The sequence below is a fragment of the Chanos chanos genome, chromosome 2 (assembly GCF_902362185.1).
Source record: "Chanos chanos chromosome 2, fChaCha1.1, whole genome shotgun sequence".
Classification (NCBI taxonomy): domain Eukaryota; kingdom Metazoa; phylum Chordata; class Actinopteri; order Gonorynchiformes; family Chanidae; genus Chanos; species Chanos chanos.
In genome coordinates this window covers 14658388-14931271 of record NC_044496.1, presented here as the reverse complement: position 1 = coordinate 14931271, position 272884 = coordinate 14658388, and the positions used below count along the sequence as shown (strand labels likewise).

General features: G+C 40.7%; 12 protein-coding genes across 15 annotated transcripts in view; 6 read left to right on the top strand and 6 right to left on the bottom strand.

Moving 5' to 3' along the window:
- Positions 1 to 12281: 12281 nt before the first annotated feature.
- On the bottom strand, positions 12282 to 14693 carry mex3b (mex-3 RNA binding family member B). Its single transcript, XM_030766831.1, has 2 exons — positions 14465 to 14693; positions 12282 to 13666 (listed from the first exon to the last, which is right to left on the bottom strand). The coding sequence occupies exons 1-2, from the start codon at positions 14691 to 14693 to the stop codon at positions 12282 to 12284; spliced, it is 1614 nt and encodes a 537-aa protein (XP_030622691.1).
- Positions 14694 to 36837: 22144 nt separating this feature from the next.
- On the bottom strand, positions 36838 to 88918 carry efl1 (elongation factor like GTPase 1). Of its 2 annotated transcripts, none has more exons than XM_030765871.1 (19): positions 88828 to 88918; positions 88552 to 88619; positions 88368 to 88452; positions 88132 to 88265; positions 87075 to 87212; positions 86748 to 86962; positions 85352 to 85475; positions 82367 to 82446; positions 82147 to 82283; positions 81516 to 81638; positions 80576 to 80675; positions 73385 to 73566; positions 72495 to 72667; positions 70824 to 70959; positions 52327 to 52458; positions 50976 to 51123; positions 43853 to 44874; positions 42423 to 42607; positions 36838 to 37068 (listed from the first exon to the last, which is right to left on the bottom strand). In XM_030765871.1, the coding sequence occupies exons 1-19, from the start codon at positions 88916 to 88918 to the stop codon at positions 36880 to 36882; spliced, it is 3462 nt and encodes a 1153-aa protein (XP_030621731.1). In that variant the 3' UTR covers positions 36838 to 36879. The 2 variants fall into 2 exon arrangements, with proteins under 2 accessions (XP_030621731.1, XP_030621732.1); XM_030765872.1 differs by having other exon boundaries at positions 73403 to 73566.
- Positions 88919 to 89624: 706 nt separating this feature from the next.
- On the top strand, positions 89625 to 92344 carry saxo2 (stabilizer of axonemal microtubules 2). The gene is made up of 4 exons (XM_030766864.1): positions 89625 to 89662; positions 90516 to 90695; positions 90872 to 91074; positions 91413 to 92344. The coding sequence occupies exons 1-4, from the start codon at positions 89625 to 89627 to the stop codon at positions 92342 to 92344; spliced, it is 1353 nt and encodes a 450-aa protein (XP_030622724.1).
- A 2637-nt stretch (positions 92345 to 94981) lies between these two features.
- On the bottom strand, positions 94982 to 177895 carry adamtsl3 (ADAMTS-like 3). The gene is made up of 30 exons (XM_030794236.1): positions 177860 to 177895; positions 165250 to 165369; positions 136761 to 136888; positions 134561 to 134606; positions 133062 to 133298; positions 130074 to 130200; positions 126198 to 126272; positions 123672 to 123829; positions 122670 to 122781; positions 122258 to 122396; positions 121894 to 121944; positions 119941 to 120145; positions 119543 to 119690; positions 117469 to 117553; positions 114839 to 115134; positions 114524 to 114653; positions 112562 to 112766; positions 111849 to 112031; positions 111581 to 111734; positions 108901 to 109981; positions 104559 to 104686; positions 103901 to 104029; positions 101452 to 101634; positions 100659 to 100784; positions 99938 to 100150; positions 98719 to 98902; positions 96454 to 96658; positions 96026 to 96132; positions 95455 to 95669; positions 94982 to 95109 (listed from the first exon to the last, which is right to left on the bottom strand). The coding sequence occupies exons 1-30, from the start codon at positions 177893 to 177895 to the stop codon at positions 94982 to 94984; spliced, it is 5334 nt and encodes a 1777-aa protein (XP_030650096.1).
- Positions 177896 to 180835: 2940 nt separating this feature from the next.
- On the top strand, positions 180836 to 190144 carry lmnl3 (lamin L3). Of its 3 annotated transcripts, XM_030766269.1 has the most exons (12): positions 180836 to 181456; positions 181751 to 181907; positions 182060 to 182185; positions 183487 to 183657; positions 184109 to 184234; positions 184567 to 184787; positions 186251 to 186470; positions 186713 to 186820; positions 187204 to 187323; positions 187607 to 187717; positions 187940 to 188015; positions 189091 to 189144. In XM_030766269.1, exons 1-11 carry the CDS (start codon positions 181071 to 181073, stop codon positions 187976 to 187978), a joined length of 1785 nt encoding a protein of 594 aa, XP_030622129.1. In that variant the 5' UTR covers positions 180836 to 181070; the 3' UTR covers positions 187979 to 188015; positions 189091 to 189144. The 3 variants fall into 3 exon arrangements, with proteins under 3 accessions (XP_030622129.1, XP_030622128.1, XP_030622130.1); XM_030766268.1 differs by lacking the exon at positions 187940 to 188015 and having other exon boundaries at positions 189091 to 190144; XM_030766270.1 differs by lacking the exon at positions 189091 to 189144 and having other exon boundaries at positions 187940 to 188220.
- An 855-nt stretch (positions 190145 to 190999) lies between these two features.
- On the bottom strand, positions 191000 to 193691 carry marchf3 (membrane associated ring-CH-type finger 3). The gene is made up of 4 exons (XM_030794234.1): positions 193501 to 193691; positions 193021 to 193225; positions 191648 to 191854; positions 191000 to 191259 (listed from the first exon to the last, which is right to left on the bottom strand). The coding sequence occupies exons 1-4, from the start codon at positions 193689 to 193691 to the stop codon at positions 191101 to 191103; spliced, it is 762 nt and encodes a 253-aa protein (XP_030650094.1). The 3' UTR covers positions 191000 to 191100.
- A 5428-nt stretch (positions 193692 to 199119) lies between these two features.
- On the top strand, positions 199120 to 200319 carry gjd6 (gap junction protein delta 6). The gene has a single exon (XM_030794233.1). It carries the CDS (start codon positions 199120 to 199122, stop codon positions 200317 to 200319), a length of 1200 nt encoding a protein of 399 aa, XP_030650093.1.
- A 2116-nt stretch (positions 200320 to 202435) lies between these two features.
- Positions 202436 to 218228, bottom strand: sh3gl3a (SH3-domain GRB2-like 3a). The gene is made up of 9 exons (XM_030764950.1): positions 218042 to 218228; positions 206943 to 207011; positions 206529 to 206601; positions 206132 to 206275; positions 205557 to 205690; positions 205002 to 205160; positions 204375 to 204478; positions 204006 to 204130; positions 202436 to 202804 (listed from the first exon to the last, which is right to left on the bottom strand). The coding sequence occupies exons 1-9, from the start codon at positions 218084 to 218086 to the stop codon at positions 202599 to 202601; spliced, it is 1059 nt and encodes a 352-aa protein (XP_030620810.1). The 5' UTR covers positions 218087 to 218228; the 3' UTR covers positions 202436 to 202598.
- A 7615-nt stretch (positions 218229 to 225843) lies between these two features.
- fth1a (ferritin, heavy polypeptide 1a) lies at positions 225844 to 229045 on the top strand. Its single transcript, XM_030766785.1, has 5 exons — positions 225844 to 226103; positions 227106 to 227211; positions 227612 to 227758; positions 228335 to 228460; positions 228555 to 229045. The coding sequence occupies exons 2-5, from the start codon at positions 227110 to 227112 to the stop codon at positions 228711 to 228713; spliced, it is 534 nt and encodes a 177-aa protein (XP_030622645.1). The 5' UTR covers positions 225844 to 226103; positions 227106 to 227109; the 3' UTR covers positions 228714 to 229045.
- A 5986-nt stretch (positions 229046 to 235031) lies between these two features.
- Positions 235032 to 236344, top strand: saa (serum amyloid A). The gene is made up of 4 exons (XM_030765884.1): positions 235032 to 235139; positions 235288 to 235392; positions 235625 to 235763; positions 235993 to 236344. The coding sequence occupies exons 2-4, from the start codon at positions 235305 to 235307 to the stop codon at positions 236129 to 236131; spliced, it is 366 nt and encodes a 121-aa protein (XP_030621744.1). The 5' UTR covers positions 235032 to 235139; positions 235288 to 235304; the 3' UTR covers positions 236132 to 236344.
- A 1517-nt stretch (positions 236345 to 237861) lies between these two features.
- On the bottom strand, positions 237862 to 240020 carry rplp2b (ribosomal protein, large P2 b). Its single transcript, XM_030794365.1, has 5 exons — positions 239951 to 240020; positions 239069 to 239192; positions 238920 to 238968; positions 238417 to 238515; positions 237862 to 237982 (listed from the first exon to the last, which is right to left on the bottom strand). The coding sequence occupies exons 2-5, from the start codon at positions 239189 to 239191 to the stop codon at positions 237909 to 237911; spliced, it is 345 nt and encodes a 114-aa protein (XP_030650225.1). The 5' UTR covers position 239192; positions 239951 to 240020; the 3' UTR covers positions 237862 to 237908.
- Positions 240021 to 264488: 24468 nt separating this feature from the next.
- syt7b (synaptotagmin VIIb) overlaps positions 264489 to 272884 on the top strand; it is a 38983-nt gene continuing 30587 nt past the window's right edge. The window contains exons 1-2 of the mRNA XM_030794232.1: positions 264489 to 264537; positions 269236 to 269339. Of these exons, the coding sequence (XP_030650092.1) occupies positions 264489 to 264537; positions 269236 to 269339 (153 nt within the window). The remainder of the gene's footprint in view (positions 264538 to 269235; positions 269340 to 272884) is intronic.

Below are 272884 nucleotides of genomic sequence, written 5' to 3'. Positions count from 1 at the left end.
TTAAGCAGCAGGCCTACAGACAGGCATGCGAATGTGGATTCATGTGGATATATTTATCTGATGTCTGAGATGTGTCGTGAGTGCTGTTCTGTGGCCCGGACTGAAAAGCCATACTGTGAAAATGAATCTGCTGAAGCTAGAGAACCCTGGAGGATCAGCTCAACTATGCTGCCACCTGCTCTGTGTGTCCATGTCTGGACTTGTGCTGTGCATGCGTGCGTGCGTGCGTGTGTGTGTGTGTGTGTGTGTGTGTGTGTGTGTGCGTGTGTTTGTGTGTGTATGTGTGTACGTGTGAGGCCACATGGCATTGCACAGACAGCGCTTGCTCATGTCAGTGGCATCTCCCTGTTTGATCCAGGCTAAGAATTCTAGCATGTTGGTGATAACCCCCCCCACACACACACACACACGCACACACGCACACGCACTCTAAATCTAACATAGGAAATCATTTTCAGCACTCATGCTGTAAAAATTTAACAAGAAAAACAATACATTTTAATGTATCTTGTGTGATGCTTAACAAGTTGTCAGTGAACCATTTGAGGATTTTTTTTTTTTGGACAACTGACAAACAGCCCTTTAAAACTGAAGCATTTGTGTGTTTTCAGAAGCGGCGTGGGCACCTGTGCTTTCAGCCTGTGGAGCTACTGGCCCTCTCCAGCTGCAGCCTAACAGCACACACAGCTGAGTGGACTAGAGAGAGAGAGGAAGGAACATGAGTGGGTGGATTCCATATTCAATCCAGTCACATAAGAGCAAGAGAGAGAGGGAGAAGAGAGGAGAGAGAGAGGGTGAAATTGAGAGTGAAAGATACAGGAACAGAGAGAGAGGCAGAAAGAAAGAAAGAAAGAAAGAAAGAAAAGAGACTACTGGGTTTATACGAATGCTGGAGAATTTGCGGCGCATGAGAAACCTCAGAGTAAATAACTATTAGAAATATTAATTCATGTTTTACTTGGCTTTTATGGTTCATACATGAGTCAGAAAGCATGAAACAAAAAGGCTTATAACAGGCACAGGAAAGAAGAAATGCCATGTGTCCTCATTTTGAAAATTATGTTAAAAATTAGCCTTGATAATAGCAAGCAGTTTTTCAACCAATTAGTCATCAAAACAACCTCAGCCGCACAGTAAAATATATATGTGGTTAAACTCCAAGTTCTTATATAAAACTCTCTTGCTTCAATGAGCCAAATCCACACAGTTTCTCACTGGTGTCTGCCACACTCTTCTGGGTACACTGTGTCCAAAAATATGAGAGCAGAAAATTCTCAGTGGGTGATATCATATTCTGCGAAAGGCCAGAAAGCACTGCAAAAGCCCCTCTAATTGCATACTTCACAAGCTGCACTCGCTCAATCACACAAGAGGAGCACATATCACTCTGCCCACACATCATCTGCATGATGCATTTATTGGGCATGGGGCGTGTTGAAATATGATAATTTGTGAGAGGAGAGGGGTGTCTGTGTGAGGCCGTCTGAGTGCAGATGTGGGTGGTGGGAGACAGAAGCCCAGCTTAGTAAAGCTGTGACACAGTTATGCGAAGGACCTTTTAGTAATTGATCAAAGACGTTTTCGTGGTAAATTCTTTGCTTTCTCAGACACGAGAACAAATTACAGACATAAATACGATGCCAATACGTGAGCCGCACATGCGCAAGTAAAGTCTCGCACAATAAGATGTTGAGCTTCTTTAATTGAGAATTCACGGTCAAAACCGTTTTGTAGAGCTCAGTGACCCCGAAAACGTTTTCTCAGACACAACAACAGGTTAAGGAATGCAATACACGTTAACGTGTTTTGAGTTGCAAGTTCAAGTCTTACATGAACCAGTGAGATATTTAGCATTTAGTGACAATTCATCCTTTATAGACCCTCATAAACTGAAAACTTTAGGTGGCACTGCCATGAGGAAAAGTTTCAGGTGAGTTTTCAATGAAAGTCTTGGGTGCAAATCTCAACATGCTGAAATAAGAGCAGAGGACTGAAGCTCTTTAAACAGGATGTGAGGAGGAAAGAGAGAAGAAAAATACAGAGAGATGAGAGAGAAATCTCAAGAGGAGTTCCTAAGAACCTTAGTGTGGTTTGAGTGAAGAACAAGCCTGTCTGCTGAACACCCCCTCCAGTCTCGACGCCCTCACAGCACACATAGGAAAAGCAAAGTTCGCAAAAACTTCTCCTGATAAAACTTCAGCCCATCTGCAGTCACCAGCATTCTTTTCCCTTACCTTCAACCCAGACTAAACCTCTCGTTCTGTGTGTGCGTGTGTTTTGTTTTGTTTTTTTACACACCTCCTACAAGCCGTACTACACAAATGTGGTTCTCTGACTCTCTTCTCTCACACAGACAACATCTCATTGTGACTCTGTTCTGATCCGACTCAAGTAAGCTTTCAGGCTATATTTACAATGGTGAAGCTCACCCCCAAGTGGAGTGTGTTCTTGGCTTTTTTTTGAGAGGGAGGGAGGAAAATCAATGTGTACAAACAGCAGTGGGACTAGGTTGCGCGCTGGATAAGACATGACTGTGCTTTATGGATGTGGTGTTGGCTGATGATGTGACGTTGTTTGGCGGTGCCGCAGGACACAGTCCAGGCTGCGTCTGCTCAAACAACTGCCTCGCTGAAAACTCATCAGTCCAGTTTCACTCCAAAAGCCCAGCAACCCTTTATCACAAGGGGCTATCGATCTCCGCATGAGTGATAACCTCTCTCTCTCTGAACACAGAGAGAGAGAGAGACACACTCTCTCTCTCTCTCTCTCTCTCTCTCACACACACACACACACACAAATCAGCCCTTACCTCACTCTGCATAATCTCTACTCAGGTCATGAATGTGCAAAGACCCTGCTGCTCTGAGGTTGTTTGTGAATGGAGACACAGCCTGGGGCAGATCTCCAGGAGTTTGCATGATTTCACACACAGGCTGATAAACATAAGAAATGGGTCAAGGAGGAGGACTATTGTGAAGCAAATAGCACCATTAGTTCAAAGGAAGATTTCTGTGTTTTAAGGGAGAGGGGGATGGGGATTTGTAGTCAGGGGAAAAAGTGGAGGAGCGGAGGAGGAGAAGACAAAAAGAGGAGGAGGAGAGAAGGAAACAGGCAGTGGTTTCTCTTGCCCTGTTGGCCTTTCCTTTTCCTTTATGGCTGTGTAGGGCCTTGAGCCTTTTAGAGAGATGAATCGCTTTCATACAGATTTCAATAAAACTGATACATAGTAGGAGTATTTACCGTACAAATTTTTTTTTTATTTTCTGGTGCTTGATTGGTTAAAGCACACACACAGACCAATATAGACAGGGTGACTATAGGATTTCCCTTCACAGAGAGAGAAAGACACCAATTCACTAAACTAATAAAGAACTTGAGTAAAATAGCTCTTTGGGCCAACTGTAGGGCATTTAGGCATGTGAGACTCATTTAGAGCAAAGCAGTTGGTTTCACTGGAAGAGGGACTGTGTGCTGGACATTACAGATGATGCAGTGTTAAAGAGATGATGCACACACTGAAGGACAGAGTAGAGTGAAGGGCAATTCTGTTTTAGAGTTCATACAAACAAAAGCAAACTTCTAAAAAAGTAATAGGAAATAGTCATTTTTCTTATATTTATGAAAAGCAGTGGTGTGTGTGTGTTTGTATGTGTGTGTGTGTATATGTGTGTGGGATGTTTGAGAGAGACAGAGATAGAGAGAGAGAGAAAAAGATGAGAATATAGGTAAAGGTCTTCACATATGTTGCCCTGCTGTTAACACAAATCTTCATAAACTTTTTTGAGTGTAATACTGAGTATTGCTAAGTGGAAAATTATAAAATTTAAACTTGTGCTTTAAGCACTTAAACTCTCTCTCTCTCTCTCTCTGGCCTGCATTTACCTCAATTAAAATAGACATTATAAGTAAATTGTGTATGAGCTGAATGAAACTGCATCAATGCTGAGGGGGAGAATACAGTATAGCTAGAAATCATAATCCTGCTGTTCCATACTTAAAAATTTATAATAAAAAAAAATTAGTATGAAGAAGCTCACGTTATTTTAGAGAATACTGTTCCATCCTCAGCATCAGTCTAGGGTTTTTATAATGCCTTGGCAAACTCATGGGGTTGTTCCATGCGAACAGAGATAGAGAAGTTAACAAACTGACAATGAAGGCAAAAACTGGGGAGACATTGCTCTACACTGTACTGCTTTAGATCTCATTCTGAATATATAGTGTGAGTACACACAACACACACACACACTTTTTTCCCTATTAATCTACAGTTTGAAACAAAGGACCATGTGAAATCAAAATTTTCCCTGTTCTCCGTTGGTTCATAATTTAATATTGTAAAATATGAAGAGTCTGTGCAGTTGGTGACAGATTAGGATGCAGTCCAATGCACCTTCAACGTACTGCCTAGTTAGAGCACAGAAAGATATTTTTCTTTTTGCCCGAAAACTGTTCCAGATTTCAGCTCCAGAGTTTTCTACACACACAACCTGAGGAAACAGGATGGAAACCAGACTGCTCTCTTAAATCTTAAATGAATCACAATGGAAAAACATGAACTGTTAACCAAAGGTCTGAAAAACACAAATGATGCTCATTTACAGATGTCACAGCTCTCTTTATGAAGGGACTTAAGATGTAGAACAATGAGGGAATTCCCCCTGCTCAGACTCTGAGAGCCATCCTAGACACAGAAGCATGAGCCTCTGGAAAAGACTATTTTGTATATAATATTCAAAAAGACTTGACACGTTGTGAGGCAGACTCAAGCAAAATAAGAAACAAAAGACGTGTCCTTGAACCCCTCCTGAGATAGGAGGATGCAATTACTTATCTGTAGAATTATGACGCCCACCTAATTGCACTTTTTGCATAAAAATTCTTTGGCAAGACAGACAAAAGGGCTTGTACATGCACTTAGCAGAGAGACCTATCTTTCATCAGAGCTCTTTGTCTTGTTTTACACATCTCCCCTGTTATTAAACTGTACTTTTCCTAACAGCTGAAGAATGAAGAGTCTTCACATAATGTAATAACGTTATGCACTTCTCCTAACAACTCAGGAATGAAGATTTGCAGATGCAGAAATACCACGGCTGGAAGCTTTATATACGTGAACTCGGATATTTTTGCCAAGAAATTAACCGTGGACTGAGCATTATGTTCTGCAAACAATTCATCCCCGGTGAAATCAATGTCTTCAACGAATTAGAAAATGAGTGGATGTACAATCTGTTTTATAAAATGTTCAGTGCCCTTTTCGTCATACAGGTTCTGCTTCAAAATCAGTGCAGCGCTTTTCACCGGTGGAGAAGGTTATTTCTTTCTTTCTCTCTTTCTTTCTTTTTTCAACTATGTAAACTCAATATGGGCCTTTTCCTCTACATTCCATGATTTTTTACTTCCCATTTAATGTATGTGGTTAAGCAATAAAACATTGCTTTTAAGCTCTCAGCAGAACGCTGTGTATTTTTCAAAGCAATTCGTCAATGGATGATTCACCTCATGAGCAATTCCCACTCTTCGACCTGAACCAATTTCCTCACTAATCTTTGTCACCAAAAGCGTTTCCAGTCTCGGCATGGAGGAAAGCTTAGTCTGAAAGCGTCTGGCACATTGAAGCATAGAGCAGACCACAAAAATGGCCTTATCTTCCCCTCTGCTTCGTTTACTGGGCAAACACAATTCATTTGGAGTGTGTTCGACCATGCTGACAAAGAAATTAACAAAATCTCCCTCATTTTCTGCTAGATTTGTGCATGCCAGCCATGGGTTCCATGGGTCCTATTCAAATTGTAATCTAAATCCGTGCAGTTAGTGGAGCTGCCCCCCTTCAATCTGAATGATATTAACAGTGTGGAGAATATAGTGTGAATTATTTTGAAATTCTTGGTCTCTGGAAGTAATTGAAATACTTTGAGTTTCTGCTCTTTCCCTCAACACATCTAACTTTAGTCACCACTCTACCCGTCTAACCATTCCAGTATAACTTCACACACTATGCAAATTATGATTACTCATTATGTACTCATTAATCAGACAATTAATTATGGATGAATGAATAATTAGGTAGATACATAAACAGAAAATTTTAAAGCTACCTTGACAGTTCATTACTAACACCCACAACATCTCACCTTTCTTGCTTTTTGGGGAGAATGATCCATTCTCTCTGTAAAATCAATAGGGCGGGCAGGCCCTGTCAGCCTGCATAACATTAACCTGTCCAGAAAGTCTGGACAGGAGGTTTTAGCATGTCTCATCATAATCTTTTTTTTTTTTTTACATTCTCATAAACTTTTCACTGTCAGAAAACACATCAGTCATTAAGACTTCAACTTCACCAGGCCTTTAAGTAAGGGATGGAAAGAAAATCTGTACAGTATCACATTCAAAGACAGTTATTTACTTTTAAATGACAGGATCCAGAATGTACATGTATCCTGTTTATTTGCATTTATGGTAAATAAATCAAAAGACAGAAATGGCAAACCTTAGCTTTATCACCGCACATGTCTCATGCTAGACTATGACATCCGACTAATACTGTGGAGACAAAGCGCTCCAAAGACCGAAATCTTTTGTTAAACTTTGGGAAAGATCTACATCTCTTTACGTCAACCTTAGTATGAACAAGAATGTAGGTGTGTGAAATAAGAGTTGTAACCGCTCTCTTATTGTCATTTCTTTATTTGTTCCTTTGATGACAAGAGTAATTGCTAACTGAAGGTGTGGTTGAAAGAGGGATCATTTGGGTTGAATTCATCCAGTGAAAACATAAGCTGGAGAGACAGTTTACAAAAGCATGTTCAAACAATGCCTCACTTTTTTTGTGACTTTTTATTTTTATTCATTTATTTATTTATTTATTTTGCAAGCGTTATGTTAGCATGTGACTTCATATTGTGCCATAGCCTCTGTCTCTTTCAGCGAAATGTTCTGAAAAGGTCAAAACAAGCAACGGCGAGCCAGCGGTTCATGAGGCATGAGATTTGAGCCGTTAAAGAAAATGCTGTATTTGTGTAGTGCTGATGTGCTTACATCCAGTTCCAAGCAGCTAAAGTCCTGCAGCTTTTTAACCTCTTATTTTCACCTGGCGGGAAGTCGGCAGTTTATTGAAATGAAAACCGAGTGGACTGTGTCCCCTCCTGGATTTGTGGACCTCAAGTGTAATGTATTTTCTCATCTCTGTGTACTGCAATATGTGAAAGGTCATACTACAGTGAGAGTAATTAGTCTTGATATGTGGTTTATCTTTCAAGTTAAACTGTGTATTTATCACTCAGTCTCTCTTGTTTTACTTGGCCATGACAAGCGTTTTTGTAAGCGCTTTAACTTTTTTTAAATTGTGACTCTCCTATCAATGCATCATATTTGATGTAAACCATTGTCTGGTTTACCTCAATGACACTGAAATGTCGTTTGTGGCACTTTAATAGGTTTCGGATAGGTTTTGAAGTGTTCTACTGCTTACAATACTATTTTACTGCTATGGCATGGCTTGGTCTAAAGCTCATAGTTGCATCTTTCACTTTAAATTGCGTGCACCTAAATTATTCCTATGATTTTCATCACACATAAATCAGTCCAGAAGCCAAGGACGATAAGGAAGGAGCTGCAATTAGAAAGACATGTGGTCACATTTCAAGTTTATTTATAATCATAGTGTACTGTGTTTCTGACCAGTGTTTTCATTTAATGGTGTTTTCATGGATAAAGCAACTGTAAAGTGCACTGCTGCAAGTACATCTGACCTTGCAGAACAAGCAATAAAACAGCCATAACAAAGCTAGAAAACAAGCATCTTATAAGTGTATAAATGCTCTGACAAGATTCAGACCCTATATCAGGTCTCGTGATGCCACCTGTGAGCAATGTCGCAACATCACATCCTACTTACAACCAAACAGTTCTAAATGATGCAGAGTTTCAGTCTGAACCAGCTTATAAAACTACAGCCCATATTTGAGTCAAAGGAACCATAAACAACCGACAGAGACCTTTCAGCTCTTCTGTGTATAAACATCATTTAAAAAAAAACCCAAACACTGTCCTTTTTATTAGGATGCTGTTACTGACTCACCCTCTCCCATACCATAGGCGGCTCTCATTGTGTGGACTGGCGTTCTGTCATGCAGAATGGCAGATGGCTTGGTATGAGCATGTTCCATTGAGAGACTGTGTCTGGCAGAGCCCAGACCATCCATTTGGAGATAGACAGGCAGCAATGGCTCCATTATGCACACATGGTTAAAATGCTTTGGCATCTATAATACATACACTGCGTGTTTGCAGCGATACAGTCGCCACATTGGCTGCCTTGTGAACAGAAGGGGAAAAACCCTCTGCACCAGCTCACTTCCATGTTCAGAGGAGGTAGAGGGAGAGAAAGACTGTTCATCAGCTCAGACGTGCCGTGTGATTCAGGTTCATCCGTCTCCACTGTGCTACGGCACGGGAACACCCACCTCACTGTGAGGACTACCAGGCGCCTGTATGAGGGCTCAGTTTTGACAGTTTGAGTTGAAAACAACAATGCTTATCCCTCCGCCACTCATGCTTGACTGCCAGTCATGTGATCTCTCTCATATTTCAAAAATAAGAGCAGATGTGAGCAAGCACAAATACTTGCATGTATACCTACACACTCACACACACACACACTCGCACACTCACATACACATATATGAGACACAAGTGTCCTAGGCCATTCACAAGGTAATTCAGTCCAAGTGGCCTGTCAAACGCAATAATTGTTATTTTAAAATGTTTCTTGTTTATAGACATATTATTTTATTCTTTTCTGATCACGAGAAGTTTAGTGTAGTTAAATATATTACAGCTTCTATTGTTTTCATCCTTCATAGTTACATTATTTACAGAGTTAAAAGCCGCTTTCTTCTACTAGACATATTCATGTAAATCAGGGTTCCTCAAAACTGGACGTGGAAATCTAGTCCTGCTGATTTCCATATCAACTATTCACAAGGGTCTCTGATTGGGTGAAGAGTACTTGGACAAGTTTCCAAGACAAAAAAAAAAAAAAACCTCAATCACTAGTACAAAGTGAGGGCAAAAATCTGTAGGACTCCACAACTCCAGGACCATATCGGAGGAATCCTGGTATAAACCACTGACTCCAATATTTGCCTCAAAAGCCATGCAAAGACATTTAAGTCAGATTCAGTGGTATAGTGTTTCCAATACAATGCAGTGCACTACAGTTTGAGCACTGTGAAGTACGTGTTTGCTTATTGTGGATGATCAATGACGATTTCATCGACGTGTTATTCCCGTTTGGATACCATTAAGTGTTAAATATGGGCAATTTGCGATAATCTAATTGGAGGATTATTCATGTGGCTGAAGACTGTTATGAGGGAAAGGTGCATCTTCAGCTCTCCTCAGGGAGCAGAGACAGAGACAAAGAGCGTTATGACAGACATCCTGGATGCTAGTTAGTAGGCAGCAGTGTGCCGTCAGGTGGCAGGAGTCAAATCAAATGAGGAGGAATTCCACTCAGCACACAATGACAAGCTCTGCGTTTCATGAATAAAAGATTCCACAGCTACACACACACAAACAGAGCACAGAGACAGAGACAGAGCAAGAAGGAGACAGAGAGAGAGAGACAGAGAGAGAGAGAGAGAGAGAGAGAGAGAGAGAGAGAGAGAGAGAGAGAGAGAGAGAGAACCCTCTCTATCTTTTCTTCTCCTGTTGGGCGGTGGCTGTTTATTAAGTAAAGTCTTACGTCTTGCTTTGGATGCTCATTTTAGGTCTTTGAGATTGCAAGTATAACACACTGCATTTCCCTAACTACAGTAGCCTGAAGTGCAGATGCATTTTCCCTCTAATGGTCTAAGCTAGGCTTTAAAAATAGATAATGAATGACCTCCTTCCTGTGCAGCGTCACCGTCACATCTAGCTCAGTGCTATGACATTAGCACACCAGACATTTGCTCTCAATCTCTGCTTCCGACATAGATTCAGTAGTTGATTGGTTGGTCTTGGCCACCAGAGGAAACGCTTATATCTGTGTAACTCCTTGAAACTGCACAGATCCTTCCCATTAATGTCACTATCAAAGTAAATATACATCTTAAGGGCTATTTAGATATTAAGCCATCCTATTTGCACATTGATCTTCGTACTGCAGTTAAGGATCAGGATCTAATGGGAACTCAAGCTGAAGCATGTGTTCTGAATTTAGACAAAACACTTGTCAGCTCTTTTTAGAGCACTGGAATTGTTTCCTAATAGTATGGTTTATGAGGCCAATTCCTGAAGCCAGTATTTGAATGTTTCCATTTTAAACTGATCATTAAAGCCTGTTTTCTGTACATTTATCATCAAGCAACAGAGCATATTCTGAACCATCACCGATTTCACACACAAAAAACAAACAAACAAACAGACAAAAAAAACCATCTTGACGCTAAATTTAAAGGATAGTTTTTGAGAAAGTAAACACCAAATTTGAAACAACTTGCTTCTTCTTTTTAAATTGTTCTGATATGAACTTAGCACTTGACCCAGTTAGGGTCAAACATCGATGCACATGGATAATAATAAGTCTTAGTTTGTCACTGTTAGTACAGTGGAAGTCCCCTTGGGACTAACTGTGTCAGCTCTAAAACTGAACATTTCTAGATATTTAAATGAAATATTTACATCATCTGATTAAAACAGCAAATAAATACACAAATCCATAAATAGACAGGTTAATCCACTGCTAAAATCGGGTCTACTACAGAAAAATCTGTTTGCTAAAAACCATTGCTAAGATGACTATATTATGAAAGCGAGTAGGTTCTGGTGGAACACCTGAGGGAGCAATGCTTTTATTCACCTACTTAAAAAGAACTTAGAAACAAGACAATATTAGCACTGCTCATTTCTTAAAAAGTCATGCAAAAGGCATAATAAATCACTTGTGCACACTGCTTTTTTTTCATGTACCATTTTATTGGACTTATATAGAAATACTTAAAAAAACATGAAGTAGCACCATTACTTAAGTTTTACTTTATCATGTAGAACTTTAAATGTCAGAAAAATAAAACTCTTGATACATTTCAAATCTTGTTTCAGCAAATATAATATTAGTATTTGACCATGAGGTTAAAGGCCTTTTATTATAAAATAAAATATACTTTGTTTTTAAACTTTGCTCAATAAAGTACATTTACGCTCAAGTAACTTCACCTACATATACATAAACAAGTGGTAAACAAACGTATTAAAATAGAAATACTAAAACTATAGTGGTGCAACAGAACTCTGTAATCCCACTGGAATCTAATTCATACAAATTTTAGAAAGCATAAACTGTTCCTTTTGTCAGACTTACTAAGTTTTATACATTTCAATGCTTCGTAATAATATAGAATAAAATATGCTTTATATTACGGAATAAAAAATATGCTGGGTGAAACGGATTTAAAAGACATTTTTTGCTGAACCTATAAACCCTCCAACCCAACTGAATACTGTTAAATGCAATACACATTTTGTGGTTTGAATTTCCATCCACACTTGTGTGATATTAAAATAATACAGTGTTCATTGCCATAAGGCCATACTAAAAAATAAAATATATTTTAACCCAGCTACAAAAAAGTTCACTGAACTTAAATTAAAATATTTGTAAACATCTTTGAAATACGAAATATAATCTTTCAAGTCAAAAAAGAATAAAATACTTCAATCTGTATTAATGTAATTAATATTTAAAACTTTCAACTTGTGGAATTTTTAATCTATACATATATATGCAGGATATGTTGTTGCTCTCCCTCAAATAGTTTAAGCTGAACTAAAGCTGCAGTATCTTCCTCATGACAAGTCAACAATCCTGTTAGATGTGAAGCCCTCCAAATTTCACAACCACCAACTCTGCTACCAGTACATTCGATCAGAAAAATCGAAAGGCTTGTTATACTAACAGTCTATACACTGACTTATGTACCTTAGGCAAGATCTCTGTCCTTATTATAACTTCATTAACATTGTGTACACTTTACTAGAACTATTGATTACTAGGCTTTAATATTTAAAACATGCATTTGATGTTGAAAATATTTGTCCCAAGCTACAGTACATTATAAACAATCACAACAGAGCCCTGGATAGGTGTCCCTTTTTGGATACTGCAGCTTTACATACATATGTATATACACATATGACAAAACTTGTTATTAAGATTTCATAAAGCCATAAGAGGAGTTTTTTTTATTTGTTTCTTCTGTTGTTTTGTTGCTATTGTAGTCAGGGGCACGCATTTAAGAAAATATACGTATAGCCTGAGTAACTGCAGCATGACAGACGGGGCATTTGGGCTCGTTCCTCTCGCAGATGCGGTTGGCACACTCCATGCAGAACAGGTTGTGGCCACAGGGTACCAGCGCGGCAATGACCTCGCTCTCGAAGCACACCGAGCAGTCTCGACTGCCCTTGCGGCTCGTCCCAGACGATGAGGAGGACGAAGAGGAGGAGGAGGAGGCGGAGGAGTCGGACGGCACCCCGGGAAGGTGGGACCCTGGCAGGGAGGCCATGCCGTTGGAATAGGTCGGGAAGCTCAGGGTGCCACCACCCGGGTCGCTGCGGACCCTTCGCGCGAGTGGGTGCTCTGTGGCACTACCTGCATGGTGCAAGGGTGGAGACAGTCTGGGTTGGCTGGTACATCCCACCCCATTTGCCCTCCTCTGATTGACCATCATCCCGTTAGCGTTAGTGGAAGCATTGGCAGGGAAGATAGTGGAGGTGGTGCCATTTGTGGGGGTCACACCACGGTCATATTGAGACCAGATCAGGCCAGGCGGTGCAGGTGTGGGGTCAAAACCAGGCGAGGACTCAAAGGTCAGGTCAGTGCAATCAGGTGAGATCACCTCACCGCTGTAGACAAATCCATTCCCATTGCTGTTCACATTGATATTGATGTTGTTGTTGTTGTTGTTGCCATTGCTAGAGGCAGTGTAGCTGAGGGCAGGACTGGGAGGGCTGTAGTCGGCCAATCTGGAACTGTTGTTACCAAAGTAGGAGTCGGTGGAGGCGCTGCCGAGAGAGCTGGAACTATCGTTGCGATAGTTGGAGAAAGGCTTGCGTACGGAGTTCGGGGTGACGCTGGAGCTAGGCTTGCTCCAAAGGCTGGCATGGCCATGCAGGTCAAAGCCCACGTCTGTGCCATTGGCGTGGAAGTCATTCTCGTCTGTCAGCTCAATGAGGCCTCCAGTACGCATGGCAATGTGTGCTTCAATTTCCTCGCGAGCCCGGTCCACATTCTCAGGCATCCCGGTCACCTCGAACACTGGCTCTTTGTCCCGGCTGGGCGTGACTATGTAAGTGTGCGTCTGCTGCTGGATGCGTTTGATGGTAGCCCCCTTGGGTCCAACCACCAAACCCACCACCCTGTACGGCACCCGCACCTGAATGGTGGTCTGCCCCGGCAGATTAGGAGGTCCAGGCACAGAGGCACCCCCATTCAGACTGCTGTTTTTGTTCCGGGAGGCTCGGATCATAGAGAAGTGCTCGGCTGCGGATATGATCTCCCTCCTAGCCATGGCTACATCCTCTCTTCTGCCTGTCACAACAAAGACTGGCTCCTCTCCTCGCACAGGAGTCTTGATATAGGTGTTGGTCTTTGCTCGCAGGGCTTTAATTTTGCAACCTATATTTGAAAAAGTAAAACATGAAAATAAGCAGGCACAAAAAAAGAGAGAGAGAAATTGCTAGTTGAAAACGGCACACATATATGTTAAAACCACATGGATGCTTTTAAAACTTGTGCCATCTAGATTGACAAAGTGCAACAATTCGCTCTTTTTTACGGCATAAATTCAAACCACATGCTCAGCAACATGACATACAGCAGCTCAGGTCAAAAATAGCACAGGGAAATACGCATGCAGAATTCATGATCTGTCGCGTTGCAAACATATCAAGTAATCAGGTATATAAGGGATTGGCATTTATGCAGTAGGTGACTGTGTTAACGAGTGGATGCTTCAAATACCTTAATACAACAAAACTTTTTGCATATGAGTCGCAAGGCTTCCTGGTTTGCTATTTCTATGTATTCCAGAAAACTCACTCATAGAGCCGAAAGAATATAAACAAATAGTATAGAGACAAAGCAAACACGATGCTAGAATGAAATTACCCTTGTAGTGCAGTAAGATTATAAGTGGGACAGAGTGATATAATATTACAAAGGAAGTGAAGATTCCGTTGATATTGTTTTAGCATGTCAGTGGCTATGTGCAATTACAAGCAGCTATTCCTTCACTTGCTTTTGTTTAGTCGGGGTCAGAGGAGGCAAAACAGTATTTAAAAAAACATGCTTCTGTTTGCTTATGTTTTCATGAATCATAAAAGAAGATCCCTTCTGTTAGTGTTTCATACAAACTGGCTTATGGTGCGACCAAAACATAACAAAGAAAAAGAAAGAAGAGTATAGACTGGGTACCTTGTCTTCCAACGATTTCGGCAACATGCTCCGAACTAGGAACTGGAACACACTCGGTCATGTTGACGCTCTTTTTCCTCGGCTCATTGTCATACATGGAATTTTCATCGTTATCCAAGCCAAGCAACGAAAGCTGGTCCAACGCTATCTGTAGAGCTCTTTGGTCGTCCAAGGCGTCCCCCTGGTTGCTGCCATTCCTCTCCATGTCGGCAAAGAGCGAACTAGGCATCTTTAATATTTTGCAGTCTCTGGGATCAAGAAGATCAGACAAAGGGGAAAACTACGGAAGGAGGGTGGGATAGATCAGGGAGAGAGCGGGGGCACCCGGTTTCAAGCCACTGGTGCAAATCAGTGCTTTTCCTTTCCTGACAGTAAAAAATCAGTGCAATCCGACCTGTAAGAACGATCTCTGCACCCAAGTCCCGAATTTTCTCTGAACGGACGGTATGTGTATTCCAGGGGTCTGTGTCGCTGGAATGCCGGCGGTGGCAATATTCCTTCAAAGAGCCCCTCCCAAGCTCACTCACTCAGCGCTTTTCTGTTTTCTGTCTGACTTGCTGCAGCCAGACACAGCACTACTGGGGGATATGTGAGAATGACGTCACCGGTAGGGCAGGGACGGTGCAGTACTGCTTCTATTTTGCATAAGGGAAACTGATTGGACAGATCTAGGTGGAAGGGAGGTGACCAAGTCAGGGAGCCGTAGACTCTCTCATTCCTTTGTTGTCCCATTAACGCAGAACACGCTATTTCTATGAATTGAGGTATTTTTTTTAAACTTCGAACGGGCTTGGCGCAGCCATCTCTAACTTGCAACAGGTTATCCTATACCCACAGCCACTGTTTTTTATTTTCAGTTTTTGCAAATTTTTCTTATCATATGGCATACCTCAATTTATCTTGCATCTTAAAAGTTATTGATTATCTGTCATTTCACTTGTCGCAAGCACAACTCAGACCTATGTGCAGTGAGAGCAAAGCGCATACAATGTTACATTAATACTAATCATAACAATCTCATATTCTGATGCAAAGATTAAGCGAAGGCATTTTGTTTTGATGTAATTAGTGAAACACGGGTAACCAGAATTTCAGACTCAATGTCTGAGAGTATTTTTGTCCAAATGAGGATGTCCATTAGGCCTAATATAACGGTGCACATCAACGATACTCCAACTAGCCTACTTTTATCGCTTCGTTTTTGTTGGGCAACAGCGCACGTACTTTGGTAAATGCCGAAGAGCAAAGCAGTTTGTTAATATATACGTTCATACTCTTAACATTTATGACGAGGAAAATCGATTTAGACATGCCCAGACATGTGCCCTTTGTCTAAGTTCCTTATTAGTGCTCTCTCTCTCTCTGTCTCTCTCTCTCTCCCTCACACACACACGTACACACAATAATTGTGTTCATAGTCGGCTGTAGTGTTAAAGGCATGTTACAATGTCCAAGGGAAAAAAACACGTTGTGCCATATTTCCTCATAAGCCTCGTCTCAGTACTGTACAAAAAAACAAAACAACTAACCAAACAAAACCCCCCGAAAGGACCGATCGTCAGATGACATCACCCTCTCCTTCACTCTCGCACAACAACTTGAAACAACTAACAGGTAATTGCCGTGTTCAAACAAATCTCATTTCCTCTAGTTGTTGGCATGTTTACAGTGCGTACGGAAACAGCTGGCAAGAAAGCCACAATCCATGACATCTAGAGTAAAAACAACCGAGATCTGTCTAAAAAGATGAACTAAAAGATTTCCCACGGAAAGGAGTGGAATGAAATCATCCGTTACGCCATGGTCTATTTTTTTTTTTAGATCAGTGTTAGGTTGGTTAGGTAGGTTAGGTTCTAGGTACCTAGACCAGAATAAACAAACAAATAATCTACTTCATATACTTTTGTTCTATATGAGTTTTGCATGCAGTCAAGCACTGGCAAAGATCAAATTTCCATTGTCTGAACAAAAGTAAAACAGCTGTAGACCCCCCCCCCCCCGCCCCCTCAAAAAAAAAAAAGAAAGAAAGAAAAAAGAAATACAATTTTCCTTAAGCTACAGTGGAAGGAAAGTGAGTGGAAGGAGAGACTATGGTTTGTTAGGGTCTCCCAGTGGGTTCTGTATCTAGAAGCAAATGTGCCTTTTGTGACCATGTAGGAGAATGGGATGGGGGAGGGGGAATCCACTTCTTTTACACAAAGAAATTTTCAAACCAATTCAGGGGCATTGAAACGAGAAGCACTTGCTTTGTCACCTCAGCTCTGAGGAACAATTGGTATGCTAATATTAACTGCTCCAAACCTGAGAATTTTGGCAAGAGCTTTCTTGTTAATATTCACCCCTTTCTTTTTTTTTATAAGATGAATGTGTGCATTGTCATAATTTCATTGTTACATTTTATTTCCGTTTAAAAGCATTATGCATAGTATTCAGGTATAATGTGAATTTCATACAATTTCATACGTATGACGTTCAGTCATCTGCAATATTCCATATAAAACTGTAGAGTAATTCAAGCTGAGCTTTACTGATATGACATAAATAAGGCTAAAGAACAGTCACCTCCATGGTCAACAAACTGGCGTTTGTGTGTGTGTATGATGTCACGCCCACAAACACACAATACCTGTTGATACCTACATTTTTTGTGAACTGGTAAACAAAATGTTTTGAAAGAGTGGATATACAGTATTACCGTTCTGTCATAAGACACACATTATGTAAATTATGCAAATATTACAAGAATAAATGTAAAAAATATACATGTATTGGTATTTGGTATTAAAAACTGTATTCCTCATGTATGTTTTTGACATAAATACTGTTTACTTTCATGATCAAACTTAATAGGTGCAAACAAAATCAATAAAATAATATGTTTTCCCATTTATTTCTTCCCATTTATTTCAGGAAAAGATCATTCAATATTCTATATATGGATGATCTCATTAAAAAAGCAATTGCAATAGCCATATTGTCATTCACTATGCTGTTTAGTGATTCAAGCCAAGGAACAAAGGCTCAGTTCCTTAACGGCTAGCTCATTCTCTCTCTCTCTCTCTCTCTCTCTCTCTCTCTCTCTCGCTCTCTCACACACACACACGCACACACACACACACACACACACACACACACACACACACACACACACACACACACACACACATGAAAAAAAGGCAAAAGCCAAACCGGAGCCTGAGTGAGTCACAGAGGCCTTATGAATGAATGTTTTTCTATCTAAAATCATCTCAGGAGTTGGAAGAATTGATGTGTTTTTTTTGCTAGCAGATGGGAAGGCAGAGGGGATCATCTTAACGACACCGAGTTTGATGAGAACATCTTTTTCTGGTTACTCTCCGAGAGACTGCTCTGATATTTTATTGTATCTACTCAAATGAAAATGCAGTCAAACAAAGAAATAAGGATAAGAAGAATGCTGGTTGTTATATGAATATTGTAGTTTTATCTATTTCTGCGTATCATCAGTGCTCATTGAAGTAGCCTGTACCCAAATCTTATATTCACTATGTTTTTTCACTTTGAAATGAATCACATTAAGCACAAATTCTCAAGTTGATGAATATACATTTTGAGGAAAAAAAAAATCTAATGTAAAATCATAAATATGAAACATTCAGTCCTTACGGGTCTTCAGTTAGATATAAGAGGCTGTGTAGTGTGGGAGAACGGTTATTCTTTGTTCTCAGCATAAAGTCTAACAGCAGTTAGATCCTCTACTACCAGAAAATTCCTAAGACAGGGAGCATGTTGGAGGGTTAGCCAGCTTTGATTTGGCAGGATAACACACAGCCAGGGTTTGTCAGGTCAACTGTGACCCCTCGTGCTTCCTCTGGTTTTATCGAGTGTGCTCTTCTGGCACCAGGAGCTGATGGATTGTAACTGATATTTGCTGTTTGGTCTTAGGAGTTAACCAGCTGCTTATCCGCGATTACACGGCTGCTTTTTAATGAGAGGAAAAGGGGCTTAGAGTTGCGTGACCCAGACCTGTCTGTGCGTACTGGTCATAGCTAACCTCGACTGTCTGAGAGGAACCGGGAAACCTGGCCAAGGCTTAAAGACTGCCCGAGTTGCTGCACACACACACACACACACACGTAGGACCTGAGGTCACAGGAAACATGCCAGCCTTCCCCTTGTCATTCACTCACCCCCATCATTTTCCATACAGGCTGTGTATGTGTGTGTATATAACACATAGTATGTGACCAACCCCTGCCCATCTAAGCCCTGAGTGTGTGTGCACATCACAGTAACGAACCAGTAAACACTGCAACACTGAACAGTGTTGATCTTAACATTCTCAGTGTACTAGTGTATGAATATAATAATTTAGACTCATTCTTGCTCTTTGTTTTCACTGAAAAGGTCCATAGAACAGGGACACTGTAGAAATGTAACATAACTGAATATGCTTTCACTGTTCAGAATCACAGCAGCTTATTACTGTTTTCTAGACTGGTTCATCTTCTATGACTATGAGACACACAAGCACGACTGCACTGGACTCATGTTAGTTGATATTGACAGCGTCTGCTTTATGTAATAGCTGACAACTGACATACTCGGGGAATGATCATTAAAAAAAAACAAAAAAAACCAAAAGCAGGCAGGATTTATATCTGAATTAAATGAAGACTGTTGTCTGCATGTACTGTAACTGAACCAGAAGATATAGGTAGGCAGGCTAAATAGGCCAGTGCTGCAATGGCGCAGAACAGCATGTATGTGTGTGTGTGTGTATGTGTGTGTGTGTATGTGTGTGTGTTCTCTCACCAGCCCAGCCCAGTCTGCCGCCTGCACTGACACACTGAACTAGAGTGGCACTGATTCCTCCAGCTCCTATTGGCTGCCTGCCAGACGCCTGAAGAACCATGCAGCAGAGCACAGCAGCAGGACAGCTGGAGCAGCTTCCCCACAATGCACCACACTCCCTCCTCCACCCGCTCTCCCCGCCTTCAGATCCATCCTCCTTCCTCACATCCACCTCTCCACCTCTCTGCTCTCTCAGGCTCAGTGCCACTGCTGCTGCAGAATTTCCCCTGCGTGCTGTGACCCTCCCAGAAGAACACTTGACTCAGAAGTAGTCTGGGGGAAACCCAGCCTTGTTGCTAAATGAATAAACAGGAACAGTGAATAAATACAGTCACAGATTGAGAAAGAGAGAGAGAGAGAGAGAAAGAGAGAGAGAGAGAGAGAGAGAGAAAGAGAGAGAGAGGGGGGAGGGGCTAGAATAGAACCTGCCTCAGCAGTATTTACTGGCCTTGGTTGTGAAAACACTTAAATACGTAAAGCCCTGGCTGTGTTTCAGCAAACAGCACTTTACATAAACATGAAGTCATCATCTCCTCTAGTGTCCGGGAGGCACAGCAATGAATGGACAATAACCCTGTCCCTGCAGACAGTCACATTACGGGACGGAAGAGACAGCAAGGTCCTGAATGATGCCCAGTGGCAGCCTTGGTAATTGTGGTCCTAATGAGGGGGTGAGGAGCGCTGCTTATCTGGGGTGCAAACTGAGGAAACAGTGCCAACTTTCAATGCCCTCCAACACAATGCTGAAGCTCACAGTCATGTGTATAGAGAAGGAGGAGATTTCCACAGATACCCCGGCAGCCCTGCTTGCATTAAAACGAGCTGCTAATTTACAGGCCCAGGCTTTCCAGCTGACTAAGCGACTTTGGGTGAGTTTAGAAGTCTGAATCCTGCCTTTGTCTCTGACTGCAAAACAAGGCTTTCTATTGCAGCTCGGAGCAGCCTTGCTAATGCAGCAGGAAGGAGGATGTGACAGAATCCTCATCTATACTGCCTGTCTACAGGGGACAAATGGCTCCCAGCACACTCACACTCTTCCCCCAACAAACACACATACACACACACACACACGCTCGCACACATACACACACGCGCACACACACACACACACACACACGCACGCACGCATGCACGCACACATACACGCACACACACACATATACTCATACATGTGCGCACACACACACACACCACATATATTAAATCCACACAACGTTCAGAATTAGCCCTTGCACCACCTTGTCAGAATCAAATATTCAGGTGGCTTTAGATACATGTCACTAACATTATTATAAATAATATGAACACTGTTATACAAGCTGGCACCCTCTCAGAAATAACTGCCAACATATTCTATTCACAAACAAGTACCCCAACATTTGCAGTTGTTGTTTTTGTTTATTATTTTTTTTAAATACAGAACCAAAGGAAAAAATAAATTAAAAAAACATTTATTCAGATTGAGTGAAGACAAGTTCATCATTCACATAGCAGAGACTACATAGTTCTGTGTCTGACTGCAAAGACTTCAATCACTCAAACTTGAATACTTCAACCTCAGAGTTCAATGAATATATCTTAGCACAAAGGAGATGTGGTCGCGGTGGTAGAAAGTACAGTAATGACAATTTCCCTGACTCCAGTTTTAGGAGAGACTTCCTGAAGTGTAATCATAATAAAGTGACTAGTAGTGTTCACAGATTTCCTTTCCTGAAGACTGATTAAACCTCAGGCACGAATTTTTTCTCTCTCCTTTTCAGCAGGAGTATAAATAAATAGCATGTTGTATATGTTTTTATTTCATTCGGCATGGAATTGGGTCAGCCACTAAAATTAACCATCCGCCTCTCTCTTCCTCCCTCCACTCAGATGTGCTGCAATTCAGTGGCTGCTGGCTACAGTGACTTATTTCAGTAGCGGAGGGAAAAAAGACAGGATTCAGCTCTGTACTGCAGTGAGAAATAGAGAAAGAGTAGAACTGAAATCTGAGAGAGAGAGAGAGAGAGAGAGAGAGAGAGAGAAAGAGAGAGAGGGCAAAAAGATGGTGCAGTTTCAAAGGAGTGTCTCTCATCCCCGTCTGTGGTCGTGTGGACGGATGGGGATCAGATTTGAAGTTCCATTGACTCCAGGCTGTATTGATTGGCTGTTTGGAAGGCAGCCAGAGGAAGGCTGCAGCAGCAGGGTGTGTGCTGACTCTGAATGCATGCACTGTTCCCAGCATGTGGGTCAGTCCTCCTGAGCCCTCAAATCTGATAACAGTATTAACCCTCACTGTCCCCCCAGACTCTCTGGAGTTACCCAGCACTCAGTCACCCAACACATCCAGTACTGCTGGGATTCATATGACAGATCTCTCTGTCAGAAATCTACAAGAAATTTTTAATGAAGCAGAGGGAGACAGAGCAAATGGAAACTGACTTTAAATGGTATCTGAAGAGCTATGATGCTTAAAGGTGTCATATTGTATTTCTACCCATATTGATTGTCCAGTTCTGCGTCTCTGTTTATGCCTCTGCATTAGAGTGATGATAACTGTTTGCACTTTATCGCTACCTTCAACACGGACTCCTTCAATAGTTTAATATAGCACTTCCAAGCTATTGAACTACTGCAGTTGTGTAATAAACAGCAGTTTTTCCTCATTTGTGCATAAATGTGTAGTTTAGATGGCGGTAGTACTTTAACGGGCCAGAAGGGGGAGTTATGCAGGACTACCACATAAGTATGTGGGCACCACTGAAAAAGACTCTACCCTTCCTGAGTCTGTCCCTCATCAAGGTCATTATCTAGATCAGTCTCTGTGAGGAATGAATATAATAGGCTTGGATTAGGTAACAGCGCACAGCGGGAATATGTACAGAACAGAGATTTCCTCAATTTGATGAGGAGAACATTCAATTATTACACAGGGCATAACTGAATTAAAACAACAAAACAAAAAGAAACAAAGATGGATAGATACACACACAAAGAGAATACAGGGCACAACTGTATATCTGTTCCAAAAAGATGTGGGGTTTTTTTTTTGTTTTGTTTTGGGGGTTTTTTTGTTGTTTTTTTTTCCCCCCCTTCAACACCACGAGCACTTTCCAGACCTAGAAAAGGACATTTACTGGCAGGCCAGTCTCATTGGATGATGTGTAAAGCCATGTTCACCACCTGCTATGCGATGCCAAATGAAGCATTTGCTGTAATATCTGCCCAGTGTACAACGTGTCAGCAGAAATGACAGCATCCCAATGTGCCTTACAGTGGCACAGCTCCAAACCAGCACCATTAGCCTCTCCAATAAATTACTCAGGAATTAAAGGCACAGAAAAAAAAACGACCTCTATTCTGAAACCTTTGCACATAAAAATGTTGCTACGGTAAAAATATATGAAATATAGGGTCAGAGAGGTTATTAAAAGTCCCTCCTCCTTTTTATTGCATTTACAGCACAGGGAGCACTTGAGCTGGGCTATTTTTTTTTTTCCGAACGGCTGAATGATGTCTCCGTAAAGGTAAGCGTTAGTCTAACGCAATGCTCCAGTTGTTTTAATGAGAAACTCATATGTTTTCATCTGCTGGCACACAAACACACACATAACCAATCATCAGTCAGTCTGTCCTCTTACACAGAGCACCTAATCACGCAGAGAACACGCAACACATTTTGATGGGTCACTAAATAATTTTCTATCCAATCCCCAGTGTAACAATTAGCAATAACAGTGCATATAACAATGGAGGAGGCAGAATTGGTAATGGGAGGAAAAACTGTTGGGACCAGCAGTGGCAATAAAGAAAAAATGTTAATAATGTTGGTAGGCTCATAAAAAGTATAGTAGAGGATGTAACATCTTTAATAATAGTCATAAAAGTTGTATGAATCATGCAGAGGCAGAGGAGGCATCTGTGACAATTACAATGCAGGTAAACTTAGAAGTGCTTGTGTTGACTACAATATTTGATATTGAGTTAACGGTAGAAGAAAGAACTCTCATTTTAGAACTTAGAGAGGTAGTTTCAGTGCTGATAGTATAAACACATTATGGGCATTAAACCCTATGGCAACAGTGTAATGAATTTGTCACTCACAGGGTCCGCAGTCACAGAGGCACTTAAAAAGTACACTTGTCACTGCTAGATCAATACCTTCAGACTCACCACACACAAACAACTACTCTCACACACCCAAGGCATTCAACTAATAGAAGAATGAGAACGAGAGAGAGAGAGAGAGAAAGAGAGAGAGAGAGAGAGAAAATGAAAAAGAGAATGAGAAAGTTCGTGTAGCCTCTGCTTTCTTGAATGCCTTGTGGCAAACTGCCAGACCTGAGATTGACAACTTTTCATGATCTCCCTTTCATGAGCCTTATGGAGAGAGGGATGAAAATCGCCCGTTTTAACCAATCCTCTACCTTTTCTGCATTTATTTCATCACCTCACACCACTTCTCACCCTCACCACCTTCCCAAGAAGGCTGGTCTGGCATGTTTTATTATTATTTTCTTTGAACATTATGTCTCTTCCTCTGTCATTTTAATTGCTTCTCCTAGTCAAAAACATCAAAACTTTTCAGGGCCTCAGCAGCACTGGAAGGGTAAAAAGTAGTGCCTCTGTGTAAATGTACGTGAGTATGTGTGTGTGTGCTTGTGTGTGTGTGCGTGTGTGTATTTATGAGTCAGAGCCAGACAGAAAGAGAGAGAGAGAGAGAGAGAGAGAAAGAGAGGGACAGAGAGAGAGAGAGAGAGAGAGAGAGAGAGAGAGATTTCACCCTGAGGCACCAGGTGAAGACTGGACACTGCTGTCTAGCTGGCAGAGAGGGGACCAGAAGTGAGCTCTGTGTGCCAGCACTACACTGTGCCCTGTCCTTCTCCCCTCACCAGGTCTGCCAGCTGCCTCTATGGTCCGGAGATAAAACACCACCCTCCTGCTGCATGTGTTCACCCCCACTCAGAGCCCTGCAAAACCACATCCATCCTAACTAAAAGTAGCTAGACAGAAAGAGTTAAAACTTAGATCTCTCTCTCTCTCTCTCTCTCTCTCTCTCTCTCTCTCTCTCTCTCTCTCTCTGTCTCTCTGGTTTGAAATTTGGATGGACATCATAAGAGTGTAGGTGGGTGGAAGGGCCAGATCTGGAATAGGAATGACACAGAGATGTTTCTGTCCCTCCTCCCCTGCAGGTGTGTTTGTGGTTTGAGAGTGACGTGCACTCCTCCCTCAGCCTCTCTGAGAAGTGGTGCAGTAAATGAGAGGTGGCCTGGGTGAGGCTCAGCACAGATGGAAGTTATATCTGTCACAGACAGAAGGCATCTGGGCATACACTTGATTTAGTTTCACAATAAGATTGTATTCAGTCTTTTTGTCATGACATAGTGTAGACTTAGACTATTTTAAAAAAAAAAAAAATATATATATATATATATTTTTTTTTTTTTGGTGAATGTAATTTAAATAAATGTAGCAAGTAGACATTCATGCTGGAGCAGACTTGGACAAAAAAAAAACATTCAAGGACAAATTTGGAACAGTCCCAATCTTTACATGTAGCTTTAGATTCTGTCTTTTTTCTACTCACTTTACTAAAATTCTGCATTTAAATTCTTCAAACACGCATTTGACACAAGTAGGCAGTGGTACTTATGATATACTGTATGTGATTCAGTATCTCTCAATAGACATTCAACACCACTTTTTCCATAGTATCACACTGCACTGTAACACTCTTTTGGTTTCTTGTTAAAACATTGCTTTACGGTTCAGCTTGACAAGCAGAGAGAGAAGATGGGTCCACAGTGGTAGAGTAAAAAGAGTCTAGCCCCTGAGTGAATCTTTCCTCCTCGGCTTTGCAAAAGTGCGCAGACACTGACAGATAACTCTCTCTTGGGGAATAGGATTAGGAAATTATTCCTTTCTCTCTCTCTCTCTCTCTCTCAGTATGCATTCCAAACACTCAGTGGCACAGGTAGCTTCAATCCTCCCTGGTATTAGAAACTGATGGTGAAGAATATGATGTCTGATCATAAATGTGGGCCTGATACATATATAAAATATGCTCTGGTGCAGTGTACTTTTTTCGGACTATGTTTAGTTGGAGTGGCTTGGTAAAGACAGACAGCCAAAAACTGTGCCAAATGTTTTGGTCTTCCCTGATGTAGGATTGGTCCTCCCTGATGTAGGATTGGTCCTCCCTGATGTAGGATTGGTCCTCCCTGATGTAGGATTGCTTTTGCTGCTTTCATCATATCTATCTGTTTTCCTAACTGTGATGGGCAGAACCCATCTTAAACCAGCTCTTCAATTTCCCCTGAAAAAAGGGACTTTCCCATTGAAGAGCACCAAGAGCACTACATCTGTTTAAAGTACATACTTCATAAAAAGCATAAACAAAACTGAAGGTAGTCTGTTTGAACAGGGACAGGTAACACACCTGACTGGGTTTTAGCGCATTGCAACTATTTCAGACACTTCTTTCCCTTTGAACATACTGGACAGCAGCTCAGCTGGGTCATCTTTAACACTTCATGAGTTGAGCAAAGTTCTGTAATCAACTGCCAAGGGGAGCAGTGGAAACAGCTACTCCATGCAAGAGAAGTTTTGGAGAGTTAGTACTCCATTTATTAATGACAGGAATAAAACACATGAAACTCTCTCTAGAAGAAAGAATGAGATTCTGGCTGGAGGAGCACTTCTGCTGCTCTCTCTCTCTCTCTCTCTCTCTCTCTCTCTCTATCTCTCTCTCTCTCTCTCTCTCTCCTGCTCGCGAGTGATTGGAGAGGTAGGCATGAGCACAGAAGCAGACATGGATGGAAAAGTGGGGAAAGTCCCTCTCCCTCCCAGTGCTGTTTCTCTCCTTGCTCTGAATCAGGAACAAAGCCACTGTTCTCAAGCAAAACAGACATACTGCAGCAGTAACTTACTCAGCACCTTCACAACACAACAGTGCTGGGTTACAATTATAGCACAATTAGCTAGAAGCTCCCAACATGCGCGTAATCACCGTCATAAGTATAATCACTAACGTTTTGGAGAACTTAATTGCAGCGAGAGCCTGTGAGTGTCAGTAGAGCCCATTGTCAGTCTGAGTCATCCGAGCCTTTTTAAAATGCATAGACTGCTATCACTCTACGTGTTTAAATATGACTAAACCCTGTCTGATGCACACAGAGGAACAGAAGCTCTGAGACATGAGAGCCATGTGAGTGAGTAGACTGATATGTCCCAAAGGAAACCAACTGTGAAAAGTAATCTACCCTTAATTTTTAAGCATACATGAGAAAAAAAAAATGATGGGGTGAAAGTCAAAGTGGAGGGTGAGTAAAGTGGAAAATATTTCCTTTTTTTTTTTCAGTCTGTATAATTGGCCCAGAGTCTCGTTTGGTTAACTCTAGCGGGGCATTAATCTAGACTCTGGCAATCTCAGCTGCTCAATTACTTCTCAGAGTTGCATGCTGCAAACAAATTGATTACAGATTAAGGGAAACTAGGAGGTGCTGGAAAAAAAGAAAAAACAGAAAAGAGCGCCTGTAGGTCTTTCCATTCTTAATCAAAAATAGGCAATGGATTTAAAACCTAATTTACAAAAGCCAAGGCACAAAAAGAGACAAAAAAGCAGAAGGAACGGAGGTATTAAGCTGTGATAAGCATCAGTGCACTTTTGAGAGAAACAGTATAACTATAGCCTCTACAGCCGTACAGCATTCTTGCTATTGCTCTCTATACATGTACACATTACAATCTGAAAAACAAGCTATGATAAAGTATTGCAGTGCAATGGTTGCAATCATTGCTTTGAGCTTTGCTATGGAAATGAAGCAGATGGGAGGGCAGTGGTATGAGGGGAGTTCTACAAGGGGCTGGTTCACATCTTTCTGTGTGATTTTAACTCATGGTGTCATGACAATAAGACAAAGCGACTCATCCCACACTTCTCCTACAGGAGGATGACTTCACTCTCAGTGTGACTGGGCAAGATCTTATCCTGCTGCGCTAAAGCAAAAAGCTAGACACATCAAATCAAAAGAGCTGACAATCAGCTCAAATGACATCACACTTTATATTTTGTCTTCAGAAAATTTGTTCAAATATCAACATTTACATCAGATGTATGAATATGATAAGTTACCAAAAAAAAAAAAAAAAACAGGGACAAATTGTTTCAAGAATACATCTTGATTTTGTACCAAGACAGAACAGAATCAAGGAAGGAAGGGACAAGAAATTGCTCATTTCAGCCTCAGATCAAATGATAATGAGCCAATCAGGATGCTTCTCAGTCAAAGAATAATAGAGGTACTCCAATTCTCCACACTTGACAAAGCACACAAAGGATCCACACAGAAAACTGTACCTTTTGTTAGAAAGAAATGCTAAACACACAAAGAGTTTGGAAACTCTGATATGCATGATAATTGGCAAAAAATAATATGAAAATGAAATCAGCAAGGGGTCTGTCCCTGAATGAGAATGGTGTAGCTCTGTGTTGAATGAAGAATAACCGGGCCAAACAGAGGCACTTTTATAGTCAGAATGACCCAAATATAAAAGATATACTAAAGCTCTTATAAAGTATAAAATGAAATGCTCCACCAATTAAAGACCAAACACAAATCTATTTAGGTCTCATTTGGCTTAGGTTTCCCCCCAAATTCTTACCAGCTAAGTGGACAGCAAACTGAAACATATAGAATTGTACTGACAGATCTACATTCTCTGATACATGGTCAGTTTCTAACCACTCTCTCTCACACACAATGTTTCTCAATTAGCCCGAACAGTCAGAAAAACACAAAGAACAGTTCTGTTAGCATGACTGACAGAGCAAAGGGTGTTTTGGAGGGGCAGACTGAGAACCTGGGGATGATACCTACTATAATATACCACAAGGAATGAGTGGAAATTCCTTACCTACTGTAAAACATCATTTGTTGGATTTCTATTCTCCACCTTATTAACTGAGAGGGAAAAAAACCCCCCAAAACTTAAGACTGCGATAATCTGCCTGTGCGCTAACAGTAAGCCTAATCAGTAAGGTCTTGTTTGTGCTTGGCTATGGTTGCCTGCTATGAGCTTATACCATGCTAATGTAAACAGTATTAGCAGAGCGAAAGTACAGGCTGATGTTATAAAATAGGTTATGATTCGTAATTACATATATATATGAAACTGTTGATATGAGGCGACTGACCCACTTTGTTGTTGTACGTCATTCATGAAAGGGAATATACTTGTTATTTATTCTGTAGCCCCTCAAACTGAAGTATAAACCACAGTTACGCCCTTAGACACAGCACCAAAAAGATATGAAGATAAATCCCAAAAGGAGTGCCAGCCCACAAAATGACTATCTTCAAAAATTCTGTCCATACCAGCTTATTTGTCCTTTAAGGCTGGAATATGATACATAATAAAGAAATATTAGCATGTTTTAGCGACATATCCCAGCTAGAAGCATTGTTAAAACTCCAGTCAGATAGCTTTTAAACACACTCCTAATATTAGACATATAGTCATAGCAGATGATTTGCACTTTTGTTAATTACATCTCCCATGGCAGCTTTCTGTGTAGGCATTGTTCAAAGTGCAACCTCACTTCCAAGTCCACCTCTTTTATTCCTGCCAGGATGGAAAAGACATTAAAGATAAAAGAGAAAATCACAGGCTTGTTGACCAATGTGGTCTAAATCCTGACATGGCCTTGTGGATTATGCTATGTTGGCAAGACCAAAAAAATCCCTAGAAACCAGAGAGAGACAAACACAGAAGCAATATTTGGAACACAAACACAAACTTTATGGAGCACAAACATGTTCCCAGTTTATGATACACTGGTGTGGAATATACTAAACTTCTTTGGAGACAAGGGAACCTTCAAATTCTTTTGTTTAGAAATTGTTCCACCATTAACCCTGAAGAGTCTTAATACTTACTGAATCATAAAATGTAAAAAGCTCTTGTCATGGACATGGACACTTTTTCGAAAACAAATACAAGTTACCATAAATGTACTGTATTTCATTGTGTATAAGTTCTCTATGACTAAAAAGTGTATGTGCTCTCTTTTTCACCTTCCCTACTCTTTTCACTCGCCTTTAGTTACCACCCTTTTAATCCGTTGTACCCTGTACCTGGGTTGACTTGAAGGTAACACAATAGTTAGTTGTTTACATGCTCTGTAAAGACAAAGATTGAATTAGGAACGAAACATTGCCACATTTAATTATGGGGGAGCATAAGCCACTATGAGTGCTCTGTGTGTGTACTTTCTTTCTCCTTTCTCTCTGCACTTACACATTTTGGACGTGTGCCTGCTTTGTCTTCGTTCACCCACTTTCACCCACAGCACATTCTTCTCCTATCCCTGAACTAATACACATCGCAATTAAAAAGCAAAAAAAAAAAAAAAAAAGGAAAGAAAGGAAAAAGGGGGGAAACATCCTGAGGAGAAGCTCTCATTCACTTCATGAAAGCTATGTATGGTTGTGTCAGAAAAGTGCAGTCATGTGTGTCCTCGGGCCTGGAGCTGGTTTAGACCACTAGACAATAGTTTGGTCAATCCCTGGTCTGAATAAAAGCTATATAGGAAAGTAATGGAGAACAGCAGGTCTTGGAACAATCAAAATCTAAACACATCTGCCTTCCATAAGCCTGATAAGTGGTATGAAACTATGAGTGTCTTCCTTCATATAACTTAAACAAGCTATGTGATGAAGAATGGCAGCAGAGTTTTTCCATAGTTCTAGAGATGATGGGACGCTATTTCCTCTGTTGAACTAGACATGTTAAATGATAAAAATGTACCGAATTACAAATTCTGGCTGGGTGGGAACAGCTAATACCTCAAACACACACACACATACACATATATGTATGTATGTATGTATGTATGTACGTATGTATGTATGTGCGAAAATAATTAACCTTCACATAAGAGACGCACACTCATATTTTCTTTGTCTTCTCTTGTCATAATTCATTCCAGTGCAGAATTTTGAAAGAACAAGCATATCCTCAGGGCTATAAACAGGAAACTTGTGAATCTGTAGAATACAGAATCCGAGTTTGGTTTAGCATCCCTTTCTTGGGTTCTCTGCTTTGTTTTCTAACACACTGGTATAATGTTAAAAACCCCCGTAGCCTTTTAATGACCAATAAATTTCTATCTTGCGATCTCACACACATCCAGTTCTTCAAATCTCTCCCGTGTCTGGGGACCAATTAGGACTGGGTACAGGGACACGAGAGAACACACACACGCAGACACCTGAGGTAGACTTTACGGTGCGTCTCCTGATTCATTAGTTAACCTGTGCATCCTTTCAAAAAAAAAAAAAAAAAAAAAACAAGGCTCTGGTATAAATTCTTTGGGGTCTGCTCCGCAACAACTAACTTTTTTAAATGAGTCTGGGAGGAAAGCCAAAAAAGAAATGGAATTGCCAGAGAAAACAGAGCACATCTAAAAGGAAACGGCTCATTTTTATGACAGATCATGTCTGCCGTTAATGTGGATCCACGGCTCTGACTGAGAGTTTGGGTTCAGTGAACTCATGAATGTCATGCAGCTTGATGCAGTTAACGGACACAGGGGATGAGCATGATGTCACCTCATCTTAACATTCCACCTCGTGTCACTGCTGTGAGTGAGGCGCTCTACTGCTTTCATATTACAAAGCAGAGCTAAAATAAACAGTGGCTATAAATGTCTATGTGTTTTATGCGCTTTGACCCGAGTTCAGGGCATTTTGGAGACTCTGTGGTTTTGTTGCTCTTGCTGTGAGAGGCTATCAGATCACCACTCAGTCACTGCCAAACAGCCTAAAGATCAGTAGCGTTTGACAGAAGGTCTGCAAATTCCACACACACCAAATGACAGGACTCCGTCTTGTTTATTGAATTAGTCAGACGGAAGGCGCACGGGCTGACACTAGACACATACTCAATATACAAGAGGAAAAAGAGAGAATGAGACCATGTCTGCCAGTTGATTAAGCCTCACTGGCTTGTGTATGTAAGATATGTGTATTTGTAAGAATGCTGTGTGTACTTGCGTTCTTACATGTTTTAGTGAGTGGGTATTGGCTGAATGGGGAATTGACCATTTGCCTAATGTAGAGAAATTCTCACTGAGAATGACACTTTTACAGTTTCCTCCCCAGTTAGTCTAAATCCATTACACCCACGCTTACATACGCTCGCTTCACTGGGGCAAAAACATAAAGATACTATTTAGGATCTATGGTAAGCATTTTAGATTCTCTGATGCTGAATTAACATTTAACACTGAACAACTGGTGAATGAATCCATGTTCACTTAAAGTAAGTGTTTGCTTTACTGTGCTCTGCAGACTGCTCATGACTGAGGTATGCAATTAAAGAGAATGTGTTTATGTTAGAAGATCCATGTGTGTGTGTGTGCAGCAAGTCACTCCTCACTCAGGTATGTGCTCTCCAGCTGTGCAGTGAGGGAGATGATAACACCCTGAGTGATCCCTCTCTCTCTCTCTCTCTCTCTCTCTCTCTCACACACGCACATACACACACACCCACACCCAGATGAAGAGACAAACACAGTGCTCTGAATTTTGGCTTGGACTTCTCTCTTGGCCGACTGGGTCATTAACAGGAAGACTGGAGCCAGGTTAAGTCTCTCATGTCACTGCGCAGACTGTACATGGCAACCCCGCAGAACCATGATGTCATTTTGGACCTGGTACGGAGGAGTATCCCACAGGAGTGCCGGGGGTATTCCAGCCTGGCCTGGGCTTTGTTCACACTCTGAGACAGGACACACTCTGATTCAGGAGGAAGCAGTTTCCTCGCCTGGAGGGAGGGCCGTCTTTCCGCCTGGCCAAGAACCACTGGGCTGCCCCGTTACCTCAAAATAGCACTTCATTTGCACTACATGAAAGAAAAGATCTGGGCTCATTTTGCCACCAAATGTTCCCTTAATGGATAGACTTCAGCGGTGGGTGCCTCCCCAGATTGGTCACGCACAGTCTGACATAGCGAGGTTGGCATTTTGCCTTTGACGTTAGGGGCCTACAGTAAAGTTAGTGTGTCCCAGAGCAGGCCCAGCCAGGGGCAAGGACCAAGCTAAGCTACTACACGCTGCGAAACAAAGCTAGAGGCAGCTGCTAGACCTGACATGATGATCATAGAGTATAAAAGTGTTTGCAAGACTATGGGACCCTGGCAGCCTGTTAACATCTTCTACAGCTCAGTTTCTTTAGGCCTCTCTGCAGGGACTAGTCTCATGCTCAGAAAAAGAAAAAAAGAGTGGAAGAAAGAAAAAAAAAAAAAGAAATGTATTGTGGTGCGGGGGGCTCTGTGAAAGGCATTAGCAGGCGATTGTCTCAGCACGCTCCCTGGCTGTTTTTAATGAATCACTGGAGGAGGAGTGAGGAGAGGAGAGGAGAGGAGAGGAGAGAGCCAGAGATTCTAGAATAATCCATATGCAGGCGAATGGAAACACGAGTCTGTTTAGTTGAGGTGAGGGTCACGGCTGCACTCCCTCAGGGCCTGAGAGGAAGGCACAAAAAAAAAAAAAAAAAAAAAAAGCTTTTGTGGAGAAAAGCAGCATCTGCTGCAACAGTGATCTGAGTGCCAAGTCAGCGTGACTGCAGCCGTTTCATGGACCCTGCCCTCCCCCGCCCCTCCCCACGGTGATCAGGGCCACTGCGCTTTGGGTAACAGAAGGAGCGATCGATGAGGTAATGCCATAGGTACCTCTGCTCACAAAAGACTCAAAGACAAAGGCAGTTAATTTCTGCTCAGCCACTGACTAAAACCTTTTGCCTTTGAAAAAATAAGAAAGACAAAGCTTATTGCCAGATGAATGTGATCATCTTATTCAAGTTGTTCTCTTTATAGCAAAATCATTTCCTTGCCTGCTGAAAATTAGATTATTTTTTTATATAAACTTTCATAAAATGCGGGGTAGAAAACTCAACTCCACTTTGCTGTGGTGGTGATTTTCAGGGGAACCGCATTGCTGACATGCATCTTATTTTGTCATTTGTCATTTTTTAATGTTTATCTACAAAGGGACAAGAGAAGGCAGAGAAAACCTGCAGCGTTTAGAACTTTGTGCTTCAATAGCTTTTTTCCCCCCTTGGGGTACCTCTAATCGCACCAGAAAAGCCTCAAAAAACAAACAAACAAACAAACAACAAAAAAACAAAGGAAGGACTACACCAAAGGTACACAAAAAGAATTCTTTCCCAGTATAACACAGACTGATTTAGGTAAAATTCTTTAGCAAAACGTTTTTTTCCACGAATCAAACAACCACAAGCGACAAAAATATTCAGTTTCAGTAAAGTCAAGAAATATCAGAAAATCATGTAAACAGAATAAAACTGCACTGTCACAACATACACTCATTAGGGAGAGCGGAGACAGGTTCTTGTCCTTTCTGCGACAGGTCAGGAGGATTGGTTTTACGAATCGGTTTGACAGTGCAAACAGTTTTCTGACGCTAATGATGTTCTTCTTGGCTGGGTCTCAAAGGTCATTTCACAGAGGTCATCACACTCCACCAGACACAATGACTGATGACCAACATGCTATCACTACTACTAACTCAGTGGGCACAAATCATTCAGCTCACTACCGCGTAAATGTCCATACTGAACGTCCTTTTGTCACTTAGTGCTTGTTTCATCTCAGTGCAGTGGGCTTATTATTCATTGATTTATCAGGCTCTGTTTATGTATATATCTCATGAGTGACATCTGTGTGTCCTTCAGACATGCTCGTGTAAAATGTACGATGTTACATACGTGCGTTTGAGCAGGCAGTTGCGTAGATTTGAGCTTTACTTCGTTTTAAAGAGATGCAGCAGCTCCACTGAGAAATGATCCAAAGCCTCAGCATTCGTCTCAAGTCTCTTCCCATGTACATACACTACAGGCTCTGGTTCCACAAAGGCAAATGCGTTCTCATTCCTCTCCAGCAATATGGGACTGTATTAGTTTAACAGAGGGTGAAGTTTACAGGGGATTGTTTAAAATATATTCTCTCTCTCTCTCTCACACACAAACACACAAACACATACACACACACACACACACACACACACACACACACACACACACACACACACACACACACACACACACACACACACACACCAGGATTAAATCATACCTGGCTTGCCTTTGAGGAGGTAAGCAACTCCTTCATTACCCAAGAGCCTGAGCTCCAAACCGTTCTGGGCAGAATCATAAATAATGTATGGCTTAACTCCCTGTGACCAGTCTAGTGTTACAGGTTTTTAAGGGAGGCAGGCGCTGTGCCTTGAAGAGGCATGGACTGTGTGTGCTCTCTCTCATCCTTTATTAAACTACCAACACAAGACATCTCACTACATTTAAAACACACACACACACACACACACACACACACAGAACTTGGAACACCTTATGAAAATATGCAGAAAAAAGAACAGTCTCCATTGTGAAGTGTGTATCAGTGTGGGTGTGAAGCTGTCCTACTTACTATTTGCAGTGCCTAAAAAAGAAGACTTGGACACTTACAAACCTCTGGGAAATGAATACTGGCATTTGAATAGAAATCACCGTAAATAAAAAATAAACTATTATAACAGAGACACATCAGGACCCGCGTGTTTAAAAGAGCTTGCAGTACACTGCTCCATTTGGCTCAATTCATCTGGACAGAGAGCTGACAGCGGAAGTAGCCGGGTGGAGGCTGGGAGGGCGGAGGGCACCTTAGACAAACTTGAACTGCGTTTGCTTCCTCCTCTTTCAGGAAGTCCCCTCCCTTCCTTCATTTCACTGGACACCTGGCCTGCCCATCAATCAGTATAATAGTCCATGATCAATCTACCGCTCTACTCTTCTTATGGCAAGAGTGTTTGACCTCTTTTGTGTTAGTCTCAAATTACACACATACAAAATTGGACGCCCCCTCCTCTCTTTAGTCTTAACTAAAATCCCCTGAAAGAGTCTTTGCTTATTTGTTTTGCTTTGTGATGAGAGATTAAGATCCTTTTTCTCCCCCCCTGTGCACACCCTTCCTCTGTCCAAAGGATCCAGCCTTGGGGTATCCTGCTCCTGCCTCATCAATCGGGGCCCTTGACCAGCAGGGATACATGCACATGCACACAGAAAAACAGTGATGCTAACAAACACTGAAAGGAGCCAAAAACACTTCTTCATTTCAACCCTCAAACACAGATTCCTTTGGACAAGAAAGGGAACAGGGTCATAATTATGGTGTTCTATGATGACCTAAACACACTTTGTAAATACTAGCCATAGTCGTTAAAAAAAAAAAAAAAGTTTAAAGTTTATAAGTTTAAAAAAAAAAAAGTTTAGCAGTGGATCTTTGACTGGTTCTTTATTATAACTCATTGAGTAGCTTTATGAACATTAAATGTTCTAGAAGATTCCTTTAAGGTGAAGTCTTGAGGCTGAACTACATTATTGTATCATATTTTCCAAACGGAACTCCGACAAGTGTAAATGCATTATTAAAATTTCAAGTTGAATGGCTGTTACACCGGGGAGGGACATCCCATTTACATTAGCTAAGAGTTTTATCTGCCACGTCAACAGCCTTATCTCAGGGCTTTGTCTGCCCGGCAGTCTAAAGCCATCCGTTCCGCAAAATTACCCCCATTAGCTTAATGCAACATAGAGGTCATTACCCCGGCAGTTTCTCTGCGGCACTGACCCCGAAGCCAATGCAGTGGAGCGAACCCTTCAGTAGGAGACTCAAATCTGAACACTGCCCAATGCGATGCAATCCAATGCAATGCCAAAACATGCTTATTTTTTTATTTATTTGCTCACTCACTCACTGAGTCACTGACTCGCACAGACAAACCAACCAACAAACAAACAGCAGACACTGAATTGACCCGGGTTTATTTATCGAGCCGAAACACAGGTTTTGCACTTTTCGTTTCGGTCTTTGTACAATGAGGAAGAAAATTCAGAATTCAGTGTATTCAGTTTCTTGGGCGAGCTGCTTGTGTGATCTTTGTCCCCAAAATAATTAAAACACTTCTAATTTCCTAATATCATATTTGTGTTTTTCTAAATTAAACTGAGGTCTTCAGGGTAGGCTTAATGACATTCTAGAGGAAGAGATGGTGGAATTAATTCTCAAACTACTCCACTCAGACTCAAATTGAAACTGTAATTCAGTAGAAAGACTCTTAAATTATGCATGGTTGTGAATGACTCTCTCAAGCAAAATATCCCAGACGAGCAGCATTATGTGTAGCGATTAAAAGTGGCTCCAGTCATCCGTGAGAATCTTTCATTTAAATGCCTGAGAAAAGCTTCAGCTGAGATGTGGACAGCGTCCTCCGTCAACTCGAGAGGCGGCGAAGTAAAATCAATCAACTTCAATCACATCGTCGCCCACCATATTCCGGCATGTTCCAGCGGCACACGCTATTATATCGAATAATTAAAACATTAGGAGCTGACCAGGGTCCAACATCCTCAAGTCTGGGCACTCACAAGGTCATGAAGAGCATGAAACTGCTGTGACCATGTGACCGACGACAGGAGCTGTAGTGACCAATCGGATTGTGGACTGAAAGAGTGGAACTCTGCTGAAGATCATTTGTTCTTGCTGAGAGTTCGCTGTTTCTCAGCGTGTTCCACTATTTTTTCCTCCACGTACAGGCCTTTGCGCTTGCGAACAGAGTTCACATATTTAAGTGCTTGATTGACTGAGTCAGCCTTCTCTCCAAAGTGCAGGTACTCCTCTTCAGTGGTGGGTACCCAGAAAGGATCGCTGGAGATCACCTGGAAGACAAAAATATTCACCGTGTTTTATGATTTGCTGGATCTTCACAAACATAATAGGAACATAAATACGTAATAGGAAATACATCAAAACTATAATCTGACACAAGGATAATGAATAGGAGTTCTCATAAAAATAACAATTTTCAGAATTCCCATTTCTATCATTATGTCTCTGTTAAGTTTCAGTCTCTTGTTTCCTTCAAGCAATAACTTAATCACTTGTGTAACTATAATAGTAGTTATGAAAATGAACAAGTTTTATTATTTTTTGAAACTGGCAAACAGGTAAGACTTTCACAACAGAACACGAGCTATCTCACTCTCTCACTGCCATCTCTTCTCTCTCTCCCTCCGTCCCTGTCCGTGTCATTATAACAAAAGGAAAGCCATAGTGGACTGAGTAGAAGCTTCTGGATTGACACAGAAAGCTCATTATGTAGAATTCTGTGACACCATGTTCCAGCAGGGACACAGGCATACAGACACACACACACACACACACACACACACACACACACAGTAGCAGGTGTTCAGGGGTGATGCAATGCCCAAAGCAAAACACACACACACACACACACACACGCACAGGCACACACACACAGGCACACACGCACGCACGCACACGCACAGAGTCCAAAGCGCTATGACCTCATAATAAGACAATAGTCAAGGGGTACAATTACTGTACTAGTCCAGAAGAGGCCCTGCACCTGGCCCCGTGGGCCGGGCCCCTCAGCACAAGCTCGCTTTCCACAGGACAGATGGCAGGGGCCAACAACGGCAGGATTTACACCCAAAGAAAAACCGTTGACTGCTGCCGCAAGAGAGAAGGGCCCTGCATGAGCAGCATATGTCACAGAGACTCTGAGCTCTCTGGAGGAGGGATTGGGAGGTGGGGGTGGGGGGTTTACAGGGGGGTGTGGGGGTGGGGGTAGTTGGAGGGGCAGCTTACAATTCTAATTCAACGGCAGTCAGATTGAATGTGCACGCTTCAGCCAGGGGGGCCGGCACCCGCTGGTCTCTGATTAAATCTCTGCTTGCTCATGCAGACTCCTCTTCTGTGGAGAGCTTGGACTCCTTTTCTTTTCAGGGGCTTTTGTCTCATCTGTTCCCCTCGCTGAAGCATGGAACACACAGAGCAACCCGCCGAACGGTGACGAGACGCTTCTCATCTCGGCAACGGCGACTTTAACGGCAAGAGGAGAGTGCCGTAGCAGGTGACTTAAACTAACAACACATTCTGCATGAGTGCAAATAAAAAAACTCCTCTGAAAACTGAGGTTTTAAGTGAAAGAAGACTAAAATGAACCTAAAATGAGTTTCTAACTATGTATAAACGTTTGAATGAAGTGAGAAAGAGGATTTTAATGAGTAGGCAGTGACCCGGTGCAAGGTGATGCTCAGCGTGCGTGCGTGTGTGTGTGCGTGTGTGTGTGCAGATGTGAATAATGGGAAGCTTGTGCCACAGGGCTAATGCAGAGTGACACCTACTGTGTGTCACAATCACACACAGTAGCCCAGTGTCACCATCAGCCTGCTCCAAGTTTATGACACACACGTGCTCGCTCGCTCGCTCTCTCTCTCTCTCTCTCTCTCTCTCACTGACACACATCATTACACATCAGACATTCATTACCATTGTCTTTGTGCCATTCACACAATTAGATAGCACTGACCTCAGACATGTTGTGACTGAGCTGTGTCCTTGGGCCATGCAACAATCAGATGGCCACTGCAGTGCGTGTGTGTGCGAGTGTGCGAGTGTGTGTGTGTGCGTGTGCGTGCGCGCGCGCGCGAGTGCGTGTGTGTTGCTAAAGTAGCAGACGCCTCACAGACAGACTGAGTGCATCCTCGTGCCTCCTGCCTTGTGCCCTGGCATATGTGTCTAATGGCCCCTCTGCACAGGAGGTGGCTGGATAAGGCAGCCTGGTTCTCCAGCACCTGTCTCTGGTACTGTCATCGCTGCTAGCCAGGCGCTGATGAGAGGGAGAGAGGCTTCCTTTACACCAGCCCACACAGCATCAGTCACTCAGCCAGCCAAGCAGGCAGGAAGGCAGCTTGACAGCCAGAACTCTGCAGGGCTACTCTAACAGCACTGCCCTCAAAAGGCAGGCCGTACAACCACTGGCAAGTCCTCACTTCAACAGCTTTCAGCGACCACACACACACGCACACATGCACAAGCACACAGATAGACATGCACTGCCACATATATACACACGGACACACACAAACGCGCACACACACACACACACACACACAGAGAGAGGCATACACAGATATATATGTACACACACACAGACACATAGAGAGAGAGAGACACACACACACACACACACAGACAAACATATACACACACCGACATATAGACACATAGAGACACAGACACACACACACCCGGGTCAGACTACAGGAAACAGGGAATCACGGATCTCTGGAAAGAGTTTATATGGCTCACGTCTGTCATAACTCTCTTCTTCTGTCTTTCTTTCCTGACACATGTCAACGGTGCTGAAAACTATCCTCCTAATGGCTTCAACAGTCCGACACATCTGGACAAGTTCATATCAATAATCTAAGCAGCATCACAATGGCTTCCAGATGCTTTTAACACCCAGCAGGAAGAGCCATTTCAAAAATGTTTATTCATAAAATATGAAAACAAAGCATTTGGGTATAAAAAGGTGGGGTTAGTGTGTTGTTTCATATGCTATCCTGTGCATTCATTTTTTATTGTGAATGTATGGGTTGACTCGTTAAGGACTGGGAAGTTATTCTCTGTAAAACAATTCATATCTGTGAAACACAACGTCAGGCAGTTTTTACTAAGAGCTGACTGGATCCACTTGGCTCTGTCACATGTATATATTCAAAATCCTTCAGAACACCTGACTTTTCACACCTCTGGGTTTGTCTGGGACTTTTACTATGGGCGTCAGGAGAGGAGCAGACAGAGGAGATGAGGAGGAGCTGACGGGAGTTGTTTGGCTGCGGGAAGAACAGGTTCACACAGACACAGAGACAGACACGCACAAGCCCATGCTACTCAAGAGAGAAAAAAGTAATTAAGACTGTTTCCAGTCTCTGCGGCCAAAACAAAAGCCACATTTAAAGAAAACCAAAACCCACCAGGCTACCATAAAATTGAATTACCTACCCCAAGCAAAGGAAACATGGCCGGGAAGAAGCCTGTGTCAGAGAGTGCTGTGTGAGTGTGTGTGTGTGTGTGTGTGTGTGTGAGAGTGTGTGTGTATTTGGATCCAAATGCAATAAGGACAGGCACATGTGCGCACAGAGGTTTACTAAAGCCCGACAGGCTGCAGAGGCCTGCTGCAAAGAACATTTTGTTCAATCCACTCCCTCATCATCTCATTAGCATTAACACACACTCACACACACACACACACACACACACACACACACACAGACTGACAAACACGCATGCGCACACAAACACAAACACACAAGGACACACATGTATAGACACACACACACACACACACACACACAGCTGTGAATTGTGTTCACTCCACACAGTCTGATGTGTATAGTTCCTAGGAGTAATTTTAGTGCTTAGTGTTGCACATCCACGAACACAGTCCACGCTGAACTTTAATTAATTACACTCAAAGCTTCAAAGCACACCATGTCTTCAACTCACCATCAGATCTTTTCTGACAAAACACAGATAGTTCTACAAACAAGCAAAAACGGGCCTAGATTTAAGAAGAAAGGATATCCCATTTCTGTGTTTCACATAAACAGTGTTCTCGGTAGCTTTCTTTGAGCTTTAAATTGGCTTCACCCGATACGACCTTTAGATACGAATGTAGCTGCAACCAATCCGACAGGCAGTCGAGGCGCTGCGTGAGTCAATCAGTTTCTGCAATGCAGTTCTCTGATGCTCTTTTAGCATTTAGAGTGCGAAACCCGGAGCGTTAGGAAATAGAGTCCAGACGCTGACTGCTCGCGGCCGCAAAAAGGACTCTAGCTGGGCAGGTTGAGAATGTGAGTCTGCCGTTCATTTCTGTCAATGACTCAGGGCAGACAGAGTGACCCATCACCTAAGCTGACACGACCTCCATATGGCACTGGGTGCTTGCAGTCAGCGTGCTGGTGATGAAACAGGCCTGGCAGCCGGCGCTACGCAACCCTGATACATGTGGCGTCTCCTGACTTTGATCCTTTCTAACCCCCGCCCCCCCTTCTCTGTCCCCTCTGCCTCCAGTAAAGGAAGACACATTCTAATTACTGACAACTCTGTCGTCCCTTCGCAGTCCTGACCTTCAGTCGTGGGGACGCGCAAGCACGTACACACAAACAGGAAAACGAAGTCGCACAGACGCTGGGGGGGGGGGGGGGGGGGGGCTTGAAAATGATAATGAGAAACGTTTATACAGAGCTGGTCATCTGTTCTCAAAGCGTTTTACACTGAATCAGGTTAAATCCATTTAGCTGCCACAAAGATGGATAAAGGTAATAAGGTGTAATTTATTTCCGTCTGATAACTCACTTGGTGTACATCAAGACTATGAATCATCATTAAGAGTGGAGTTCCACACGTTAATTAAAGATAAGGAAACAGTATGAGGAGCAAGACTTTATTATGAAGAAACTGATTGAAATAATTTATATGGTTGTACCGATAGTGTATAATTCAACAAGAAAAAATACTGATATCAGCGGTGGGTTAGTTCAGGTTGAGGCTGTGAACTTGTATTGACATCATATTCTTAATGCACAAATCAATACTGTATTACTGAGTTCACACACATGCCAATTTAACAGCCTCTTGAACTCCTAGGAGGTAAATGGGCAAATACCAAAGTAGCAAAACAAGTATAAGACAGAAGGATCAGTTTAATGTGATATAAAATATTCCCATTTTGTTCCTTAACATTTCAAAATTTTAATGCTCCTGTCTGAAAGTCAAACTCCCTGGGGGGAAAAGTCTTGTTCTTGACTCAATAAGTCTACAGACTGGACACAAGAACCTTTACCACACTCAGGGACAGCCTATTGATCCCAGCTCTGTGGCTAGCAGGAAAAAAAAAAAAATCAACTGCTTCACAACTCAAACAGCACTGACTAAAAAACCCCGAAGACAACATTGACCTCTTGAATACAATTTCCCCAGAGTGTGCATGTTTGTGGGCTTAAGGGACATGACACATCTAGTCAGTGAGGATGACTCCTCCAATCAGATACATTCATCACCTTACTTACATATCACTTACCTCTTTCCACCTGGATTAAATTAGGACAGCCCCCCCGCCATTGCTCCCCCTCTTCATTCATTCATTCATTCATTCATTCATCCATTTTCCTCTCACGTGTTCATTCTGTTTTACCTCCCAGTGGCTGAAGACTAGCTGTGGACTGGCTAGGCCGCTGGTCCTCTTTCTGATCTCGTGGGCGAATCCAAAGCTCTCAGCCACAGGCAGCACAGCTTTAATAATGAATATGTCTGTCCCCTCTTTCATCTCTTCATTCAACACCCGGCCTTCGCGCTTAGACAGGACAGCATACACGCGACCTGAAACACACACAAAGAGGACCCTGATACGACTCGGCGGACCAGGGTTCGGAAACGCGCCCGGTCCGAAGAGATTTTTCTGTAGCGTTTTGTAATGGATGTGCTGCGTCTCTTGTAAAATGGTCACAGTGACTGAGGTGGGGTAGCTCAAGGTTTGGGCAGGCTGGTAGAATATGTGGCATTGACGGGAGAAGAAACCGACAGAGTGCAGCTCACACTCTGAGCTTGCTTAACAGTCAGGCTAGTGGAAGGTCTGACAGCACTTAAGTGTTGACAGGCTGTGAGAGTGCCCCGTGGCCCCTGTACCTCTGTGTCGGCCCTAAGCCCCGCAAGTAGGCAGCTGCTTAGAGCTTGACTCTAATTCGCTCAGAGTGTTTCAATAAAATTATACATCTGAACGTTTAAGGGGCCAAATGTATAGCAAATTACTGTTACTTTTTTTTGTTTTTTTTAAAGCTTAAAAATCCTGATACAGACATATTAAGCATCAACAAAAACTTAAATATTTACATTTGCATTTTGCAGAGACATGGTTGAAAATCACCCTGCCATTTGCATTTGGCAAACTACTAAAACAGTCAAAACCCAATATATTATTCTCATAAATCAACAGACAAATGCTAACTACTTGAAATGGAAAATATCATATCTAAAAAAAGACACTGTGTTCGACTGTTAAATATTGAATCATTATTAGTAATGTGTTCCAGGTGCTCTACTTAAAAAAAAAAAAGCCTCATTCAAATAACTCCTCTCATGCTTGTTATGTTTATAGGGGGGGGGGGGGGGGGGATGAAGTTCAAAGATGGATTTGAAATATTTTGCAAATAATGTGGGATCAAGCAGCAATTTGTTCTATTATTTAATTATTTTTCTATTCTTTCCCCTTTTGCCCTTCTTGGCTGATTCTCTCAGTACTTCTCTGTTCTCAAAGGACAGGATCGCCTTACTAATTCACCCATCTACATTTCACTCAGGCATGTTCACCAGACAATCCGTCTTTGTTCAAGGACCCTACGCTATGACATCACCACATCGGAACATGGTTTCTCCACAGCAGCTTCCAATTAAGGTACAGGGAAAACTATTTCCTGTGTGTGCACCGAATCTTTTCCTTTGCCTGAGTTAAGAGGGGTGAGACCACAAATAGCTTGTTTGAACTGAATACAGGTGCTGCTGCGCAATTTGACTGAATCGTACAATAGTTTAACCTGTGTTTGTGTTACGTTTATGTTTTGTACTTACCTAGAACCTCAGCTGTTGCCATGATCTCACAGGTGTACATGGCAGCCATTAGACGCTGTGGTTTAGCCTGGAAAGCGTTTCTGCATGCCTCTTTCATAGCAGCTATAAGCTGGCCAGAGAAAGGCCCATAGCAGTCCATCAGTCCCCCTACAGCATCTGTTTTACGCTTGCTTTGGGTGGAACCTGATGATGACGAGGGCATGTCGGTCTCACTCCCTCCTTGAAGCTCCTCATCGGTCTTTTCAGCAAAGTCGCCGTCCTTGCGATCACTGGTCTCCGTGGAAGAACGCTGGGAAACTGAGTCTTCTTCTACAGAGACTTGGTGAAGCAACTGTGTGGGTAATGTCATCTCCCATTTCTCTACAGAAAAGCACACCCCCATAAGTGGCTCCTCGCACATGGGTCCAGCAAGAGTAGCCAGCTGAAAGCCACTGACGATGCTGTTGTCAAAATCCCTGAGCGTCGTTCCGCGCCCTTTCTCCTTCTCTCGTTCACACTGCAGACACTGCCACACGGACGGCCGCTGGTAGCCCTCCACGCTGTTCAGAAGGACGTTTGGCCCGCAGCGCTTTGGGCCGAACGACCAGATGCGATTGACTGCGTTTCTCCACTTATGACCCTGAAGGTGGCTCTCCAACTTGTCTTTGAGGTCTTGGATGAGCTCCAAGGTTTTCTGGTTAATGTCCAGCGTCTTGCCCTCGCGTGCACACAAGCTGAACTGCTCCATGGTTCGAATGAGCTCAGCGTTAGCCTCCAGCAAGCGAGTCACTTCCTCGGGCAGCGGTATGGCCCTCACACTGACCGTGGCCATCTTGTTTGGGGTCGTGAGAGTCACCAGGCCGCTGGGGTCGACCTGCATGCCCTCTGGGTTCTTGGCCTGCTCTTCTTTGACTTGGTGAATTACTGCCACCTTCTGTTGTTTACCCAGCTCCTCGTTTACCATGTCCACTTTGGGGGGTCGAATAACAGTCTCACGGAATGGGATAATGGGATCGGAAGCGCTGATCTCAATTTTCGCAAATCTGAGAAAGGAAAATCAAATACGTTTCAGCGTAAGGGGAATTAAAACAGAACACCGGAGAAACAAGTTGGTCGCTGTACATTATCAGTGTGAAACAAAAGCTGATCTACCTTTTTCTACAGCAAAGAGACCACTGGGGAAAAAGAGAGTTATACTTTGCTGCTAAGGGCTGGCATTCAGTCAATAAAAACAGCCAAGCTCCAGTTCCTCCCTGATTAGTAAAAACATTAGGAATAGCCCTTTCAAGCTGTAAGACACCAATTCATCTCAATCCCTCACCACAGGAAAACAGACAATGTACACAAGCTAACTTGAGGACTGATACTATGAATGTATGTGACAAAAAAAGGAGTTCGTTAAGAATGTCTGTATGCGTAATACTGTCATATGACGGGAAGCAGCGCACAGACAGTATTGAATAAAACATGCGTGAGATATAGGGGGGAAACAGAGTCAGACTGTAGTGTCAGTGTGTACCAAAGCGTGAATGCATTGCTGACACACACAGTCAGCCCTGCTGGTTCACGCAGGGAGAACCGGCCATCAGGTCTCTGTGCTAATTGGGCTTCTTTAAGTGGAGCAGACGGCTGACAAGATTGCCATCTTCTCCTTCGACAACAACACGGAGGTTTCCAGTAATCCATTTACCACCAGACAGTCATAAAACAGGTTAGAAAGCACATAATCTTTTGGAGATTGTTTTACTAGAAACTTCCTGAGAGAGCTCTATGCCGTCTGTGCCTGTGCCGCGCTGTCTAGCGACGCTGCTGTCTCACAGCTCTCAGTATTATCCTCTCAGGCACACCGTCCTGCTGCAAAGCCCACTAACGGCACAGGAGGGCTTTCAAAAATTCATAAGCAATTGTCTAAACCTGCCCACCAGGCAGTCCTGCTTCAAACAGAATGGAAAACAGAGTACACAATGTAGCTCTGTGTTTAAAGATGGAGTTGCGTTCGTAGCGGCTAGACTGGTGGAGGACGTGTGAATACTTAAAAGGCTTCTCTGTTCACGCAGCAGAACGAAGGAGAGTCAATTAAGGATAAGGATCACCACAGTGCTAACCACTTCCGAATAAATTATACATCCATGACAAGTGTACTTTACATATACTTTTTATCACAGCCCTTATTGTGGACAGTTGACAGCTGTGGGATTACATATACTGTAGGATTAAATCAAAACAGTCGATAAATTTCCGAACATTTTGTTGGACATGAATCACAGTAATAATTAAATGGAGGATTAACATAGAGCCTATGGTTTACTTATTCTGATTTGTTTTATATACAAAAACATTTTTGAATATATATTTATCATTTAAAATGCCTTTCAGACTTATTTCATTAAAAAAAAACAAAAACAAAAAACCAAAACAATAATGTTTAGTCTAAATTCACATTTATAGCCTGGAGATGACTTCATTACGCAAACATTAAAACTGCAAGGCAATTTGCCAGTATGTCAAGTGGAAGACAAAGCCAGTGGAAATGCAAATAATGAGTCTTTGGGAAAAAAAAAAAAAAAAAAAAGCAATAATCCCTTAACCAATATGTTTTTGTTTAACCAAAACAATAATTATGCATCGGGGCTTCACTTGTTGCAGGTCATGTGATCTGGCAGTTGACCCATTTTCCTCCAGCAGTCTGCTGAGCTGTGATGTCATCATCCTTTGACCTGGTTTGCGTGGCCCGGGGCCAGCCTCAGCGTCACAGGCCATGTCTGGGTAGCCCTCTGACACCAGACTAGTGGGGATATTTTTAAACTTGCCTCTGTCCCGTTGTAGAAGTGTTTGGTCGTAAAGTTGGTGTGTTAGCGCCGCTAATGGCCTGAACCCTGTCTCCTCTGACCCCGGTAGTTAACCCCTGCTGCCCCGACCTGTCAAACTCAGCTCTGTTTGCTCTCTTCTTCAGTGTCCGGCCAAGATGGTTAAGAGAAGGAGCAGCAGAAAGAAACCAGCACAAACCATACAAAGGAGCCACTCATCAAAACACTCGCTCCATTCAGATTCCCACATTAAAAAAAAACAGCCAGTTACATAGGCTGTGCGTATACCATTCTTTAGAGCTGTGAGTTTTGGGGGGTGGGGGGGTGGGATGGGGGCTCTGTTCGTTTAGGAGAGTGAGGCATAATTTGGCTCAGTTTACAGATGAAAAGTACAAGCTATAATGGGTGTTTGTTGTAAAGTCTTAAGTTTATTTGTCTGCAGTTGTAGTTCAATAACAGTGCAGTACACGAGGGAGAACGCAATCTGGAGCTGCATAGGGTTTGCACCCCTTTCCTCATATTAGAAACAATTTGGAAAAGGGTTGGGGTGAATGGCAGGTTGAGGGGAAGAGGCAGGACTTACATGGGAACAGTAATTGTGCAATGGTCCTTTAGAGAATACAGTGTTGAGTCAATCTGTCGATGCTGTTCGTCTCAGTCGAAGTTAAGCGGCTAACCTTGCGCCCTACCAGACCAAAGCTTAACACAAACAGAGCCTGTAATTAAAGTAGCATAAATGTCTTCTTGGAAACTCTCCTGTCAATCAATATCTCCGGAGAAACCAGAGCATGAAGACGGGTTGAGGGAAGAGGCTGCTTTTCCTGCTAACAGGGTATAGCTCTATTCATCAGGTTCTAACGCTAATGAATGTATTGATACCGCTTTGTACTGATAAACTGATTATCTGAAACACAAGTCTTCTCACAAATGACTCAGATATGAGATATGACACAATGTATGAGTGTGCTGATATTTATCTGCACTCATAAACTGATTTTGTGAAACACAATTCTTCTCACAAATGACTCAGATATGAGATAGGACACTATAGACGCTTTTACACAACAGGTGTAAAACAAGAGTTACAAGAGCAGTAGACATACTTTAAAGCAGACGACTGAATTATTTTAAGGAAAGAAAGAAGTGTTCGTTTGGAGACCCACAGACAGCCCTAGAGACAGAGTGAGAGAGAGAGAGAGAGAGAGAGAGACAGAGACGGAGAGAGAGAGACAGAGAGAGAGCGCTACAGGGAAGCAGATGGACTTGGATGCGAGAGTAGCGATGGGTCTACTGATACTGCGACTTCATACTGTTTAACTGCCAGACGACCGGTCTGTCCCTTCAGCCACTCACTTCTCTATCTTACCCCACACAAGCCGAAAGACGACAACCTTTCGCTCGTTCAAATACCACATCTAATTCTTGGTCTCTGTATGAGTTTAAAGCAATGCTTTAAGAGACAGTTTTTATGGTCTACTTCTCTGTGTACAATACCAATATGAGAAAAATAAAGGAATCTAAATGTTATTCACCCTCAGTATTCTACGATAACTCTAAATTCATCAACGCACTGAATACATATGTGTGTCAAGCTGTGTGTTAGAGCCTTAAGTCCAAGGTCTTCTGCAAAGGTTTCATATCTGCGCACTGGACCACTGTACATTTCTCTACCTGTATCAAGAGATAAGGTCCAAACTCCACGGAGCTATATAAAATGCTGTGGATTATGAATACTTCTTCAGTGTTGCAGAGAGTCAATTACATGGCAACAACAGTGGTTGGTTTTGACGCAGGTTATTGCATTCGTATCCAGTATAAGAAATACATTTTTAGTAGGTGATTGTAAAGTTTGGACAGGGATTAGGGGGCGATGCAAAAACTCAACCTTGGAAACACTTCATGTTTCTTGATGACCAGGATCATTCATTTATTAATGGAACAAATTCCATCCGTTTCATTTCTACATGAATGCACGTAGGATTGTAGCAACGCAGCGGGAGAAAGCCCAGTGGAATCCGGAATCCTCACCTCATTTCTGATCCCAGCATTATTAAAATTTCACCAAGGCCTTCAGAGAGTACTTTGACTTTCATGAAGATTGATTTTTTTTCTCCTTCTGTGTGGCAAATGGCAGAAATGTATAATCGTTAGATGCGGTGTTCTAAAAAGTGATGACCAGTCGAAGCTTTTTTTTTTATCATTATTATTACTGAGAACAGCCAATTACAAAACCTGTTTCATTAATGGTGAGCTCAGCCAATCTGGCTGAAGTTCCAGTAAACTAGCTCCTAATGATCATTGACAGGCTGCGTATGACATTCACACGCTAACCTACACTGGGCTTTTTTTTTTCTGATAAAACATTGAGGAGAGGTCTTCGTTAACGATATGCAAAGGCTGTTGTGACCGGTAAAGCAAACAACTAGACAAAACCGCTACCACTGATACTTAGCATGCTGCACCGCTAATTTACGCAAAAAAGCAGTGTGTACAAGGTAATTCTCAAGGGCATGGCAAACATGGACTGAGACGGGAAAGATGGGAAAAAGAGAAAAAGAGAGACAGAGAGAGAGAGAGAGAGAGAGCGAGAGAGAGAGAGAGAGAGAGAGAGAGAGAGAGAGAGAGATTGTAGATTGTTTTGGTCTGGCCACAGCGTGGTCCTGTTTGCACACAGGCTGACATCAAAGCCTATTGATCGGAGCTGCAACAGTGCAGGCAGGCCAAGATGAAGCTGAGAATGATTTAATGACAGGAGTCACTGGGCTACGGGAGGGCTGGGAAATTGGCAGTGAGGGAAGCTTGTTATCACTCAACATGGTAAGGGGTCCAAAGCCAACAATGTTCAACCCACACACACGCCGTACGCACACACACACACACGCACATGCACACGTACACGTACACGCACATGTATACCCACGCGCACTGTCTCTTCCTCTATATCTCTTTCATCATGCACACACACACACACACACACACACACACACACACACACACACACACACACACACACACAAAAACATGCACACGGACAGACATTCGTGCAATATTCACGCATGTATGCAAGTAGACACACATACACACTCCTGAAGCAAAACTGTCTCAGAGCTTTGACAGCTATGCGACAGATCCAATGCCAGCTGTCATATTCAGTCAATGGCTCAAAAAAAAAGCCCTGTTTATTCCACCTGTAGGCCAACCCACTGGAGCTTCCCTTCACCGCCCCTCTACAGAACTGCAATCACTACCTTTCCTAAAGTCTCTTTTTCTCTCTCCATCAATCCCCCTTTGTCATCCTCTTAGAAATTTCAACCCTATCTATATATAAATCTATTAATTCATCAATCCAGCTGTCCACCCATGCTCTCTTGCCACCTTCTCTCAATTTTGTTGGTAGATGATAAAAAATCTCTCTCTCTCTTTCAGTCTCTCTCTCTCTCTCTCTCGTCTAATGTGAATTGAGGCATCAGAGAGGCAGAGCTCTAGTTGATAGCCTAAATAATCACAATTCACAGATTTTTGCAGGAACTAAAGCGATATGGACAGCATTCATTCTCGCTGTAGATGTGTTGTTTAAAATTTATCAGCCAAACAGCTGTTTTATAATCTAATCATGTCCGCAACCAACGCTGCAGCATGAATGAACTGTTAGTCACTCACATACACCTGCTGCACACTTACACACACACAGCATGTAAACCATCAACTCCATGGTTATACTATGAAGATTCAAACAATGCTATGTCTGTACTAATCTACTCCATACATTGTAGTGCAATTGCTGATTTTATTCAAACAATTCTATAAACTGCATTAAACAACAAAAAAATGAAACATCCTAGAAGGACATTAGTACAATTATACTAAAACATCATAACTCTAAGTATGTAATAGCTGGTTTGCCTTTAAAATGTAATGACTACTTGAAAGTATGATGGAGGACAGCCTTTTAATATCTGGTTGAGTTGTGCTTCGCACCCTCTCACACCTTGTTTTATAGCTTTACTGAGATGGATAATTTCCATTTACAGACTTCCATCACTGAAAGCTTTGATTTGACCTTAAATATATTCTGCATGGTAACTGCCCCCCTCCCCTTCACATCTTTTGCTTTGCAGTGAAGAATTTAACATTAATGTTAGACTGTTTGCTAATACCAATGTACTTTGACAGCTATTTTAAAGTTACATATTGTTTTCAAGCAAACATAGGTGTGTCCAGCGGTAGGGCAATATATTCATGGATGTTTGAAATGCCTAAGACTTGCTTAAAAGGTTGACGGATTACAGCTGGTGCAAACTGCCTCCGTGTTCCTGTCTTATGTATATAGATCTCACCTCTCTCTGAGGTCATCTAAGCAGCGCTGCAGATGAACCTCTCCAGCAGTGACCAACACATGTTCTCCTGTCTCCTGAATCAGCACCTCTACACACGGGTCAGCCTGGTTTAACAGCTTCATCCCACGAACCAGCTTTGGCATCTCACCTGTACACGTCCACAGACATACAGAAAAGGAAAGATTGAGTGGGAGGAAGGGATTAAGAGAGAAAAAGTCACAGAGACGGAGAGAGAGAGAGAGAGAGAGAGAGAGAGAGAGAGAGAGAGAGGGAGAGAGAGAGAGAAACCAGAAAGTACAGTCTGTGTTAAAGCGATGACTTTAAGAGGAAAAAAGTCACACATGCTGTGACAGATGGTCAAAAAACATGCATTTGGTTGCTATGGTAAGCAATCACACCTCTACAAGTGCTGTTTTTAACAATGACCTATCATGCAAAGCAGCTTTCTGTGAGTGTTTTTTAATCTCCTTATATAATTCACTACACAGTATCATTATGATGATTGTTATTACTATTTTTAATCATCTTACATGAATGTAACATGTTATACATACAGGGCTGAACAGTATGAAGCAGAAAACAGAACTTTTACTGTAAGTCAGTCTAATCAGTCTAATGAGCTCCAGGAATACAATGTGGCTGTAAATGCTCCTGTCAGACCACCGGTTACACTGTATGACATCAGCTAAGGGCACAAAATACCATGTGTGTACATGCTACAGTGCAGGGATGGGGGGAGAGGGGGAGGGAGGGAGGGAGAGAGAGAGAGAGAGAGAGAGAGAGAGAAGAAGAACTAGCAGCAGTTAAGAATCACGTCTCACACAAGGTGATCAGACAAATCCTTCAAAAAAAAAACCCCCAAAAAAAACACACTACTAGATCCTTCACACTTTCTAACAGCACCTGCATTAACACTTCATTTCTTTTATATTTAAGGGCAAGTGTTCCTCTAACCCCATTAAAGGTTATTAAAACACCTCTGATACTAGCTGCAGTTAAATGAACTTATATTTCTCGTTACTTGGAACCAGACAGTGCGCAACTAAAACTTAAGTATCACTGAAAAAAACAGTAGTGCAAGAAAGTTCCCAAAATGTTATTTTGGAGTAATAAAAACAGCTATAACTTATTTTACTTTATTATATTAACCAAAATATTCTTGGCTTTTACGCTACTGGTGTAAGGAGATTATGCTGTTTACATTTAGAGATAAGATCACAATATTAGCAGTCATATGCCCAGCCTCCAACTCACAGCAGTGTTATTAAAAAAAAAAAAAAAAATTATACACACACACCCCCCCACACACACACATATATACTTTTAAACTATTAAACTTATTTACACTTACTGGGGTGTTTGGGTTCAACAGCAACTCGTACAATGGGCGTGGCCTCAAAGTTAAGTGGTGTGAAGGGAGGACAGGCAGGAGAGGTGGAAATCGTGGCAGATTTTAGGATGAAATCTTCCATCCCTCCAATCCCTACAGAAAGACAGGAGATGAGAGATAGAGCAGGTATGAGTCAAACTGAGCTTAGCTTTAAAGGGCACGGATTTGAGCAGTTTCAAAAGTGTCCTGAATCTCTCCCGAGTCTGTCGAGTTTCCGGTTTCCTTTTGCCTGATCAAAAACCTGATGTACGCATTAGTGAGAGTCCGTATGTCTGTGTGCAACAACGTATGTGGATAAAACTGCATGAAATCTCTGTACCGGGGGTTACAAACTGGCCTTCTTGCAGCTGTGAAGAGTTACATAAATATAGATATAAAAAAAGATGGATACTAACAAATGCTAAATCGCTGACTTAGCTGAGCTTAGATCCATAAGGTTCTCATAAACTCAACAGAAGGGGGGAAAAACTCTGACTACAGTGTAATGATTTCCAAAAAAGCCCTGCAAGTAAGGAATCATTTCATTGTGGAAGAAGGGAGGTAAAGGAGTGCAGACATGATGTATTTCCCAGCTGTGAAAGGCTGAAGGGGCCTTCAGAACAGACCCACTAGGTCACCCATCTTTGCTAAGAGACCTAAAGAGGAGTTGAGGACAAGCTGACCTCAAACTCAGCCTTTCTGTTTAAAACACTCAGTGCACAGAGTCAACCTGTTGGCAGCTTTATGGTTTAAAGCTCTATCCTTCACAAACACTGCACGGCTGTTGACTTATAACTAAGAACACCACATACATCTGATGTAAATTATAACTCCTTTTGATCTGTCCTTTCTGTGACTCCGTGACCACTTGTGCATTGCCTTACCCGTGGAACATTATGGACGTATAAAGCGGATGTGAGGTAATTGCAGAGAAAACTTTAAAAGAAACGGGAGCCAACTGGTGAGGAGACTTAGGCCAGTGCTGATTGGGCCATTTCAGGCTCTCAGCAGGCACTCCATTTACCGCCTCTTTGAGTCCCTCTCATTAAAATACATTCCAATCACAACAGGACAAAGCCCCGATGCTGAGAGCCATTCTGTGTGGAGAGCTTGGTAACACAGTCCCGCGGAGCCTGAGTCCAGCTCGATCAGGCTCCAGCACTCTACGAGCAAAAAAGTACAGCCCCACACTCCTAGCTTTATGAAGAGACTATTTTAGTTAGATGAACAATCAGCCAACTCCTGCAGGCGCTAAAATCAGCCAATAAAATGGGCTTAGTGGTAATCGCAGGAACGTTTTTTAACCTGCGAAGGCCGCGTCAACTCGCCTCGACCGTGAATTTGAACCCTGTGTTTTCAGCCTCTTTAACAGTGAGCTGGTCACTGACTTTACTCAAGAGGACAATATCTGAACGCACAGATGACATCATGGATCTGGGGAAAAAAAAAAAAACAAACAAAAAAAAAAAACGGCAGATCCGAATAACAAACCCAGCTAAGGGTGATACATTGGTACGAACAACCCAAATAAAACAAACCCAAAGTCCCCTAAAATGTGAAACAGAGAGTAATTAATTTCTAAATGTTTCTTCATAGCAAGGAAAACACACGGCATTGCTGATGAAACTTTAATTGGGAGGATTTGTATTTCCAGCACTTTGACATTTGCTCTGTAAAGTGTTAGCATATGTTGGAATCTGAATGGGTTTTGTTTTGTTTTTTTTTCTGTAATGTGCAAGATCAGACACGAGGTAACAGACGCCAAAAAGCTCAGCTCATCAGCCATGGGAAAAAGGAAACTCTGTTAGTTAGGGGAGGAAAAAAAAAAACAAAAACAAAAACACGGGGAGTAAAGTTATTTCATCATCTCCTCCATAACGTTTACTGACAAATATCTCTGTAATTCATAAACTCTACTGAAATACAATGCACAAGACACTGACAGGCAAATACATTCCTAAAATAGAGATGTGCCCTCTTTCGGAGATGTACGGTCTTTCCATTAGCACAGATAACATCAAATTCTTGTTTTTTTCAAATTCACCCAGACATCTCCTGGTGTTACATAAAGTTGCAAAAAGGGACACAATTCCAAGACTGTAGTTAATGATAGCAGTTTTGGCTACCACCCACACGACTGAAATCAAATATCTAACTTACTCATTCATATAGAGGCCATAGCTAAACCACAGCATTTGAATGATCTGATTAATCGTATTTCCAACAGCCTTAAAAATGTGTGCCATTAAAAAGTAATAGCATCTGTGCTGTCATCAAGCCGTCTCCAACAAAACAAGGCGTTTGAAAAAAGTGACCTAATATAGGAAACTATTCATGATTTCATTGTTTGAGGTCAAAAGAAACGAGCGAGGACGTTTAAAAATGAATAATGGCAGCGATTCGATCAGTTTTTCGTTGGGCTATGAAGTCATTTGGTTTCTGCGTTACTTCCATTGGCATGCCATTGCCCCACCATACCAGACCCAGACCCTCAGACTGTGACTGGGCATAGGCACTCTTTGTGCACATGTGCTCATGGCCCTCAGTATCCCTCTATCCACACTGACACACACCCATCACCCAGAGGCATACTGCCATATTTATCCTACGACTGACGACTTCCTGCGCTCGCTGACGGCTCCACCTCCCTTCGAGGCCAAAGGGGGTTTGGAGGGCTTTTGATGGGGTGTGGGTAGCCCGGTAGTGAATTAAAGCCCCCTCTTTTACAAAAGCAAACGCCACTGATCAGCGGCCTCAAACGGCATTTTAATGATTCATACATAAATCCTGGCTGGCCTCAACTTTTCACCTCACAGAGGTTTTCACCTCACACTACATAACACCGCCGAAGGGAAAAAAAAAAAAAAAAAGGAGACTGAGATTGATGCGACTCGTAGGAAAGCCGAAAAAGGAGGATCGAGGAGCTGTAATTGTATCTTGATGAGAACAGTGGGCACGGATGTTGGACATACCACCATTGCGGTTTGATATGAGTTCCTTTAGTGCCTGTAGCACTGTTCATGCTAGTTCAACTCTAAAACAGAGAGGCTCTTTCACCTGAAACATGAGAAGCTAATTACTTAAAGGTGACTGCCTCTCACAAGCATTCCCCGCTAAACTCAACAAAGACTTAAAAATGGAAAAGTTTGAAAAAACAACCTCAAGGGAAAAAGCATTCCGTGAACATACAGTAGACCTACAGTAGGGCCTTATAACATAAGGCCTGCTAAAAAATCTGGGCCACATATGGAAAGAATAAAGAGACTGAAACCAGTTGAACTCTCGAGTTTAAGGGAGAAAAAAAAAAAAAAAAGAAGACAATCGTGTCCAGCGAGAGTTGAGTGTGGGCAGCAACAGAAAGCAGACTTGGTGAGTTGGAGCAGGGATCTAATGGAAGTGTGATAGCAAGGGAGGACTGGTTTTTTTAGTCTGAGAGAGGAGGTCGAGGAGCGTGAGTCATGCAGATGGCAGTGCAGACTCCACTCATGGGGATGACTAACTGAGTTCACAGCCATGTCTGTCAGCACAGACCCTCTCTTTTCACACCCTGGGCCAGTAATAACACGGTACCCACACTAACCGTCGTCACTTTTTTCTCATGGCACAAGTAGAAAATGCATGTCAAACACATGACCTAAAAAGCAACCCTTTTTCAGCCCACGGTCTGTCTGACATGCCGGAATAACTTTACACATGATTAAATATGGTGAAAGCACAGCTTCTTGCTTCAAAGCGTGTAATCCACATTTTTCAAGAGCTACTAAACTAATAACAGTTACTTGTGGACTAAAGCAAAATTGTCCTTTAACAAATGGTTTCCTCATTTGTTTTTAATGTTGTGGCTTCCAGCAATACTGATCTAGTCCAGCGGTAAAGCTCATGATTTCTCCTCGGTAAACAAACTAGTGTTTCCTTCCCCCTGTGTAGTTCCATTGGCCAGCTGCAGGCTGACCACCAATCACAGCCTGACAAAGTCCTCAAGGGACAGGCAGTGGTCAGAAGCCAAAAGTTATCGCCTCAGACTGCCTGCTTCCTCTATGTCTCCCTCTCAATGCTTGACTACAGCTAAAGGCCTAGAGAGGCCATGTTAGGACCCATCCGACTTAGACTTTTTTGTCTGAGAAAGAGGAGCAACCATCTGTCCGATCCTTTGCTCAGACAGAGAGGGGAGAGATTAGGGGAACGCATGCAGTGAGTGAGCGAGAGAGAGAGAGAGAGAGAGAGCGAGAGAGAGAGAGAGAGAGCAAGAGAGAGAGAGAGAGCAAGAGAGATCAATGATTGAAGCCCACAGAAATCTTCTCAAACCGCAAATACCGTTGGCCATTGCACAAGTTATATAAAAAAAACATTTTTTTTTTCCTTCGTGTGCGTTTGGCAGTTGCCTCTGCTCTCAGCTGTGGTTCTGTGTCCTTGTTTCAAAGCTGGTGCTGTTGAGCACCCTCCTAGCTCTAAACTCCAGTAAAAAAAAAATCCTGCATGTTGAGTGTTTTTTAAAGAGTCTCTCTCTGCTTGTTCCATCATGTACAGTAGCCTAAATGCATTTTTCATGTTCATTCCAAAACTGTGTAGAATTAATTTCATGGCAATGACAAAGAGGGTATTTACAACACAAATCATTTGTTTGACAAATTTGAGCATCCCTGTAACATTTCTCCCTTAAAAAGGCTTGTGGGATTTCAGTGGGAATTTAGAGAGGCCTCTGGAATGTCAATACTTGAGTCTCTGTGAGGATAATACTGAGATTAGTATTTTAATAAACCCACCGTATAAATACGTCAATAAATCAGCAGTCATTTCAATTTCTGTAACAGTACTTTTGGTGTAATTCTGTGGTTTTTGGTGTGTGTGTGTGTGTGTGTGTGTATGTGTGTGCATGTAGTGAAATGGAAATCAATGCCTTCAGACAACATTGTCCTCATAAAGCTAATGTTGATGTGTCACACAATGGAATGAGTTATGTCTCTCGCAAATGGCATTTCTGCTTCAAGGATTCCCTTTCCAGAACAGACTGAATGTGTAAGAGGCAGTTTAAAACAGTGCAGTTTGTGGTAAACAACATGAGGCGCATCATTAGCTGCATATGCATGCTGATGAATTCCACCTTTGGCCCAGTCTGAAAGGTAGACATGCTTTAGGCAAAGAGGCCCGGATGAACAAACAAAAGACGCAAGAGACCGCCAAGGCTGCCTGGGTTCACTAACAGCTGTCAAAGCCAAGTACGGCGCTGCTACAACAAGAGTAGCTTAAGCAGACAATCAAAGAGGAAAGGGAGGCCAACAAATTTGGACATGCAGTCTTTTTAGGAGGGCTGTTAGCAACAGAGGAAGACAGCATGTGTGTGTGTGTGTGTGCGTGTGAGTGTGCGCGTGCGCGTGCGTGTGTGTGTGTGTGTGTGTGTGTTTGTGTCCCAAATGGACAGTAGAAAGACTTCATCTGATACTTCATCTAATGTTAACACTCTTTCGCCAGCCAGTAATAACCAGTGCATCAAACTTTAGACTACACCTTTAATATCAAATTCATTAGATGTTGGATTTTATTTTACACCTTTTTTTACCCCAAATCTGTAAGGTTCTTGCACTTTTAAAACAGATTTAAACACAGGTTTTCATAGAATATTTGAGCCATTCTACATCTTCTTGAACTGCACTGCTGTTTAGCTGTCACTGATAATATCTCTTCAGTCAGGCCCAAAAAATAACAATACACTTTCCATGCGCTTCATGTGAAATGCACAACAGCAGTGACAAAAACAAAGTAAAACATTTATAGCCTGTCTAGGCACTCCAAGTAATGTGATTTGTGCCATAGAGCCTCCACACACAGAGTCTTCAGACGGCCTGTCAGGTTCATTACCTTTCTCTCCTTTCATTCTCAACAACACCCATCAGCTCTGCAGGAGCGGAGAACTGCCATTTAGAAAACATTTATCGGGGGAGGAGAAAAAAAAAAAAAAGAAAAAGAAAAAAAAAAAAAAAGATTTTGACAGTGCAGAAGGCTTTGATGTTCAGCACACAAAAAGCATGTTAATGAGTAGAGCTGTGGATCAGGTGTGTTTTGGTGAGGTCATTCCACTTGTAACACACCTCTTAAGGCCCAATTACCAGCGGACAAAGGACTGCTGTGCTACCACTGACAGCGAGGCACTAACTCTAGGCTAAGCATCGCACTGGACAAACCAGTGGCTTTAAAATATAAACCATTTCCAAGGTCTCTCACGTAAAACTCTGATATTTGAGTAACTAAAAGCAGAGGCAAATATTACAATGGTAAGCGTTATAAATGTGTCATTTATGCATGAATGGTGTTTTGGAATTGACAATATTAGTGCCATGGAAACAAGGTCTTTATAAGGTCTTGGTCAGACCTGTACGGAAAGTCCCTTTGGCTGGAAAGTCCCTCTCTTAAAGTTGAAAGATTGTGAATCTAAAGGATCAAAGAAGCTCAGTTTGACTTTCACCCTATGGCCAAAAAAACCCTGCGTATATCACATTACATTATGCTCAGACTCATTCTCTGTCACACACACTCACCATCCCAACTCCGGCAGTGGCTAATAAATTACACAACAAACTGTACAAAAACACTTAAATCCCAGGGGTGGAGAGGAGGGCAGAAATCAGGCAGTCAGACAGAGGCTGGCATTCTATACTCATTCATCCTGATCCTATCAACAGTCTGGACCATGGGACGCATGTGGTGGCAATATGACGCTGGAGCGACAGGAAACGAGGAGGAAAAGGAGGCGACAGATTCAGCGGCAGCATGGAGGGACCGACAATAACTACATTGTGTGGACAGAGGAGAAGTGAGGAGTAAAGGAGTAAGTTCCCTGAGAACAACAGTCAATTGCTTCAAAAACAGCGATTAGCGTGCTTTAAAACCAGTGCACTGCCTGAACTTGCTTTTTCTCTATCTCTCAGGAGTTTTGGCGCTGTTATCTGTTCCATAGCTCCATATCATATCGCTAAACTAGAATACAAAAAGTGTTCAGTCAAAGTAACATCGTCTTATCAGAATCCACTCAAATTTATGCTGAAGGTATATCAATCAATGATGGATACTTCTTTAACTTCTATAGCTTATAGCGTTGGAATCTCCATATAAGGAATGATTTCCCCAGTGCCCTACATGGCAGAAAAAAAAAACATGAGAAGTACAATGAATGCAGCATGGACAGAGAGGAGAGAGAATGTAAGACACTGTTAGAGAGCATGAGGGAGCATAAGAGAAAAAAATGAGAGAGAGGGAGAGAGAGAGAGAGAGAGGGAGAGAGATTGTAGAGCGAGAGAGAGAGAGAGGGGAAGAGAGAGAGAGACTGAAGAGAGAAAGAGGGGAAGAGAGAGACAAATTCATCTGCCCCTGTTCTGACAGGCCTCATGACACCATCAGGATTGTCTGGAGGGCATTTGAACAGAGTAAACAGAGTTCAGGCAGAGAGAGTGTGAAAGAGGGCCCCTCAAAGCAGCCTGGAATTATACACATTAAAGAGTGTGAGGCTCCAGGTGGTAAGTCTGACTAACAGAAATATGTGAGAGAGGTGGGCCGACTAAACACTCCATCTATGATTCATTTCATCCTTGTCTTAAAGTAGTCTTTATTCTCCTATATGTGAAATTACACAGTTGTTCTTCAGTGGAGGGAAACCTGTAGTAAAATGTCTTTCATTCTTTCATTCTTTCACTTTAATAATCAAGCTGATGGGCGCAGCAGAAGTGCAGCTGAGATGGAGACACACACTGTGCCGGTGCCGTAAATAGCTTCTCGTACTCAATACGCAGGTCAATTTGCAGACGAAACAAAGAAATAAGGCGCTGACTCACTCTGGCCATTTAAGCAACCCAGCGTATTTGATTAAGAGAACAGTAGTTAACCATAATGTTTTAATGGCCAAAGCTGCATCCTCAGTCTACCCATTACCACCTAATGATTAGAACTAAATGCACTCCTAACCACATCACCAGACAGCTGATGAGTATGGTGAGCACGTTGTAGGACGCCTGCCATCCCACCCTCTCAAAGTGAGGCCTTTAACGTCACATTACAAGAAAAACAATGATGCTTTGCCATTCTTGCTACATATAGATGTAACAAAAAGCAATGAAACTGTGTAACATTCAGAAACACTGAATACACATTCCAGCCTCATTCCAGTTGTAAAAGTACACACAGAGGAACTGTGTGAAGGAGTGAGTTAATAAAGTACAATTCAAATCCTAAATGATTTGTAGTGATATATATATATACACACATACATACATATATATATGTGTGTGTGTGTGTGTGTGTGTGTGTGTGTGTATGTGTGTGTATATATATATATATACACACATATATTTTTTCTCTGCAAGATTAGTGGAGCTTATTATCTGACTGAATCTGTGAATTTTGTTTTAGCCTGAGCTATGTGACAGTTGACTAACTGTGGCGGTGAGCAGGAAAGATGGCTGGTATGCTTTGGATCAAGGGACGATGTCATAAGGACACGGCAGGTGGCTGCCTATGCCAGACGTAATGCTGGTGCACGGAAGACAGCAAACAAAAGGGCATTTTCCCATTTAACCCCAACCACAACACACATCATCATCACCTCTCTTTTTATTGTTTGCCTTTACTTCTGATGCTGATGACGTACCTATTTTGCACTGGTTTTGGAACAAACAACTTTTTTTTCAAAATGTACTTTACTTGTTCTTTTTTTCTTTTCTAAGGTAAATAGGTTCTAAATAACCATGGTCGACACTGGACAGCACACAAAGCCATTGTGTCACCAACACTGCTTTCAAGAGCTTCCTGGCACAATGCAACAGTATCCTTCATGCTGGTAATTCATTACCCAAAGCCCATATTAGAGCACACAGGTCACGCTTTTACAACTGGGTCTCAAACTACGTGCCGCTAATAAAATCATATTTCATATCTTAATCCTAAACAGTATTGTTTTACATAGAAGTCTGGCGTGGGTTGTCGTGCCCTAGTGACATATGAATCTGTGGAGAAGAATGGTATTAAGAACATCAGGTCTTGATTTCATAGTGGTTGGCATTTGAATTGACAGCGGTAGATTAGAGTGGAAAAGATTTGTGAACAATGGTTGAATGAAAGGCTAATCCTGGAGGCGGCGGGAATCCCTGTGACAGCCGTACTTTACGACTCTCCATCAGTGGCCAGTTCCATTCTTCCTCACAGAGCTCCTCAGAGCCCCAGAATGAAATGTCACACAGCCAGAGAAGAGAGGGAGGGTGTTACAGGACAGAAACCAAGGACCATATTCCTGCACTGGAAGACTGAAATTAAAGAGTGGCCACAATGATGCCAGCTAAAGTGCTCTATTGGTGAACAGAGCGTTAGCTCGTGATTAAGAATAATATGCAAGATGTGGATGCGTAAACAGGTAGCACACACAGAATGTCCAATACACAGGAGAAATGAGGTCATTTGGCTTACAAACAACAAGACCTGGAGAGTCTGGGAGAACTTTATGAAATTTTAATCAAAAACAAGCAAGGGAAGGAAAACTCCTGCGACTACAACACGAGTGCATGAATCTGCCAGAACTACCAGAGAAACTGTTAATCCCCAATGTAAAAGCCCTGAACGGAACAGGAAAAGAGAGAAAATGTTTGAGGTTAAAGCCACGAGTTCCATAAAGAAACGGAGAGTGAGACACTGATAGTGTGAGAGTGAGTAAAAGAGAGTCATAGTATCTAAAATCCCAGGCAGCTGAGTCTCTCCAGTTCTCAGTAAGTGTGGCCTGAGGTGATTGGAGTACAAGTCTGAATTTAAATCATATTGCAGCTTCAGGCGGGCAGTTTCCTCATCCTTAAAGTCATACATCTCAAGACAAAAAAAACAAAAAAAAAAACAAAAAACAAAGGAAAAATCAACTCAAAAGGCAATGAGAACATGGCACTACTACTGACTCCCAGTCTACAACTACCAAACATAATTGGAACAGAAACAGGTTCTCAATACAGGCTAACAAGAGAATAACAGAGCTAAAGAGAGAAGGGCACAAAAAAAGAGTGACAGAAGACAGGAGGGTAAAGGCAGGGAGAAGAGGAAAGAAAGAATGACAGAGAGGGTCAGGAGGGGGTTCTGGGGTAGGTGGTGATGGAGGAGAAGGAGGGTGCTGTACCTCCTGTGAGCTGGCAGGGCTGCTGGAAAGCCATTCAGGCTCTCATAAACAGGGCCAGTGCCTGCAGCTGCACTCTGCTTATTAAAACCCCCAACTATTAAAAGACACCCAGAGGGATGGGCTGCTTATTAGACAACGCGCCATGTTGCCCGCAGTGCTGTCCAACTCCCTCCACAAGGACCAGGAACAAAAGGCTAAATTTAGCTAGGTTATGACCCCACAACATGCGGTGAAAAGAACCAAAACATAAATCATTTCCCAAGTTCATTCTGCGCAACATGTTAATTTCCCCCTCCTGTTTCAGCATAACTGAGATACTTCAGGAATATTTATAGCATATGTAACTACATAAAGATTTCTATACGCTAGCCTTTTCCAGATACATGCGAGTATGATTGACTAGGTAGCACATTAGCCTGATGCTAATGAGCCAATTACCTGCTATCAAAGAGTCCATTACTCACACCCTCAGCTGGCAATCAGGACATAACCCACAATTAAGAATGCTGCCCACTCAGCCAGACAATATGCACTGAGTCATGGGCCCAGCCTCTGAGGGAGCCTCAGGGGGGCAAAGCCACGGTCCGTCATCAGGCTGGCACTCTCAAACATGCGGCAGGAGGCGTATTGGACAGCTAGCCCCTCTTATTCAGCCTCACTAGTCTCACTGGACCCGCTGAGGCCTCCTGGCTGACTGCTGTAGGAATGTATGACGCCGGTCTTTGTTTCGGGCTCTTGCGTGGACTGTTCACATCATGACTACGGCTTTTTCCATCCATGGCTTTTTAAGAAAAACGAGATATTAGACCGTGCGAGACGAAATGCAATCGTCTTCATCTGATATATTCCTATGTATAATCTGTCAATCATTAATACACACAAACTTGACTTTGCTTTGATTGGAACAGTAAGTTGAGAAATATACCACGAGTCCTTTTTCCTCATTTTGATTTCACTGTGGAATGGCTAGTTATGTATGCTCATACTGTGGGTCTCTTACTGAACATGAGATACTCTTCAATCCAAAAAGACAATGACTGGAACACACTTTATTGAGTTTGCGCGGGACCAGCTGTGGCATCTTAGCTTTCCATGGGAAGCATGTCTAGCACATGCAAGAGAGGCCTCTATAGGTAAGTGACTGACAGCTGCTTTCAGATGAAAAGGAGGGAGATCCAGTCATCTCATCCACATTTCAAGTTAGCATTACCAGCAATGTCTCCAAGAAATCATGGCGTAGGAAATAAGGCACAGCTGAGATTAGAAACTCCGGAACTGTAAAACAGAAAGCAGCACGTACACATTTGGGAGCTATGTACGAAAACGTTTGATAATTCATATCCATAAATCCATTAAATGTCAACATTGACTGCGTGACAATGATCTGAGGAATCAATGCCAGTGCTTTGAACGGCATTCATGTTTTCCTTGGGATGGTTAAAAAAAAAAGGATGGTGGAAATAATCATGAAGAAAAGGGGAAAAAATGGATGAAAGCAAAATTTCTTGCTCCTCTCCTGTAGGCCAAACAGTAATGGTGGAAGACCGGCATGGTAGACACTTAAACCATCATCAACACCACATACTTCATTGATCAAAAACCAGCTATTCTAAACATTGAATCCACCAGTCCTGTTGTTCTCCACACATTCACTCAGACTTTATCCAACATTTATTCTCAGCATTTAGGTACTGTCAAACCAGAGCAGATAATGATCGAGAGACTCCAAAATGGCCACAAAAATACATAAACAAACACTACCATTTTTTTCTTTTGAGAACTTTTTGACCCTAGAACATCTGTGAGTGTGTGTACTTGTGTGTGCCTTAAAGACTACCCCTCTTCCTGTTTTTGTCAGCAAGAAGTACATTGAATATTCTGTCGGCTATTAAGGAGCATGTCTTTTCCACTTCAGCAGAGCTATCAGAGAGCCATTTATGTGCTATACCTGGGGAATAGCTGCATGGTTTATTTTAAGACCTTTAAATGCAAAACCTTACAGACGTTATATAACTTATGAGATGTCATGGTAACTGGGGACATGATTTTGAAAAGGTGTTGCCAAAATACTGCTGAAGGCATTTGAAGAAAAACATATATTTGGGTATGGAAGTGTAGGCAATGAAACTGTGTGTGTGTGTGAGTGTGTGTGTGAAGGAGAGAGAATGAGAAAGAAAGAGCTGTCCGACGTGGATTTGTTTTCATTTAAGGCCCAGTTTTGTAAGACATGTGGAGAAGTGGAGATTGAAATCACCACACTCAGCAATCTGTTCTGCTTAATGGCATTTGCATCTGTGCTGCATGTGAAGCCTCCAGAACCACTCTCTCTCCCTCTCTCTCTCTCGCTGTTCCCACAGAGTCCTCATAAAAGAAAAAAAAAACACTCTCTGCCAAACACACACACACACACACACACACACACACACACACACATACATACACACGGCTCCAGCAAGGCTCCTCAAAGCGCTCAGGTAAACATACCACCTCTCGTTACGAACGATAACAATATCACTGATTCTTTCCTATTGGCACTCTCTTCCACTGAAACTCTATAGCTGCTTTGTGTTCTTCAGCGGAGGAACAGACTAACCCCTACAGATATGTTCTGCGTGCATAACCAGCTGAACTCTCTGGACGGTAATGCTGAGCTCCTTCAGAATGTTGTATGGCGTGGAGGTCAGTGTGTCTGACCCCCAGTATAAGAGAAGCATACTTGGAGTCTCCCTCCAGCCCTGCTCTGCAACATGATCTGCCTTTCTGCTCTCTTTGTCTGGAGGGATGCAGCGAGGGAGCCAGGCAGGCAGACAGACAGGGGGGTTTTATTTGTCTCTTTAACGCCATCTATTGGCACGTATCGGAGACAGACTGACTTGAGTGGGTGGGGAAGAAGACAAAGGAAGGGCCCAGAGAGTCTTGTATAAACCGAGCGACCTCGCCGCATGGGCTTCACCTGGGAATCCAACAGTGACGTTCGGATTTAGACTTTCAATCTTTCAACATGGTGAGTTCATTTCAAGTTGATACACTGAATTTATCTGACAACACCACGTAAGTGGATGACTAGGAGATGCCAAATGAGAACCATCTGAACTTTCTATTCAGACGGCGTTACTTGGGTTGAATGTTCGAAACAGGCTAAAGAGCCCTGGCCATTATCCCGCCTCCCTCCAAAATGCTCAATCTCCAAAACAAAACTGCACTGTGAATTACTGCTAACGACACAGCCTAGCTGATCCAATCTGGTTGAAAATGTAGGTCACACAGGAGAAAGGAAAAAGAGTGAGTGGGTGAGGAACAAAAGAGAAGGGAAAAAAAAAAGAGGAAACCAGTCGATAAATTCCAGGGGAGAGTGGAGAAAATGATCAGTTGACTATGTTTCACCACCATTCGATTCCGCAAGGCTTCATGGTAGAACAGGGTAAAAGTATGTAAGAGATAGTTGGGTAATGAAGTGACGAATCTGCACCATGCACATAAACAAACACACACACAAACACACACACCTGCCTGATTCACTTATACAAAGGTCATCACATCAGTTAAAGGAAAAAAAGAAAACAGTGTAATTTCCATTTCAATACCCAGACTTATTTAGCTATTACTTCACCTATAAAAACATGCATGCACGCACACACACACACACACACGCATAGCGGCGCTATCCCTGACGTGCTCAGCCAGATGCCCTGAGAGCAGAGGAGCGGGGTGAGGCGAAAAGAGACTAGCGTCACTCTGCCTCCCTTCCTGGCTCTCCACAGCACTGAGCAAACACCATAACGCAAAACAAATGTTTTCAGAAAGCTCGCCTCCTTGAATCAGCATTATTCATTTTGCCATTTCTACAGCAACTTCAGTGACTTCAAATACGCCGCTTCTCCAGCTGGTTCACATTGCGGTGCGCTGAAAGATACTAAAATCCAGGCAACAAAAACTATAGCTATTACTGTAAACACATCAAACACAAGAGCTGTTTTATGACATGAATGCAGTCATGCTGTCATGAAAACCCATTGCTCATACACACACACCACACACGAACACACGTATATATATAAACACACAAACACATATATACGTTAGCCTCTTAATTCTTTAATTGCAAATTAGATAAACTGTAGAGATTAATGTATTTTTTCCATCCAGTGGAGAGCTGCAGAAATGCGAGCACAGACTAGAGTGAAGATTTCTACTTCTTTATATGACAGTGAGCAAATAAAAACCCAGACAGTCTGATCCATACAGGAGGGACATCATAGACTGTTTGAGACTAAATCCTACAAAAACAACTTGGACAGATTAAAGAAGATTTAAGGGGAAAAAAAAGAATGTTACAACAAGATTACCTGATACTATTATTTCAGAGGCTTTTCTTTTATAAACTACTCTAAATCTTTCTTTTTTTTTTTTAAACTAAGTGTATGGTGATCCACACAATGCAAGAATAGGTTCAAATCTCTCAGAAGCTGGTTGAGCAGTAAGTCATCAGTCCAGCACCAAACAAACAGAACCATCACAGAAGTCAACTGTGCAGAATGACCTTAGCAGCTGAAAATGAACGAGTCAAGTACTAGAAGGAGGACATTGTACACACTGACACATTTAAGCAATGGAGGACTTTAACTTAGTTTTTAAAGACACCCAAGTCAGCTACGCAGATTATAATACTCAACAGCACAAAACAATGAAGTGTTTCATGTCTTGACAGAGATATTCTGAGTACAATGTTGTTTTCCTGTACAGTGCTCTTTTAGTAATCTTTGGTGATATTTGTGGTATCAATAGAAGCAGGCAGAGCTGAAGAGGGATACATGTGTGGGGACAGAATAGCCTTGTATACTTCACAAACATGTCGAATTAATGTATGAAACCTCTAGAGATTGTATTGCCTTGTGCAGACACACACCCTGAGGGCAAAGCAGTCCCTGAAGTATCTCTTTCTCTCTCTCCAACACACAGAGCACAGACACAGACAGAGACAGACAGACAGACAGACACACACACACACACACACACACAAGAAAAAAGAAAGTGCAAAAAGGTCACACCGCTATGACAGGGGTGTAAATTATGATCAAATGTAGGTTTCAGTATAACATAATAATAAATCATTAGTATGTGAGACACTGAATACTAATATAATATTTAGTACAACACCTGAGCAAGGGGGAGAAAGGAAAGAAAGAGAGAAAGAAAGAGAGAAAGAAAGAAACTGGGCAGATGTGTAGGTTCTGTATAAACAGCAACACAGAGAGGCAAATACAGCCTAATCATACTTGGCAAAAGCTCTTATAAATCATAATTAACTCAGCTGACTTCTGTAGAGCTGCTGAAACCAAAGCACAACTCCCCTTACACAAAGAGCAACAAGAAAAGCCACTCATAAAGCAGCATGCCAAGCTGCCTGCTTCACTTCACAATGGCAATACCAGTAAACTATTCATTCTGCTAACTGTTGATAATATATCTCTCTTTAAATGAGTGCAGAGTGTTTTGGTGGGCTCCCACGACATGAAAATGAGGAGAAAAGAGGGACATATATCGTTCAGGGGTTATTCATTTCCTGTATCTGTTGTTTATGCCAGCTAGGAAGAAGCTGCACTGAGCTTTATAATAGAAAAACAAACCTGTGCACTTCTGATTCTGGTCTCCTCTCTCTCTCTCCCCATCCCATCTCTCTCTCTTCTTTCTTCCCTGTTCCACCCCTCCTCTCTCTATCCCCTCTGTGCCCTAACACCCACTCTCTCTTCTACCATTCCCTCCCTCCCTCTCTCCACTCTCTCTCGCTCTCCCTCTCACTCTTTCTCTGCATCTCAGTGCGTTCTGACACCAAGCTGTATCTCTGTTGTATTTCTGATGTGGTCACTCTTGCAGGCTTGTTTTTCAGGCCCCGTCTTAGAGGAGGTCTGTCTTAGTGTCGGTAATACGCAGCTATGTTCCCTCATGTGGTTTAGCGCAATCTTCCTCCCACATCACAAGCCTGCTTCTTCTCTCAGCCTGAACTCTTCCACTCATCAAATCAGAACAAATGCCCAATCAGGCCTCATTTACATACTGCCTCAGCCTAAGCCTCTGCCCACAACCCAACCTGAACAAACAATGAGATGATGGCTTCCACATGTCAAACTCGACAGCTTCTCTTTTTTCTTCGCCTCTGACCCCTCCCCACCCCCATCACCCCCCTCCCCTCCTTTTAGGAAACCATGCATTAGCAGTTAGTAATGCTATGGGGACTGAGAGCCACTGACGCAGTTGGACAAACCCTTCAGCATAAGAGCACTCACAAAAGCAATTCAAATCTGGTTATGGGGCTTCTGAAGCAGATCGTCCAAACTGAATTATGAAATGAAGCTCTCTAATGTTCACTCAAGGGTGTATCGTGTTATTGACAAGACCTCATTCCCTAACGCGCATAATACTCTTTCAGAAGCATTAGACAACGACGTCGATACATTAATGTGGGTCTCTTTCATAATTCATGAAAATCTCATAAAATAAACACAGGATCTGCTTTCAGTCAATTCGGAATTGCACATAAAAGCAGGAGAGAGGTGTACTTCACAGAGGGTTTATGATTGCGTCACAGACAAGAAAAGCAAAGTAAATGTTGGTTCTGACAGCACTGAAGGTGTAGGGTAACATATTTGAAGGAAAACACTCTAATTGGAACAACTTAGATTTAAGGTAACACTAAGTAACTGCAATACTTCAAAAAAAGGTCTTCTTCTGAAAAGCATAAACGTAAGAGTCAGGAAAAATCCAACAAGGGTAAAATAGCCTCTTATGTTTTTATTTTACAGCCTGGAAGAAGGAATGTACCAGTTTCTCAGACAACAAGGCTTTGTCTTACCATTTTCTGTCTAATAATTTAGAGTGTTTTGCCACCAGAACATAATAACAAAACTATGACTTTGGAGTTTGTGTAAATGAAGGGATTTGAGAGGTAGTGAGAGAGATAAGACAAAAAACTTCAGCATAGCCTGTACATAACTCATGCATAGATCTATGACAAGAGGAATGTAGCCCAAACATAAATTAAGGCTAATTGCTTCTGTGTGGATCTAGAAGCCTACGATACAAAGGAATTCCTGGATATGTATCAGAGAGACTAACACTATTTGTTCGATAAAATGCCAACAACCTTCCATTTTAGGAATACTCTCTAACACAATTTGAAGTGCAGCTGATAATGCATGCTATTAATCTTCATCTGATCAAATCAGTGAAGTAAGGGCTTGCCGTTGGCCTGCAGCTGAGGGCCTGTCTCTGAGGAGCTCAGGAAAGAGACTGCCAGGCTAGAAGAACACGGCAGTGACCTACAGTGAATGAGAGCCCACACAGAGGCTAATTGTCCTCCTAAAACACGCACATACTGACCCGAGCTTTCCTCTCTACGGAAGATGAGGCGACCTGGTTAGGTAAAATCCAGACAAGTTATTTATAAACTGTTAAAGAACAGTTATGAAACTATAAAGTACAGAGTAGCAAAGCATTTGTATTGAAAGCACAGTTTAAATGCTTTGAGCACTGTTTAATTTGAAGAACGCATTCACACCCACAATTTGGACAAGCTGACTGCAATCCTCTCTGCTTTGATTTGCTTTGATCATTTCTAATATATATAAAGTGGATGCTAATGGTAGGGTTCTCCATCATACCATATTGATACCATATAGTTGCCAACAAAAATGATACAAAAAAATGAAAGAACATTAAAATTCCTAAAATGTCCTGATTATATCCATGTTATGATTGAAATAAACATTTTTAAAGTGAAGTTTTTTGCTTCTTTCTCTTTTGTCAGAATACTTTGATATGGTGATCTTGGAAGGAATGTATCTGTTTGACCAAAAAACAACATAAACTAAACTTGCTTATCAGTCTTGTTGGCAGTTACAAAATTTGGTTTGTTGAGTATGCTTTCGACATCTTCATGTAAGAACAAGAGTTGCCACTAGAGAAAACAGTGTGGAGTTATATGTTAGAGTAGTCCTCAAAAGATAAGCATTTGTATTTGTAAACTGTGAAAACTCAAACTTATTTCAATAATTGATTTGAAATTCATTTCTGTAAAACAAATAAAGAAGCAGATCTCCTCAAAACAGTAGGTAGAAATTCTGAACAATTCTGAAACACTGTACAAAAAGGCACACCGACAGGGCCAGACACAGGATATTATAAAGACAGAGCACTGTATCTGAACGGAAGGTTTCTGGCCTTTGTCTGTATGTGTTCACGTGAGTTTGAGGGTTTACTCTTATCCTGGCATATACTAGAGAATGGCTATATAAGTCTAGCCGTGTATGCGTTGGTAGAGACAGTGAGAATCCGGACAACGTACCCAAAACGTTCCCTGACGGAACCTCCTCCAATTCCTCCAGCTCTCGGCCCATGAGCAGGTAGAGATTGTCCAGCGTACAGCACGCCATGTGAGGCACGGAGGGAAAGTCCTCGGTTACAGAACAACCCTCAGGTAGCTGATACACAGAGAGATAAGACAGTAGTCAGCAGGGCAGACTTTTTTCTAATATATATTTTATGTGTGTATGTATATATATATGTGTGTGTGTGTGTGTGTGTTTATTTATATATATATATATATATATATATATATATATATATATATATATATATATATATATACACATAAGTATGTAAGTATGTATGTATGTATGTGTGTGTGTGTGTGTGTGTGTGTGTGTATATATACATACATACATACATACATACATACATATACACATACACACACACACACACACACACACACACACACACACACATATTGATTTTCATCGCGGTCACTTGATAGATCTTCTTATTGCTTTACAGTTATGATTTTACCAAAGAATGCCATGCTTGAAAAGATCATCCATATCCTTAAACTAGAGACAGGAGAGGTAACCCACAAAAACCACTGTAACCCAAACTGCCCTTACACTACTGTCTGCCCCAGGCACTTGCATGTAATCTAACACATGTCGTTTCTTTTTACAGCTTTTTTGGATTTCACCTCCATTTCTTTAAGAACATAAGAGAAGGCAGTGTGTGAGTGGAGAAAAGAAGGGGTAATATAGGGTGAAGGCACACTGAATTTTATTTCTGCCCCCTATTAATCAGTAATGATACATCTGTTGCTGCGGAGAAACTCAGCTTTCCCCGCTGGTACAGAGCAGAGGAAGGAAAGCTCCGGTGTGCATCCAAACACCACATCATTTCCTGTCTGGGCTAGCTTCCAGTCCAGGCCTCTCACTCCTGCTCTGAGTAAGATGTACACCTATTCCCCTGTGACCTCAGACTTCTCTTTTCTGACATTGGAGACAAAATGTACAGGCACTTTTTGACAGCAATTGAGTTCTCTGCCATGTGATTTGCCACTTAATCCCAGACCATTTTTCCACTCAGCCCAGCGATGACAGGGAGACATCAGTGAAGCTAAAAAGGGTTTTGTTAGAAAGGTGCTCATTGAACGTCTACATTATCTAAGACTGTTAGCATTTTTTTTTTTGATTATTATAATTAGTTCCATATAGTTTTATTCTCAATTCATCGGGTCATTGGAAAACATTACAATTTAAGCTAATCTCAACTGCTGTGAGTCACATAAGTATGTAAGAAACAGAGATATCTGCTATTATGTCAGATAAAATCTGAAAGAGAAAAAGAGTGAGAGAGAGAGAGAGAGAGATGGCTATAGAAGTTACATAATGTTAATGAAGGGTTTCAAGATTTCCACCCATATCCGAGTTTAGCCCTTCATCACTAGTCCCTGGTTACATCTGTTAAGTATGACTCAACATATAAAAAGTCAAAGCAGAGAGTATGTCAGTATAAACACACTGTATTATCATCAACATTTAAAAATAAATCAGTCAAATAAAATGAAGGGCAGGGATCAGGGTGATGAGGCTCAATGTTTGCATAACATAAGCCAAGGCCCAACTGCATGAGGGATGAGATCACTCATGGAAAGGTGACTGAAGTCCAAAAGATCAAAGGAGTCCGTTCTCACCGACTTGAGAGCGAGTGCCGGGTCATATTTGGGTCCGAGCACAAACGCCTTTTGGCCTTTCTTGACTATTCCACTGTAGACCCTCGCAAACGCCACAAAGTGCTCCTTCCAGTCTTCCTCCTCTGGTCCCGTACTTTTCACTGACAGTGCCTCTGCCTGAGCACACAGTGTATCTCCATCTACACGCACACACGCAGAAAACAACAATGAAAAACAACTGAAAATCCTTATTTCCTTAAGTATATGTGTGTGTGTGTGAGTGTATACATATATATATATATATATATCTTATGACGAGCATGATCAGACAAAGAGTTGTATTAGATGGACAGAAGTGAACAGATAACAGATAAAGTCTGTACCAGAATCATTTAATTCACCAAAATATATCACACTGAATCTATTCTGGTGCAGGTCCAGATCACTAATAATGTGAAGACAGACTTCGTGATGGTTGCATCAAACTGAACCAACAGTGCCTGGAAGCTGTTGCAAGAAGTTAAGGCCCATATAAATGGCATCATCTTCGTATCTAATAATTCTCCTGGAAGACTGCTACAGGTTGAGTACTTTAGTGGTTGTTTGGAGATGGGAGAAGAGTCACTCAAAGGCATTCAAAATGACAGATGTAAGTTCAACAGGTCTGTAATCACTCAGACAGGAGACATCTGACCTTTGTTTGTTGGGCACAGGTCTAATCACTGATGAAGGAACTGATAAGCACAATGTGTGAGTGTTCCAGGTGAGATCCAGCAGCACTTTAACTATGCTGTTTCTTGAATGACTGCCATTCAGGTATAGGTTGGGGTGCTAATTGGGTAATTTTTTTTAAAGCATTGTGATTAAAAGAAAAGGAAAGAAAAGATAAGAAAAAAGAAAATGCTGCCTGCCTGTGCTGTTAAGGGAGCTGTTGACGCCTGCTGTCTGTGTCGCTGCTCCAGTATTGGCTGTCTCTGTGTTTTCCACATCTTGATTGGCTGTGTTTTCCGGGTCTTGATTGGCTGCCTGTCTCTGTGCATGCCTCTGTCTGGCCAGCTCACGCCGTTGGGAGATTTCCTCCTGTGTCAGTGGCCTGAAAAAAATACCACCAACACACTGTACTTAGAGATGAGTTGTCATGCAAACAGCACCTGATTAGCAGCAGAACATGGACCTATCTCTCTCTCTCTCTCTCTTCAGTCAGTATGATTCACAAGCAACTGAAATCACACTTAATTGAAATCGTACTCCACTGAAAGAAAATATTGGATGAACTAGGAAGGCATAATGAGTTAGAATAATCCAGTAATGAGACTAAATTACAATAACAGTTAGCCATGTATTTTTAAAAGTATGTTTCATGCAGACATTCTTGGGAAAAGGAAAAAAAAAACAAAACCTCTACTGCTTTGAAAGATTCTCTCAAAGCCATATACATGTTTGGCAAATGCATCTCTGAATCCATGGAGACTGTTTCTAAGCACATAAATAAATTTACAAATTACATGGAAGAGCAAAAAAAAAAAAAAAAAAGGCAACACTTCGCTGTTTCCGGTCCTCATATTATTCTATATTACAAACACACACTGCTAATAATTGATAACCAGTAATGACACATAATCAAAAGTAACTATGAAAAAATAAATGGTTCCACTCCTGAAAAATACAATTTATTTTTCCATGGATTTTTTTTTTCTTTTACATCCTCTCAACCGAACTTATCGAGCCAATCACAAGAATGCAAATCATCGCTGTGTTTATTTATCCACGGGTCATTCGTAAAGGCCCGAGTGTTACGCCGTAACTTTAGAAATCGAGATAAGAAGTTTTATCTTCTTAAAAACCTGAGTTTCAGAGAATAGTGAAAGCATTATTCCTAGCAAAGAGCCACAACAGCTATTTTAGGCAATTTGGGTCCCCCCTCCCCTCCCCTCCCTCACTAAAACTCCATCCATCCTATAACAGAATTTGGAAAAAAAAAAAAAAAAAAGCAGTCAAGACTCATTGCCCTGTATTGTCTACTTAGGCTTACATCCTATGTTGAAATGATGGCTGGTTGCGAGGGGTTGACAGATAGACACTGGTTACAGACCATAAACAAATCATGAAGAGAGATCAAACAGTTAACACTACATCAACAAGCAGAAAAATGTCCTAAGGCTTAGATTTCAGCATCATGTCTAAACATAGCTTTGTGGTTATGGTCATAGAGCGTTAGAGATTTTGGTACTGAGACCACACGGCTTAAACACTTAATGATAATTATAACTACTCTCCCCTCTCTGATACACCCCTGTCAGCACCAAATACCAGCGCTGAAAACACACGCAGAGGAATAAAAGAGTTTAAAACCGACAATTTTGAATGGCATAGATTCAGGTTATGGACGAATGAGTACGATTAACCAGATGGTCTCATACACCATGTGACATGCGTGGTGTGACATTTAAAACAACAGACATAGGTGTCCTTGAGCTGAGTGATGGGTGTGCTTCAAACTGATGGTAATCACAACGACCTTTGTCGCAAGGTCAAAAGATCTCTTAATGGCGTCCGCACTTAGCTAAGTTCGGTAATAACCAACCCACTGTTAGAAATATCTGCGCTGCTGGCACTAAAAACACAGCTCGTCACAATGATGAAAGAAAATTGCCACACTGAAAACTTGATTACACTGCTGTTATGCATAAATCGCGCCAAAATAAAATGCAACGGTACAGATAAACCTCAAAAATAAACCACATTGTGTACACAGACAAAGAAACAACTTGTTGGTGGAGGCTTGAACTTCAGGTGCTGCCTAAGACAAATAAAAGTAGCAGACACTAAATCATGCCACCAAATCAAATGTGACAACACGCCACATTCTCTCAACAGCTTTCTCTCATACTAATGTTTCCTTTCAAAACATGCATAATGTTCACCTTTTAAAAATGCCATGTAGTTGAAATGAAGCCGTAAGCTGTGTCACCCGTGAACTATTTTGTTCCCCTGCACTGTGCACTTAAAACATGTCATATTCCCTTTACAGCTGTTTTCTTTCTTTTTTTTCTTCTCTCTTTTTTTTTTTTGGTGAACACACCACAGCTGAATCATTCTGTTTTCTTAAGGAGCTAAAAATCTGTCTCTTATTGACGATAATGGAAACGCCATGAGGGTCTTTTATGGCCACGACCAGTGTGGTTATGAAGTAATGGGTTATGAACCTTGAAGCAAGTCTTTCAAAACCACAAGCAGGCCTCTTTTTCAACGTTCACAAAAAAAGAAAAAAAACAACATGTGGAAAATGGAAAGATATATTGATACTAAATCTTTCGACTAAGCACACTTCACCAGTTTTTGCCACGCAATGACTTTGATTGCAGATACTTTCCCTTTTGGGTTTAATGTAACAAGAGCTTTAGCATGTCACTGAAAGGAAACTGGTGAATTTGATTGAAAAAAGAAATGAGAAAATTAAAAAAGCTTTATTGTTGCAACAATGCCTTAAAATTACACAAACACAGTTTTAACCACTTTAACCACCGTAGCATGTTAGTGTCCTTAAAGTCATCTTCCTTTTTGTGTATTAACAGAACTTATCAACATCTCAAGGCAAACTCTCCTCCCATTCTGTGGATTAAAGAGCAGACAACGTCATGGAAAACGGTATGAAGTACTTTGAAGTCAAGGTCAGACGTGTTTGTTGATGAGGGTACTGTGTCATGGAAGGACAGTTTTCTGCCTCCCAACCACTGTATGCCATTAATAAAAACCACTCGCATCATCAACCAATCAGGTGGGAGAACATTTTACCTCTGTGCATTGGTGAGCAGCATGAAATGAGGGAGGTTGCCAACAGTCCTACATGCCAAACCATCACCAGTCTTCTGACCTAAATTGATCATCACTATGGCAACTCAAGTAGTGGAGGCATAGCTTAGCGTCTAGCAGATTCCTTAAGTGTACATTCATCTTTGTACATGTAAAGCTAAAAAAAAAAAAAAAGTGTTTGAACCACTGATGCAAACAATGCATGTTTCATTGTACATACATATGTACATATATGTCCCGATTTAATAGTAAATCGTCTCATAGTGACAGCAGATATCTCATCAGAGAGTTTTGATTTGGTTCGCATGTATTATCTTCCCTCAAGTTGCAGGTTTTTGGGGGGTTTTTTTGCCAGTATGGTTTGCAGTTTAAATATGATGTACAACTTATGCTGAGAGCTCTTAAACCACCCACTTAAGAGGAAAAATCCAATTAGTTTGTTCTGCACTGTATAATGTATTCAACCGCTTGCACAGATGATCCAGGACCGCTTTATGCACAGGAAGATATTCAACAGAAACACTTCCCTTAAAATGACTACAGATCAAGTGAATAGAAGCGTCTTGATTTTACACCACTGAACAAAGGAGATGTGGGTCAGCTTAAGCAACACTTTTATAATAAGTTAAGGTTGGACCTCTTCCTGTAGAATGTAGGTCAGGAATAAGACGTGCAGCTGCTCCAGCGACAGTAGTGTTTTTCATGCAGGGGAAACTCGATCTGGCTAACACCATCTAAATGACTGCTTTATGAAAGCTCTCCTCCACACTCTCTCTGCTCTGAACGAGTCACTCTGAGCTCCTCCGCGCGTCAGCCAGGCAGCCCCGTGCTTCAGTATCACTGCTATTCGCTTTGAACAAGCGACAAGCTCGTATGCACGACCAAACACCATGCAACAGATTCATCAACACCCATGTTTTCTTATGTATTTAGAGTGCTTATGAGTTTCTTATGTCTTCAACAACAAAAAAAAGGAATTTTATAAGGTTTGCTTGCTGAGATGTATGCGTGTTGTGTAAATATCTTTTGCAAAACTGGTCTTAGAATGCTTTTGTCGTTTTGGGTAAAACTCAAACACTGAGAATACCGTCTCTGCATTGTATTCATGAGCTCATAGCTCTTCTCCCTTTGATGACATCACTCCATTATTTTTTACCAGTTTTGCTCTCTCCTGTTCCCAAGATCCTTTTCTTTATTCATTATTGCATATAGTAATTTAAAGGTAGACTGTACGTCGGCAGTGATGTCATCACTCCATTATTTTGGTGTTAAGTTGCTGTGAGCTCATGCCCCCACCTCCCATACCGGGCTAAAGCCACCACAGTAATGCTGTGCTTGTCTGAGTTAAGAGGACAACATGTAGCAGGATGTGTCTGTATGTATGTTAGGCAATTCCCTTTCTGGAGACGAGTACCAAAGAGCATCTCAGGTCACAGAAATCATTCTGCCTGGATACCGAAAGAAAACAGGGAAAGAGGGAGAGAGAGACAGAGAGAGAGAGAGAGAGAGACAGAGAGAGAGGGAGATGAAGGAGAGGGAAACAGAGATTCACCTCAGTCCTCAGTGAACCCACTGCCTTATGGGGACACTTGCCAGTGGTGATTAGGAGAGTTAGTGGTCAGAGCGGAAATATGACTCTATATTAACCACAACATTCTTCATTGAGGGAAGCTGTATGATCTGAAGCTGAAAAAGTAGTTAAAAATAGTTAAATACCACTGCAAAAAAAACTTTCCATTATCGCGCTCCACCACTCTGTCATCCTAAATGTGTTTCACAGGCCTAAATGAAGAGGGATTGATTTCCAAAATACACTACTGCTTGAAAAATGAGGGACAAAAAATGTAAAAAATCACAAGGCAAATTATCTATGAAATAATTACAGTAAATTCACCATGAACCTCACTGAAATGAGTCTGTCTTAGTTGGCTCTAATCTGTCACTACAGTTAATCACTGCTAATACTTTTGGTTCTACTACATTTGTGAGAAAATACATCTCTGATACCTTCAAAAGAAGACTTCAGCTATGCTTAAAAGATGTTTTCCACTTTTCACTTTATGAGATATTCACGGGTTACAAACGGCATGGTCACTTTTTACAGGTTGTGTGTCTGCATGAATGTGTGTATGTATGTGTGTGTGTGTGTGGGTCTGTGAGCATGCGTGTGTGAGTGTGTCAGAGAAAGTGTAAATAATCACTCTCCCTTGTAAAGAAAACTCTGAATGGGTTTCATTAGCTGTACCATTAGTTTCCTAGATACAGTCTCTAATATGACACAGGAGCTCTTCAAACTAAAACAACACAAACAGCCCACTCGCTGTAACACATGTTTAACAGGCAGCGCAATTAAAACAATACTAAGAGCCCTAATGGCCGCCCAGCATCCTCCTGGCTTCCTGTGACCATCTGCGTCTAATAATTAACAGTGCTCTATACTGTCACCCAAACCTTTCAAGTCCACAGACACCATTCAGGTTCTTAACAATATTAGCATGTTGCAGTGCAAATCACACAGCATTAACAGTGCTGGACCACTCCACTAAAGTGAAAAAAAAAAAATTATTGTGCAGCTACACTTATGCCTGCAACAGGAAAAAAACGTCAGTGTTACTCACAAAAAGAGTAGAGGAGAGTTACATGCACCCATCACATAAAAGTAAACCATGTGCTAGTTGCCTTAGACAAGTAACAGAAAAAAGGATGTCTCTTATACAGTATACACACACATATATATGCAAGTGTGTAAGTGTGTGTGTGTGTGTGTGCGCGTGTGTGTGAGCTTGTGGGATATGTTGGATGGCCCTGGCAAAAAACATCTGTGAGGAAAATACTTAGAATCTAATCCCTTTAGAGAGACAGATAATGGGTGGCATTATTGGATTTGAAATCAGCACCCAGCAAATGAAATGAGATCTCGCCAAGTCTCACCTCCAGCTCTTCAACGCATTTGTTCTTCAGAACAAAGCAGCATTGCGGGACACAGCCTGAGCTCCTGGGTCATCTGAGGAACTCCACAAGCGCACAGCAGGCTGTGAACTTGCTGACTATGCCATCTAGTGTTAGCTCTCCAATGACTCTGTCTGACTTATGTATCTTGTTGTGTAATTGTCTGGTGTACAAAGAAAACATCGTGTCCTCTCTCAGCTGTCTTTGTTGTTCTAATGCCTCATGATTAAGTTTTTTGAACGACAGTTGTTCTTTCGATACAAGTTAGTGGCATGTTCTTGAGGGATACAGGGTTTTTCCAACAACGCTTTTCACTCTCACGTTCCCAATATCTTTTTCTGTATCCATATTGTACATACTAAAATTTGAAGCTATGCTGTAAATAGGCAGTCAAGTCAAACATGATCCGCCAACTTAGTTCAGTGTCTTAAGTTTGGGATGGACCCATTAGCCCTAAACTCAGTGCTTTAAGTAATGTGAAAGGAGAAAGGCACAGAGCCAGGGTAGTTTGTTTGGAATGTGTTCTCCATTTGAGTGAAAGACAGGCTGTGATAGGAGAGTAGACTAGTGAGACAAGCGGCAAAAACAGGCTAGAATTAGTCAGAGATTTGTTCTGCCAAGATTCCTATCTGAATGGGAATTATCTGTTCCTGAGACCACTCTGCCTTTTACAAATACAAGAACACACACAGACAAACACACGCTCCCACACAATGATTCAATGAAAAACATGTTCAATGTGCTAGACTACTGATCTATAGTTTTAACGCTCATTGGACTAGAAATACACCCAGACACACACTCACACACACACACAGATTTGGGGGCATTCGGGCATTTGTATATGTGTACATGCACACTCCCTTGTGTGTGTGTGTGTGTGTGCACGGGCACCCACACACACACACACACACACACACACACACACACACACACACACACACACACACAAACACTGTCAGATCTATTATTTAGCCTCTAGGGCTCCCCATGCACCTGCCTGTAATCAAGGTCCACTTTGAAATACTAAACACCAGGGAAAAGATCCAAAAATCAGACACACTCCACCTGCGACAAAGTCCCTCTGCTTAAAAGCAAGAAAACAGACGTGGATTCAAATCCACACAAAAACTTATGATGCGCAATGGAAAGGCAAACTCGTAAGTGCTCAGGCACACACACAAACACCCAAACATTTTGGGTACGCAGGGTCATTCTCTCATGCCAATAGTGAGACACACAGGAATAAGCTACTAAGAAGGTATTTTTTTACAACTCCAAATAAATCATTCCAGTTCTGCCAAGGATGTACTGATAAACAAAGAGATGAAGTTCCCTACCTCTGTTTGTTCTGCGGTAGGGCCTTGGAGTCCACTGAAAACATCTTTGACACAAACACAATAACTGGTGCTGAATTGTCATTTCCACACTTCAAGAACGCTGAAAGAAAAGCAGACCCCAACAAAAGTGAACACAGGGCAAATACAGGAGGATTTAGTGAGGTATTTCAATATTCTTTGATTGTCTGGCACCTATGTGCTTGGCAATACATGGAAAAGCTGGCATAGAATATTTTCATTTAAGTGTCAAGTTTAAAAAGAATTAATATCTTCAAGAATGGCTAACAACTGGGTAAAACATTTTGGTTTCCACAGAGGACAAAGACCAAAATACGACATTCAATACTGTTGCCTCCCAAAAAGTCCCACAGGGCAATATTCTCATTTTCAGTAAGGTTTAAGTCACTTCACCATGGAAAATGAGATACAGCCTTCCAAAATCTGGTTTCATAGGCATGACTTGGCACAGGACAGATACAGCACCTGCCAGCAAGCTTTCCCCTGCACGGTTGCTAAAGTCCTTTAAACTGAGATGATCCAAAGGCAATGACTCACAGTTCCTCTAAAGTAACACATTTAGAGGAAATATAAATTCCTTCATAAAAGTACAACAAGACACAAGAGTCTTGCCATGTGCTTATGAAAGCTCTGAACCCAGCTCTGAGCCTCTCGGAGCAACACACATCAAACAGCACCTCCTCAAACAGGTGGAGTCCGCTGACCGAGACGCCTGGAGCGAGGGGCCGTGTCAAAGCTTACAAGTCATCGTTTATTTGGTAACACGCGCACAAACATGCACAGTCATGCGCGGAACTACACCTGCGTGTACACACAGGCAGTAGCGAGTTCAAACACACACACAAGGGTGGCAAGAGAAGCGATGACACACTGAGCTTTACTTTATTTTGGTCCTTATGTACGGTTAATGTCATTTTCTCACCATTTTTGAGCTGCTGAGTCTGGTCAGGCAGAGAGTCAAACCTCCGTGATCCCACACTCATGAGTTTCTCCACTCTCTCGGCTGAGATGTCTAAAGGGCTGGGTAATTTCTCACACACCATCGCTGTGTAGCACAGAGTCAAAGAAACGCAACCGAACAAAACCATCTCCAAACGAGACGTATTTACAGGTCAGACAAAAACCACAGCGGATGAAAAATAAATAAACAAAGTCATTACAAAAAAAAAAAAAAAAAAGAAAGAAAAATAAACTGTAATACAATGCTTTATTTCAGGAAACTGATGGAAAGAAAATGGTAAGGGAAAAAAAAACAAAACAATCATCATTATGAAAAAGAAAAAAAAAAATTCTAGCTGTGCACTGAACACCTGTTGTTTGGTTAATTATGACGGTTTATGTCTGTGCCCCCAGCTGGGTGAGGCTGGCAGAGGCTGAGCTGTGTAATCATACGGGCATTTCTGAGACCCTCCATCCTGAGTGGTTATGACGGAGACAGTTGCGATAGACCCAGACAAAGGAGTCGTCACTGACGGGAAGCCTGTATGTAATCTACCTCTGTTTCTTTCTAATGAGGCGGTGTGGTTATGCGGATTATCTTCAGTGAAGGATACAGAGCACTGCACGGGACACAGGCAGCCACTGGCTACAGATGGCACTCAAAAGCACTTTAGGGTCAGAGTGGCGAAGGTCACGGGCTGTGACCTTTACCCCAAGCGAGGTCACCATCTTCTCCACCTTCTCTTTATCTCTGGAGTAGTGACAATAGGACACAATCACATAAATGGTCTTGACAGAATTCATGCAGTTTACTGTGTTAGGCGGCAGAGTTACCTTCGAGTGACCACATTTTCGTATAAACTCCAAATGTTGTCTAAGACGAGCTGCACAAACAAAGGCTTCTTCCCTTTTGACTGAAAGAGCAGAAAACATCTGATTTAGAAAACTTACATTAGCATTTCAATTTACAATGAGTTGGGATCATAAAATTGAAAAAGTCAAGAGCTATAAAATGACAATGAAGACTGACTCATTTCTTCTTTTTAGTTTATTTAAAAGAAAACATTCCTGACAGATTATTATGAAGGATGAAAATATTCCAAAGGGCATTACAGACCCAGTGTGAGACTGAATAAAGTCAAACTTCTCAGGCCAGATTGTCAACTCCCTCCACTCAGTTGGACATAAATGATTTACATGGGTTTGTTATCCAAAGCCTTCCCCTCCAAAAATCAATGTTCCTGGCTAGAGGTCGTGGCTTATTTCTACATAATGATGGCATCAGTATCTCCGTAAACAAGACCGGTGTGCTAGAGCGGAATGATTCAGATGATTGATCAATCTGGGAAACGTGACATCTGACTGTCTGCACACTTATTATGCACAGAAAAGCATTCAACAGAACACAGAACACAGGCCCTTCATTATGTCTTGTCAGCCACAAATCATTCATATTCCATGCACTGCCCTGTCTGTTTCTTTCATCCAACATCTCAAAACATCAATATAACATATCTGAGGGCATCATTATTGGCCAGATTCAGAGGCCAGTGGAACAGGAGAGAGAAATAACTGCCTGTATCCGTTACAGAGTCTTGTTAATGCAAATGTTCAGCGAAGCAGCTAACGCGCTATCCAGGTCCATTATGTCCAGTTCATTTGGTCATGAAGAGGGACAGACCGTTGTCAAAACGTTATGTTAATGAGAAAGCTCCGCTACTAGACGGAGCTCTAATGCAACGCTGGGCGTGTCAGAGATGGAGTGCCCACTCTCAAAGCGGTCGGGCTTTCAAACGAAGGAAGTGCTGGCCATTAGTGTAGCAGAGCATCCACATCAGCAAGAATGTGTTTCTAAATGGCACTTGAAAAGCTGGCAGCTAAATGGAGCATCACCGCTGTCACAGAGAGTCCTGTGACATTTCAGCCCTCTTCAATACGCACTAGGGAAGTGCCTCCACATCAAGCCTACCCAAATCGAAAAGAAGAGAGAGACTTCACACATATCGCCAAAACAAACAAAAAATAAATAAATAAACTGAAAAAGACACATCTAATTGGGTGAAAGATCAATGCCTCATTGAAAATTCTTGGCAAGTGCCTATTCCATCTCCCTAATGTAACAAAGACAAAACAAACAAAAAAAAAATAGACTTGGCTTAATGGGTCTATGAAAACCATTAAAGCAAACAGGAATTCTTCTTAAGTCCATGACATCTATTGTTATTACCATCAGTAAGCATATTTATGACATTATTTAAGCAGTAAAAGAACTTCACATTACATTTAAAACAAAAAATCCTCACAAACGAATCAATTAAGGGTTTCTCGTCAATCCTCGTTCACTCTACATTTCATGTTTAGGCCTGTGTGTCATTCTTACAGGTTTCACTTCAGGTGTTTTCACAATTAGTCCATTTCAGTCCATTTTTGCAAACTCGTGGCAGTTCACCAGAGTTTTCACGCATATGTGAACGCTCAAAACAACCTCAGAGCCCTCTGAAGCAAACTCAAGTCACAGTCAATTAGTTTTGGGATTGTCGCGCATTTCTCTTCATATGCGCGTTCTGAACACAAAGTTCTCCTGGATCACTTGTTTTCAGAGTCGCTTATCTGCCCCAACTGCTTACAAGGTACAAAATGAGAGATTGTAATCTCAGTGGAAAGTGAATCGAGATCTCAACAGAGTTCAATTGGCCCAGCTACAGACCTGAGTTCTCTTTCAAGTGAAGAGTGGACCCTCTACCTTCTCTGCCATAGACAAACAACCACTGGAGTTCATTCTCTTCTAAAGCATCCACTTTTGTCTCTGTCTAAGACATCAGTATCCCATACATATGCGAATCAGAGTCGAAAAGAACTTTACCTCAACTAACCGGCTTAAAAAATGAATTTGGTATCGGAATGATGGGGTAAAAATGGATGAGATGATACACCAATCAACTTTTAAAATATATGCTACATATCAGTGTGAAAACAATTTTGACTAATTTTCTACAATATTAATCAATGCATCCATTCATTCTTCTTCTGACTGAATTACGAGGACTGAGAGTTGGTATTATTTTAAAATATTCCGGTATTTACATAACTCTAAAATTATCCAAATGGTATACTATTTAATCCATCCATGCTGGATTATTTTTTTATTATATTACTAGAACCAACAATTATGAAATTAGTACATTTCTAAGACGTGTTTAGATCACTTGCTGCTCCATCCATCTTTTAAGCTAGCGATTAAATATAGCAAACACAGAAAAAATCTTTAAATTAAATCATCTCTTAATTTTACTCTACACATAACTCTTAATTATACTCGCCTAGGAAAATCTATAAAAAAAAAAAAAAAAAAGAAGACTGATGTAATCAAAGGTTTTTGAAAAATAGAGGAGGAGGGCATAATTTAAGATTTAAGTATTCAATACTGGCTCCAAACAAAAAGTGGCAGGATCAAATGAGTATCATTTATTAACTAAAATATTCAGAGGTTTTGATAACTTGTTGTGGTTCATAATAAGAGTTAAGACCAACATGGGCTTAAAGAGGGCATTTTATCTATATACACACGCACACACACACAGAGTACACTTGAATTCAGTCTAGACAGTACAGCCTATGAGTAAGCAGCAAGTTTCAGTCATATCAAAGCTGCTAATGCACACAGACAATGCAAACCCTCTTGACTTCTCACAGCAGCCGCGTACTCTCTGCCTGCTGGTGGTTAACTACATGTAGTGATGAATCAGACAAAGCTCTGCTCCCACACTGAGAATACCATCACAGTTTCCTAATATGTCCTGAGGAGCAGATCAGTCTTACCTGAGCGCCCTTCATGATCTTTTTGGCTTTGGCATTGAGGTAGAAGTCTCCCCATAGAGTCTTCAACAGAACATCTGAGCGAATGCCCATTTTCTGACTGTAGATCTGGGCAAACTGATGAATACTGAGATAAGGGAGAAAAAAAAAAAAAAAGGGAAGAATATCTTTTTGTTCCCATCTCACATGTCCTTCACCCATGAGAAACAACCCACTTTCACGTTCACCTAAAATTATTATCTTGCTATCTCTCATAATTTCACCCACTTTACCATCTCTCCTATTTTTCCTCAATTTTTTGACACATTTGCAAGTATATCTGACTACTAGGAATTTAAAGGCTGAGGATTAAAATAAAACACCACTGGAAATAATACTGAAGCCGTCTTCTAAGTTCAACATATAACATTATGCAGCATGTATAACATATTTATTTCCAATAATGCAAAGGCATGCGATTATGATACAGCAATTAATTTATTGCTTCCAGTAATGCCTGGGAAATTACAAGACTTTATTAACCACAAACTAATTGCTGTATGTAGATTTATAAATTGTAAAATAACAGAAACACAGTTTCTCTCATCCCCTACAGCAAACAGCTGAATATATTCTACTGTTGAAAGTAAGCCTACTCTCTCTCTCTCTCTCTCTCTTTTTTTTTATCCACCCTTAGGTTCTAACACTGGTTCACCACAGCTCTGCAGAGCTTAAGAGTGGCTTTACTAGAGCTTTCTAATGGCCTAATTGTCACTGTTTCTTCACTTATCGACTGGTTAAAACAGCATCTTTCCGTGCCCACTAACAGCCCCTCAAAATGCTTCAGCTCTCAAGATAAAATCCATTATCCATTATCCTGCAATCACCCTCTGTGTGAAGAGCTTCTGTAGTCGGCAGCTAAAAACATCACCAGTTTTGACACCATAACATTGTGTTCAGTACGAGGCGTAGTCTGTCACTGTACTGAAAACAGTGCGATAAAGATATGCCTAACACATCGCTATATTCTCTCCACTTATGATTCGGCTTGAAAATGTTATGAAAATAACAAACTTCTTCAGACAAATTCAGTAAAATTTTGGAAAACACGTTAAAACTAAAATAAGGGCAAGATTTGCAGCAGTTGAAATCTTTGACAAGAGCTCCATCTAGTGGAAAAGGCGGTTCACTGACGTTAATGAGGCGCAGAGGAGTAACCCGTCACAGCAGCCCTCCATTTTCCTTGGTAACTCAACCCATCTCTCTCCCTCTCTCTCTCTTTTATTTTTTATAGCTATTGAGTACTTCGATAAAAAAAATATGCTTGGATAATTATATAGCCCATATCAATGAAATGATGCTACATAGACTGCAATGAAGATACGTCAGGGCAAACACACACATTTAGCTATGGAAGTACCTGAAGCCCCAGCCATCAATAGCACTGGCAAACACCACATTGCCTTGATCAGGGGAGAAGTACAGGTGTGAGTCATCTGTTTCCTCCAGCCCTGCACTCCAGTCATATACCTGTTCCCCGTCACTGTTTACAGAGCTGCCCTCCTCCTCAGCAGCTTTCTCCGCCCTCTCCTCCAGCACTTTAGAGGTAAACAAAGCGCCTGTCACTGCATTAACCTACAGTGCACACACAAAAAAAAAACACGTTGCTACATGAAGTTAGGCTCTAAAAAATGGCACAAAGTGACTATGTATTCATATTCTCTAAGACCGGTTCAAACTCACTCACCTGCTCTAATATTTTCTGTAGGTGTGTGTAGGCCTCTTGTGAAGTGAGTTTCAGCTCTATGATCAACCTGTCTATTTTGTTTATAACCAAAACAGGACGGATGTTCTCGAGCCACGCTTGACGTAAAACAACTTGTGTCTGGACAGAGACAAACGAGTACAAAAGACGAAATGTTAAGAACTTAAACTATATCGAATGTGTGTCTTTTTGGCTGATGTTACAGTCTTTCTCGATTGCTTAAACACAAAAACTGGTTCCTTTAGCAAAAAAACCCATACCTTTACGTTATTCTCAAAAAAACACACACATTTCCCATAACCGTATGTTTGCTGCATTTGGAAATAAATCTTTTGGAAATTGGGTATTTTACTGTGCATAGACTGTGCATGTGCATAGGTCAGGTTTTTGACCCAAACACCATATACAGTAGTATTCCCTTCTCGATTAATGTAAGAGGTAGCTATTAGGGCACTGTTTTGAATTTCTCTCGCCAGGGTGTTCCTGAGAGGGTTATCTGGATAGTCAGAACTGTGATTTTACAAACTTCCAAACTATTTCTCTGAAAACCTATTCTAAACATTTTGGTAGTAGTGTTTTGAATTAATCCCTCCAGTGTGTAGCAGAGAGTCATGTAGTCTGTGTTTTTGACAGCTTGTGTGTGTCGTCTGAGGACAAAGTTTGAGATGTTTGTATTGTTGGGTGTGCATTTTTAAACTTTTGCGTGAGGATTTGAGAAAATGATGAATTGCTCGAGGAATTGTGTCTAAGCAATTGAGAAAAACTGTAAATATGACAGAACTTTCGCTATCACCTAAAAATATAGCATGGCTGATCAGTTTGTCAAAAAGGACACAAAACTGCCGCTTAAGGGATTAACATTTAAAGACATGCAATGTATATATAAACATGAAAGCTAGACAGACACACATACCATAACAAGCAAAATGACTCCATAGGCACAACTGCCTTAAATAGCTATAACTAAATTATTGCTGAGCATTACAGCTGAATAATAGCAACCGAAAATGAAAACAAGCATCAGTGGTGTATAGCCTACCTGCGGACAAACTCCTTCCACTGCATCAACAACAACAATTGCTCCATCACACAATCTGACAGCTGTGGATACTTCTGAGGAAAAGTCTACATGACCAGGAGAGTCAATCAGATTTATGAGATACTCCTCTTCACCTGAGGGTAAAGACACACACGGCCATCAAATATTAGGCTTTAAAACAGACAATACAGAGTTCACATATAATCAGCATGTAGCAATTCAATACTATGACATACCAGTCGCATAGTGTAATGATATCGCACTTGATTTCATTGTTATCCCTCTGATCTGCTCATCTTCTCTGCTGTCCAGATACCTCAGCTACGGGTTGAAAAAAAAAACGATAATAACATCCAATAGTCAGAGCACAGGCGATCAAATAATGACAAAGGTAAGAAGTTCGTAAACAGTTTAGCATACCTTTCCTGCTAAGCGACTGGATATGATGCCATTGCTTGCAACCAGACAATCTGCCAGCGTTGTTTTCCCTGTACGTCGGAGTAAAAGCAAAACAAGCATGTAACGACTGTCACAAGTGTAACTGAAGGTAAGTGAGATCTGTGAAGTGAGACACCATTTAATATGCAAGGCTTCTTAAAGTGGTGGATAAGTCTATGAACTTCAAATTACATAAAATCATAAATTCACACAAGCAAATGTATCTTGTCACTGAACCATACAAAACGTAAAACCTACCATGATCCACGTGGGCTAGGATACACAGATTCCTAATATGAGAGGTTTTCCTTTGTAGAGCAATGATTTTATCCAGACTCGTATGTACCATCTTGACTGCCTTGAAACGGTAGGCGACATGTAAAGATGAATGGTCAGACCATAGGCAAACTGCTGATGCTGTGTGGCGTTCTGCAAACTTTTTGAATCTTACTTGTAAACAATAAATGACTATGACACGCTTTGAAATTAATGTGTCATATATGTGAACACATAATTTAACACAAATAGTGGTGCCTCAGAGCAGATGAGATATGGTCTGTAATATAATTTCTATATTTATTTAAAAAAAAAAAAAACTGTCCGTCAAAATAAGCATACATTACTTCATGGACTAAGTTGACAACTTAAGCAGGCTAGGCTAATATCCTAGCAATCGAGAAGTTTCTAAAACACATACTTATTTACGAGCAGTTTTACGCACTGGTATTTCCAGCCAGCAAACAAATGGTGGCGAAAAATAGACGTATTTCCAAAAAAATAGATCAACCGCAGTGAAAAGTAATACAGTAGCTCCTATCCGGCGACACTCACGTTGTTTTGCCTATCCCGGAAGTGAAGACGAACCGTTGAACTTTGCCCTTTCACTTACGAAAATTTATCGTCACTAAGACGCTTCTCCGTTGCTCGGGAACAGTACTCTGCCATAGAAACGAATGTGTTGGATTTCGCGCTAAGTGGAGAGCATTGCGAGAGTGGGTCAGCACGGAAAAGGGGCACTTTAAAACATCTTTTTTAATAGACGGATTGTGTGGAACATGACACGACTATGTATTTGTGAAATCTGTAACTGTGGGTAAGGAAAATCTTATCATACGTGTATCTGTATGATTATTTAGAGCTGCTTATTCTTTGAATAATTTATTCTCCCCTGGGAAACGATCCAAATACCTTAACGCGGTGGTGTAGGCTATTCTTTTGACAAAAAATTGACTGACAGGGGTGGTCAATTCGAAGATGTCTATCCATAAAGTTTACATATACTGACATTTAATTCATTTGAGAGTCTCAGCGGGCAAAAGCGTGCCGGGGAAAAATGCTTGTAAATAATTTGAATTTACTTTATTTAAGGAACTAAGTTATTATTTAGCAAAATACGATCGCCATAAGTTGACTAATCAACATGACTAGTCATGAACAGTACTTAAAAACAGGAATTACCCAGTATTAAATATTTGAAAGCGTTACTATAATCATTATAGTTGCCAGGGCCAGCCTGTGAATACGTGCATGTGGATGGGGCTGCTTATCTTTGTAGACTTTTCTCACTGTAGTCAAATAGTGATACTAACACACGACAGTTTTGTTGCCCCACTCATAAAAATTGACGGTCTCAGTAAGTCCTAGTGATTTTCTTGAACAACTTAATGCTACATAATTCTATTAAATTTATTTTAAAAAATGAGATAATATTATGTGAATAAAAGGGTTTTTGCCCAATTACCTGTAAAGAAACAGAATAATGCGACAGTTTAAAAACTGCAAAACAAGATCAAATGTCATTATGTTCTTATCAGACACTGGGTACAATTGTAATACTGTATCAGACAATTACATGTATTTTTTTTTTTTTTGAAGAGGTGGAATGAACTGATGCACTTAATATTAATGCAAACAAATGACTTCATATGCTGAATCATTTCTTTCAGACGTCACCGTTGCCGGCATCGACCCACTGCGCTGTATGGACAGGGTGGTAAGACATGTGTGTTGACTGAGTACTCAGAGAAGTACCCAGTGTATGATGGCTACAGTCCCCCAAAGAGTACAAAACCTACACAGCTCTTTCAGGGCCACAAAGGGAGGATGGATGGAACCACTACTTTCAAGTAAATGGTTCTTGTGTTCGGCCTGAAACATTTCTAAAAGCAACCCATGTTTTAGTTCTATCTAATAGATTCGGGGAAAACATTATAGACCAAGGCCTTTTATATCATAATTCTAATAGTACCTTGAGGTCTGTGTCATTCCCATTACCATCCCCTTTGCACTTAACCTTTCCCAGGTCTGATTTCCTTCCATATGAGATTACACGTCGCCCTGGGAGACAGCAAGTGGAGTATAAGCCTAAACCAGGAGAGATAGACCTGAACACAACTTACACACTGGAATTCAACCCCTACGAGATGCAGCCTGTGGCTCCACCACGGCCTAAAGAGACAGTTCGTGCTGCAAGTGGAAAAATGGACACTGTGCCCACTTACAAAGGTGATTTGTAGTCTTCCACGTATCTTATCATTCTCTAGTTTGTTAAAGTAATTGATGGTCTGATAATCAGGTATGTCAAATCTGGGATGAAATACTAATCGTCTTAGCAAGAAGGCCCAAAGGAATGCATAGAGGGCTCAGTCAGACCATGTAAAGACATAGACTGTGTTCTACAGATTTCAATACGGAACTTTACTAGAGCCAAGTAGGAACAACAGTTAAAACCTAAAGCAATCTATATATTTTTTTATTTGTGTGAAATGCCTTTGAATCAGTAAGCCAGTACACACTATGCAATTTTACAAATGTGATATCAATAGAAATTATTTATCTCATAGAGGATTTTCAGAAGTGGCAAGTTCCCAAAAGAGAGCTAACCAAACCAGACTCTGTATACCACCCACCCTCGGCAAAATTTGGCAACAGCACCACATTTCAAGATGACTTCGCTCCAAGGGGGCTGGTTCCTCGAGAGAGTTTCAAACCCTCCAGTGTTGCGAAGTTATCTGATGCTCCCTTCGATGGTGTCACGAGCAACCAGCTGTCCTATGTGCCCCACCCTCTTGAGGCCCGATATGTCAGAACCCCAGAGCAGTACAAGCCCAGCAGTCAACCTCTCCAGGATACCACCACCCACCGCGAAGACTACCGAAGCCTACCCTGCCAGCTCTCCAAAAGCTGCAAACCTGAACCTACCAAAATGACCTCAGACGCCCCCTTCCAGAGCAGCACTGAGTTCCGCGAACGTTTCCAGCAATGGCCCGTTTCCAAGCCACAGTTTCACAAGTCTCCAGAGTATGTGATTCCCACAGCACACATGGACCTGAGCACCACCTCCCAGTCCGACTACATCAAACACAACATTCAGCCCTTTGTGTCTGCCAAGCCTTTCCCCCGGCCCGCCAGGTCTTCCGCACCATTCCACAGCAAAACCACCATGCAGGACGACTTCAAGCCTTGGGTGACGTGTAGGCAGGAGCTGGTCCGTAAGCCAGAGGAGATCAAACGAGCCCAGGGGAAGATGGAAGACCTCACCACTTTTAAGGCCCATTTCATACAGCACCAGCTGCAACCAAGTGTCAGCTTCAAGCCCTCCAATGCTCCCATGAGAACCGACGCCCCTTTGGAGGAGGGTACCGTGTACCGCACTGAGTTCACACCAAAGAAGATCAGCGTGTGTCCCGCCAGCTTCGACTGTCCCCCGGGCTACGTCTTTGAGGAGAACGACGAACGAGGCCACAAATTGTTCCGCAGGTTGTCATCGAAATAGAAGCTCCAGAAAAAAAACATCCAGACCCCTATAGGGGTGGCTGTGCTGTCCTAAGAGTGTGATCATGTTATGTTCTCCATGCAGCCCAATCAAAGTTATCTCAAGAACAAAACTGTTCTCTCAGAGTAATTATTTGGCAAAGTATTGAGATGAAACTGTATCTAACTTGGGTGTTAAATATATTTTATGAGGTAAACCATAATTAATCAGAGGATCAAATTACATTGTTGGTAAATATCTCAATGTAATTTCCTGTGGTTACTCATAGGCTAGATCGTGTGCAGTATTTGGATGATTAACGGATTGGGTTACGTAGTATTTTTCTCAGTTGCCTAATTTTCATGCCTTAAGACAGGAGACAATTCATAGATGAATTCATCAATTCCAAATCAAGAGTACTAGAAAAAATACACTGTAGAACTAGTGGAAGCTGAATTCTGTAAAATTCGAATGTAATTTTACATCCCACACTTAATATAATTTGAATATTTTTTCTCCCAATTTGAAAAGGAAAATTACTCATGTGAGTACTGGGTGAGGTAAGAATATAATATAAATATAATTTTACGATTGTTTCTTTCGTTTTTCATTTTAAGCCTCTTTTTAAAACACTATAATTACTGTATAATACTCTCTATAAAATATTCTTCAATATTTTGAGTGTAATGTATTTTATTTTATGGATTACTATTCAGTATTTACATGCTTTATAGTGGCACATACGTCTTAGTTGTGGAATTTTATGCAGTTCCAATTCACCTCTGATTCATTCCCAAGATTGGTATTAATTCTTACTCAAATTAAAACCATTAGCTCCCAGTTCACGTGGTTCATCAGTTCTTGAATATCTTTGTGGATATTCCATCTCTGCCACACTTCTACTCTCACTATGGCACAGCTAGCCCTGTTTCTTTGTGATGTATGTTGACCAGCATCCATTTTCACCTCTTGCTTACTGGTGATGATTGACATTCAGGTGCGTAGGGTCACAGATAGACTCAAACAAATGGGATCTCCGAGCACATTATGTTGCTCAGCAACACTACACAACTCATAGTGAAGAATAACAAGTGAATGGTTTCACACCAGATGAAGGAAGTCTGTACAGCTGAGCAAAGGGCAAACGTAGGAGGGTGTAACAGACCATTCCAAATTGGTAGAGAAATGACACAAGACATTTTCATGTCATGCATGGTTCAACTAAATAGTATAGTGTACAATAAAAGTAATGTGATTTTAATCTCAGTGTAAAAATGGATATGGATTAAGAGCATAACTGCAGCTAGTAATGTATTATCATCAAAGGAACTGGCAAAAAGAAATACTGGTAAAGCTGGTATTTATTATCATTTTGTTGTATCACAGAAGAGTTTGATATATTGTTTGGATTAGTACCGACATGTGTTTGTATCAAATTAATCAGCATTCACAACAGCAACAACTGAAACACTCAGAAAACCATGGCATATGGCTGAGTGTCAATATGCATTTTCATGAGTGGCTTTTGAAGTACCCATTACAACCAGTGGAAACATACTAAAATGCATGCGTATAAAATCAGCAGAAAATGATATTAGACACGGAGAATGAATATTAACAAATAACTAAATGCAGGTTTTACATATTTTTTTTTTTTGTTTTAAATATGGAATATAAACTAAACCAGGAGGTAAGAAAATAAAGTCCAAAAATCTACACTCAATGTACAGTATTGCACTTAAGAACACACTATATACAAGACATATTTTACAATGCACCACATTCGTATGACACAAAAAGTACACCTAAAAGACCCATCATTTCAAAAGAGAATGAAAATGTCACCAACACTATGACTGTTAATTATTATGACTGTCAATTACTGACAGGAATCAACATCGAAACCTGCTGCTTCAACATTTCTTACTTGATTTTTCAGTTACATACACTTCAGTAGGTCCCATGAAAATAGCTATTTCTCTCCCTTATTTTTACAGCAAATGCTTTTTAAACCCAATCACACACCATTTGCTATCCACAACTGAATTCGCTTTACAAAACCTTCACATATGAAGGTGCATCTTCTAAACACTTGGACACAGGATACCACTTTTGAGAGAGAGAGAGTGAGAGAGCATTATTGAGAATTAAGCAAATCTCAAGAAATAAGAGGAGGAACAAGAACAAGAACAAGAAGAAATATGAGTCTTTCTTTCTCTTTTTGTGAGTTTGTTTACATTTCTCTGGCATTTTCTGTTGACATTTATTAAGGGAATAAAAAGAGCGAAGAAAAAAAAAATATCTTTCAAATGTTGGAACACATCCACAGTTCTGTCTGCAGCACATTGCATTGTTGTGAGTGAGGGCCAGCCAAACAAGGCTGAATTTACAGGAGCATCCACCTCTGCGGCTGTTACCAAATCCAAATAAAACAATTAAAAAAAAACAAAAAAACACGTTGCCACTTTCTCCTCAGTTCAGTGGGGTTCCAGAACACATTTAATTCACAGGTAGTTTTCTGAAGGATTTGATTCAACCGTGGATAATGTCCAGTACATCATTTTAATATTGTTAAAGCAGTCCGCGCTGGAATAGGGAAGAGTGTTAGTGCTCAGAAAACAGTCTGTGTTATTGGCAAAGCAGTTCATATTTTGAACACTAGATGGCGCTGGTGTTCAGCTGGTCCTCCAAACAGGATTGGCAGCACCGCTGTCTGTACAGGTCAATGAGGCAAAGCTTGAGACGTTTCACCGCCCTACAGTAATATGTCGTGTCCTTACACTCATCTACACAGGGCATTCAACAAGGAGAAACAGAAAACATCGTTATTCAGGCAGGATGTGACATGCCCTAAAAATAAGCCTTCACACAGTATATATAAATAGACATTTGGCCAAGTTTCGGGATAAGCACAGAAGCCGCTGAGGCTGAACTCAGTATGAGTGCACCGAGAACTATAGCTGACTGGGGAAAAAATCCCACCATTTATTAGGAACCTACTAAAAAGGTAAGCACTGCAAATCAGTGGTCCATGTCTCTTTTGTGAAGTAGCTAGAAGTTGACAATAAGTGGTCTTTAATTTCTGACAAAATATAAGTTGAGTTAAAATATAAGATGAGAGCACGCCTTACTGCCACAGGAAGTGATGTTACAGTGTTGCCAAGTGCGCGGTCGGCGTTGCCAGGCACAGTGCTGGTCAGGCAGCGTCTTGTTGTTACGCCGATGGGTACATTCCACCCTGCGAGACTGAAAGCCACTGCCGCAGGCGGCTGTGCATGGTCGCCATGGCAACACCCTCCACTGTACATCGCACATCTCTGACGAGCAATTCCGAACTGAAGCCGGCCTGCGGAGCGTGTGATTCATGAAAAAGAAAACTGAGTAGAGTGTGTTCGCTTCTTAATTGTCTAAAAGCATGTTTTAAGATGGGCATTATTCTAGTACGTTTAACACAGATTATGCTTAAGGCTCAATTGCCATATAATCCTTCCCCTTCATCTTTGTAGAGCTTAAAAAAGTAGAGTCTCATAGCTGACAAATTAAACCTTATAGCCTTTACATAAGACTTGAAAGTCTTAGGTCACTGAACACAAAGACTGCAATGAGTTCTTGCTTGCTAACTTTGATGCGTCGTCCCTTTGAACAAACAACAGCATACTTACTTGTGTGCAGATTTATTGTATTTTTTGGTTATTGTAATACCTGTCTTTGGGGTCACATGTGGTCTTTGAATTGGAGCCATTCAGATGTCTACATGACACACTTCTGCTCTGTGTTGCTAAGCCAGGTCCAAGACATCGCCCATTGCACTGCGGAGAGGTAAACTTATATCTGCACGGGAGACTCAGACTCACAGCATCAATAATAATATGCAGCAAAAGCTGTTTAATTCGGACACAGGTACGCATCTCAACATTATGTAAACCAGCTATGACTGGATGATACGACCGAATAATGGCTTGTGAAAGCATGCAGAGGTCAGAGGCATACAGTTCTTTTTTCAAAGTGCACAATCATTTTTACCCTATTGAATAGTCATTTCAGCAGACAACTAATCTTTCACAGTCTGTGCTCTGTGAGCCTCTTGGCATAGTGGAATGTGAGCTGAGTGCAGAGGAGTTAAGACCTACCTGGCCCCAGCTACTGCTTATCCACTCTGCGCAGAGCTGTGAGCTGCACTCCTCATGGTCCTCCGGCCGCGGCGTATGGCCACACGCAGCGTTCGGCAGTACCCTCAGGCTTCCAGAAGCTTCCACCTGTTGGCAAGAAACCCGTCTCTGCCTGAACCCGTGTCCACAGGAGGACGAGCATTTGGACCATACAGTGGACAGCCAGCTGGGAAAAAAAAAACACATCTCTATTCAGTGTCTTACTGTAACTTTGGTCTGTCACAGTTACTGCTGGATATATGTGTGAGTCACTGGAAGATGCTTGATGAAATGTTATGAAATATGATGGCCTCTACAATCTTCACGATCAGTTCAGATCATAACCAACTGTCATCACTGATTTAAAACTTTAAACTACAAACCACATAAAATCATCACTGTTTTACCGCTTTAGGTTGTCTCCTAAAATAATTCATTGCCAATCTGGTAAGTTTGTCAAGGTCGTTGTAAATGGGACAAGTTTACTAGATTCGTGAGATTTCCTGCATAGAGAGAAGCAGATGAAAAATCTCTCTGTGACTCATATCATGTAAAACACAAAACTAGTTTCTGTGTATCTAAAAGTACTATCTTTTCCAAAGACAACTTCAACAGCTTGGTGTGATGGACCTTTGTAAATCACAGCTTGTACTTGACTCATTAAATATGTTGGAGCCTGTGGAAGAGAGAAGGTTTGGAGTTTCAGGGGGCTAAGAGCAGCAGTAACAAAGACATGCTTTGTGTGAGGATCCCCCTTCGATCGCTCTGAAAGTGCGCTAAACGTTTTCACAGAGCAAACTGATCGCATGATTAATACTTCAGCCGCTGCACACAGCAATAATCAGATGATGTTTTTGGCATTGGCACACACACGCACACACGCACACACACACACACACACACACACACACACACACACACACACACACACACGAAAAACATTCCGACACCACAGCACTGTCTGTGTCCTATTTTCACGATAGGTGGTGGGAGCATTTCACTGCAGTGCCCTGTCATGGAGAACAGTCCTGTAAAGGTAGACATTCTCCATGCCGCTGTCTCTCCCTACACAGCATAAGAACAGCAGACACGAAGGTGGTAGGGAGCACTGCTTCCCCTCGGTGCCCCGACACAACCGTACATACACAGCCAGACGAACAGTATTAGACAGAGAGCACCATATAGAGATTACCTTAAAGATACCACACACCACAGAGTTATACAGACAAGACCGTACAGACAGGAAGATACAGACGGTGCCATAGAAACAAACCTGTACAGACAGGACCATATAGACAGTACCATACAGACAAAGCTATACAGAAAGAACCGTACAGACAGACCCACACAGAGACAGCTAGACAGACAGAACCATACAGACGGACCCACACGGAGAAAGCTATACAGAAAGAACCATACAGACAGACCCACACAGAGAAAGCTATGCAGACAGAACCCTACCGACAGACAGCTATGCAGAGAGAACTATACAGACAGAACCATACACATAGGATCATAGAGACACTACCATACAGACAGAAGTATACACACAGGATCATAGAGACAGAAAACAGAGGCAGAACAGAACAGATGGCATCATACAGGATGATGCATGAGTTTCGCTGAGCGTTTACTCAGCATCTCCGGGGCAGACTGATGACAGAGGAGAAAGACTGATGGACTTCTTTATAAGGAAAGGCAGTTTGGCTGGCAGTCAGAGCACTCAGGGGAGTGCCTATGTTTAAATAAAGGTCTGTGATGGCGTTTTGTGGGATTTTCCTCTCCCATTCATCCAAAGTTATATGATCTTTTAAATCTCATGATCATTTCAAGAAGAGAAAAAATTTAGCCACTTCATTTTTACACTGACATTTATGTTTGGATGTTTTGTAACATTTGAAACAGCTATGGTCAAATATCTGAGCCATCACTTTTACTCACAAAAACTATTACAAAATTATTGCAAATACTTAACATTATATAAGAAACTGCTATATTTATCGAGGAACGCGCACAGGCACGAATCCATTCACATTTAGGCTTGGTAACAAGTACGCATTTCACTGAGTTGCAACAGCTTGATTCACAAATCAAAGAGCATCGCTATCATTTGCTAAATGCAATAACCCTTCTCTCTGACTGAAAAGGTCATGCGTTCTGACACGCAGGAAAGATGAGAATTCACAATGGTTTTTTGCTGCACTGGGCAGTGCGCTTGTATCGGCAGGGAAAGAGTGAGGTGGCTACCTCGGAGGGCAGTCCTGGATGTTGCAGGCCTGCGAGCTGCTGACTGGTCTGGGGAGGTGATGGCAGGAAGACGGGGGTGCCTCCTGACCCTCTGGACTGAGACAGCGCACGATCCTGCTCTGAGTACCTCTGTTCCCACATGAAGCACTGCACACACTCCACTCCCCCAAACGCCATTCATATTCTAGGCACAAACATAAGGATAATAAAAATGAGTGCACATCAATGTTAATGCTGTGAGCATGTCACACCACTCAAAAAGAGACTGCGACAAACGGCTGTTATATCTGATAACAAGAACAAAGAGAACCTGGGAAATATCAGACCGTAAGTAGACACTGTCTCCGTGGACTGTTCAAAGTTGTAAAATAACCATCTAGGTGTTGTTCCTATGCGGTGCAACAACGTAAATGCTTTTGAGAATTTTCAATATTATGCGTCAACTAATATTATAATACTAAAACTAACAGAACAAATCCATCAGGGACAAGTGTATTTAGTCACTGGCTATTGTTCCATCGTTTATTTGTACACCATCATATTGTCTGAATGTCAGAAAATGCAGTAAGCATAATAACAAGGTTTTAAAAGTTTGAGTACTCTGGGCTTTGCCAGTCACTATCCATGCGCCCCCTCTTGCCAGTCAGAATTTCACTCAGGCTAAGTAGAGGAATGAAAGAGGGCATGGAACTTTAATATGTGTTTAAATGGAGTCCAGGAGGAGCTGGCATTCCATGAAACAGAACAGAGAATCAATTCACTCCGAGGCCTTAAACACCGACGGCCTCTCCTCTTTTCTCCTCATTTGCTTCACCGTACTAAAACGAGAAGAAAATATGTAGCCTTCAAATTTAAAACACTGTTTATTTTCCCCCCTTGGTTTCAAAATGTCCTTTTCTCTTTTTTTTCTCCTTAACTGAAATACAGAATACTGCAGATGACAACAATTTTTTGATGATTTGAAATGCCACTACCGCGTGTGTTAATTGGGGGTTAATAATAGCTCCCAGCTGTGTCCACCTCGCAGAACAAAGTTAAATGTGACGTAACAACATTAATGTCATCACTAGCATTCCTCTCACACATCAGGAGTAAAAAAAAAAAAAAAAAACCCACAGAAAAGAGAGAATTCCACAATGAATATTTGATTGTACAGTATTTTTTCTCCCTCTTCCTCCTGTTGTTTCTCATTCTTTCATGGACACACACTCACACTGACCCTGTGAGAGGACAAGAACCCAGGAGACGAGGGGCTGGCCATCGGAGTGCATGTGGCAGCCATAGCGTCCTTCAAACTTCCCACCCAACGTGTTCACCTCCAGGACACGTCCACCAACAAGCATGCGGTAGCGCAGTCCAGGGGCCTGCCTCAGTGTCTGGTTCTGGTAGAACCACTTAATCCCCTTCCTGTGGTTGGAGAGCACCGGACACCCTGAGGGGGCAACAGACAGAGGCAGAAATGAGAGTTTGGGGATTGAGGGTGGCAGAGTGAGGCCACCATTCATCCCTAATTACTCCTGAGGAGTCTGAACCAGCTCCATTCCCACCCCCCAGCCAGGAGCACCCTTTCATCTCAGCCCAGGCCCATTAGACATGCTCTCCCAATCAACCAACACTGCAGTAATTCTCCATACTGCTCCCAGTCTGCAGTCACATTCATTCATTAACTTAACATCTGCGCAGCATATAGCGATACCCAAATCAGAATAACAAAGGCTACATAAATATCATTACTGGAACTTGTATAAGAGAAATATGTGCCACTTAACCTGCAACAATTGTTGCTGCAACCACATAGTGCCATGTTGACTATGACTGTGGTTTTCCTATAAAAGTTCTGGTTGAACAGGTTGCACCTGCTCCTTCAAAGACACTCTTAAATTGAACAGCTGTTGTCTGGTGGGGATCGTGTCTTGATTATTAAAGTGAATGAGCTGTACCTATTCGCAGGATGTCTCCTGGTCTGACAGTCACACTGGTTCCAATCCGAGATGCCATTACAACTCGTTTACGGCTCACGTCCTTTGAAAAAGAGGACTGTCGCTCAGACCCAACAAGCGTTGGCCCTGACAAAGAAAAGAAAGAAAGAAAGAAAGAACGAAAGAATCACTGGACCATCTCTTTTGGCATCAGACTAGTTAAGCCAAATAGACCCATGTTGGCTCGATCAAATGGTACAATGACGTGTAACATTCTGCTTATTGTTTGTCTTAAGAGGATTTGCGCCGACACAAATGTTGGAGGATTCATCAGGTCTTGACAAGGAATGAATTACAAAATTATCCTGAATCTCCCGTCACAGAAAACACTCTCAGTGCTGCTCCAGGATAATGTGTAGTTGGATAAAAGACTCTATTCATTCGGTCCCACACTTCTGACTTATCGCTATAAACTCATTACAGAGGTTCAACTCCACAATGACATCTTTTTTTCCTTTTTTTTTTCTCTTCTTCTTTTTCTCCCTATGGAGATGGATGATACCACCACATCATGCTAATATTTCAGCACAGTGCCGTACTCCTCACACACTACTCTCATACGACACTCCAATATGTGAAACATCTCATAGCATGTTCATAACACATCAGCTGTATTATACCTCCTCTGTTCTGTAGAGTTTTGTGAGAGCAGCTAGATGAACCTATCAGGGAGTGAACACACACACACACACACACACACACAAACACACACACATAAGGCAAATATGTAAACACGAGATATTCTTGAACTAACCTACAACCCGAAGCAGGCTAGAAGCTACAGATTTTCCAATGGGGTTGGCAGCCACGCAAGAATATGTGCCATAGTTGAGGAGAGAGAGGTTGTGGATCAGCAGGGAGCCATCCAGAAGTGGCTGAGCATTACTGCCCAGAGGGCCTTCCTTTTTATGCCAGCTCACCCTTGGCTGTGGGACACCTGTTGGAAAATGAGAAAGTAGCCAATTTACTTTTCAAAACCATCCAAGCACTCAAAAATCCACTTCAAAAGATTCAAACAAAATTATACAGAGATCCACAGACGACGCTCGTGCAAACTGTAGAGTGGGACCGCATACTGTCACAGTTTACGTTGCACCAATCTGCATAATGAATGCAAATTGCACAGGTCCAGCAATTCCCCTGGGCTGGCTGTATCTTGTGTTAATAAGAAGCATATGTTTTGGAGTTAGCGTTTTATAGTCTCTCGTTCTGCAGAAGACGGCATTTGTTCTGACATATTGCCCCTAACCTGAGTAGCAATGAATAAAGCAGCCCTGAAGAGTGGAAAATAATTGGGGAAAGTTTCAGAGATGGTTTCACAAACACACACACACACACACACACACACACACACACACACACACACACACACACACACACAGTGTAGGCTAGGCTTCAAACTTACATTTGGAACTGGTTATTAAATCTTTCCACAACACTTTGACAATGACATACAACTGACCCTTTTTTGCAACATTTCTATGTTCATTGAGATATAAATCAATAAAGTATATATCAGATGTATATAAAAATATTCTTAGCTTAAATGTAACAAATTTACTATGGCACCAAGAAAATGAATAATCTCTGTCCAACAATAAGTATTTGGCAACACGTATTAAAGTAAAAAGTACATTCATGACACTGAATGACTACACACTGCGGTAGAGGTCGGTAGTATGGTTGGATTATAGTCTGCAATAGTCTGCAGATACTGTGAAATTGTGGGTTACTGTATGAGCCGCTGGGAGGTGCTATTGAACTCTGTAACTAATGAGAAGAAGCGATGTGTTGATTTGTCCTGAACAGAGAGATCACTGTCACCCATAGCGTAAGGACAAGGTTTGAAAAATGATGAGGGCCTTATTGCGTACAGACACATACGCTATGGCTGTGTGTGGCTGTGTGAATGTGATCCACCTCCTCACAGTCTCTCTGACCCTTTCATACAGATGGAATTACTCTCTGCAATCAGGAGCTAAAGATCTTTCAGCTCAGATAGACGGTCTTAAAATATATATATGTGTGTGTGTGTGTGTGTGTGTGTGTGTGTGTGTTGTTAGGTGGATGTGTGTGCTTGAGAGAGAACGAGAGAGAGAGAAGAGAGAGAGAGAGAGAGAAAGAGAGAGAGAGAGAGAGAAAGAGAGAGAGAGAGAGAGAAAGAGAGAGAGATTATGCTTGTATACCTTGTTGTATTTCACCGTCACCTGCGTAATAAGACCTGAAGTTATCCAGCTGTGGTCCAACACAATGTCTGTCCACACATGTAGCTTAATGAATGGTATCCAGCATTTGCTTTCACTGTTGCCCATACCACGGTTCCCAGAGCTAAGCTACTTCTCAAAGCAAAGTGCACACCTTATTTATATCTCATATTTCTCTCTCTCTCTCTCTCACACCCTCACTCATCTCAGTGAATCAGCAGGTGATGAAAGGCAGCGGCAGTGCGCTGTGAAAGGCGGTGCTTTGTGCTTCAGGCCAAGTCTCCAGTACTGAGGGCATTGTTGGCACAGACTGCAGGTGCCCCTCACTGGAAGGTGATGAGGCTGCTGAACGAATACAATCACTCTGACGGGAGAGACTGGGATCTCAGCCCAGTGCCTGAGACTCACCGCTGCAGAGTCACGACAAGTTTTCCAGTACAAAGCACTATGCAATAACAACAAGGTGGAGCCAGTCCAACCGCCCCCAAAGCATTGTCACAAAATATTATTGTTCGATCAAACAAATTGTTTGCCGCTTTTCCTCCAGTGGACTCTGTTTGTAAATGACGCAGAACCGCATAAACCCTTCATTAGAAGAAAAGCATCCCACAACGACTGTTGACTTTACAGACATTTTCTTCCCAATTAGCTATAGCTTTCACCATTGCACCATTAAACAGTGCTGCAAAGAGCCATTAAGCGTGGGATATGCAAACATTAAACACGTGTTACTCCGGGTCTTTCTCAGAGCAGGAATTTCATTCATCTGTAGAATCTGTAGAGACATTTACCGTGAATATTTTACTAGCAGAGCAGTAAAAGTCCTGGAGGGAGTGAGAGAATCGACCGTGGTAGTGTTTTGCTCTACATAGCTTTCAAAACGATGGGCTCAACTTTGTGCCAAATAACACTATCTGTAATGGGTCTCCACTCATCTACATAGCCAGTGAGTATCCTGCATAGACTTCTATAGAGAGTTCATACCATTCAGTCACTGACCTGTCACGGGACATTGCAGGGTGAGGTTGGCACCGACACGAGCGGTGACCTTGCCTCCGATCACAACCTTTAGGGTCCAGCTGTGAAGGTCAGATGTGTTCTTCCATGATACAGCAATGGTTGGAGGCTCTGTGAGCAGAAGAAAAGTCACCCACTGAAACAAGAATAGCAAAGCTACACAGCTGTGAATGGGAAACTCTGAAGACTCACACTGACAGAAAATGGGAAGTGTCAACACAGTGTACAAATTAAGAGCCATGAATTTCTTCGTATAAAAGCCTAAAGCAGAATAGCAGTCGCTAAGAGCTTTAAAGAAAACTATGGAGTCCCTAAAGGTATGCAAATGGAGCTACGGAAAAGAAATAACAAAAAATGCATGACCTAAAGGAGAAAAAAAAATCAAAACATAATTAATCATGATCATAATGGATTTTTAAGAGTCCCAGTGTTGTACAGTTTTCTCTGATATGTTACAACCTCTTTAAAAATGCATTGGCTCCAGATGAAAATTTTCTTACATGTTTTGCTACTGTACTGCACAGTTTCTCTTCTAATGTATTAACAGATATATTCCAACGTAATGTATAAAACATTACATACACAAATAAACATCAGATGTGTCTGTGTGCTTTTGCAAGTAGATACTGGAGAACCTCACCTGTCAATAGCAGCTGTGACGTTTCACTGTCGGTCCCAAGACTGTTTGTGGCTATACACCTGTACAGCCCAACATCTTTTGCACCAGGGCCAGATATGTGCAGTCCACCAGAGCTATCCCACCATACCCTGAGGGAAAGAAGAGATTCGTCTCATCTGCCTCAGGGCTCAGAAAAGATTGTGTGGTTTTTTTTTTCTTTTTTTTTTTTTCATATGCACGCACAGCATATTAACCAATTAAAGACAAATTCACTTACGCCGGGGTCAAGTCAGGGTTAAGTCAACAAGCGAATAAGCTGTGAATTACAGCAAAGAATTTCAAAGCGTACAAAGCACAAGCCTCTTCTCCTTCAATAAAAATAGAGGTCATCATATTTCCTAATCAAATGTAGCACCTCTGGATCAGGGTGAGGAATGAGCTGTTAAAATCTCTAATTTCCTGAACATCAATCAAAAGTGTTTCCTGAACCGCAGCACACTTTTATTTTTGGTTCCTTTGACCTGATTCCAGACAGCAATCAGGCCTTGGTGTGGTGACTCAGTGGTGGTGAGGCAGCCTCAGAGAGAGCTGTTTACGTACGTGATTAGAGTGGGTTTATTATGCTTGAGCCATTGTGCGTGCCTGGCGCTCTCCCCCGGGAGCTAACCTGAACCATGAAAACGGGAGAGGCTCTAATACAGCCGACAGACTCCTCGCAGCTCCGCGGGGCCCACTGGACAAAGAGACGCTCCTTTAAAACCCCGCTGCAGCCGTCAGTCTGTCTGTGTTCGAGCCGTCTTTAGATGTTCTGAGCGTTTGTCTGTCCCTGTTGTCGGCTATCCTATTCCAGCAGTCCTCTGTGCGTGTCTGAACATCCTGCCTCGGCTCAGGAATATAGAGTACTCACCCGTGACACATGAGATCCCAAAATATTTCTATTTCAGTCACTGTAGAATGGCCCCCCGAGACATAGCAAGATCGTGAGCTGAATTTTCAAATGTTTCCAAATCTCAATTACTTCAGAGAGAGACAGAGAGAGAGAGACAGAGAGATGTGGGGGGAGGGGGGATGGTATTTCGTAATAATGAATTCTGTATACAAAAATTATTTGTTTATTTTCTGTGATTAATGATTAATCATCTGAAATATGTATGTGAAATCTCATAAAATATGATTCCATTAAATATTATTCATAATGGTAATTAACGTACAATGCGTAATAGATACATGCACACCATGTTTTGTTACTTAAGAAGCAACAATAAGTTGAACCTGAATTAAAATGGAAAGCAATTCACTTTGAGTCGTATCAACATTCCATTCAGGTCTAAAACTGGGATGTGGATTTCTCAGGCAGGTCAGGCATATCCTGGATGTTGATACTTAAATGTATTTTATAAAAATAGACATTTTATTAAAATGTTGTAAGCCAAAGGATGAGGAAATCAGCCTGATGAATCGATTAACTGTCAAAGTAGTGTTACAGTGTTACAAGTGTTATGTTGCAGTGGCTTGCATTGCAATGGAATGGAAGGACACTAATTACACACATTGAATTCTAAATAAAACACTGTCCAGTCATGTATGTTTAATAGAAACAAAGGGGCAGCTGGACTGAAAGAGAATAAATGAGGATGGAGATACAGAGAAATTGGACTGCTGCTTACTATTCTTCTCACTGACTCAGACCAAGCACAATCCTCAACTAACCTCATCCTCAACTAACCTCATCTAACCTTGCGCATTAAGACCAGCACATAAAAACAACGATACATAACACAGCTACCAAGTCTGTTGCATCTCAACAACTAAAAATGGTCAAACCATCGTTTTGTGAAATGTAATCATTTGATATAGGAATATCACACACTTTTTACTAGCAGACGTATCTGCATTTGATCCACCTCTGAGCACAGATGTGAGATGTAAAATATAGGCTTGAGTTCTTTGAAAAGACACAGCATGGTTTTGTATAAAAGGCAAAGTGTACCTGTGGATATCACAATCTATAAACAAAACCTTTGACTACTACATGCACTCACACATACCTTAAAATGAGGAAACAGCATTATCAAGCCTTTCTGCAAGTCTGTTTCAGTACCCTACTGAGGCAGGAAGACAAATTTGGAAAAAATTGGAAAAGCCAGGACAAGAGCTTAGCCTCACACAGCTGGAGGGTCTGTCACCGTCAGTCATCTGAACACTCCTTTATTTCATATCAGGCCAAAAATAAGAGCTGCAATTGCAGACTTAGTATCTGAGACAACCATCAGGCCATAAGCTCTGCAGGAGTTAGCACTAAGGAAAAGCGAGAAGGTGAGACCTGACGTACTCTGCAAAGACTGACAGTCGGTGAAAACTTTCTGTAAGTGTCAGATTAGGCAAGACACACCCATTAACACACTATCAACAAAATACACAACATCTACACAGAGTCAACATAAAATCTATCTCGACTTTCATTTAAATCTTGATTAATATATTATGACTTTTAATTGTTGTCGATACAGTTAGTGTTACACAGGGTTTTATGAAGAAAGACAATTTTCCCAGAAAGTTATCATTGAAAAGATCCTTGAAAATATCTTAAGACAGTAAAAGGGGTATTTTTGGCCTCTTCAATAAACTGGATATCTTGAGGAGTAATGTTATGTTTGGCTATGCAACAAAACCAAACCCTAAAACTTCAGTGAAAAGTTACACTGTGAAGCTGTTATCTATCAAACAGTGCAGTCAGCCACCGGGTGAGCCAATAAAGACAAAGTAAAAACAGAGTTGTCAACAAGAGAGATTGTGGTTCTGGCTGCCTATGGCTTTACTGAGGTCAAAATAACCAGCAGGACTCTAAAAACACAACCCTGTCATTGACAGGACGCCCACAGTAAAGCAACAACACTGTCAAATAACAATCAGTTATCTATATGTCTGAACCTTGCCCTGTTCATCTGAGGTGAATTCTGTTCCTGCTGGACAAGATGATGTTAGAGGAAGAAATGAAAGAGGAAAAATTTGGGGACTTAAAAAAAAAATGGAAAACTTCCAAACTGCATACTCTCAATCTTTTTCCAAAATTTGTTGAACTGACTTGAAAGTGTTAACCTGACCTGTGACAGGCTATGCGAAATGAAAATCTTTTTCTGACCCTGGATACTGAGTCCTACAGAAGCTTGTCCACTTGCAGGCTTTGAGGCACCGTATGCAGAGTGTCTGTGAAGCAGGCCAAGAGTGCTTAGTTTTCATGACGAGAGCAGAGGAGAGGTCTAAGATGTGTTTGCTCAGCCACGTCTGCCTTAAGTCCTACAGCGCCCCAGCCACATCTGCCTTCAGTCCTGCAGTGCTCCAGGAAGGGGGGGAAGACAATGTTTGGCGACTGTCTGGGTGGAGGCTATATTAAAGCCTGAACTTACAAAAGTTGAATTACAAAGTCAATGTTTTCAATGACTGTATTTAACAGTCAACAGTATATCACAGCACACAAGACCAAAATGTGACCTCAAAATGTAAGAGTCAGGGGAGAAGAACTAGTTATCTTGACCTGAACAGATGACATTTTGTGGTGAATAGCCTACTTCAGTATGTTTGACGTTAAAACTTTGCAAAATGAGACCTCTTAAATTCAAATCAGTTGTTTTGAACAAAAAAGCTTTTGTACTGCAACTGAATGACAAGTTTTAAAAAATATGCATCGAAAAGTCCATGCATCCATGGACTCTACTGATACAAGACTTAAGGAAAAATTCAGCTTGGTCTTACAAGCAGTGTATCCACTGAAGGACTACTTTCTTTCAAATTTTTTGCAATGGATGTTAAAGGGCTCATTGTGTGAAGTCAGTGGAGGTTTCATTTTAAGCATTATATGATGGCATACCTGGAGATGTGAAACATACCTGCAAGTCCTCTTTTTAGACTTGTTGCCCTTAAGTCTTATTTTAGCCTTTGAATAATTTTTTTTATGCAGCTACCATCCATTAAAACCTCCAAATAAAACCTTAATGTCACTCACAGATGCATAGGCTCCATGACAACGGTTTGCCACTGCCAGCGCTGCCTGTTTGTTGAATACTGGAGGTAATTAGGTGCCCCTTAGTTCTGCTCAAACTACCAACAGCTTCAAGCATTTCACATTTCTCAAGTCAAATTGTTCTTACATAGACTAGGTCCTGCAAGCCAACCAACTAGATTCAGCATAGCTCCCTACACAAAGTTAACCCATGAATGTAGGTTGCTAGTTAGCTGTTGTAACAATAAGCATTTGAACAACCCAGGTCCTTTATGTATTGATTTTGTTAGCATGTCTGCATAATATAAAACCCAAGAACTGCTAAATCTCATTCACAATATGTGCCCATGTAGAGAGCCATACCTGTCAGTGTGCTTAACAGGCACTCCATCTTTGGTCCATGTTATGGTGGGCTTTGGCAAGCCCTGGGCTGGACACATCAGGGTCAGGCTGCGAGTGGCGTTGGTTAGATACACTGTCCTTCCAATGCTAATGTTGATGTCTCTCTGGAAGGTCATGGACGTGTCATGCTGTCTATGGCGGGTGATAATTGCTCTCCTATGACTCTTTGGGCCCTCATCTCCACGCTCTGAGGAGTTGGGTGCTTTGTTCAGGTGTTTGCCTGTTTGAACGGTCTCTTTCTGTACCTGTGCAGTTGACATCTCCTCCATTATTTTGGAAATGAGATGTGAGGCTAAGTCATCTGCCACTTCCCCATTCTCTGTCAACTGACTGATATTCCTCACTAACTCCTCAAACTGCACTGGTTCCAGGCTATAGGCCCCTGGGTGGATGGTGACCCCTGATGGCCCTGGTGACCTGTCAGGCAGCAGTGAGGAATAGCTTGGGGTGCTGGAGTCCATAAGGTGATTATTAAGAGCCAGAGGATCATCACTTTTTCTAACCTGGCCTTCGCCCAGATAAAACTCATTCTTCTGTGTCCAACTTGGCCCAGGTTTATCCAGCCCTTTCGCAAAAGTAGATGCATCCTGCTCCTGACACCCAAGGTCCATACTGCTCCTCTCCTTATTCAACTGTGTCCTGAGAGCACTGGTGATTTTCTCCCCTACTAAACTTTTCCCCTCTGGATGTTCCAACAGCCTGTTATTTTGGCCTATCAGTTTCAGAGTGAAGGTGTCTGAGTCTTGTTGAGCCCAGCAGCGATACTGGCCAATGTCTCCAGTCTCCAAACTGTAGATACGCAGAGCTCCAGATTTAGTGATGCTTAGCCGATCAGAGTTGTGCAACTCATGACCATCTTTCTCCCAACGGATTTGTGACTTGTGGAAGTGGCGCACGGGACACTTGATAGTGACAGAGGTTTTGGGCAGCAGGTAAGCACGTCCCCCAATGGTGAAGCTAAGTCTTTTCTCCTGACGAGTCTGGATGTAAATACGGTGGAGACCAAGCACTTTAGGACAGCGCTTTTTGGAATATTTGTGCCCTGCAGACAGAGAGAGGAGCAGTGTGTCAGAATGCATAGCACCACCATAACCACCACTAAAAATTGACGATAACAGTCCAGCCTTAATTATCAGGTGAGTTTTTAATATGCGAGAATGTGCTTCACAGAGAGCAAAGGACAGTCTCCAAAATGATCTCTTTTTAGACCCACTCTACAGTTTACTCTGTCTTGACATGTGTAGGCTGAACCCTAAAACAGTGAAGCTAAATCATCCAGGCATGAAATCTTTAGAAATATAGAGGGAAAAAACAGTCTGACAAAAATCTTGCCTGTGGGAATGCGTAAACATAACATCAGACTTCCCATTAAATACGGCAATGTCTTATCAAGATATTTACATTGTCAAATATAGAATCCGCTTTCACTTTGATTCCCAACACCAGAAGTAGCCAAAGCAACATTATCAAGCAGACATTATCAAGCCCATTACAGTGTACACATATGACTGAACCATAGTACAAAGCCGCTGACAAATCTCATTTTCACAAAAGAAGTACAGAGCAGCCAAGCATGAGGGCACAGTGAGTTCACAGCTTGTTCAAGGGCTCATTTCATCATAGACAACAACAAGGGAGAAAACCTTCTTCAAGCTCCACTTCATTCCGCCCAGACCCACTTTTTATAGAAATCAACAGAGTGGGGTAAAAATACTTCTACACAATTTTGGTGTGTCAAGAACTATCCTCGTGCACATTACCCATATTAGCTAAATGAACCATCTGACAACTACACGCATACACATTTTTAAAAACTTAAATGAAAACATAAGTAATTTTCATACCGAAAGATTTTCATAGATCAAACAGATTAGTTCATATTTATGAGCAACATTAATTTTTTATTAAACATATGAACAGTTGTCATGATGGAACTACTGGAGCAAAAATTCACTGAGTTGTCCAAGCTCTGCCTTGTTCTCTATCATGGTGCATCACATTGCCTTTCTTCCAATTTCCAACTGACAACAACATGTAAAGCCTATAGCTAGCTATGCTCTGAGATCCATGAGATCCATGAGAGGAGCAGATTTGATGAGAGATGAAGCTAAAGTTAGCCAGGTAACTAGTATAGTCAAATAATGCAATTACGGAGGTGTCCATGTCATTCACAAATGTGCATGAAAAATGCTCTTTAATGTTACACCAGGGATGGCACCCTATTATAGAAGAAAAAAAATATCATCACCTTTTCTGCTACATGAAGGTTATCTCAAAAGTCAAAGATATACTCGCTAGTCAACATTTGTCACAAATAAGCTCAGACTCCACCCACAACGTAACAGTTCACATAAAGCCTTCCCACATTATCTATCTATCTATCTATCTATCTATCTATCTATCTATCTATCTATCTATCTATCTATCTATCTATCTATCTATCTATCTATCTATCTATCTATCTATCTGTCTGGCTGTCTGTCTATTCACTGAATCAGCTCTGTGGTAAGACAGGTATCATGCCAGGTTAAAACGGATCACTCTGGACTAATACTGTGGTCACTGTGGAATACCGAAAAGTTACACAGCAGTCATACTGGTTCGAAAGAAAGAGACAGGAAGAGAGAAGCCAATCTCTTACTGATGCAGGGACTCATGCGGCAGCTCCTGATGAGAGGAGGAGGGGGAAGTCCACTACACGCTGATCTGTCCAGTGTGACTAACTGACCTGAGGCAGTCAGTCTCCGACACACTGGCTCCCGCCGCTGGACCCCTTTACCGCATGTTACCGAGCACTGCAAACGCGCACACACACACACACACACACACACACACACACGCAGAGTCAGCAGAGAGCTCATCAGTTTAAACAGAGCATAAACAATAAACAAAGCAATGCGTTGTGGTACCTTGGACCACTCTCCTCCTTCCAGGCGAGGCAGCAGACATTTGGTGCTGGCACACGGTCGGTGGGTCGCAGGTTTGGCTCCACCGCAGGACTCGTCTTTCAGCCTGCGGAAGCTGCCGCTGGCCAGCCGCTGTTTACAGTAGACTTTACGCGACTGCGTTCCCCTGCCACATGTGTGAGAACACTGACAGAAAAACACAATACAAATTAGAACACGCTCAAATGCATTCATGACAATTATTAAATATGTTGAAATAGAATAGAATAGGGACTCCCGTAATAGAGTGCGGTAATCATTTCCCTCCATTGTCTGAGATTTGTGAAAACATAAGTGAATGGATCTGTGGTATGTGTCCAAACTCACCTGTACATATTCACTGCCATAAGAGCACTGCTGTATAAAACACACTTATACAGCTACGGCCATAACATGTACCGTTAAGGGGCACTGAGTAATAAAGTGATGCTCAACAAAAGTTAAAAACCTTAAAAATCTTAGTTTTGCTCCAATTGATTGCAGTGCCCATGTTCTTCATAAGTAGTTTGCTTGTCTCATGAATGGAGATAATGTCAAATGGCTTAAAGTTTCGCTTAATGGACAAATGCCCGAATGTTACTGTTAGAAGCATTAATGTAGCGCTTATGTAAAGACTAATGGATGCAGGGTGGTACGCAGTTATGTTGAGCTGGTCACTGGTCCAGGTACATACTCACCGGTTGCCATTCCTCCACTTCCCAAGAAGGGGGACACTCGACCTGGTTACAGGCCTGTACCTCTGGGGGCCTGGGCTCCTGACACTGTCTACTGTTCATCCGCTCTGTACGCTCCCCTGCCAGCATCCGCATACACCACACACTGCGTGTCTGCAGTCCAACACCACATGATGTCGAGCAACGCGTCCATGGGGTTACCTCCCACCTGAAACAGAGAGGTGTGCGCACGCACACACACACAAACACACACAGTGAGACAGAAAAATGAGACAAGGGCGCTATCATGTCCTCTGCGTGTCACCCCAGCTCTCTCTCTCTCTCTCTCTCTCTATCTTTCCATCTATTTATCTATCTGTCTCTCCCTCTCGTATGTGTTACCTATCACTCTCTCATGTGGAAAATTGTAATGAATTGCTGTCTGCCTTGGCTGTGCTTTGATGACCAATTTATAATTCACATCATGATAATCATGTTTGTGACTAAAAATAAAGCATATCAGAATATGGCGTTGTCAAAATGAAGTAACCAAAATACTCTGAGCCACATCAAATAAACTCTCCATATGAAATGTGGATGAAATGGTTGTTTCATTAAATCAGCATCAATCTGAATTTGTGATGCGTGGTGCTTAGAAGCCAGCAGTCATGCTGACATTGGCAATGTGAACATTACTGGACAGCAACCCACTATCATCTAATGACCTTCATCTAAATGCACCCTGACAAGCTTTTCCATTCAGTCTGAATGTGGGCCCAGTATAGAAACCAGATCTGCTTCTCCTGTTATGTTTTTAGGGTAAAATGATCATTTGAATAACAGTTGACCCCTGAGTCTCTCAGTCACATTGAAATAACTAAAAGCAAATCAACCATATGGAACATTTATCTGTGGAGTAGGTGGTATGTACTATTTCCTTAAACTCCAGTGTTGTAATTAAGTGTTGTGAGTCCTGAAAAAATAACTTTTTTGGCCAGCATCGAAACTGCGTCTTCTTGAGTATGCCACAAGTTGTGTTCCCTAATTACATATATTGTGATGGCAATTAGGAGCAGGTTTGGCTGATCTTATCAAAAGTACTGGCTTAAAACTGATGTGTTTGTTTGATGTCCCGGATTTGCCCTCTCCTCTCTTTTCAAATGACATCAAATCATTTTCAAGCAACCAAGACCTCACTTCCTAGATTGCAGTCCAAGTGACTCTAACACTCTGTAGCCCATGTCAAACAGGATATAAATAAACAGACTCTAAATGATGCAGCAAAAGGAAGGTTTCAGTTATGGGGACGTATGTATAATGTGCTTAGGCAGGAAGGTGCATTTGCTTGTGCTTATGCTGTGGTCACACATGGTTTACATTGGCATTAATGACCGTAAAACAGGATATTTTTACAGCAACCTCATTTCGGCAAGGTCTCATTAAGCATTTTGGCCAGAAAAGCATTTCTACCTGGCTAATACGGGTGATGACTACACTGTAAAACAACTTAAGAGTATGTATACTTCTCTTGTTGCTACATGACCACTGGATCAGTCGTTAGGAGTTCTTGCCAACCTGCACCACTCCCCCTTGCCTGGATTTTGACTTAAAAATGGAAATGAGTGTCTCTCTTTTGCCCTTGACTTTGGGTTTGGACACACAATTCCGATGCACACCACTGCTCTCCATATTTACGCACACATGTCTGTCCTCTAATTGACCTTCTCGGACATGGCAGACTACACCATACAGTTATCTCTACAGCTTTTGAGATGGTTTGGTCCTTCCAGCTGTGGTAACTCAGGGTGAAAAGCATACATCCTGCCTTGGATGTTACTTTGATTATTCACTGGTAAAATTCGTCATTTTCCACTGGCTCCAAGTGCAATTAATTTGATGATATGGCAAAGGTTCACCTGCAGCTGATGAACACTTACGTTATTATGTGAATTCTTGATTGTCTGCGGCCGTGGGCTTAGGTCTTACCTGACAGGACATGGCTCGGGGCTGCAAATGCGAATCATAGCAGGTGGTCGGCTGGAGTGGTCACAGAGAGCTTCATCCACCAGTTCCCGTCTGCCTGCACTCACACACCGCACAATGGCCATCTGCTTTCCTGCAGAACAAACCCAGATGGATGTCAAAAATCAATATTCATCCCACAAAAATATTACAATCTTACCCTTTATTGAATTTACCTCAGCCTTGAAGAGCTTTCAACTAAAGCCAAACCAGCCCTCAAGACTACTGTATGTAGATAGCAGTGATTTGGCATGTGCACCATGGTTTACATTGGCTAACCTGAAGCACAGGATGCAGAGCACGTAGTGAAGCCTCTGTACTCCCATGAGTAGCTCTGAAGGTTAGAGGCATCAGTGGGTCCCGGGGGCCTCTGCGGAGAAGCTGGAGAGCTGGGGCTGGGGCAGGGGCCCAGGTCACAGGCTCTTTGGAGGGGAGGCTTCTCTTCTCCACACTCCTCACTGGGCAAGTCCACCTCTGTTTGTGTAAAGGACAGCAGCACTCTGCACTTCACCCATCTCCTCTGAAGGCCCAGACCACAAGAGACACTGCATTCCGACCACGGACCTGGAATAAACCTGCACACACACACACACACACACACACACACACACACACACACACACAAACAAACACTTGTAGGTATTTGCAGCAGGCCTGTGAGGAATGGACACCATGATATTTTCTTTGGAGGAGTAGTTCATATTGGACAACTTGCACAAACAGATAACGGATATGCTTGTTGAGATTTAGTGGTGAATTGGTTATTTACTTCCATCTTTCATGGATAGCTTTTTAATTTAACAAATTCCTTCCATGAGATTCAACTCTATGGTACATTCGGCTGGTACCATAGACATTTATCATTCCCATTTAGCACACTGTGTGGAGTTAATGTAATCAAAAGAACGCTTGCTAACAAAACCATGGAGAAGAAAACTGATCTGAAAATAACAAAGTTATAGTGCTAAAATTACTCTTACTCAAAGCCAACAGCTGTATACTTGAAAGACAATCAATGCAAGAATAAATACAGTCATAAAAAAAGACATTGAAAAGACTACTAATGAACCACAGAATGACTTTGCCATATTTTTTGAAAATAGAAAATGATCTTTTTTGGAAACAAAGTTGAAAAAATCATTGCTAGTAGGAAAATAGGCATGATTAGAATCATCAATGCATAGTCAGAAAAAGAATAGCTCCACTCAATGCACTATTCCTGGGCAATTCAGATGCCAAAACAAGAAAGAAAAAGAGAGCTAAGCCAAGTTGTAATTTTTATGTCTTTTCTGTTTTTTATTAAATGCTGCAAAAACATGAGAGCAATGTCAGTGCAGTTTGTGTCTGTGAAAGTATTTAAGGATGTCAAACTGCCCCAGACCAATGTGTAAGTCACCATGCACCTTCTGTTCCTGCTGTCTAAACACTCTCCATGCTTATGGAATTAGAGTTTATGAGACCTGTAATTCCCCAAAAGCCAAAAACATGTCATGTTTTGACTAATGTAGGCATGTTATTAAGGGATATCATGATGTCAGAATCAAAACGCCTTGCATGATCTAGAAAACAGATTTCACGTATGGGTTGAATAAGCAACGGTTGATTTCTGAGGTGCCACTTGAAATTTTCAACAGGTGGGAGGCTGGCAGTGGTGAGTGTTCAGTTGTGTAGTTGTGTATGTGGACGTGGATGAGGTTGTGTGCATGCGCATGCGTGCCGGCGTGTGTGTGTGTGTGTGTGTGTGTGTGTGTGCGTGTGAGAGAGAGAATGAGTCATAGGCAGGCAGTATGCGGTGCCGTAATCTCTCAGATGGGAAGCAGAATAAACCTGTGTAGGAGCTGGTTGAATGTGCCTCTAAGTGCCTTATCAGACCAGGGATAAAGCCTGGTACAAACTACCATGCTCATGTTCAACCCCATGTGGCCCAGAGAACCAAATCACAGGCAGTCATTCACAAACCAAAATCCACAGCAAAGAAGAGCAGGGCCATTCTCTGATGATTCAGATTAACCAGCAAAACACCTCCCTGAACTCCCCTAAATTTAGCTACTTGAGAACTGAGGCAGAACTTGCTGACTGATACTCTCCACTAAGAGGTGTAATTCAAGGGTAGTTATCATGCAAACAGTAGATCTTATCTCCCTCTCCCTTCTGACTGAGGGTCCCTAACCGTACTCCTCTGTGAACCTTTAAATGCTTTCACCCCACATACTTCTCTTTTACGAGTTTCAGTGATAGATGCCTTTGGTAGACCGCAGGGGCTGGAGGCTGTCTCCGGGCCGGGGACAAATCTGGCAGCTCTGTTTGTGGCTTTGACAGGGGAGCTGTATTCACTCCCTGGGCAACTATTAATGGGGGTATGGTTGCAAAGATGGGGAAGATAACTCTAATAATAGCACAATTTCGTGTTTCAGAATAGACTAGAGAGTGTTTCAAAAGACAGAAAGAATAAGAGGAAATCGGACTCCGTGCTGGTTGGATATGGTTGTCCAAAACAGCTATGTTCTATCTGGCCACTTTGGAGTTTTTGTCTGACTGGAGCTGGATGGCAATTGGATTAATGTACTTGTTTGAAGCTGATGAATAGTGATGAGAAGGTTTTACCTTTAAAATCCTGTATTAAAAAAAAACTGTTCTCTGAGTGAACAACTGCCAAACATCTGTGAAACTGGTAATATGTATATATCTAAGAAGCATAAGGAAGCATTTCCCTACCCATAGATTAGGGCCAGATTGAAATGCTTGCCTGGGGATGTAGTGCCATGCCTAGAGCTATGAGCGTTAAACTAATATTGAATCATGTCCGTTTTAGAAATAAAGGAAAATGCTATTGTAAATATGAGCTGACATTTAAGCCATGTATTTGAAATATTTCTATTCACTGTGGTATTTAGGGGTGGTGTACTTACGTGGGTTCCTCTGAAGCCACTTTGGTTTCCTCTAGCTCCTGAGCTTGTTTTAACCAGGGCAGCTTGGCTTCCACTGGGAGGCTCTCTGAAATGGAGTACAGAGCACATAGATTAATACACCTAGTGACAGTAACTTGAGCTAACCATGAAGGTACTCTCACCGTTATTCATTTTCAAGACTGCATACATAAAGAAACATCTGCCTATGTGTTTTTTTTAATCTATTTTTATTTTTTTTGCGATTTTCACAGGTACCACAATGCAAAGCATAACGCTTGTACATGCAAATTTCCTGTCCAGTTTTCAGTCACACGGAAAAGTACGTTGTCCTTGGCATATTCCACATTTAGTACTTTAGCTAAAACGTCCTCTGAATTCTTATTTGCACAAAAACCATTATTTCTGTTGGCACGACAGGTTACTATTTATCTCCTTTGGTTGGATTTTCAGTTTGGGGGCCAAGGGGGTTATAACCTGGTCTCAGAAGAAATGGGAACGATAAGTCCCTCACACTAACAGAAACTATTCACTCCCTCAATGTTTGCCTCTTCAGATCTGAAAGATCTCTGCAGGCCACAAAAGACAGATATCCTCATTTATGTTTGCATTTCCAGATTACTGGTCTCCAATCAGTGGGCACTAGCGCTGTGAAACACTCCTATCTCTCTGATAACATGACCTGAATATCTATTTCCAAGCACGGCAGTTGGTCCTATGTCCGTCTGAAGGTTAGGCAGTCAGGGGTGGTCACACTGCGGCACTGCTCTCTGATAGACCTCTATCCAAACAGAGCTAATAAAGCCAGACATAAATCTCCATGTGCCAACCAAATATTTGCACAAGGAACCATTTATTGAACTGAAAAGTCATTATCACAGCTTCTGGTAACTGTGGGATAGTAGTAAACCGTGTGTGCTCCACATTGCCACAGAGAGCGGTGCACATTCTGAGGGCTCTGGTTTTGGCTTTAGGATTTTGGGCTTTTTTTTTTTTTTTGTAATAGCAGGCATCCTAACATTTGGAATTAGACTTCAAAAATTAGATGAAAGAGTCAAGAAACTGCCCTCTCCAATTTTAATCCTTAAAGTTTTACAAGTATGTTAGACTTCAAGTATGTATGTTAAGCAGGACTTAAATTATAAGGAAAATGGTTGTACTTGAAAGAATATGTTTCTTGGCAACGACATTTTGATCATTTAATACCACCATGGGTTATTCACATACTGTTACAGTGAAAATGTGTTTAACCTATTATTCTCTAATCTGTCATAGGGATCCTCTATGTGACTCAACTAACACTGTAACTGTCCTCATCCAAATTATTGGGAAGACACAGAGGCCTGTTATTATCTTTAACATCATGAAAAATGGATCAGTTTCCACCTCAAGAGGTTTCCAAGATATCTGACAAGGAAGGGAAGGTCATGTGTGATAGCTGAAAAATGCATCTCATTCATATACGTATATAAATGATTTTAATCAGTAACATACTTTCTGCCTTTGACACATAGCCAAGTCATATGAATGAGTCCTCCATATCGACATGTCTTGCCAGGAGAAACCTGACTCATTTGCTATGTGTGAGAGAGAAGAGAAGAGTCTGGCTGAGGACTCAGACAGTCATTAGCTCAGTCAAAAAATGCACAGGGCAGCATGGAGGTAGACAGCGAGAAATAGGAATAGAGCTGACCTATATCATAAATGACTCCATATGAGCTGGGAATGTCTGTATGTGGCTTTAAGGGTTGACAAGATTTTTCCCATTCACAGTTCACTTCATGAGAAATCCTGTGTGACATTTTTAACTTCAGCATAACACACACTGACTTGAGATGTCTCTAATGAGCTAAAGGGACATAGCCTTATCTTCGATTACGCAATTTTTTGGTAAGATTGGCAGACTCAAGCATACATAAGCATACACACACACACACACGCACACACACACACACACACAGATATTTTCCCTCTCTCTCTCTTTCTCTCTCTCTCTCTCTCTCGCTCTCTCTCTCTCGCTCTCTCTCTCATTCGCACCTAGAATTACACATAACACTGCCATAAATACGGGTGATACCTCGAGGTTTGTAGCATGCCACAGGCACCAGGCAGTCCTCTTTAACATGAGGTTTGAGTGCTGCATTACAGCCGCCTGTGTGCTGCCCTCTATGATCAATGCACAGCACCACTCTGTAACGCAAGCCACGGCCACAGGTAACAGTGCACTGCAACATATGCACAAAATCTGTTAGCACGTCATGTTTCAGTCTGTGAATCTACAGCTGTGTGTTTGGTCAGCGTAATGGTAGCAATGGTAGAAAATCAGGTGAATGGATGGATGAAGATATGTATGAACGGAACCTTACCTAAGACCACTCTGTTAGCATACATCTATAGCTATGTGTTTGCTCAACGTAATGGTGATAATGTAATGATGATAAATGAACAATGTGAATGGATGGATGGGAAACTCACCTGAGACCATTCCATAGCCACCCAGTTTGGACAGTCAAAGGTGTTGCAGCTCTGCGTAGTGACAGGTCGGGTAGAATGTGCACATTTCCACTCCTCTACCTGAGCGATCTGACCATGAACATTCTCTTCCACACAAACCACACTCCTCTCCTGACTGCCTCCTCCACAGGACACGGAACATGACGTCCATGGGTTCTGTTCCCAGCTGAAGTTGGAGCAAGATACTGTTATTATATGTTCTACAGCACACCTGTGATCCAAAGTTAATATTTATTCATTACAATGTAATAAGATAATAATATATTTTAACAGGGATTATGCACAGTGGTGAATAATTAGTGGTCAGAGCTGGAACTTGGAGAACTTAAGGAGTAACTGTGAGGCAGAATTCTTTGAGGCTCGTCAGGTTTATAGTCAGTGCAGCAACCAAAAATGCTTGCTACTTCTTGAAAAAGCATGTGGTTCACAGTTTGGGTGATAAGAACAGCCATTGAACATCCTGTCGGAATTTTAAGTAACTGGTCGCACAGGCTCCTATTGCTGCAGTGATATTTGTTTTGAACAGTATCAGTGCTAGAGACAGCACAAGACACTAGCAACATCGACAGTTAGATCACAAAGATAAAGACACTAAGATGCAAAAACATAATGCAATTTCGATGCCTAGTGATATGTATTTTATGACTAAATAGAGCACTGGATGGTCTCTCTATATATGCATATATTATTGAATAGTTAATTTACACAAATATGCGAAACAGCTAACACCACAAATTAATACTATTAATTAACAAAAAAAAATTCTACATATTGAGTAAACATCCAAGACTTTGCATTATTTGCTTATAGTGGTCAAAGACATTCATTGGTCGGAACAAGACTGATACTGACATCTCTGTAGCACTTGAAAAAACCCACAAGTTTTATCCCCTCCTTTGAAGAACTGAATTCTCATAAGCCATTAACATGTGGGTAAGAACCTGATGAAACATAGTAAGGCTTTTCTATTTGTCTAGCAGTACTCCAGAACAATGGCCAGTGATACATTTACAGTTTCCAGTTAGGACAGCCATAAATTTTCCAGTTATGGGGCAACAGAACATTGATGAAAATTCTGTATGAACAGTGCAGTCCAGATTTTTGGATGATGAAATGGCCTTTTGGACTGGTGTCAAAAGCTGTTAGATAAGGTATCATTCCCACAAAACAATCATTTACAATTACAGTTTCACATTTCATAAAATTTCATAAAAAGTACAATTCTACATTTCGTATAAATGCTGTTAACACAATATTTCTACTTTTATTTCTCTCAAACATGTTATTACATAAAATATTAACAAGATCTCAGAGAATACCGTGTTCGTTTTATCGTTAATTGCATTTTATACATTATATTGTTTGCATTTCGTATTTATATTGCTTAGATTCTGTCCTTTTTTTAATCGCTGATATTTTGCATGTATTTATTTATTTATTTATTTTGTAAATACGTGTGAGGTTTTAAACTTAAATGCACCATTTGAAGGTTGATGCAATTACAATTTCGTTGTGCTTGTGCAATGACAATAAAGTTCTTGATTCTTGAATATGTAAAATGGATGACAGTGTCTACCTTGAGAAAAATCACTCTAAAATGTTTTGTTCAGGTTTTATATTAAAATAAATAGAAATTCACTATATTGAAAATGCTATTTGAAAACCCAGTTGGAGTAAGGTAAAAGGTCTACTGAAGCAATATCAATGTTTACTGTAATGGAATAAAGATGGAGGCGTATCTACCAATGCTTGTGACTAAAATTACAACCAGTTTAACTAACAATTTAAAAACGTATCATTTAAATGAGAAAATGCAGGTCCTTCCTTTTTATTTTAAACCTAGTGCTTATATCAGACCATGTCTTTTTTTAATGTGTTTTGTTGTTAATTTTTTTAATAAGAAGGCTTGCTCACCGGGGCAGTGGCTGGAAATGATCATATGGCATCACTTCTTTGAAGCCATCGCTGTTGAGAAACAGTATCAGTCCAAACGGTCAGACCTCACAGTATTTACACTGAGCACATAATGAGATGACATCATGCAGGTGAATCATGTGGTGTCCACTTTAGTTTACTGGACTACATATGTAGCAATCAACCCCAATCACTGTAACACAGTAATTCTATGATTTGTTTGTCTTAGCATAGGTAATTTACATAAATTTCACTTAAACACTCTTCACGTAGCCTGTAGGAAAGAGAGAGAGAGAGAGAGAGAGAGAGAGAGAGAGAGAGAGAGAGAGAGAGAGAGAGAGAGAGAGAGAGAAATAGAACCAGCCTTTCAGGACATGGATCCATATTGCACTCCTTCAGTTTGGGCTTGGGTTTGGTGTTCTCTGGGTAGCTGTGGCAGTGGTGTTCAGGAACAACTTTGTTATAGCGAACATCCATGCAGTCAGCTGAGTTGAGCTGATACCCTAGACACCAGAAACATTACAGAGTTAAAACACAAAGACCCACGTAAAGAGATCAAATACTTCTAAAAACCTTCATGCTCATACTCTACCACTCTCCTGAATGTCTAAAAGACTTGACCAAATTATAATGAGTAAATTCATACATAAAATAAGTTGGATGAGTGTAAAATGAGTATAATAAAGTGAATTATGGCTGTTTGGTTGTTAGACATGAAAAATATATTTGTGGGAGACAAACTAAAATAGGTCCCTATCTATAGGTGTGAATGGCACCTCCTCCACAGGTGACAGAACAAGGGAAGAAGTCTGTCTCTCTCCACTGGTAGCGAATGGGCTGGTAGAACATGAACTGCATCACTGTCTCTTTAGGGGCTGCATACTTCACCTGAGAAGGGGAAAAGGCCGCATTGCTCATGTAAAATTAAGACTCATATCCCAAACCTCTGGTCAACATTTAGCCTCAATAATCATAATCAGAGAAACAGAGAATAAACCTTCATTTTCTAAACAGTTTTGATGTGACTAATGTGGACTGCATTAATTCAGAAGGTCTGAAGTGGGGAACAGTATGATGTCACTTGTTCCATGTGGAATAGAGCACAGAGCACTTGCCATTAAGTCTCCATCAGTCTGGACATGTAGGCAATGATGATTAGTTAAGCAGTCTTTTCATGCTGTTTCAATTTCCCACACAAATGAATCATCTAGAATAACTGCTCTGATATTAATGTCTGATTACAAATGTTCACATGTATGAGCAGTGATTTGGCACAAATTTAAGAATGTTTAATCACCATATAATTTCAATTTATAAACCTTTTCATTTTTTCTTTGTGCTCACCTACTGAGATGGTTTTTACACAACCAATTTTCAAAGAACGTTTCCCAGTATAAAATTTGCCCACCGAACATTTCAGAATTGTTTTACATACATTAATAACCATGAGTGAACTGTTTTTCAGTGCTTTCATAACTGCATTTACTACAACATGTGTTGTTTCATCTTTACATGTGCTACATAACCCATATGCACAAACGTGAATTGGAAAACACAATCGGCTGTAAATTTAATAGTAGTGACTTTCCTGCCTAAGATTTTAGGTAATTGTGGTTAATTGTCCAGACAGTCTAAGACCTGGCCAAATAACACTGAATAAAACATAGTATGTAAAAAAGATATTAATATATAAATATATAATTGATAATATACATGATCTTTTCGTCCATCGGTTTCCCCTCTTTCAGAGGACGCCTCTTCTTTCTCTCTTTGCCCACCTTAATAGTGAAGTCTGCTGCCAAGGGCCCGGGGCTGCGGAGGGTTTGTCTGTCTGAGCCTCTCTGGTACTCCACTGTAGTGTTGCCCACTGTGTAAGAGCCAGGCAGGCTGAACGCATGCTCCTCTCTGGTGCCATGGAGCCAATGGGCCTCAATAACTGTTTTGTTTTGTTTTAAAAAAAAACAACAACAACAACCAACCAGCTATTACAATCATACTACAGTTTGAGTTTGAAATGACTTTGAATGACCTCCTGACAGAGTATCTTCTGTCACACCAGTTATCTCCTGAATGCATGTAGATTTAATCTGCAGTAGGTGACCACATTATATTTTATGACTAAAGATATAAAGTGATTAAATAAATGTGTAATAAACACATGTTCAGACTTGCTCAGTGCACAACTTTTCCCACCTAAACGGTGGTTCTTGAAACTGTAAGTGAGAAGAAACATCAATTCGAAAAGTTACTTGATTGAGTCTATTGAGTAATTTATAATGCACACAAAAAAAATTGAAAATAAACTTTGTTCATAAAAACATGATGGATTTTTTTGTTTGTTTGTTTGTTTACAGCACTACAAATCTCTCAAGTCACTTCTATTTCTCCTTCCCTCACACATGTTGCTCTCATAACTGCTACTATGATGTAGTACTTCAAACTATTCCCAAAAATGTTTCCACTAAAAATGAAGACATGGATAGAGTTACTACGAGTGTTTGATATGTTTCTCAAATAGTTCAAGATTGAGTAATATATTTCTGACTTTAAACTACTTAGTTCAGTACTTTATAACTTGAAACAATAACAAAAAATCACGGTCTCAGAATTCCAGGTAAGGAAATCATCTGTAATCAAAATATGTATTAACAATACCTATAAGACTGGGAGGTAATATGATTATCCATTTCTAAATAGCTTCTGATAATATTTAGTTTCTCTTGAGTTCATGAACTTAACATTTGGGTACTGGAACATTACATTTTTGTTTTCCTTCCTTTCCTGTGGTCTTTTTTTCCACAGTGGACCTTTCCACATCCATATTGTAAGCCTCCTGGTAGTTGATAAATGATCTGTGTAAGTAATTTTAAGGTCACTCAAAACCCCTTTTTTGAAATGTCTGACAAGACAAACATCCATTAAAAGCCCCTGGCTCGCAATTGAGATGTTTGCAACCAATAAGGCAAGAGCTGTGAAAACATAGAAGGCCAGGTTTTGAGTATGTTGGTGTGTGTCTGTGTATGTTTGTGTGTGTGTGTGTGTGTGTGTGTGTGTTAGCATATGTGCAAGTGCAGGGGAATAGATTGCTGGGGATGGTCTCTTGTGTAGCTCTCTCCGGGTAGCAGGTCTGTTAGGAAAATTTGGCATGCTATCGGTTCCTGATCTCCATAGCACAGGGTTTCCGGCCACCACAAATCGACCTACTAACCAACCTAACGATCTAAACCCACCATAAAAACACTCTCCTGCAGTATATGTCTTCTCCACAGAATTTACACAGAGGAAGCAGTGTGTAAAGTAAGTCAATTTTATGTGTGTGGGCATATAGGCACACACACACACACACACACACACACACACACACGCACACGTACACACAGAAATAGGCACATGTAATATGTACAAAAACACGTGTACATACTACCACACATTTCCATGTGTTTAGGGTAAGTCATTAAGTTCTGTCCTGCCTTGTGATATGTAACGCACACAGTAGAAGACTACACATGCGACAGATGTTCACAGTGAAGCGAGTCACAGTGAAGTGATTCTCACAGCTACATGCTGTCTGGAGCTGCAGTGTCACAACATCTTCATAGGATCACACTTTGATCACAAGACAATGCATGAGATCAAAAAAGTGAGAAAAAGGGGCAAACATCCCACAGAGAAAAAAGAAAAAACATGAAAAGCGAAAGATAATTAAAGAAAATAAGTCTGGAGAAAACATTAAACTATGAAAGTGCATGTGTGTGTGTGTGTGTGTGTGTGTTTGAAACAGAGAGAGAGAGAGAAAGGAAAATGTGTTTGTGGCTTTCTGAAGCATGGCATTGTTGATTTGTTGACTTTAACGTCATTAGCGTCTGGTTTCAATTGTATTGAAAGTAATAACTTCAATGAGAAATAGCTCGTAATCATCTACGGTCATTTCAACACTGATTAAATGTTTAAATGAAAAAAAAGTATAAAAACAAAATTTAGAAATGCTTTTCAAACTGTTATCAACCTAGATTTATTACATCATTTCAATACCAAAAAAGAATGTCCCCTTTGGATAGATCAGCAGTCTATTTCTATAAATACTGAATGTGATGTGTTATATTAGCCAAAAGACCTACAGTAATAAAACGTGTATTGGATAAACTCAGTGAATGAACTTTGACATATGCAGGCTCAGAGGGGTTCAGTAGATACTCTAGGGGTCAGCTACACTACCTGATCAAACACATGGAGATGTTGGGTGTTGTCAGCCTGGTTTTCAACATGCAGTGAACCAAAGGACAGCATTTCTGAGACTTACTCACCCATCAAATCAGGACCTTTAGCTGTAACTCTTAGTCCACGGCTGCCCAGCGGGACTTCAATGACAGTCTTCACAGCTGTAGGAGGAGAAGACCAGGAGGAGTCATTCTCTAACACAAAAGACAAATGACCAGGAGGAATCACAATCATTCTCTAACAGAAGACAAATGAAGAAGGACTGCCTCTGTGGCAGCGTTCAACCACACTAGGGTGATAAGGCACTAAAATGCCTATAAAGCAGCAACCATCTGCACGTGTGCTGCATTAATTTACCAGTCATGCAAATGATATTAAAGTGTAAATATTTAAAACAACCATTACACCATAATGCTGCCTTGAGAGTACACACACACCACAGCACTGTCACGCTCAATGAGTTCATCATTTCTTCATAGTAAACATCTGTGGTTTCTGTAAGTACTCAGTAAAAATCTCCCAATTACCACTTCAATAAACAGAAACCCACAATAGAAAACAGACACAGTGTTTTCAATTAGTGTTGGACTAACACAGTAATTCCTAACAACGCCCCTTAGTTCAAATGGTGGTTTACCTATAATTTATATATTTTCATATGAGCACAGTTTGAATATTTCATCTCATTCAGTGAAACCACAATGGATCTAGATCTGTCGTTTTATAATGCAGGTTCCATATTAATCCACTACACCTGTCCATCATATGAACTAAGGAGCATTGTAAGGAGCATGCACAGACATACTTTCTGCTTACAAATGTAGTGTGTGTGTGTGTATCTGTGGCACGTTAGTGTGGCGTGTGTTAGTTTAATCTATTTACATATTACTTTGAACTGTTACTGCATCATGAGGTAATGAACTATTTTAATTTAACAAATTAAGTGAATAGTGAAATTGTCTTAAAAAAGACAATTTCACTGTTGTGTTTTAAAATTGTACAGTGTTGCGGCCAGTTCAGGTCAGTGGTATAAGATCTAAGTTTTCAGGGAGATTCAGGGAGTAGTCTGGGAGTGTGTGCATGGGAATCAGATGAAACCTGGCCTGCAGAAGCACCTCATAACCAGCATGTTAATTATCCTGTCCTCATGTGCTAAGCTACATTTAACAGTCTTACTTTGTAGACTTACACAATATCTCAAACACACAGAATCCACAGGATTATACACACACACACACACACACACACACACACACACACATACACAGCAGTGCCACCATCAGCCATCAATCCACACCCAAATCTCTGACAGTTCTGATCAGGAGCTGATGGAGTTCTGTGAAGAGAAACTTAAGTCAAAACAGCCTAAGGTCATGTTTTTTTTAAATCTATAGATAACACATCTCAATTTCAAATCAAATCAATAAAATTGTCATTTACCAGAGTCCTGAAAACCAAGGGCATTAAAATGCTCCTGTCAAGAAGCTGATATGGTTTGTCTCAATATCTATCTTATTCATAAATCTATAGTGTTTACATTCCTTCTTTAGTGGTTCCCTGACGTTAGACACAGTACATATTTCATATGTTTCTGTCTGTATCGTTCAAGTTCACAGCACGTGCAATGTGAAGAGCACGGCACGTTTGTGGCAGTGGATTTTCACTGCGGCCGACTGTCTCCAAGCTTCAACCGAGCATGTCTCTTCACGTTCAAATCTGGCCAGAAAACGACATCACTCAGGTCAAGGAAAGGGGCTGTAATGCAGGACAAGAAGTTTATAGAAAGGCTGAGTGTTAATGCTGTTTAAAGCAAGGGAAGCAAGCTACTTCTCCCCTTGGCAATAGGCACTGCTTCCAGCAATTAGGCACTACTGGAGCTCTGCCATCGTCTTGGGTGCCCCAAAAAAGATTACTTTTGGGAACAAATTCAGCAAGGCTTACAATTTATGGGCATAATGAAATAACTTTCAGGGCTGGTCAACTGCTGAGGAAAAAAAAAAAAAAATCATGAACACATTTCAAACAGAACATTTCAAAGTAGCCTGAAAAGCAGACTTGAGAGATGTTTTCTAATTGCTTTCATTTCAAAGTAAAGATCCTTCAAATTATCTATTGAACTTGTTTTTTGAGCTCTCCTGGGGGTGATGAACACTGAATCCATCCAAAATAACAAATCATAAAACTCAAAGGATAAAGAGACTCAAAGAAGCTAAAATGAACAATAAAAACAATTCTCTCTTTCTGCATTCATGTATTTTTTTTTTTGTTTGTTTGTTTTTGTTTTCTTTCAGGAATGAGGGAAGGCCATCGCGGAGCTGCTGGAATGAGCTATCGCTGCCAGTGACTCAGGAGTTTTACTCCGCACCAGTGAAAAAGAGGCAGAAGGTCATCACAAGTCCTGACCATCATGCAGGAGGGTGAGTGACCTATCTCATTACCAAAAATCCTCTGAGAACACTCATGCCAGCCCCAGTACGCCACTTAAAGAAAAGCTGCATGTCATCAATGCACGCAGTGAATTATTAGCTAGACAGCCTTTATTAGAAAGAGCATAATGTGCTTGGATTGAGTTACTCTCAAATTTTCTTAAACAGGCTCTTAAAACGAATGGCATGATACTGTGAAAATGCCTAAGTCTGCCATTGCAACGAAAGTTCCAGTAGTTTTAATCAGACCTCTTTGACTACTTTGTTCTACAGGAATTTTTTGGATGCGGAAAATGACTTCAGCACAACTGGCAGCTTTTCGCCGACCAATGCTAACGACTGGATCCCTCCAAAAACAATATAAAATTCTATTTCCACCGTATAACATTTGAGCACATCCCCACTTTCAAAGCGGTACAAAGACAGCCTTGTGTTGGTCAGAGCATGATGGTAAGTTAAGAGTCAACATGTCAGTTATTGTGACTGAGAACAGAAAGCAATGGAAGTGTCAGCCCTTCTAAATTTGGGCCTGGCTCTGCAAAGAAAATGATTCAGAAAAATAAAAAATATCATATTTTCTTAATCATTCTATTACTAGTTGCAAGAAAGTCAATTCTTTGTGGTTGTTTCATGTTTCATGTATTAAAAAAAAAGAAATACCCAAAGGACTAGGTCAATATTCTTATCTCTAAAGCATACCAGACACTTCCTAGAATGTTAAAGCATATGTCTGACCACAGAACCACCTCAGTATCAAAATGAACCTGCTGCCAATGAACATGTCGTTAGCCAAAGAGCATGTCACCCTGAGAATGTCAGACAGCACTTGACAACTCTCAGAGATAAGACGAAGCCCGTCCCTTTTCTCTGACCATAATCCCAGACAATACGCGTTAGCAATCATGTAAAAACAAACTGTTCCCAAACAAAATGTAAACACATACCAAGGAAAATCTGAGAAATTCTCACAAAAAAAAAAGAAATAATCAAAATCTGAAATACTGAAAATCTGGTTGTATTTATTTTTATGTTTTAAAAAATCAAAACAAATAAACAAAAAAATCAAAACCAAAACCAAATAAAAAATCCAACGGACCACTCCTGAAACAAAGCTTTGTGGAACTAACCACCGCCGAGTAAATAAAGTGAAAAAGTTAGAAATATATAAATATACAACAGTGACAGCTTCAAATAACATTCATCTTCACACAGTTTGTATGAAGGCCAGCAGAGCAAAATCAATCTGCATTCTGAGTATTTATTATGTTGCTCTCTCTCTCTCTCTCTCTCTCTCTCTCTCTCTTTCTCTCTCTGGGAAAAGGCAAAGACAGATGGTATGTAAAGTAGTCCACTACTAATAAAAATATGCAGTGGATTAAATCGCACCTCCAGCCCAGAAGAGAGCAGAGCCAGTCTCAGGCCTGAAATCGGAGGCTGGCTGAGTTATGAGAGTGTGAACGGTGGAGTGGAGTGTTAATGGAGGGGCACAGAGAGGAGCAGGAGCATGCTGATACGACGGCAGCGCTGTGTACTCACGTTCCTGTGGCGAGACGTGGGGCAGCGCTTGCCCTCGGACCAGCCGACAGGTTGAGCCGTCTCCTGCGCACACACCACAGTTGTCCTCCTTAGCGTTGCTCCCCAGCTGCCTGTCGCAACCCACCTCCTGCCAGCGACATCGGATTGGAGGGGACAACAGGTGAAAGAGGAGGCAGAAGGCGAGGGTCGAGAGGAGAGAAAGAAGAAGAGAAAGAGAAAAGAAAGAAAGAAAGAAAAAAAAAAAAAACAAGGATCGTAAAAGGCTGCGAGGGAGAGCGTCATACTTTATTAGGCAGTAGTCATCTTCTATTGCTAACCAGCCTCGGGTATCTAAAACAGCTTTATCACAGCCTCTTTGCCAGCACACCTCATTCAAATGTGTGACTGTATTCCGCTTCTGTGAGAATTTACCTCATTGATTCGAACCAGCACCGCTCTGTTTATAAAGATATGCACACTTGGGTTGGATCAACACTCCTCTCCTTTATTTATGCTGAATACTCATATGCATGACTGGTACACAGTATTTAATTAGAGTCTCCATCATTAATAAATCTCCATTATTCAGATGTGGCTGCTGCGCTGTGAATTTTAACCAACATATTATAGAAGCAGGGTTTTCAATTCAGACATATTTTGCATTATAATAAACATATATTATACATGATAAAGAATAATACAGAACTGTTTTAAATTCAGTGTTATCAAAGAGCTTACTGATATTCCTTGCTATTTCAGCAACAGTGCTACATTAATTCTTTTTAATTTAGTGTATATTTCAACACGATGTGGAGCCATAAATATTTGAGGAGAGGATCTTAAGAATGAAGTGTACGTTGTAGACCTTCATCTGCAGAACAGCCCTAACTACACTAATCTGAACTATTTACCCTCAGATCTCTTCATCTGTCAGAGTTGTTTAGTTAAGAAATTGCCTGTACATGAGGACAGCTGCCAAGTTTCACAGCTGAGCGTCAGAGCTCAAAAAAACTGTTTATGTTTTCCATGCCATGGGAAAGGCAGCCAGAGAAAGCATACAGCCCAGCTTTAACCAGTAGCATCGGTAAACAGGACCATATAAACAGCATTCATTTGAAGTCACTTTCCTAATACTCTTGAGCTCGGCTCAGATTAGGTCCAATATGAGACGCAGTATCCAAAATGTAATTCAAATGCAGTGATTGAATTCAATGTGGACTTTGATGGAGATGTACAAAAGACAGAAAGACATTTAATAATTATAATGCAAGACGTGTGTGGTAAACACACAACGTAAAGTAGACCGAATAAAGAAACAGGAGGTACCAGCATGGGAAAGCATGGATTAAAAGATTGCAGACAAGATGAATGGAAGGATGAGGAAATGGACGGAGTAATAGAAAATAGAGTGTAACAGGGTAGTTATGTAGCTGTTAGACATTTATGGAAAGGAATAATAACAGGGATAAGAAGAAATAAAAGCATGGAAAGATTAAATTATGAATATTATTAATGAATAATGCTTTATTTATGAATCATGGTTATTTTGCAGATGGATAATTAGAATGTGCGCATCGGTGCAAGAACAGAGAAGAAGGGATTTGGGGACATTTTTGTAGCAATTAGCAAGAAGAGTACACAGAACAGAGTGGAGCAGTTTCAAGTGACACAAGCTCCACTGACAATGTAGAGCCTTTTCATTGGGAAAATGACTTAATAAAGTAGCATCTTACACGATACAGTGTACTACGGGTATATTTAAAATATATCTACATAAATAAAAATGACAATCTGTTGTAGTGTTCAGTCTCCTATTAACATGCATCCAGTTTTTCAACAGAAACAAAAAATTCCATTCATTTTCAGACAGTAACTTCAGCAACCTTGTAGAGACGAGGTCTTTTCCCTCAGACGGTAGAGTCATGGTCAAGTGGAAACTCAATTCCTGTCAGAGACTGGGCACAAGCCCCCACCCTCACCCCCCCTCTCTCTCCCTCTATCTGGCAAGCAGAAACCGCTGGCTTTACTCGACTCACATATGGCTTGTCGGTCTCCTTTATTCCTTTATAAGAGACATCTTGTCAGGTCAGGCTAATTTCTTTACCCTATATCCCTATGTTCCAGTCCAGGAGGGCTGCCCAGTCACAGAGCAAAGCAATAAAAGACAGTGTAGTGATATCTAATGAGAGTGGCAGGTTGAGAGAAACTTCAGCTGTGAACCAGAAGGCAGACTTCAGCTGCAGTCCATTCAGTGGTCTGTTCTAAATATAGGCCACAAATCCCATGACATGTGACATATAGAAAATTACTTTTTACAGTCTTTATATTCATTATTTCATTATCGTCCTATTTTAGCTGCACATGTAGTGTATATTGGCTTCTATAAGGAAACATGAATTGTTCAGTGGAAACAAAAGAGGACATCTAAGCTGGAAAACTTCTAGACCTCAAACCACAACGCCATTAAGCTGTGGTTATGAGATGTAATGGAGACTGATAGCATGACATACACAGATGACTTAAGGGACTACGTATGGAGCATGACCGTCGAGAAGGCAGCGTAAGTTCTTTTGCACACTATGGGCTCTAAATGGACTGAACGGTAGAACAGGGATATAACTTTTGTCCTCAGCCACCTGAGCGCTGCTCAATTTACTCTAATCTTCTCCTCACCATCTCATTAAGAACCAGGTGTATATGCCTCAGCCAATCATTGACAGTGACTTATTGGAAGCTAAAACCAGAAGGACTTCGAGACATGAGGGCCAGAGCGGAATAAAAACTCATTCACTCACTACACACAAGCTCTGTCACTTACAACCCTATTCTAGATGGGAAACCTAAAACTTTTTCCATGTAAGATGCTAAATAATTAAATCAGTTACTGTAAAAATTACAGATTGATTGTAAAATGTGGAGAACTTACACGGAGAACCTTAGACATATAGAAATGTGCATTGCAGTGCTGTGGGGTCAGTTTTATCTCATGCCCTCTTTACTCTGGCTTACCTGACAGATGCCATTGATGCACATGTCCAGAGAATCAGCTTTACACCGTGTACCATCCAACACTTTGGGTGCCAGTTCCACCACCAAGTTTTTACCCCGGGCCTGGCATCTCAGAGCACAAGGTGAGATGGAGTCATAGGTCACTGGGATCCACTCGTATGTTTGACCTTGGTATTTGATGTCATTATGGGCAGAGCACTGTTGGGCTCTGAAGTCACCTGACTCCACAGGGCATTCCTGATTAGAACAATGGGGGAAAGGAAAAACATTATGTTCTTACAAAAGATATACCAAAAAAAAAAAAAAAGAAAAAAAAAAAGTTGTACATAATATGCTCAAGTACCTTCTGATACTCCAGAAAGAAATAATCCAGTATTTACAACTGAAATCTAAACATTTTAGTTGCAGACAATCTGAGTTTGGAAGCCTTTTCTTTTCATAAATACGGCGCTGAATTCAGTAAAAGATGAAAATTGTCAGCGTATGTTGTGTGCTGAAGCTGGGGCACTTCGTTCCTCAGAGGGGCACAATTACTTTTGGCTGCATGATAGCCGAGTCTCCGCTCTCGTCTCTGGCTCCAGACTTTGAACTTTGCTTTTGATCAATGGGCAGTTATGAACCGCTACAAATAGAGCTCTTACTGATGGGGCTGATGTGTCCTTGATTGAAGTTATTCAACATCGTAAAGTAATTCAACATGATGCCTCCATTCCAGAGTCAGAAAGAGCAATAAATAACAGTGTGCCAAGGAATCAGCTCAACTCACAAACAGACCTCATCAATGACAATTATGAAGCCACAGAGAAAAGGCCTTGCCTACAAACCCATCCTTTCAACTGAGATGGTATAAATATTATGTTGGGGTGCTTTCCCACCGGCCTTGATTGAAATTGTTGCTGGTCTAGTACAAAATCCAGATGAAACCACTTCAGTGGTACAAAAACACTTCTCTGTCTCCATTCAAATGGGATAAGACTGATAGAGGACCTCCTAGTGCTGAAAATAGAGTTGAGAGTTTGGAAGCCAATAATTCAGTAGGCATGACATTAGTTGTGGGACTTTTCCTTTTCACCATGAAAAGGGACAGGCCACTCAGATTCATCATGTGGTTAGTCAGAATGTTTTGAAAATAGCAACTAGAGAATGGGACATTGAAATGATTTACTTTATTTCTCTTTTTTATTGTTTGCCCTGTACAATGTTAGTGCAATTCATACACCACAGTGTATGATCTGAAACATCATTAAACCATTACGCTGCCATTTTAAAAGAATTCAGATTGTTCATGGAGTAAACTTCAAAAAGGCTTTCATACACCTCTGAGAGTGAAAGAAACGCCACATTGTTATGTGCTGTTATATCTCATATGCTGTTAAATGACTGTAATAAATCTAAATGAATTGTCCTTCAGTGATGCACTTGAATGTGCAGGAATTGTATTATTTGTAAGATATCACTTCAATTTAGAATTTGCATTGCATTATTTCTACTTGACTTACCATATTACTGCACGTTCTGTAGCGAATATTTCGTCCTTCACAATTCCTGCAGCACAGAAAGAAAACAAGATTCCAGTAAACCAACTTTTGTGTCATGTCTTTCATGCACTATCAGGGTGACACTGCAATACATGAACTACATTTTGCCAGTCTGAGACAGAGCACATTATATCTATGGATTACACATTCTGATCAAAACAGCGAGCGACGTTCTAATAACAATGTTAATAGTCCGTCACCTTCATAAAAAAAAATTTAAAAAAATAAAAAATGATATGATAATGACAGATATGGGAAACACAACCGTCTGACGCAAATTAGCTCAAAACAAACCACACTAATACATCAAGGTCCAATCCACACTGTGACCTGACAGTTATTCAGACACACAGAGTCTTTCTTCACTGCTGTTTCTAAAAGGAAATAAAGAGCTATGACTAACGGCAGGGAATCAAGACTGACCAGAGGAGGTAGTGGGCATAGCAGCAAACTCCACATCCAAGAGCAACACTTAAAACAGACATATTCCCCATTCCCTCAACTGCTGTGACTAAAACTCATAAAGGTTCATGTTTATCTGAAAGATTACACCAGGCAACAGACCTTCCTTCTATTTCTTGACCTTTACATATGTTTCTGCATGAAAGACACTAATAGCACCTGTCTTTTTCTGCCACAGCACACTCTTGAGGATGTGCCGATGAGGACGAGTATGTGACGCTATGTGAATGCTCTGGATCACTTTGGCTCTCTCTGTCCGTTGGCCTTACTGCATAATCAACTATGGAATCACTTCCAGATCGTCCTGTAATCACTGGGACACAATCACAATTCAGCCTGTCATAACCTTGGCCTCCGCTGATGTTCTCCCTCCGACAACCGATAGACATATGGGCATTTTAAATATTCATTAGATCGTTTAAGCGTTCTGCAAAAAAAAAAAAAAAAAAGCAGGATGACTCAAACAGGATCACATAATGTCTGTAATGAGCTCTTAAGCTATGACAACTACGCCATGGAAAAAATAAAAATATTTGAAGCGATAATGTTATCCCTGCTTGTCTGTTCGAGGGGAGGGATAAGAAGGGGATGGTCTGAGATAACACGTGCATTTGACTGGAAAGCCTTTTCCTCTGCACGGCAAATGTCTCCATGCACAGGAAACATTCCATTCAGAAACAATGTCTCTAATTTGACAGGGCAGAGCAGTAAACGTGCTTACTACGTGACCCAGAACACAGCGTAATAGGCTGCATTCTTATGTTCTATCATCATTATAGTGGCAATTAGTCCCAGTTAAGTTGCACATTTCATGTAATGTGTGTTCAACATTCAAGCAATAAAAGTCACATCATATAGAGTCTGGCAGCAAACCAGAACTTTAGTCTATATCAGCTGATGCAGGAATAATAAATGTAGCTTTTCTGTAAGTGGAGAGCAATAAAACACCGGGCCAAAAAAAGGCCCGTTAAGAAGGCTACTGAAGAAAAATTAAAAATGTTCTGGAAAGAAATCATATTTCTCTTCAGGATCCTGTACTAATCTCTCATTCAAATACAAGAGGAGGTTGAGAGAGAGAGAGAGAGAGAGAGAGAGAGAGAGAGAGAGAGCGAGCGAGAGAGAGAAAGAGAGTGAAATCCCAAGTCCCTGTCATATTTTCCATTCTTGGAATAAATAGATCATTTCTTCTCTTTATGCAGGCTGCTCTGTAGAGCGAGCATTCAGGCTGTCTCTCTTATGCCAGCTTTAACTGATATCACCCTGACACGACAGATCATTTCATACCAATGACTGAAATCAACCGCCACTCAAGAGAGGATGATATGACAGAGGAGAAGCACTTTAAACTACACCCTGCTTCAGGCATGACATGCACAACAGTGACTGTCACTGTCAGGGCAAAATAAGCACACAAAGTATTAAGTACTCAGTGAAGAGCATGGAGAAGATTATAAATGATAATAAATCTAGGCATTATTATGCAAGTACTTGATGCAGAGTGACTAACTGAATTTGATGATCATTTCTTACATTTGAAAGTGTGGAAAATGTAGTTTTGGTAAGAAAAGATTATTATTTTAATTCATGATTGTAATGAAGAGAATATTGATTAAGCCAGGGTTTAGGTGCATAGTGATGGAGTGTGGGGTAGGTATTTTATCTATGTATGTGTGTATGGTATAGAAACAGGTACACTCACGCTCCATTGAGACATCTGCGCAGAGAATAAGAAGCCCCGCCCCCGCAGGTACGCGAGCAGTCGCTCCACGTCCCCCAGGCATCCCATCCAATGTCTTTGTCCTCATCTGATCGCGTGGTCCTGGAGGCCTGTCTCACACAAACACAAACCCAGACTCAGTCATGTTCACTGTGAGCCCTGGGCATGAGGTTACAGCAGCCATAAAAGAATACAGTGGAACACACAAGAAGAAGAAGAAGAGGAAGAAGAAGAAGAAGAAGAAGAAGAAGAAGAAGAAGAAGAAGAAGAAGAAGAAGAAGAAGAAGAAGAGAAAGAAGAAGAGGAAGAAGAAGAGAAAGAAGAAGAGGAAGAAGAAGAGGAAGAAGAAGAAGAAGAAGAAGAAGAAGAAGAAGAAGAAGAAGAAGAAGAAGAAGAAGAAGTCACTCGCTGAGGGTCAGAGCAGTGACACTGGGTCACATTGCAGAGAATTTGCAGGTTCCAAGCTACGGAGATATCTTTCCACAAGAGTCCAGTTAGCAGCAGTACATCAGAACAACAAGTGCATCTGAAATATACATCACTGTCCAGAGCGGGATGTGTGTGAGGGAGTCTATAAGAGCTCAGGGAGGAAGCTCACCCACATTGACTATTATTCACTCTAGAGACTATCATGGTTTATCTAATCTAGGGCCAGTGTATCTTGTGAGCATATTAAATACTCAGGAGAGAAAGAAGCTTTTCCTGGCACTTTGTCATCAAAAAATGGAAAGTTGGCTTTTTTTCAGTTTATGATATCAGCAAACCCGTGGTGTAAAAATCGGATGTGCTTTTTTTAAATCACGGAGAGAGAGAAAGAGAGGAAAACAGGGAGAGAGAAAGAAAACTAGAGAGACGGAAATAGAGAGAGAGAGAGGAAGACAGAGCAGGAGAGAGAGAGGGATGCCCTTTGCCCTCTGACATAGGCCTGAGAATGGAAAGTGAATTACTCTCAGGAGTGCAGAATGTTATTTCTGGATGAAATGGACAAGGTCCTTCTACACAGTTTTGCTTGTGGCTTCATGAAAAGCTCTCGCTCAGGAAAAACCCTAATTCATCGGACAGCATTATTTATGCATGGTCACCCACACTGCAATTACTTACTGTAGATCTCTCCACCAACACATTCTAGTGTAACCTCCACTGGCCACCCCAGTACCTCAGCCTTGAACATGAGCTTGTCTGCATAGACCCTTCTCAACTTACTTTGCTACACACATAAAATCTAGAGTGTGGTTATGCTGGAAACTTAGCCTCTGTACTCACAGACAGAAAACAAAGAGAGGAGCCCTCATTTCTCCATAAGCGAAGCCTTCACCATCCAGACTAGACTCTTTGCTTAAACCCACATTCACTATTAATGACAGCGGTATGGGTGGAATCTCTTCCCACTTCGTTTGGATGACAGATGGACATTTCCCCATTGTGAACATGCTGCATAACTTCGCATCAGCACCTTGTGCCCGGATCAGGGCGGTCAAGTGACCCGGGCCCACAAAAACATCGTTACAAACCTGGAATGGAGATTTTCTCTCAGAAATACCTAAAGGCATACAGTCATTCTTGCTTTTTGACCATTGTGAGATGAAAATGTCTGCCAAATGTCAGTCACAAATGAGACCTTGTTTTTCTTTCATTTGCTTTAGAGACACAGAGTTCTGAACATACAAATTCTAACTAGATTACGTAATCTAATCCGAGTTATTTTTGTTAATTGCTGAAACAAAACATATCTTTGTATGACCGTAGGTCTTTGTGTGAGTGTGGGTTTTGTGAATACGAGCATGAATATGTACAGATCTGAAAAATGTGCATCTTCTTGGCACAGATTTCTGTGCCTGGTCAAAATTTCTGTGACTTAATTCCATAAGGTAATTTGGGCAACCATGACAGAAACGTGACACCCGGCTTTATAGTCTCCTAGTAAGAGAGTCTGTCGATAACTGCCAATGAAAACACGTCTGCAGCGCTACGTTCAACTGCTTCAGGCCGGGCTGGCCTCACAGAGGCAAAAAGTAGAGTCTCTGACAAAAACAGCAGCTCTGCTGTAGAGGTGTGGTTACATCAAATCCAGTTATTTTTCAGAGAAGGCAGATCGCAACCGGTCAGCGCTGTATTTATTGCAGATAAAAGTATCATCTGATATCGGTTAGCGTTCAGCTGAGATGTGTGCATGGCCCATATGCTGGTGATTCGCACACTGTGCTAATGGAAAGCAGGTAACTCATACAGTTACACATTGGACAACTAAAAGCTCAGCTCTGTCTGTCCCTGTGCCCAATGCTAATAGGCCACGGATTATGTAAAGCATATAGAAAGTGCACTGTGTATCAGGCCAGGCACCAGAGTGTTCCTCTACAGTTTCACCTACAGTAGTACAGTGGTGAAAAGAACAGTACATAAGAATACAATCTTATGTCAATTCACATCATACTTAACCAAGAGGCCCAACCACACCGAGCGGTATGAGTCCTACATGCAGTATAAAATCATTTTGAAGGACCACCAGGCCCTTCCACTCCCTGTAAACCTTTTTATTTAAGAGGCTGTGGTGTGCAGGGACTGCGTGTGAGGTAGAAGTTAGCAGCACAGCCAGATGCTTGAAACTAGAGAGAAGGACAATGCTAAAATCTGTGACTCAGAAAACCCACAATTCTCAGGAGTACCCATAAAACAGAGCTCTGGAGAACCCAGTGAAAATTAGAGAAAAAAAAAAGTCTTGTGGTATAAATATAAGCAGGCAGCTCAGAGTCACTGTGAGGTACCTTCAGAGTGAGTAGGTACCTGCAGCTCTTTGACGCCAGCTGTTAGCCTTCAGAGTGAGTAGTCAAAAGATCCAGTTCAGGAACCTTCCGTCTTCACTGCTCCATACAATAGATGGGCATAAAGTGTTTTTAATTGGGTATTTTTCATAAGAGAACGCTGACATTATGCGACTCTAAGGATGTCTTTAATTTTCCTTTTTCTATTATCTTGCTTTTGTTTCTTTAAAAATATGGATTACTGAAATGTCATCATTTCATATAACCATGGAAACCTTTAAACCTTCAAACCTTCAAAAGTATAAACACTGAAAATGAAATCACAATTGTGTAAAAGAAAAAGAAAAAAAGAAACCTACCAAAAGTGCCTTTGAGTTCATGACGTGAGACTGCTTATTCCCTGAACTACTGACAGATGCACTAGATCAGATAATTGAATTAAATCATTAGAATTACATCACAGAAAAGTTATTTCCTTCCATTAATGAGGAAGAAACATACTGTTGACATCATTTTTTGTCAAGCAAGCTTTTTTTTATCTCTTTCGAGACAAGATAACACAGATCATCAGACAATCACAACATTTTAGCTGTATGCTGAAATAAACACATGGAGACTGGCAGATTCAAAAATTGAGATTATTACAGCTGATCATGCAGAGACATCCAGAAGGGCAAACATCTGCAGAACAGAGCTTGGCCTCTTCCCTTAGTTTACGAAAAGAAGCACACACATACATGCAGAGAGAGAGAGAGAGAGCGAGAGAGAGATAGAGAGATACAAAACACAGTAGCTAATGCTGGTAGGCTATGGGAGTGTGGTTAGATGTGGGTGTGAGAGCAGGAGTGGACCTGGTCCCAGCCTTGTGGTGATAAGAGTCCCTGTAGCCAAGGAACGTCCACTGGGATCTGACCTCTTCTAAGTCTCTCACAGACCACCAGCCACCAACGGAACTCTCTCATCAATCATATCTCAGCTCCAGATGTGTGTGTGTGTGTGTGTGTGTGTATCTGTGTGTGTATGTGTGAGTGTGAATGTGTGAGTGTGTGTGTGCGTGCGTGTGTGTGTGTGTGTGAGAGAGAGAGAAAGAGAGAGAGAGCGTGTGTGTGGGGGCGGAGGAGAGATCAACAGGTCCATGAGATTCTCGTCAAAGCCTGGATGGAAAGCAAGAGTGCTCAGGGAGTGAAAACCTCTATGTATAATGAACACAAGGCTAAACAACATTTTAACATCTGTTTTTCCTGGCTGTCTGACACCAACCAACTGAGGAGAAGGGAGGGAAAAAGATGCTCTGAATTAGCCATCACTAACTGTCAGCAAACTCTTTGTATAAAACTTTCATCTCTCTTTTCTGCTTCCTCCCCCTCAACCCCCTCACCCCACCCGCCCCCCCTCCCTCTCGCAGAAACATGCAGCCTTGTTCTAATGATTCATGCCTCAATGACATCTTACACATCTTGGTTTAAAGGTTTCTTCCCATTTTAGCCAATGCACATATTACTGTAGTGAGCACTGACAAACTAAAGCACAGTGGAGTAGAGATCAAAGCGAAAAGCTGAGCCACATGGCAGTTTCAAGTGTAAGCACAGTTTTCAGACTGTAGGTGCTATTATCAGACAGGAAAATCTCAACGTCTGACAAGGGAGATCTAAGACAAATGTTTGAAGGTGTGCGGAAAACTGTGAGAGCCAACCAATTTCATCATCATTACAATTTATAACAATAAAGCCAAACATACAACGCACAATCCTCTCCACAAAAACATTTTTGCACTCAGAGATTTGCCAGAGAGATTCCTACACCACTGTAACATGGCGTTTTGATATATCTCTTCTGAACTATGAAACTGAATCATGATGCAATGGTATCAATGTCCAACACTAATTGAAAAGTAAACACAATATATTAAAAAAAAAAAAATCCAAATCAATGTGATCCTGTTTTTTTTCTTTTGTCGGTCTGGCGCAAAAACAATCAGCTTTTGGTCCTAAATATCAGCTTAGCCTCACTTTCTCTCTCCCTGTCTCTACCTCTCTCTCTCTCAGAGAAGACGTCTACTCTGAATCCCAGTCTGAGATGTGATTGCCTCTAGACAAGTAGCTGAGGGTTTCCTGCCCTCTCCTACCTGTCTCTCAGTGGCACTGGGTGGATTAAGCAGAATGAGACATGTTACTTTCCATTTGATTCAACTGAATCCTATTTTGCTTTTGCAAAAAAAACCCAAAAGCAAACAAACTGTTGAACAAAGCACATTAGGGCCCCACATAGCAGCTTTAGAGACAGAAGACCTCCATAGGCTGGACCAAGCTATGTCTGCGTATGATTTACTCTTCAATAATGTATCGCAGAAATGGTCTATGAAAATAATATAGTAAGTAAAGCAGAACTCATTCCTTTGCAATGCAGAAGCAAACATGAAAATGATTATTGAACAATCAGTAAATCAATAAAATTAACAAGAAGTCAAAACAGAATTTAGACCTGGCAGTGGAGAGGAATTCTCATTAAAAGGACCGCACACAATCAGAGATCTTTATAGAGCAATATGGAGCCTCCCTATGCGACTTCATCAGCCTAGCCAAGGAGCTGAAATTAAAGTGATCGGTGACACCACTGGGAACTGAGGTCAGAGAGCAAGAGATTTGTGGATTAGATGTGTTTAGAGGATCTGTTTGACTTACCGACTGCTCTGCAGTTTTAGTGAACAGCCTTTCAGCAAAATTACTTTAAGTTCAAACCTGGTGAACAATTTCAGTAAGCAATGACAAGCCAAGTGAAAAAAAAATGCAATATTGTTTTTTGGTTTTTTTAATGTTTTTCATTCTGAACACAGTCATTATAAAATACATAATGAGTAAAAGACAACTGATGTGAAATTATACACGTCTGCAAAAGCAGTTTTGCAGGGCAACTTCAGGCCATCAAAATAAAAAAAAAAAAAAAAAGTAAAAAAGAGAAAGAGATCAGAGACTCAGCTGAATTAGCATATAGTTTGACAGATCATTTCAGAAATCATGTAAAATGGGAAATCTGCTTCGTCAAAGCTTTCATTTCCACAATTAGTTTGAACTAACCAGGATCTTACTACCCTTTTTATGAAATAAAATGAAAAAGACTTTTAGTTTAGTTTTTTCCTCTCAGCTATTAACTAACATAGAATTGCTTAACGATAATTTGACTCTATCTGTTCATAATGTTTGTGTGACAACATATACCCTCTAAATGTTTGTCCAGCCATACCATAAACAAACTCTTATGCCAACACAAGATGGCAGCGAAGGAGTGGGCTATAGAATGCCACGGCTCAACCTGATTCCCTCATAACTGTACATTTAAATGAATGGCACAAATTGTAATTACCATCACAAGCCTGCATTATTAACCCATGATCTGCTGTACTATTAACAACCGCGTTTCTGTAAGAATAATAATGGCACACAGGAAGATTTAAGGAATAATAACAAGAACGAGAATAAGAATATGAATAAGAGTAATATTAACCCTTTCTAAGTTCTATTACCTGCCCATTCCTGAGATCCTTTTGTACCTGAAAATGTGGGTGTGAGATCTTAAATCAGCTTGATTCTGACCCTTACTCTCCAATGCTTTACCTACATTTTACACTGGTATATATGCTCTGATAAGATCCAGTGTCGTGAGGAGTGCTGTTTGATAGCAAAGAGTTAAGCAGTAATTAAACATGGAATTCTGCCTTCATACATTCCAGATGATTTCTTTTCTGCACCCGTGTTATACACGCCACTACTAAGCACAGACCACAAAAAAACTACACTATCTTTCACTTATACTGAGAAAAAAAAAATTGAGCCACAACTTAATTTCTTCATGTCAATAAAGTCTCAACCAATTATACCTTTCAGAAATGAAGAGGATGTCTGGATCTTAAAAATCTATCCCTTAAATTCTCTGCTTGGCTCACAATGCTATGGAAACATCTTGCAGTTTCAATATTTTTATTGGCATGGGTGTGTTAACTTCATCTCCTTTTTTTAATATAACCCCCTTTTACATTATGCGCTATAGCATTCCCTTACAGCTCCACATTGCCACACAGACCTGCATCGCTGATGCAGTAGATAATATTCAAAAGGTCTGAATATTTAACACATGTGTTAATGTGCTATCTAACTCTTAGCTAAACATCATTTGTGGTAGGTTTCACAGTATTCTGTACCGAATTCTGTATTCGACTTTTCCCACCTTACTCAAGTGACAACTGTCAATGCTATATTTGTGGATTTGATTGCTTAATATTCTTGCATAATCATTTGCACATGATTTACAAATTGAACATGATTTACAAAAGTCTGAGCGCACTTGCTGAATGTTCTTTTGTAATCCTGTCCTTGTTTTTACCATGTCTATGGTAAGGATCTAAACTTGCTGTCGTTTGAAATGTGGGTACCACATTCGAAAGTCAAAAAAACTAAGCCCGTTAAATACATTTGGTGATCAGCAGTTGTTCCTCACTGCTATTTTGAATCACGGAGGTGACCAATATATGAGTGCTATTTTGGGCATTAATCCATTTATAGTTAATATATCTTCAGTCTGTGTCAGCTGTTATTGTCATTTGATTCCCTCTTAATACACAAAATGACCTAAGCTACATGTCAATGTCAATTTTGCCATGACTCAGAATGACTCTGTGAAGTTCACTTCCTGGTCATTGAATCTAATTTTGAAAACCCCATGTCCTCACTATACAGGCTCTGACAGGCAACATTTGACTTAGCGTTTTAATTAGCCATGTCATAAATACAGCTAATCACCAAGGGAGATTCAGATTAAGATCTTATCTCATTTCAGCATTTCTGTTCCACCGAGGCCCTTTTTCCTCCTTTTACATCATTTCTTTTCAGAGAGATTTCCCAATAGTGGTAAGCCAGTTTAACCAAGTAAGCGTAAACACTCACTGGTCATCATTAATCCTGAAGGTCCAAATATTTGTTCAGTGCTTGACCTTTCCACAGCCCACAACAGAAGCATTTTGTAAGCCTATCCCCCTGTTGCTAATTACTCCAATATACATTGTTGAGGCAAGCGAAGAAATACAAACAATTTTAGATTAATTTGAGTTTCTGCTTTGAATCATTTGGCAAAAAAACTGTTTTTAGCTTGCAAACATATAGTCTTACTCCAGTGAATAGTTGCAGCTAAGTTTAAGACATTTTGGGTGAAAAATACAAACAGTCTGTGTCCTAATGATGACTGCGGGTCAGGTTCAGGACACATGTGAACTGACCAGCAAATAGCCTCCTCTCCTTTGACTACGTTCTACACTTCCATGGACAATTATATAAGTAAATGTGGAGGAGAGGAGAGAGGAAATAAATTAGACTATCTAACTGTTTTATCCATCAGTTCTTCTGTGTTACTGCTGCTTAGAATAATGTAGTTCTATTAGCTTTGTAGGGAATATTCCCAGTTCAAGTGGGCCGGAACAGGTCGGTTTCAGTGCGAATCACAGTTTTGGATGAATTCCAAACCACAATCAGCAAAGAGGCAATTAAATTAAAACAACACAGTTCCAGCACCCTATTCCCTATTGTCTCTAATGACTCCAGTCTCAGCTAATGATCAAGCTCTGAGGATAAAAAAGTCAATTAGTGCAAATTTATCTTAACCAGATTAAATACCATTGCATACCCCTCAATAAAAAGTGTTTTTAGGACTGTAGTAAAGACAGATCTCCTTTAAAATGAATATTGATGAACAGTAACCTGCAATTAAAACATCATTAGTCCCCATACACCATACACTAATGGCAATGTTCTTTTATAACCCCATAACTAGTTATAACATGAAATCTTAATTATATCATGAATGAGGCTGCAGTGAAACACTGAAAAACATGTTGGAACACATCTAATGTCTATCTAAAGCTGTATTTGAAGAGATATTTCATATGCTGTACGTGTGAAGGTGTGGGTCTTTTTTCCCTTGGTTTGAATGCTCCAATTCAGATTGCTAAATGAAAAAGTATGCTTTGTATCATCAAAAAAAAATATATATATATTTTCAAAGCTTAGAGTCACAAAGAGACATAGTCTGCTTCATCTGAATATTGACAGTCAGGGAAAATTAAGAGCTTGCAGAGACACATCATCACATATCATGCTTGTTTTCTCCAGATGAATTATTGTGTTTAACTGGTCAGACGATCATGTTGTCAGGTTGGTAACTAGTCTTTTTTTTTTTTCGCTGACAACACAGCAGATACAATATTTCCAATTATCATACGTCACTCAAGATTGGGTTCAGCAAACGAAGTAAAATACAGCGCTGGGATGGCCCTTCTCAAGCTCCCACTGAGTTTGCCCCGCAAGCCAAACATATTAGCCTTTCACCCCATGTATTTCCATCAGGTCTACGCCAAAAAGCCCACTCAATTCAGCAACTCAGTGCCAAAAACAGCCTAGCAGCAACAGAAATATTGTCTCAACTGGCATTTGTCCTCAGTCTTGTTGCTATTTCTTAAATGTAAACAGAGGCTTTTCCTGAGTGATGCAAAATCCTGATGTCATTTAGGCCGTTATTATTATTATTATTATTATTATTATTATTATTATTATTATTATTATTATTATTATTATTATTATTACCACAGCCTCTGTATCTCGTCGCTTGCAACAAAGAAGCTGTCATTTCATAAGCCATACAAAACACAAACATTTTAACTGAAACGTGACAGCTAAATTGGGTTATTTAATTGTGTGACGGCCATAATAGGCTGAAATATGGACGTCTTTGAGCTGTCATTTAGACTTACAGGCTCCCTGTGAAAATGATTAAAGGAAGCAGATATTAGTAGGCAAGACCTGGAGAGAAATAATAATGTATCCAGCAGATCACTGAGTAACAAGGGAGAGAGAGAGAGAGAGAGAGAGAGAGATTTGGGAAGTGGGAAAGGGAGACGCTGTGCATGCTTGTCTTCCCCTGTGATTTCTTCCAATTAAGACTGTAAGCTCATAGGAACCCCATTGATTAAGACAATTCAAAATATTTGGGAATTTCATGGGTCAGTTGAGCTTGACACTGGAATTCTGCAGGCTCTCTGTATTCAGAAGGACAGCTCCAGCCAAAGGTCATCCCAGAAACAAGCCTTGAACTCTAACATTAGACTGGCATCCCAGAGCTCACGAGTGCTAGGACAAACTAAGGCCACCCGTAAAAGACAAGTGTTTCAGAGCGAAGTCACTTTATGGACTATTTTAAAGACCTCCACCAGAGCTGCATACGGGTCAGCTCGCCTTTTGTGTCTGTGCCTTAGTTACGGTTACTGGCAGCTGCAGTAAAATTTTCGAGATGATAGAGAGGTGTACAAGGTCGGTAACAGACAGTCCACACAATGCTGGCTCAGCTTCGTGGGAAGATATTAACAGCCATAAGTTTCCTTCCGTTAGTGATCTTTCTGGCCATTATGATGTGACAGAATCCGGTCAGAGGGAACAAACTGCCAAAACGTGTCTGTTAAACATTTGCGCTGATTCAAAGCACCTGATCTAACAACTCACAGTACATCATAGGACAGATGAAAAGGCAGAAAGACAGTGTTTGAATGGTTCTGTCTCTCAGCTCTCTTTTCGCCGTTCTTTTCCTACAAGAAATTATTTACAAACTGTCAACGGAAATGGTTCTTAACACAATGCAACACATCTAGTCCTCAAAAAAAAAAAGTGTCACAAAATAATCATCAACATCTACAGTGAAATCTCACAATAATGACACAATCATTACAGAATCCTACTCCTGTAGCATTTCCCATCCATCATTGCTACTGCAGATATGAAAAACTTGCTGCAACTTTACTACTGTATTTGCCTTAGAACAACATTTTGTAAATATTTACCAGTTTTGCAGTTTCACAATACTGGATCAGTAATTGTGTTTATCCAGTGATTTACTATAAAATTTACAGTAATCTTTAGTCTAATGACTGGGCAGTGAGCTTGATCTGGGCTAAGTGTTGTTTAGATAGATTTTGACATGTTTTCTCCATTAGATCCTTTCATTCAGAGGAACTGATATCATAAATAGAAGACATTAATGTGCTGTCAAAAGGCTTGAGAAGGTTAACTGCCTCATAGAAGTTCCTGTCTGATGAATGATTAAATCACTGTCTTTTCATGTTTTAACCATTACACGGCTAAACAATATTTACAACAAATCTTATATTTATGAGTCCCCAGGATGAAGACATCTGCTAGCAGAACTTTTTTTTTTTTTTATCAACAAATAGTCTTTATGAAAACACACAGTACTCCACAATAAGACTGGTGCTAATCATCTGTAAGCTACATATACAAACAGATATTTCACATGAACCACAGGCCCATAAAACACATCCTTCACACAGACGTGTGAAATAACAAACATCCCAAGACCGCTGAAAGCCTTATGATCCAATATGCTTGTTTTCTCAAGACATCTCAGCTCCCTGTCAGGATCTCTCCCCCTCTCTTTCTCACTCTCTCTCTCTCTCTCTTTCTCACTCTCTCTCTCTCTCTCTCTCTCTCTCTCTCTCTCTCTCTCTTTCTCTCTCTCTCTCTCTCTCTCTCTCCAGTATCTATCTTCTCTTTCTCTCAGTTGGCTGACTGTCTAGTCCTGTGCATCATTTCACTGAGCACTTAAAAGAAAGAGAGCAACTGGGACTTCAAATATAGAGTAAACAGTATTAAATATTGCATATGCCCCCCACTATCAGTTTATAATCGAATCAATTATGAGTTTCATAAATCTCAGCAGCATCCAGGAAAATGAATAAGAACTCTTTTTTTTTTTTATTTTAACTGATGCCAGGTATTAATTTACTGATGCCAAGCATTAATTTATTAAAGAATAATAATAGAAATGAAAACATTTTATGGAAACCAAGAGATAATCCAAAAGCAATCACAAAATGTATAAAATACCCACATGATGGCATTACTATTCTCTGATATAGTTGAGCATTTTTGAAAAGGGCGCATGAAAACATTCTTAGCAATCCTGGTTTGAACTTCCTCAACTAGAATATTCCATAGAACAAAATATGAAACGACATGCTTATCAATAAACAATCCAAAAGCATATGGAGCCACTGTTCCTGGACCAGAGTCAAGGCCACAAACCGCTCTGTTCCCCCTGCTCATTTGTTCAGTCTCTCAGTCTAAAATACACTAATACAGATGTGCAGGAACTTGCCTCATAAATCTCCCCAAACTAGGAAATAAAAAAAAACAAAAAAACACACAACTGGAAATTTCAGCAGAGCACACTGGAGCAATATGAACTTACACAAGAGCAGCTCAGGTCTCCACTGCCAGGTTTGGGAACAGAGCGTCCAGAAGACCACAGAGCGCTATCAGAGTCTGACACATACACTCCTAGCTGGCAAAAAAAGTTTCTCCCCAAACAACTATGAAAGAGCAACCTCTCTGTCACTCATCCACCCGTTCTCCATTCCCTCTCTCTCTCTCTCTCTCTCTCTCTCTCTCTCTCTCTCTCTCTTCCTGCTGCAGAGTTCCTTCAAGATCACTACTGACCAGGTTCATCAAGTGCAGAGAGGCAGGCCTCCAGTCATTAAAGTCATAACATCATGCTCAGGAACAAAGCCCAGTGAAACTGAGCCCTTCTAAGTCACAGAGAGAAACCTGCAGTGCAGGCAGAAAACCTGGCCTCTGAGCCAGGCTGGGTGCTACACTCTCATTCCCAGTTTACTACAGAAAAAAAAAGAAATAAATTTCATTTTAGATTGAAACATAATTTATAAAGACAAGCTTTTACATGCAGAACCAAAGACATTTATCATGCAGCTGATGACCTTTTTATGTGGTTTAAATTCTTACAATAAAATAAACAACGCAGACAGTTGATGGACTTGCACACAATAACATTTTCTGCGTAGATGCAAGACAGCTCTCTAATTATAAATTTAAGTTCCGTGTACGTTATGGAACTGATTTCTTTTATAGGTTTTGGCATGATACTAACTGTGTGCTTTTGTGAGATAAACACAGGCACCTGGGATTACACAAGCAAGAGCATAAGAAATAGCTCTGCTAATGGCTAAAATCTGTGAACAACAAATTATCCTGTAATCTACAAATTAACATCTCAAGCATATTGCACAACAAGTTTATTACGTGGGCCAAGTAAACTTTAACTGATCATCTTACTGTTTTAAGGACAGTCGCATCCTACAGCACTTCTGGAAAAAGCTGTTCTCCACATCGGAATATCTAAACACAGTTTGCACAGGATAGATGATCCAAGCCAGTCCCAGCTGGGCACACACCACTCTGCTCTAAACAGCCAGCCGAAACATTGTTACCACCTTCACATCATCTATCCCAGCACACTCCCAATAGCTTTCATGCTGTCTTTGTTAGCAGACAACCACTTGTACATACAGTGAGAGTCTGTGAACTCCCTGTGTTCACAACAGGGCTGTGCTGATTTATTTGGGTCCCTCTTGCCAAATAAAGGAGGGCTATAAGAGCAGATGTGACATGTCCTGAGCCAGATTATTTGCAGACCCATGGTATTCAACGGGACAAACAGTACTGCCTCAGAAAGAGGCCTTGGTAACCAGGCTAAGTTCAGGCCAAGAAGCATGCCAGAGCTCTAGTCACTGCTACAAGGAAAGCTTGGATAACAAAGCCAGGCACACAGAGAAGAGTATAATACAGCTTTCTGATGAAACAAAGGTCAACCTGAGTAAAAGAGACGACCAGAGAGAACGCAACAAATTAGGTGCCAAAGTGCAGTGCCCCAGTATCTGTCTCATGAACTAGAAGCTATGTCACTCCCTGAAGAGATGGTGTAACTTAATACTTTCTTAACCAGAGGGAATAAACAAAAAAGCCAAAATGAAAAAGATGAGGGCAAGCAAAAAAAAAAAAAAAAAGGGGGAAAAGAACGAAAGCTTCAGCAAAAATAAGCAATCTGAGGAGGGGATAATTTATTCCAATTAAACACATTCCATAATAAATTGGAAAAAAAAAGAGACAAGAGAAAAAGGGGGAAAAAAACAGAGACACAGAGACTATAAGATGAAAATTAGCTGGGGGAAAGAAAACAAGACAAAGAATGAATTGAACAGGTATTCCAATCATTGCTGGCTTCAGCAATATTACTTCTCAAAATGTCTCTGCGCTGCTAAATTCTCCAAGCAGCTTAATTCAAATGAAGCTTGAACTCAGATATTACAATAAATCCAGCGGGACAAGAGAAGGATATTTCACAAACTTTCTGCATCACTAAAACACTGACTATCTACTCATCCTCATATCCCACTTACACACTTTCACAGACAGTACAATACCCCAATCCCTCTGCCTGTCATAGCAGACTAGCAGGCCTCAGACCACACTGTGGATTAAAGGAGCCATAGATCTTTCAGCCCTCAGCACGTTTCTTTTGTGGATCGGATTCTTCGAGGAAATTTGAAAGACTTCCTCTCAACAAATGAGAAACTACAATAATAGAACAGAAAACACGGTAATGGGAGAAGCAAGCTGATCACTCGGTACTATCCTTAATTCTGACATCTCTAACATATCACAGAACTATGGAAACCATCTGAGAGTGTTAACTACCAACCGAACTGTGCTGTGCTCCAAAGTGAGAATGTAAGCCTGTGCAATCACCTCTCCCAAACCGCTGAAAGAGTGCTGTAAATGACCCACTTCTACAACATATACAAATCTGACAGATAAAAATAACTCTCGAGCAGCTTTGAAAGAGCTAGAGGAAATTTTTGTCCTGCTGTGAAACGTGAGCTTCACGGCTGAATTCAATTAGTTGTTTTTGAGCAGCTTTTTCAGCGTCCCCCCCCACCCCCCTTCCCCCTCTAAAATCATCTAATCATATTCTGAGGTCTTTGGATCAGATCCTTATGATTGGATTCTTATGATGTCTTCCATACTTGAGTTAAATTGGGCTGCAGTCTTCATCAGTGGTGGGTTGTTTATTATTATTATTATTATTATTATTATTATTATTATTAGAATTTTAAAGAAAAGCTTTGCCATTTTTATCATTGTATTCATATCTTAAAATAATTCTTGGCATAAGGTTTCATATGCTATCATGAGTGCCCTGAGAGGGAGACAATGGAAGCGTATGAATCCACACTAGCCTCGTTAGAAGAAGCTATTCACATGGAAATCATCAAGCCAATTATATCATTAAGCATCCATCTGAAACATAAAATATCAATGAATACTGTATAAATATAATAAACAACAGAGGCACCAGTTGTTTATTTCGCCATACATCTGTCAGTTTTCAAACATTACTTAATCATGCAACTAACAGGATATCAGTATATCCCATGCAACATATTCAGAGTGGAATTTTACTCTAGCTGTGATGGTGTATCTTACTGAGTAGTAACATATAGCATATCTTACATTGTCAAACCTTGTTTTTGGTAATGACTTGACCTGCTTGGCCATTTCAGCATGAAAGGCCTGCTCAAAGAGTTGTTAGGCTGGAATAGTCTTATATACTCCCATTGTTTCCACATAAGGCTGCCAATGTAAGCATGTTGAGACCCAGCTATCAAAGCCAGAGGAATTCATCAGACCCACATGTAGAGACTTGTTTTAAGGTAAGAATATGGTGGTGAAAAAAAAGTGAACTTTAACATTTTTTTTAGCTTAAGCATTATAGGAATAAGTATGCAGGGGAATGATACAGTTTTATGATGAAACACAGAGACCATGAAAATGCTATATACGATAAATTACTCTTTTCCAAATGCAATGCTTAATCTTTATTGAATCAATACTAGCATTAAAGCAACGTTGAATCAACAGGCCATACTAGTTGTATGATGAAGAGCTCATTCTGAGGTCCTGGCTCACAGAGGTGTCATTACTGAACTTAGCAGCTCTCATACAGCATGGCATTTTTAAAGCTAAGTTTTGAGTTTTGTCTGAACTCAGTGAAATAAATGTTTTGGAAAATATTTCAGATCAAAAAGAAAAAAAGTGTTTTGGTCCATCCAGTACACAGATAAAATGCAATTCCTTGAAAGTACAACCAACTACCTAAAGAAAATGTAGACAGAGAGATTTATATCAGTTATTTATGCATAAAATACTGTCGGGATAACTGCTCTCTTTTTCCTCTCAGAGTTGGAAATTTATTTAAAACTATTTCAGTGGAATTTGTATTTTACTCTTGCGGGAAAAGTCAGAGAGTAAGGCATCATACCTTCTGTAAGTTTTTTTTTTTTTTTTTAACACCAAGGCAATGAAAGACGTTTAACAGTAGCTCATACAGTACGTGCTGTGGGTTTTTCATGATATGTATAATGATACCTTTGCTGAAGAATCTGATACTTCAATACATCATTTGTGCTCTAAACATGTCAGCTTTAAAGGCTCCTCTTTGATTTATCGGCAATGAAAACTGGTAATGAATTTAAAACCGATCTCTACATTTTTTGAGAAGGTTTCCCTGGATAATATTATACAAGGTTAGGGCTAATGTGAATATAAAACATAGCTTATGGCCAACTCTTATGAGGTCATGTAGGGTTAAAACAAGAAACTTTGTAACTTGTCTGTGAAATTCTCTAATAATTTGTCAACAATCATTCTTTTTGCCTTGAGCTCTTAACCAGAGGCATGGTAATTGCTTGCTTAAGATCGAAACCAATATTAGAGTAGAAGCTTTCTTTTTCTCTGGGATTTAGGGGAAACTTGTAAAAAAAACCTGTAATGTCCCTGTGCTGATTTTGCAATTGAAATTCACTTTTACTAGTGCCAAATTGATTTAATCTCTGCTTTTGAGCCAATTAAAAAAAAAAAAAAACTTCTAGGGGATGATTTGTTTATGTTTCCCCTCTGAACTAGACAAATTTAAAATACAGCCAAAATCCCATTATCATCATGAGATGAGACAAAGCTGTTCATTAGGGCAACACAAACAAGGAAATGAAAAAAGCACAATTTGTCACTATGACCTGTAAACACTCAAAACAGGCCAGAGCCACAAATTCAAACAATTATTTGCAAACATTCACAACAGAGAACCATGAGCCCTTTCATACGTGATTGTCTAGTGACTTCTGTTAAAAATATTCTCAAGTTATGATGACACAGTCGTTTCTAAGTAGGTTTTTCAGCTACAGTTGTAAATAAAACACAGTGTCACCATAGTAACCTCATATCCAGGCAGTGCAGTGGACGTATCAAACCGCGGCCTTTGAGTTAGAACCGATGGGAAACAAATCAAGGTGTTACTCCCACAAGGATAACTAGCCCAGGTCTCTGTCAGTAATGAAGTGCTCTGGACCAGTTCCACGGCTTTCATGTGGAGAGCAGAACGGCCCACATCACTGGGTCAAACCACTGCACGACCGCAGAAATACACTCTCCCCCTTTCATCTCCCGCGCACGGAGGCTGAGAACGCTCGACAGGAGAAATGGATCCGCGCAGAACTGTGTCGCCTGTCAAAGATCACTTCAGCCTCAGACGAGCCAACTGTGGCAAACAGCAGCTACAGTGGGACCAGTGGGATAAAGAAATCCACCTCTCTCTTGAGCTGTATTAAACATTAGGTCTTTAATATTTTAGGAACACTGGATGAAACTAGGAAGGCTCGCTTGAAGAAAATGGTGAGCACGTTTAATTGTTATCTTCTCCAGGTTTTCCATGAGAATGCAGACATTGGATATCATAAAAATGAAGAGAGAGATTGTCTGCACATCATCATAAAACACATCGACATGTAACAGATGAGGGGGATGTGAATCCACTGTAAATAAATGAATCTCTCTCCCTTTTGTGAATCCAAGAGTATAAATGTAAACCATACATGGGCATTTTCACTCACAGGCATCTATAGCTATTCTAGCACTCAAGTCTCACACAGTCCATCAGATGTCCAGTGACAGGCAGATTCACCCAATGCACGTTTCAGCCCCAGACAATGTTATAAATACTGTAGTCAGTCTAGAATGAAAGGTATCTAGCTACTGGGTAGGCAGGCTCGTAAGGCTGCACCACTGCAACCTGTATCTTCACGAAACCGCCATCACAAAAATGGCAGAGTTACCTCCAGACGTGCAATGAATATTTACTTGCTCTATTTAGGTGACTGACCATATCCACATACTCATCATTATTTACTGTCTTTGTAACCCTGCTCTCTTGGCCAATAACTTTAAATATGTGAATGAGAACATCCATGATAAAGTCTCTCTAAGGCATTCATCTGATGTTCATGTTGCTTCAACACCTTCAGACATATTCAGATTTTAGAAAGTTTAGTGGAACAGGATTCATGGAATCATGTAAAAGTACTAGGATATGGCCCAGTCATTCAGATATTTCAAACACAATTGGATCATTACTTTGTAATTGTGCTTATAGACCTATTACAAGAATTTCAACATGAGAAACATTAGTCAAATGGAGCTTGACTGATGTTTATAACTGAAGTTATAAACTGAAGATGTGAATGTTCTTTAACATGGGGTTGTACAGCTACACAGCCTGATAGAGGAGCAAAGTGGAATGGCCTAATTTGCTTTCAGTATGTAAGAGATTCTTCCATTTGAAATATTGTTCTAAACCATGCTTCGAGGAGTTGTTTCCATTTTAAAATCGCTACATTTAACATTTTCCCAGCTATGAAAAAGCATTTTTTTATGCTAAAGGTTCCCACTGTTAGCACAAGGAACACCGTAGGGGTCACCTCTAAAATACATTTTAGCTTTTCTCATTTAGTGAGCCAGTTATGGCAGGTGCACTTTTTAACCGTATTAAATAAGGAAGACAGTTAAAAAAGAAAAGGCACACACAGCACCTTAAAAGCCGACAGAAGGGTACCTGCAGAGCAGCGGCAGCTGCACAGAGTCTTTTATCTAAAAGTGTCCCCTAATTAAGTTACTCCAAAACAGTCCTCCATGACATTCAGCTATTCATATCCACTGCACTCCCCAGGAATGAGTGACCTATTCAGGAGCAGCTGCCCGCCATGGACTCACACTGGCCAGAGAAACAGCTAGGCTTGGCCCAAACTGACAAAAATTCCCCCTCATACCATTAATGCTTGTTAAACCACCAGCCCAGGTTTTATCTCTGGTCAAAGGATGAAAACTGAGCACTGTAACTGCCCATTCAGCAGTTAAGCTGAAAGATGCTATATTTCAGTACAGCTGTAACTCATATGTCTTACTAGTATCCCAGAGAAAATGACTTAGGCTGTAGAATCTTAATACAAATTGTGCAGCTAAGCTACAAATATTACTAAGGCATGGACTTGTTCACTTTACATCGGAGCGGAGGTTTACAGATTTGGTTACACAGACACTATAATGCTGGGTATCTATGATTTAGTGATGGTCCTTGATGTGGAGCATCCCCAGTGAACAGGCAAAACGTTTCTCAGAGTCTGAGCAGGCACATCACCCACATTCTAAAATTAGGACAAGGTTTCTTGGATATTCCTTTAATTGCTCCCCGTAAGCCACTACGCTATGGGCACCTCAGGCATTCCTATTACAACACAGAGCAAACTTTGGAGAATTCCTCTCTCTTTTCCTGCAGCAGAGCTGGAATCATGAGCATACTGTCATTAGGCAGAATACAATAACAAGAGTAAATGGACTTGAATTAACTTGAATTAAGTTTCCATTTGCAATGACTAAATGGCGTCTTTTTAAGATTTAGAGAACTGCTGAGAGAAGTTCAGGCCCACTCCACCCTCACTCATAACCTGGGTTATTTACTGCTTTTGATCAAGGCAATACACATTTCAGCGACTCTAGAGAAAACAAGCTGAATGGAATAAGTCAAGCAAGAGCACTTGGCCAAATTCAAATCAAGAGGATTGAGAGAAATTACTAGCTTGTGATGTTTGCCTGATATGGGGACAATCAGGGGATAATTTTTTTTTTTTTTTTCCATTCTTTTCTTTTCTCCCCCAGGTTTTTACAAATTATAGCAATTCCATGGTTGGGAAGTGTTTTGTTTCATTTTGTCAATGGGTGGAACAAAAAGATGGGCCAGGGGCTTGATAGAGACAAAGCAGGTGTATGCACAGAGCTTTCTGAAATGTCCAGTGTCAAACAAAGCCCATGGCTGGCGGTTCCCAGGAGGGGCTAACGCGGCGGAAAATCTATGCATAGCCCTCTTTGTTGCAATGCAATGCTAATCCATTTGAGCCCCCGTAATAAAAGTTAGCGACTGGTGTTGAGACTGGGAACTAGCTGCGGCCAGAAAGAGTGACTGGGATAACACCCCTCTCAAGAGTAGGGTTACCATAGTTACTCAGAGGTGCTCCTGGCCACGCCTGATGGTGGGGGGGGGGGGGGGGGGGGGAGCTCAATTTAGCATACATTTGTTTTTAATGCGATCTGTCTGAAACTTCTCTGTGCACACCAACAGTTTCCCAGAACATGAGCTGTGACACAGGGGTCGAGAGAGGAGAGAGAAAGGAGAACATCTGAATATTCATCATATCAGCCCAAACAGTGGTGAAGTGGTGTTGTGTTTTCCCTCATTTTAAAACATTATTAGAGGACTACAGGTTCACTCCCATTTGGAGTAATTCAAATGGTATATGGAGGTCAGAGAAGTGAGTTAATCTAATGTGCAATACAACTGCTAGGTTACTCCACAAAAGCTGGAGTGTACTTTACCAGAGAGAGCATGAGAGCCACTCTTGGATCATGTCTTATCATCCAAGGTATAATAAAACAGGAATGTGATCATTTGGAAACGCTTTAATACAGAATAGAACAGAATAAATGAATAAACCTTACTAGCCCCTGCAGCTAATTCCAGAATCTGTTTTCTGAGGCCAGATGCTCCATTGAGGGTAGAATAGCTGAGGAGTACAAGGACATTGTACTGTTGGTGTTTCATTGGGATCTTCTGTTGGAGACATTTCATTTCACTCTGCTGGAGAAATATGACTCACGAGGCACATGACGTATATACACACGTTCAGTCTTTCTGCCTGCAGCCAAAGCCAAGTGCACCGGTCCAACTCTCCTTATTTCTCTCACTTCAACTTATTTCTATTGCTCTTTGTTTCTCTCTCTCCCTCTCACCGTAAAAACATCAGTGAGGCTGTGATTAAGTGCAGGTGAGAGAGAAAAAGAGAGTGTGACAGTAGTTCAGAAGAGAAGCGTTCAGTCCCAGCCCTGCTTTAATGAGGGATCTTTCTGCCTTTTGAGTGTCCTCCTCTCATTACTCTAGACAGAGATGTACTCTGATGTCCCTCCACATATACAGAATAAAGAAAGTATAGTGAAGGCTTTTGGAGGCGGGGAGGGGGGGGGGCGTTTAGAAGTGTTGTTGTAGTGTGTGTGTGTGTGTGTGTGTGTGCGTGTGCGTGCGTGCGTGTGTGTGTGTGCATGCTTGTGTCTGTGACCGTTTGTATGTGCATGTGTGTGTATGTGTATGTGCATGTGTGTGTCTGAGTGTGTGTCCCATTCTGACCTCTCTCATTTGATTTAGCAGTTAATGGCTTTCACATGAGTTACATTTTTGTTCTTGTTAAAATTCCTTCGTTTGATACTTTGAGGTCTGTATTCTTATGCTTGTACTTGTTTTAAATGTAGTCAGAGAGGCAGGACAATATCAAACACTTCAAATATGCTCATATTTAAACATGCTTTTTTTTTTGCTTTTCACTAGGCAAGTGAAGCTTCACTGTTGAGACAAATCCTGGTATTGTTCACCCTTTTTGTAGACACTGTTGTCTCTTCTTGTTTTCAAAGACTTGTTCCAGCAGAAGTCCTTACAGAATTATAGATTTTAGCTATTCCTCCTGCACTGTCTTGCTAAGAACAAACTTAACACCGGGCCATGGTCAGACCCTGGCATTTAATGTTTTACTGTGTGGTGCCTGAAACAGGCATTCCTAATACCATGTTCATCCTACTCTTTGTAACTTTCTTCTCTTCAAATTATTGAAGTGATGAACACTAAAGGCTCCAAGTTTGTGATGAAATCAGTGATCGGTTTCCAGGTGGCTAGAAAAGTTGACAAGTGCAGAGAACATTCATTCTCTGCAGGCAGTTTTAATTCTTCATGAATTTTTCAGTGCTGTTTGTTCTAACAAAGTGTGTCCCAATGATTCAAACAAACTAATGAGACATGTCACAGTGAAGTAAGGTAGTCCTTTGCAGTCACCTATCTTTCCAGTGAGGGACAAAGAGGTCCAGGAGGTTATGCAGTTACAGGGAACACACCTGTTATCCACAAGGGCTGAGGTAGCAGATAGCCACTCTGTCCAAGAGAAGAAGTCATTTGGATGAGAATATAATCCAACACACACACACACACACACACACACACAAAATACATCCTGCCAGCATCAGCAAGGGCTTAAGTGCCTTTACACATGTGTTCCTATGTGGCCACTGTGCTGAATTTATGACCTTTGAAGAACCTGAACCTTCGGAAATGACACAACAGGTGTGCAGCAGTTGCATGTCCCTTATCTTTGTGGCCAAGGCAAAAACCAACATGAAGTCATCTACAGTACCACAGAGACCAGCAAAATAATGCACCAGACAAAGCATATAAACTACACATTGACCTGGGTCCCACACACGACATGTGAACCTTTATGCACTCTCACAATACCAGTGTTCTAGAACAATACAAAAAGTCACGGAAAACTCTCGTCTTATTACTGATCCATTGGATTAAATTAGAAAGACATTCTCCGGATCGTGCATAATGTTTCAGAGATGTGCTGTGGATGGATGACAGCAATTAATGAAATTAATTGAAAAACAGTGAAAACTGATGAAAGACGGACATGGATTGGATAAGATGCAATATGACTTATTCTCCCACTCTGTGTAACCTCCTTTGAAACTCTTAGTGTAGTGAGCGTCCCACACACAAGCCTTAGTCATTAGTCATTTCTCCAAAAACCCTTGCTTCATGGCTCCAGTCCATTTTATAGAAAAATAAAAAGAACATTGAGCCTTAAAATAATATCCCATCACCATCGCACAGGTTAAGTAAAGAAAAACACAGCCTTGATTAATAGAGCTAGCAGGAGAATCTGACAGAACACACACTCATTTCTGAAAATCATACATTATGCAGCCTCCTGCAGTTGACTGCCATTAGTTCAACAATTAGGCCTTCTCACTCACTTATCATGGCTTAAGTGTGGTGTCTCTATGTATGCTCTCTCTCTCTCTCTCTCTCTCTCTTTCTCACTCTCACTCTCTCTCTCTAATTCTCTGTGTATGTGTGTGTGTGTATGATTTTTCCTCCAAACACATATCCCTACCATTCAGTTGATTCCAGATGTTGCAGCAGCGTCTGAATGGTGGAGCAGCCGGAGGCGATGCTCTCTCCCCCTCTCTGTCTCTCTGCAGCCCCGCAGAGGCCCAGCTCCAAAAAGCCCATGAGCACAGTGTTAAAAACAGATGTCACACTCAATCAGTTTTATATTTGTACGGACGCACAACGATTTGTACGTCCGCACTCGGTCCTCAAGGCATAGGTTTTCAGCAAACAGTAGATACAAACACACGCTGCCCCGTGTAGACACTGTGTGAGGGGCCCCATTGGTCATGACACATTTGTTTAAAATGTAAAGGAAAATTTCATGTAAAAGACACAGTTTTCATCTCTGTTATAGCAGGTGGCACATATCAGCAGACAGTGAAGAAACAAGTGTCAGCACAGACACAGGGACACAGAGGCAGGGGATTTTGATAATATGCTGGTGAAGAGTAGTGTTGACAGCCACAAATCTAAAGACAGTGGTTAGTAAAAGACAGCAAGATGGGTGTAGTACGGGTTCAGTTTGGTGTGACCTCGTAATAAACCATAACAACATGAAAATGTGGGTTACACTTCAATTAAAACTGTGGAATGTTTCATGAGAAAGAAGTTAACGGATTGTAAGCACACACAAGCCACAGAATTACAGAATATGTGAGGCGGTTCAAACGGTTTGTGTAAAATGAGAAAATCTGAGGCTGTTGAAAAATAAGACAGTACAGAAGTATAAAAAATTTTTCACTATCATTAAACATTACAAGGAGATTATAAGTGTTTATAAAAAAAAATGAATAATCCATAATAATGTCTAGCTTTAAATGAAGTATTGCTAAAAATCGTCAAGTCCTTACGAACCACAACACTAAGGCAGCAAGTCAATAATCATTCAGTGAAAATGTTACATTATAGTGGTATATGCACTGTCGTTCTCCATACTGTGAAAAATGACATGACAAATACAAGCTGTGGACATGTTTGGACACTCTGATAATAAAAAAAAAAAAAATTACATGAAAAGTTTCATTATCTATGACATCAGTCTTGTATCACATGAGTGACGGCCCAGCCCCTGAAGGGCTGCTATTGTGCATCAGAGTCTTGCCGCCCTGAGCCTAATGCTAAACAAACACAACACCTCTGGCTCACTTCTTCACACTGAATTAGTGTGCATAAGTATCGCATTACTAATGTCGAGCATTAACTGTGCAGCTACCCCGGCCATCTCTTGTCAGACATTCTTTAGGATTAGGCAAATGGGAATTTACACAACACACTACTGAATGTGCTTCGAGTGAGAGTCCCAGGCCAGAACAAGAAAGTGCTTTCTAAAGTTCAGCCTTTATAGATCAGCACTCTATCTCTCCGATGACTGAACTTGAAACACATATCAGTGACGAATTGTAGAGCTGCCATGTTCAAAACAGATCAAAGGAACCATGGGACAACATGGCAGTGAGCAAACCAATCCACCACAGGGATGATAAAATACTTAATAACAACAAGATTCAGTTACTGTTTTATTGGAAACACACACACACATATATACACACAGAGACACACACACACACACTCACACTATGTTTAAGTCCCTGTATTAACATTGCTTATCAAAGCAGAGTACAGACTGAAGCAGAGCTCATATCCCTGTAAGCGGGGGAAGGGGGGGGGGGGGGGGGTTGTGTTGGACAGAAGGGGCAGTCTGATGCAGAGAAACAGAGGCAGTTAACAGGAGCAGGTTGAGATTGAAACTCAAACTCAGTGTCCCGCGGCAGAGCCTGTATTCCTCTGAGCGTGCCATAAGGGGATTTTCAGGGTGAATGCCTGGCTGACACAACAAGAGCTTCTGAATGGGGAAATCAAACCCAAAGAAGGACTGTTCCCCGCTCGGAGAGGAAACCTAATGGAAACTTGTGTATGTCTAGACCCAGGCAGGACATAGATCCTGCCCACTGGGCTTTATCCACTGCAACAGGGCACATAACGCACAATGAGACTTGGATCACTCAACAGGTCACTGATTTAGCACATGGAGTAAAACCAAAGATACTTACAAGTTAAACATATGTTTGGCACTTGAGATGTTGGAGCCTTCACTATCATCTCTGTTCTCCACATTAGAAGTGGGATAAGGTTTTAATCGGACATATGTATCGCATGTACGGGACAAGCATTTACAAATAGTTCAGAAACAACCTAATCAAAACATTGCTTCAACAACCTGACAGAGCTTGTGAAATCTGTGGATAACTGTGGCTAGTTTATGTGAAATTATGGTTTTAAAATTGCATTATGTCATCCAAATGATCATCCATTCAGATTATTACATCTGTCAGAGCACAAATTAAAGTGAAATGTTAAGATTTTTCTTTCATCCGTATTAACATTCATAAATCTCTTATGTACAAAAAGAAAAAAAGCCTACGATTGTGTCATAATGGCCTATTTGGTTTCTTTTTCACTGTTAGCTTGTCATATAACACTGGAGATATAGAGATCTGTATCTTCCGCTTCTCTGAATGAATATCCCTAGCAGTCATGCCTGAGAGCAGGGAGTAGCATTTTGCTACTCACAAGCACAGCAACCATTAACCATCAGCTCCTGACCACAGTTTCCTCTCATCTAAATGAATCATCTCACTCCCTGTCCATCCATTAAATGCTACTCTGCCTGCTCATTGTCAGTCTACAGCCAAAAAGCCGTTTAGGGGCTGTAGTCCCATTAAGTGGAAACACTGGGCTAGTGTACTGCTCCCGAAAAGTCCCAGCTGCCTATTCTTACTGGCTGCACAGGTACTCAACCGCATGAATCCCCATTAGATGTGCTTTAGTGTGGCTTGCTGAGCAGTTCTGCTCTGCCCTGGACCTGCTCAGCCTGTCTGTCAGTGAGGTGCCTAAGGGGAACATGTGCTTTATCTATTAGTTTAAGCCTGATGTCTGTGGGGAGAGCCCTTCGTCTGTGGCTAACCACACTAGGCACGCTAGGGATGCCAGAGCCTCATTCCTGGCATTGGGTGGGTGGAGGCCTCAGCAAACCCTGCACACACAGCTTCGTTTCTGAGCTGGGTGGTGTTCCTTTGAAAGGCTTTTCCACCTTTCCAACAAGACGAATGAGAACACCGTTAAAAACCTTTGACGACGGATCTGTTTTCTGCCCCAGAATCGAAGAATTCGGTTGCATGACATGCGAAGACCATGAAAGATGAAAAGGAATCGTTTCTCCCTCTACTGGTCTGCATATGGTCACAAATGGCTCATTTACTCTGCACAAACATCTTACACTAGCACATTTTCTTCCATTGTCTCACAACCACAGCTTACCAATGCCACTAAAATACTGGGGAAAGGGGGCACCAAAAATTATGCACACACACAGAAAACATGCACAAACAAACTTCCCTTTTTTTTTTTTTTTTTTTTTTTTTTTAACAAATAAAGTGATAGCTATGGCTTACAAAGCCTTTGCTCGGACGGATGGTGGGAAACTGTACAAGCTGCCATTTACCCTGTTGTCATAAAAGCCCAACATGCAGAGGTTTATTGACATGAGTGCTTTGTCACCAGTAAATTCCAGTGGTAAGTAATTCTAATGATGTGCTTGTTGACCTGCCAATGCAGTGCACTGCCTCTCTAATTTAGAGGTGCACTGTCCCAAAATGCACCCTGTTGGCTCTGACTACTCTCAATGCTAAAACAGTGAACTGGAAAAACAGAAAAAGGTTGTCCAATCAGAGCCAAAAGCAGTCATTCAAGGCAACACAGTGTACTTGAGTTAATAGCTCCCAGCACTGATTTCAGAGGCAATGATGAAGCATAGCCATATAATTGTTATAAACTTTGCATTTACCTATTGGAGCAGCTTATTCAGGCAGGTCAACCAAAATTCTCCTTGAGCCAGTAGGCTCACATGAAAGCACTGCCCTCTGCCCCCACTCCCCCAGTTTAGAAGCAACAGTCCAGTGCTTGTGCTTTCATAGTCTCATGCTCAACCAGTTCAGTCAAACCCAAGAGATTGTGGCCAGCCAAGGTAATTTTTCGACCAAGAAGATATTTCATTTTTACAGGTAATTTGACAAGACATAAAATGATGTTAAAGCGCAACAGTAATGTCGCAACAACAATTCGACATTCACCGTAATCATCGAGGTTCAATCATGACGTCAGTTTCAACATTTTAATCGTCTAAAATTCAGAAAGACGACTGTAACGACTCGTATTCCTGAATATTAACGTGATTTATGTTTCCCTATTTTCAATTCCTTTCTCTCTTCTTTCTCTGTTCTGCTCATTTCCTTTCTGGCAGTGAGACAATGCAGTGACAGCACTACTGCCACAGAGAATACAGAGGGAAGGGTCGCAGTCACGGCGCCAATGCAGCCAAACGCACAGACGTGTTTTTCAAGCCCCCATCATCATCATCTAGTCACACAAACAGAAAAAATCTGATCACATCAATATTAGCTACCGGAAATGAGCCTGACTGAACAGAAATTCACATTTACAAAATAAAATATTTACAAGACTCAACAATCGATCTTTAATCAGATATTGTAGCTACTGAGGTATCTGCGTCACTTTATTGACTAATCACATTGGAGGGTCAGCAGTTCTGAGTGGTGACTTTTTTTTTTTTCTGGCCAAGAGAACAAGAGTGAAGTGTGTAGTCAGCATTATGAAGGACAGCTAACATCTACACGAGAGTTTCTGCCATGAAATCCTAGGATTTAATAGGGAACATTGATTCCTTTGTGCCAATAAAACTAGCACAGGCATTTTGAATCCAGCCTTTTCTAAATCTGCTTTATTGAGTATTTCTGACCTCGACCTGCATATTTGAAATTCACAGACAGGTTACATTCACCAACCAAAGCCATCTTGCTTTGCTTTTCTTTGCAAGAGAAGCATCTCCTTATTTAACGTGCCACAAAGATCCTGTTTATAGATCCCATCACAGCATTATTCAATAAACCAAAGGCTTACACTCATCATAAGATGCATCGGATACCCTTCCAACTCAAACCTTTTCAGGAAGACATGGTTTATTTGATTATAAATTGTTGGGAATGATTTGGTTTACAGTATTGCCATGAACTCCTGCTTTGACATCCGTATATCATTTTGGTTTCAACACCCTCGTATTTCTGCATCTCTCCTGAGTTCCCATCCCACACTGCACAACAGACAGCTAAATGCTCATTGTGTTTGTGCCCACTGGCTTACTGTCCAGTCAAATTCCTATGGTATCTGCCTCTGACAGACTCAATCAGTTATGCTCAGTTACCGTGTGCCACTCCTGTTTTAGGCCTTATTTTAAGCTTTCACATGCTGCTTATAACTTATACTTACTTTATGGATGTGTGTGATGCGTGTGTGTGTGCGTGCGTGCGTGCTTGTGTGCGTGTATGTGTGTGTGTCAGTACCATGCTGACCTGATCATCATAACGGTAGGTGAGAAACTGCTCTCCTGTGCTGTCTTCCTGAAAGCTGCCCTGGGGAGACAGTGCAAACTCAGGCAGGAAGTAGGCACTTTGCGACTGGTCTGCTACAGACTGTAGAAAGAACAAAATGAGAGAGAGAGAAAAAAAAACATTACATTAAAGGACAGGGTCAGAGTATCAGTTGGGCAGTTAACATGGGTGTATGTTGTTGAGGGATTTATACACAGTCTTTGGCTCTCGGGGCTTACATAGAACTTTTCACAGTCACAGTAAGGAACAAAACAACCAAAGAACTATGCGTCATTTGGCAGTATTTCAACAGCATTTGGGAAGGTTTACTCTGACCCTCGCTGACTATCTTTTCCATGTCAACATGGCTTTCATTGAGATCTCTTCCTCAACCCCCAGTAGCTAAAATACTGTGTGACCAGCCCTGCACAGCATTGTTGTATAGGACCCTAAACATGATAGTATCATAATGGGATGTTCATTGCTTAATTAACTCAGAAACTACACCTGTATGAAAGCATGGCCTTTCAATATACTTTTAAAACCCTCATTTATCAAGTGTTTCCTTTATTTTGGTAGTCACCTGTAGCACAGGATATATCTGTTTTATATCCACTTGAAATTATTTGAAAAGTAATAAAACAAAATCATAAAAAAGTCTCCTGCAGTGTCCTCTCTCCTGCTGTAGTGTATCATGTGGGTGTATGCATTTCCATTGCAGATGGGTTGAATGAAGCGGTTGTTCTGTTCAGCTGTGTACTCCTGCTGTCCAACATTCTGAAGTCCATTCCTGCAGCCCATAAATCAAGGCACTAATCGCTCCAGTATTCATTAGGAGAGCCCAGATCTGGAGCCGAGTCCTGCTCTCCAAACACAGCCCGTACAATCCATCCCCAATCCTGCCGCCCTCTCAAACACCCACACACGCACACACACACGCACACACACACACACACACACACGCACACACACGCACACACACACATACACACACACACAGAGTACTGGTGGGAGAATGTTCTTAAGGAATCTAAAGATCTCTGGACAGGAGAATGGCCTTGACCTTAAGGGCTCACACACTTGTCCAAAATCAAAATAAGGAGTAACACACAGGGACAAAAAAGCTCAAATGAATTTGAGCCACACACAAGAAGAAGAAGATGGATCCTCTGTTAAAGGCAATACATTTACTATGTTGATGGTTACACTAAGGAGTCTAACCGCACAGCTATAAACCAATTATGAAACAGAAGTTATTTTGGGGGATTATGAAGAAAATTCTCAAGGGGAGAAGACTTTCCCCAGTCTTGCTCAGTGCTGTGGGTACAAAGCGGCATTTGCAAAAGAAGAAAGAAAAAAACCCATCTGGCATCAAAGTTATTCCCTTTGGTCCTTGCATACAGAGAGTCAGAGAGTTAAGTGTGGAGGACATGTAAGAGTGCCTAAGAATACATTTAGTGCTGGCTGCAGTGGAGCCTCCTCTTAAAAGCACTTACATCCTTCAGGGCGATGGCCAGCTTGGCACCAGCTCTTCTGAGAGGTCAGTGTGCTTTCATCAGTGACATTGTCCCTCACTGACAGGCCTAAATTAACAGTCTGCTGTGTGTGTGTGTGTGTGTGTGTGTGTGTGTGTGTGTGTGTGTGTGTGTGTGTGTGTGTGTGTGAAGCGGAAAAGGGCCCACAGTCACCTCCTATTCCAGGTGCAGGTCAAGACCCCTCTCAGAATGAAGAGAGGGAGTATCAGCTATCCAGTCTAACTGATAGGTGTTATGCATGAACCTGTGTGTGTGTGTGTGTGTGTGTGTGTGTGTGTGTGTGTGTGTGTGTGTGTGTGTGTGTGTGTGTGTGTGTGTGTGCGGGCATGTGTGCGTGTGTGTGCATGCATGTTTATATGAGTCTCAGTCTGAGTTTGAGCTTGTGAGTGCATGTAAGCATTTGTTCTCCATCTAATCTATATATATATATATATATATATATATCCAGACTTCTCTTAGCCTAAACATCCACCCCATGCCTCTACACATGTGTGACCTCCCATTTCACACCAGACTTCTGTAATCTCCCATCCATCTGCTCAGATACTGCCTGCCTTCTCAGGGGTGTTTCAGAACCACAGTTCCATGATACCACACAAAAGCCTCAGGTGATGGCCTGGTGAGGAAATGGGCATTTCACTCCACTGTAGGATTTCTTACAGAGACATGTCCTGTTTGTGAAAGAAGGGACATTTAAAATCCTGTATCCTGACTGGACTTGAGATAACAAACACTCTCAGTAGCCAATCAGCTCTGAACTTAATGTCTAAGCCATGAGTTGATCACTGACATGGATCGATGGGGTCAGTGTTAGTGGCCCTCAGCAGTAGACAGACAAAGAGTTGTATTGGGTGTTCTGTAGGAGAACTCCACAAGAAGCTCCATTATGACACAGCAGAAACAATTTCAATTCTTTATTTACCAACACGTCTGACATGCATCCTCAACTTCAAATGACACCCAGGAGAACAGATTTATTTGAAACCAGTTGAAATGGGACATTCAAAAAGAAAAAAGAAAAAAAAAGTACGGGCGTGGCAAATTTGCCCGGCCTTTTTTTACATGAAGTTTGTATCTGTCATTGTATAAATTTGATATACATGATATAAATTAAAAAACAAGGCTTAGATTTGTCATGACAAAGGCAAGCTGCTTAGCACCAGCAAAATCAACCATCTATATCTGGAATTAAATTCATGATCCAGCATTTTAAAACAAATGTTGAGCCAATTTCTATGTGCTCCATTTGGAAGGAACTTCTATTCCGACAGCTTTTGCACCGTGAATTTTGCCAAAAGAACTGCAGATTTCCCACACTGTGGAAGTAGACTGGGAGATATTTGGCCTTGTGGTGCATACAGATTCAGTAGAACAGCCTAGACTGAGCTCCACTGGCATTTACAACAGCATACACAGGTGGGTTCTTTTTCTGTGACTGGTCTAAATTTCAGCATGCATGCTATAATAAACAAACTTTGGATAAATTGTTTCACTCAAGCAAGAACGCCAAATAAGTCGATGAACAAGACGCCGTTGATGATGGCACCATAAATTCATGCCGCACAGATGAGAATTAAAATAAATAAATAAATAAATAAACCTCAGCATTACCCTGAAGAAAATCTCCATTGTTTCTGACTACACTGAGCCAGAAAGGGTGAAGGCAGCCTAGCTAATCTCTGGGTTTACATAATGTGAGCCTGAGTGTCTGTGAGGCAGCTTGGAGTTTGCCAGCTCTGACGGAGCAGGTCAGTTGACCACTGAGAGAGTTCAGCCCAACATCTGATCACTGTCTTATATTGTTCCGCTGTGAAGTCAGTGAGACCCTGACCTTGATTTTACAAATGTTTAAAGTATGCGCTACGACTGAGAGATGGCCCTCCTGGCTGTGAGGTCTAACCGAGCTCACTGTGGGAGGGGGGAAAAAAAACCCCACTGCTGTACGCAGCATTCAGTCAAATATACAATGAAAATTGATGTCTAGGGTAAAGAAATAAATCACACTATGGGCCAAATCCTTTTGTTTGCACATTCATCCCTAAAAGGATACTTTTTTAATCATACAGATATTTGCTTTCACTGAGAAAAGTTTGTGTCCCCACGTGAATAAAAAAGAACCACACTCAGAGATAATGTAAAACATGTTTGGCTAATCTGAAATGGCAAAAGGAAAAAAAATCTAAAAATGATATTAAGGTGGAAACAATCTAGAAATTTAAATGAAGCAGACGAAGAATTCTCCTGGAGTAATAAGACACAGCCTTACACACTCTGTACTGTCACAACCGTTGATTAGTCATCTGATTCTATGGTCACAAAGTTCTGCTCATTGCGACGGGTGAGAAAGACCAGGTGCTGCTGGCTAGAGCGATAGCTTTGATCTCATTGTGAGAAAGCAAGTCCATTTTCATCACGCAGCCGAGCGGTATAATGAACAGATTTATTCATGTTCAATTTTAAAGCTCAGTGTGGGGAACGATGCTTCCCCACCCATTCCCCTTCAGTTCTCACCCTCTCATTTTGAATCTCTTTCTCTCTCTCTTTCTCTTTCTCTCTCTCTCTCTCTCTCTCTCTCACTCACTCTCTTCCTCTTTCCTTCTCTCTCTCTCTCTTTCTCTCTCTCGCTCTCCCTCTTTCCCTCTCTCTCTCTCTCTCTCTCTCTCTTTCCCTCGCTCTCTCTCTCTCTCTCTGTGTAACTCTCTCTCTCTTTTCCCTCCTCTTCCAAATCTCTATTTAACTTGTGATGTTTTGCTCTAAGTCTACGATCCACGCATGACACACTCTGAAAACAGCTTTTGTGGTGCATTCATTCTCCACTGATGCCTTCTAACTCACTATATTCATAAACCAGCTGCTATAAAATCAAAAGTGTGGAAAGCAAATACGAGAAAGCAAAGGCCCATTTAGTAAAAACCATTGTCTTTGAAACCCCAAAAGGTTTTTCGAACGATCAGTGAATCAGAGACTTTTCAACAAGTGAGGGGAGAAAAGAGTCATGTACCATAACATAGTTGTTATCAGTTCAACACCTGTAGCATATCTCCCTGAGTACGCAGGCGCCGTCTGCTAGTACAGCCAGTGGACACAAATACCCGGTGACACACACTCTCAAGCAAACAAACACAGTTCACTTCCTGAAACAATTGAGAGCCACTTGACAACGTGAGCTGTTTGAAAGGAGCAAGGATTCCCAAAGCATCACTAAGCTGTGATGGAGTATGGAGAATCAAAGTTAGCGCTGAGGGAGGAACAGTCTCTGGAGCTCACCAGTCAGATTGCTAACAATACCTCCGCTACAAAAGGACTAATTATATGTTACGATAGGCATTACACTGAACAGACGTAGTTTTACTTCTATCAAACAGTGCAAAGGGATGACTGACAATTGATTTATATGCCTAAGAGGCCATAAAGGTGTGACACAGGAGGGTAAAGAACATATTGACATCAATAGATTCATTGCTGTCATTCATTACTAACTGTCAGAGTGAAATAGAGGCGACAACAGGGCCTATGCTGTTCTTGGAACAGGTCACTGGGTAATTCTGAGATGTGAGTAACTAACCCTGGGGGTGCAGAGAGGGTCAGTGTGATCTCCTGATGACAGCTACTACTATCCAGACCGGATTCCAGACCACTGTGGTCATGGTCAGATCCATACTCAGTCACCTCCCTACAGAGAAGCTTTTCACTACTCTTCAGCAGATATATTAATTTTCTAGTCTCAGCCCTAGTCCTACAAAGACAGACACTTCTGGCGCGTAAAGGACGGGATCTCTCTTTAGGATGGTCAATTGTGTATTTACAACCCGCCTGACGACGGTCGTAAGAAATCAACAAATGAACGTAAAAGACAGGCTCAGGACTTAGACCTTAACCTACTACTCTAATAAACTCTAAATTGAATAAACCTCTAATAAATGTGACTCTGCTTCTCCAACTCTAAAACCAAACTCCCATATACCTAACCGTTCTTCTATGACTCTAAAACCAAATTCTAATAAAACTAACCCTGTTTCTGCAACTCTAAAACCATACTCTCATAAACCTCACTCTACAGCCCACCCCCCACCTCCCCGCACCCTTTACAGAGCCTCTGTATGTGGAAAAGCCCAACCTCAGTCTGGTAGTAAGGGCTAGATTTACTGCACAACATTTAATGGCCCATAAGTCAATACTTCAAAATGTCAATAACACCCAAAATAAAGACAGGAGGTGGGAAATCAAGAGATATACTCCCAGTTCATTTGCTGTTGTGTTTGGCTGCTTCTACCTGCAGTGGAAGTACAGTCCCGTGGAGATTCTGCCGTAGAGCTTGGACTAAACCTGTTAGGAGACATTCTTATCTGGGTTCTACCACCTACTCTCCAAATGAAAGAGACAGAAAGAAAGCTAAAGGTGCCATTTGCTTTCCCAGCTTCATGAAATGGTGAGGATCTGTGAGGGCCGTGAAAGTATGTGTGAGATGGCACTTACTCTAATCAAACACTTTAGTCACAGCTTCCAGTTAATCAGAGACATGATTGGTCTTCAGTGTGAGCTCAAATCCTTTAAATTCAGCTGAATGATGTATTCAGAACAAATGACTATTCAAACATTCTTGTGTGCACTGGTGTATTGCCATCTGCTAAGAACAGGGAAAAGCCTATTAGGTAAATTAATGATAGACATCAGACCTTTGTATACCACAACAGCCCAGCAGGAAAAAACATTTATCTACAGCAGCATGATAGAACAGATTTCAGAAACATGCAGTTCATAAAACAAGTCTGTGGTTGCTTGAAGACACAGCACACACTGTATCTGGCAGTTCAGAATCATCTAAGAGGCAATGGCAGATGAGTCTGGTCCCTGAGGCTTCCAGGCCAGCTCAGGCAGAGATGATGCCTGATACCTTTCCCACACACTGCCAGCTCAGATAGGACTGGTAAGCGTCTCATAGCGACTGTAAATTCAGCTTGAGTTATAACCACCACACAAAGCTTACAAAGTCAGCCCACCCACTGGATAGAACAGAGCTGCAAATCATCCAAACAATTTTATACCACAACTATACTGTTAATATGGAACAAATTCACAAAGAGAACTAAAAATGTTGTTGTTATTGTTGTTGTTGTTGTTGTTGTTGTTGTCGTCGTCCTTGTTCTTGTTCTTGTTGTTTGTGGCAGCAGCATTTGCTGTGTGTAAATGAATCTTCATCAAGGATTCCTTAAAACTGCAAAATTTGACCCAGTTATACAAACCTAACACTCACACAGACACACACAGTTAAAAGTGCCCTATATATTATACTAGTTCCCTCCAAGCTGACAGAGACTGCTGATGAACACTTTCACATAATACAGATCAATAAGAGAGAGAGGGACAGGGGGAGATACAGATAGACAGAGAGAGAGAGAGAGAGAGAGAGAGAGAGAGAGAACGCAAGAGGACTCAAGGACTAAAATGACTTATGGTGCAAAGGGTGCAGAAATGGAGTGTCTCTGTTTACAGCTTCTCTGAGTGAATAGGCACACTGTAACTGTCTATGAAAGAGCCTTTCAGTCAAACCTTACCAAATGAGAGAGAGAGAGAGGGAGAGAGAGAGGTAGAGGGAAAGAGAGAGAGAGAGAAAGGAAGGGGTAGACTGATAGATATGGAAAGTTGGTGGGGGGTGTTTCTCTGAAAAAGTTCGAAGGGTAAAATGTGAATATTTGTGGAGAGAGGAGATAAGTGCCCTTTTCACCTTTGGCGTAAATACTGAACTGATTTTGAACTGAGGCAAATATGAGCCAAAGGCTTTTGAGGAGGAGATACTGGAGTAAGCCGAACATATAAAGCTGAACTGACGAACAAGTCCACATTCAGTTAGAGGCTTGGAAAAACTTCAGAGTTGGATTTCTCTGCTCTTCGGTTAAACCTGTACTGAGCCACATAAGTCTTGGTCATTCCCTCGTCAGATAAGAGGTTTTTTCCTTTCTGTCTGTTTCATATCAAAGAAGATCTAAGATCAGCCAGCAACGATCAAAGTCAAATGTGGCCACAGAGTAACTGTGTCATCCTCATCTCTGTCAGCGATTCAGAAAGGCATGTGAACTTTGCGAGCTCCAAGGCCAAAACTAAGAACGGCAAGAACTGCTCATAACCCAGACACAAACCTGAATGTGAGAAAGCCTGTCTTCCTCTATAATTCAGCATGTGTGTTTCATTAAAACTTATTTCAAAATGAATCTGATATACTCAGGGGTGTTACGTTCTTAGAGAAACACATTTGTATGTTACTTTGATTTAAGGCTTTATCTGTAAAATTACAATTATAAGCAGCTGTATACTTGAGGGTCCTAAAGGAGATATAAATCTAAGACATTCAACCTTGAAGCCGTCAGTAGACATTACGGGTTAACAAGTTAATAGCAAAGGTAAAGACCAGAAACATATTTTTTTTCTAAATGCACATAATTAAGAACTGTCCATGGCTATGAAAGAAGAAATTAGTCCGTTTGAAACAGAAACAAAAACAAAAAATAACAGAAAATTTAAAAAATGTGACAAAGTTCCTGTCATTATGAGTCCACTGCTGAACAACATGGTAGCTGTTGAGGCTACAAATGGCCTGAACTGTGTTACAGTAAATGGCAAAAAAAAGAACAAAAACAGACTTGTATGATTCAAATCTAAAGAGTGCTATCGCTGGTATTACATTTCTGTTTCAGTGATAACACTTGTAAAACACAAGGTGGTAACTGACACTGAGAGCTTAGTTATAACAGAACTGCTATCACCATCTAAAATTCCAATGGTCTCAAATTTGAAAAGGCTCTCTGAAATCATTCCTTATCTTACTCCGTTATGACTTCATTTCGCATGCTGAAATCAAAGACCTACAATACATAGGGCCCCCAAAATGGAGAAGGGGTCTCCGAAGAAAAAAAAAAACCCTGATAGAAACCCTAGATAATGTCAATCTCACATGAGAAACGTTACAGACATGCAGTGTTTTCCTGAACTACAAATAAGCCCAATCAGTGGATTTTCTTTCAAGCTGCATGTCTACAAATCAGGATATGTTGACATTAGTAGACCCATAACAAAGGGGTAGAGTATGTCTGTATAACAGATTGTAAGTGAATGATGGATTAAATTCCATATGTTATAAACACACTCTGAACTATGTTCCAGTCACATTTACTTTTATGGCATAAAAGGAAGTGTGGTGGCGAAGAAAAGCATAAGATAAGATTAAACTGAGGTGCCGTAAATATACACATACTTAAAAGTAACCCTAATGGATTTAACCAAAATATCTTGCTTTTTGGCACAAATAAGTGATGTACCTGTTGCTGGGCATTAAGACGTATTCAGTCTTAAAACTAATCATATGATGCCCTTCACGTTTCCACAAAACAAATCAAGTCTCAAAAGTATTCTTGATGATCATGTAGTAAGAAAGAAACAACACACAATCTGTCTTATTCCAGTGGCTAATGCTGATGAGGCAGTCTGGAGCCTAGTCTCCTAGTCTCTGTTTTAAGAGTCAGCTGTACAAACAGGCTAAAGCTCAGCCTCTATGTCCCTGTACTCATAATACAACAGCCCCGAATGAGCTCACATACCACTCCCTCACACCTCAGCGAAAAAACTTCACACCATACTCAACACTGCGTGCTCTGCACTGCTCTCTCTCTTTCTCTCTCTCTCACCCTCTCCCTCTCTCTCTCTCTCTCTCTCTCTCACCCTCACCCTCTCTCTCTCTCTCTTCAGCGTCACTGACAAGCATCTGCAGAGTGTGTGCCAATGATGACAAAAGAGAAAGAGAGCTGTTCTCAACCAGGCTAATACACAGCGAGTGACCAGATTCACAGTTGACTGCCAGCAGGGCGTTGATGAGAGCAGTGAGCACACTGCCCACTGAAGAATGTCCCATAATTATTGCCAAAGCTCTACAGTGAGAGATACTCACAGATCTATCCTTCAGGACGGACCAACACAGCAGACAAAGAGCTGACAGACCGAAGACTGAAGACTGTAACAACAGCTGAACTGCACCTTCACAGCCATGCTAAAGATTTGGTATTAAATTAGCATGCAGAGATATGCGTGTACTCTTTATTTTGAGCATAAAATGATTGATCCAAAATGTAGTGTATTCATGACATGAGTCATTTCCGCTACAGGTCCTATAGGGGGTTTAAATTCTGTATGGATTTTGTTTAATAACGATGAAGACAGGCAGTCATAAAATCTACAACTCAATCTGTAAATGAAGAGGAATGCTTTAAGTTTAGATAGAAGAGGTCGAAACAGAGTATTAGAGCAAAACAGTAAAGGACAATCAAGCATAAGCCTAATCTAGCATCTGGCTGTCATATTCCACGCACCAAGCCAAGAGTAAATTACTGTTTCAGAGTGTTATCTGCCTTAACTTGCTGTTGTCAGAAGCACTCTCAGCCTCCCTCTTTCTTTAATTGATGAATCCGGTCTATCTAGCTATGCTCAGAGGGTTTTTTTCTGAACAATGAATGGGCTAAAGAAAAGGGAGTCTCAAGCTTGCCTCATACAGTGGAAGAGAAGCTAGGGTATTAACAGCCACTTACCTAAATAAATGAATGCCAGATATTAGGAAAATAGAAACTTTACTGTTGCAGCCCACCTGCAGTGTATTGACTTTGAGGTGGGAAGACTCTGCTAAATTAGACAGAGGGGCTCTGATTTGGAATTTGGGTTTGTTTGGGGTTATTTTGTTTGTCTTGTTTTGTTTTGTTTTGTTTTTAATGAGGGGATGTATAATTCATTCATCTGTATCAAAAAATGGCTGGTGCTAATATAAAAATATTAAAAGGATGCTATCTGATCATTCATGTGGTACCCAGATCCTGTTTCATCATATGCTATCCCTCTAAATAAGGCACTAAGTTTATAATCTAACAGACAATTCCTGAAAAAAGGCAGACAAATAGAAGAGAGAGAAAAACATCCTTTGAGTAACATATTCACATCCTCAAGGACAAAATACAAACACACACACACACTCACACGTGTGTACACACGCACACACACACACACACACACACACACACAAACACCTCCCTCACATCACATCACATCACATCATGTCACACCGTATCACAATGGGAAGGAGAATCAGACACAGTATATTGCCTTGTTATATTCTCCTTGCAGGTGTGTGTGTGTGTGTGTGTGTGTGTGTGTGTGTGTGCGCGTGTGTGTGTGTACACGAGAAAGAAGGGGTGGGGTGCTTGAAGGGGTGGGGTGCTTGTATGAAGAAGCCAAGAGTAAGACTGCATTGTCACTGACAGGTTACAAAGTCGAGCCAAGGACTGATTGAGAAAGCAGGAGAATGAGAGGGGTGGGAAAACATTAGTGGAAACACCTGTCAGACATTGCCCACTTTCATTGTTGGAACTCATAGCTCCTTTAGGAGTCCCTAGGGCAGCTCCCATATGGACATAAATCAAACCAAAGTGTTAAGTCGAGAGTGCAAATATTATTTCCAAAGATTATTGTGAAGGTTGTAGAATGTTCTGGATACATTCATATTTTTATTAACATTAAAAGTGCTGTGAAAGATGAGTTCTGTCAAAGATGAATAATTAACTTCTTGTCTCAGTCTGAATAAACAAACAAACAAACAGACAAACAAACAATTGGGAACATAGAGTGAATAATCTTTTCTCATAAGCCACCCTTGACACTGATTTTGAATGAAAACCACTGCAGTTATGCCCATAGCATCTGCATTTAGACAATGTATCCTGAGTGGTACTAGGCACATACTTGGGAATCCATGGCAGTGGAAAAGATGACGGAACAGAGACAACAGTGTCCTACAGAAATCCGATCCACCAGCACAGTTCTACGCTAATGCCACACCAGTACCTGGGCCAAACATTCATTTTATCCCATGTCCTTATGTTTCAGACAGAGATCACACAGCACTTACTCCTTGGAAAATGTTCCAACCTCACAATCAAAAGGTGAGGTCACTTATGTTTCTGCAACGTGCTATTTATGTGTTCGGTGTTGACAGACTAACCTTGGACAACACACTAGTAACTTCAGGCAATGTTTATCATGCTAATTACCATTAACATGAAGCCCTCGGGACCCTATTGTCATGTATTCAGCCACCCTCCGTGTCTGGACCAGCGTTTCCATTAGGTTCATCAGTAACCTCTATATTTAACTGGCACCAGGTGTCCAGTGTCTTATAGAAGAACCAGCATTCTATTGTTCCCAAGACTATAGACTGATCAGGTCACACTATCATCAACCCACTAGACTGAGCTTTATGAAGTCATCTAGTGTGAGACCTCGATGTAGTTAATAGCATCACAATGCATAAAGGAAGGTCCATTAACAATGATATAAAGTTACTTGATATTTAAACATGTGCAAAATGTAGAGAGTGCATAGACACTACACATTGCACAACTAAATAGACTTTATAAATTCATAGCCTTGTATACTGACAGTATGGAGGTTTTATCATGAATACATCTGCAGAGGTTGTAAACACACTTAATTTTGAATATCATCAAATGAAAATAAATGAGGTTGGTTAAAGTGATTAAAATGTAGTAAGAAACACACACTCATTTTCACCTACAATACTTGAAAATATTTGCTGATCATATTCTCTGTGTGTAATACACAGTATGATAACACACATATGAAAGCTCAGCCACAAGAGAATTCACATCTTTTTTTGCATCCTATTTTTTCTCTCTTTATTTTCTACATTTAATAGAACCAGTTACTGTCTTACATGTCTTATGTATGTGGGACAAGAGAGTACCATTGGAAAATTCACTCAAAATTTGTCAGTAATCTCAAAATGTTCATAAAATTGTCACAAACTGCACAAATGTCCATGTCATATTCCATCGGTTACATGAAATTTTGCTTGTGAACACTTACTAGGACAAACCTTGACAAATGTTACTATTTAAACTGAAATATCAAGAAATATAGGGTACATTAACTTAAGCAGTAAATTTAGTGTTAAATGTTAATCATTATAATTGATGGGCAAGTGTAAATAAGTGAGGTTGTCATACCTGAAGACGACTGGAAGACATCAAGGTGAGAACCATGCTGATCTTCCAAATAAATAAACCAAAATTCTCCATCTTGCCTCCTCCAGATCAAATGCCACAAGCGAATTATTCTGTAAATGATACAAATTATTTGGTACAGACTTTCTATTTGTGTAAACCACAGTTTTTTTTGGGGGGGGGGGGAGAAAAAAAGAAACCCCTTCATCCTTTTTCAAGAGGGCAACGTTTTTTATTTTTCTGTCAAAGCTGGTTCCCTGTCGACCTATTTTAAATATTTATCTTGCTATAAACTGAACATCCAGTTAACTAATTCAGTACTGAATCTATAGTGCTGGAAACGGGCACAAGTGGATTAGTTTATACCCTTATGAATCGAAATCACATCAGGTGTGTTTTATTCTTTCTTTCATCTTGAGTTTAAGAGATTCGCCTCCTTTGATAGACTATCAGCTCCACAACAATTCGTAATACAGCAGAATGACCACCGTGTTGAATGAATCAATAAAATAAAACAAGTAGTCTAAAAATTCCCTGCTAAAGTATCGGGTGTGAAAATTTCTGCCTTATTTTTTTTTATAGGAGCACCTGTTTATATGTTTTCATCAGTTTGACCGTAATTTGTTTGAATGATATTGCGCAGCTACTAAATCACGGGCGTTACATCGTATGAAACGTCGACGAGTGGCGCTTACTGTTCTCAATATAGACCCAACGCTTGACAAATCAAAGATGAATCATTAATATTTTTAATCATGCGACAGCTCCGGTCTATCCATTCCCCTGTCGTTGGCACAAAACCCTAGAGCAAAACAGCAGTCTGATAATGACAAAATCGCACTTACCTTATTTAGAAAGTAAACTCTCGTGGAGATTCACATTTTCGCTTTAATCCATTGAAAGCCGACTGCCGCCGGCTGCGTTGAACCTCTGAGATCAATAACTGCAAGCACTGGAATATATGTGCATAAGAGATAGGTAAGATACCTTGAATGAAAGCAATGATTCAAAATCGTTGAAGGTGCATATCTGAAGGTATGACAGGCGGGCATTCGACAATTTATCCTCTCTCCTCTCCACCGTGTTGCAAGACTTCAGCCAGAATAAAAATAATGAAGTGACAGAAGTTTGTCTGCTGTGCAGTCGTGCTCCACTAGGCGTCCTTCGGTCCGCTCTTGCCACCAGTATACTTACACCGTTATTTAAGGCAGAAAATGAATGCTCAGAAAACAGTTTTGTTTCTTTGCGGTTTTTCATTTAGGTGGGTGTTATTAGGAGGAAAAATGTTACTGCTCTTGATGTTCATGATGAGGTCAATGAACAGAGTAATTTGGTAGTTACTTTGAACATGAAAAAATATAAAGTCAATATCACACGTTAAGGTTGCGGGAATCAGTGACTTAACAGTTAAATCGATTAATGTCTGATGATAGCTGTGCATAGTCTGAGCATAGCCATGAGCATTGCAAGACACTCATAACCAGATACACGTTGTATTGTTTAACCTTCCATGTCCATGTATAAAACCCTCACTGCAGTACAAGCACTAACATAATATGCTTGGTATCAAATTGGGAGTAAAGTCTTGCCGTTCTTTTCACATTTAATCATGCGACATGCTCTCTGAAGGGCACATATCAAGTAGCTCATTAGAAACTGCCAGGCAGGCCCACCGTCTTGCTTTATTACAAGGTGCGGAATAAAAGTTGGCAGTGAAAAGTGAGGTTCTTGGCTTTAATTATCATGGGCAGCGAACAGCAATAGTAGTAGTGAACTTGTACCTTAGTAATTCAAATTCATTAGTTTGAGAGCAGCACAGATCATGTCGTTACTCAAAGCACCGGAGCCGTAAGCTAATATCTTGCTTGCCTTATAGGACCATCTGATACGGACAAAAGTCTATCAAGCGTTCATGTTGTTCAGTTATGGCAGTAACAATCCTATGAAATATTCAAAAACGCACAACAAACCACATTTTGCATCTGCAAATCAAGGAATGTGAAAGCTACAAAGAATAATGCTGGATCAACCAAAACACAACAATGCCTGGTATTATTTTTAGTGATGCATGATTATAAAGCTGTTTTGTGAATGATGGCTCATATAATGTGGAATATTGCCAGAACTAGGCACGCACCGTTTCAGTCTAAGTAAACAGCCTATTCAAAAGTGAGAACACAATGATGCAAAAATTATATAAATTATTTTCACAGCTAGTTCTCATTTTCTACTGGCAATGAGCAACGCTACAAAATATCCACTGCAGTGATCAATTACTAGAGAGCAAACATCTTTTGATGACTGACTCTTGTCCGTTCACTTCAGTAATGGGAGAGAAGAGTGAAGCTTTGTTGATCCGTGGATGTTTAGCTCCCTCTACCGTTTATAGGGGGAAGACAATCAGATACACATCTGTAAACTATTGATAATCAGAGATCAGTTTTGTCCAAGATGACGCCGTGCATATAAAATAACCCATATTGTAGCCTATAACCATGTAATGCCGTTAACAGGCACATTTACCCAATTTAAAGATTCATTAAATAGGATTTTTTTGTTGTTGTTGTTTTTTTGCTTTATGTTGTTTTGTTTTTGTTTGTATTTGGTCAGTCTACCATATGATGCAATCTGGAGAATTTAATAATGTAGATATTGCGACAGCAGTTGCCAAGTGCTCCAAAGACGTGTTTAATTGCTGACCGAATGAGATTAATAGGTGAACCGACTACTATTAGTTTTCGGAATGATCGGTGTCGTGTCATTTGACGTTATTTAAAGTATACTTCTTTTTTTTTTTTAAACAAACTTTCCCTTTAAATCCACAGCGAATGCCTATCGTGCTTTGGGTCTTGTGATGTGACATCACTACGTCTATTCAGGCCAGTCATCCTTGAACAGCTGCGTGCAATGGAAGTTAGCTGATTTTATGCAGCAAAATTGAGCCCTCACCAAACTGTTCAGTAAAACCGGATAAAAAAAGTAAGTTCAGGGTTGATGACAGTATCTCTTAATACCTATTTTTTCTGCGGCGCTGCGGGCTCTGAGACGCCAGTGGTCCAGTTGCTCTCTGTCTCGTGTCAAAACATTATAAACTCTTAATTTGATGCGTTCGATTCCGTATGACAGTTTTGAACTACAGTCTTTGAACTACATGCTCGTTTACTGACATTTTGTCATTTTTGAAAGTCTTATAAAACAATTAGCTGTGTACTCTATGGCCTCGATAACCTCCACACCTGCTACATCAACAAGCCGCTCATCGCGCACCACGAGACGCAGCGCCGCCGGAGTGTCTCCCTCCGGCGTAAGTCCAACCCGGATCAGTCGGCTCCAGGAAAAGGAAGAATTACGCCAACTGAACGATCGACTTGCTAATTATATTGAGCGCGTCCGACAGCTTGAGAATGACAAGTTGTCAATGCAAGTTCTCCTGGAGGAGAAGGAAGAGTCGGTGGCCCGGGAAACTGGAAACATTCGCAGGCTCTACGAGGCCGAACTGACAGACGCAAGGAAAACTTTGGACAATACAGCGAACGAGAGAGCTAGGCTTCAAATTGAATTCAGCCAATTATCCGAAGACCACAGGAAGCTGTTGGCCAGGTGAGGCAAAAATGTCACGAAGAAACTCGAATAATAAGGTCTCTGTGAACCCGAAGTGTGAGATCCTACTTGATTTACATTGCTCCTATTATTTTATAGTGCCACACGTCACGTTCTCAGGTGTACCTTAGTTTATTTTTTTTAATCATCTTCTTTTCCCGAAACTGAGTTTATCCTCATAGTTCTATTTGTGTTTTCATCCATAATGAAAAGGCAAACTGAGGGCTGAGGGGGTATCCTCTACTGTCAGTTTCTCCATTTTACGCACATAAGTGTATATGTCTTGATTCCCAGGAATAATAAGAATGAGTCCGAGTTAAATACTGCAGTTGACCAATGGAGAACTCTCGAAGCAGCACTGAACTCCAAAGAGGCAGAATGTGCCAACTTGCTTTCAGGCAACCGCAGGCTGGAGACTGAAATTTCAGATGTTAAAACGCAGCTGGTTAATGTAAGCCAAATAAGCGTCGCACTTTTTTTTTTCTTCAAACGATATAGGTTCACGCTTGGCCATTTTAATGGATTAATACAGTAAACTGCGATGATATAACTTGACTGATCCTTTTTGTCTAATACCCTGGTGTCGATAACCATGTTCTGCAGGTTGAGTTGGCACTGAAGAATGCCAAATCACAGCTCAACTCAGAGATGCTTCGCCGAGTAGATGCTGAAAACCAGATCCAGACCCTTCAGGAACAGCTAGACTTTCAGAAGCATGTTAGTGATCAGGTGAGCTACAAAACCAGCCTTTGTGTGGTGCTCTGCTAACGTGGTAGCTCAGAAGACCATTCCTTAGGTGGCTGACTCCAACTGAATAACTGAAACAGTTAATATACTGAACAGCACATTCAAAATAGACAGATGGATTGAGTGTTTCAGACTTGCTGGTTTATATGATTAGACAAGCATGCTTAAATAACGGTTAGGATCAATGTTCAGGTAGCTTTTTACAAACTTTGAGACTTGTGATGTTGGTCTACAAAATCTCAAACCAGCTAAGCAGAGTTTAGAATCACATGGCCAGATACTCGACTGCCTTCATCTGTTCTCTGCATTTGGTGCACTTTATCATCCAGGAGGGGGTAATGAACGATCATTTGGTAGTTCGGTGGTAGTTGTGAAGATAAGAGGCTGCCCTGTTTCAGTTAGGTTTTAAGTGTTTCCCTCATTCTGCTAATTAGATTTGATTACTGTGTCAGTTTTTAAACTTGCAAATGGACCCTCCTAAAAAGGTGGTAGTATTCGGTGCATGTCAGCAGTGTCATTATATGTAGGTGCTCAACTTGTCAAGTATATGGCTTGAGTCAATTCTGAGCTGAATTTATAATTAGTGCTAATGCAGATTATGTTCTTGCATTTCCAGATCACTCTTGTAATATGGATCTGACCTGTCTTTAATGGGAATTGAATTGAAACTACAAGACATGGAACTCAGTTTGATGAAATTCATACAGAACAATAATCATATTGAATAATAGACCAGCCAGTCAAATAAAATATATTTATTTCACTATTAGGCCAAAAAAATTTTACAAAAATAGTTTATATGTAAATTATGCTGCTTGCATGTATAAATTGCTTTCTTGGACCTGTGTGAAATGTTTGTAGACAATTTATTTGAACAGCATTCTAACTTTTAAAATGAAGTAACTGTATTCAAAGTGTGCACTCTGTGTTAACTTTTCATAGTTTCATACAGTTCAGCTTTGTGCTGTTGCAGTTAAATTCCAATTTCTTGTCATCAACTGTTTTCCCAACTGAAAGCCCAGTTATTTAGTTTAATAGGCAGTTCATTACTTGACCCCTATCCTGGTCATTTTTATCCTAAAAGTAAGAGAACGTGTCGATAGTTTAAAATACAGAGTATCCGTGAAACAATGAGAAAAGATGGGGATTTATAAAGTCTTCACACTCAAGACCCTTTCAACCCTCATTACAATGAAAATCTTGTCTTAACGCCCAAATACAGCTTTGCCTGCCATTTTGATGACTAACGTTGTGTAACTGCGAGCATGTGTGTTTGCCTGTAGGAGATGCGTGAGATGCGAAGTCGCCATGAGACTCGTCTGGTCGAGGTGGACTCTGGAAGGCAGAGGGAGTTTGAGTCTAAGCTGGCAGAGGCTATGCAGCAGCTTCGACAGGAGCACGAGACTCAAATCCAACAGTACAAGGAGCAACTGGAGCACACGTTTGTTGCTAAGGTACACACACCTCTCATATAATACCATTACTTGTAGTCATCATTTAGCTGTTGGTTCATGTCTTTTTTTTTTTTTTTCTCTCCATCTAACGGAGATAGACTCAGAGGTCACAAAGTGCAAGGCAGATATAGGCCACTTTTCAGTCAGGGAGAGGACACAGATAAAGCAGGACAAATTACCATATGAAAAAGAAAGCACGTGGATTTGAAAGTAATCACAAGATGTCGGTCGTGGTTATTAAAAGCGAAGACATGGCAAAGCTGTATGTAGTTTTTCATGTGAAGTAGCTCTTCTTGTCTTTGTTGTCAGAATGTTTGATGTATGCACCTGTATCTCTGTCCTTTCTTTTCAACACCATATGTAATGATGTACAGTTATAAGGGTTGTGAAACAGTATGTTTGTTTTGTCTTCATAAGTTATTGATATCTGGTCCCTCTGTTGGACATACAGCTGGAAAATGCTCAGCAGTCTGCAGTGAAGAACAGTGATTATGCCACCTCAATCAAGGAGGAATTAGCAGGGACTAAACTCAGAGTGGAGTCTCAGTCCTCTCAAATCAGCCAGCTACAGAAACAGGTACCATGGTGTGCTAAATCATTTATTAAACAGGGGTCCGGAATTTGATCCTTCTCCTGTCATGGGGACAGGACTTCATGATTAGTGATGTGGAATGTGCATGTCTGCATGTTAATGTTAAAATAACACTGTAGTTTATACAACAAGGAATCGAAGTCTGAAATATGTCCATTGCAGATGTTAAGAAATATGTCAAACAGTGGGCGATTCAAGACTAAGAAAGAAGGAATGAGAAGAAAGGAAAGATCATTGCTACTCATGAATGTCCAGAAAATTAGGACAAGATCCAAATGACTGGTCACCAGGACTCATCCTCTTTCCTTTGCTTTCAGAACATGGTGTTGGAGGGGCGTGTACGGGATCTAGAAGAAACCCTAGACCGTGAGAGAGGACTTGCCCAACAGAGGCTCTCCCTTAAGGAACAAGAGATGGCAGATCTGCGACAGCGCATGCAGGCCCAACTGGAGGAGTACCAGAGCCTGCTGGATGTCAAACTCACACTGGATATGGAGATCAACGCCTATAGGAAGATGCTGGAAGGAGAGGAGCAGAGGTACGCTGCATGCTAAAAAATAAATAACTGTTTGCTCGAATGGGCTCAGTTTTCAAGGCCCTTAACTGGGGCACCAGACTAAGGGCGTTTTCACACCTGCGGTTTTTAGTCTGGTTAAATCAGACTCGGGTTCGTTTTCCCCCTTGGAGCGATTCATTTGGGCAGGTGTGAACACAGTGATCGCACTTGGGTGCGGACCAAAACAACCGCACCAAGACCCTTGAGAGGAGGTGGTCTGGGTCCAGTCCCAAACGAACTCCGGAACGGTTCGTTTGTGGCGGGAATGTGATCCAACCTCAAGCCAACCCAACTACCAGGTGTACTCCACAAGTTTGAGCTAAACGGCACGTCTTTGCAAAGTGTGAAGCAGTATAGTATTTTCAAGATGTTTCCTCAAAGTACATTCAGCATTCTGCTGGTATAGTTTTGCCTAGTATATTGCCCAGATAATTACCAAGGTTATGAGCAAATGCTAACTCTGCCATTGTAATGTTTCTCTCACAGAAGTATGCACTAGTGCAGAACACAGGACCTTCTTCCTGTGTTTACTTTCTTGCTCCCGCCCCAGACACATCTGACCAATAAGCAGAGTAAACATTCTCATGTGGTTAGTGATGCATTTTGGTTAGCTTGGATTTTTCTCTTTGTGAAAAGAAACCGAACCAAGGGGGAAATGCTCCAAGTTTACAAACTCATCAACTCAATCAGACCAGAGCAAACAAACTATATGTGTGAAAATGCCCTAAGGCATTGTCTTAAGAGATAAGCGCTACATTTGAGATTTAGAACTAAATAAGTCACAATTTATCAGAGTGGTTCAAAGTCCCAGAGACTGCAGATGGCCACAAGGTCTCACTGTTAATTGGGCAATCACAGAGGTGTCTGTTGGGGTTCAAGCAGATTGCATTACTTGGTCTGATGATCCTGTGGAATGATGCAGAGTTTGGCCTTACACAGAACAAAGGGAGCAAGACTTTACCCCCTTTACAAGGGTTGGCAAGGAACAATGGAATGTGTATTTGTGACATGGGTTTACAAAAAATAACTGGATGTAATACATCAGAGCAGCTCCTTTAAAAGGCTTTAAGAGAACTACATATCTTAGTGTTAGTCTGTGCTTCAGCTAAACACCATTCAGAATGTATTTTTCAGTAGGTTAATGCCACATTTCCAGGTGAGAAAATTCTTCTGTGCTTGCAATACTTCAGTTTGTGTTACAGAGAAAGTGTAAATCTTTCTCCAGATTTAGCATTTTGAGCTCACTGTGGTGGTATCATACGTGTTATTGTATTGGAGTCACAGAGCACAGGAGAAAGTTTAGGGTGATACAGATGGTGGAGTTTGACGTGTCACCAGTGGTGAGAGTCATCAGCAACATAAGAGAATAGTTTTACTGCTTACAGTTTGTGATTGTGTGTTATGTTTATCTCTTCCACTCTGAACATGTGTTAACTTTTCTGCAGGCTAAACCTGTCCCCCAGCCCCTCACAGCATGGGGCTGTGCCCCGCACACACATGCAGGGCGCTCGAAAGCTAAGAGGAAAGAAACGCAAACACGAAGGAGGCTCAGGACTCTCCCCCAGTTATAAAGTCTCCCAGCATTCTTCTGCCCGAGGGAATGTGTCCATCGAAGAAATTGACTTGGAGGGGAACTACATCAGACTGAAGAACTTCTCTGACATGGCAAGACCAATTTTTACCTAATGGACAGGTTATTTTCCCAGCCCACACAATTACTCTTGTCTTATTGTTCAAAGGTAATGTTAACGCCTATGCTGAAAGTGTAAGTGGAAAGAGTGTGAGCCCTGTACTGGTCCATACTGGTCTTCTCCTAAATTATTTTAATCGATCATGAATATCCCTATATTCCTGTTATGTTTGATATGTTTTGAGGTGTGATCATTTTGTAATTGTTGCTGTTTCAGGATCAGCCACTAGGTGGCTGGACAGTGAGGAAGACTCATGCATCTGCACCTGATATACTCTTCCAGATCCCTCCACCCTGTCTCTTGCGTGCTGGGCAAACTCTAACAGTAAGTGCATACATACACATACGCACACACACACACACACACACCACATCTACAGCATATCACACATCAGTCCCTGCAGTAGGCAATGAAGAGCCCATAATTTCCTCTTCAGTGGGCTGATACCTTATTACACTATTTAATAAATCATCACACTCTTATAAATCTCCCTTTTTTTTCTTCTCTCAAACAAATAATCCATGATATGTGTATGAAGGGCATGAATCAACTGATTTATTGCTAATGGAACTGATTTATTGTTCAAAACCTAAACCACACCTGAAAGGAGATTATAGTGTCTAACGACCACATCCACTGGGGTCACATTAGAGCTAGGACTGTTTATTAGAGTCGGGTTGCTCATTAAAAGATATTGCTTTTGACAGGTATGGGCCTTAGGGGCAGGTGTGGAGCCTAACCCTCCCAGTGATTTGGTTTTGAAGAGCCACAGGACATGGGGTGTGGTCAGTGATGTCAGAGTCTTCTTGATTAACCCTAATAATGAGGTGAGAGACATTCATTGAGCAACTAGAGAAATGTATCTGTCTCTACCCCAGTGGATATTTACATAAGATACATCCAAAGTGAAATCCACTTGTTTTTGGTTTTACTCTTGGGCCAGTTTAGTTTCTCTCCTGGTCTAACCTATTCCCATCACTGTTAGGTTATTGACTGGAGGCTGTTGTGGAAGATTGCATGTGTTCTTTGATATGAAGAAGATGTACATCTTTCACCAGAAACGAGACTGTGGGGTGGTGGTGTGTTGGTGTAATATGTGTTTTTTTATAGGAAACAGCAGAGCGCAGGCTGGTTTGTGTGCAGAGGAAAGCTGAGGGGGATTCAGATGTAGAGTTTGATGAGGAGTGCGTCACTGGCAGTGAATTTCATCTACGTCGGCAGGTAACGCCATAAAAAACGGATCTTTTTCAGTGCTACTGACCTTCAAATAAAAAAAAAAAAAGAGCTCGTGAGAAAAAAAGAGCTCTTGTCTTCCAGACAAGATAACTGCAAACGGAAAGAGTAGAAACTTATCAAAGTAAAATGTGAGTCAGTGTATATACAGTGTCTGATCGACTATTCATGTGAACTGTGTGTCTTTTGTCTTGATTTCTTTGGTGGTAGCCTAAAAGAAGAAAAAAGAAATGCTGTTCTCTGTCTTGAGCTGCCTATGTCAGCAGAGACAGGCTGAGAGCCCTAGGTGAGGTTGTGAAGCTGCATAATATCTGCAGTGTTGCTGAACCTGCCTGCTTGGCTTATGCTCTTCCCCACTTCCCACCCAGTGCTACCCCCTTTACACACTCTAACAATAATCTCCCCATACTATCAGCACTAGAGTTGGGTCAAATCTGAATTTATTAGAGCATTGATGGTTAATTCCAAATCAGGTCTTGGAAACTGAATTGGGATTGGTATTGATCCCAGTCTTGAGTGTAGAATAAAAAAATTGGATTCAAAATTGAATTCACTTATATTCCACAACCAAGAGCTGGATTATCTGGATTATTTCCAAAAGAGTATCAAATAAAGTATTGCAGAGTAATTCTCTGTGATGTAAACAGCTGTGCAGGATTTTGTTTCCGTGTGCACCATTCTCAGTAAGGCCTAGACGTGGTCACCATAGACATGGTGAAAAGTTGACCAGGTCTGCCGTTTCAGAAATCCATGACCAGGTATGCCTGGCAGCAATGATTCTGTTTTGTTCTAAGTTGTTCTGGTCACTCATTTTACCCATTCTGTTAAATTAAACAGTGGTACTGGTTCCCTCAGTACCTGTTGGCTTGCTTTGTATGGCAGGCTGTGGCCATGTGACTCAGAAATGAACCGTGACCGTGTAACCAAAGGAGCGATCCATTTGAAAACAAAATGGTGGACCAAGTGAACAGGCCGACGAGTATACCAGCACTGTTTTTTTCCCCTGCTTTTTATTCACTCAAACATTAGCCAAACTGTAGGATGTGCGTGTACTGCCCACAAAGGAGAATAATGTTTAATGTTGTGGAATTTCAACTTCTGTATCTGTAACTCAATCCTAATTTCACTCCTTCAATGGTTTTTGCAGATCTGATTCAGTTCCAATTCACATAAGTCAGAACTGATAAATTCACTGACCCAACCCTGGATAGCACTGACTGTCTATGAAAGACACAGTCCACCAAACTGTATGGCTTAATTAGAGATGGCTTGCAATTAATTTTTCATGAATATGCGTGTGTGTGTGTGTCTGTCTGTCTGAGTGGTGGCCAGACAGTAAACAGCAGCTGTATTTTTGATAGGGTCGTGTGGATGCAGCTGAGGCTAGCTGTGCTCTTATGTAAACCCATTCATCTGAACCTAAGAAACCAAGAGGAGGGACCCTTATCTGAGGATGGGAGCCTAAATGTTTCCTGTACATCAGGCGTGGTCAAAATATTCAACATCCAGTTTAATCGCACTCAATCATGGTCCTCTTGTCTTTCTTCCTGTGTCCTTGAAACTTACTGTTTAAATCTTATTTTTATAAACTGCACAGTGGTATGTCTGGCGAGCTGACAAAGTGGCCAAGTTTTTATTTGGCCCAGTAGCTGTAAGTTTGTTGTCTGAAACTTTAATACAGTGGTAAACAGATGAAAACGATACCAACGTGGTACTCAAGAAAATGAGAGAGAAGTGCTACAGTTGTTTATCATAACTCGGTGCATTTGTGCTCTGAAATGCTGGTTTTGATTTGCCATTTTCCCAACAGTTTTATTATATCTCTTCTACTCGTGCCATGACTTGCAAAACCACTTCTAAATTTTCCCATGTGTGAGGTTGTACAGACGCTTGGTTTAATTCCTGGTTTCATAGTAATATGGTGGAAAATGACACCCCACACAGAAGGCCACAGTGGTTTTCAGACACATACAGACAGCAAACCGCAGAAATACACATTTATATGAAAATCCTGACAGTCTGGTAATCTCTTCTGGGTTATCTTCCAGGGTATCATACAGGGTCATGTTCTTGGTGTGTCTGATGCTAAACAGTGATTTGATTTGGGTCAACCTGAAGTAATTAGCTGTGGTTTTGTTCTCTGTGACTGTCCCTTTTAGTTGAAAGTCATTCTTGGGACTAAATTGTTTGAATTTTTTTCTTTCTTTCCCTCCCTGATTTTGCACAGTTTGCTTTCGTAACGAATATGTAGCATCTACAGAGACTCATACAAACTGTACATTGAATGGCCTTTGGCACTTCTGTCGACATGATTGTGGGGCTAAAGAGCTTAATTTTGTTTGAACTTTTAGCCAACAAGAGCTTCCAGGGCTCAGTTGTTCAGATACGTCCCTGTGGAATCTTAGAGATATTTGCATTCTGGTTAATATGTGAACTACAGTACAGTGGATTGTTTGTTTTTGTCTGTAGCACATTAACTCATTACTATTAGAATTAACCAGTTCATGTCTCACAAAGCATCACTGGACCTTCACTGTATTCAGGAGAGATTTTTTTTTTTTTTTTTTTTACAGTAATCTCAAAGTAAAATATGTTAAGCATTTCTCTTGAAGGAAAAAAGGTGGATTGTGTATATAAGGAATCTACTATAATGCTTTGTTTAAAGTGTCCTTTTCCATATGTTTGTTTTTATTTGATTCACATCCCCAAAATTGCACTTAGTACCGCTTGGCTATGGTGGCTTTCATTTATACTCCTTTTTAGACCAAGTGTAACGTAGATATTTGTCCTGTCTTCCAAACTGTTCTAATTTCATAAATTATGCACAACATGGAGAGGAAGAACAGTTTGTTGCCTTGTAAGTGAACTTGAATATTGCCTTTGAATGTGTTCCTTACCTATTTATTGTATTATCACCGATGTACATGAGACTTTTTATTAGAAATTTAATAAAGATTGACTAAATGGATGTTTGTTCTTGGTATGTCATTAACGACCTACGGCTTAAGGACAAGTATAAATAGAACACAGTAGCAGCAGTCATGAAAAGGTTTTCACTTAAAAAGATGAAGAAATGATTCTTTTGTTTTCCTCATCCAAATGATTCACTTGAAACAATACAGCACTCCTTCCTTAAAATGGATCGCTCTCAATACAACACTCTTTCCTTGAACTACCCAATTCAAGGCTTTTCTTTGTCTTTGAAATAAATTGCTTTAAAAACACTTTAATGCTTTAAAAAGATAAAAAGTCCTAAAAAAACATCCTCTCCATAAATGCACAAAAAGAAACAGCCGATTCCGTGCTGGATTGTATCCTAAAATGCCAGAATGGAAACCTTGGTCCCCTCCTGAACCACTCCTGCACATGTCCTACACCACTGTTTCCTTGCTGGTGTCTTTACACAGGAAGTGCAGTGTCAGAGCCTGCTGTCTGTGGGATGCCTCCTCTGGTCTAGAAATCTGGAGCTGAACTCTCTGATCAGTCTCACTCCACTTCTTGAACAGGTGAAAGTGGTATCGCAAAGTTACCTATGGCCACACGACACCACATGTTATCAAAACGATATCTTCAAATATCCTTTCTCCATTACACTGTCAGAAGCTCTACATTTTATTCTGTTTGAAACTCGGGTGGTGAAGGGCCACAACAGAGCATGTCATCCAGCGCTTATCTAATGAGTTTAGGGACGCTGCGTATCGCTGAAATGCAGTATGGCAAGGTTTGTGGTACATTTGGAATCAGTTTCTTAATCATTTATTCTCCTTTTAGCAAACATTACTTTGATACATTCTGGGTTTGTAACATTTTTACATTTCTAAGATAAACCCTTTCAGAAAAATGAGTACAGAATCCCTTAAAACGGGATTCCTTTCTATTGACTACATCTATTGTATGTAAAAACGGAGAGAAACTCACAGTGGTCCAGAAGAGGTATATGGTGAAAAGGGCAAGGGTGAGAACGATGAGGCCGATGGCTTCCATACTGTTGCTGTAGTAAAGGTCCATGGCCCCTTGAACACACAGCCATCCACTCAGACTGGCCAGTGGTGTGATGAACAGGAAACAGATGGCATCTCCACACAGTGTCCGTCTCTGGTGTCGCATGGAGGGTGTAACCAGCCACTGAGCAACGGCAGGAGTGAGAGAAAGAGGTAAAATTATCTGAACACGTGAGCCACAGAGCAGGAAACGGCTCCATTTCATTTATGGCGTTTCCATGGTTCCCATTAGCCATCAGACAACTCTGGCCTGTTCACTACTGTACAGAAAAGATGAGGGACCATGCAAGACAATTCAGCTCCAGTATGGGCATACCTTACAATATCAAGTGACAAGACAATGAGAGGAGAACAGAAGCAAATTTAAGGACACACATCAATGTATTTAGGGCTGATTCTTGCCACTCTTACTGTATGATGATCTCTGTGTCTTACAATAAATCTAGTGTTTTTGTCCAAACTTCATTTGAACCTGTGCCAGGATGATGTTCAACAAGGGAGCATTACCTATTGTTTGTGTGAGAGCTCCTGTGTTCTGTTTATAGGATTTAATCATTGGCTTGCACAATGAATGTCCACACATGAGTTAAAGTTAATACAGTATGAAGCCCTGGCCCCAGCATTGGCAGTGAAATGCATGCTGCCTAATCTCATTTTCCTGCTTAGTGGCTTAATGGTTAAAAGCAGTCAAGGGAACGACTGATCCATCAATGTGAGCATACAAGCTGGAAATCAGAGGTGACATCAGACACCTTACAAAACTGTGAAAACAGTGTCCTCTTCACTTCTCCTTCATGAACACTGCTCCATACAAAGACTAGCTCGGTGAGGGCAAAATGGTAGCCACCATGTAGCTGTCACCATTGATCGAGACCTCATGAAAGTCAATGCAAACAGAGGTGATAGGAGGGAAAGCTTATTCAGAAAACAGGGATGGGCATGTCCCTCTGACATTTCTTGCCCTGCTGGCGTGACTGGAACTTAGATGAATGGGTATAGCTATGCAATCCATTTTCTCTGATGGCACACTGAGATTCACCATAGCTGGACACGCTAATCTGCCTGAATGCTAAAACAACACCTCAGAAATGCAAGAAAGTCTGCCCTTTATCTGTTTAGTTTAGTGATACGCTGTAATGTGCACTTTTAGACTTTTAGCCTTTTCATTTTAATCTGTTGAGGAACAATACAGAAACAGCTGCATTGCAGTGTTTGGTAAATCTGTATGTGTGCCCATGCATGTGCATGGGTGCGTGTGTGTGTGTGTGTGTGTGTGTGGGTGAGTTTTACCTCAGTAAGGGGCTTAGGAAAGCGCTCCAGGGTAAACTCAAAGTGGCAGAGCTCACAGTGTCTTGTGCCGGAGGCTGTAAGCCAGTGCTCCAGGCAGGTGCGGTGGACCATGGCGAGAGAGCCTGCACAATTACATGGAGACAGCAGGTCTCCTGCACCACTGCCCTCATGACAGATACGACAAAAAGGCTCCTCTCTCACCAGACTGCACGGAGGATAGCATGAGTTACTGACAGAAACATGAACCAGTATTTACTGTACTGTTGTTCTGTGTCATAACCTTTCCTTTCCTGTGGAAACTGTCTGCGGAAACTTTTTTCAGACTTTTGCAGCAAACTATGCAAGTCAAAGCGTGTAACATAAGTCTGTATCAAATGACACTAACATGTCTCATAATCAGGGAATCTTTTCTTTTTTTTTTCCATGTCTTTCTTTGTTGGATCGCTTGCTGTTTTGGTATTGACTGTGGAGCTGACTCACCTGTTAGTGCTGGGGCAAGAGACCATGGAAGGCACATCTCCAGAACAGTCAATGACTTCCTGTATAGCAGGCACATGTGTCTGTTCTCCACCAGACTCTGTCTCCAGCTTCACCAGCACCACAGGACCAACATCACCAGCCTGCTCCGGTAACACTTCCTCACACAGCATGACTTCCACATGTGGGGCCATTCATTTCTGTGCTGGGATTCCAACCTGCAAACAGATAAATGGTTATGCTGCCTAAAGCATGTGTGGCGTAAACACAAGATGCAACGTACAATTCTATTGTTTAGAATGTAAATATACACCGCATCGCTTCTCCGGTAGAATGAATAAAACCAACAGTCTGAAATAGCATAAGGCAATAATGTAGTATATTCAATGATCAGATAATTATGATGTGCTCTGTGGTATCTGGTGCCTATGTTTGTCTGTCCAGGTTTGTGCTAGAGTTGGCTTTTTACAGTTTCTAACAACAGGATAAAAAAATTGCCAATATAAGGTAGAGAGTTAAACACAAACATTTAGCAAGGGGTTTGATGAGTCTGAGTTGGTTGACTTATAAATCAAACTTGAGGAAGAAAATAGAACTACTGCCATAATCTGAAACTGCATCTCAGTAAGAGTGTGACCTTTATTTATCCTCATTATTGTTTAAAAATGAGTCCTTACAGGCTCTGAGGGAAGACTGTGTATAGGTAAAGGCTTAAGTGACGTGTGGGCTGGCTAACCAGCAAACCTGGCCTGGCCCCTACTTTGATCTCTGTTTCACATATGGCCCTAGACAAGCTGTCAGAGAGGGGGTGACCAGTATGGAAATCCCTTTGTTCCAAGCACAGCCTGGAAATGTATGATTTTGGTAAGTCACTATAGTCAGGCCACAGCCTCAGCATGACCGACACTGGACTAGTTGCCCCACACTCTTCTGAAAGTCCTGAGATAATGAATATTATCTCACTCCTTCTTGGTTCCAGCCTAGCAATGAATAGTAAATGGACTTGTTGAATATGAAACATGCATAATTAACCACATGTGTCAGCAATATAAGGAAAAGTTTTGAAAAATGAAGATTCTACAAGACTACTAGGTTTTTCCCTTCTCTTCTAATCCTCATGCAATAGAGGCGTTACTAGCAAGAAATAACTACCTGTTTGCTTAAACATCCTTGCTCTAAATACTTTCTTTTTAGTGACAGTGAATTGTATTCTGATCATCAACTATATAACTCTCTAACATAGCATAACAAGAAAAGAGTATGCAAAAATGAATTGTTCTATTACAGTTACTTTTTTTGACAATGAACTATTTTCAGTGTACAATACACCAGTTCTGTGTGGGAAAAAATTATACAGAAGGCATAAACTTTTCTTTAAGAACAAACTTATTACTTTCAGTCACATGCTACAGTTTGTTCTTGCAAACTCTCATTGGTAGAATTAGTAACCACCCAAACATGAAGCTGTGTGGCAACCATACATCAGTAACTAAAATAATCATTGCTGTTAGAACATCCTCCTCCACGCTAACACCACAACACCAGACTCCCACACTTACATGACCACCTAACACCAACTAAAATAAACAGCAAAAGACAATTTCAAGAGAGCAGCTTACCGTCAGAGATGCAACGTGCTAAATGTCTGAAACACTCCATAAAACAGAAGCAGAAATGCCAAAAGACTGGAACACAGACTCTCTCTCTCTCTGTCTCTGTCTCTCTCTCTCTCTGTCTGTAAGACACCACACAGCAGACAGTTTCTTTTCGATGCTTAGATTAGCGCTGAGCCCAAGGTCATGGTGAGAATAGCCAGGGATTAAGAAGGAAAAGCAGGCACAGACTAGACAAATGGAAATCCTTTTCACATCACTCCTAGTTACACTACGGGCACCACCCCACAAAAGCCCCCTAATCCAGTTAGACATTGCCAGAGCCTGGCTTTTTATTTGCTTGGCATTATGGTAACTTTGGGCTGGGTTCTAACAGAAAACTGTTGCAGTCCATACTTCAAAGTAAGGAAAGGTAGAGGAAGCAGTTAGGCTGTTTACTCTGTCTAATTTTAGTCTGGCGGTTGAGTGCCTTTATCTCCTGCTAAAAACAGTGTTTTCTTTGATCTTGTTAGCACTGTATAGCACAATGTAACATGAAATGATCTAAATTATTTGATTGTATTGCCAGTTACATATCCGGCTTTGCCAACCCATGTTCATGAATACATCTATATTGTTGAATAGTTTCACCTGCGTAAAAGAGTAGCATCTGTAAGTAGTGTGATGTCATACAATATATCTTGGTGTGAGTCACCTTTAACTTAGTAGAATTCAAACAGCAAGACTGTCTATACATAACCAAATACAGTTATAAAATGCTGAACATGTATCCTGCAGCCAGTGAAACTCATTAAAAAGCTCTTCACTACTGCTTTACTGTGAGAATCTCTATGAGAGCGATACAGAAAAAAAAGTTATATCTAAAAGAAATAGATTATATGAGTGTGTGTGTGTGTGTGTGTTTTCAGGATATGATCAGGGAACATTAGCTTTTCATTTAGCAAAATATGATTTTTCACAAAATATTATTAAACTTTTACCACCAGGGGAAAGTTCAGAGACTTCAAGCCAGATTTTGTTTTTATGTAAAAGCAGGGTGGAAACGTGAGAAACACACCTCTGCTACACACGGCGAGACAGATCAGGAGAAAGAAGTAATAAAGGAACTCTTTCCATTCATATTTATGGCGTGTTTCCCTTTTTCTTATTTTTTTTTTTTACTCTGTCGCCCTAAGCTCAGATGAAAGTGCAGCAGGAAAAATCTTTGCCAAGAAAACGTGTGAGAGATTTTCATTCTCAAACAGGACTACGCCTTACGAGCAACTCAGCCTCTCTCTCTCTTTTTCACTGTCTTCTCCTTTCTTTCTTTCTCTCTTTCTTTCTTTTTTTTTCTGTGTATCTCCCCCTTTCTCTGTCTCTCCTTTTCCTTCTGTCCCGCTCACACTAATCCTGTCTGCTATTCATGGCCAACCTGCTCCTCACAAAAGCTGGCTGGGACGGACATCATTGTGAATTCCTTCATGAACAGTGAGAGAGGGTGAATAATTCCTTTGACACTTCTGGGACAGTTTAGTGAGCCCCAGACGCAGCAGATTATCATAGGAATAAAAAACGAACAGGATCAGTGGCTGGAGAAAAGACTTCCTCTTTTCTGCAGTCAAACACACCGGCCGGGGCTCGCCGAGGGCTTGTGAGGTAACCACACTCCCCCCGTTTTGGCAGCCAATGATAACAGAGCTATTGTTAGAGAAGGAAAAGACCCCCATCTCTAATCCCCTCTGGGCACCACCTTATAAGCGCCCAAGAGGTATACATTCATTCAAGGAGGATCTACTTTCGTTCAGTGTCGTTGTAACCATAAAAATGTAAATATTACTTTTTGTCCTCCTCCTTTATCCTTAAAGTCTCCAAGGAAATAGATCAATAATTTTGGATCAGTAATAAGTAAGCCCACTGAAACCTGGGTTTTTCTTAAATCAGATTTCAAATAATATGGGCAATCACATCATACAAAGCTCAGACCACAGAGGACACAAGGTAGAAGAGACACACACAAACACACTTTGATATATATATATAGATAAAATGTCATACTACTTGTAGTATGTGCCACTACACAGTACTTACAAGTATATGACGATAAAGATGGACGGATTGAAAATATCCATGCACCAAAGTTAAAATGCACGGGAAATAAGAAAGATGGAGTTATGAGGGCTGTCTTTCTGGTCCCTCTTTAAAACAGTAGTACACAGTGGGATTGTCCTCATCTTGTCTTAATTCTGTACCCCAGTTCACTTAAGCCGCTCTTTATTGTGCATTTGTCTTAATTCAAGTCTTGTCTTGGATTTGGAGAAGAATTTGTTGTTGTAGCCCAGCACTAGCATACCTGATCTGAATAATTAAGCGATCACTGAGCCATTTATTTGTTGAATCAGCAATGTTTACACTGCTAGAGGGAATCTGACCCAGTAGAAGCCATCCATAAAGCTGTCTGTACTTGTTCATATTTGATATTAAATCAGTCCATGTTACCTTGACGAGCAGGTTGAACTGTAATCAGCCCATATAATCATAGCTCACACATCCCTCCAGTGGACAGTGCATGGTGTCTCACTCCAGTCATAAGAGACCATGGTGTCTCACTCTAGTCATAAGAGACCATGGTGTCTCACTCTAGTCATGAGAAACAGCCAGACAGTTGATATAGATACAATGTGAGCAGCCCATGTTGACGCATGTAGACAATGATAAGAAATAATCTTACATATTACACACCAGGTGCCAGCTGTACCAAAAAGCTGCAAGAAAGCTGGTCTTGAATGATAGAATGGTTATATGTAAGACCAAACTGTTAAAAAGACAATTTTATATTGGCTCCACCAACTACCTAAAGCTTAGTCACAATTATGAACAATTTATATAATGCATGATCATAGAAAACAATGACTGTACCAAGCATAGTTAGGTAGACGGTCAATAGTAACATCCGTGAGTAGAAATATATTTTTTAAAAAAAACTCAGTATTTGTTTTCTATTTCTTGACTACATCACTTTGGGTGCAGTTATTCTAATGTTGTTAGAACAGGTTTTTATCAGACAGGTTTTACAGGTTTTGTTGATTCCATATACATCATCAATACATTAAACCTGCATGTGTGAGGGCAGAGATATATAGCTTTTCATTAATAGGTTAACAGATGGGTCATTTTCAAATCTTTCCTACAAATATGGTGCTAAACTTCACTTTACACCTGCTCCCTAGAAGGTACAAGTTACACAGGGACATAATAAAAAAAGGACCTCAATTACTGTCAGGCCAATAGATGTAACTGTCCTGTCCATGGGGTTGGTTAAGTATGCTCTTGAACAATCAAGGCCATAATGAACAAATGACTGATATAATGCTTTTCTCAAATGAAACTTTAAAAGACTCATCTGTAGCACCACTCCTTTCTTCTCACAGCTTAAGTCATTTGATAGCGCTTGACTTTTTAAGGTCTCTTTGGTATGTTTAGAGATAAGGTATCTTCAGAGATGTCAGATAGAAAGGGGATATATACATAAATAGCACAAAAATCCATTTAGTCCTCATTGTAGGGTCAAGGCCTGCAATTAGCTTAGGTCAGACTAGTTTTACATTTACAAAAGTATGAGTACACTAGTTCAACCACAATCATCAGTTCCAAGATTCAATCAGGAGCGTGTAAAGGGGTAAAAATGAAATATTTTTATTGAATGACTTGTACCTGCATGCATAATTAAATAGGAATAATTAGAAGTTAAAAAGCAGCTCCGGAGCACACAAGTGCACTCTCCATCTAATCCATTAAATGCATGCCCTTTTACCAGAAGTCTGGTTATCTTCAAATGGTGGTAATCTGAAAAGAATGTAGTCAGCAGGCACTATCAGAACCCACTCTAAAGTAGGAAGAGTGTTGTCTGTCCTCCGCTTTTTAAATGGAGCCTGAAGACAAGAGAGCAAACCATGTGACCACTGTCAAGTGGCCAGCGGCCGTGCAGGCTGGGCCTTATCTCTGAAGGAGAAAGGGATGGCTCGCCACAGTGATGGCACCTCAGCTCCAGGGCCAGAGCTGTAACATGAAAACGCCTGTTCTGGGTAACGCTAGGGCTAAAGTGGATCTATTTCAGGTGCTGTACTTCAGGAGGCTGGTTCGCAGAGACATGACCGAGTGGACGCTGCTTAAGAGGCTGCTGGACGCTGTTCACCAGCACTCTACCATGATCGGACGGCTCTGGCTCACCGTCATGGTCATTTTCCGCCTGCTCATCGTGGCCGTGGCAACGGAGGACGTCTACACGGACGAGCAAGAGATGTTTGTGTGTAACACCCTTCAGCCGGGCTGTTCCAACGTGTGCTACGACGCGTTCGCGCCTATCTCACAGCCACGGTTCTGGGTCTTCCAGATTATCACCGTGTCCACCCCTTCCCTCTGCTTTATCATCTACACCTGGCACAACCTGTCCAAGCAGCCAGAGGGGGAGCAGGGGCGGGAGGCCCGCGAGGCCTACGAACGGAGTTGCGACTCCGACAGCTGCTCCATTAAGTCTCACAGGCACCTGGGCCATAGTCTGGCTGACGTGCTGGAGGGAATCACTGGTCAGAGCGCACAGAAGAGCACCTGTGTGTCTCTGGCCCACTCTAAGGTCCTCCAAGAGAGTGGCAGCGGGAACTCCTCAGGGGTCCTTTCTAAATACTATGTGTTCCACGTGTGTTTCCGCACCGTGCTGGAAGTGGGTTTCGTGTTGGCCCAGTGGCTGTTGTTTGGGTTCCAGGTGCCTGCTCATTTTGTGTGCACCACATCACCCTGCATGCAGAGAACGGACTGCTACGTCTCACGACCCACCGAGAAAACCATCTTTCTGGTTTTCATGTTTTGCGTTGGTGTCTTCTGCATTTTCCTCAACTTCCTAGAGCTTAATCACTTGGGCTGGAAGAAGATCAAGAAGTCCATGCGGGGTAAGGAGAGCTCGTGGAGGGGATACGGAGCTATAAACCAAGACGTTCAATCGGTGGCATCACTCACCTTCAGAGACGTGACTAGCACCACCTCACTCCCTACTCTGGACCTGGTGGTGGACCACCGGCCTGACTGGACCTGTACTGGTAACTGCTCTACGCTGAAGGAAGAGAGAGAGGATTCATCACAGACAGACAACCACAGGGGAACACAGTCTCTTAAGAGCAAAACTCAATCACACAAAGGAAGGGTGTCCAAACAGCGGAGTGCAGAGGTCTGGATATGAATGTAGACTATGCAATGATCAGCCACACACAGCATTGTTTTTTGAGCCCTTTGGTGAGTCTTAAATCACAGAAAGGAACAATAACATGTGGAACTTTTTGAGAATATTAGAAGCATTTAAACAATGTGTTTTTTGTTTGGTTTTGTTTTGTTTTTCAAAAGTTTACCTGAATCAGATGAATGGAATCCCTTTCACTGTTTCAGAATAAATTGCTGCTAATTTATACAATAGAGTGTACATTTGCATGAAATGAGAAAATAAAAAGAGAGACAATCACATGAAGGGGTCAGAATTTGTTTATCATTTATTTACTCAATATATGTAATAATATATTCATTTACAACATCTATAAAACACTTTTTGTATAAATTATAAAGAAAAAAGACAAACAGAAACGCTGTAATCCAGAGTAAAGTTCTTTGAACAGATTTTGAACCTAAAGACGCCAGACAAACCTCAATGTAAAGCAGCAGCGGTGATCAATGGTAGTGTTTGAATAGGTGCCATCCACAATTTCTGATTGAACATCATTTCTGTAATTAAATTGAATCATTTCAAACTTGTGTCACTGGGAGATTCCAGAAGGGCTCTGTTAAGATCAAACATTTTCACTTTCAATTTTTTTCCACTTCAGACAAGGTTTTGGTCTGACTTGTCAAATTCAAACAACCCCATAATAAAAAATGTAAATGAGATGTAATATATCGAGTGACTGATGTAATATAGTTTGGCCAAGCTCTTGGCCATATATCACAAGGGTTCACTGAATTGTACTGAATGCACTGTGAGAGATGGACGTTAGTCTGATGGACTTGTTCGGACAGGGATATGGTTTTTAGCTATTTTCCAGCTCTTTTCTGTAGCAATCCTACAGTATATAGCACTCCTCCTCATTCTCTCCATCACAACAAAAAACAACCAAACAAACAAACAAACCTTTATCACCACCAGCACTTCACTGTCTGTCTCTCCAGTAAAAATGACAAAAATATGTTAAGAATGACAACGTGCACTACAGGGTTTTGGTGAATTATCCTTGTCATAGGTACTATAGAGTCTATAAAATAGACACAATGAACTATCGAAAATTTAAACACAAATATATAAGAAACAAATTTCCCAATTCAACACATGGCAAACATAGATTATGGCATTTTCTGAATACAGTCATCTTTTTGGTGATTTAAGGACATACATTCCAATTCACGAGGACAGGCCACATTTGTCAGTGAAAAAAAATGAATCAGGCTTATCAGGCTATAAAGACTAGAAAGCATCTCAAAGCACTGTCTCATTCAATTAATAAGCAGAGGACTCTTCAACTGAGAACATGATAAAAAGAATATCTCATCAATATCTGCAATTTGCATTTTTCATTCAGTACACATATTGGGCAAACATGAATTAACATGGCGAGCAGAAAGTTTTCATTACACACAGTACAGAGTACAAATTAGTCCATAACAACCTATATATATATTTATGTGTGTGTGTGTGTACATATACTTTTTGTTTGTTTGTTTGTTTTACTAAAAAGATGATTTCATTAGATGGTATTGATATAAATTTGTACTTCTTCACATGGCAGCAGAGAAACAGTAGAAAGTGCAGTGTTTGAAGAAAACAAACTGAACCACGTGTACGCTCTTGGGAGAAGAATCTAAAGCTTTAGTGCAATACAAACACCTTTTCAAAAGCACTTGAGGGCTGAGGGTAGATCTCTGCCTTATCTGACACAAAGCTAGTGGCACTTACTATGATTCCCTATTATCACAATAAGTTGCACTATGTAAACAGAGATAGATCACTCAGAGAAGAAAAAACATTCATCGAGTTGCAGTTCAGATACTCACAGTTTAAAATATGTGTTTCAGAAACACATAAGACCACAATTAAACTCAAGTAAACTCTACATTACAGCAGAGAGGGAAATGTACAGAGACAGACAAAAAAAAAGACAAAGCAGCCCCATAGTACGTGACATGTTCTCCAAACAAACAAACAGACAAACAATCAACTAGCAAGCGAGCTAAGAGAAGTCAGAGACAAACACAGGTTACTGCATTCAGTAAAATGAAAATTAGTTCTATGTAAAATAAATCATGACCAAAAAAAAGAAGAGAAGTAAAAAATAAATATTGAACAATAGAAGATTTAAAATGTCTGTGGTCAAAGCAAAGCTTCAGTGGAGGACAACACTGCTGAAATGTATCAGGGTGAATGGATTTAAGAGTTTAGAGTCTGTGGATTGTGCTGAAGGCTGGATTCACCAGTGATGTTCATTGTGGCAAAGGCACTAGGACTTCGACGTAGTTGATGGGGAAAAAGCCCGATTCGCCGTTGATCATGCCCTCGTACCAGTTCTCATCAATCTGGTTGGTCAGGATGATGATGTCTCCCTCCTTGAAGCCTAGCTCTCCCTGGTTCTCTGGTTCAAAGTCATAGAGGGACCTACAGCATGGCTGATCCATTTGCAGCTCTGATTCTGGACACACACAGAGAGAGAGAGAGGGAGAGAGTCCAATATCCAATATTAATGACAAACAGGAGATAACCTGGAGACTAAAGAAACCTCAGCGACAGATATAGAGATCTGGTGACTTGTATGACAGCATGTTGGACTTGCAGCCCATGGTACACACTCTGGAACACTCTAACAGCACAAAGAAAATCAAAAAGGCGTAAATAACTATGTGAGCATGTCAGTGGGCAGATGGACTGGTGATCCTATAGCCAGTAGCTCAGGGATTAAGCAGTACTCACCGTTCCCATTGGGGCTCTCAGGCCATACCAGGGACATGGGGGTGAACTGATCAGCTGGATGAAAATAAATGATGGAGATGAGACATGAGGCGGACACACTCATGATACACACTGACTATGAAGAGAGGCAGCTTACATCACACAAAACACAGAGCTTTGAGTCATGAGTAAATGTAAAACAAAAAGAATGAAAGATTTGTGTACCACACATCCCAAAAAAAATTTAAAAAATCCCACATCACCTCAGGGAAATTTTTGAGATTTGGCAGAACTGAAGCTAAGCCACAGGTTAAACTGTTTTACTCCCAAAATGCTGTGCTATATTAATGCCACTAGAGGGCAAAATGAGCAATGGTTTTGAAAACTATAATTCTTTCTAAAGCTCCAGTAAAAATGATTTGATAAAGCATACAATGGACAAACTCTGTAAACAACCCAGATCAAACAAGAAATTTTGCGAAAGCAAAACAGCAGTAAGAATATGAAAACACTTAATCAATAAACTTTAAAGTTTATAATTTTTTGAAACCATAAAGATTGAAACACCTACTTTTTCCATTTACAGTATGGTTGACCTGGATATCTGCAGAGAACAGAGGAAGGTTACAGAGGACAACTGACAGAATAAACCCCAGAGTATCTCTGCCTTAGTGAATCACTACAGTCTTTTAATAAAGAGTCCTTTAGTAAAGTCCATGTCACACTCAGCATTGCTGAGATCCTGGAAAAATATCAGTTCTGTGCTCACAACACTGCTCTAAACAAGGAAAAACACACAGCCACAGTCTCTGACCTGAGAAACCACAAAAAGGATATATTACAACGACAGCAGCGCAGAAATGAGAAATGGCATGTTTGTTAAAACGAGGGTATCCAATTTCTATGTATTCATATTTCTTTAATACAGAAAAATAACTCCCTACCTGAGGACTTGACCGATGAGCTGTATGAAAGTCCGTTGTGCTGGGAGTTGTCGATTTCCTCTATGCTGGATATAATGGACTTTGGTTTGAACTCTTTTTTAGGGAGGCTGCTTGCTGTAGCTATCCTGTGGGAATATGACCCAGAAATTGGTGTATGGTTATACCTTACTTCACAGGACAGCAGTGTCAATGAAGTACAAGAAAAAATAGAGAGAAAATATGAGGGAAATTCTTGTGAAATACAATAGCATGTGGATGGAGGTTTTAGCCATGGCATGCATTTAGCATTAACCATGAGGCAGTATAGTAGTGTGGTGGTGCCACCCTGAACTCTTAACAACCCAGTTTAGGTGTGAGTAACAGCTTTACCTGTCCTGTATTTTACTGTTGAGTTCTTCCAGTATCTCCGCTGACTGGCGGTGGTAATCTAACGCTGCCTCGATCAGGGCTGCTAACTGACTGACCTGCTCCACCTGTGGAAAGAGAAGGGGGAAGACAACAAGAGAATCAGGCTCAGGACACACTGAGGAGAAATCAGCTCTCTCAGAACAACTGTGACAACAAACACACAAGATAAAACAAAACAAAAGGATATTTCTTAACCTCCTGCTGTTTTCTCCACAATACCCAGTTATCCACAGTCGCTCACACTGTGATTGCCTCAACCATTTCAAGCCATAAGCTCTGTGGCATCATTGACCAATGAATCACACTGAGAGCAGACCTCTGTGTGACAATTCCCACGACACAGGTACATGTCAGTAACTACTAACAAGCCCGCAAGTCGAAGAGCTGATTGTGTTCTCTCGAACCCCCAGCAACAGTGTGCTACCGTTGCAAAGCAGGGATTCAAATACTGAGTCTTAAATGGAGTATGCGTGTCTGTACTGCATACTGCTGCTTTAGCCAGCTGTGTTGCTCACGGACCCCATTACGGTAATAAGCATATTTTACAACATTCTGTTCGGTACTGCGTTTGTGCTTTTAGGTACTCACGTCATTCTCTAAGAAGCTGAACATGCTTCTCTCTGCAAGCTCTTTGGATTCCTCAAATTTCTCCACCGCCTGCCGGATTTCCTCATCAGGAATTTTGCCCTGCCGCTTCTTCTTATAGTCGAAGTCTAACCGCCGTCCCTCCAGCTTTTTCAGATGGTGCTGTGAGGACAGAGAGAGAGAAACTTACTGGGTCGGCAAGAGAGAGACGGTTTAATCCTGAGCACTTCAATACAAAACCACATTAAAAACCGTAAACTGGGTAAATTAGGAGATTACGTGGAATATTTAAGACCTTCATGTGACCATTTGGTGAAAATGTACTGTGAAAGATATGTCAGGGTTTTAAAGTGACTAAAACAGATGCTAGTGCTTAACTGGCAAACATCCCATGCCATGTAACATTCAATTACTAAGCCCTACAGTACATTACAACACTCTAAAACCTTCACAGTGATTGTTCTTTTCCGTCTCACTGATAGCAGGACAGATTGTACTTCTATTTGTCTCTCTCTTCCATTCAGGCTTTTATTCCTGGTGCAGAAGAAAACGTCTTACCCCAATCTCTTTCAGATCTTTTTCCTGCAGTGTCTGCAGAGGATCAATGAAGTTTTGTTTGACACCGATATCCAACGAGTCTTTCACTTCAGCTAACTGTTTCATAGCTTCTCCAATGTCCACAAGTGCACAGCCTGTCAACAACACACCAGTCACCTCAATAAAAACAGCACAGCGGAGACAGCACTGCACTGAAAGCACTCATCTTCTCTTACAGGTGCACATGTTACCTTTGACTTTTAGAACAATGTATGGCAGCATGTACAATACAACTGAAGAATCTATAGTTTTATTCATTTTTTCAGTCATGCATACAGTTATGAAGAAGTCAGAGGTAAGCAAGTTGAACCTATTACTGTCAAATAACTCATGTTTGTACTGTACACTAGATGTCAGAGTTGAGTTAAACTGTAACATAAACACTTGAATTACAGGAAGCGTGAGAGAAGAAAAAAGAAAGAAATGGGGGGGCGGTAAGGAGACTACGTGACTCTGTGAACCAGAACATCCGTTGCTACTGGTCGAGGTTCATGTGGTGCTGTGAGCTGTATGAAACCTGAAACGGTTAACTGTACCGAATGAGGACTCCTCCCCCAGCTCCCGGCCATATCTCAGCATACACTCTCCCAGAAGCCCCTCCGTCTGGGGATAGCCTGTTGTCTTCACTTGTCCTCTGATCTTAGACACGGTGTTGAGCATGCCCAGTTTGGCCCTAGACGCTACAGGCGAATAAACACATTTGTTTGCAATTGTCACCAACCATGTTCATGTGAGTCTGGACAACACAGCCATGTCACAAACACAGGTAATGTTACTTATGGCGTTCTGACTTTTGTGAAAGCATCATTCTATTAAGACGGAGCACAGAACATTCCCAGTTATGTGTATTTTGCAGGGGATAAAACAACATTCACATTCACAAACACATTCAATGTCATAAGTCTTTAAAAAGATGAGTCAGTGGCTCTATACCTGGGTTTGGTTGGAGATATTCTGTGGTTTTGCTCAGCAGCTCAAAGACAGACTTGTTGGTGACATCTATTTTCTGGACAGAGATAAAATCAAGTTAGGGAAAACTGCAGCCAGGACAAATATCTATGACACATGCATTGTGCTGTGAGTTTTTGCAGAGTAAAACAGAGAGACACTTTTGAGGAACAAGATTTTTTTCAATGTTTTCACAGTAACGTTAGAGATTATGTGAGATGCCTGTGTTTATCACAAGGGATTCACTTGAAATGAAAAATACTGTGATTTCATTAAGAGGATGGAAATAGAGGTTTTAGCCAGTGGTTCTTATACCCATTTTATCCAAAACAAAACAATTGTCAGAGATTTGTGACACAGGAGGACTCAGGCTTTTAATGAGCCCAGTGTGGGCCTTACCCGCTCCATCTCCATGAAGTCTTCATCCAACTTGGTCCCCTCTGCACCACTAATCTTCTCACTCAAAAGCTACAGCAGAGAGACAGAGAGAGAGAGATCAGGGGACTGAGTGGTGTTGGAGAATGACAGTAAGCAGACCATGGAATCAGGATATTGTTATCAGTGGACATCATACAGGGTCTCCTGCCGTGAGAGAGACCCTGCTCTGCTCCACTAACAGACAGGAAACAGACAGGACCCCCTCACCCTTCGTTCAGTCTCCATCTTTATTAAGTCTCTGACCTTTCCATGAACCTTTACTGCTGTTCTCTTTTTGTTTCTTTGTTTTTCCCTTAATGTCAGCATGCTGCACTATAAGAGAAATGACTGATGTTCAGTGTGACTAGGTAGATAATTGTATTGTTGTATAGATCTGTTCTCTACTAACTTGCCTATGCCAAGCCATTACCCCACATGTCAACCACAGTTTCATAAATGGGACGGTCCAGATGACACTTCTTTTCTTTACCGTCAGTGAAACAACATGATATCATCAGCCTTGTGGCATCTCTGGTTCGCTCAAAAATGTGAATTTAAAGTTCAAATGTGTCGCAACATGCACAGTGCTGTCAGTTTAAGTGTCAGCAAACAAGCCCACACATAGGTCTGACAGTCACTTTGACAAACCCTAAGCCTGTGAACCAGGCCCTCTGATTCAGTTCAACTAACCATTCTTTGCATCACTAAGAAGATTAACATAGCAAGCATAGCAGAAAAAGAAAAGAAATTAGGCTAATGCATGCACCAAGAAGGTCAGTGAAAATACATCAGAGAAGAGAAAGCATTAATTTATCTCAGTATCAAATGATATATCAAATTACTCAACTCAATCCTCCATTTATGAATGATAATCTTTCTCGAAGTCAGATGACAAAGCAACAGTATGGACTCAATATCAAATGAGCCTTAATGAAGTCTACAGATGGATTCTCCCATTACAGATACACAAAGAACAGTTCACTAATCGATCTTTAAATCATTTGAACAACTGTGCAGATGTATTGTCTGTGTATTGTTTCTAGCATAGTTGAGTGAAGACCTGTAAGCGGTCCAATACTGCTGGGCACATGCCCTCTGTCAGAATGGAGGGCAGTAGGTTACGTGAGCTGGCAAAGACTCAGGACTAAAACACGCTGATCTGAGACAGGGCCTGCTTACACTATTGACTGTTACTAAGAGGTGCTGTATTGCAGTGTTGTATGTGGAGGCAGGTACATCAGCCCACATGCTGTGAGTTAAAGAGCTCAATGTACTGAAACAATGTCAGCTTTCCAAAATAATAATAATTTTTAAAAAAAGTGTTCGCAGTATAAGCATATGCTATCAAGAATTAAATGAGAGACCTTAAATTGTGCTCTGATGGACAGACAGAACATAACTCCATTTAACATTTAACCAAGGCAATGTTGCATCAGTTGAAGACTAGGCTATGACCAGATATTAGGCTACACCTATGAAATACTTGCCTAGAAAACAAAAGAAAGAAAATTGTAAAAATTGTTAGTCTCTCCATGAAAAGGACCGAGGCCTAAACAAGGAAGTGGTAAAAACTACATGCACTCCACAGTCATCGTGGAAGGAAGTGACACCACAGTGAGTCAAAACAATGACAGCAGCTTAGCTGATTCAGCTCTACTTTTCCCATCACTACATGTTGACTGACCTTACCAGTGAAAAAAAGCCCAAATAAAACCGGACATCGTTAGAAGACAAAATATGTCAGAAAGGATCTTGAGACAGAAAGAAAACAAAAGAGATGAAATAGAGAGAGAGAGAGAAAGCGCGCTAATTAGAGAAAAAGAGAAGATTATGAGATAAAATGTCAAAAGATAATGAACATCCTGCTTGAAATCTTCTCACTTTACCACTGTGTCGCGGTACCATTAGCAATGATAGAGAGCAGTATGCCAGTCTTGTCATGAGGCAGCTAAATATAGCATAGTGATAATTTGTCTTACAAGGTACCGGGTGTACTTAAGTAACCTGTCCAATTAGCAACTTAGCAGCTAAAACAAGACAGCTCCGTCTATCTGCAGTGACATCATGCCAAACCACACTTACTTCTCTAGACAGGAAAAATGGGTCGATGTTATTGAAAGCAGAAACGAAGTCTGTCAGGCAATTAGCAGCACCAAGTGACTTCAAGGTCAGTTCAAAAAAGGGTGGTTTGAAAATGACAGTGACATTATTTGGCCCACTGTTCCAAACCGTAAAACTACATGTTGTCTTTCTGGAATGATGGAGAGATTTCAGCCATCCAGCAACCACATTTACTAGCATTATTCAATTGCCGCTAGTAGTCTGGTTGAAACACTTGCTGTTCTGTGTGTGGGTAGGCAGCTATGCGTGTAGGCGGCCATCCCACACGGACATGCTTTGGCAAACTGTCAGAAAACACTCGCTTTAGTGATGTTTTAGCATAATGACTGTATTATAGATGTGTTCTAGAATGCGGATACGATTACCACACCAAATAATAACAGAGAAAGTTCCAGTAATTAATCAGTAGGTCAGGAAGAACTTAATGAGAACTTAACATGGCTTGAGTTATGTTGTCACTGACGAAATCCTTTCATGGTGGTATTACAGACAATATCTGAAGAAACTGTTTTCAAGAGGTCAGCAGTTGTCATAAGTATTATAAATGAGTGAATCAGACAGGAATGTCACACAGCACACTGCAGTGAAGCAAACACGGGCCAATTAAGAGGACTGCCCACGGCACAAAAATATGGACCTTATCCCCAATGGTATCATTCTCTGTAGCTTTCTGGCACAAAACACAAAACCAGTAACTGGGTCAGGGTAAAATTAGCCCAACACGAAGAGGAAAAAAAAAAAACCCTAACCTAACGTGATGATATTGCTGCAAGCTTCAAAACTGGGCTCAGTGGTTCTCACAAAAACATTACAGTGCTACAATCACTAACGGAGCACAGTGTCTAACTGTGGCATAGTAAGGCAAAATACCATAACATGTGGAGGAAGACACCAAGCTCGGTATGATACATGTACAGTGTTTCAGCTGGAAATCACAAAAGTCAAAACACCCCCTATAATGTAGGTTAGAACACAATAACCTACATACATAAAACATTACATAAGTAGGCCTACACACACACACACACGCTGTGAATATTATCACAGTGAAATGGGTAGCTGGCTCCGTGTTAGGACTCACAATCCTTTTAAATTGTGGCAGTATTCACAGTTAAACCAGGGCCAGTCATGCCGCTCAGCTCTGAGATGACATCATGGTATTGTAGTAGGGCGGGTGAGCAAAGCAGCATGCTGGGAGTTGATACCTGATTATTATCTGTAATGAGCACAGCTGTACAGTGACTAATAAGTATGGGCGTGTTCTGGGAAACTACTTCCCAGTCTAATTCCCTGTTATCACTGCATGTGACAAGGGATGAAACCGTGGCAAATCAGTCTGACTTCAGCGTCATGTAGTCTCCTTCTGGATGCGGCTACTATTCTCTGTCATTAACAAAGGTGTGCATATCATGGCTGCCAGTAATTTACAGCTGACGTCAATTCAAGAATTTAGGAAAATCACAAAAGGACCAGCAGGAAATTCATCCAAACTGAAGTTCTGAGTCAGGGTCAGGACCCTCTGGGCTGAGTTCAAATGAACACAATCAAAGACTGAGTGTTCTTTGGCCACGCAATTTCCTGCACATAGCACACAACGCAATGGCAATAGTTTAAAGAGAAGCTCTTAAGAAAGAGCCAGCTCACCGCAGGAGCACAGAAAACAGTTTCCTCTCTTGAGAACAAAGACAATGCGCTGCTTTAATGAAAAGAGGACCTTACATCTTAGCGAACACTCCTTTTCCGTCATCTATAAAGAAAACTACATAAGAAAATATGCACGAGTGCCGTTTCTCTGTAGAGGTACTATTATTTCAGGGGGATTTTATTTGAAAATTCACTGTCTTGAAAGGCACAACGAAAAAGCTGAGGTCTCCCCAACAAGATGTTAGTTACACAGAATTCATTGAGCTCTAGGGCTAACTTCTATCACATGTTCAGTAACAACTTGTATATCACTTCTGACAAGTTAACATCCCAAAAACAACAGAAATGGCAAAATGGTCTGATTTGTATGTCTGATTAAAATCTCAAACATTACCTGTTTTGTGACCAGCCATCCTCAAATGGGAATGCCTATATTTATTTAATATCGTTCAGTCCTAAAACAACAGACTGTTGCTGTACATTAACAAATACTTTACAGATACCTACTGGACACTGTTGCTAATAACTCAAGACTTTGCAAAGAGAGAATTCTCCTTGTGCATACTCCTGTTGTTTCAACCAAGTCTTTAAGTTCCCAGCCAGGCCTCCATTAAAACTGTTTCCAGGGAGATCCTGAGATATGCACAAAATGGTAACACACAGCAATATAGGATGATGTGTTTTCTAAACATGTCAGTTGTGAGACACTTAGAGGCCTGAGACACTCATGTTAAGCAACAGTCTAATGGCTTACGCTTCTCTTCCTGGTGGAGGGCCTTTTCATCAAGCTGCTAAATGAGACATAAAATAAATTGAAAAAGTGAAGAGGAATCGATATGCCCGAGCGCTGATCACCGATCGAATACAACTGAATCTCAACCCAAAGACCTGCCAGAATCTGAGGAAGGAAATAGTAATGTTAATTATTCAGAGAAATGATCGGGGCAGATTGTGTGCTCATGCTCAGGTTTTTTTTTTTTTCCCACATCCAATTTGCAGTTTCTGGTGCAAAGTCCAAATGACGTAAGAAATGGGATATGCAAGCGTACGCTGAAAGGCAACGCAAAGTCCTTTTAAAATGAACTAAACTCAGGTTTCATCACTGCCATTACGCAGGCACATATTTAACGCAGCAAACTGTTTCATACATCCTGCAATGACATCAAAGAAACCAAAGCCCTAGTTCATTCACAGGTGTTCAGTCTGTAAAGCAAAAGTCATTCAAGTATGAAACTGAATGGTACAATTTGGTTCTACCTGGAATACACGAATATATAGAGTTATGATTCTCCATCATTTTTACTCGTGTTTCTTTTTAGAAGCACATTTTTTTTACCTGTCAAGTGGGTATGAATCAGTCTCATGAGTCTCATGGACTGGCAGTCTTTGCAACCATTGCTCTGATTGAGGACACCTCTCAAACAGAAATTTGACACACACTGGACTGAAATTTCAACAGAGGCTAATCTAAGGATCTAGGGAAGCCACGCCAAATCCACTGAACACTGGTTTGTGGCCTTCAGTCCCAAAATCCCGTATTTTTCATGAGATTTCTGTCTTTCTCAGTGAGCAGTCAATATTAATGATGGTGAAAGACAAAAAAACAAACAAAAAAAAAAAACAAATAACAAAAAACATAGAACGTGCAAAATATATGATCTACACTCAGCCGTATGGCACATAACAGGCTGTGCCCCTGAAAATGTTAATTGAAGGCTATTTTAAGTAAGCAAAATATTCAAAATTTATGACAGTGGCAAAAATTTAGGCTAGTACCTGGCACAGAGAAAGTACTGTGCAAATGAGACACCGTTGCCAGGTAACAGAAAGTTCACCTGCAAGCATCACTACTAATTTTTGGCAAGCAAACACAACAGCTAACATTTAAACAATGTACAGTGAGTGTGTAGTGTTAAACATGTACTAGGTGTGATTGTGGTGGGGAGTTTGGCCTCGCATGTCTCAGCCAATTACCACTCAGATCCAGAATGATCCCTTTTAACATATGTCTCTCTAAGACTTAAAAACTAATATGCAGCAAGTTATCGACAAACAAAAACACTGCTTGTTTAACTCTATAATTCTATGAAACCTACCAAAGGAAAATGTAGGTGAAGAAGCTGAGCTTGCACAAGAGGACAGGGTGCTCTTTTGAGTTTGCGTGTGCTGTACCTTGTCGTGCGATATAGTGTGACAGCAGTGTGCTGAGTCTATGTCTGCTGTGTTTCTGCAGTGCTTCTTCACAGACACATTTGCGCAAGCCTGATCTGGCTGAGAATATCCCATTTTCCCTGTGCTTGTTTTGGTAGGGAATAAACAAGGCTGCTAGTGGAAGACTTTTCTCCTCTCCTGCACAAATGTCTCTGGGTGGTATGAAAGGCCTCTGACATATAGACATGGAATGCAGAGATGGGAGAGACTGCACCAGTGTGGCTCCATCATTTTAACACTGTTCTAGTGACTTGCCAAGAGCATTCATCTAATCCACACTACAACCAGTACCTCACCGTCAGCAAGCTCGTGAAACTTGGTAACATGCGCAGGGACACTCCATTAATTTCATCATTCGGCAGCTTGTCGGAGTGATGAAGAATTATCTTACTTCGACTCCTCTATGAGAGAGACTGCTCGTGGCTCCGGAGATGAGTTAACATTCCACTCATTTTTCTTACAAACAAACAAAATACCAGAATCTGGCCTTGACCAGCTGCACTGAGGTTGGATGGCAGTGGTGTGGGAGCAGTCAGTAAAGCAGGTAATACCAGAGGATGGCTCTGTGAGGAATCATATGTCACACACCTCTCACTGCTTTGTATCGATTCAACATAATTAATATTGAATGAGCTGGAAATAACACAGAGGAGCCGTGTAAACATCCCCTCTGGCTACTGCCACTGCAACAAAGACAGATTCACTGCTGTCTGCATAAACCTGCACTTGCCAAAATGCTTTTCGCAGAAAGGTCCACGTAGAATGCTCTGCTTTGTACTGATGTTGAATCTCAAAGTCCATTTGCTTTATCAATAGCAGGTGAGTGGAAAAGGGAAAACATACACACCCACTATAGACTTACTATAGTCATCTCAGAGGGAACTTCTACTCACCTCAGATCCACCTAATACTGGACTCTCGCTTACGGAGTGCCGAAAGCGGATGTGTTGTGAAATGTGGCCTATTGAAACAAAACTGAGTAAAATGTCAATACAGACTACCTTTAGTCTCGCATTACTGAGCAGGATAAACAAGATAAACTGACAATGTGACCTCCCTCTTTACATACTGAAAAAAAATGTTTCAGAACATTATTTTTGTTGGAGGTCCTATCATAGATTTAAAGAGAACACTGCATTCTTGAGACAAGGCATGAAGGTGGCCGTGTTCCAGTTGTTTCTTTCGGTTTTATTACTTTTCTGTGAAACCTACAAGGGTGCATTCCCAGAATTTCAATGGGGGTCAGAGAAACATTGTTCATCTGTTTTCCATTCAATTTTCTACCTACTTCTGGACACAAGCTGCTTGAGTAGAAATGGCCAAAAGGGTTTGGCAATAATGAGAGATCTGACAGCCGGAGAACACGTGACTGCTGAAAACTTTATAAGCCATGCTGTTGACTGGCAGTAAAGCAGAATCATTAAAATTTCATACCGCCCTTGTTATACATTACATCCTCACAAATGTCTCTCTTTGACAAAAGCTCTTCAAGAGCGGTGTGAACATACCGTGATAGAGAGGCATTCGACAGGGTTATTCATCAAATTGCGCTATCGGGTCTGGCTGTCCTGTTATCTTATTGACAATGGGTGAGTAAGTTTGTCAAAAGCTCTACCTCCGTGTTTTCCAATTACTACTCCACTTTCTAACAAGTCTATTACGACACATGAATGTGTTTGTGCAGCGCAGCACTCTCCATTCTGAGCCTGTGTACAAGAATAAAGATAAATTTTAACAAATTTAAGCCAGTAACTCAATACAGTCCGTCTGCCTAATATCATGCACAACTTTCACATGCTTAAGGTTAGCAAACACACATTTTTTTCGTTCCTGTGCTGTGAATGATAGAAGTCCCACCAAGTGAAAGTAGGGGTTTTATTTCAACGCGCAATTCAAATGTATGCTGAGGCATAGCGACGTGGTTCATACATGTAGCGTGAACATTGTGAAGTTTGCTTTTACAGCCAGGAGAAAATTCTTCACATCATAAGGGTCAGCCTATATCATCAAACATTTCCGATGTCCCACCACTGTGTATTGTTTTAACACTACACAGCACCTAGTGTTACATCTGTTATTTGGCTCACGGTTAGCCAGGCTAGATCCGAAGCATCACATAAAGATCACAGAGAGAAACGCAGAAAGAATGTTCATTAAATAACTGTATAAAAGTAAGAAAGTAGTTTACTATGATAAAGTGACATTTGAAATTTGCTGGTTTGATAGGCTGAAACCCAGGGGAACTCCTAACGTTTTTCAGTGGGTGCCAGAAATGTGTCAGTCAGTAAACCAACTCTCAACCAATCAGTAAACAGCACTGCCACGATAGCCACGTGCGGCCGATGAGGGGCAACACCAGAGCCAGAAACTTTACTTTACAGTAAAGGAAACTTTACTTTGCAGGATAACCTACCAAAAATGGGCTTCTCTTGCTTCACTGGTTTTGACTGTAAAACAACAAGTGAAATTTGATTCCTCTTCATCAAATGAAGCTAGAGAGTTTAGGCAATTCAGTAGCTGACAGATTTCACGTTTCATGGCGACAAAATAAGCAAGGCCGATGAATGTGAAAACAGTCCTGTCCAACATCTGTTTATTCAGCTGTGTGGTCATACTCCAGCATTCCAACACAAAGCAGAAAAGGTTTACTCAGACCCAATAACAGGAAAATACACTTGGGATCTCCTGCTGTTTTTAATGGAAAAGCAATCGGTAAAGCGCTGCAGGTTGTTTGAAAACAAAGTGATGGAAAACTGATTAAAACTTTTATCGGAATGTTTTCTTCACAGTTTAGCTTTTGGGAGTATTTAGGCATTTAAGAGTCCAGTCAGAAGAGATCAACAAATACACAGTTCACAATTTCACTTCGACTTGTACCTGTTGATTAAGCTCTTTCTTACTTACTCACACTTCATCAAACAAGAAGTTCTGTAATTTTTGTACTTTATGAAGTTATCTTTGCATGGTAGGCTAGTCCTTAGTGTTCTTCAAGTGTCCTTTTCTTTCGAAGAGATAGCAACTGTTACAATGCATCATTTTCGTGTATAAAATCATGTTACAATCGTGTTACTTGAGTCATCTCATTCTCCTAAAATCTACAAGCTGTTTTTCATAATTCAGTGGTCAGTGGACAGTGAGTACAGACAGCCAAACACACAAGCCAAACAAAATGATGTGTTATGTAAACACTGTCATGACAATGTATGTCGAACAGTTATACTGTAAATGTAGAGTTCATGTAAAGATTATTCTCTGTTCACTACATCAAAATGGATGTAAATGTCTTATGCTGGACTGTATCTTTCATAATAACAGCACTACAAAAACAATCTACAAACATCTACACATGTGAGTGAGTCTAACAGCATGAATCACTAAACCAGATCTATAACTCCTGTGACATGCTAAGGCTTGTTCAAATTCATACTAATGTCATCATGTCTATGCAAGTGAGATTCTGCCCTGGGTTCTACTACATGACTGTAGAGGAGTGGTCTTGTGTGCTCCGTTTTCTATGCCTCTCCTATGTCTCTCTCTTGTTCACAAATAGTCTGATCACTCTCTAGTGCTCCTGATGACACTGGGTGCTCTAAATTGACCCTCAGAATCATATAGGAAGTCTTCAAACCACGCAGCATGGTCCCTTTAACAAAAGTATGTGATAAAAAATATTTCGTTTTTAAATTTTCTACCAATTCAGTTCATGTTTAGCATATGCTACCACTCATGTGTTTATGTTTTCAAAATCTAAACTGATAAGATGAAGCTTAAAAGATTTAACATAATTCTGTATCTGCTGTCTACCAACAGCTCTTGCATCATACTTTTAGTTATGATCATTCTTGCCAAATTCTGTCAAAGTTGTAAGTCTGTCTGTTGTAAGCCCAAAGGCATTTCACTTTTCCCATCTATGTAAAACAGAAGGCTAATTAATTAAATAAGCTTAGGTAGATACCACATTAAGTCTACTTGATGGATTTACAAGTTAATTTAAAATTTAATGGTGGTCAAATCATTTAACACACTGTTGAGTTTTTGACTACGGTTCAACTTGGAATACTCCCTAAGAGAGTTAAGTGGCATTACTAAGGGATAAATAAAATAACAATGCATTGTTGCTTAAGTATTCATTTATGATTTAATTTTATTCTCCTATTAGTTAACAGTACAGTCAAAATCTTACTCATTCACCTTTGAACAATTCCCTTTGTCTTTGTTTATCACAAATCAGAGGATAGGCGGTTACCTATTGCTGGCCTATACTAATTGTGATAACGGTACGGTAGCAATAATAAACAAAGCAATTTAGAAGACGTAAAGTCGTTGACAGATGACCAATCATCCATTTTCATAGTATTTTTGTGATCTTCGTTTGGCCTGCATTACTTTACGTGCAAATAAATCTGAGGAAGTAACTTATCATTTTTACACAACTATAGTTATCTCGCATCAGCGAGACATAATGAAGACTTCGTATAACAGATTCGGTTAGCAAAACCGTTTCAATGCATAAAATGTATCAAAATAAGATTTGCATTCTCCATCTTTACTGACAAAATAATGATACTCTCCAGGAACAAGTAACATCTATGTAGCTCAGTAACAATCGAATTCAATAAACCTTTTAACGGCCAGCTTACATTTCACTTACATCTTCGGCTATGGCTAATAGGCTAAAGTCTCTGTTCCGGGTATTGTGGGATTGTGACAAGCGCTCATTTATGTGTGCAACCATTGTGATCTCTGTATGTGTTGAGGAATAGAAACAGAAAAAATAGCCATTTGATACAAATAATGTTTTCCATGTACCCAACGCTGTGAAGATGCTGCTACGGTTTTGGCCAATACCTCTTTGCAGCTGCATTCCAGTGACAACCGCTGCAGCACGCAAGACTGGCAATAACGTTACAGCAACAACAACACAGAGACTCCAAAACCGCTAGTGGCTGTTTACGATTTGGAAAGCGTCAGCCTAATGGTATTATTAAACAGTTATTATAAAACACGGGGTAACCAAACATAAACTCTGTTTCCACTGTAAATGAAGACTTTCAGGCTCCAGAACTGTGTTAAAATAACGAACAAAGCCCCGGGCGTCAGCTTACCTGACTCGCTTTGTGGAACTGCTTCTTCAACCCGGCCACCGACATCCTCAAAGTGTAAGAAACGCTTTACAGGCGATTCAGAGAACAGACACAGATGTGGTATAATATGACTTCAAGACAGCTGTAGAATCGGGTGATAATCCCTCACAGAAAACACGGGAGGCCTACACACAATCGGTTCCAAACACTTTTACATCGGTTCGTGGGCGACCGCCCTGCTTGTGAAACAGTCTTTCGCGGTGATTTTTTCTCCCCACGCACTGAGAAGCGGAGGTTGGATCTCAAACCCAATTGGTGGAAAGCAGTCTTATCATCTAAACATTATGTATTGGTGCGAATCATCAACTGATGGAAACCCAGGCACTGGGAAGCACCCGAGAGAAAATAGTAAAACTTGAAACTGGTACAGTAAAATATTTTATCACTGAGATGTAAGCAACAAATGTTGCCACCGCAAAGCGTATTGGAAAAAGTCAAAATACACTTTAGAAGAGTTTATTTCGTTACGACAATAATAACAGCTAACCAGTATGGTTACGAAATGAACAGTGATTCCTGCTTACATTTTACAGATTATAGATAATCATGCTGAACGTTGTACGGAATCTACTCAAAGCTCAACTGTTGCCGAAATGAATGCTTTTTATCAAAGGATACTTGCTGCTCCCTAGTGGATTTGTCGTGACATGAAAGAAATACATGTTTTTCGGAGCAGTGCGAAATTCGTGATTAAACACACACACACACAAAGTTTTAATACTTGAAGTAGAGGCCCCTTTTCTCTGACAAGCCCTCCAAAATCCTGACATGAAGGAGGCATCTAAAGTAAGATGTAGAGGCTTTGTGTCTCCAAGATGCAACCAGGTCCTAATTAGGCCCCTGAATTTTTCATTATCTCTCAAATGATTTGCAACAGCGTGCCTAGGGACAAGACGTAAGTACCTTCTCTCCCTAACTGATTATATCATTTTCCCAAGTCATATGACTTTTTTTTTTATTTTTTATGTGGTCAGCATCAATCATCTATCTCCTGAAACCTCCCCTCTCTGTCATGATTAATACCTAATGGATTTCTCATGTTGGGCTCATTTTTATACCCCAGGAATCACATATAACTCAAAGAACAAAAAAAAAAAGAGAGTGGCAGTTTCATGTTAATGTATTTGTTGTTGTTGTTGTTGCTGCTGTTGTGGTTTCATTTTATTTGAAATAATCCTCAAGCATGTTAATGTTTGTTTAAATCTTCAGGGTATCTGCTTTTACAGTCTCATCACATTTTTCAGGGCTGGGTATAACATTTGAAATTCATTGTTATAGTTGATAATCACACAAAATGTGTCCCTGTCTGATGCCTGATGTATCCACCACTGGCGTAATGTCTGTGAAACAGACCCCATTACACAATCAGTTACTCAACAGCAGTTCATATTGTAGCTTTATATCCTCCCTATAGTATAATGTGAATATCTTCATGCAACATGTGATAATATTTGTTTGTTTTCTTGAATGATAGACATTATATTGGGAACAGAGGAAGTATCACATTTAATGCATGTTTTACAAAAGCTGTTTAAGTTCTCATCTGACTCATGTCTTCCATGTCTCAGTGGCGTCATAGCTCAAAAGCAACGTGCGATAAAACACCAATTCTTTGTACGCCTCTGTTGTCTCTTCTTTTTGTTTTTTTTGTTTTTTCTTTACTATCAAGGCAGAAATTGTGTGGCAAATACAATTGTTCTTATAGCAAAAAAAGCGGTTATTACATTATTACATTTATACCTTCTTTTATCCACAGTTCAATAAATGCTCCTAAAAATGCCAAACTCTGGGTAGACAAGGGTTAATATTATTCATACATTCTCAAGTTAAACATTGAATCTGTCATTCACTGAAAAGCAAACCCATTAATCGTTCCTCCCAAAATTATTGTGCTTACTGAATTTTAATGCAACTGTATTAAAGAACATTCAAATAAAACAAGCTTTTCTGATACATTCTTTTGAAAGTCCCAATGTAAAATTAATTTCTGATTACATTCAAACTAGGGTCTATGCTCTTGTACTAATTTACACAAAAAAACGTCCAGAAGAATAAATATGCATTCAAAATGGCAACTGCAACTTATTGCTTTATACGAGACATTCAAATGATATGTCACAGAAAGGGAAATAAAGTCAATGGAAGCATCCAGGGCTGGTCAGGCCCAGTCCAACATGACTTCTGTCAAGTTTGGGCAAATATATATATAAATGTATTCTGCTAGAAAAATGCTAACTGCCTCAATTGTGAATATATCAAATGGACTACAAAATACTGGTATCAAAAGAAAATGCATTACTCTGTATTTTGACAACACAAAGATGACACAAAAAAATTGTTGTGGTAAGAATTGTATTTAAGCATATTTGTAAAGAAAATGAAATTGTATGAATCTGAAAACACTTACAATGGATTGTTACATGCGTGTGACCTGTATGTGTAGCTGTCTTTCTGAAATGCGTCATTTCATGAATATCATTTTCTCAGTTCTCAATTCTTTGGCGTGAGAGCATATCCTCAAATGTCACACAGCCAGGTTACGAAACTGAAGTGAAATTATTTCATAATCATAAGGAAGGACACACACCTCAATATAATTTACATTACTGAGTGTTTATTAAAGAAATCTTTTCATCTGATATCAATGTAATAAAAACACTGTATAACACAAGGTACGATGATGTATTTTCTGCATCTTTGAAATGAAATTGCCACATTTAAATGAAAATAAAGTGCAATCGCATTTCTAGATGAATTATTTCTTTAAATAAAAATAAAAAAAAACTAGTCTACTGGGATTTCTAATACCACTGAACAAACTTCTCATAAAAAGCAACCATTTTACAGATAAATGGCACCATCTGCTGTTGTTAATGTATAATAACATTAAAAAGTCTAGTCTTCGAATGTAAGACAACTCCACTTTAGCCATAATTTCTGAAATAGAAACAAACCAAAACAAAAAAAACAAAACAAAACTAAAAACAAAAAAAAAACTCTTACATTCAGGCCAATACGGAAAGTCCAAGTGTTTCTTCAACACTAAATAGCGTATTAGTTGTGGCAGTAGGTCAAAAGGTGCAGGAGATGTGCCTATTTTAAGTGCTATCAACTGATTGTGTCTTAGCAGCCACACAATTTGGACACTGAACTACGTGTTCATTTCTCAGTTGGGACCTGACATGTAATGATGTAATGATCTACAAAAAACTGGTCACAATATCTGCTTTTCTTTGTGTGTGGTCTGTGCCTTGTAATGTCCATTGTAACAAAATGTTATTAAAATCGAAGTACATGGACACATTGGTTTTTAGACCCATCTTTCAGTATAGCACCTCAAAGTGGCCAAATTTCACTAAATTTCACTAAACTTCACATGTGTATGCATGTGTACCAAGCTTTGTGCCAGTGAAGCACTGCAGGGATGTGGCCACTCTTCTTTTATGGCACCTGCACGGGTGAATTTGTGGGTACACTGCGGCCATATTGTTCAACATGGCAACTATCTTTTAACAACTCGTAAAGACAATGGTCCAAAGAGGTAATACACAAAATCTTATTATGCCATAACTCTAGGAAGAGAAGGTTAAATGTGTTCTCGACAAAATCAAAGATGGATGAAACACAAAATGGCTGATGCAGAGCTTCCATAAGTTCCCAGTTAGGATCCTTAACTTTGATGAAGCACAAGAAATTTAGTTTAAATATCTCCTTATATGCCAGAGTAAGGGGGATTTAAATATATATTTTTAGAGGTATAGTGCCCCCAAGTGGCCAAATTTCATGAACCTTGGTGCATACCCAGCATTCCTAACACCAACAAAGTGTACCAAGTTTGGCATCAGTCCAACAAAGCTCTGCTGGGATATGACTCACTTCCTGCTCTGTCGTCTTTTACCATCAAATTTCATTTGATGACTGTGGCTGTATCAGTTGACCCAACACAATTCTTTCGACAACTTCTAGTCAGAACCCTCTCTTGATGATTCATGCCAAATTGGTGTTTTTGATGGTTCTACGGTCAACGGTCTAGGACTAGTTTTTTTTTTCAAAAATCCAATACAGCGGATGAGTCTATTCAATTCACCATAACCCAGGGATTCAGGGGAAATAAGGATCACAACTATAGGACAAACAGTTCAATAGTTATAAGCAGAAATGTACTCTGAAATTTGGCCTGTTGGTAGTGAAACAGGGAATGATGGTTTGACCTCCAATTTGGTGCCATGCATTGCTGACATGTGGCTCACTTCCTCTTTTGGTGTCTTCGCCATCAAATTTCATTGGATGACAGCAAAAGTCTTCGAATAACTGTTGGTCAGAACCCTCGGAGGATGAACACAACCCTAGGACAAATGGTTCAAAAGTTATAAGCAAAAATGCAGCTTGAAATGTTGGTGGCTCTACAGAGATGGATGGATTGACCCCAGATTTGATGCCTAGATACTTCGGACTGTTTGTGCCAAATTTAATCAAAATCCAACTAGAGATTCTGTGGGCTGCCATAGACCAACGTGGCAGAAAGGGTAATAGTAAAAAATTCTAACAATTACAATAGGTGCCTTGCACCTTCAGTGCTTGGCCCCTAAAATATGTGTGCAGTAGCAACTATTACACAAGTATGGCTTATTCACATATTACATTGATTAGGTTAGATTAGATAAAATTAGATTACATTCAACTTTATTGTCATTGCACAGAGTACAGGTACAAAGCCAATGAAATGCAGTAGCATCTAACCAGAAGTGCAAAACCATAGTATTATTTACAGATAAGTGCAGGTATAGCGAATACTGCAGCAAGTGATGCTATATCTCACAGTATATACAGCATTATAAACAGTGGTGAGCAATATATACAGATAGTATACATGTATAATATATTAATTATGTTATACATAGAGGCGAAGCTGACAGAGTAGGAAAGAGGAGTGTATATGTATGGGTTGTATATCCATAATAGACAAAATATTTACAGTAGGTTGTGTGTACAGTATAAATAGGGTACTCTGAACAATATGAGAGGTAAAGCCAGTGCAAAAAAGCAGAAAAACAGTGCATATAAAAAGTACAGAGATAGTGCAGTGGAGTGCGAATAAAGTTTAGCGCTGTGGTGTGGAGTTCAGCAGGATCACAGCCTCATGAAAGAAGCTCTTCCTGAGCCGGCTGGTGCGGGAGCGGAGGCTCTTGTAACGCCTGCCAGATGGGAGGAGGGTAAAGAGTCCGTAGTTAGGGTGGGATGCATCCTTGATTATGCTTTTCGCCTGGCCCAGGCGGCGTTTAATGTAAATTCACATATTACACTGATTCTACTGAGTTAGAAATTTAAATAGATCGCAAAATAATTGTTACTGTTTTAAGTACTCAGAGTATTTTGAAAGTACAGAAATGTAGCTATGTCTCTGTAGCACCATATTACAAAACACAAAGAAGTACTTCGAGTACACATTAAAACACACGTAGCAGAAACACTTCCCCTACCCGGGTTCTGTCTTTCAGATTTAAGATACCATTTTAGCAGTCAGTTCAGAAGCAACAGAAGCACAAATATCATCATAAAATGTCAAATAAATCTATAAACACGTAAGAACACAAGTTTTTCCTCTTTCTCCTTCCCATATTTCTGTTACCCCTTCCCTACTCTGTTACTCATCACCTCTGTTTCATATTTCCTTCATTAGCTTCAAACTGCTTGACTAGAGTGCAGGCATTTTGACAATGGTCAAACATGGAATGGAATGAGAGAATAAGCACAGGTGCTTAAAACAAGCAACACAACTAATGGAATGATATCAGCATTGAAGTATTCAGAAGATTATAAGATTCCTCTGTCATAGATTTATGACAATTAATGTGCAAGGTCTATAGATGAATTAAAGAAATTTATATGGGGCAAAGAACTCCACTAACTCATAATTACAACAGCATCACTGTTCAGGAATTATATTCCTGATTTTTGGTAATAGGGAGGAGTGGGATGCAGAGGTAATGTTTTATCTATGAATTTGTTTTTTAATGTGTGTGTAAACTGTCCAAAGGTCTGTTTTTTGAGTTGGTGGCATTCACGTTTGAACTTTGGGTATTTTATTAACTGATGATTTTCACATATAGATTTCTATTTCACGGGTTTTGTTGCCACCCACACTGTTTCAATACCATTTTCACAGCTGATTCACCTTTCAATTTGATGCCATACAGTTGTTCTTACTCATATGGACAGCAAGCGTCGCTCAATCCCTTTGTGTCTACAAGTAACGTTCATACTTAAACTGCTCATATCCACAGACCTTACACAGTGAACGTTTCAGATTGTACACAGCCTACAGGTCACTGCTGCAGGAAACATGGATTGGTTGCAGCTTGGATAGTTTGTCCCCCTCTCTCCAGACTTCTTGTAGTTTTAAGTGAAAGCTATATATCAGAGATTCAGCCACCTCACTCACCGAGCAGGATTTACCAAATTGCTTAAACCTGGACGGCTATTGTGAAGTGTGTTGTCGTCGAAAACTTATTGGATTGTGAAAATGGGTGTTGACAGATTCTGTATGGAATGTACACAGCGTTTATGCTGAGTACGCCTTGTTTTTCCTGTGGTATTTTGAAATTGGCTGCCAGCAAAGGGTGAATGGACAGACTTTTAGCTGAGTCATGAAACGTGACGTACACCTAAATTTCTTAATTCAGGGAACAGATAAAAACAAAATTTTGTAAGAGTCTTTCAAGTGGAGTTTTCGCTTCTCATGGTGCTATTTCACAAGCACAACACTGGTTAAATACAACAAAATTTCATCTTGAGCTGGCCTTAGTTTCGTCTTTGGCTGATCGGAAATGCTGAGCAATGGAGGGAAATGGATCCGCATGGACCAGTTGCACACAATTACGCACATCCCCTGGATCAGGGAAAGTACGAATTGGTGTAACCGATCATCCTAGAACGAAAAATAATCATTCAAATCGTCTTGAGTTTCTAAAAACAGTCCAGAAATTCAGATGGGACTCTGGAACAAAGCCTTTCTTTACTATCGACAACAATTACATTTAGCTCAGTATGTGTTTATTCTAACATTGCGTTTTACAACAGACATTATGACCAAGCGACCTTACAGTATAACAGACCCGAAACCAAAATGAGCAAGTGATGAATTCTGTTGAATTATGTTGGGTTTACTGGATGGGACGATATTTTATTCTACCGAGGGGCCGCACAGTCATGACAAAAACAGGCACGATAAAACACTTGTAATACATACATGAGAAGGATCCTTTTGACCATCAAATAATATCAGAGACAAATGATTTGTAGCTCCTATAATGAAGTGTTTTTCGCAACATAAAGCTCAACATGACGCTCGTGTGAGATATGCCGTGAAAAATCCCTAGAAGTAAACGTATGTGAAACAGTTTTAAAACTGAAAATGAATACAATTCATTCACAAAATACTGAATTATTAAAATATGTAAAACTGAAATTTCCTAAAAGGTGTTTCATTGAAAACGACTGCTGTGTCTAGTGTGTTTTGTGTGTTTTTTCAGTCTGCAGGTGTGAATGCGGTGTGCTTCAGGATTTCTTGTTTTTGCAGTGTGGCACGGGTTAAATAAGGTTGAAGTACTCTCGTACAGTAGATTAAAAAACAGTTAACTACTCGTGGCACGTTGTTCGATTTCTGTGTTGTGATTGGTTTATTAGAAGATTATGCACCTCCCACTGTTTTATTCTTGCGTCACTCATACAAATCCTGCTGCGTAATGCTCCTCAAAGTCAAATCGCGTTACATTTGCTTTTACTGACACAGGGAAGGTTACCTGCTTCAACAGTGCTTGAACGGCAACCAAACTGCTGTCTCGCTACTCGTATAATCAAAAAATTGATTCTGATCAGTTTCGCTAATTAATTTAAGACAACTGATTCTAGCTCGGTACGCATTTGTTTGCTTTGAAAAATAAAAATCGACACGCCAGATTAGCCAACGCAGGCTGACTTGAGATAGGATATTCTCTTCTAAAGGACTCTCACCTCGATCAAGGTAAGTTACGTTACCTTTATCATTTACTACAGTATCCAGCGAAATAACAGACTACGTGTACAAGACAGTTAAAGCGATATTTGTAGGTAGTTAGACAGCAAGCTAACGTTAGCTGTGATCTTATCCTAGGCCTCTGGTCGTTTGCCAATTTGGAATATTTGGAACCAAGATGGAAAACTAGACAACCTTTTGGTTAACTAGCGTTAAATTACCGCAAAACTGTTCGCCACTAGCCGTTTTCTAACACTTAGGATAGATGGGGCTCAAATTTAGTCGGTTTTATGCCTCCCCTCGCACGACGAGCGTCGCGTTTACAAACATAGTTTTAGATAACTATTAGTCCACATAATTTGTTGTTCAGTGTAGGCTGTCCTGTCTTATCTCTGTGCATAACTGCTCGTTGTCTGTATCATCTTTAGAGCTTAAATGTTAGGCAACCCGTCGTGCTTGCTTCATAATGCACCAGTGGACTTTGGACAATGTTGTTTTGTTACTCACGCTGCCACAGCCAAACCCTTGAGGACTGCTATCTGAATAAGCCAAGCGATGTCGTTCGGGCTCACGGTCACATGTTCTCCGCTAGTAATGGAGAGAAAATTTAGTGTCCCCGACCAGCTCTTAAAAAGACATAACCGTAGTCAGACCTTGGTGCCATACCATGGTCTTGGAGACCACCAGCAAAATTCATAATATGTCTGTGTACGGGTAGATGTGTTATGTGCGAGCATGAGTGAGCACCTACTTTTATTCTTTCTGTAAGGTAGACGTAGGAGTAATTAAACACGTTGTCTACGTTTCTGGCATACTCTAGAGACCTGCTCTACTCTTAGACTCCCTGTGAAGTCAGAAGCCAAAAGAAATTAGTCACAGTGTAGGACAAAAAAAACCTTTAATATCTTGAAATGATATTGTCGTGACAATCTTTTTTTCTCTCTCTCTCTCCAACTGTGTGTGTGTGTGTGTGTGTGTGTGTGTGTGTGTGTGTGTGTGCATGTGTCTCAGAAACATGAGCTCCCAGGTTAGACAGAACTACCATCAGGACTGCGAGGCTGCCATCAACCGCCAGATCAATCTGGAGTTGTATGCCTCCTATGTCTACCTTTCCATGGTGAGAATACATTTTAATGTATATTTAGACTGAAAGTAAGGTTTTGGGCTTTAAATAAGCTGGATCAATACCTAAGTCAAGGTCATTGGTTGTGGAGAGGTGGGGAGAAGACATTTGAGCTCTGACTGTGGAAGGAGATAAATACTGAATAAGAAATTAGGAGGAAGCGTTCAGATTACATTATGGGAAATGGATGATGGGAAAGGACATTGAGTGCATTAGGTTTATGACCTTGTTTCCAAATAGCATGGTCATCAGAGCACACATACTTTGAACCCAAAGAAACTGTCTGGTTTTTTTTTAAATAGATTTTTATGACTGCTCATTCTCCTTCTTTTTGTCTCTCTCTTCTTTTATTTCTGTCTTGTCCACCTTATCACTCTCTTTTTCACTCATTCAGGCGTACTACTTTGACAGAGATGACCAGGCACTGCCTAACTTTGCAAAGTTCTTCCGCCATCAGTCTCATGAAGAGCGTGAGCATGCTGAAAAACTGATGAAAGTTCAGAACCAGAGAGGAGGCAGGATCTTCCTGCAGGACATCAGGGTGTGTGTTTGTGTGTGTGTGTGTGTGTGTGTGTGAAGTACAAGTAGAGTTTGTGAGCGTATGTATACATTGCAGCTCCACCTAGGGCCCACGAGCAGAGATAGACAGGGAGTGTTGGGGTGGAGTTCTTATCTCCCTCAGACACACAGTCTTAACCTTAACTGACTGAAAGAGCCGTTTAAACACAGAGAAAGAGGTTGAGAAACAAAAAATAGATAATTAGAGGGGGAGAGTGTAAGAGAGACATGCCAGTCACACCAATAAATATCCCCAGGGTCAGAGGTTGGGAACTATGGCCAACACAAGGATGGAGATTCACAGAGAAAGATGTAAGAGGAAACAAGAAGAGATTAGGGACATATTCCATTCACTAAGTCTAAATTGCAGTTGTTGAATTTAGAGAAAAAATACTCCCATACATAAAATACAGTTTGATAATTACTGTACTCCAGTCATGTCAGGGAGGACACACTATGGGCAGGTTACATGTGTGAGATGATGTGCACACATTCACAATGGTATAGAGGTTCTGTTTTATTGGAGAGCAAAAAGGGAAACTCTTTGTTTCTGTTACAGAAACCAGAGAGGGATGAGTGGGGCAGTGGTGTGGAAGCCTTGGAGTGTGCCCTTCAGCTGGAGAAGAGTGTCAACCAGTCCCTGCTTGACCTGCACAAAGTGGCATCTGAGCGCAATGACCCCCATGTGCGTATATACACAGACACACCACACCCTCATGCAGGAACAAGATGAATTACTTTCCGACTCTTAACGTCTCTCTTATCCCCGCTTTTTCCAGATGTGCGACTTCATTGAAACACACTACCTGGATGAGCAGGTCAAATCCATCAAGGAACTGGCTGATTGGGTGACCAATCTGCGCCGCATGGGTGCTCCTCAGAATGGCATGGCCGAATACCTGTTTGACAAACACACACTGGGCAAGGAAAGCAGCTAAAACCTCCTCCCCCTCCCAGCCTTTTTCATCTTGTCATATATTTTGCTCTATATCTGGCGACCTCCCATCTGTTCTGTCTGTGTGACTGGTCTCTATATATGTGTCTGTATGGTAGACAATGGCCAGTCAGCCCTCTCACGCCAGATCATATCTTGCTATTCAGGCATTATCACTCTTTTATTAGGGCTTCCTCATTAGCCACTTCTCCCAGTATCTTTACTCAAACTCATCCCCTTTGGCTGACTCTCCTGTTTCCTGCCTATGTATGTGCTGTGTGTTTTTATTACAAATACTATAATCCAACCAAATAAACAGAGCCCTCTGGATTCTGACCGCGATTTCTTGTGTATTTATTGTATGTCTTTGTATGTGCTTTCAAGTTAAATCAGGCTAGAAGCCACAAGAGGTAGTTCATAAACACTAGGAGAACACTACAAGATTACACTAGACACACTTCCAGTGAAAATCAAGTCCAAACAGTTTTATGTTTATGCTGTTTCTTGCTTGGATGGCAAAACTTCCTAAAGAAAGTGTCTAAATGAGAACTCCACTTTAGTGTTAATGAAACACTGCCTTATTGAAGACAAACCTACGCTTCAGTGATAAAACTTCAATGACTGAAGTAAAGCTGGACTTTGACATGATTTATGTACCATCTCACGACAATAGATGATCTTCGAAATGAAGACCGGAGAATTAAAATTAAATCACCCCATATAAGTCACGTTACAAGAAAAACATCAAGAAAAAGAGAAGTGGCATTCAAGTACGTGAAGGCAACAATGGAAAAAGCATTAAGAATATGAGGGGATGGTGGGAGAAAAGAGGGACATATACATGAGGGGGCTGAGGGAATGAGATAGGAAGTAGTATTGAACATGTACTGTGTGTATGACAGATTAGATATTCAAGGCATTTGATTTGGATAAAGAGGACAACAGTGGCTATACAGGCCAGTCCTGGATACACAGTTATGGCTGTGTGCAGGCATTGGAGATTGAGTTGGAATGGGCAGTTGTAGCCTTGTAGTCATTCTCCTTTTCTCTTCCTCTGGGAATGTTGAGTCTTCTTTTGTTCTGTCAGATCCTCTCGGTGCAGTGAGTACTCCTGAATAAACAAAAAGGCCATGGGCAGCTCAGCATCTGAGGGATCGATTTTGCATCTGTTCAGAGAGGTCCTTGTACCTTTTTTGGACTGCAAACAGAGTTCTGTCCCTAGGGCAACTGTCCATACAGTACTTGACTTAGGATGTAAGCAGCAGGTATTCCAAAGTATGATGGATGGACTTTGTCTTATACTGTAAAATAGAGAGATACTTGATGCAGGGGTCAGTAATGTGATAGCTCTACAAATAACACTGTATTTTAGCTTCACAGGTCTGGAAGAGTTTAATGGTGAATGTTCTGGTCACATTTTTTTCTTTTCCTTCTTTTTTTATTTTTTCAAGGTTCAGGTGTTTCTGTGAGTGTGGAAAGGAGAAGTGGGTCTCCGAATGGTGCTTTCACTTCCTAGAAATGAGATCGCCTATTGCTAGAGCTTTTTTATGAGCGACAGTTGCATTTGTTTCGGAATTAGTTGTTAATGTGCTATTTGTATATTACTGTGGACCTTGGTTATATCGCTCAGAATGGACGACAAGCAACAGTGATGCGTAAGGACATGCAGGATTAAAGGGTATACACTGTGATGTACAGAAATAAGTAATGTTAATAAGAAGAAAGTAATATGCGGTACTAAATCATCAGGAATATTAATCATCTGGCTGGATCAAAAAGATCATGCTGAAATGTACAAAGATTTTCCTACTGTCTGGGGTTGAGGAAAATATTTGTATACAGTGATGGAGAAGCACATTGAGATATCTAGCATATCATAAATATCATGTTTATGGAAAGGCCAGTCTGTTCCTAGTGGATGTCCAATGATTTCCTATCTTTAATTTACCCCTGTAAACAAATCACATCAAAATGACTGTAAACTAGTGTGAAATCATGCATTTTCAGAATAATGTCACATTCCATCTCTGGTACTATACGTGTTAGCCATTGGTTTCGTACCTTTGTAATTTCCCCATTTCAACCACTGGATAAAAATAGTGATAACAGTAGGTGTTTTTCTTAGACTTGAAAACCGCTTGTCTTTGCAGCTTCTGCACACTGAGCAAGGTTGAAAGAACATATGGCTATAACCTATAATCTACATAATCTTTGTAAGTTTTTATGATGGAGTGAACCTATGCCCTCTATATTTGTTCACAGGCAAGCCTATGGTGTTCCTTTACCTCGTTTAACTTTGAAACAGATTAGTATTAGCTGCTGATTTACAGCTGTGTGGCCTGGATTCTGAAGAGGGTTTGGCTGTGGATAGGTCCTCTGTTTAGAGACAGAAACTAATAGCACTGCATACAAAGCACCTGGATTAGACCCTCTATGTGGCATGATATTGGTAGAAATGTCTGTGATGTGACTTTATCTGTTGATAGGACACTTTATGGGAAAACTGGATTTACTACACTCTTTACTGTGGTGTAGTTACATAAGATTTCAAAAGAACATGGGACAAGCAGAGGGCATTAAAAAAGTGTATAGCTGATATTTATTGTCTACTCAGTTCTGAGTAAATCTTTGCCCATGGTCCTCATAAGGAATGATTCACTTCATCTTTATCCACTTAAATCTAAATAGGCTTAGTATAACACAATAGTTATATAAATAATATACAATTTATTGTTCTGAAGTAAATAGGAATCACTAAATGACTGCCAGGCTAAATGTATTCAGTTCAAATAGTTATTTTCAGCGCCACAGTAGTTCAAACCCACAAATAGAGTCTCCTTCATTTCTCAGGCAACAGTATTCTGTGTCCAAAAGCTCCTAATATAATTCAGCTGTGCCAGCCATAGATTGCACAATGACAAAGCTTGTCCTTGGAAATTCCACATCTTTGGCCTTATCATATGAAAATAAGAAAGAGTAGGGGACATGGGAACATGTGTGTATCACGTTGATGCTGATGATTTTGGACAGCTCAATTATGTAATTAAAGCTAGTGCCGATTAAAGTATGTTGAAAATCTGCTTTTCTGTCACGCTATCCGATGCTGCACCTGCGTCAGCACACCACTTCTCACCAGATCAGTAGACTTCTGATCACTGTTAGGCACGATAAATAGACTGGCACTTTCATGCCACGTTTGCAAAATCTTGCAGTTAGCAATTTTCAAGTCTTTGATGTTTTTGTCCCAGACAGTCGTTCGTTTCCTGGGTGTCTATGGTTCATTACCTTGTGTGCTTGTTTTGTTTCCTGAAGTCATGTATTGTTTTGAACTCTGTGTCTTGCCCTCTCAACCTAAATTCCCTGGGACACCAAGGTTCTCATGAGCCTCTCTTTCAGGCAGCAGCCACCTCACTCTAGATGAGAGAGGCTACAACACACACTTCTGTGGGATCATTATAAATGACCTCTTCAATACACGATCCATAATAAAAGTCTCAATGTAACTGTCTTTCATCAGCTCATAATAGAAGTGACAGGATCTCCATAGACAAGTACAGACAAGTACATTCTTTTTAAATCAGCAATAAAAAACCAAGCACTGTGAACTAAAAGTGATGCCAAAATCAAACAGGACTGACCAGAATGTAAGGAGGCGCATAAATATGGCTCCACAGCAGAGAAACTGGCCCAAAACCACATAAGGCATACTAAATAACTCTTTGTCATGAAAGGTGTCTACTCTAATGAAGGTAATGACCTGTAATGGCAGGGGTGGCTTTTAGGGCAGCAGAGCTGCCAACAGTTACAGCACCATCTGCTGGTACACTGGCAAGCTTGTAGCTTGCAGATGCATATTTTGCTGTAGACTCAATTATTTTATTTGTAGTATTAAAATCAGCACTGATGTCCAGATGCATTATTCTTTGAATTGCAGAAATTGTAAGGCCCTAAAAATATGTATATCATATTTAAATATGATTGAATATATTCAGTATATACATCTGATGAAGAAACTGGTTATAAAGTAGTTGTAGGACCTTGTGAGTCACTCATGCTGAGTGTCAGGTAAACAAATAAATACAAATGCTGATGCGGTTTTAGAATGGAGTCTTTTATGATCTCTATATGGCATTTTTTTTATACATTCTCTACGTATTTGAGCTGCTTCACAGCACCCCCCACTATACGCAAATAAAAGAATTCAAGTTCCAAATGTTCCACAAAAAATTTTCTGGAGATGTGTTAACTGTTGACTGAGATCTGGAAAAATCTCAGGATGATCATCCAATGACTTTACATGCAAACTCATTCTAATTTATATGCTTGATATGGCTGTTTTACACGGAATATCAACTGTCATGATTTAATCCTACATTTGAGCATTCTGGACGTCAGAAGTAGAACAAGCAGGGAAAAAAGTTGAGACAAAAAAGCAAATCCCCTCCATCAGCAACTGGGCGCTTTTTTTCACTTTAAGAAAACAACACATTGAAATGTATTTTGGAAAAATAAACTGACAACTATGCTAATATGTCGATAATTTTACTGTTCGAAAAAACACGCGCGCAATTAACAAGGACACGTGACGCATTACAGCTTTCTCCCTGCTGCTGTATTCTGGGAAACTGTTGCATAATCCAGGAATTTTTCTCTGACCATTTCTAAAAGTTCCAGGCCCTGTCCAATGAGATGTAAAACATCTCCAACAGCGAGCAGCCATATTTAAACGGAAGTGCTGACGCGAGACCTCAGGATCATAATAACCGAATAACTGAACTAAATGGTAGGATCCAACATTTATTTAAACAGTAAATACGTGGCCTCTAAAGTGGACTTCTTTTACTTTCTTTCACTTAGATTAAAAAAAAGGTCTTACAGTGTGCCAGTTCAAAACTGGAAAGTGCGGTTGCTAACACAATCAAAACCACATTCGATATTTATGTGACATAGTCAGGTGAAGCTAACACACTCAGCAGCCCTATGAAATAGCCTATACTGCTTTATGTAGTATGGACTGTAGGGCAATGACTACAATAAACTTGCAAGCTGTGATGGCATGGCCCTGGAAAATCAGCGCTGGCCTGAGTTTACAGAGGTACATGAGAACAAGCCTCCAAGAGAGAAAACCTTCAGACTGTCCCCTCACAGAGCACAACCACACCTCCTATTGCCCCAGCACCACTGGCATGCATGTATACACTGGCATGTGTATACAACTTAGTTCCTTAAATACAGCCCCTCTTCCAGGGTTGAAACGTGTACCTTGCTCGTGCCTCCTTTATACCCTGTGACACAGCCCGGCAATGTTGCACTCTTTGTCAATAAGACACAAAGTGGAGTGTAGCTGGAAACAACAATACTGGAGAAAAACCCCCAAAAAACACTAACATCTCACTCAAATCCTACTTCAATACAACGTTGTGTTATTAGGATCGAGTAGGTAACAGATAAGACATTTGACATAGCTTTGAGTCTTCGGAAATTCTGTCCATATTAGGATTAATTTGAGCACGGCAACGACAGAATGCTTGACATGCCTTTAATGATCAATTAATAAATATGACTCTAAAACTATGGCACTTTCCACGCTATCAGTGTTAATGCGAGAAGGAAATAGGCAAGATGTTTGGCATCGCATTAATTTGAATGTCACGAAGTCACCAGAAAGCCGGACGCAAGTGCAGGGATGTATTTTTAATGGAAACCAGGAGAATACAAACACAGATTACAAGCAAACGGCAAACTAAACTGGAAAGTAAACCAGAACCAAGACTCAGAATAACACTAAGAATAGTACGAAGAAGATTTTAGCTAGATACAGCGCGCTCAGAATACACATGGGCAAGTGTAGACTTCGCGACGACTATGGGAAACAGTGAGGTTTATAAAGGTGTGGAATCAGATAAAACAAAGTGAACACAGGTGTGAATGATGAAGGGACAGGCCGATGATTAGTAAACCGGCGACGCCGATCGGCTGGAGTCGGTGCGGGAGGAGACGAAGTCGTTACATTGAAGTTCACAAATTAGCCTAAAAGGCTCTTTTAGTTCTCTCCGTATCAGTGTTCATCTTTACAGTATTCAAAACATTATAATTTTATGACAAATATGTACACTCTGCAGAGCCGTTTTTGTGGCCCTCATACCCAATGTCACTGTTGATCAATTCACTGTTGCAAGAAAAAAACAAACACTGCCACTCAAAAGCAGTTAACAAAAGCATGTGAAAAGCTTTCAGTTTTCTTTTCGTTGCCGTTTTCCGAGAAGCTGTTGCACAATCCAGGACTTTACTTCTCTGACCAATTTTTTCAGAGTCCAAAATTCCAGGCATTGCCCAGTCCTCATGAATATAAAACAGGCTCGGACAGTGAGCAGCCAGAATTAAACTGAGGTCTTGACTGACTCATCCAAAAGAACACAGGAGCAGTGAGGTGAGTGACCAGATGAAGGAACGGAAAAACAGATGCTGCAGCTCTTCACTATGTTTCTGTAGACTGATGCTAACTCTCATAGCTGCCTTTTATGCCTTCACAGACTGACCAAATTTTGAGTCACGTGCTTGTTCTTTTTGTGTCCTAGTTTGAACCTCCGACAACATGAAGCTGTTCCTTGCTGGACTGGTGCTGGTTATGGTTGCGGTTGCTCATGCCCAGTGGTACAACTTCCCTGGAGAAGCCATTGGAGGTGTGTTCCTGTCACTTTATTTGCAAACTGATTGCACATTGTGGATGGTACAGTGAAACCACAACAGGACATACAGTATGTCCATAAAGTATGGCAAAAGCAATGTAAACCTTTTTCAAGACAATAAACTCAAACGTGTTTATGAAATGAATTTCATTTATAAGTATAGTAAAAGCCATTCGTTTTGAGTTGAAAGCATTTATTAACCACATTTTTCTTTTATCCTCTGCAGGTGCCAGAGACATGTGGCGTGCATACAGCGACATGAGAGAGGCCAACTGGAAGAACTCTGACAAGTACTTCCATGCCCGAGGAAACTATGACGCAGCAAAACGAGGCCCTGGGGGCAGATGGGCTGCCGAGGTGATCAGGTGGGTCATGTTGTTCGCTACAAAATTTGGTACAGAGTCAGCATGGCGGCTGCTATAAAGAGTATGCCATGGTTTCTAATTTGGAAAATAAAGTTCTGTTTTGGAAACAATATAAAAAGAAGATAATCTAACAAGTATAGAAGTTTTGAATCAATCTGAATTCAACTTAAATATCATTTGTCTGTTTGGAATAAATTTCATTTTGTTGTGGGATGTCCTTCACTTTTAGTGATGCGCGGGAATCGGTGCAGACAAACTCTGGCAGAGGACATGAGGACTCAGCAGCTGACCAGGAGGCAAATCGCTGGGGACGAAACGGTGGTGATCCCAATCGCTACAGACCCGAAGGTCTTCCTGAAAAGTATTAAACCCAAACCTCTCTGAGGGATGACAACAACGCATCATTTACAAACAAACTCAAATGGCTTTTTGCATGCAAAGAAACAAAAACTTTGATGTAATTCAGATCTAAAATCATTAGAATTAAACATTTATTTTAAATGTTTGAATTTTTTGCAGTGCTTGGAGAAATAGTGACATGCTTTGTCCACTTTTGGTCTTAAATAAATTGATAAAATGATGACATGGTGTATTTTCTTCATCTGTCCATTGCTTTATCATAGGTATCATTCAAATGCTTCCGGAATTCAAAATTTACTGGTGTATGTCTGTTATTCTAGCTTTTCTTTCATGTTCAACCTTGCTGAAGCAGTGTGTATATTGGGATTCAGCTGCAATAACAGAAAACAGAGTGACAGTCAAAAGATTTTCCAGTTGGCAGATATGATTATAAAACTTTGGCACATCTCTCCATATCATCAGGATATAGGCCGGGTGTTTGACGTGGCTCTGATCTACAATGAATAAATATAACAAATATAAAACTTTGACACCTCTTCATATCAGTGTTCATCTTGGCTGCTCGTTTCCTAAATATTGCAGCTCTAACACATTTCCGTATTCACACTCAGCTGAGCTGTTTGTTTGGCCCTTGGCCAAAGGTCTTCAGATTTTCAGTGGAAGATGTCAATATGAGAAACAGGTGGTTGGTATTAGGATCCCTAGGGAAGGCAGAATAGACTTGGTGTTCAGAGTCAGGTTAAACAGAAATAAGAGCGTGCATAAACCAGAGACCCTGCAATTTCAGATACGAAATTCATATTAACAGTAATCTTATTTGCTCAAAATGTTGTAAAATACAGAGCTAAAACAGATTCATAATTTATGAATAAAAACATAAAAATGTCATGGGAATTAAATGGGGCTATAAATTTACCATGTGTATTTTAAAACAAGACATAATGTAAATAATAAATGAGATGCCCAAGCTACCATTAAAAACACACAAATAAACGGATGAACTAGACAATACAAACAGCACAATTTCAATCACATGTGGAATGAAACACAGGTACTCTTAAATTTTTTTTATAAGACTGACTTCTACGGAAAGAGTAACTAAAGAACAGCACTGCAATTCTTTTTAATTTAAATGCAGTATATTGAGTGATATGAGTACACAAGAGACATTTGCTTACTAACTTTTTAAGCTGACTGAGAGTACTCCATGTTTTAACACGCTGCACGTTCACTGGTGAACTTTGATCCATTTGGTGTTCACAGGGTCATAAACAGAACCAGTTCTCCCATTTTTCGTTTGCTGTGAGACACCTGCTGGTCATTGTTTTTTTCTTCCCTGTTCAGTGTAAGTGGTTAAAAAGAGAATGCTGTTCAATTACAGGTCATTGATCTTCGATTTATTCAAGATGTCATCAGGATAATGGTTTGTCAATTGCGTTGCTAGTTAACTGTCACTCCCGTTAAGTTCACGTAGATAAAAAATCATTAGCTTATCTGCCATCCCATCAACTGGCCTTATCCATGTCAACATTCAACCACGCGCAATAAATTAAACCCTGGCAAAACAATCAACTGTATCTTTGTTTTGATGACTGTTTTTTGGAGATATGCAGATGCATTAAAATGCAAGTGGCAAGACATTTAATTCAATACAGTACTGGAAAAAACTTAATATACTAACACACATGCTAATGCAGACACTGAAGTTCCACATAAAAAGGAAAGCAAAGCCAGAACATTCTTTTTTTATCAAATATTTTATTGGTTTGGTCCTGAGGTGACAAATTAGTCAAACAGTCCAAAGCCCATGTCGTCGTCAGACTCCTCAGACTCCTCCTTCTTCTCTTCTTTCTTCTCCTCTGTTTAAAAAGAGACAGGCAACATCAATACTAAAATCCATCGGGTGAAGGAACACAGCCCGTGGCGTAAACAGCCCCCATGCAACTGACTGTAGGAGACAATTACGCTCGACCCCCCCCCCCCCCCCCCCCCACGACCTCTTCAATACCAAACCCGCTGTCGTCAAAAATCTACATGTTACCGAGTTTCATTAGCTCATAATTGGAATGATAACATACCCATAGACAAGCATGCTCTTGTTAAGTCAGCAATAAAAGATAAAAGATCAAATGCTGTGAACGACAACTGATGGCAAAAATCAAACAGAACTGAACAGAATGGAGGCAGGTGCTTAAAAAGGGCTCTTCAGAAAGCAGGGCTGACCCCAAACTCCATAAGACACAGTGAAGAGCTCTTTGCCGTAAAAGGAGTCAACACTGAAGAGGTTACTGACCTGCGGCGGCAGGGGCGGCAGCTCCTCCTGCGCTGGGGGCAGCAGAGCTGGCAACAGCTACAGCGCCACCAGATGGCACACTGGCAAGTTTGCTAAAGCCTGAGAGGAAGACACGTCCATCCACCCCCCAACAGACACAGACACTTATTTCAGTGAACATAAAAGGAACTGAACATCTTCAATACCAAGAAATTTGGGTTTACTTAAAAGTCAGTTAAACTTAAAGGTGCAATGGTAAATAGCGGAACTGCTCCTGTGCTTTCATATATAAAAAGACAAAGATATGTTCCTGGGTAATGATTGTCATGATGCACCATCTTGGGTCCAATCATTGAATAGCAAAGTGTTTTGTTTCCAGTATTTTCAATCCAGGAGATCAGGGACTACAATTTACATGTTGCATCTGCATATTTTCCTGTAGATTCACTTATTATTTGCAGTATTGTTACTTTACAACCCTGTGAAATATGGTGTAATGTTCTCCACATTTGCCTTAAACTCACCTTGAGCGATCACATCCTCAACATTCTTGCCATTGAGCTCTGAAATCACCTAAAATTAAGTAAAAAAAATACTATAACCATTAAATACACCACCAGGCATTTGTGAATCTATTTTATGAATATAATCCTTCCTTTGGAATCCTTCCTACCTTCTCCATGCGGGTGTCATCGGCTTCAATGCCAACACTTTCCAGGATCTTCTTGATGTCACCTGCCTGAGGGCTATCTTTGCCCCCCAGGGCAGCAAGCAGGTAAGCAGCAACGTAACGCATTCTAAAAGAAATCAGAGCAAAAGGGTTTAGTGACAATCAGCAACATTAAATGTAAGCGACAAGGACATCTCAAAAAATGACATGCCGTTTTCAATCCAAATAAAGGAGTCAATGGGATTTAGATGATCAAGGTAAATTCAATATACACGCGTGATCCTATACCTAAGGTATCACGTTCGTATAACATTACAGCTAATTTAGACAAACGTTCCTAGTTATAGACACAAAGTTTCAAACTATGACTCCAGCAATTAAGTTTCGACCAAACACAACTGTATAGTTTTTATGTAATGTTCCATATAACTCTTAACGAGATCGCAGTTTTCTGATGAATACCTTCAAAACGCAACCCATACAACCATTTATTCCCAAACAAACCTCGTAGAGCTCTGATTCCACTCCAACACACATTTACCACGACAGTGAATTATTCTAAATACAACTGAAAAGTGATAAAAACTAACTTGTACTTAAATGTTTCAAATGAATGATACTTTTGCAGAGAACTGAGTCATATTTTTAGGAGACTGCTGTGTTAGCTCTGATAGCTAACTAAAGACTGCTAGCAATCAATTGGATCCACATGGTTGTGTTAGCTAGCTAGCGAGCTAGCTTGCTAATGTTATTTAACGTATTTTGTTATTTCCAGCTGCTGTATTACAGGGCAGACTATAACTAAACTGTAAGCCGGCATTTTAACATAACAAAACTCTTAAGCATTTTTCAAAAGCAAAAAAAACGTGAAGTGAGGCCACTCACTTTATGGAGAGAAGGTTTTCGCGTGTTCACGACGAGACACGTACAAGGCAGAAAGGAAGTTGAAAGGCGTCAGCGAACGGAAGAACGGTCAGGACGATGACGTAAACATGGAGGGCGAGACAAAGCTGAGCATGGGCAATATGTGAACTTATAACTTCTTTACGGTCAGAGGCAATTGCAATTAAAAGATAATTTCCATGTACCATCTAAAGAATTTCTATGGTGAAAATCACGGTCGCTGAACAGCAGTGATTTAACTCAACTGAATTTTACTAAATGAGTTTAAATTTTATTTAACTTTCAGTGCATATTAATGGAGAACGTCTATCAAATATGCAGAAGCTAAAAAGCTTCGTGTTCAATAATTTAAAATTGAGTTTAAAATTGAGCTTCAGTCTGTTGCTGAATTTCATAATAATTCGTACAGTTTTACTGGACCCAGCCTACGTAACCTTGGTGTGTCCTCTTTTAGTAGGTGGTGTAATTCTGAGCACCCCGTTGTGCTAATCTGAACGTCCTAAAGCGTCAATTAAAGAAAAGAAAAAAAGAGGAACTTTCTTTCTTTCTTTCTTTTTCAACAGGGTCTCATGCTAGAGCGGTATACCTCATGTTTTTTCTTGCCTATAGGTTTGCCCAGTTCTTGTAATGTGGAGTGCCTGCATTGTTTCTCCTATATCTGTTAGTTTGGACTGTTTATGCGTGTATATGGGTGAGACTAACCATACTGGGCAGCATGTCACTGAACTCCATAAACATCACGTACAACACCACCCAAATCACTCACAGACTTGTCCTTCCAGCTGCACTGACAGCTTTTCTCTATGCTGTCATATTCACCCACACACAGAAACCTTAGAGCATACTGATATTCACAAACACGAAAGCTCATATGATCATGTGCACTTACTTTTTATTGTGTTTTGTTACATAAAGCAGACAGTGTGAGTGCAACCATGTCATTGTGAGAAAAGACATGACGTGAGTCTTCAGTCCAAGACATTGGGTTCTATTGATGATAGAAGAATTGGTCCCACATTGATCCTATAGTGTGTCTTACTGACACAGCTACTAACACACTAACTGTAGGAGCAGGAAATCAATGTTTCAGTCTAGATTTTCTTACTACAAGCATGCTAACTAGATAACATTCTTCAAAATTATGAAGTCAGAGCATCTCTCACAACACAATGTCAAACGTGAATTCAGAGTTTTTTTAAAGTATGGACAAACTTAACCAAGAGTATTTTAAAAGTCAGTAAGATTCAGGGCAGTTTCTCTTGATAACTGTTTGGTTAATTTGCAGCATTCAAACCTCACAGACATATAGCTTTCCAAATGTTGGATAATTTATGATCTTGAACAGCAACCACCTAGGTGACAGAGGCAAGCACATGCTTCATCTAATACATCTTTAACCAGTGTTACTGAGTGGCATAACACGCTTGGAGGAGATTGCTACAAATCCACCAGACCAGCAATAAACAGTAAGAGAGAGAGTCACTCCGGCCAACACACATTCAGAGTAACGTGGCACAATCGGTTCCCTTGGATCTCCTGTGGGTGTTTCACGGCTGGGATTCAGACCGTGAAAGTCAGGTGTAGGATGCATGTCTGTATTGTGACAGGGATTGGGATGCTTGTTATTGGATTATACAGAGTAAGTCACTCTTTTGGAAATACATGGCATAGCTAATAGCAATGACTCATTCTCCCTGTTGATATGTCTGTTTGAGGTCCCTGAGCTATCCCTGGCATCTTTTTTTATATCTAGAATCCAGGTCCTTTAATTATTGATTGATTTGCTTTAGTGCATGTTGAATTATTAACATTTTACTCAAGTGCTTGTGTGTGGGTATGTGTGTGTCTGAAGTGGTGGAGAATTTATGGTGCAACCAGTCATCCAAAGAAGCCTTTCTCTCTCTCCCTCTCTCTCTCTCTTTCTGAGACACACATTCAAACTGTTTCTCTCTCTCCTTCTTTCTCTCTCTCTCTCTCTCTCTCTCTCTCACACACACACACACACACACACACACACACACACACACAAACTTCCTCTCTCTTCTTCTCTCTCTCTGTTTGTCTCTCCTCTTCTTGCACAGGCAGAAGTTGAATCTTCTTAAACAGATGCTATCAGATTGTGGAACAGGAGCCTGTTATATCTGTTAAGGGCCCAGATGTGGTGAAAGTATTATATTTCTCCTTTACTAAACAATATGAATTTGTGATACAGATTGAGATTGATTTATATTCAAACGTGATCTGTAGGTCATTTGTACCACTCCCATGAATGCTTAAGGTCCAGTTGCAGGATGCCAGACAGATTGGTAAACACAGAGCAATTAATTTTTAATTTATGCTCTGCACAAAATGTGTCTTGTGTCTGGGGGTTTGAATGCATTATTACAGACTGGATAAAAAAACCTTTAGCCAATGTAAGACAGAAAATGAAGATTCAAAAACAAGACGGATGTTGTGCAAATTATATTTTAATATTGCTCTTTGTTGGTATTTTTGTATCCATTCACTTGTTAATCTCACGCCCTGCCACTGTCTGTCTGTCAGATTGTTTCTCTCTTTGTCTGTCAGTCCTCCTCATTTTATTCTTTTTCCTGTTCATGCAAACAAGTACTTTTGGAGTCTAGTGCTCACTTGTCGACAGAGTCATAAATACAGCTTTAACACATCCAAATGCCTCTGAAGAAGAACAATTCATCAGCAAGTGAGATTGCAACTTACTGGCTAAAACAAGTTTGCTAGCTAATGCTGTCAACATGGACATGAGCATTGAAGATATGTTATAGTTCAAAACATTGTGGACAATAGCCAAGTTTCCCGCTCTGAATTCAGATGCCTTTTTCTGAGTCAGAAGTTTGTTTTTCCATGTATAACACATAACTTCAATGATCCTGGTGTCACTCTTAGAGGTGCGGAAGTTGATGGTCCAGACAGGAGAAGGAGCCAAAGCAGAGTTGTTTTTTAATGATCTACAGTCGTCTACAGTCTGTATCCAACCACTGTTTAATCAGTCAATACATTTTTTTAATGAATTTGGAAACATTGTGCATTATACGAATGGGCTCAAAGTTTGTTTTGTTCTGAGGGGGTGAAGCTTTCATGCAGTGACCGACTGGAAGGAAGATTGAGGTGCTTTGACCAAGGTTTTTTTGGGGGGGTGGAGGGAATACATTTTGTTTTGACATTTGTTCATGTTCATGTGTTCTTTTTTGAATATGCAGAATTTTTCATATTTGTGAGGTTCAAATATATACAATCACAATAATTAGTTATTTTGTAAAATTCATTTAATTCATTCATTCATTGTCCATTTAAGTCAATCGTTTGTGTTACTATCCCTCTCGCTCCCTCCTACACACTCACACATGCATGCACACACACACACACACACACATATGCTATGCACACACACATACGTTGCATGATGGGAATTGATGGTTTCCCCAAGTAGCCCCTCCCAGGGGACTGCACTTGGCTCTCTGGACAGTGGTAGCCATGGAAACAAGGCCATGGAGCCTTGGACATGCCAAATTCCTACATACTGAGAACATTAGAGTCAAGAGGAGAATAACACCGATAAGCGATTACTTAATTGGTTCAATTAGCGTTGCTGATGGGAGCAAATATTCCTTTTTCTGCCTTCAAATAAACTCTGGATATCTGAAACATTTTCAACACCCCTGCAAAATACAAATATAAAGAACTGGTCTTAGGATAAAATGTTTCAGGTTCATAACTGGCAGTGCTGCACTTTATGACTACAGTTTATAGTCTAAAGTTATATATACGGAGCAGAAAAGTTTGTCCCTCACTAATCTTTGTTGACCTGTTCAGACATTACACAAGAAAAGATGCAGAGAGTCAGTGCTCGAGTTTCTACAGATTTCCAGGAGAGGGCAGATATGTTACATCATGAAGAGGAGTATGAGACAGCATAATCATTTTCTACTTTTGCTATGCTTGTACAACACAGTAAAATGAGATCCAAGAGGGATAAGCCTAAAAATAAACAGCTATAAAACTGCTCCAAAATTATTTGTAATCTTCCACAGATAGACAAGGACAGAAAAAAAAACATTACAGAATAAGAAAGGACTGGAGAAAGCCAGCAGCAAAAACACAGGGAAGGTCAGACAAAGAGCAGGAGAGAGATGGATAAACTGAAACAAAGGGAAGGTAGAAGAAAACGAGAAAGGGAGAGGAAAAGAGATTGAAGCTTGGGGCCTTGTGGACAGGCTGTTAACCACTCAAGCAAATCAGGGCAGCAGAGAAATGCATTGATTGCTGAGAAGACTGTGACTGCAGGGGTGGCAAGGCTCCTCTGAAGCACATTAAACAAGAGATTCACCCTAACATCAGACCCCAGGGGGATCCCATATGACCATAAAAAGCCAGATCATCTTTCTCCTAATATCTCATTACATCTCTTTTCTGCTAAACACTACTATTCCCTAACCATACCTGGCCCCCTCAGAGAATCTGTATTCCCTGTGGCTGTGGGAATTGATTTTGTGTCTCTGTGAGGTGAAAGGATCCTATATTATGTCTGTCACAGGGTAACAGAAGATTGGCCATATAGTTAATGTCTTCAGTATTAAGGTCAATTTTGTCTACAAAAATAAAAAAATAAAATGGCCACTGTCTGAGAGAGAACTGGAAGCCTCAGAAAAGAATACAGAGTAAAGAGGTGTTTGAATAAGAATCCGGGTTTTCATGTTGTGTAAAAAAAAAATTGCTTTAAAGCTGAGGAAAAAGAAAAGAGTGATGTATTAGAATTTATTCTGCTTGAAATGGAATCCACAATAATTTGTACATGCACACAGAGAGAGAGAGAGAGAGACAGAGAGAGGGAGAAGAGAGAACAAATGTTTTAATGCCACAAATATACTTTCATTAGCAGTTGACACTACCCTGGCCTGTTTTGTTTTCGAAAGTGCAATGAATTTCCCCTTACTATATATCGATGTGATGGTGTTACAACTATCTGGCACAGGTTGATGTGAAAGCCGTGAATAGGTAGGTGGTGAGATCAAGGCTCTAAATCATGTAGACCCTTGTACTTGATCACCCATGAAAACAGTACAAGATGAAAGGAACTCTTGTTGACTTGACTTCAAGGCAGTCTGCTGAATATTCACAGAGAGAGAGAGAGGGGGGGGGGGGGGGGGGGAGAGAAACTGAGTGTAAGCTGGCTAGTAAAGATGTGGAAAATGCTAGATTGTTGCTTTAACTGAAGAAACACTACTTTTGGAGATGGTAATGACCTTTCAATGATACATATGCTGACTTGATCTGGGAATGAGGAAGGGTGGGAGACAGCAAGATGAAGTGAGTAATATGATTGTGTCAGATAGTTTACATCTCATCACCATTCTAGACTCAAAATTGAACCACAATTCTTACACCAACTTTGAAACATCAAAGTCAAAATACACTTCAGTGCCTGGCAGTTGTGGGAAACTGGGGATTTATCATGTTAAAATTGTTTGCTTCAGCCCATTTAAAAGTCTGCAGTTTTAAACAGAAGATTCTTGAGAGATTTGTTGAACCAAAATACGGGGTAAGGGGGAAGAAGCATATTTTTGACACACTAAAGGTTTACCGAGGAGAAACGCGACTGTACTGGTGACATTTAGGTCTGGGTACAATGTGCAGATGTGCTATGGGTCGCTTACTTTTTTCATCTCATTGATAGGTTATTTTATGCAGTTTACACTCATCTCCTCTAGATGGTGCCCCAATTCTCAGTATTACTGTTTTTTGGACGATACAGTAGCAACCACAAGCAACAATTAGTAGTGTTGGGTTTGTGTTCATATCGTAATCAAAAATACAGTCGTCCTCCACTCAAAAACTGCACTTTTCTGCAGTTGGCAGCTAATCACAAAGTTTCAAATGGAAAATCTCACCTCGATGCTTTGAAAAAAGTAAAACAGTAGCACAGTTGTGCACAACTGGATTTTCAGATCAGCTACTTAAGGTATTCTAGATTGTCGACCCCCACCCCTCCCTCTCCACCTCCACACACACACACAGTCCCAGCGCCCCCCCCGGGAGATCACATATGTCATGAATATGGTTATGATGGAACTGATGGTGACGAAGGTGAAGATGCTGCTTTAGGAGTTACATTCGATGTTTAATACAGAGAAGGAGACAAAGCAAGTTATTCTTAACAGTAGAAAGGGTAATCAAACTCAGTGCTCATGCCATCACTTGGCGGAGATGGATGGATGGATTGACGACTCCACCCGCAAGGCATCACGCTCGAGATAAATCGAGACAAGAAAAAGGGGAGAGGCAGAGTGTGTGTGTGTAGGAGAGAGAGAGAGAGAGCGCGCGCGAGAGAGAGAGAGAGAGAGAGAGAGAGAGAGAGCGCGATGGGACTGAAGGGAGAGAACGGAGTACAGAGCAACGCTGAGTGACTGACTACCTGCTTGAGCTAAACAAAGTGGGAGACGCTCAGTCAGGCTGTCAGGCACGCGGTAGAAATCAGCCTCTCGCCTGAGAGAAGCAACGAGATATACAGACGACAAATTGTGGAACTGAGGTTTTCTGAAGGAGGATTTTTCAGAAGAAACAGTATCTGCTTAAGAGGGCAAAAGTCAACAGTCAGCATGCATTTGAACCGAGAGGACGAGGATAGCAAAGGTGAGACAGAGACATATCAATTCCGTTTTACACTTTCATGCTTCACTCTTGGTTTGTTTGGATAGGACGTCCTTGAGTGGCTGGGAGTCTGTCGGTATTCACCACGGCGTTTATTAGGGGTCATTGCCCCCGCCTCGGTATAGTCATATTTGTATGATCTAGTGTTATACCAAGAAAAGTGTAATATTCGTTTTCTTCCAGACGCTAGGCTTCATGACATCTGCCTGTGATGGCATTTTGCACATTAACTCCTGAACAGAACGCATCGGTTCGGCATATCTGTCTGTTACCAATGATAGCCTAATGACCGTCAATACATATTAGGCTAGCAATTGTGGAATTCCATTTGTCCCCCAAGTAGACCTCCGCACTTGCGTTAGAATCTTCGACAGTGGCACTTTGTCCATGTCACCGAGTTTCAACGGACACGTTAAAGCATTTGAGCGGACAAGCACAAGGTCATCATATTCTTCATCACATCATAATCATGATTTTCTGTCTGCGCGTGCGTGTGTGTGAGGAAATAAGGATTTACCTTATTAAAGATTACCGTGTTCGTTGACGATTAAATGCCAAAAAGTGCATATATGGCCAACGAGACAACTACATTAGTAGGCGACTTTTTTTCTTAAACGCTCAAGGCGTGATCACAACCTTTTAAGTACTGATGTGTAAGCACTTGTCTCCTAGTAGTGGCCTCTGTCCTTTATCCACGCCTCACCTACCGCTTTTGAGGTGGGACACGTCAGGTGGCTAAAATTAGAGGACGTGCCTCCTCGGGCTGACAGGAAACACCTGCTGACGCGCGAGCGGAGAGGAGATATCCTCAGTGTATATACTGATGTGGAAAAATTCATTTGTTCAGTTGTTTAGTATGTTGACATTTTGAGCATCATTCGATTGTTCCACACAGGACCCCAATTACGATTGTGCCCTCTATGTAGAAACGGAATCAATACATAGTGGATAGCCTATGTGAAAAGTGTTTAGTCTAATACTCGTGTCTCCAGATTATTTGTGGAGATTGGTTACTTAATGCATGTCCTTGGTCTCTTAAGTATAAGATTCCCCCCCCGAAGCACACCACGAATTGCTTCTTTGTATTGTGATCTCAGGCTCACGTTTTGTATAGTGCCATCCTGATTGGTTGATCGGTAGTCTGATGAGGGCGCTGGGCAACTATTTTCACTCGCATGCGGGTGCTTCCCTCTCCGCGTGCCATGCTCCTTGAGAATTCCCCACGCATCGCGAGGTGTAGTGAGGAGGGGAGGGGAGATAGACTGCGATTGTGTGAGTGATTTAACTAGCTGACGTATCGATTATCGTCCGTTGTGCGTTTACTGCCGTGACTGATCTGAATCAACACGTGTCCTTCATAACAGATGGGTTTTGTCACATCCTCCTCTTTATCAGTGTACGAAGAAAGAAACAGAGGGTTGGAGAATGAATTTGTTGCGTAACGACGCATAACCAATACACTGACTACAATTAGAGCGACGCTGGTCATTGATCATATGAGAAGTTCCTTTTGCATTTAGTTTCAGTTGAGTAACAGTTACATCTAACAGTGTTGCAGTGAAACCTCATGTTTGTGGAAATGATTGCTCATGGGTGTTTTCTTAATATTCCAGACTCGTATGTTCCATGTGTAGAACACCGAGACAATCACAGCTCATCAGTAGAAGGGGTTTAGATCAGGTTTTAAGGAGGGTTTTGACTAGTACTCAGTGGAGAGGGTATACTGTGTCTGGCTTTTGAAATCTTGTCATGGCTTTACAGGCATAGATTAAGAGTCATTTAGCAGGCAAGTAAGACCTAATAATCAAGGATTTTGAGTAAGGAGTGTGGTGCTTTTTATTTTAGGAGACTTCTTCAGTTAAGTATTATAATGACCTTAAATAAGGAAGAAATTGGGCATCAATATTAGTTGATGGGGAGTTAGAGCCAGATTCAATTTACCTGTCATGCTGCGTCAGATCTTTTCAGTAGAGCAGAAATTGCCACTCTTGCATGTAAGTGACAAAGATAAACAGGAGATGATGCTTGAAAGTATTGGGCAGCTCTTCTCTTTCAATGGAAAATATTTCTTTTTAGTAATGCATAATTGTAGATTAGAAAACTACAATGGATGTTCAAAGAGAACAAGAGATATCACATGCCGAAATAATCACCAATAATCGTATTGAGGGACCTACAGTACTGATCCATGTCATAATTGATATTGATTCTGAGAACTAACTTGACTTTGCATCCCCACTGAAATCAAAATGAAAACTGTACAGACTCATTGTGTGAGTGATCATGGTTTGCCAAGAAATATAACCGTGTTAAAGTTTCTAAGATGCACTGTGCATTTAACTTGTGCTTTTAAAGGACTCTCAGAAATGTTTGAACCGTATTAATTTTGCATTGATTTGTCTGTTATGTTTAGAATGTAGTGTTGGGCAAACATGGGTAAGGTCATTTGCTGAACATCTCCACATTTCTTCGTGTTCAGAATTCCTCCAGGTACCAAATCTGGTCTTACTTAGATCTTAAAGTTCTTAAGAGCAACACAACATTTACACTGGCCACTGATTATAGCAGTGCCTCCGGCTTTGCTTTCTAAAGGCTGTATCTTCTTGTGTATTCTTTTGAATTGCAGATGCTTTTCCAAATACCTCACAAGCTCCCTCAATGCTTAGAAAGCTGCAGTACATCTTAAGTAATGGACACCATGGACAAAATCATTGCAGATAAAAGTAGTCATACTGTTTGGATGCAGAATGACCAGTTTCAGCACAAACATGTTTGTACGAAGAGTGTCGTTCCAAAGGTTTTGGATAGAAAGATGTTATAAACGTATTATTTACAAAATGGCATTGTTACTGAGTAGTTACTTTTTTATTAGAAAAAATACTATTTTCTGTGCTGCAAAGTGGACCTGGTAAATTAGTGGTCACTGGGCGATCCATCATCAGCTCTGGGGGGAGATATTGATTTGGGTTCACTCTCAATAGGTTTTTAAATTAAACGACATGGTTTAATCTAAAATAAGACCTTAGTGTGTCATCATTTTATGTTAACATTTGACCCTTGTCTCTAGAATACGCTGAACATGATCACAAAGATTCTTTTAGTGCTCCCTCCTTAACCATGAAACATATCATCTCATTAAATTTGTTAACTTGCTATAAAATCTCTGTCTCTGGAAGTACAAATGTATATCTCCAAACAATATTTTGACAGCATTTTAAAAGAAATTTTCCTAATGTACCAGTATTCTCCCAAAAAAGAAAAAAAGACTTTATTTATGTAGTAACATCCTTACACGTAATTGCAGCGTAAGAGCTGGTTGTGAGAGAGTCTTACTTTCACATATTCCGTATTCACAGCTTGATGTCTGCTGTCTCCCTGATGGAATCCCGGCTGTCATTGACATTCCTAAGGCATTTCTCTGATGTTGTAGCGATGCGATAAGGCAAACACAGGGAGAAGGTCAAGTTCCGGCCGCGTTGTCAGAGAGGTTTGTCGGAGAGGACGTCTCGGTGAAGCCAAGAGAGCATGGAGGAAGAGAGAGAGGTGCAGGCAGTTTTTGGAAACCAGCCAAATTGTTCCCATGGAGAGGGGGACATTCCTGTAAGAGTGACTTCCTGTAATCCCTTTTGATCTTGTGGCTGATGATCACAGCAGGTCTTAGATGGATCAGGTCTTCACAGCACTCTTTAAACTGAATGCTATACGCACTCAGGTCTCTCTGATCACCTGCTGAAGGTGGTATAGAACTCCTTTTGGATGGCCAACAGTGTCTGAGCAAGGAGGTCTCACTGACTCTTGTAGTATCATTCAGTTTGGTGACAGTGATATATCTCTTTTATCTAACAGCTGTGGCCCTGTACTCTGTCTTCGACTGTAGGCTATTTGCAGATTAGTGGAAGGAAGGAAGCAAGTGTGTTTGGAGTGTAAATAACCTGGCATTGCATTTTGACTCTGTCAGAGTTTATGATGTGTAAATTGCAATTCCTGGTTATTTTCAGGTTCTCAGATTTGATGAATAGGTTTTTGGAAAGCCTTGAACACCTCTGAGTTCTGTAGTTTATTGTTGTTTTATGTAACATTTGGTTGTCACCTGATGTGAATTGTCGTTTATTAAATAAAGGATGCGCCATGACTATGCAAATCAGTTCCACATTAGTAACCTTGGACAATACAAGACGTTGCGTGAATGGAGTGATTGATGACTGGAGTGCATCTGAGAACTCCTTGATAGTTTGTGCACATTGCTGTAACACTGTTGTAATTGTCAATTAATAGTGCTATCCATACCTATTGTCATAGCTCTTTGTTAATATTACATCCAGAAAAAGGACAAATTAAATCCAAATACTGAGAATATTTATACCTGGTTCAAGAAAAAGACATGTTTGTAGATTTAGGAAGGAGAGAAGAAGGTGGTGGGGGGGGGGGGGGGTGGTATTGCGGGAGGAGCAGGGGAGAGAGGGAAAAGCAAGAAAAAGAGCAGCGATTAGTCAGGTACTGAGTGTAATAGCCTTTTGAAATGGGTATATTTTTATCCTGTGACAGAATCCAACAGTGCCATGTGGGGAAGCTACAGAGTTCAGGCCATTTAAAGAGGCTGACGAAGACAGAGCTTAGATACAACATTTCAGTATCATTAACTGTAGCAAGAATATTAATATACTAACAGTATGTCAGCATACATAAATCAATCTTGCAGCATTTCACAAGGTCAGAATATGAATTTCATAAGGGTATTTGATACTTGTAGTAAATTATTTGTGCATTGCAATGTCTTTGAACAAGAGCATGGTAAATTATGATAACGCTTTCAATTAAAGCAGCTGTGTGAGCTTTGATATTATTGTTGAAATGATTTAATGACTATTCTGTTTTTCTGTATTACTCTGTTCCTTAATGCCTTTCTTCAAGAACAGACTAACTGGTATGTATAATTCTAAATGAGCAGTTAGCATTCATTGCTATTTTTGCATCTTTGTAACAAGACCGTAGAATGTCAGAATCTTTTTACTGGAACTTTTAATTATTTCAAATCCATGTTTGTAATACTTTCATAATTGACATGTTAATTTTCCTTACTTATGCACTTACCAGGAATGACTGACAGCTGCGACAGCTGGTTCGGGCATAATGATGACACAATCAAAGTGTGATTTCTTACTCATTTCTCTGCAGCGTTTGTGTGTTTTTTTTTTTTTTTATTAACACACCACACATTTTTCATCCAGGATCAAGCTCTGTGTGTCAGTAATTCATTACCATACCATCATACACATAACATAGGATTTTTGCAGAATTTTATGTCTGGCAAATGGAGCAGATGCACACTCTTTTTTTTTAATCCTCTAGTGAAAAAACACCTAATGTGAATAGTTTATTTGGTTTCTCAGAAAGACTTTTCTTTTTTTCCATCATGGTATTAGATTAGTGAAATTAGTAAAAGGGGAAGAGCCTAGTCAATAGCAGTGGCTTTGGGCTAAAATGTATTTTGGGCCACAGTGTCTTTCACTATATAGAAGTAATACCACTAACTACAGCTAGACTGTTTCCTCAAGAACAAGTAAGCACACGGTGTACGGAGCACAGCGACAGTTTAGTGATTGCCTTAGTCAAAGTATAGTTTGATCAGTTTAATGCTGTATTCTCTCTCGCTTGTGAACAGATGGCCACTGTGCCACTGAAATTCATACAGTGGTTATGTTGTTTGATGAAGGTGTGAACCTTGATATGAAAAATGAAACCTCTCCCTTTACGGTGTGGTGTTATATGATTCCTTAGGTTGTGATATAAAAATGCTACCTCTCCATAGTGTTGTGTCACATGATTCTCTGCTTCCCCATTAATTAACTGGGAGTGTCACAGGGACGTTATGAATCTGAGCACATAAAGGGGTGGACTGCAGTGAATGTCAGACTGTGTGCTGTCTGTGTGTGTTTATACACTTATGCACTGTGTCTGTGTTGTTATGTAACTCACTCATACTGTTGAGTTGCACTTAGTCTCGGAGGCTTTATTTCATTCTAGCGAAAGTATGCCCCTGTCTCTCCCTTCTCCCTCATTCTTTACTCCTCTCCTCCATCTCCCCTCTTTCCACCTGACCTCTAATTCATCTTTTCTCTCCTCACCTGTTCTGTGTCTGCTTATGATCTTATCCTGTCTCACAGTTTCTTTTTCTTTTTGTGTCCTCGTCTATGGTCTATTTTCCCTCCCTCTTTCTTTCTTTTTATCAGCTACTCTGAAATTACAATCATAAATGCAGTGTTCAGACAGACCAGAACAATAAAGAATGAGTTTTTGAAAGACATGGTCAAGAACTCTTGAGAGAGAGAGAGAGAGAGAGAGAGAGAGAGACAGACACTCACATGGAGGTCATGATGGCTATAACTGGTCCTGTGTGGATGTGCAATAATTTATGACTGCCTTGAAACTTTTACATAGATCAAAGATGAGAGAGGGAGAAAGAGAGAGAGAGAGAGAGAGAGAGAGAGAGCACAGTCTGTTCAGAAGACCACAGGATTCACCATAAGGTCAATTGGAGAGATAAAGCTGACTCAATTTCAGCACATTATTCCATAAGACGGAACACCCTCCACCATCACCCATTTAAGCCTTCTCACATATTATTTCTCATCACTATAATATCAGAGTGGACTGCACCGGCTCACGAAGCATTTCTAGGCACTGTTCAGTCCTTAGACTGACTGAGGTCTTTACACAGGGCTTGGTCTCTAAATGATTTCAAATCAGAACTTTCGAAGGGAAGGAAGGAAAGCAGGTCTATAACATAGTACTGAAAATCAGAACTTCCATGTAGGACAAATGTTTCTGTCGAGCTTGTTAGGCTGATCCAGAATCTTGTTTTGTGTGTTAATAAGTTTAGGGCTTGTAAGTTCTATTTCTGTAGCTTTTTGTATAAAACAATATTTTGTATTCATTTGACAGCGGTAGAGCTAGTGGGGAAACTTAGTTAGAAACTTAAACATAGTTAGCGCTACTGGACCAGATTAATGTCAGACGATGAAAATAGAGAATGCAATTCTAGGGGGAGTTGGAATGCTTTGACTTGTATAATAATCTAAGATAGCAGAGCCACAGGAAAGACACAAAAAAAACAGAAAATGTCATTATTAGTGGTGTGAGCCATGGATTTACTGACTGCGCCTGTCTTTTACTCCCAGTGAGACTGATTCTCATTCACACACACAATCTGTGACCTCATCAGGGGAATAGAGAAACAGAGATGAGCACAGAGGGCTAGACAGAGAAAAACGGACTAAAGAAAACAAAACAGACAGGTGCATTAAATGTGGGTGAAAAAATATCGAGGAAAGAATTCAAAAGATAGAAAGTGAAATGAAAGTGAAGGAAATGGTTGTCTCAAAAACAGAGTGTGAGTGTCACATACACACACAGACGTAAAGGCACATGTGCATAGCTGCATGTGAATGAAACAGTGAGATGCATACAAATTAACTGAAGAATCTACTGAGACGGTACACACACACACACACACACACACAACCACCCTACATATCTGAAGGCATGCAGACAGCTATGAGCAAAAACAGATGGCCAGACATTTATTCTCAGACAGACTGATTTGGCATGTTGAGATATAACTTACGTAGAGATTGAATCACAGACAATCACACGATATGACATGTCCTTTTTTATTCTGTAATGTCATCAGAGGGCTGAAGAGATGATTAAATGAATGCATATGAGTTTGCTAATTTTTAATTCAGTGTGCTCGTTACATAAGAAATGGGTCATAATTATGTAAAGGAAGAGCAAGAGCTCTGAGAGTATACCATAGTAATGTAAGTGCCTACCAGCCCATAGACTGCATACACAAACCCTCCCTCATGTGACTCACTTAGGGCTGTGAATCTCTCAAAACCTTTACTCTTTCTTGACAAACTGCTTCATCAGTCTTTTGTTTCCTTTGTCTGGAACACAGACAGGCACAACTGCATGTATGAGTCCATCAGTGTCGCACCAACTCTGCGTCATACATACGAATGGATGTTCAAAAGAACACAGGGCGCGGTTTGAAATACAACTGAAATTCAAATCCCCAAAAAACTCCTCCCACCACTCACAGGCGACGCGGGCTGGCCGGAGGGCTCCTCGTGAACTGCCATGCCTTCAAACACTCTCAGATGAAAGAGAATCAGGGATGGAGAAGCATGTTGAAGACAACACTCGAGAGTTCTCTCTCTACAGTCCAAAAAAACTTAAACATGCCCCCCCCCCCCGCCCCGCCGTCCTCTCATCTCCTTTTCTCCTCTCTCTGCTTCTTTCATGCCTTTTCTCTCTGCTCCTTTTCACAAGCTACTGTATTTAACTAATTCCTTTCATTATTTGTACTCTGTGTCTTCAAATCCTCACTCAGATTTGTACATCCCCTGTGTTTACCTCCCTCAGGTTTACATTGCCACTGCTGTCTTCCTCATTAGTTTTTGTGGTCTCCCCTCTCCTCTCCCCTCCTCTTCCCTCCTCTCCTCTCATCTCATCTCCTCTTGTCTCCTAACCTCTCCTCTGCTCTCCCTGGATCTCTGACTCTCTCACTCTGTCTCTCATCATCAGTAGTCCACTCACAGATGGACCACCCTGCATATCATCTGGTGTTTGTTTTGCAAGTGCTGTGTACTGGGATGGTCCAGAGATCTCTCTCTCTCTCTCTTTCACACACACACACACACACACACACACACACACACACACACACACACACACACACACACACACACGCATACACACATAGTTTTGTTAATAGAAATGTGATGTAATGATAGCTTGATTAAAATTCACATTCAGTATATTTCTCCTAGGCAGATAAAAAGCAAGTAGGACCATGTAAATTTATGATAAGGTAATGGCCTTTAGTGTGTGTGACTGTGGTTTAGTTTCAGATGGTAACATGGTAACAGGTACCACCAGGCTCTTTCCTGAGTATTGATAATACTTTATAATATTTGGTACATTGGATATGCCACTGAGTTATGCTGTATTCATGGAGACTAATCATCTCTGTTATGACATAAAATAGACCCTTTGAAAGACTTAACACTCATTCGGGTTCTCAAAATGTTGTGTCTAACTGGTGATAGAATCCCATGGTACATAAAGTCCAAATGTCATGGTATTGTAGAACAAGCTGCTGAGGCCAATTTCAGTCACAAATTCCACCAGGACTGTGGTTTTAGGGACTTTCAGTCTCTGCTGAGTTGGCTTACCAGTGTGAACTTTTATTCCAATTAGAAGTTTCACAGTGATGAGCAGGATAATGACACAATTTTTCTATTTGAATTTTCTTTCAGCTGCACTTCATGGACGTTTAGAGTCAAGATATTCCGCAGTTCAATACGCAGATACACTAACAAGTAAAATAATTTATTTTTAACTTATAATTTATAAAAGTACTGAGTTCGTGGTGTTAATTGTTAGGTTTTTTTTTAGGTGAGACCCTGAGAGAAGCAACACGGCAGCTGTGTTCTTTTTTATGCATTATGGTTGTTCTTTGAATTTCAGTGTTTATGATGCTGCAGTAAGAGAAACAGCATAGGTAGTGTAAAAAGGTGGCTTACAAGCACAAACATGACAGAGGTATTAGACCTCTGATGCAGAAAGTAATAAATATTAATAAATCTTAGCTCTGGTTAAGGGTGTCATCTAAATAAATGACTGCAAATGTTAATGTAAACTGAATAAATGTAAAAAAAAAAAAAAAGTTTCTCTTCTCCACATTCTAATTGTCAGCATATTCCTATAATCAGAGTTGATAAATTTATGGATTATTTACTCAACTCCAGGGGATCTCAATGTTCAGTTGTGAAGTGGTGTAAAATTCTAACGGTGTTTTTAATCGGCGTGATTTGAAGTTTCAAGTTTTGAAATTAGAACTTATTTTAACTCGAAAAAAAAGTTTTATGCAGTCATTATTCGACCAGCAAGGAAATAAGGAATAAACTCATTTACAATGTGACCTTTCTATGTAAGACAAGGAGATCATAAAGATTACAGATTCAGTCAATAATGGTCTCACTCAGTCTCCTCAGTGGATCAGTATCTTAGCAGTGAATATGGGCAAAAGAATGCAAAGAACACATCTTTACCAGTTCAAAGTTGTTTGAAATTGAACTGAAACATGGCTGATAACCACAACATTGTCTTATATGTTTGCCCCTGCGTGATGTTACAACTGGCCATGTCAATTTATTCATTTATTTATTTTTTATTGTAACACAATGGGGTTCAAATCTGAGGTCTTAAGTTAACACATGTTGAAATCCACTGTAATATTCCCAGCTACACACCGTGAAGTTTCTTCTCAATTCACATATTATTTGAATCTGTCAAAGAATAAGAATTACATTTAGTTTCAATAACAAAGGACCTTAATGAATGAGGGGGAAGATGGTAAAACAATTTAGCCAGACAATAAACTAAGTATGTCAAAGAAAATGAGATGAGATAATAAAAATATCCTCAAATGTGGTAAAAGTATCTATGTATGACCAATATGGGCAGAATAGACTTCCAGTCAGAGGAGAACCAATCCACTGTGAGTAATTTTCTCTATCTCCTGGTCTCAGTGTACCATGCTGACTATTCCTGCCAGCGCAAATCTGCTCACACACACAACCCCACTCCCTCTGCTCCTTTGTGACGATGGGATTATAAGAGTTGTGAAAGAAAGAGGAAAAAAAAGGATGGGGAAATGAAAAGGAAAATAGGAAAGAAGAAAACAACTTAAAAAAAATTGCATCTGAATTATATAAGTATCAGTTTTAAATACTAAAGGCAATTAAGACAGAAAAAAATCAAGATCGCAGATCAGATTAGACTATGAAAAAAAAAACAAAACATAAAGTGAGTTGGATATAATACGTTACTAAAATTAAACACAAGTGATATATTATTTTATATGATGAGGCTATTGCTTTGGGGAGGTTACTGTAACAAATGCAATGGCCCATATAAAATGAATAATGAGGCAATAGGCATTCACTGACAGAGTATATATGATGTGTAAACGCTCTGTTCCAAATGGTGTGGTTTCTTTGTGGGTAGAATATTGCTACATTTCGATTGGTTGAATAACAAGTGCCCGATTTTGATTGGCTCTCGAGGCACATGGGGATCAGCGCCTATTATGTGCAGTCAATTTACAGTAATAGATGATCATCAAATCCCAGCCTCATTATTACATGTGACCTCCAAGCTAGAAATTTTCATGGCCATCCATGACAATGTTGTAGCAAGTAAAATTGCTTTTTAAATGGAGTTCTCAGCTAATCTGTAACCGGTGAATCGGATTTTTTGCACATCTGAAAATTTTTCAGAAGTCACGTTTCCTACAGCTCAGCTGACAGATGCCCAGCTCTTCCCATCATTTCTGTACTTGTGCAGGAGCCGATCCTCACGGCCATGGGGCTAACATATGTAAAATGCATATGAATGTATATAAAAGTATATAAAAATGTAGTCATGTATAAAATAAGGATATACATCATAAAAATCTGTGGAAATGTTCCTGCCTAAAGTATAGCGATAATGCAATCACTGATTTGTAATGTTAAGCATTCTGAATGTCTAAGTGAAAGTCGTGCATGCCTTTTATTTAGTCATTTCTTGTGTCCCCCATTTTCAGTTACTTGCAGTGGTTTTAATAGTTTCTCATGACAAGTGATACAATGTAAAATACAGCAAGTAGAGAGGCTTCATATAACCAAAAAAAAAAAAAAGATTTAGAGCTCAATGTAAAGCTAAGTTTATGGGAGAAGCATATGGGTAGATTAACAAGTTCATATATCTGAAGATTTGTGAAAAGCATAGGACATCAAAATGTCAACAGTTTTGTTTAAGTTCAGATTAATCCAGTGATTACTCAGCAGTGAGTCAGGGTAAGCATTAAAATACCATTGTTATTTGGCCCATGGCACTGCTGTTGCTGCCTTACGTCTAAACAGATTACACAAGAGGAGCGTAGATTACCCCTGATACATGGAGGAAATCAGCATTTATCCACAGTGACAGGGCAAAACAGTATTAATTAATGTGTGTGGATGTGAAAGTATGGCTAACATGGCGTGAGGGAGCAGACCAAGACGCAGAGGCACAGACTGTCTGTGGGAATCTTTATTTTTCCATTAAACAGAGCCTGAGACGGGCAACCCGATTCCAGTCCAATGTGGGGAAAGGTAAAAAAGGGAAACAATGATGGGAAAGTAAAAAAAATAAAAAAGAACTGGATGTTAAATAAATATCAGAATAGACTAGGGAGCTGTCGTTTTAGCCTCTCGCTCAAGTTAACTAAGGTCAGAGCTAATACCGCTGTTAACAGATCTGAGATCAGGCTCAGCACAGAGTTCAGCAAAATTCAGAGAAGACCCAAGAAAGGAGTTTACAGAAATAGCACAGAATGATAGTATAACGTGAGGGACAAACTAATAACAAAAATAGTTTAATTGCATATAACATATGAAGTATCAAAATAAAGTTAGATAATACACCTATTAAATTAAGATAAAATGAATATTACAATAATAGTATCAATGCGTGGACTCCATCCTCACTGAAACATGGTTGCATCCAATTATCAGTGTGAAACTATAACTTCATATGTACCTAACAGCATGGGTCCTTGTTTAGACAGCACATTCTAGAAATGCTGCAATCATTTCCCAGGTCTGGAGCTGTCACTAAGCTCAGACAGTTCAACTTGAACAAACACAAACAACTGAATAATTTAACAGTTTTAGTGGGTGATTACAACATAAACTATGAGTGCGCCGCCTTGCCAGTAAACAAATTGCTAACAAACTTTTGAACGGTAACGTAATATTGCTTTTTATAGTTGTTTATTTTTAGCTGATAGCTGAAATGGTAATGATGCATACAACAAACAAAGAAATGCACTGTCGTTCAAAAAGTAATGAAATACCTGAAATAAACTACAAAATTTAACATGCGTAGACTACTAATGCTCAGACTTAATTGTATGGTGTATCACAATCAGGGGATTTTTCAGGGGAGTTTAAAAAAAAAGAAACTAAAATGGAAAACAAAAAACCCCCACATAAATCCATCAGCTGTCTTTCAGCCTCCCTCAGTATCTTGTGCTCTGCTTGTGTCTCGGTTTAATCATGATATTCGGTACCGTGGTGACAGTGGCATAGCATAACACAATGCTGATGTATTCCCTGGACTCCCTCTGTTGGACAGTGTGTGAAGATGGTGAATGTGTATTATGATGCATTGCTTCCATGTCTTTGTGCTTTGATACAAACATCATTGTCTGTCTATTAGTCATGCTGGCCTAATTCTATCTCTGTTGTTTTACATACTGTATCTGGGTCATTTCAGAGGCAATTTGATAGCAAGTGGCTCATACATCACGGAAAAAAAATGATTATCCCTTGTCTAATCAGTTAGTGATATAATTTTTTTTTTATTACATTTCTTTCTGTGTTTAGCTGTGTGGATGGAATAATTTCTGCATAGCACAGAGGGTTGTTTGGGAAATGTGTATGGTGATTTACTTGTGCTCTGTGAGAAGACTGAATTGAATGCCTTCCTCCTGTCTCCAAGGTTATGTTTGATCTTGCCATATCAAAACAACACAGTGCAGAGTGAGTAATGCAGTGGGTAATTTCTTATTTTTTGATGTTACTTAGGTCTATACATTTCAAAGGTTTCTACCATGATAGCACCCTCAGGACACACCATTAGCTGCTCATAAATACGGGTTATTCCAGTATATGGCTATGTACCATTATTTTATCCAGATTTTTATTTAGAAACTGCGCATTATCTTTAGACAGTCTATGAATCCCAGCACTATGAAAATGCATTTATGATTCATTTTTAATGCATTACAATTACCACCAGGAGAAAATTTGGTTATTTTGTTTAAGGCTATTTTTCTTGCATGTTTCTTATGCCTCAAATTTGTGTGCAGAAAATATACTTAATATCAGCTTGATATCAGTCAAAGTGTTTTATGCATCAAGTCTCAAAAAGCATTGTAATACACATTATGCATTCAAATAATGTGCACTGTAGCTTGTAAAAGAGGCAAGTCAAATATGATGATGTGATGTGCAGATGAAGACCCGTGTTATGAAATGTGTCCTGGGTCATTACTCACTGTGTCAGTGCTTTATGATGTTAAGCAATTAAGAGACACGTTCATCTTTAACCTCTTACTCTCAGCCCTTTAAGTTTGTTTCGAACATATAAAATATTTACGATATGTTCGCTTTGCGTTACGGACGAGGTTTTTCATGGGATTTCTAATCACTGAGAGGCTGTTCATATGCACAATCATTATGACTTATGCTCTTATGCAATACACTGCCCAACAAACTGTAGACTGTGTTGCACAATGGGCTGCAAAAACCTTTGGTGGACTCAGGAAATGGGGTGGGGGGGTGGGGGGGTTACAAACTGTAGAATAAGACCATCGTTAAAGTAACACATTATTGTACTTTATACAGCAGAGGAGTGATTGAGTGTACACTGTTTCCACTGTAAGACTGTAAAAGCATGAGGTTAGGTAACTTACTGTTATTATCCATGGGGAGAGGCACACCTAAAGCACTATTTCATTGTAGTCCATTGTATAAGCACATACACGCTGATTATCATAGAGCACAATGCACAAAAGTGTGCTCTGTACAATAAATATACATAAATATTGTGCACATCATAGAGGTGGTTTAGCACCACTGTCCTGCAGTGCTTTGCGCTGTGGGAATGTCCTTAAACCATGGTATGGTTTGTGGTGTGGAAACATATGGTAGTAAAAGGCTACCAGGGTTTCATTGTAAATCAGCACAGAGTTGCAGTAGTGCTGTGCTGCTCCCATTGTGTGATTTGGCATAGCATAGGGAAGACAGAGACCAAGACTCAGTAGGCACACGTCCAGACAGACAGATGTTGAGTGTGAAGAACACAGAGGAGATGGGCACAGGCGCAGAGCATAAAGACAGACAGTTCACCAAGAAGGGGTGGCAGCTTCAGCGTTATGTTAGGGGTGTGCGTGTGCGTGTGCGTGTGCGTGCGTGTGTGTGTGTGTTTCAGGCTCTTTTTAATGGACTCTGCCGTCAGAACAGCTCAGTTCAGCAGTCTATCAATAGGCTCTAGGGCACTGTGCTAAACATCCTCTCTGTTTCTCCCTCTGTCTTTCTCTCTTTTCATCTCTCTCCATCTCTGTGAGGCAGGGTTATCACAGTGGTGGTAATGAAGCCACACACACACGTGCAAATACGCACACACACACACACACACACACACACACACACACACACACACACATGCACATGCACAGGACCTGTAAATCCGGTGTGCCAGACAGCTGTCCAGCCATAGTTTAATTAGTGCTTAACAGAGGTTATCTCGCCCCATTGGATGTAATTCCACACTGTCACAAAGGAAGACCTATTAACAATCCCGCAAGGGTTTGTGTGTGTGTGTGTGTGTGTGTGTGTGTGTGTATGTGCGTGCGTGCGCGCGTGAATACGTGTACATGTGCAATGCGTGCTTCCTGCACACTACCATATCTCCATGTTTACATACATGTAAAGCAAAATGTGCAAAAAAAAAAATCCACTGTAATTCTGAAGCCATAATACTTGGGGTTTAGTGTTGCAGTGTGAAGAGTGCTATGTTGTGGAAGGGAAGGAGTGGAGAATCCCAGGGAGAACTGTTAAAGTGATTATGAGAAGGAGAGTGGACCTCAGGAAGTGAGTGACATGGAAAATGAGATCTTGTTGGCTAAACTGTATCCATTGTAACAGCAGGGCTCTGGGACTGAAGGAGAGCCTTTTGGTGAATTCCCTTTGTAAAATTCTGCTCTCCTCCCGGCTGAGCGTGGCAGGATGGGAACTGTGGAAAATGCTTACTTGAGTTAGCGTGTCGCAGGGCAATACCATTGCTGAGAGGCCCTGTCTTAGACCATTGAATCTCTTCATTTGTGTGTGTGTATGTGAATGTGTGTGTGTGTGTGTATGTGTGTGTGTGTGTGTGTGCGCGCGTGTGCGTGCGCGTGCGCGTGCGCGTGTTTGTGTGTGTGTGTTACAGACTGAATGTTTGCTCCACTGTAAAGCCTTTTGTGTGTGCGTGTATGTATGTGTGTGTGTATGTGTGTGTGTGCGTGCATGCGCGCTTGTGCGTGTTTGTGTGTGTGTGTTACAGACTGAATGTTTGCTCCACTGTAAAGCCTTTTGTGCGTGCGTGTGTGTGTGTATGTGTTTGCTTCAGTATAAAGCCTTTGTGTATGTGTGTGTTTGTGTTACTATTTGGTTCATGGTCCTGCTTAATTCCTACAGACATCCCCTCACACCCCCGGGGTGGCTCCTGTTGAGCTTCATTCTGCTGGAATTCTCCTTCGACACCTCACACTGATCAGGGCTCCTTACTGTCCTCTCAACCTGAGAGAGAGTGACATGTTTTGCATGGGCGGGGTTGTGTAAGAATGGTGTCACCTCTGACCTGTAAGACTGTGTTCAGAATGAGACTGATAAATAATGAGCTCTGACACAGACAGGCTAATGTGGTCTTTTTAAAATGTTTTTATTTCATTAACATTAACAATTTCGTTAACAATTGTTAACATTGTTATTCCTTTTATTAATGTTCCATATACACAGACACGCACACTCAACATGACCAGGAATTTGCAGCATTATAAATATCAATTAAGAACGTCCATCCTACTTTAAAATCAATCGAACTCTCACACCTTTGCGCAGTTGCACATAACGGAGTCTACTGTGATGTTTCTGACCAGATTCTGATTATATCTATTCCACATCAGATTTCTTGTGTTCAGTGTTCATCATCCTCACATATAACAGTTACTCTCTGCAGTCCCTGATACAGTCTCTGTGAATGAGTCTCATTCTTTTGTTCTGCTTTCTCACTGACCCATACATCTCTCTTTTCTCTATCCTCTCTGTCTCTCGCCCCTTTATCTACCTCTTCAATACATAGCAATACTGACTCTACCGTAAATAAACTTGCAGCTGCTATCATTACAAGGTTCATATCCCATGCCTGTGAGAAATGGTCTTTCGTGGCTCTGGACTGTGAATTGCGTTACAGGAGTATAGAATCTGACAGTCAAATAGATGAGCCCACCAGGGCCATACTTGATCACTTACATCAACGGTTCGGTCAGGTAGATGAGGAAGCCAAATCTGTATATATAACTACAGGCAGTAGACTAAAAGAGTGATTGAACAGCTTAGCTGAATGCAAGTCTGCTCCCAAAGCACCAACACCTCAACAAGTAGTTAAGTGCAAAGCACAAGTGCATTCATTTAATGCCAGGGTCAGTAGCAGAGGAGATGTATGGTGAAAATTGAGTCCCATTTTGTGCCTGGAAAGAATCACAAAATGGCTGACTGAATAGTAAAACAAATAGTTTAAAGAGCATGAAGTGTTAAGAGGTGGCAATTGATTTCTCCTTTAGATGAATTCTCATAGTGTGCGGTTGTGGTCTATTGGAAAAATAAGTAGTCTGAGAGCGAGAGAGACAGAGAGAGAGAGAGAGAGAGAGACAGAATCAGTATAGCGCCCTGAGAAACAATGGCAAGTAAGTCAGTGAGCAGTGTGGTGAAGCAATAAATCAAATGAATCATTCCTAGAGATTTGAATAACTCATTTATCCTTTTGTTGTGGCTCAGTAGCACAGACATCAGGGGATGACAAATACACTGAGCTTAATGCATGTGAGAGAGAGATACTGGGGTCATTCTTACAGGTGGGTAGTTTTAATTGTATGTGTATTAAAATATGTAATTACCCGATAAGCCTAAATTAGTACACTGGGTAATATAGAGGGATGCCGAGAGCAGTGCAGAGCCTGAATTCAGAGAGGGAGAGGGAGAAGGGTAAGGACGAGTTAAAGCAGGCTCAAATTTGAAGTCGGATTATGAAATATGATTGCACACAGTAGGCGAACTTTATCAGATTGTTAGTACCATTTATGCAGCACAGCGATATTCTGCTCATTCTACATTCAGGAAGCCACAGCATAGCAAAGTCCAGTTCTTTGACAATGATTTAGGGCACTGTTTCTGGTCAAAAAGCCTCGAGGACTCCTGATGGGTATCTCTTGAGGGGCTCTGTAATTCACCTTTGCCCGGTCAGTTCCTTCTGCTAAATATCAGACAGTGTTGTGGGGCATTAAAGCAAAGGACACACAAAACTCAGGAAGACTCACACACACACCACAACACTGACCATAAATTTCATCCTAACTGTCGAGAAAGACTGCATGACGGCTGCACTTCCAACTTCTATCAATAACCTGCCAGGACAAATAAAAGTGGAACAAATAAATGACAATGAAAAAAGAACAATAGCTGAGATTCTGTGCTTTATCTCCATCAAAAACGCGGGACAAAAAAAGAAACAGCAAAAAAACCCCAAAAAAACCCAGCATTCATCTGCTCCATTTTTTGTCCCGATGGCAGAAAATGACTGTTCCTCTTATAGACTCACACTTGAAAACACTGGCAGATGCCAGACAGTAGCCCACTGGGGACCAAGTAAGCTTGGACTAGCCCAAATAACCCTCTCGATATGTTATGGAGAAACATGAAGGCTGCTTCTTCTAGGTCTTAATGGGGACCTTTGAGACAGCTGTAGTCTTGGCCTATTCCTCAGTTAAGTAGGTTGTCTCAGAACCACAGTGCCTATTTAGCTCCCGCTCACAGCAGTTTCCAGCACTGCCATATTCTTCAGGTCTACTTACTCCAGCATCGAAAAGACCGCTTCAGACACGGCTCAGATCTTTGGCCTGAAGTGGTCCTGCCAGACCGAGATGCAAACTTAAATTCCATTTGCCTTCTAAGGGATGGTTTCTGCTAAATTCAAAGGGCTGTAATAGGTGGGTAGCTTGGTTTAATTAGACCTGTTTGTAATACTTTGATTTATTGGAAATGGAATTTGGCAAGCTAAATGTTAATGGCAGTACGCTAAAACAACATACAGTCCCATTTATCAACCTGTGAGACCATAGCTGCATCTTTTTTTTTTTTATTTTTGCTATGGCTCTGCTCCAGTTCCTCATTGGCTGTTTCACAAAATTGATCCATTTTTATAATGACCCCAGGCATTTGAAGTATATAGTTTCTCTAAAAAAACAGATACAATAACTCTGATATGATAGATATTACCATTTTCCATGTACTGTGGAAACCTCTTACAGTTGGATGTCGATGTTTTCTCATCGCTTTATTCTTAACAAAATAACTCACATACCTCACTGTTCAATTAGTTCTCTTTGCAAATCTCCATGGTAGCATACCTGCCATTTATACAATGATTCCAAGAATTCACACAAATAATTATCTGCGCTGGCTTCTATAGCAGTCAGAGATCATTAAGGCAGGGGCCTCAAGGGACAGTGTAGTATAAGGGATTGATTTTCAGTAATGGGCCATGCTAACCAACAGCGGTAATTTCTCCCTTGTACAACTACACGCCTTCGAGTGAGTTTTACTGCTACTGCTCTGGGTTTATTCCAGACGTGCTAATGCTCAACAGATGCCCTCTTTCCAGGAGATTTACATAATCAGTTTTAATCATTAGTGCATATTGTTATAACCATTCTTATGGATGAGCTGCTTTGGTCTGGTTTGATCCTAACAGTGGCTCTTATCTCACAGATGCCTCATCTGCCCAGTTCAGGACATCTTTTATACAGTCAGCCTTAACACAAGCCTCCAGGTCATTCTTGCTGTTTTATGCTCTTTTTCTGTCATTGTTTATTCATCTGCACTCCGTTTTATCCCAGAGACTACTCAATGAATTCTTCTTTTCCTATTTTTAGTCCTCATTGTTATTAGGTGCTGTACATTATCCTGTTAAGTCTCACATAATCACACACAATACAATTATTTACTCGTCCCCCTAAACTGTTTTATTCCGCTTTTTTCTGGTACTTTTCATCTACTGGGGATGTGACATTTACCAAATGTTAGACCCATAGTGTATATCTCGGTTAGAACATTTGTTAGAATATCAATATTGTTTTTTTTATTTTTTTTTTATTACTGTTATCATGGCTTCTGCTATCACCTGATGCCTTTGCCTCAGTCAGAGTGATGTAACGTGTTCTTCTTGTACTGTAATATGTCAGCCTGTGCTCTCCACTACTATAACACACTGTAGCATTCTTTAGCACAGAAATACACCTCTCCACATCCTTTCCTTTACTTCCCCTGACCTGACCGGACCAGCACTCTGAAACTCTCTGCTGCTCCTTTCACATTTCCTGTACTTACCGTCTTCTCTTAAATTGCTTTTGTCTTGTTGATAAGATGAAAAAGGGACATGAAAGAGGGAGAAATGGATTGAAGGGTGAGCTGATGGCAGGAACAGCAAGGTGAGAGGAAAAGCACATGAGAAAATGCCCCCCCCCCCCCTTTTTTTTTGGATGCTCCATAAATGATACTGTCATTGAGTTGGCATAACCATGTCACTGCCCTCCTCATAGCGACTGAAAGATGGCCAATGAAAGATGACACGGCTCCATTTGTCATGCTGCTGTCATGGCTGAGTGTCCGCACGGCACATGGCAACAGCGAGGGAGGAAATATCGCTATCAAGGCCGACTGTCATTATTGCCATTTTTCTTTTCACAAATCAATGCATTGAAATGCCAGTGGCATATTGACCTTTCCAGACAAAACTGCCCTGTTTTTATTCGGTCTGGACTTTTTCAGTGTCACAGATATGTGACTACGTTGGTCAGACATTGCGCATTCCATTAGATAAACACTCGGAAACTGGTATGACAAATACTTAAACCTGACATTGAATAAAACTGTGAGCATTTGGTCCTACGAGATAATGCATGTAATCTGGGGGGTGCACGTGAGGAATGACATCTGGACAGGAAGGGGAAATTTATGAGAGGAAAAAAGAAGGAAAGAGACTGAGAAAGAGAGAAAATTTTGATTGGAAGGGGGATACAGGACTGTTGGCAAAGGAAAAAAAAAGAACAGAATGGAAGTAAAGCTTAGATGAAGAGAAAAAAAAAGTGAGAATGAGATAAAAATAGAAAGAAAATGAAAATTGAAACAGGTGCAAGAGAAGGTAAAGATGAGGGGAAAGATAATTTTCTCATTTACATGTTTTATTCACTCTTACAGTGTGCTTGCACTGAGACTTATGAAGGCCACAGGTGGAGATACTGGGTAAATTACAAAGCTGGGTAAATGTGTCGGAGTGTGTGCATGTGTGTGTCCGTGTGTGTCCGTGTGTGCGGGTGTGTGAGTGAGTGTGTGAAGTATGTAATGGCCTTTCTGTTTTATCTTATTGTGCTTGTGCTTGATTGTCTAGGTGTATGGGTATTTGTGTGACATACAGAGAGAGAGAGAGAGAGTGAGAGAGAGAGAGAGAAAATGCTGAGATAGGTCTATTCTTTATGTTGTGTCAAAGCCGTTTGAGTGACATTTGCTGTGAACTAAAGCATGCTGCTATCTGTCATGGCTGTTAAAAAGACCAAAGAAATGCACTAACGTTTATTAGGAGCCTAACTGCAAAAAGACGGATACTGAATCTGTGTCTCAGGAGAGTATTAATTGAGTTACACTTAGCAAATCTTGAGTCAGCTGTGTGGGAGAGCTTAGTCTCTGTGTACAGCAAACAAAATCAGACCATAGTGCTCTGTTTCCACGTAGTTAAAACTTATCTATCTATCTATCTATCTATCTATCTATCTATCTATCTATCTATCTATCTATCTATCTATCTATCTATCTGTCTGTCTGTCTGTCTGTCTGTCTGTCTGTCTGCGTGTCATGCTCAGTATGATGAAGCTGTCTCTTCCTCTTTTCAACCTGTTTTTCTCCCTCTCTCCTTCTCCCTTCATTTTGCTTCATAATTTGCACTATTTACCCATCATTATACTATTCTATACCTCATTCTACACTCTCACCCTCATTGGATAACTAACCTTGGCTTACTTTGTCTATGTTTTCCATTGATTGTTTTCTCTTAATGCTTGTACTACAGAACATCTCTACCTCACTTCTCAATTCTGATACCTCTGTTTACTGGGCATTCATAATAAGGAAAAAATATGTACACCTGCTCTCATTCCTCCTGCTACATTCTTCATCTTCTTGTATCTGTCTATTTTCCCTCTTCCTCTCATCTTGTCCTTGAATCGCAGTAAGATGTTGTACTTTCAATACCTTGTGACAGGCTGCCATCTGCCAACAGAATTCAAGTTGCAAAAGTTTTCGTGTAATGTTTTGACAAGCTTTCACACACTTGTTTTGTTTGTATGTTTTTTTTTCTTTTTTTCTTTTCTTTCTTTTTTTTGTAGTTTTTCAACCAATAATCCTTTTAAGACATCCAATTAAACAAAAACAAAAACAACAAGAACAAGAACAACAACAACAACAAAAAAAAACAAAACACAGACACAACAAAAAACTTGTAAATGATGAAATTACATGTTTAAAGAAGAAATTTTTCAGTAGCTGTTTTATTTTTTATTTTTTATTTTGCTTCTCTAAAATGGGTTGGTGTAATATGCTTATTTTGGAACAATTGTGTCCTTCTCTCTGTAGGCTCCTTGTCTCTCAGCGTCTTCCTGATCTCCGTGGGTTTGACGGTATGCGTTGTATGGTTGGTGGCACTCTGTGGAGTCTGTGGATGGTGTCAACGCAAACTGGTGAGTGACATCACTTCCTTTTATATGCTCCTCAGTATCAGAGGCGTTCAACAAGATATGCATTCCTCATGACATAAAGTTAATTTCTTTTTACTCTACGTTTTTTACACACCTTTCTGTATCTCAGAATAAATTTTTGTTGTCCCTGCTGACATTCATCAAACTTGTGCCTCAAATCTATGATAATGCTAAGTCAATATGATAACGCTAATTCAACCTCCCAAAACACTCTCACGTCACTTCGCTACTCACTGCAATTCACTGGCTTCCGGCAGCAGCCCGCATTCCAGTTTAAGACACTGGTTCTGGCATACCAGGCCACAAGAGGCTCTGCCCCTTCCTGCCTTCAGTCTGTGATCACTCCCTACACTCCAACCAGATCTCTCCGGTGAACCTCCTCTGGACCGCTGGCGGTTCCCTCACTTTGGGAACCTGGCAGCCGTTCCCTCTCGGCCACGTCTTCTATCTGCCCTCGTTCCGTGGTGGTGGAATGACTTTCCTCACCCAATCGGTACCGCGGAATCTCTCGCCATCTTCCACAGGAGACTGAAAACCCCACCTTTTCAGAATTTGCCTGTTTCCCAACGTGTGACCACTCTTTTATGTTTATATTTCAGGGTATCAAATGTAAAAAAAAAAAAAAAAAAATCCTATGTACGAACCTTGCTTATAGTTTTGTGTTTTATTGTAGCAGGATATACAGGAGCATGGTACAGGAAATAATTAATTTGCATTCTTATTACGATCTTTTGCTTATGAGGTAGATTGATGCACTAATTGTAAGTCACTTTGCTTTAAAAGCATCTGCAAAAGGCCAAATTTTAAATTGTAAATTGTCGATAAGTAAGAAGAGGGTTAGAAGAGGGAGGGTGCTTTGTTAAAATTAACAAAATAGAATATCTAATTACTTTTAAAGGACAAATTGTGTTGTCATATCTTTTATTCTCTAACTTGTGAACTTTGTCTTGACAATGTACTGTGATCTAAAATCATTGCTGATTTTGCTTGGACTTGATGGATATATCCAATATATTCTCATCGGCAAACCTGAGTCCTATCTTAGTATTAGCAACGTGAGAGAAAAGGAGTGAAAAGAAGTGTGTGCATGTGTGTGTGTGTGTGTGTGTGTGTGTGTGTAAAAGATTACATTTCATTTTACATTTTAATGGCCTGTGCTATATCTCCTTGAACCTCTGAATATGATATGTGTATCTCTCTCTCTCTCTCTCTCTCTCTTTATATATATATATATATAAAACACACACACACACTCACACACAGGCAGACAAACAAATGGGTAAGAATTTTGATAGATTTTTGATTGGTAACCGACCGATATTCGGTCATCTGTTAATATGACCGATAATTGTAGTCCAGTGTAATTGAATTTGCCTGTGAGCTACTTTATGCACACATTGCTCAAAAAGGTTATTTCTGATCATTTTGACAGCCTCATTGAGAATTATTGCCACTGAAATTCACATAAAGATGAATCTGTTTGACCTGGGTATCTAACCTGACACTCTCGGACTGGGCATGTGTGCGGTGCTCTAATGAACTCTAATGAGTAATCAGCAGTGAGAGAGGAAAGTTTAGATAGGACAGACTGTAGGATGGGAAACATTTCTAGACTGTAATTACTTACCGTAATGGGCTCTTTTTCCACGCCTACACCCAACAGTTGACTACCAACAATGAGAGAGTGCTTTCTTTTTTTCTCTCTCTCTTTTTCTCTCTTTTCTTTTATTTCTTTTCTTTTAATCCCAATCTTCAAAGTTCCTTCTGATTTTTTTTTTTTTTTATGGAAAACAAACTTCTACAGAGGGGAGGAAACAAACAAACAGACAAACAAACAAACAAAAAAACCTCCACAAATTAGCAGACAGTGTTGGAGTGATGAAGGGTTTTCGTGCAGGATGACAGTGGTTAGAATTGCAGGAGATCAGAGGAGCGTTCAGTGACTGACTGTAAGTGTTGGGCTGTGAAGTGTGGGGGCTTGTGAGGTTATGTAAGCAGGTTTCTCAGCACTATGCTCTAGTCAAACTGGTTTGTAACTGGCTCATACCCCATGCTGGAATGCCATAGGGCTCACTAATGATTCATATGTTTGCGCCCAGAATGCACCGTGCTACTGCCTCACACCAGGACTGTGTTCATTTAGTCTGTATGTAAATACTCTCTCTCTCTCAGCACAACACAAATCAACAAACTATAATGCCTTATCGTTTCCCTTGCAAAAAGCAGATAAAGAGGTTTAGAATTTCTGTTGAAAATTTTGAGTTTGTTTTTATGTGCTGAGCTACTTTAATCCACTGTTTTCCTTTTTTGATCTCGTCATGACCATCGCATAGGCAGGGTTCGTCATTTTCCCCCTCGCTGCTGTGTGAGTTCAGACGGGGATTTGGTAAAAGGGGTAAAGCCGTAAACGGCCGCGTGTTATCTGCTGATCAACCTTTCTCATCACTTAAAACTCTTCCTCCCTCTCCCTCTCCATCTGTCCATTTATCTCCGTCTATCTTGCCAGCTCTCCGATCTTTTGTAATCTTTCTTTTCATCTTTCAGTCTGTCTGAGTACTTTTACACTGCTTTATCTTCTACCCTGTCTCTGTCTCTCGGGCGCACTTTCCCCCCCAATCTCCCCAAGCAGAACAAGCCCTGTACTTCTCCCTCTCTCTGTTTATCTTGGTTTCATAACTTTCTAGTGCTTGTTTTCTGTCTCTCAGTTTGACATACTTTCTTTTTGCTAAGGCTAAGCGTTTTTTTTTTTTTTAATCTTTATTATTATTTCTTTTTTACGTGTTTGCTCTTTCCGGTCCTTGGCTGTCACAGTCTGAGTTGTCCTACACTTTATTCTTTCTTCCTCTTTAGTGTTTGGTTTCCACTCTCTCTCTCTCCCTCTCTCTCTCTCTCTCTCTCCCAATGCTATTCTCCTTTGTCTCTCAATCTGTGTTAAGCAAATTCAGTACTCTCCCTCTAAAGTCCAGCTATTTGTCTTGTGAACAAACGTAGAAGTTCCTATATAAATATATTTCATGATTCATGGGTTTATATAATGTCTCTCTTTGTAACACTGTTTTCCTTTACACATTACTGTCCTAGTACTAAATTATTTGGTATTGTTATGAAACTAGAGTGATCTGCATTTAGGTCATTGCCTTGTAACTACATTGTAATTACTAGTTTACATTAATTCATGCTAATATATGTTTAATAGTTATATACCTGGGGAAAAGGAGACTTAGCTGTTTCTCTCTGTTTTCTCTCTACCTTTTCCTAAAAAAAAATAGCCATGAATGGAAAACATTTAATCAGATGTGAATCTTAATTTGTTTGCCATCATAATCACCTCCTCTAATGAAAGTCAGTGGTCTTAACTGTAGCAACTATTGCATTAAGTGCTTCATTCCTGTGTGTGATTAGCACTGAGGGTGTGGTCGTCGCCCAGAGTAGTGGAGGAGCTAAAAACATCAGGCAGAAGGTAAGAGCAGGGAGCAGGCACAGACGGGAGGAGGGGAGCAGTGAAGGGTAGGGGGGAAGGCGAGACT

Coding starts and splice junctions, on each gene's coding strand:
- lmnl3 (XM_030766268.1), top strand. CDS start 181,071: ATGGCCTCGATAACCTCCACACCTGCTACATCAACAAGCCGCTCATCG. Junction 184,788..186,250: donor CTGGAAGGAGAGGAGCAGAG/GTACGCTGCATG, acceptor ACTTTTCTGCAG/GCTAAACCTGTCCCCCAGCC. Junction 186,821..187,203: donor GTGCTGGGCAAACTCTAACA/GTAAGTGCATAC, acceptor TGCTTTTGACAG/GTATGGGCCTTAGGGGCAGG.
- mex3b (XM_030766831.1), bottom strand. CDS start 14,693: ATGCCTAGTTCGCTCTTTGCCGACATGGAGAGGAATGGCAGCAACCAG. Junction 13,667..14,464: donor CGAAATCGTTGGAAGACAAG/GTACCCAGTCTA, acceptor TTTCAAATATAG/GTTGCAAAATTAAAGCCCTG.
- fth1a (XM_030766785.1), top strand. CDS start 227,110: ATGAGCTCCCAGGTTAGACAGAACTACCATCAGGACTGCGAGGCTGCC. Junction 227,212..227,611: donor CCTATGTCTACCTTTCCATG/GTGAGAATACAT, acceptor TCACTCATTCAG/GCGTACTACTTTGACAGAGA. Junction 227,759..228,334: donor TCTTCCTGCAGGACATCAGG/GTGTGTGTTTGT, acceptor TTTCTGTTACAG/AAACCAGAGAGGGATGAGTG.
- saxo2 (XM_030766864.1), top strand. CDS start 89,625: ATGACACGACTATGTATTTGTGAAATCTGTAACTGTGG. Junction 89,663..90,515: donor TGTGAAATCTGTAACTGTGG/GTAAGGAAAATC, acceptor CATTTCTTTCAG/ACGTCACCGTTGCCGGCATC. Junction 90,696..90,871: donor GATGGAACCACTACTTTCAA/GTAAATGGTTCT, acceptor AACCTTTCCCAG/GTCTGATTTCCTTCCATATG.
- saa (XM_030765884.1), top strand. CDS start 235,305: ATGAAGCTGTTCCTTGCTGGACTGGTGCTGGTTATGGTTGCGGTTGCT. Junction 235,393..235,624: donor CCCTGGAGAAGCCATTGGAG/GTGTGTTCCTGT, acceptor TATCCTCTGCAG/GTGCCAGAGACATGTGGCGT. Junction 235,764..235,992: donor TGGGCTGCCGAGGTGATCAG/GTGGGTCATGTT, acceptor CTTCACTTTTAG/TGATGCGCGGGAATCGGTGC.
- marchf3 (XM_030794234.1), bottom strand. CDS start 193,691: ATGGCCCCACATGTGGAAGTCATGCTGTGTGAGGAAGTGTTACCGGAG. Junction 193,226..193,500: donor TCTTGCCCCAGCACTAACAG/GTGAGTCAGCTC, acceptor TCCTCCGTGCAG/TCTGGTGAGAGAGGAGCCTT. Junction 191,260..191,647: donor TATACCTCTTCTGGACCACT/GTGAGTTTCTCT, acceptor GTGTGGCCATAG/GTAACTTTGCGATACCACTT.
- adamtsl3 (XM_030794236.1), bottom strand. CDS start 177,895: ATGGTTCTCACCTTGATGTCTTCCAGTCGTCTTCAG. Junction 111,735..111,848: donor AAGGAGGAGAGTGGTCCAAG/GTACCACAACGC, acceptor GCGCGTTTGCAG/TGCTCGGTAACATGCGGTAA. Junction 100,151..100,658: donor AGGAGACATCCTGCGAATAG/GTACAGCTCATT, acceptor TTGCCCCCTCAG/GGTGTCCGGTGCTCTCCAAC.
- sh3gl3a (XM_030764950.1), bottom strand. CDS start 218,086: ATGTCGGTGGCCGGGTTGAAGAAGCAGTTCCACAAAGCGAGTCAG. Junction 206,602..206,942: donor ACTTCATGGAGATGGAGCGG/GTAAGGCCCACA, acceptor ATCTCTGTCCAG/AAAATAGATGTCACCAACAA. Junction 206,276..206,528: donor ATATCTCCAACCAAACCCAG/GTATAGAGCCAC, acceptor ATTCGCCTGTAG/CGTCTAGGGCCAAACTGGGC.
- efl1 (XM_030765871.1), bottom strand. CDS start 88,918: ATGGTACATACGAGTCTGGATAAAATCATTGCTCTACAAAGGAAAACC. Junction 82,447..85,351: donor AGATCATGAAGGGCGCTCAG/GTAAGACTGATC, acceptor CTGCTCTTTCAG/TCAAAAGGGAAGAAGCCTTT. Junction 80,676..81,515: donor GACTCAGCAGCTCAAAAATG/GTGAGAAAATGA, acceptor CTTTTCTTTCAG/CGTTCTTGAAGTGTGGAAAT.
- gjd6 (XM_030794233.1), top strand. CDS start 199,120: ATGGCACCTCAGCTCCAGGGCCAGAGCTGTAACATGAAAACGCCTGTT.
- rplp2b (XM_030794365.1), bottom strand. CDS start 239,191: ATGCGTTACGTTGCTGCTTACCTGCTTGCTGCCCTGGGGGGCAAAGAT. Junction 238,969..239,068: donor ATGACACCCGCATGGAGAAG/GTAGGAAGGATT, acceptor ACTTAATTTTAG/GTGATTTCAGAGCTCAATGG. Junction 238,516..238,919: donor TGAGGATGTGATCGCTCAAG/GTGAGTTTAAGG, acceptor TCTTCCTCTCAG/GCTTTAGCAAACTTGCCAGT.